The following is a 288,358-nucleotide window of genomic DNA, read 5'->3' on the forward strand; positions in this document are numbered from 1 at the left end:
TCCAATTTAGGCATTTTGACTTGCGGCCCTTTCTTCTAATTTATATGAATTTTTCTTCTGTTTTTATTAGCAGTATTTTACTTTAATAAATACCCCACTATTCTCTCCGAAACATTCCATGACAAATTTAAGAAAGAGTTAAAATCTCACCTGTATGGTCTATATACAGCCGCTATACATGTTATCTTTTATTGTTAATTCGAAGGTGTAGGCCTATTTTTATGTGGAAGCACAACATGATAAAGTTAATAGCGATATAGTTTTCTATGTATTTCATCTCTAATATGCGTTGTATTATTATCCAAATAATTAAATGCAGTCGATCTCACAGATTTCATCATTTCCTAATGAAGCCCCATAGTTGAAAATTCTATAAAGCTTTGTCACCAACACTCCAGTTGTTATTTTTTTTTACTTTTCTTGACTATATGTCACAGACTGCATCATATAAATGAGGCAAAATGTAATTAATTTCACTTAAAAACTTAACTGCAATAGGTCTTCAAAAAACAAAGCAAAATAAAAACAAAACAGTGATATTTTATTTATTTATTTATTTGTCTTATTTACCCAGGGTAGCCTGTTCGGTGATTCAAACACTATTCTCAATCAGGGCCTTGCACAAATACATATATACATAGAACAAGCACATTACATTAAAACATGTGAGACATTATCACATTACAATAAAATTTCAATAGAGTGAAATAATATGAGTAATTGATAAAAAGAACCAGTATTCATCAGGAATTCAGTTGGATATCAAGGGAAAATGTATAGGAATGCAAATTAATTACATTAATTTTAATTGAGTAATTTAAGTGCAAGAAGAATTTAGAAATTGATATTTTAAACATAAAACTTCATTGAAAGAACCTATATGTACATTTCGATCCCTCATTCAATATTTGTTTGTACTTGAAAACAATATATAAAATTGTAATAGAGAGAGTGGATGTTAATTATTCATTCGACTTCATTATATTATTCTACGTAACAGTTGTATTTTCATTTACTTTACCTATAACATATACAATAGGCCTATATTTGAGAACTGACATTACTGACGGATCCATGAAGACGACCGTGGGCGACCATGGAGGTGTCATTGCATTTTATTTAATGTATGCAATAGCTTGAATTGATGACACATGTTGCAATAAGTTTGAAATGTGTTGCCTTAGTAAAACAAAGTCAACAAAATATCACGCATTTGAAGCATTTCCCGTCAGTTGCATCAGCTGATAATCAATAGTAATGTTATGGTGATTGATCTGCGCATGCGCAGTGCTTGAGGTGGCAAACTGGGGGCTCGACCAGCTGCCGAAGATCGGCGGAATTTGACTTAAAAACAGCATTTTGGAAGTGATTTCAAGCCTGGGTGTGTTTCAGGAAATGTGCAGTCCTCTTTCATTTAAACATGGATATTAGTTGGAATTTGTCAGGTTTCGTGAACAGCCAGGAGAAATTAGAAGTTTCCTCCTGCTCCATGAACAACCTTCCGCCAGAGGTAAGACAAAAACAAACGGGCGGTAGCGGGTGAAAATGCGGGAACGGGCGGCCTGGAGCTGGGGGTGTGCGCTGGGCCTGGCTTGGCATGATTGCAATCACAGAGTCGTGTCTGATTCTTGTTTGTACTACAAGTTGTAGCTAGTAATATTCCAGTCTTTGTTTAGACGGCCTGGGTTTTTTTAGTGGATGTTCAAACTGAGAAGAAAAGAACTAGTCTAGTGCTTGTGTGTAAACCCATTTGGTCTAACTGCAGCAGTCAGAAAAAGTTGAAAGAGATTTAATTTTATTGGTCAGTTGGTTGGATTCTAGATCTAATTTAACTCAGTCAGTGGGAGTTAGATCCAATCTTTAAACCCAATTCACAAAAGGCTTCCTTACTAGAATCTTGTGATATCGATACTATTGGAAGAAAGAGCCTGACAAGATGTAGCCTTAGTCACAAAATAGCTAGACTGAAAACTCCACTGTTGCATAGGAGTTTTTAAACATTTTCTGATTTTTTGTCTCACCTGCATAGCACTTTAGCAGAGAGACTAACGACAACGTTATAGGCGCCGCTTTTCCGATGGCGGCAGCATCAACATCAAATCTTAACTGAAGGTTAAGTTTTTGAAATGACAGCATAACTTAGAAAGTATATAGACCTAGTTCATGAAACTTTGACATAAGGTTATTCAAGTATTACTCAATATCCTGCCTGAGTTTCAGGTCACATGACCAAGGTCAAAGGTCATTTACGGTCAATGAACTTGACCATTTGGGGGAATCAACATCAAAATTGTTGTAAAAATGAAAGTTGTGGGTTACAGATGATGTGATGGCACGAGATACGATACGTTACGATGGCGAGTGGTTATTAATGACAAGTACAAGTACAACACTGACAAGGATTAGGACTCACTAATACACAAATGGGTTACTTCGACGGTACGGGACAGGGACAACAACTAATACTCACCTGACACTTGTACAGATGATGCCACACGGTAGATAGTACAGGTTCCTTAACTAATTCTATGTTGCTTCTAGCTATAGTAACAGACCATGGCGCCTGGTGGGGATGCAGCTGGGTTGCGTGCGTCCACACTCGATGGCGTCTTGGGGTCTTCTCTTTCTGGTCTCTGGATCCAATCTCTCAGCACCAGCTTGTGTACGTGCTGTGCAACGCACACACGTAGCAGGCGTAGGAGCATATAAAGGCTCCTCCAATCAGGAGCGCTCCTCGCATACACACAGCACATACACAGACTTAATATACATGAACATAGATCAATACATATATACTAATACACAGACTAATACATATATGGTACTACAGGTACATGGCAAATTTACTACATTCCTCCCGGTTCCATCAGATTGCGACATATATTGACAAATCTATGAATTGACTATATTGTGCAATCTCAATAGAAAAATACAGATATGAAGAACTCTGACAGAGGAATGTAATATATGCCTATATGATTAAAACTGATTAAATACATGACATCAATAAAATACCTCAAATACATAAAAAGTGTGATCTGAGGACATAAACTTGTTTCTATAATAACTTGTTCATTTAAAAAGGTTGCTGGTCCAGCAAAATCAAATATCTTATCGCTTGAGACCAGCAAATATACACTTTGAGAAACAAGAACAAGTTAATGGTAAGTAATCCGGCCAGTCTGGCCCAGTCTTGTCTATGTATTGATAGTTGAAACAAAGAATATATTCTTATTTAGTGCAAGTCTAAAAGACTGAAAGAAGGTGTGTTCATCCTTCAAAGTGCACTTCTTTACATATAGATTGTTCAGGTTGACTCTTGGTCAGTGCTGTATATCAAGTTGTATATTGTACTATTAATAAGCATAACAATGAAATAAAGCCAATTTGGCTGGAGCTCTGTTACCAATATATAGGCCTGTACAATGTGACCTTTACAAATATGATATATGATTGGTAATATGTTTGAGCTCTTAAAAGCATGTAAAGTAATGATACTTCAACCAGATCTGGTGCAAATAAATATAACAACCTGGACTTGACATACATACATAGTATTTTCTCTTGAGAAAAACTACTACTATTTCAACATCCTGTATGACAATATTTCCAGGGTTGTTTATATTAGCCTTTGCAAACAAGGTAAAGGATCTATGGTTGAAATATCTATATATCTTTTATGAAGTATAAAATATATACAAATATGATAAAAGAATTATCTATTGCATAACCAGTGTTTGCACCAATTACTTCATATGTCACATGAAGAGGTAAAAACTATTGAAAAATAAGAAGTGTGCCTTCACCTTCAGTGACTATTAAAAGGAAATACAATGTATAACAGAAATTTCAATTGCAGGACTTTCAGCAACTGATCAAGGAGATACTACTCCATTCTTGGGGTGGTGGCCAGGGAGGAAGGAGCCAAGGACAAGATATAAGAAATGGGTCATTACTTAAACTACAAACATATCTCTGGTTCCACCAGAGAAGAGAACTGAGGAATTCAAGGATGGACAGCTTAGGAGGGGTACTTCCCCAAAGCATTTGCACAAGATAACTCTGCCCATGCTTGGCATCCTCAGTAGAGGCTCGACTGTCCTCTGACACAGTTACAAAACTTACATTATCTACATCTAAGGTATTAACTGTAACATCACTTACACATGAAGTATCTACAGTTACATCATCTATACATGTGGTATTTACAGTTACAGCATCTACACTAATGACATTATCAGAAACACAAGTACCTACATCTATTGTTAAACGTTCTGGACAGTTCCTCTTGAAGTGTCCAGATTTGTTACATGCAAAACAAACATCACGACAAGACAACTTGGATTCAGTGTCTTCTGTCGAAGGAGAATCTGTATGCCTATTCAGCTCTGGGACAGCAGTTACCGATCCCTGGACTGAGGACTGGAAGGACTTCATCTGTGCCCCTGGAGCAGATTGAATATCAACCTTCTTCTCCAGATTGGGCACTCGGTCCTCCAGACTGTTCTGACCGGAGGACTGCTGAGCATTAGAGGCATGCCCGGAAACACCCATACGGTTAACTCTGGGATCCTCCTCGACAGTATCGTAAGACCTTTGTCTTGCATACGTTAGCCGATGCTGAAACCACCGAACTAAGTAAATGGCATCATCGAGATTCCGAGGACGTGATTTGATAGCGTATTTTCCCGCTTCATGGTCTAATAAACCCTGACAAAACTTTTGCACTATTTGCCTCTCAAAAATCTCCTCAGGCAATCCGTCAAAGACGCGTGAAGCGTAGGATAGGACACGGTCGGCCCATTCCCCCTTTGTTTCGGTTGTTGCCTGCTGCGCAAAATCAAATTGCAATTGTGCGACAGGAAATTCTTTGGAAGCAAATCTTTGCTCAAGCTTCTTGATAACATCTGTATAGGGAATGTTTAGCTTGGAAGAAACAATAATTGATGCAAAATATTTGATTGCGCTTCCCTCAAGACAAAAGCAAAGTTCATTGAGCTGTTGGGCTTGACCCCAACCTCGATCTTCCGAATAAAGCTGGAAATCACGTATAAAAGTGTGCCAACATCCTCTACCATCGAAGGTCACGGACTTGGGCAACGAGGACACTCGCGCACCAGGAGTACACCCACGAGAATAAGATCTCAGGGCATCGTAACCTCGATCTAAGGACGGAAGCCTTGAATCTAGAGCAGATGAATGCCGAGATGATTTCAGTTCTTCTGACAATGATTTCATTTGAACAGCCATACAGTGCATCATCATTGCTATATAAGCATCATCTTTGGAATGATCATTAGAAGTATGACAGGAAGATTGTGGATAAGAATCATGTTTATTCGTAATCTGAACCCTACTGTTTGATCTGGATTCACATTGGGTATAAGATGATTGTTTGGAATCCTCACTAGTATAGGGAGTACCAGGAGCATATCTAGAGTGATCAGTATATTGTGAATGATATCTATCCTGATCAACCTTGGAAGAACCATATGAAATATGACCAAAATTCCTTGAACAATCTTCATGATGATCAGTCCTAGAATAACAAGATGCATCAGGACGCAAATTATGAGCCTGAGGCTTTCTACCAGTATTGGGTTCAGCATATTTATATTGGCATTTATCAGCACATTTATATACAAGATCTGTTAAATCGAGATCAGATAAATAATGTATCCTTGAACAATCGAACCTCTCATAAACAAATTCATCTACAAAATTTCTTGGATAACCAAGCTTGTACAGATTATTTGCCAGTGAATACTCATATAAGTATCCCCTACTAGTATTACGACTGTCTATAATGTCTTCAACTAATCCTTGTCTTGCTCTGGCGATTTCACTTTGCATCATTATGAATTCCAGATAAATTCAGGAAAGTATTATTGATGATCACCTTGGTGATTCAAAGGCATATTCTTAAACATATTTTAAATGATACTTTCATTTATTCAATGATCTACAGTGTATTAAACTTAGCAGAATAAAGCTTGCAGATCAGTGAAAGAACTTAACTAGGTTTGTTTATACTTGTGTCACTGAACACACTTACTGCCAAGGAAAGAGTGAAGTACTGCAATACTTGTACTGCTAAGAACAAGCGTCCGACTCTGAATATTAATAATAAATGTACACACTCCTGTAGCAATGGATGTATTCAGTGAAAGTATATTTACAAAGTACAGTGCAGCTTCAAGTTTCAGAAACTACACTTGTAGAATAGAATATCAAACTTCTACTACTCTGATTAATCGCAGAAGTGTCAATAAGTTTTACTTACTCTACGACTATTAAAAGAACCTAACAAGGATTCAACTTATCGAAGCCTCAACGATTTACAGGAGTAGCATTCAATAATAATTGTTTATTTCTGATGAATGCAATATATAAATAAATGTGTCAAACACACATTTATCCCACATCCGATTTTTTTTTGTTTTTTTTGTTTTTTTTTAGAATGTGGATGAGCCTAAAAATAATTAACTATTTAGAAATCAACTTGCGCAAAATGACAGCAGTGAATTTTGTATTTCACTGAAATGAAGGATTGAATTCCAGAGCCTGAATAGAAATTCGCAAATTTTCAGCGCAAGAATGATGCTCCAAATAAAGCACATTAACAGAGCAACCATATGAAAAAACGATTTTTTTTTTTTTTTTTTTTTTTTTTTTTTTTTCAAAGAACTTTGATATCAAACATTGATTCTGATATCAAAGATTGATCTGTACTTTTCACTTAAAGTCTGAATAAATAGTTGGTTTAATTAAAATAAGTATGTTCAAAAGCCTTATTAAAATTTAATTCAGTACTTCTTGTAACTTCATTTGAGATCTATTTTTCTTTGAAAATATAGAAATTAAATTTACAAGAATTATTCCAAAGAAAATTTCCTGATTTAACAATGCTTGTTAAAAGTAATCAACTAAGAAAACCTGAATTTCATACAGACAGAAAGACAATCCAGGATAACCTCCAAGAAAAATTTCCTACAAAGAACTAAGGGCCTGAAATTAAATTCCAAGTCCTCGTTCAAACAAGTGTACACCGAGTCAAAAGGCAAAGCAAAACAATTGCACTTGTTGGCTCCAGGTATACACAGTCAGGAAATTACAAACACCTGAGAGATTAACAAGATTATCTGCAAGGGAAAAATCCCTAAACTATTTGAAATCAAATTCTCACTATGGGATTCTTGTGATCCAAAGTATTTTTATGGTTAAATTCGAGCTAGTTTTCGTTACAAAAATCAGAAGTGTAACAAAGATCTGAAATATATTTTAGGTAAAAAACCAATTCACTGCTCTAACTCAACTGATAAGCTCAAATTCAAGAGGTTAAAGGAATTCGAATAAATTATTTTAATTCCCAGTAAGAGTCGAATTGATATCAAACAATGCAAAGACAAAGTAGTGATAGTGCTGCCTACAGCACAACACCTACACGTGAGATAGGCACACGCTATTGCCGTTGGCTGGTGGAGATCTACTTGATCGACACCGTCACCGGACAAAGCTAAAAAAAAGTACAAACGAGAATATGGCAATATGGGAACAAGGAACTTAGCTCAATTCACGTAAATATTGAGTCAAGAGACAATTGGCAGCTAAATCCAGCAAATTGTCAGTAAAAACTGACGAAAAGAAAACTCGTTCAGAATTTGCCTTCACGGAGACGATAGACGGCTAGTGAACGTTACCCCTGCCTGGAGTTACGGACCAGACAGAGAGGTGCGTTGCGCTGGGGTTGATTAGGAAACCGCGCGACGTTAGACCTAAAATTAAATAATTAAGAATGATTAAATTACAAAATCAACTTCTACGAGTTCCTGCTTGGAACTAATCTTTAGAATAAATCAACGGTCAATCACGATAATCGTATAAAATCAGAATTTTGCAAATTCTAACTCTGATCGACTGTTGTGTTTACGTCAACGAGAGTCTCGATCTCGATCAAGTGAAAAATATAAAAGTCACGTGATTCGGCTCGACAGTGATGACTCACTCAATTATTCGCCGAGCGAGGCGATCGAGGGTAGATTGTCAATTTTTGGTCAAAAACAATCTATTACTTCTTGACTTCCAAATCAATGGCAATGAAAATCAGCACATAGAGTTACCAATAGTGATGATTCAATTAATTTCGAATCAAAACGACATAAAAACATGTAACATGAAGAACATAGAGAATAATTTATCTAAGTTATCAAGAAATAAATAGCCTACCGGTTTCTCTGCAAAACTACACAATTTCGAAAAATTATGGAGCCTACACCCAACCAGCCCAAACTACTAATTATTTGATAGGGAAGATAAAAGTATTCAGACTTCTCTTTCCCAGTCCCAACGGGTCTGACACTGGTATTGACAGAAGTCTATTCACATAAATATTTCAGACGTCTATATTTTTTCCAGTCCCAACGGGTCTGACACTGGAATTATTATACAGAAGTCTATATTCACACACAATTCAGACGTCTATTTTTTCCAGTCCCAACGGGTCTGACACTGGAAATATTTATAGAAGTCTATTATATTCACACACAAATCTACCGAGTGGGTGAACAATTAGCAACAATGAGTAACAATAACTTTTAGATTGAATTTAAGACAATGACAATCACAGTTATTAAAGAGAAACAATCACAATATCAGATGTGATGAATGAAATGCTTTAAAGAAAATTCACAAGATGTGTATTGATTAAGAACAAAATTCAAGAGTATATTTTCAAGTTACAGGTAAGATCCGAAGCTCAGAAAACCCACCTATTTTTCTAGTAACAGGTAAGATCTGAAGTTCAGAAAAACCCACCTCTAACGTACCACCGACACAAGTGTAATTTCGAGCTGGGTAAAAATTTGAAGTAAATCCAGACTATTACTCAACTCGGCAACCAGGAGTATTATAACTTCTAACACTCTTTCTGCCACTCAATGTGTACAGAACTGGCTGTAAAAAACGCTTGCCAAATTTCGATAGAAAATATATACTGGAAATTTTAAAGAAATATATGAACAGCAACTCTACGCCCTCAAAATATTGGTGCACTGCCCGATATGCAAGAGTATGAAATTCTAGGAAACTTATACCATCTGGAATAATTACTGAGGATCGAGAGAATATTTCAAGTTCAAATTAACTTTTCCAATCCAATAAATCCACCAAATACTCACACCCGACTTTTTTTTTTTAATTGGTGTGGTGTGAATGTTCCGAATTCGAAAGAAATCTTAGACAATGGCGGATGGCGGACTAAAAATATCCAAGCCTAAAAGCAGATTTCAAAGAATTCACAAACAAAAGCAACGAGATGGTAAGCTACGCAAAAATATGCAAGGAACGAAATTCTTGATCGCGAGCCAAACAATAAAAGGGACTCACGAAGAATGCGATCAGAAATGCAAGTGCAACTAAACAATGTAGGGCGTGTGCACAGAGAATACCACGTGCGTTGCAATGAAAATACAACGTAGTGGACATGAAATAACTTCCTAGATATGGCAAAAATATATCAAGATTGACTTGTATCAAACAAGGAATTATATCATGTACGGAAAAATGGTAAAACTAAAACAAGATGTGTGCATGCGAGATGCATGCGAATCCACGCAATCACGGCACGCAAAATGACAATTCGCGGTAGAGAGCGGAAAACTTCCCACTCACTCTCCGTTCGTTATACACTTCAAAATCACTCACAAATGACTTTCATGAGCAAATATGAAGTATGAACGGACATGAAATGATGAAAATGAAAATGACAGGCGCACAGGACGATCCGAAAACTCGCAATCGCCAATGTTGTAAAAATGAAAGTTGTGGGTTACAGATGATGTGATGGCACGAGATACGATACGTTACGATGGCGAGTGGTTATTAATGACAAGTACAAGTACAACACTGACAAGGATTAGGACTCACTAATACACAAATGGGTTACTTCGACGGTACGGGACAGGGACAACAACTAATACTCACCTGACACTTGTACAGATGATGCCACACGGTAGATAGTACAGGTTCCTTAACTAATTCTATGTTGCTTCTAGCTATAGTAACAGACCATGGCGCCTGGTGGGGATGCAGCTGGGTTGCGTGCGTCCACACTCGATGGCGTCTTGGGGTCTTCTCTTTCTGGTCTCTGGATCCAATCTCTCAGCACCAGCTTGTGTACGTGCTGTGCAACGCACACACGTAGCAGGCGTAGGAGCATATAAAGGCTCCTCCAATCAGGAGCGCTCCTCGCATACACACAGCACATACACAGACTTAATATACATGAACATAGATCAATACATATATACTAATACACAGACTAATACATATATGGTACTACAGGTACATGGCAAATTTACTACAAAATCTTAACCTAAGGTTAAGTTTTTGAAATTTCGTCATAACTTTGAAATTATATGGACCTAGTCCATGAAACTTAGCCATAAGGGTAATCAAGTATCAGTGAACATCCTGTGCGAGTTTCAGGTCATATGACCAAGGTCAAAGGTCATTTAAGGTCAATGAACTTTGGCCATGTTGGGGGTATTTGTTGAATTACCATCATATCTCTGTAAATGTATTGGTCTAGTTCATAAAACTTGGACATAAGAGTAATCAAGTATCACTGAACGTCCTGTGCAAGCTTTAGGTCACATGACCAAGGTCGAAGGTTGATGAACTTTGGCCATGTTGGGGGGAATTGTTGAATTTAACCATCATGACTCAGAAAGTGTGTGGATCTAGTTTATAAAACTTGGACATAAGAGTAATGAAGTATCACTGAACATCTCATGCGAGTTTCCGGTCACATGACTAAAGTAAAAGGTCATTTAAGGTCAATGAACTTTGGCCATTTTGGAGGTAATTATTAGATTGCTGTCATAACTTTCAAAGTTTATAGATATAGTTTATGAAATGTGTATATAGGCAGGGCTCGACACTAGCGCCGGTCCGACGGTCCCAGACCGGTAAAAATCACTGTCGGACCAGTAGATTTTCAGAAATAGCAAGATTTACTGGTCCGACATGACCAGTAAAAAATATCATTGTCGGGCCAGTAATTTTTCCAAAAATAGCAAGATTTATGGGTCCGACATAAACAGTAATAAAAACTATTGTTGGGCCAGTAACTTTTTCAGAAATGGTCAAATTCCCTAGTCCAACATAAACATGAAAAATATTCCATGACTCAAATTGCGAACCATTTTCCTCCCGTTAAATTCTGGCATTCACACACAGAACACACACAGAATGAATCGCATGCAATCTTTGATAGGGTAACATACAGTGTACACGTGGCTAGCCAGCCACACAGCCCACATGGTAAATTTCCTACTGGCTGCACGAACGAAGCTTGGCTAACCTCTGGCAGATATCTCTCACAGAACTGTCAAAATTCACATTTCACACTAATGAAAAGCTCTTATAATGTCCATATTTCCTAAAAATTTGCCAAAATTGGGGTAACTCTGTCATTTGTAAGCAGTAAAAGGAGAAATTTTCACTTCTGTTTTAGTTCAAAGAGATCGGGTTTCGAGTGATATCGTCTGAATACATGATAGCCCCACATATGCATTTGTGTGTGTGTTGATACACTTGGTTTCTTTCGTAGCTAGTACTAGTATATTTTAATTGAGCCAAAAAGAAACTGATAATTTATTTATGATGATAGTTTTAGCTTTCTTCCTTTGTTTTCTTTCAATCTTTCTTTCCTTCTTTCTTTTCAATCTTTCTTTGTTTCTTCCCTCTCTTCTTTTACTGTCTTTCTTTTTTAATTTTCCCTTTTTCTTTGTCTTTTGTTCTTTCTTTCTTTCTGTCCTGTTAATATTTTTCTCTATTTCTAATGCTCTTTCTTTTTCTTTCTTTTTTGATTTCCTTCTTTCTTTAATTCTTGAGTCCATCCATCCTATATTTATCTCTTCTTTCTTTCTTCATTTCCTTCCTTCTTTTCCCCTTTCTTTCCTTCATTCTTTGTTACTTTCTTTCTTTCCTCATTCCATCCATCCTTTCTTTACCCTTTCTTGTTTTTATTCCTTCTTTCAGCCCTTTCTCTCTTTCATTCCTTCCTTTCTTCTTTGTCTTTTGTTCTTTCTTTTTCCCCTTAGTTCGATCTATCCTTTTACCTTTTCTTTCTTCCTTTTATTTACTGCTTGCTTCCTTTCCTTTCTTTCTTTGAAGTTTGGTCTTTCTTTTTTGTTCTTCCTTTCATTTATTCTTTTACCTTTTTTTTTTTTTTTATATTGCTTGCTTGCTTGCTTCCTTCTTTATTCCTTCCCAACATTCCTTTTTCCTTCTATCATTTTCCCTTTTCTTGATTTCTTCCTTCTTTCAATCCTTTCTTTCTGTTTTCCTTCTTTCCATCTCTCCTTTTACCCTTTCTTTCTTTTTTTATTCCTTCTTTCCTTCTTTCTTTCATTACTTTGTCTTTTGTTCTTTCTTTCTATATTGCTTGCTTCATTTCTTTCCTTCTTTCCTTCATTCTTTTTTTCTTTTGTTCTTTCTTTCCTTCCTTTCCTTCTTTGTTTTTTTTTTTCCTTCCTTCACATTTTTTCTTTACTTTTTTCTTCCTTCGTTTCTTTTATTCTTTCTTTTTTCCTTCTTTCCATCTCTCCTTTTACCCTTTCTTTCTTGTTTTATTGCTTCTTTCCTTCTTTCTTTTTTCATTACTTTCTGTCTTTTATTTTTTCTTTCTTTATTGCTTGCATCATTTCTTTCCTTCTTTTTGTTTCTTTCTTTCTTTCTTTCTTTCTTTCTTTCTTTCTTTCTTTCTTTCTTTCTTTCTTTCTTTCTTTCTTTCTTTCTTTCTTTCTTTCTTTCTTTCTTTCCTTCCTTTTTTTCTTTCGTTCTTATTTTTGTTCTTTCTTTCCTTCCTTTCCTTCTTTCTTTCTTTAGTTCTTTCTTTTTTTCCTTCCTTCACATCTATCCTTTCTTTACCTTTGCTTTTTTCTTCCTTCCTTCCTTTCTTTTATTCTTTCTTCCTTTCTTTCTTTTTGTCTTTCATTCATTCATTCATTCATTCCTTCATTTTTTTTTTTTTGGGGGGGGGGGTAACAAGAAAGGACAGCAAAATAAACTCACGCCTTTTTTTAATGTTTTCTTTATTTTTTGGGACCAGTAGATTTTAGGTTCGGACCAGTAAAAAATTGAAAAACTGGGTATCTACTGGTCCGACATGAATAGGTTGGACCAGTAGAAAAAAAGGGTTAGTGTGGAGCCCTGATATAGGAATAATCAAGTATCACTGGCAAGTCTTATGTCGCATGATCAAGGTCAACTTTCATTTATTGTCATTGAACATCTAGTATTGTATCATTATATGAATTGTGTTTTTGTGAATAATTATATTATAGTAGTTTTCAAAGTCAGCACTGCTGCTATATTGAATCGCGTGATGCAGGTGAGACTGCCAGAGGCGCTCCACTTGTTTTAGTTCTGCAACACAGATGGAAATCTCCCACAGAACTCGTAGTGCCGGTGTTTCGCACGACACTTAACTACAGCCTTCGATTACTCCGTAATTTTTCCTTTTGACGGAGAAGATAAAGCGTTTGAATGAAAATTATTAATATTATTTTAACTTAACAATCCAATCAGCTTACCAGTTTCTTGAAATATGTGATTTTCATCCAGGAATAAAATTACAAAGAGCCTGTGCACAGTACTAGCGATGTATCGTCGTCATGTTTCTTTTGCAGCTTGAGCATACGAATGCACCAGCTAATCATTTTCGTGTTACCAGTCTCAGCAGAGCATATTCCTGACAGAAATAGACTTATTTATCAGTCTACAAAATAGCCTAATTTTCAAAAGCAAAACTGTAATAAAATTGCAATTACTGTAACGAATAGTGAAATACAAATCAAAATAATCACAGACGCAAAGAATGCATCATGCTTAATACTTGAACCATGAAGATGAGAGCATGTCATTGCTTCAAAAATTACATGGCCAATTTATTTCATGACTCATAAATCAGCTGCGGACGTTGACGTACAGGGTACCCCCAGGATATTAAATTTTCTTTTACGGAAAGCATGGAAGTATTTGTTAAATAATGATAAGCTTTAAATGATTCTAAATGTCATGAAATATTGCAGCAAAAATATTTGAATCTGTAGATAATGGAACATGATTTAAAGAACTCTGTAAAAAGAATAATAGCAAAATGTTGGTGAGGGTGTGAAAATGTATAATTTTATTTTGGTCATGGGAAAATATTTAACTGAAAGTGTTTTTTTTTTCACCATTTAATCATGAGGAAGGAGCAAGGTAAACATTAGAAGTGAACAATGTTATTAAACAAACGTTTGTGACATTTTTGGCTTCCCATAATTTTAGCCCAGAGTTAGACCACATTCTAAGATTTTTATCCGACAGTAACCAGAGTAACTGTGCTTCTCAGAAAATTGAAAACAAGGGAAGAACAAATTTGACAACTTTTGGGACAATAATTTTGATGAAATACTCCACAGACTTCAGAATTTGAGCCATAGAGTTCATCAGCTTGTTTTACTTCTGTTCAGGCCTGATGTTTTTCATGCACCATACAGTACCAGTCACCATTCTTTGAATCACTATTACATGTACCTGTTTCAACCAGAGAACAATAGATTTGGTCCACTGATCTACCGACTAATCTTCTCTGTCCCCGCGTCCCGTAGGCCCCCACGCCAGTGCTCTCCGGTAGATTTTTGGCCAGATCGTCTGCCATACAAGGGGGCGGAGCTAGCGCTGAGCGTGGGAAATGGAGCCTTGTTTGAAATTAAATCGGTTGGGTTCGGGCTTATGGAATACCGGAGAGGGGGAAAAAGAAAGAAAAAAAAAAATTCTGGCACGATTTTTATTGTAATGTAATGACAGTTTGAAACAAAATCTTTGTGTGTTTATTTTTTAATAAATGCAGTTTGTTTGAAATTAAATGAATGTATTTTGCATTTAGGTTTCCTGTTCATTGTATTTTTCACTTCTGAGAGGGATTTTTTACTTCTGAGAGAGAGAGAGAGATGGGGGGGGGGGGTAGATAGACAGAATAATTAATAGATAAACAAAGAGAGAGAGAGAGATATATATATATATATATATATAGATATTAGATGAATAAATAGATAAATAAATAAGAAGAAAAATAGATAGATAAATAAAAAGAAAATGAATATTGAAAGAATGGAAGGAAAGATATATCTTGTCCTTTCTAATTTATTGATTAGAGAGAGGGGGGGGGGGTAAAGGAATGAAAAAGAAATAGAATGAGAGAAAGATCCTTCATTTATTGATTCCTTGACTCATTCATTTATTCTATCTTTCATTCATTCCTGGACTCATTCATTTATTCATTCCTTGACTCATTCATTCATTTATTCATTCATTTTTTCATTCATTCATGCCTTCTTTATTAATTTATAATTGAAGCGAAAGTTTCTTTCCTATTTCCTTCCCTGTAAATGTTTCTAGGAAATAAATAATAAACCTTTCAAAATATTTGTTGTAGTTTAGTCATGAATTGAATAAAAAAAATATATATATATCATGTGTAGTTATAAGTGTGGAAAAAGGTATTAAGTCACATTTATACAAGAAGATGTAAGTCACATTTTTGAAAATAATTATTTTCAAGAAGTCATTAAGATTTTTGAGTGTGAGTGCTAATAGGTATTAAAACCCATTTATGAGTGTGGAAAAAGGTATCAAGTCACATTTATACAAAAAGGATGCAAGTCACATTTTTAAAATTAATTATTTTGAATAAGTCATTAAGATTTTTGAGTGCAAGTGCTAAAAGGTAGTAAATCCCATTTATGAGTGTGGAAAAAGGTGTTAAGTCACATTTATACAAAAAGGACGCAAGTCCCATTTGTGGAAGTAATTAGTTCCAAGAAAGTCATTTAGATTTGTGAGTGCGAGTGCCGAAAGGTTGTAAATCCCTCCCCCATCATTTTCAATCTCTTTTTCTCTGTCTTTTCCTCTCCTGGGATTTTTCATGAAGCATTATCGTAAGTAACGGTCTATTAACCGCACCTTTTTCTCCGCAGGATAGAAGCAAAAGTCGGGGGTGCGGTTTATCCACGGTGACGGGTCTGAGCCAGCCCGCCGTAACCCCTCCCGAACATGTAAGACGTCTGCCAGTTCACAACACATCGAGTGGCCGGGCGTAGCCGCCCAGGGCAATGTCGTATAGAGGGGTATGAGCCGCGGGTAATGAGAAGCGATTATTACGATTTTATTAAATATTGTCCATAACAAACGCACCCACCTTCATGACACTAATTTCGACGTTTATTCTCGGTTCAAAGCAGCGAAGTTCCCTGGCTTAGTTCAAAGAGAAGCCAAGCATACTCTGTAATATTTTGTCACAGCTGAGCGAGCGCGAGAGTTGAGTTAGCTGAGCTAGCTTGCGTTGTATTGTGGTTATAGTGCGACTTAAGCTGGCGCTATTCATTTTAATCCTCGATCCCCTCCAAAGTCCTGTTTCGCGCCAGCTTATTTTTTCTTTCCCGTTTGCTTTTCATAAGATACCATGTAGTGGTACACCACGCACGCACGAGAGAGACGGCACGAAGCCGTCAAAACAAATTTTAAAAATGCCAATTTCTTTGTTTCTTGAACCTTCCTGTAATCCCGTATCCAAAATTCATGCTAAGACATCGAATGCTAGACAAATTCTGAAAGTGATTGTGAGTTTGTGATGCAAGAAATGTGAATGTTTCTTCCTCCTACGCCGGGAAAGACACAGATCATTATTTGATAAGATGTACTGGTAGTGGTACCGTATCGTAGTTTGCAATGTACATGAACGGCAGTGCTGTGTGTGTGTGTGTACACTGTGACTGTGAGGTGAGTGAGTGTGTAAGTGGCCAATATTGTCGGGACCTTTCTTTTTTGCAAACATTTGTAGATGAATTGATCAAGAACAGCAGATTTCCGCATACCGGTAATCTCTTTGGATACTTTGAAATCTTTAACTTAGTTTTTGTTTCTTCGTACCTCAAATATAATGTGAGAAGGATTTTCTTTTTTTTTTTTTTTTTTTTTTAGTCCAAAGTTGGGGGTGCGGTTAATCCACGGGTGCGGTTTATAGTCCGTTACTTACGGTACTTGGTTTTCCCTCTGCTTTTGACAAGGGCTTGGGACCTTCAAAACATCACCCAATTTTCAACAAATTTGAAAATAAATTTCAAGAATGGTAGTTTGAAGAAAGTTGGTTAAAGGAGAATGAAACCCTTGAAACCAGCTGAATCCATATCAAAGAGAAAAATCAAAGAAACATATTGTTGAAAGTTTGAGGAAGATTGAATGAATAATAAGAAAGTTATGAGCATTTGAATATTGAGATCACTAATGCCATGTAGATCCTCCCATTGGCAATGCAACCAAGATCTGTGATGTCACACACGTACAACTCCCTCATTACTTTAGTACTTATTTCACTTATATTCTCACTTTTATAGAGTCTATCACAAGGTGAGGTGTTCTCTTTACGAGAGGACAAGTACAGAGGTTTCACAACATTATATCAATGATGAATCGTTTGTCATATGATTAGAATGAGCAAAAAGAGATGTTTTGGGATATATTTTCAGTGTCCAAAAGGGGAGAGTTGTTCATCTGTGACATCATAGATCTTGGTCGCATTGCCAATGGGAGGATCTCCATAGCATTAGTGATCTCGACATTCAAATGCTCATAACTCTTCTATTGCTAGTCCTATTTTACTCAAACTTTTGTTGATCTTACTCTTTTATTTTTCTGCTTTCACAAAAGCTAACTTGCTCCAAGAGTTTCATTCTCCTTTAAAATGTCTTGGCAGCATTAAAAACCAAACTAGTTGACATTATCACACTAGTTTCAAGAGACCGCTCCACAAAGTCATCGCAAGTGATGCTCAATATATTAAATATGGAACTTCACAAGGATACCCGTGAAGGAACGGAAAAAATAGTCATCTTACGAGTTGCTTGTCTAAGGTACAGTACTTTGTTGTATAACATCCATCATTTATTGACTTTACATGTTTCATTTTTACTAAATCCTGTTGCACATTCCACTAAGTCCTCAATGCTTATCCATCATGGATATCGTACTATAGCACTGAGACGTCGTGAATGTCGATATAACTTGAGTCACCACTCGAGATGCTCAATGATTGCAAGTACCAGAGCTCCTCGGGGTACTTTGTGGCGGTGAAAATGAGTTTCTGTCAGATTTTAGCTTATCATCAATCTGTCTGTATCTTGAAAACTGCTGAAATATCCCATCTGCTTGCGTAGTTGTATTGAATGCATTGTTGGAAAATTGCTGCAATGATTCCTCACTATTCTGCTGCCGCTGTTTGTCATTGTCCCCAACAAGTTTTGTAATATGTTCTGTATCTTCCACATGGTCTTTCACTGTCGTTTTATAACCTGTCCTTATTTCTCAATGAAAGTTTGACCTTTTCTCATCTGATTTGACGTATGTATACAGTATATGAAGCTGCCCACAATCTCCCCTTTTTACCTATACCAGGGCTGGAAATTGGTGGTGGTCCGGGGGCAATTAACCGCCTAAAGCTCCGTTGGGCACCCTAAAAGTCGGATAATAGTGCCCGGGCTGACCACCAGAAAAAATAAATGTAGAAAACCGAAAATGAGTAGGTCTAAAACGAATCGTAGGGCAGCACACGACACTGGCACTGGTCCGACGGTCCCAGACCAGTAAAAATAGCTGTCGGGCCAGTAACTTTTCAGAAATAGCCAGATTTACTGGTCCAACATGACCAGTAAAAAATATATATTTTCTCCTCTTTAGTATCTTAAAAAATGTCTTTCCAAAATTGAGAAATGGTTCGCATTAATTGTGTTGTGTGTGTATGTGTGTATTGTTTGTTAGTACGTTTTTTTTTTGGGGGGGGGCAATAAAAACAATAAAAGACAGCAAAATAAACAAGTCTTTTTCATGTTTTTCTTTATTTTTCGGGACCAGTAAATTTTAGATTCGGACCAGTAAAATATTGAAAAACTGGGTATCTACTGGTCCAACTTGAACAGATTGGACCAGTAGAAAAAAGAGTTAGTGTGGAGCCCTGCGTAGGGACAGTGATTTTCCGTTTCAGAAAATCGTAAATTCCGTCTTAGCATGTCAGAAAACGGAAATTCCGTTTCCCCATAGACTTTGTGTACACGGAAAATTGGCAATTCCGTTTACCATTCAGTAGCAATATATCACTCGCGTTGGTCAAAATTTGTATCTGCCACCGTACCCACAACGCAGTAGAATCCGCTCTAATCGGATCTATGCGGGTACACAAAATATTTAGAAAAACACATTTGACACAAATACACCCTTACCTTTCACATTATTAGCATTATTTTTTTGTTAAATTAATTTTTATCGATAATTTTGGGGGTTTTTGGACATCGTTTCGACCAGTCAACGACTTTAGCCTATCCGCCATTTTGAATTTCAAGACCGGAATATCGTGCTGTTACATCTTGAAAAGTAGAGGGCAGCAACACACAACTGTGTTGTTTGCATGTGAATGTTTTCGACACGGCCGACTCGGCCCATTGAACTTGAATAAAGTTAAGTCCTTTCATTATAGTATCAAATTCAACGTGTGGTGAGCTTGTTGTGTGTAATTTGGTGATTGAGGACACATTTTGTGATGTTGAGGAATGGACAACTACATGATCACTTGTTTATGTTTTGCCTCATCCAAGCCACTTGTGGTTTTGTTCCCACTATTTCTGTAATGTATACTTCTGGGGCCCATTTCATAAAAAGTTGCTATAAATTCTTTCGCAGCCAGAGGCTGAACTGTGGAATCTTTTACAAATAAAAAGTATAAACATTACGTAAACATCATAAATAATTACATAATTACACAATGCAAAATGAAAATACTAATATGATATCCAAAAACTAACTATGAGTACAGGATATCATGCATTAAAAGAAAACAAATTAAGCACAGAGACTCAGAGTTTACCTTAGAGTGACATAGAGAAAGGGACAGGGACAGAGAGAGACAGTTACACAGAGGGAGAGAGAGAAACATGGACAGAGAGAAAGAGAAAAGGATCATGAGTAATTTTTTTAAATCTCCTTTGAAACAAAGGCTTGATTTTGTCCTTTTTAATCTACAGAAAGGTTCCACCAGTAATGTAGTGTTTCACAGCAAACTTACACATACAGAGTTGATACACTTTACAATTTGTCATGATACAATTTTTTCAATATGCATGTGATGACCACCTAAACTGCCATTTGACTACCTAAAGTTCAGTCCAGGGTGCCCAGCTGACTTCCAAAAATTCAAGTTAATCGAGAGGCCTGTATACTGTTTTCTCTCTCCTTGAAGGTTAGCAATCTTCATTCCATTTTTCTCATTCCTCTGGTTTCTCATTAGTGTGTCCTAAATCCATAGATTCGATGTTGCTTGTGCCTGACTGGTGCAATGATCCACTTTAACAGGTTTTGTTTTTCATCCTGCAGGAGGTCTTAATCCCCCTTCCCACTGGCATAGATGCTTCCAGTAGGTGGCGCCAGTTTAGTCGCCGGCGACCCGACTTCTGCCGTCTTGATAAACATATTATTCACTGCACTAGTTCTTCTTGGCTTCCTCCTTGTCAGCTTTCAACTTTGCTAGTCGCCGTTCTGACATCGCCTTCCATTCAGCCAAGGGTTGGTTCTGGGATATCTCGCAATACCAGCTGCCATAATATTGAGTGTGATTCTCTCGATCCCTTGGTTGATGACACTGGCTGCATACAATCGGACCTTTCCGGGGCTTGTAAACCTTGGTAGAAACCTGTCCTTCTAGTCGTTGCTGTGCCCTGCGCTTCCTGTATGAAAGGGTGGACTTCGGGAGTGATGAAGGTGGTGGTAGACTCGGTTGTGGTACACTGGGCTGCCAGGTAGGAGGTGTAGACTGGATAGACCGGAATCCAGGGACAGAGACTAGTTGGGGCAGGGGTGGACACATGGGTTGATGGTATGGCCATTACAGGAACAGGAAGCAGAACAAATGTTGGTTGTGCTATTGGTGCCTTCATCTTTGCCTGACCGACTGTGTTGGAAATCGTCGGAAACTGGAAGGGCCTTTGGATGGGAGGTGGTGGCAAGGCATGTGGTTTCTCCTTTGGTGGTGGGACAGATCGGTGGGCAGTCATGCTAGGTCTATGTGCTGAAGCTCCCATCTCCAATGCACTCTTCTCCTCTTCTTTAGATATTCGGTTATGCCTGTACATCGAATAAGAAAAGGATGAGAAAGAAAAATGCCATTAGACAGGCTGTATTTCATAGGGAGATAGATATTGCTAAAGATACAATCTATGGCTACATTTGAAATACTTTGTAATAACACAGATAAATTTTGTTACAAATAAAATTGTGATGCCACTGAATTGCTATCCATGATTCCATATAATTCATTATATTTTAAATTGTCTTTGATTTCAAATCGCTGTATTATTCATATTCAGGGGAATGATGCCAGGTATGATTCATATACCATATTAATTATCTGTATGTTCCAAAGTATGGAAAAGAATTCAATTCAATAAAAGACATTTCCCAGTGCTCAAAATTTAACTCATCATACAATATTCTTACCATTGAATGAGGACATGTCGATTGATATCTAACAATTGTAGGCGGGTGTTGGATGTTATGTGGGTGGAGGCCAGGACCCTGCTTCGAATGTTCTTATAGTCATGGATGATAGTGGTCCACCTGGGAATGACTCTACCTTGGTGCCTCCGGTGCTCTGGGTAGTAGCTGCAGAGTTGACCGATGACATACTCCATAACCCTGTTGGCATTGGGCACGGAGGCGGGTCCTGAGTTACTTCCAAGAAAGCATCTGTACGAGGGGAGGACAAAATATACAAAGATAGAAAAATATATCAAGAAATCGTGTACAGCACACTTCAACTGCTGGTTGTATTGCTGTAAGTGAAAGTTATAAGGTGATTGATATAAACGAAGAACTGGAATGTGATGAATGAAATCCATATCGGCGAGTTGAGAGATACTTCTTTGTTATTCTATTTCTTTGCAAAGTAGACAAGAAGGCTGCTCTTTATTGCATCATGATAAATCACCCAGAAAAAATAATAGAGTAGAATGTACATACCTTTGAGTACTCTCTATGCCTGGGAGAACTAGAGATGTTCCTGTGGCTTTGAAGCGTCCTTTGGTGAGCTTCTCTTGGTGACGGGCCGGGCGTCTCACTTGTTGGTTGTATGGATCCAATTCGTTCCAAAGTTTCACGATCTGTTTGGCGTCCCCGGAGCTCATCAGATGATCGTCACCTTTGAGTTTGAGGAGGTAGTTACCCAGTGCTTTCACATGGTCGTAACCTGGTCTGCGACCTGTGTGCTCCTCCTGTAAAAGTAAAATTACAATAAAGAGGACAATGCATATGATGGGATTAACAAAAGAGAATTGCCTAATAGATAAACAATCTATGTCATTTTCAATTGCCATTCATTTAGCCATCCATTTATAAAATGTCTAGTGATTATAACAGGAACATCAAATAAAAAAAAAAAAAGGGAAACAAATGTTTTTTTTTCAAATGCAAAGTTTGTATGTAATACCAGAAACATGATAACATCTTACAATAAATAACTTATTTAAGCCAACTTGTTCTGAATAAAGAAAACAATAACATGGATTCATTTCTTTCCCATAGACACTTAAAATGAATCAATCATGCTTATTTCATTATATTTATTTGAAAAAAATATATGAATAAAATAAGCATTATAAAAATAAAAGTTATTTCTCTTACGTCAGACTCTTCTCCAAGATCCACATCTTCGACATCCTTCACTTCTTCATCTCCAGCAAGTGTTCCACCATCCGGTGTGTCATCCCTGGGAGAATCAGGTGCCCGGGAGACAGTTGCTGGTGCTGTGGATGTTCTGTGAATTGAAGTTGGTGGTGGTGAATCTGGAGCACGTGATACTGTTGCCGGTGCCTTGGATGTGTGGGGTCTGCATCTGGTGGATGGAACCGGCAGTGATGATGATCTCTGTGATCTGTGTTTCTATGGTGTTGCTGTAGATAAAATGAGATAGAAGAAATAAAAATATTTTCTAATGTTGGGAAGTCACTCAGAAGATTTATTATTGGGTTTTTGCAGGTATATTGAATTGCTATTTAATCTAGCAATGAAGAATACATTGATCAAAAAATTGTACAATATCGTACAAAGTAATAAAAAAAGTAAAAGATACAACATGTGTTTGGACTGCAACAACATCTGAGCAGCAGTGTAAGCTCCCAATTGTCATGGGGTAAATTGTTGAAGTGAAGCTCGTAGTAATGACTCCCTGAAAATACAATCATTTTGTGCTTTTAAACATAAAAAGAAAAGAAAAGAAAAATCGCTGAAAATATAGGAAATACTCACTGCTAACGTGCTGTGGTACTGGTTGCTCGCTTGACACGCTCGAGGCACGTCGGGATGAAGCAGGGCTTACTCCAAACTCTGGGGGTGGCTGAGTCGGGTCCTCTACGTCCTCTCCTTCCCGACTTCCTACGTCCTCGCCATCATCTTCTACCTCCCCTTCATCAGGATGCATGGGAAGTAGCTCCTCGTTAGTCTGGTTGAAGAGATATTCGAGGCCGATAAGCTCCCCTGTAACGAATAAATTGACAGAAAGAAAGGAATAGAGATCTAGATAAATTTTGATCAGCTGGAATTAAAATTGAGAGAACAAACAAAATAGTTCATTTCATCAGTTCATTTCATTTTATATCACATAAACGTTTCTACATTATATTGACATACCTCATAGACCATTAGGAGTCATATATGAATGGACTACAATAGAAAAGGCATTGGCATACCTGTGTATTTCTGGGGTGCAGTCAGAGTAGGGTTGATCTTAAGTGCGAACAGCTTCTCGGTCAACCGGTTGACATCAAACTCATTGTAGGTGCCATGCGTGAGAAGGCGCAGTGGCAGCTTCAGCATCCCTTGCACGATCGCAGTTCCATCTATGTACCCCCTCAAGAAGGTAGGCCTGGAAGTGGACATTGTTGGCTGATGTCCCTGAAAAATGAAATGAACAAAGTATTTTGAATGTATTATGAAATGTATCCATCCATCGCCGGTTACTTACAATACACAAATGGAATGTAGACAGAATCCTGTAGAAATAAAGATACTCCAAATAGTTACATAGAGGTGAAGAATCAGCATGATCTGACATTGGCAGATTTCATTACACTTGTTTTACAACACACTTTAAGTGATATAAGACATGAACTTACCAGGGATGAACTGGTTCATGTGAAGATGGAAGGACTCCAGCGATGTTGAACCTCCAGCACATCATCCCGATAATTTTCTTGTCACAAGCACCTCTGTAGCAAAAAGAAGAAATTTAGGAATCAGTATATCAGTGCAAATTTCCATCTGTCATAGGGTTTGGAAATATTGCATTTCAAATTACAACCCAGCATGCACCATTTCTATCTGAAAAGCACTATAGGTTGCAATGAAGTAAAGTATGAGTAATTAAAATTGTATTTATATTGCGCTTAACATGATGTTTCTAAGCGCTTGACAAATAGCATACATTAATGTAATTGAACATTTAACAAACAAATTAGGTTAGCAAAGGGCCTACATAAGTTAGGAAATACAAGATAATGATAATAATAAGTCAATGCATTTATTGATTAAATAGTTTGAATACAATAAGTTAAAGAAATAAATTATCAGAAATACAATGACAAATGACTTTTGTTAGAATAATAAAGCAATGCAAAAGCTATACATAAACAAGAAATACAGGAATATTCTTTGGATATTGACAAGATATTCACTAACCTGTATGTGAGCAACACCGGGAATTGCAGCCGGTGACCGGTGTCCAGTTGGTCTAAGATGAGCTTGCTCCAACTGATGAACTTCTTGTTACACTTTCTGCATTCCAGGTACTCAGCACCCATGTTGAAGAATCCATCAATGTCCATGACCTGTCGCACACCGGTGTAGACACCGGCTGATAACAGCTCCTGACCATTGCATTCTTTGTTGGGACAAAGAATCTTCAATCCCCAAAGCTTGCGAGGCATCCACATCAGCAGTTTGGTTGCAAAGTAACGTGCTTGCTTTGGAGCTTGGCCTTGAGCGAAATGTGGTTCACGTGGGTAGAACCAAAGTCTGTTGATCTTCTGCACGTCAAACTCAGGCTTCCCACGGGCAGACACCTTGAACAAAGCACGTGAAACCCACTGATGATCCTGACGTGGTAGTGTCTGCTTCCACCCTTCGGTCAGGAGGTTGGGTAGTCTCCTCCGTTTTTCTGGTCACTCGTCTGCAGTGTCGTGCAATCGAGCTCTTTCCAAGGTGCTTCAGGATGATCTCATCAGAAGTTTCAGCGATGCCTTGGTCCCTGAGTTCACCTCTCTTTTCAGCGATGAGTTGATCCAGGTCATCTGCGCTCCATGCAAAGATGCAGGCTGACAACCGTCTCAGAAAGAACGGGTAGAGTTGGTGCTCAGTGCTGGTGCATCCTCTAGCAAGCCTCGTCATGAAGTGCTAGACGTCGAGTCGGACAGGCATTTCTGTCCACGTACAGAAGCTCTGGTCTAAGTTGGCCGGCTGCTTCATACCGTCTCTGGATGCCCTTGATCATCTCGTAGAGACCGGCTCCATCGCCAACAGTCATCACGGACATCAGTACTTGTCCATACTCGTTGCCGATGTTGGTTGCCCAAGCAGCAGTCACTGCTGACTCGCCTCTCAGTTTCCTTGTGATCTGTGATGAAAAGATAAATTTTAGAAATGGAATGAATTTCAAGTATCTTATACAATCGTACACATTTATATTACACAGAGAAACAAAGGAAGTAAAGAAACATTGATAAACAGGAATGAGATTACCATTATTAATCAAAGTCTTAATTGAAAGTCCTTAAAATGTAATGTTTTTGCTGTCAGTCACCACTTAAACCACACAAGCAAGAATAAAATAATTCAATGCTTAAAAGTGATTGATTGTTATCAAATGTCCATCACCCATTTTCTTGAATTTTGAAATTATCCATTTTGTTACACATGATCACATTACATCAAATGAAAAGCACATTCATGTTCACCTTCTTGGTCGAGTCCATCTTGAGAATACGGCCGAATGTAGATGTGATGCTAGCCTTCACTTCATCGATGCGCTCCAGCACATCGTTGCAGTACACCGTCAGGAGCCAACGATACGTGGGAAGAGAAGGCATTGCGGGCGGTGGTGGGCAGTTTGGTCAATTGATGAGGCCCCTTTCACTGGCATTGACGAACTCCTCAACCACAGAACAATAGTGGGCAGTCTTTGCAAGCCAAGCATCGGGGTGGACCTCTTTGAGCTTGCGGATTATCTGGAATGGTCCGTTGCCAAGTGTCCTGTCCCGCATCATCCCGATAATTTTCTTGTCACAAGCACCTCTGTAGCAAAAAGAAGAAATTTAGGAATCAGTATATCAGTGCGAATTTCCATCTGTATAGGGTTTGGAAATATTGCATTTCAAATTACAACCCAGCATGCACCATTTCTATCTGAAAAGCACTATAGGTTGCAATGAAGTAAAGTATGAGTAATTAAAATTGTATTTATATTGCGCTTAACATGATATTTCTAAGCGCTTGACAAATAGCATACATTAATATAATTGAACATTTAACAAACAAGAAAGGAAATGTAAAGTGTAAAGTATTATCATATTATAAATTAGGTTAGCAAAGGGCCTACTCAAGTTGGGAAATACAAGATAATGATAATAATAAGTCAATGACGTTAATGAATTAAATAGTTTGAATACAATAAGTTAAAGAAATAAATTATCAGAAATACAATGACATATGAATTGTGTTAGAATAATAAAGCAATGCAAAAGCTATACATAAACAAGAAATAAAGGAATATTCTTTGGATATTGACAAGATATTCACTAACCTGTATGTGAGCAACACTGGGAATTGCAGCCGCTGACCGGTGTCCAGTTGGTCTAAGATGGGCTTGCTCCAACTGATGAACTTCTTGTTACACTTTCTGCATTCCAGGTACTCAGCACCCATGTTAAAGAATCCATCAATGTCCATGACCTGTCTCACACCAGTGTAGACACCGGCTGATAACAGCTCTGACCGTTGCATTCTTTGTTGGGACAAAGAATCTTAATCCCCAAAGCTTGCGAGGCATCCACATCAGCAGTTTGGTTGCAAAGTAACGTGCTGGCTTTGGAGCTTGGCCTTGAGCGAAATGTGGTTCACGTGGGTAGAACCAAAGTCTGTTGATCTTCTGCATGTCAAACTCAGGCTTCCCACGGGCCGACACCTTGAACAAAGCATGTGAAACCCACTGATGATCCTGACGTGGTAGTGTCTGCTTCCACCTTCGGTCAGGAGGTACTCGGGGGGAAAAAAAGTCCAAAGAAAATTTTGACGAATATACAGATATTAATCTTTGAAAGAGATTCAAGTCACATCATAATAATGTAACATGCTGGTACATTGGAAAATGAAATCAGAAGAATAAAGGAAAATAAAAATAAGGAAAACAATATTTTCTTCTAATAATGTACATGTTATGTTACAGTTATTACATTATCAAGCTACTTCTCTATGTAGGTGTCATCCAATCATTGTTCACACTAATTGCGCAAAAGTTCAATCCTAAATGGCAGGTGCAAGGGAAGACAGTCTCTACAATAAAAAAACATATGTATTTATTTCAATGCTTTCAAGGTATTCTCAATAATTATATCTAGTGTTGGACTTTATGAGATTGGTTGCAGTACATATATTTTTGCCATAAGTTGAATGTCCAGACAAGAATGAAAATGTACCATATTTACCTGTCTTATCTCCTTCATCTGCTACTGCTCTCTTGCAAGTTGAAGTCACTTTTCTTGATGTAGTGGCTTCTAGTGGGCACTCAAATTATATTTTGATGGGGGTGTGGCTGCCTCACAAAACCCTGAGGAACTGACAAGAGTAAAATACAGGGTCTTGGGAACTAAATATAGATCTACTCTATTCCAGGCAGCGTGAAAAACAGCGTCTACGTAACGGGATCGCGGTACACTAGTGCTATGCATGTATGGGCGCTTACGGTGTTAAGCGGAGGGGGTTGTGAAGGCGAGCATACAGATCTCACTGGACAATTTTGGCAGGGCTAGGCCTGGGAACTGAGAGGTTTCGTAATGCCTAGGGGTCTTCCGACCGGGGCTGGACGGCATCTAATTAGAACTTTTGTCATTGATTATCTAGAGAACTGAAAAGGGGGCTCATTCAAAGCGGCCCATCCCCGTACCACCAATATATGTGAGTGCTCCCCGGTGGTTTAACTTAATAAGTCAACACGTCCCCCCCCCCCCCTCCCCCACCATCAAGACTAACGTTAGCCAGAGGCTACCTCAAGCGATGTTCGTGTAGGCTCCACTCCACTTCACTACCGCTACATACGTCTACACTCCACCTAGCGTGTAGCGGTAGTGAAGTGGAATGGAGCCTGCACGAACATCGTTTGAGGTAGCCAGAGGCATGATACTTGAGAGGAGTAGATCTAACGAGTAACGTTACTCAGTCAATTCACAGTCAAGCTAAATAAAGACAATCACCTACACACGCCTTCGACACAAATAATGATCTCGGGTAGATATTAATACATCACACACTTAACACTCAATACTTAATCACCGGATTTGGATTAGGCTCCACAGACTGTTACTAGTATTAACTAATCAATAATTCAATCAGAGTTCAAACCAGTTCAACTCATCACCACACACGCGTGAAAATCGACCATTGTAATACACGTGAAAAACAATAGCTATCACTTGTCATTGCACTCCAACTGACAAACCGCGACAAACTCGTCATATTTTTCATCAAATTTTTCACTTAATGGTACATCAAAACATAACAAGAGTGATCAAAATTTCTGCATTAACAATCATATCAGCATTCAACACTAATATTGGCATGAGAAAAGGTAAAATTACCTGTCAAATTGATTGCAGAAGAAGGCCCGCAAAACTTTTGTTCGAAGTTCGAGAGATCTTCGTCAGAAAGCAAAATGCATTAGTCGTGGCACATGATCTATGACGTTAAAAGCATCCTCTTATAGCAGACAATAGAGACAAAAAGATGCCGAATGGATGCCTTTGATTGGTCGGCTGGCCCATATCTTGTTCCATTTGTTGGGAAACGCGGCAACATCATTGGCTGCAGGTTCCAATAAAAATGAAAAAGATTGAGAGGTAGTAGGCGCAATGACTGGTATAGCTAGCTTGGTGACAAGTGTAATGTAAGTTGAGTGACACCTCAAGGCAGCTGCATTTTTTTTCACATGATGTCATTTAATATAGCTAGTTTCTTTTATGTGCAAGCTTTGTATTGAAGGCAACAAATTATACTTGTTTCCAAGATCCAGTAATATATGAAGTTTTTTTTTCCTACTTTTATAATGGATTTGAATCTAATCCATAGCAGCGAGGTAAGATATATGCAGCAATTGTTGCACAGAACATCAGCTTTTCAAAGCATCATCAACAACAATGCCATTCATATGATATGATGAAATTACCAATCAATACCTTTGATGAATTTGAGAGTCTTTGTAACACTTAAAATCACTCACAACTCTCTTCTCTTTGTCTTTAATTTCAGGCTGCAGAAGGCAACATTGAGTACAAGGTGAGTTTCTTCTCTACACTTAAAAAAGTCACACCCATGTATAGTAAATCACGTGTTTGTGTTACTATTTCACTGAAGTGTTTGTTAAGAATGTGTGATTTCCAGGTAGATGCAATATAAAATCGGGAATCCAGTCTGAGCATACATGTATGTAATGTCAATAAAAAGGAGAATTGATAATATGAGGATTGTTTTAAAGCCTGTTTTCAGCTCAGGTAAAAGATCAGTAATGTGAACTATAATTGAGTTTCATCGAACATGATCCTTCATACCACAACCGTTTTGAGGCACATGCATTAATGTAAATTAAGTAGAAGAGTGGCATTCCCTTTTTTTTGGGGGGGGGGGGGACTTACCAAAACTAAAGATTGGCTTTTAATATGATGTAATAGGATGAAAACAGATACACTTTATATAATTAGTAAATAGTAACATTTGGCTTCTACACTACTGTTGATTTTTATGGAATATAGGAATCTTCAATTTACAACATTACACTGAAATTCAAAGGCAACAGAAAGGTAATTTAAACTACATGTGTGGATGGAAATCCCCCCCCCCCCAAAAAAAAAAAAAAAAGAATAATAATAATAATAAATAAATGAATAAAATAAATAAATGAAATAAATAAAAAATGAAATAAATGAATGAATAAAATAAATGAATAAAAATAAATAAATGAATAAATAAAGTAAAATAAAAATGAATAACTAAAGTAAATACATAAATAAGTGATTAAAAAAATTAGATAATGAAGTGAATAAATATAATAAAAATTGTTAATTGATATTAAGAGAAAATAAAATTAGTAAAACAAAACCTTGAATCAGAGTAAAACTGACCAAATCTACCAGCAGTGTAGAGAGTTAAAGTCTTGCAATACAGAACTGTTGACAATGTGTATTTTATTTCATGTCTGTTATCAACAGATTTTCAACTGCCTTTGTTGTGTTTGCCATTAGATACAGTACGTGTAGTAGTAGTAGTAAAGAAAATGGTCCAAAAAGTGTTTAGAATATTAAGAGTTTAATTTGCATTTAATAAAACAGAATCTGGGAACTGTATTTTAAATACTATATTATGTACAAATGTAACAGAGGCTGTTACAGAGCCCAAATTCAATTAGTTTTCATCTGTTAATGCTCATTGTGTGTGTGTCATGGGTGTTGTTGGTTCCTATGTCCAGGGTTTGTTTATTATTGTACTGAAGATGATAACAAAAGATAGTTGACTCATCTGGTATTTGGACACATGTCATAGGGTTGTGTAATATACACATGTATACAGTTGTGTATGATTGTACGCCTTGCTGGCTTAGGTGTATTATCTTCCTGTGTTATTGGCAGCTGTATCAAGGATTCATTACTGTTATGACTTGAAAAATCACAATCATAACTTACCTGTAGCTTGCATTTCAGTGTCAGCTAGCTACACAAAACATATTCTACTGCAATTGAATTCTGCTTGATAGTATTGTCTAGCCTGCATTATGATTATACATGTAGCAGAAGCAAAATTGAATTGAAATTGAAAATATTTGACATTTCAATGTCGTGAAGTCTAAACGTAAACACTCTTGCTAATGTATGTATGACCTGCATGTATATTGTAGTTGTCTAAAATGGCAAGGGGTATCGTTCCTCTTGTTATCGTCATCGTCCTCAGTAATTATTATTGTTTATTTTTTTCATTGTTATTGTTACAATTATCATTATGTTGAATATTGTGGAATGTATAGCTCAAAAGGCTTAACCCCCCCCCCCCACAGTTTGTTTATATTATTGTTCACAACAGTCATAACAGAGATGCCTGACTCCACAGGACTTTAACTGGCATTTGGGTCAGATGTCAATGACGTGATCTATAATTGTATAGCTACAGTATGACATCCTACCAGGGTGTTGTGCTAATTGTAATCAAAGGTCAACCAGCTGTTTGGGGGGGGGGGCATGTTCAGGCAGTTGGTTCAACCCTGGAGTTTCCTTGAAAAGCAGAAGTGCGCAACAGCCTCTCTTCTAATAATGCTGCATTATTTTAGCGTGCTTTGAGTTCAAGACATCCGATTAAAAGTGATTAGTACTATAAGCAAGTATAATATGTACATGTGTCCTCCAAACTCCAAAGTCTCTCATTTTCATGTGGACACATATATCTAACACTACAGTCTATCCCGCGATGCTGTGCATGTATCTAAAGCAGAATAAAGATGTCATGCATAGTTCAGTAGTCTTAGAAAGTATTCCCACCAGAAAATTATTACCATAAATGCCTACGACATGTATGTGTACAGTATGAATTTTGAGCACCCCTTGCATAGTGGCAAAAGGCCAGACCAGATTTTCAGGTGCACAGTGTAATAAAAATCATGTTTGATTTTTAGTATTCAAATTATTTTTGAATAATTTAAATTATTAATTTGTTAGTCTCTCATGCCCCTGTAATACATCATAGGAAATAAATGAGAGTGACGATGAGTTGCCCAAGAGACCTGTCACAAACAATATTCTAGAAAATCAATATTCTAACTACACTGTATGGCAGAATAATGGTACTTGCTTTTAGTGCATAATTGCTTGTTACCCCCAAAAGGTAGCCATGTAAATGAGAGAAATAACCCCCCCCAAAAAAAAAAAAAAAAAAATAATAATAATAATAATAATAATGAATAAATAAAAATAAAATAAAAAATCTGCAATTGCCCCAATGTTGAAAAAAAAGATAGCCCTCAGAAATAAAGATTATTTCCCACCCTGCTGTAACATAAAAATACAATAAATCATATGATTAAGCATACTTATGTAACTCTATGGTGCAAACCGTGATTAAAAAGTTGATACAATCAGTTCTTTATTGTACCTACATAGATTTGCATGTACATGTATACACATAGGTGCCAATATTGTTTTCAAAATCAAAATATTAGTTTCTAAATTGCTATGAAAAAGTAGTTTAAATGGGTACATAACTGTAGAATCACAAAAAATGTCTTCATTTTAAAACATGTTTGCTACTTTATGGTTTTGTTTTCAATGTCATGTTAGAAAATGTTAACTTGTTCAGGATATTATCAGCATGTGTGCTGTGTATTTTTTTTCACATGGAACTTTAAAAATATCTTTTTATTTTAGTCTACATTTATATTCAAGAAAAAGCATCACATGAAAAAAAATATCATGTATAGTAATGAGTTCATGAAAGTACTGCACTGTTTGTCTGGTTTTCTTTCCCCTTTCCTTGCGAGGCCTTTATCAATTTCGAGCTCTCAGCTTAAGATAATGGTCTCTCACATTTCAAAATGTATATATTTTGATATATGTATATATATATTTTTTTTCTATTTTGATAATAAAAAGAAATTCATCAGGTATATATATATTTCAATTAGATTGTTAGAATGTATGTATGCATATGTTATTATGTCATTTGCTTTTTGTTATGTTATGCTTAGAAAAAATGATTACACTTATACTGTTGACTGTACTTTGTGCTTATCTTATTTTGTGTTTAGTTGAAGCTGGTGAATCCATCCAGTAGTCGCTTTGAGCACCTAGTGAGCCAGATGAAATGGAGGCTGAGGGAGGGGCAAGGAGAGGCTATCTATGAGATTGGTGTCGAAGACAATGGGATGCTAGCAGGTCTCTCCCAAGAAGAGCTGGAGGCATCACTGAATACTCTCAACAGAATGGCAGCCAGGTATTAAAGCTTCTTGGAGGTTTTTTTTTCTGTTATCCTCAAATCGAGGTATTTATTCACAAGAACACATACAAACAATTGAAAATAATGAAACTCAATTAACAATGCAATGATTTTTTTAATATCATATTTTTCTACAATTTCCAAACTTGCTTTTTTGTTTACATAGGCTTTCTAAATAAACAATCATAGTAAGCTCTAATTCAACCCTTAAAGAATTTGCATATGTTTCCCTTTTGAAATATACTTTTTATATAATTTAGATAAATAACAAATTGAGCAATAATTAACGTTTTTTTCATCTTTAGAAATGATAATCTTGAAAATATGATATACCAATCTTTCTATAATCTTCCAAGATAGTCGAATATGTTTACAATACAGTCTTTGAACCTGGATATAGTTGTGGCATGGAGCAGAATTGGGGTGTCCCTGTAGAGGACAGTGTAGCTAGCTGGTCTTCCCCCAGAAGAGCTGGAGGCTTCACTGAATACCCTCAATACCATGGCATCCAGAAGTTGAAAGAGAAATCTGAAGTGTGGTAGAGTGATATTTGTGTAGGAGACAATTAAAGATTGTTGCAAATTTGAGGAAATTGATCTTAAACCTTTTGAAAGCTATGTACCTCAATTATAGAAACTTGTGTCCTCTTGGGCTCTTTCCCTAATTTGACTTGTCTCTTTCATTGTGCTTTACTTAAGACTTGGAGCTACAACGACAATCCTGAGAGAGCGATGTGTAGATTGTGAAGGAGAAAACACTGGGAAGAAAGCCTGTGAAGTACTTGTGAGGAGAGTACCTGATGACCAACAGGTAACATTGCTTTAATTCATCCTTCAAATCCTAATGTCTTTCAAGTAGGCAGAAATCTGTTTGCCACTCTCCACCCGGATGAATAGGCACCATAGAGTTGTAAAATTTTATGAGTTTTTGTCTCGCCTGCATAGCAGAGCGAGACTATAGGCGCCACTTTTCCGACGGCGGCGGCGGCGTCAACATCAAATCTTAACCTAAGGTTAAGTTTTTGAAATGACATCATAACTTAAAAAGTATATGGACCTAGTTCATGAAACTTGGACATAAGGTTAATCAAGTATTACTGAACATCCTGCCTGAGTTTCAGGTCACATGACTAAGGTCAAAGGTCATTTAGGGTCAATGAACTTAGACCATGTTGGGAGAATTATTTTCAAAATCTTAACCGAAGGTTAAGTTTTTGAAATGACATCATAACTTAGAAAGTATATGGACCTAGTTCATGAAACTTGGGCATAAGGTTAATCAAGTATTAGTGAACATCCTGCTCGAGTTTCAGGTCACATGACCAAGGTCAAAGGTCATTTAGGGTCAATGAACTTTGGTCAAGTTGGGGGTATTTGTTGAATTACTATCATACATTTGAAAATTTATGGATCTAGTTCATGAAACTTGGACATAAGGTTAATCAAGTATTAGTGAACATCCTTCCTGAGTTTCAGGTCACATGACCAAGGTCAAAGGTCATTTAGGGTCAATGAACTTTGGCCAAGTTGGGGGTATTTGTTGAATTACCTTCATAACTTTGAAAATTTATGGATGTAGTTCATGAAACTTGGACATTAGGTTAATCAAGTACCACTGAATATCCTGTGCGAGTTTCAGGTCACATGACCATGGTCAATGGTCATTTAAGGTCAATGAACTTTGGCCGTGTTGGGGGTCTTTGTTAAATTACCATCCTAACTCTGAAGGTTTATGGATCTAGTTCATAAAACTTGGATATAAGAGTAATCAAGTATCACTGAACATCCCCTGTGAGTTTCAGGTCACAAAACCAAGGTCAAAGGTCAGTTAAGGTCAATAAACTTAGGCCATGTTGGGGTAATTGTTGAATTGCCATCATAACTTTGAAAGTTTATGGATAGAGTGAATGAAATGTGGAGATGGGTGTAGTTGACAAGTCTTAAGTCACCGTTCATATGTCATCTATGGTCAATTAACGTGGTATTATGTCATTATATGAATGGTGTTTTTGTGAATGATTATTTTATAGTAGTTTTCAAAGTTAGCACTGCTGCTATATTAAATCGCGTAATGCAGGCGAGACTGCCAGAGGCGTTCCACTTGTTATTACTTTTTTTCCACAAAAGTTTTTGATGGTTTTCATGGAAAGTGCTCTTTTCCCTAAGACCCTAATAATGCTTTTTATCCCTCTGCCCTAAGTAGGTGATTGCTGGTGACAATGTGTTAAGGCATGGTAGCCCCCATGAAAAGGTCACCAGAAATGAATTTTCAGCTCAATATTCCTACTGAGAGAGGATGTTTTCAGCTTTAAGATGGTATTTCTAATGTATTGTGTTTGAGAATGTCGTGTAGACACTCCAAATATCAGCCTTTTGATTGCCATATGAATGTATTAAATACCATTGTTGAATCTAGTATATTCATGTAATACTAAAATGTACACTTGAAAAGATTAGGCCCACTTTTTTCAATGACCTCATAGTGATACTAAAAAAAAACACAGCTGAAATGTTTGGTCGATATTGTGAAAATCATCTCCCTGTTTTTGCCTTGCATAGTTCATAGATCTTAGGATAGCAGTACTAGGTAATGTGGAAGCAGGGAAAAGCACTCTCCTTGGGGTCTTGACACAGGGTGAGCTGGACAATGGCAGGGGGAGGGCACGACTGAATCTCTTCCGCCATCTACATGAAATCCAGTCGGGAAGGACATCAAGTATTAGCCATGAGATACTAGGATTCAATAGCAGAGGAAAGGTATGTATTTTCCTTCAGATATTTATGTGGTTGGTGGGCTGATAAATCCTGTATCTCAAAGTTTGAATATCTTGGTGACTGCTCAGAATAAGCTATATTCTAGAGTTATAACATGGGTAGCAACCTTCTTTTGCCTTGAGAGATTTCTGCAAAGGTATCAGGAGACTGTTTTCAGACAATATGAGACTGCCACCATTGCTATAATTTTGAAATACAGCCTTTTCTAAGCCGACCTAAATTTTCTTTTAATTTTGAGATACAAGGTTTTATCAGCCCAGCCACGATATGATATGAAATTGTACTGAATAGTATTAACATTTCTCGAAGGGTATTCCAATCCAAACGAGAAAAAGAGTGATGAAATTCAAAATTAATCATAAAATGCTTTTAATGAGGTTTATGAGATTACTCGATTTATTAGTCACCAGGAAATTACCCTCTATTGTGTATACATTCTCCTTTTCTTCTATATGGGGTTTTTAATGGGAGATACAATTAAAATTGTATTATATGATCAATTCTTTTCAAATTAGAAATGCAATCGTGGAAAATACATTTTTTTTTTATTGAATTTAAACCTTGGTAATTCTATTTCTGTCTTTTTCATACTAGTTGTTTGTTACATAAAATTATGATGTTAATTCCACATGAAACTTTACAATATAGCTTTAGTGTGATCACTAAAATGTAACTTACTGACAAAGTTACCTTGAGAAGTGTTTACAAACACAGTTGTAGCACTCCAAGGCCATATGTGTTGACAAAAGGATATTATGTAACAGTGGCCTGATTACCCTGTACTGGAGTTCTTAAACTGCAGTCAGCTGATACCTGCTTTCATTATAATTCTCGCTACCCCAAATAGCGATTTCGCCGAGATCCGGGAAAATCCCTGTAACGCGCATTGCATTATGGGATAGCTTTTCGGTATTACAATTTCCTGATCGGAAGTCCAATGCACTGTTTTGCCATTCAGATCAACAGTGCCGTCATGCACAACAACACAACGTGGCTTTCGCTCGGAAAGTTCGTGATCACAACCTTCTCTTTCACATTTTCATGTGAAATATATTTTTTATTTATAATTCAAATGGAATCAAAACTGACCAAATTAGATAAAAAGTATTATAATCTGTACATATTACGCTGATTGGCATCGATTTCAGCGTGGTGGACTCAGTATCGCGAACCTCGCGCGAGCATGACTCTGAACCGGAAGTGGTGATGACGACCCGACGGAGTGAAAATTATCTCGTCTCGCGCATTATGAGATGTTTGTTCCTATTTGGGGTAGCGAGAATTGCAAACCCAAAATCCCAGCCCCCCCCCCTTCTAAGTACTTATTTACCTTAATTGTATTGTGTGAATGAATGTGTGATTTTAATCTGCTGGGAGTAGCCCTCCTTAATCCCTTTTCTTCAGGTTATTATGTGAGTGTAACCCACTACCATATGTTTTTTTAATGACTTGAAGATTTACTGAAAGTGTACAATTTTGTGTATTGATACCCTCATATTATGCAATTTATTTGGATTTTTACTTGTCTATGGATCTCTTTTTTAGGGACTCACTCTTGGTGTCTTGAAATAATGTGGTCTAGTGGTTAGAGCATTGGATTCATGATTGAGAAGTTGCAGGTTCAAATATCTGCTCAGCCATAACCTCCGATGTAACTAAAAAACTCAAAGAGTAATTTCTGTGGTCCATAAGGCCACTATGACTGTTAAAACTTGGACGTTTGGACTTGGCATTAATGCGGGGGAATGCTGAGCTGCCGAGTTCCTAAAGGGGTTACTTCAAACGAAACAAAATACAAATCTGTTCTTGCTAACAGTTGTATTTCACCTTTCTTCAGCCATTCCTCTTCTTTTTGTGCCTGCTTACGAGATACTTAACAGACTGTGCTGGTGTTCTGTGCTTAATTTCTGTATCAACCTAGCCTCACTACTACAATATCTTTGTATCTCCCTGTAAATTACAGGTTATCAACTATTGCGATTCTCAGCAAGGTTGCTTAACAGCAGAGGAAATCTGTGAGAATGCCTCTAAGCTAATCACACTGCTAGACCTTGCTGGACATCAGAAATACATCAAGACGACCATCTTTGGTCTCATGGGATACTCGCCTGACTTTGCCATGCTTGTGATCAGTGCAAGCACAGGAATCGGTAAGTATATTGTACTTTCAACCACTTGCAGATCAAGGGGGGGGGGGGGCACAGCCAGCCCGTGCCCCCCCCCCTTTTGAGAAGCAAAATTAAAATTTGTAATGTAAAATGCCATTAAAACCAAAATGTGCCCCCCCCCCCCTTTGAAAGTGAGGACTTTTTTTTTTTTTTTTTTTGCTTGTCAAATTTTTCCTCTGAAATGTGTGCCTCCCTCCTTTTGGGAAATCATGGATCCATCCCTGCTTTCAACTTTGGTATAATACTTTTGGTGTTAATGTCAAGCATGAGTAACTTCGTCACGTCGGTGCAAGAATGCCCTTAACACCACACTTTTGTGCATCACATGCTTGCAGAAACGTCCTTGGCAGGATGCATAAGTGCATCTTGAGAGGGCATTTCTGCACCGATACATGCATGAAAATGTTTTGCCCAGGGCGTTCTTGCACCAAAACGACAACTTACCCAAATGGAAATCATAAAAATCTTAAATTTGTTGCACCTGAAAGGATATATCATCGGCTGTCCAGGGTAGAAGTAATGGTGACAGTGTGTGTGTATATGATGTGCAAGTAAAACAAGCCAGACATCTGTGAAGGTGAAGAGATGCTAACTCTACAGCATAGCTGGGACTCCTGATGTTATATAAAGGGCCAATATGTTTTGAACATTAATTCTAAACTTATCATAAGAAAACATCCATGTATAAATAAACAAACTACTCATCTGTTTGCAGCCATATTTCATTTACACATCAATTACTTCAATATTGAATGCATTATATTAAATTATCGTTGAATTCACCTTCTCATCTAAACGCCAGCATTACTTTACAATTTTATGATTACTTTTCAATCAACAACCATTAATACTCTCACCTGACTAAATTGAGCACGGTTTCTGGGGGTTATTGCATGGTATAGTGCATGAAACAAAACTTCATATTGTGTCATATCAAAACTGCAAGTTTTATATTCTCTCATATATATTTATAATCTTTGCTGTTGTGTACTACTACATGGAAACATACCCCCCCCAAAAAAAAAAAAAATAATAATAATAATATAATAAATGAATAAAATAAAATAAATAAATAAATACAAAATACAAACTTAAAGAAAACAAAACCAAGTAAGGGATGAAAGCAATCACAAAATGAGCAGTAACTAAATTTACAAACCTGAAGGAAACAAAACCAAACAAGGAACTATGCACCTAAAAGATATGATCATTTTTCAGATAGTAATAGCATGCATTATGCTCCAAACATGACATAAATAGCAATCACAAAATGAACAGTAAGCAAATTTACAAACTTGTAGAAAAAACAAACAAGGAATTATGCACCCAAAAATTTTTAGCTCTTTTGAGATAGAAATGGCATGCATTATGCTCTGAATGTGAACTGTAGAAACCAATCAAAAAATGAACAGTTACCATGATGAAAGTAAGAAAGGCATTACAAAGAGCTCCATCTGTAAGGTCATTAAAAGTATAACGGTATATTGAGCTCCATTATGATATTCCTAAACTGTATCTACTCTTGTAAGGTAGCCCTGACCACTCATCCGTTGAGATCACATAGTGGACAGAAGTTATTGACCAGTTTACCAGGGTCCTCTGGACTTTCCACATCAGCATGATCTTGTAGCTTACAAAGTGCTTGAAGCTGCTGTTCTGTGACTTCTATGGGGTCTTTGAAGAGAATGAAAGTGAGACTCTTTTAGCAAGGTGGTGTGGTGAGGGAGCCCTCGTATGTCCAGTAATCCTTTTCATTTTCTGGTAATAGAAAGCTGGGATCAAATCCCCCTCCACGGGTGCAGTACAATTCTTGTTTTGAGTCTTCTTCAAGCAAGGCACAAGCTTTTCAAAACCTTCATGTGGTTGGATACCAGGTGGCAATGAAATATTCATGAGGATGGAATTTCATCAGGGCCTGTTGCCTTATTTGCCTCGAGTTGTTTAAGCTGCTTCACCACTCCCTGAAGACCTATTTCTAAGGCATCAATAGGTGTATAAGGGCTCCGTCCTAGACAGGGGAGTTAGTTTGCATCATCTTTTCGAAAACAGATGAAAACTGTCTGTTGAGTTTTCTGGTTATTTGTAAAATACGATGTCTCATTCCACTTCAGCGTAGGTATGCTGATAAAGTCCTGTCTACGGTTTTTCACATATGTCCAGAACTTTTCACCATATGTTTTCAAGCTATTGCCAATGACATAATTCATGTAGTCATGATGGGATTCCCTCAACGCTTTCTGAATTTCTCTCCTCTTGGCCTTTTAGTTTTCCCATAATCCATCTGTCCTCTCCCTCAAGGCTTTACACATTTATACATTACCTATAGAAGGGAATTTTAACCATTTTTTCACATATCAATGTCTTGTCATTAAAAATTTCACTAGCATTTGTCATGGTTCTTTTAATATTGAATCCAGAAATGCAAGTGAGGTTATTCCTTTGGATTGGGAAGTGGCACCCTAATATCAGCAGACCAAAGGGTGGCTAAGTCATGTCTTGGCTCTATTTCATGTAACTTTTTTATTATTAAAAATTAATAACATTTCGAACTTGTGACTTGTTAGTATTCACCTCAGTTCAATTCCCACATTGTCACAAAATTTATTTTGGTGAGATATTAATCTAAATTTGCCACCTTCAAGCAGATGTAACTGGGTACTGGCAAGAAGGAGATCCTTGTATACTGTGAACACTGTAATGTTTAGCCCAGCTAAGTCAGGGTAATATTTTGGCAGCTTTAGCAACATGTTTAGTGATATGTGCTCTACACTGCTTTACAATATTATCATTATCAATTCCCTTTGAATCCTCAAAAACTCAAGAACCCTTTTAAAATGATATACATCTACATACAACAGCACATCCTGATAGTAAGTCTTGATTCTGATATTCTCTTGCTTCCTAGCCGGTACAACCAGGGAACATATAGGACTTGCCATGGCCCTCCAGGTCCCCATCTTCATCGTGGTCAGCAAGATGGACATCTGCTGTCCATCGGTCAGGCAGCGGACAATCTCTCAGCTGACCAGGCTATTGACTGGTCCTGGCTGCAAGAAGGTCCCTTACCAAGTCAACAATGAAGATGATGCTGTCACAGCGGCAATCAACTTCAACAACTCCAAGTATGTTGTAGTTCTTCAGTGCCATTTATAGTTGTTTGAAATATCTATGCACAGAAGTCAATTAAAGCAATAATATCATCAGCTTTCATTTGGGAAGTTGATACCATTCATGTATATATTCAGTAACACATTGCTGGGCTGTTTAACTTTGTTTCTCAAAATTAAAAAAATTCTAGGTTAGCTGAGAAAACTTTTAATTTGGAGAAAGGACATATGTAGCAAGTTAGCAACATTCTTTTGCCTTGAAAGAGTTCCCTACAGGAATTAGGAAACCGTTTTCAGACAATATAAGGTTGCCATTATCGCTATTTTTCTATTAAAAATAAGCCTTTTCTGAACTGCCTTAAATTTTTGAAAATTTTGATACACAAGTTTTTAACAGCTCAGCGACAAACAGGTGTTGTCCATCACCCAGGAAGAAAGAAGATTTTTAGTGCACTGTATATTCCACTAATTGCCTCAAATGGTAGAGTCATTTCTCTCTGTACCTACCTGACAAAGCCTATAGTGAGGGTCAATGAGTTTTATGGCATTGTTGCTTCAGTATTCTTGCTTTTATCAGAAAATTTCTTTCTCTCCATTATGAAATATATACTCCACATAATGCTCAGGTTTATTCATAAATTATTGGATTAATAATCAAAACTATCAACTGCACATTCAAGTGCTATATGTGATGTAATGGCTCAGTGAGACAAGGCACAACGAGGCTTGGCAATATTTCTGCTTATAAAGTAAATGGTCTATGATGCAAAGAAAAAATTTGCGGAGATAAAAGACATTGTTTTTGTCGCAATGCCAAAAGGCTGTGAACTATTGAAATTATTTTGAAAAAGTTACCGCAAAATTATGTGACCAAAGTTGCATGGTCAAACTCGTACCATCATTCAGCAAGACTCATGATGTCATACATGTAATCATTATGATGTCATGAGTTTGTCTGCAATTGATGTTAGTTGGGAATTGGGGGCTTGTCTGAGTTGTCTCATCATGTTTGAACAATGAAAATACATTCTGAGCATTGTCACATGAAATCGGAATGAGCTCACCAAAGTTGGGATAATTTTATTGACTATCATACATACTCCTGCAATTCAAATTATATAATCAAATTTAATCAAATTCTTCCTTCCTCTGTCTCTCGTAGCATATGCCCTATCTTCTGTGTGTCCAGTGTCACAGGAGCCAACATGGAGATGCTGAAGAAATTCCTTTATGTTTTGTCTCCTGCCAACACGTCCATGGAACAGGAAAAACTAACACAGGAACTCACAGAATACCAGGTATGTCCACATGGTGTTTCATGGATCTGTTCTCAAAGTAATACAGGACTTTATGAAAGACTGATATATGGAGTGCCAATAATAAATCCCAAAGTTATTTTCCTGAGTTTCATCAAACTCAACTCTTTCTGTTTTTCTAATTATCTGATGTAAATATTGCAAATGAAATACTCTACAATAGCAGTGTATATCATTGAAACTTGTATATTAAGATTACCTATCATGTGATATTAATTAAAAGGGAGACAAGAGATGTATTTCTTATGAACAGGTTCCTATAATACATGACTCTTTGTGGAAAACTACTAGAGGGAAACAAAACAAAAGCCTGAAATGTATTTAAATTATGCAACATCCCAAGCCTTGAACATTCCATATATGGAACTTGAATTTATGACAAGGAACTTTCAAGTTGAATTGCCAATTTTGTACTAAAACTTATGTACTTTTATTTACTATTTGTCTTTTTTTATTCCCAAAGGTGGATGAGGTGTACAGTGTTCCTAATGTTGGGAGAGTAGTAGGAGGTACATTATACAGGTGAGTTAATCAAATATTTGATGAATGGTTTTCATTTCATCCATGCATGTCTATGTGGTGCGGCCCAGAAAAATGAAACAGAGAATTATTGCTGATATATCATAACTTATTCACAAATACAACAGACAAATGGCCTATTATTATAAAACTTGGAATCTCCTCATTCGCATAGTATAAGTCATATGATTCCCCATTCATGTATGAGTAAGCAAAAATAATTTGAAGAAAGGATACCAAAAAGTCACTTGGCAGGTGGTATCTGAATTTCAAAAAGAAAATCATACGCTCAAATAATTCTATATCTGCTCTTTAATTTGATACCCCAATCACAGAAAATAGTCAAGAAATAAAAGTTCTGTTTGTTTGAAGTAATGCTTGAATTCCTTTAGTTTTACTATAAAAAGATGTCTTACAGGATAGCTGTCAGACTTCCTCTTCACTCTGTTTTCTTGATGATGATCTGTGAAAACACATTTTGTTTAGTGAAATTATGGAAACAAAGCATTATTTCAAAGAAACAGACCTTTGTTATTTCTGGACGACTTTATGTGATTGATATATTAACTTAAAGAGCAGATATCAAACCTTTTGAAAACCTGTATTTTTTGTTCCGACAGGGGTGTCATCAAGGAAGATGATGCACTGTTACTGGGACCGAGTGAGGAAGGAACCTTCAGCAAAGTGACCATTCAGAGTATACACAGGAACCGGTCAGCTAGCAGGGTGGTCAGGGCTGGTCAAGCGGCCACTCTGGCTCTCGGAGAGATGGAAATGCCAGTTAGGAAGGTATATTCCCCTCTCATTATCTCAAACATGACCTGGGTCCCGTAACACAAAGCTTAGCGATGAATAGCAAATATGAAAGAACACTTCTGCTTGGTTCCTAGTCAGTGTTTTGAACTAAATGCATGTGTAAAATCAATTGCAGTAAAATTACAATCAGTTTCAAGTTAAAATATTTAGTTTCAATGTTAAAAACAACATAATGAATTGTTGACATTGACAAGTCGACTTGCAGAGTTTCAATACTTGTTACCTTGCTTAAACAGATTTACTCTCTAAGTTTGAACACTTCATCAAGTATTCTTGTCCCAAACAACTCAACCTGCCGAATTTCAACAACCTTTTTTAAGCTTCCATAATTAAAGATAAAAGAAATAGGTTAGCAGATTTAATATCAACCACTTAGTAGAACAAGTTGTTACTTAGAAAGATGGATGGATGGATGGAATTTATTATAATGAAAATCCAATAACATCAAAAGGCTGATTGCAAAAATTTTTACAGAGTTAATTTTCAATATGAATATACCAGCAGATAATAGAAATATATAAAGGAAGAGATAAACTATGAGAAAAAGGGACACAAAAGAGAATGGTAGGTACACAAAAGAAGTAGAGATTTCAACAAAAAGAAAAGGCGGAGGTAAGAGAAAGAATGAAAAATAAACTAGTTGTAAACTTGTAGGATACTCAACATTAAAAAAAAATATGAAGTTGAGTAAACATCAAGAAACATTGAAGTAGCTGTCATATTATCATTGTGATATTTCTTTACTTTCTGTTTACAATGAGATTATTTTCCTTTGATCCGTAGGGGATGGTCCTAGTGAGTGAGAAGCTAAAGCCAACACCTTGCTATGAATTTGAAGCTGATATCTGCATCTTATACCACACTACCTCCGTCAGTCGGGGATACCAAGCTACTGTCCATATAGGAAACGTCTGCCAGAATGCTATTATATGTGACATGGACAAGGTAATATTTTAAGCCCTTCTTCTTCACTGAAAATGAAGTGCTATCAGGATAAAGTGTCAAAGTGTTGGGCACTGCAATAAAGTACCTTGTCATCTTGAAAATGTGCGCAAAGTTCCTTTATTAACGAAAAGGCGATTGATTATTGAAATGAATGATGCTTTAGCACATTACTGCTGGGAAGATGACATCTTGTATTTAAAAAAAAAGCTAGTATGAGTTTTTAACTTGGTTATAGTGATTTCCTCTTACTTATTTTATGTATTTATTGGTATATACATTCAAACATTAATATTGACCAGCAGTACATGTAGGAGGGGTCTTTTTACAAAGGAGTGAATTACAAAGCAAGTAATTAAAAACGTAATTACAGTATACAATGCTATAATGGTTGACTTATACAGATAAATAAAAGTCTACTAGCAAGAAAATATTTCACCCTAGGGAAGGTAATAGAGTGCTGGGATCGGACAGAACATTACTTGATAGATAATGTAGTCATTAAAACAAAAACAAACATGTTCCCCTAAATATGATATTTGAGGTTGTAACACCCCACCAATGATATCTTATTTCGTGAGAGCGCTTTTCTCATATATGGCTAATGGTTTATGTAGCTAATGGTTTAATCCACATCAAGCCCCCCCCCCCAAAAAAAAAAAAAAAATATATATATATATATATATATATATATATATATATAAATAAGTAAATAAAAAAATATATAAAGAGGATATCAACAGAGAAATGAATTATTTATTATATCTCCTCCAATGTAATAAATAAAACCAGTTTAAATATTTAGGCAGTAAAGTAATGCTTTTGACTAAAATTTGGGATTGATTTTTTTCACCTTCACTCTATAATATTTGATTGTTCACAGGAGTGTGTAAAAATCAACGAGCAGGCGCTGGTTAAGTTCCGCTTCGTCCGGCAGCCTGAGTACATCCGAGAGGGTGCAAGGATCCTCTTCAGGGAAGGAACTGCCAAAGGTCTTGGACAAGTCACCAAAGTCTTTTCTCTATCAGCTGTAGAAAGATAAAGAGTTTTTCTCAATGCAATCCATAGCTGTGAAGATTAGAAATAATCATGTTAATCATAAGCATGATGCATAATATGCCATTGATCAAGAATAATCAGTTATAATGTCTTGCAGCTTACGTGAGTATGAAAAGAAATGGTGTTTCATTCAGAGCAAAATGGACTTAAATTCACACTGCAATTCTTAGTAAGATGCAGTATATAGCCTATCTTTATTTTGGTCAGAATACGCTTGTAGAATGCATGTTATTGGGTAGTTTATTAAAGGTATATTTTTTCTTTTACTGGGTAAGTCACAAAACACATAATACTTACACCTCCCTTAAAAATCAATTGTCAAGAGGTGAGTATCATCGATTGTATGTAAGAATATTGTATCCCATGTTGCTGATATCATTTTTCAGTGGTATATTCTCAAACTTGGATTTTTAGCAATTCCCAATGTCCACTCCAAGTTTTAAGGAGAATCTGTAAGTCCCAAAATGTGAATTTTTTCCACTTTATTCCTAGTAACAGAGTGATAAGGAATGCAAAGTACAACTTTGTGGAACCAAGTCAAAGATCCTTCTAGTCAAACAGAGAATCCCAGTACTTCTTATCCATGGGGGCCTATCTATTTAAACAAAAAGCCTGAAATGAGTTTGAAGAACTGATATTTCTTCATTCATTTTCATTGTGTAGTAGGTACCTTACTTGGGCAAGTGTTGGTCCTGAAAAGGATTGGGTGGTCCTTTTCAGGACCAACACTTGCCCACGAAAGATACATGGTGTTTGCCTTCAATACGAATGGCTCATTGTCAGCCAATTGGCAGTAACAATGTACATTTATTTCTTTGGGGATTTTTGCAAATTCAGATTTAAGATAAATTTCAAAATTTGTGACACCTATCCCAAGTATTTTACTGATGACATTCATCTACTTCCAATGAAATGTTATCTTGCCTGTTGCAAATATTTTTTTAAGCTGTAGTCTTGTTGTTGTACCATCCTTGTAGTTTTAGCATTGTATATAGTTTTATGCATCTATTATATATTTTTACGGTACTGAATTTTAATGATTGTAAAGCATCTTTGTGGGTGACGATTACTTCAGCAACAATTGTACCTCAATGGTTTATAAAAAAAAAAGGTGTTTCATTGCAGTTGCACCCTTTACTAGTGCTCTAAGAGCGGGGCCTCGTTTCATAAAACTTGCTATTGATATCAGGATACAAGCTATGTTCTTCCACTACTTAAATTGTGTCATTTGAAATGGCTGAAGAAAAAGATTATCATGGAATTGGAGGATTTGTGATAAAAGGTACTGTTACAAGAGCAGTTATCTTTGGATCATTTGTTGCAAAATACTGGAAGCAGAATCATTGCTAAGCTTTATCTTCTGATCTGTTAAAAGCAAAATTTGTTCATTAATTGCTAATGCAAATTCAAATTCAAAATGTTCTCCCTGTCTTCTTTTTACCTATATGTGCTGTCACTGCTGTCTGTTTATAATGTAGATTATCTTATAGCTGTGTACATTTCCTTCCTAGATAGTCCTGTAAATAGTGTACAAAATAGAGTTCATTTTATAACTTTATGTAAATATTGGGAGCTCTCTATAAATTTGTGTGTGACATAGGCTTGCAGTGGCAAGACTGTATTGGTAGATCATACTTTCTGGTGGCATGTGTTTTTCAGTCAAATGAAGTTGAAAATTAGTTTGAGAGGGTAGACTAGCCAATGGTTGTTGTAAGACCTATGATACGCTCAACTTTCCAGCATCATCCGTTGCATGATGAATAAGTGTGTTGTTGGCTTATGGAAATTTATTTTATTTACATATCTCATTAACGGGTTTCACTTTAAATACTGCTGAATGTTTCTGCTGTATGTTGCTGAATTTTATTGCATCATATCTGAATACCCTGGTCAGACTGAAAAGTGCATGTCACACTTTATAAGAAGTATCCTCTACCACTCATATTTATTTGGTTGCCAATTTGAAGTTTGCATATCGAGCCAATGCCAAAAATGTCTTTTAACTGTTGATCAGTCATGCAATAGTCATCATTTACTGAGGAAATTAACTTGTGATTGTGTAGTTTGAGTATGTTTGTTCCACTAAGATCAGTAGCTTTCTGTGTTCTTGGAAAAGCATGGTTTATTTGTATAATAGTAGTGATATTAATAATGTAAAAAAAATAACAATGATAATAATTTTAGATTTTTCAAAAAGCGGGTCTTGGGAGAAAGAAAATTGTTTAATAAACTAATATGAATGGGGTGGGATTGAGGGCAACTTATTATGTACTTATTTCATTTTCCGTACATTTTAATAATAGTAATGTAAGGCATTTATAAGAGGCAAATTTTCTAGTTGACTAGATATTACCCCAGCTTTAGCCAACAGCTGCGTAGAGGCCCTTGGTGCATTAAAGAAATTAATCCTTACCTCATCTGGGTTGAGTATAGCATGATGTTAATCAGTTCCTTGCCCAAAGGAAATTACGCCATGGTTGGGATTCAGATTCATGACCCTCTGTTTTAAAGCCTTGAGTCAACCACTAGAGCTCAATGCTCCACTTTTTAACAAATTGTAAAGGTTTTAGTAAAGGTAATGGTGATAATAAGAGAACACTGTTATGAGTTCTTGGGTAATATGACATTCATGATGGTTATAAATACACATTTATAGAAATATGTGTATTTACCTTACTGTTTTCAGAGTCGTTATCCCACCACTTAACGTACCTACCAGACGATTTGGTTGACTTTATATTTTTTTTCAATTAGGAATTCATTTGAGTATTAGGAGAGTATATATTTTGTTACATCCATGTGTGCTTCAATACTTTTTTTTTTTATTGATTGTTGTTAGTGTGAATGTAACAGCTTTGGTTTATTTATTATTTTAACTTGTTGAGCTTGTTGCTTTGTTTTGTATCTTATCTCAATGACCTAGTTAGAGATTTTCCTCATGTTGTCTTTTCAATCATATTTTTGTCTTAACTTGCCAGGCTTCTTATCAGACAGGATTTTTTTTACATTTGAAGTCTGTCACCCATTTTAATGATAAATATTGATGTATGACATGATTAACATGCCAATATTACATGAACAATTCATACATATATCAATAACGCCGTGCACCTACATTAGGTCCATGTTTAGACTTTACTACTACCATTGTATGAATGCAGGCAAAAATAAAATGAGGGAAAAATAATTGATATTCATTAATAAAACCTGGAGTAATTTATGGCAATGTTTACAAGATGTGTTTAAGATTGAAATTACTCTAATCCATTTTCTGTGTAATTTAATGAATGTTGACAGAAATTTTCATTAATGTACATGTGATTTAGATTTCTAAAATGTCAATTATAATCCAGAAAATAATGTCATCTCCTTGTAGTTAATTAAAATGTTGTGGATATCTGTATTCGCCTTCTAATGAAACATGTAGATTTCACCTTATTTATATCCAAGTAATGTTCATAATTTATTATGAAAATAGTCAACTGTTTTATAAGAAGGCTTCAGTTGTAGTTATGGCTTTATGCTATGGCTCACTGAATGGTTTGTTAAATAATCATATGGTCTATTGTGAAAATTTAAAAAATAAAATGCTATAACTTCTGATGACAGAAGTTGGTATGTTGGATTTCTAAATGTTCAATATAATCAAATAATACAAAAGACAAATGTTAACAAGTTAGGATTAAACTTTTTAGAAAAATCATATTTGGGTTTTAAGTGCGATTTTTATTGTTTCCTTCTTAAATTGACAGTCCCTCCACTTGCTCTTTGCTGTTTGTATTTTCTCCCTCAAAGCCCTCCATCCCCTAGCTGTTCCTAATTTGTCTATCCCATGCATTGCAGTATAGATTCATATGCATTTGATCAGATTTTTCTTTTAATATTACGGTGTAAATTAAGGAAGAATAGAAAGAAAGGGATGGAGTAAGGAAGAAAGAATGAAAGAAGTAGTGAATCTAAGGGAGAGAGAAAGAGAAAAATAATGAGGGGGAGATAGAGAATAGGAGAGAGAGGGGGATGGGAGAGAGAAAAAATCAAAGGAAGGGAAGAAGTTGATAGAGGAAGATGGGGGAAAGAATGAAACAAAGTTACATGATGAAAATGAAAGATTTTTAAGTAAGAGAAGGAAAGAATAATTGATTATAAATGAATATCAATTTTAACTGGTCATCATGTCTATAGTGGTGAATTGAAAGATGGTGATACGGATTGAATGTACAAATAAGGAAGGGGGCAGCATACTTCTTCAAATTATATGAACTTGAAATGTTAAACCTATATGTAATTGTCCATAAAATTTTGCAAAAATACCCTTCTCGAGAGATAAATCTAAGAATTAAGGTAATGCATATGGAAATATATTACAAACCAGGCTATGACCGACCATACAAAATATAGCTTATATTTACAATGGTGGTTGCGATAACACTTAAAAATGATAGACATGGATGAAGAAAGTTCATTAAATGAAGGATAGGAAAGCTCAAAGAAAAATGTCAGAAAGAAAGAATTTAAAACAAAAATAAAAGTAGGAAATCTGAGAAGAGTAGAACAGTAAAGAATGATAATAATAAAATGGGAAAGATATTAAAAATGTGATCATATAGACTTATATAGACACAGGCCTAACATAGGAAAAGAGAAGGAACTTTGAGTAATGACCAAATATCATAGAGAAGACCAAGAATGGAAGAACGTACAGCTTATTGGTGAACTAGCTGAAAAAAAATAGGGGTATCGAAAAACGAAAGTTTACCTAATTATCTTTTTCTAACATAAATATATATATATAATATATATTTACTGAATGTAGTATTCACTCAAAATACAACTGACTATGATTGAAACGAAAGCAGAAGAACAGAGAAAGTGCCCAAAATTAACTTCGGGAAAGAGAGAAGAAAACTTCTTTATTGAATAAGATACAGTGTTACTGCATGGGATCGGTAAGATCAGAACTTAGAAAGTAGAGGGAAAGTCGAAAAGATGTAGAGAGAAAAGAAATAATAAGAGAAGAAAAAAACTTGGAAAAAATGAAACAATTAAAAAATGAAAAGAAGGTGGCGAAATGGAAGGGAAAGCGTATAAAAGAAGTTAGAATTAGAATAGAAAATAGAAGAAAAAGAAATAATCAAATAAATGAATACAGAAAGAAAGAGTTTAGAGAGTGAATGCAAGACAGAATGAAGAAGCCAACAACAAATGAAGAGGAAGGGGGGGGGGGGGGTTGAGAAAAAAAAAAGACTCGGACGGGGAGCTATAGCTATAGAATGAAAACAATAAGAATAGAATATCCGGAGAATATCCCCAGACATGCCAGAAGATATATCTCCAATCAATAAAAAAAGTTTTTATCACTTATTCACTTTGACAGCCAGACATTAGACTTTGCTTTATTAGCAGCGTGGCTTTACTAGTACTCTCTGGCATCTGCATCTGCCACCACTCTGAAGAGCGTTTTGTTATATGAAATATCAAATATGTGAACAAAAGGAGTTTTGTATTGTCCGCAAATTTATTGCAAGCGCACAAAAAGACCATTCATGTGCAGAGTTGATGCCAATTTGAAACAAATGTTTATAAAAGTTTGGTAATAATTTACAAGTGGAATTAAAGATTTTGGATACAAATTGCAAATAATTTATTCCTAAATATCTTAAGATATTCATCACCGACCAAACATTTATTTTCAGATCAAATAATTTGAATAAATAATTAGCAAGAAATCACAATATTGCAAAATGGCGGGGGATAACTCTTCGGATTGTTATTGTGGAGATATTCTCAAGCTACTTGATTTGGGTAAGAGACTTCATTTTATTTCAAAATTTTAACATTTTTATGTGTGAAAAAGTGTATTTTACCATTTCTTTACTGAAAAACGCGGAGATTTTATAAGGTATGTGAAAGCGAGGCCTGCAAGTGCAGAACGGTTAACGTGACAATGCATGTGTGAGAGAAAAATTGTAGTCCCAGATGTTGTAATCCACGTAAGTTGTTAGCAAGATTTTATACTGTCGTTGTTAAATGCAAATATGGCAATGCACTCTCTCTTCGATCTTCCTGGGCCAGGCCAGATACAGAAGCAGACCCAATAGGGCCCACTCATCCAATGTACAAGGTTATAAAGGCTTAGTACTGAGCTGTTGAAATGCCAATTAGACCTTCATAGCCAGCAAAATGTCGCCTTTGTCGGTCATCATTGTTTGGCTTTACTAAGCTTTTGGGAACCAATCTTCCATTCCAAGACCAAGTTCCAAACAGACACGCCAGACAAACCAAATATTGACCCAACAATGATTTAAATAATAAAACGTTGCTGTTGAGGCTTAAGTCAAAATTACACTCTTAACTTTTAGTTTTAGTCAGTGCACAGGCATGATGACAGGCCACAGTCACCCAAGGGTTCATTACATGCCGCCGCGCACAGAAAAATCAAGCCATAGAAGTCGTGTGTTGTGGACCCAAGAAGTGAGATCCCAGCACGCGCGACCCACTAGTTAGAAATCCACTGCCAAACGCGGTTCGTGGTGCGAGGTTAGTATACTAATACTAACCTCGCAATACGTGTGAGTATACTAATACTAACCTCGCAATACGTGTGAGTGGGCCACAGTTGGCAGCCACATCAATTTTACGAGTTCGTCCCTCACGAGGTTTCCGGTAGTGCTGGTCGATATTTGATTCAATTTAATATCGCTTGCAAGCAATGGCCAAAGCAAAGTATCATCTATGTCATGATGCATTGCCAGAGTCACCAGAAATGAAATTATTGCTTAATATTTTACCTGAAAGAGGATATTCTTGGCTTTAAAATGAAACATGACTCACTAGTGGTTCCTGACCCTCATTACAAAGAGAAAAACATTTGGTGGACACCACTGTATGGTAAGGTCACATCTCCAAGTCTGCGCGGTTCCCCTTGTCTGTACATGCGTATCTACGCGATTTCAGTAAAGGAAGATGCACAACGACCACTTTCTTATACATAGAAAGATATTTAAAAATGTGACTCAAAATGGTGGAAAATGTATTACTTTTGGGCATTCCATGTGACGGAATCAAAATGCAGCCTTTGTTGTCAAAATCCCTGAATCATGTGTAAAGTGAAAGGGTGCGCAGAAATGGGGCACCATTTTTTTCAGTCTGAAAATTACTGGCCAATGTTTTTTCCAAGAAAATTATATATTCAAATTCATTTATTTCACATCTCTAAAAAACATACAAGATAAAATACATCGAAATCAAAATTTCTTATGATATTTTTGGCATACTGTACCTATAAGAATATAAGGAAAATTATCAACAGAATTTTTTGTGAAATTAAAAGAGATTCAAGTTCAATCTTAACGTAAATAGTTAGGTGTGCAGACATGGGGCCCTCCTTCATACCACAGGATGTTACTCTTCAGAGAAGAGGGAGAAAAGTTGACAAGTCTATTGAAGCCCACTTACTCAGACACTATTGTACAATGTGGTTAAAAGTAGTGCTGTTGTCGGGAACAAAAATCCATGTCGACATATCGCTTAAAAATTAATCCCGACATCGACAACGTCGACATGAAAAAGGGACTGTAATTTAGCCTACGCTCCCTAACATAAAAAAAAATCATTCGATCGTGGAACATAACACTCTCAATCAAATGTATTCACCTTGACACGAGTGATATCCCCACACTAGATCTAGATCTATATAATACAGGCTCAGTTCAGGAAACATTTTCACTAAGCTAGAGTGAATTCACTTCCAAAATCACCGATTAATCCGCATTTTTTTCTGGAGAATCAAGTTTTTTTTACCACTATCCGGTCTCGAAAGCATTGCGCAATAACACTCGGAGCCAATTTGAGAATCACCAATTACAACAGTGATCATTGCGTATTATACGCTGGTACACATGTGCTGCAAACGCAAGCTCCTCAAATTGACAAAAAAACAATGAAAATCGACCGATCATTTCAGTATCACTTCCGCGGCGATCCGTGCAACGATCTCCAAACGAAGGAAGGGAAGTTTTCTGTGACTTCGTGATATGAAGTAAGCGCTCAATTGCAGCGGTCACAACTTTGACAAAAACACAGGTTCGCTGCTGCTCACATTTATGTGAAAAGTATTGCATTGAGGAGCAACGTATTATCAAGCACGGTGAATAGCGATGGGTACATATTTCCGTGGATGGGTACGGTGAATGCTACTACGCTACGCTCGCTATAGCGCTAGATACAGATCTAGAGCGATCGTCGGGATCGAGGGTGGCTCGATCGGGCATGCCGGCCCCGCACTGACGTATTACTGTGGATAAATGCTTCCAACTTTTCAGCTAAGCTTAACACTCGTGACTTTAAGCTAGACCCTTTTTTATTTTATGTTTACATGTCGATGTGGGTGCGTGCATGTCGACATGTCGGAAACATTGAAAAGCCTTTGTATGTCGACATCAATGTCGATATGAGGCCTATCGACAACAGCACTAGAGGATTAGAACTCTTTCAAATATCCTGGAAGGAGTTGTTAAATGAGCTCCAAATTTGTCTCACTAATTAGGCACATCCTATTTATTACCAAGAAATGTCGATGGAAGGTCTTATCCATTTTTTAAATTTATTCAAGTTCAAGATAGGGGGAATAGGAATACTTTGGTTTTCAGGAAGAACAAATAGCAAAATCTTTAAAGACACAAAATGTGTCTACATGTAATTAAAACTGTCAGAACAATCATCCGGGTTAGTTTATTACATCCATTTTTGTATAGTTCAGAGAAAACAGTATATTCTTTGAAGAAATACTAAAAACTGAAATTGACCATTTTACCCAACCACTCTTATTGTCCTGTAAATAACACGTTGCGACTTTTTGTGGGCTTTGCAATTGCCATGCCTCATCACATATTTGTTCATTATGAGCTGCAATTCTATTAGAGTAGGGAAGGGGAAAATTAAAGTTATATATTGATCTGTGCTTTATATCAATGAAAAGAGGGAATTTGGGTACCATCTTACAAGGTTCTGAGTTGTTTAAAAACAATACAGAGCTGCATAAAATTTTGTCTTGCCTGCATAGAGACTATATACATGTAGGCACCGCTTTTCCAATGACGGCAGTGTCAACATCAAATCTTAACCTAAGGTGAAGTTTTTTTAATGACATAACTTAGAATATTTATGGACCTGGATCATGAAACTTGGACATAAGGGTAATCAAGTATTACTGACTACCCTCCCTGAGTTTCAGGTCACATGACCAAGGTAAAAGGTCATTTAGGGTCAATGAACTTAGACCATGTTGCGTATATTTGTTGAATTGAAAGTTTATGGAGCTAGTTCATAAGACTTGGACATAAGAGTAATCAAATATCACTGAACATTCCGTGTGAGTTTCCAGTCACATTACAAAGGTTAAAGGTCATTTAAGGTCAATGTTTGGGGTAATTGTTGAGTTGCCATCATAACTTTGATAGTTTATGTATCTAGTTCATGAAATGTTGACATATGGGTAGTCAAGTATCATTGCTCATCTTGAACTAGTCTTCGGTCATTTCATCAAGGTCAAATGACTTCAAGCCAGGGTCAAATGTCATTTATGGTCAATGAACATAGTTCTTATATATATATTATTATACGAATTGTGTTTTTTTTGTGTGTGAATTATTTAATCAAAGTCAGCACTGCTGCTATTTAATCGCGTAATGCAGGCGAGACTGCCAGTGGCACTCTACTTGTTGGTCAATAAATAGTGAATGAATTTTCATAATCAATAACATGTTGTTAATATTGTGTTACTGCTATATATCAACATGATCGTTTCAATTCAATTTATTAATAATTCATAAAATGCAAAGCAGATATATTATACAATAAAATCTGTATGGGAATCACAAAAGCCTATGGCTTGCTAAACAGTGATCCCCTTACACACAAAATATACATAATGACATGGTAAATCAAGAACTTAAATGAACAATCAAATCTACAATAGGTCAATTACAACCAGAGTTTGTGCACAGTTTAATTGCTTTCTTTTGCAAACAAATAACCGATTACTGTTTTTTTTTATTATTACCTGAATAAACTATTCCACAATAATTTAAATGCGGCAAGATAAAGGCATTGTATAACATGAATAAGGTTTTTAAAGGTATAAAATGTCAAATTTTGCTCATAACACCTACGGTACATGTATGTACATACCTATTTTCGAATAGATATTATTAAGATTATCTTTTTTTGGGAAGGGGGGCACAACAATAGATGTCCCCCCCCCCCAAAAAAAAAAAGATAAACCTCTGTGCTAATGCCCATGTTGTTGAGTGTTTGATACTTGTAACGAGTTTCGTGCTCGGCTTCTTTTTGTCTCTCGCAAGGGAATGTACAATCTAGCCAGCTTCCGGGGCAAACTGGGGGTCTTGCCTGTGGCACGTGCCGGTCATATAACATGAATGAACATGTGACATCTTGTGCTGAAATACCAAATTTGGACATGGAGCAGATTGTATACAAAGAATTTTGTGTGTGATGAATGAATACAATTAAATTTGCCACTCTCCACCCAGATTAAGTGTTGTTATTTGGTGCATGTACCTGGTAGGAAGGAATTACTGCTGGAGCACCTGATCAGGGTAGCTGTACTAATGTCGGGGTAATAGTATGCAGTGCTTACAAATATTTTATTAGGCACTACCTGGTACATAAATGTTGCATAAAATAAATGATTAAATTTGCGATCCCTTTTTGTTTTGGGGATCACATTGCTGAAAAATGTGACAAGACAACACCTTACGTATAAAGGTAAACTAGTTGTGATGTGACAAACAGACAAATTTTCACTTGTTAGAGCCTTTAAATCCCCAAACATACTATAGTAGTCAGCATAGATCTGCAGTTCAGGAAGATCAGTCGTTTATTTTTCCATTAAATTTTTAATGTAGCCTACATGTACATGTACATTTATCCCATCTCATACCGCATACATGTATTTACACATACATGTATGTTGGATGGGGGGTCGGGCGTCCGGACACTTTATATTTTTGAAGCCTTTTTTTTGTCTTTGGATTACACTAAAAATATGAATTCAATAGTTGTAATCATCTTCTATCTTGTTCTCTATAATATTTCCTAACATTTTGTACTAAAAATTGATGAAACTTCACTTGTAAATTTTTCCAAATGACTTTCTAAAATTGATCGTCCAGGCACACAACCTGTCCGGACACAACAACCCACTATCATGGAAATATCTGAAATCGTCATGATTGTATTTTTGTTTTTTCTTTGCTTTAGATTTCCCTTAACATTTTCTTTTGACATTTTATTGGCTCAGGGCAACAGGCCAGTGGTAGTGCTGAGTTATTTTCCCCTTGACCTGTTTTATTTTTGTCTCGCCTGCATAACAGAAGCGAAACATAGGCGCTACATTTCCAAAGGCGGTCATAAACACGGAGTCTTTACCAAGGTTAAGTTTTGGAATATAGTTCTACATGTAAGGGCTTATTTCATAAAACTTGGACAACAGGATAATCAGGTTGCTGGTATTTGTTTCAGGTCACATGATCAAGGACAAAAGCCGTTAAGGTTCATGTCAAAGGTTTGATGAAATTCCATTAAAAAATATTAGTTCTGGATATCAAAAGATTTAAATTCAATTTGTAATGTCATACATGTATGCAAGCATAAATGCCATTAATGGCTTGAGATGCCTAAAATATTTTTTCTTTATCATAGAAGTGGGTTTCAAATGATGCATCTAATGGTAAAATGAATGCATTTGTGAGTAAAATATTTTGTTGAGAAACTTGCAATTTTAATTTGAAAGGGGTAGCTTTCATGGGATTTCCAATGGGCTGCTCACATGTAATTTATGGAAAAAAAAACTGTTCATGACCACCACTTGATCAGGGCCTTATAACATAAATCTTTGTGATTGATTGTTAGGTGCCATTTTACAATTGATTGCATTGACCACAACATGAAGTCAGTCGCTAAAATCAATAGTATGATCCGCCACTGAGCTTTATGTACAGTGTTCTGGGCTCCTGAAGTCTGATTTGTGTCACCTTGAAATGCTTGACTCATACATGAATAATTTGTACATTACAGTCAGTCCGCAAGCCCTGAAAAAGTAGCTTCTTTTATCCAAGTGATATTCATGACAAGAGGGTTTTTGCATAGTTAATGAGCTTGGTGCGAACCAAAACACCTCTTTTTATTCGGCCATTGCTGCTCTAAATATTGACCAAATTTCATGTTTTTGGTATCTTTGTAAAGAAGAAGAATCATTCTTTTAGGTCATGTGTTTGGATTTTTAAAAGAATGTTGTAATATAGGAAAAACTTTTGATCTAAAACATGAAACAAAATATTTTTTTTCATGCAACAAAAGTTGTTGTTTTCACACTTAATTTCTGTTTAGGCACAAATGATTTTTAAATCATGATAAAGCTGAAGATCTAAGCTTTAATATGATATAATTTTTATAAGAAGATGTATTTTAGATGGGTCAGCAGCCAGCTTTTCATAGGCCAAGTACATTTTGCAGCTCAAAAACAAGAATACTGCGCTCTGATTGGTCATAGACCACACACCCACGCAAATTCCAATGTTCCCCACACTGGGCCTCTGCAAGGTCACACTCACCATGTGGTAATCTCTTCAAATTACCCGCGCCTGTTTGTTTTGAAAACAGTATTCAGCCAATCAGAACTCTGGATTTTATGTTACTCAGAAATTTCAGAAATCTCGTCTTGCATCTTGATGGATATAACTGGCTGCTGACCCATCTAAAAGATGCCACATATCAAGAGTGACATTGTAAGAAAGTATAGAGTTTGAGCTTTCTGATGATATAAATAATGTTGGTGCCTAAAACACAAAATGTTGCACAATTTGCAAGTGAAAACAGAGGAAGAAAATTCTGTTTGATGCATCTTTTCAGGTAAAAAATTCACTTATTTATCAAAATATTTCATTCAAAAGAAATGACCAATATAAAAGGGTAACATTTACTCTTGCCCATGGTACAAAAATAATCAATATTACTCAAGGAGAAAGTGGTTAAATTCTTTGAGAAAGAAAGTCTCACAATTCACGAGATTTTGCAGGGACATGAATTCAGCCACGAGAGGACTTGGATAAATCTTGCTCATTTGCTCATTAACACAGGGGCTTGCGGACTGACTGATTACACCTAAATTTGCCCCCTCTGCTAGTTCACCAGACACAATCCCAATTGAATATCCCAGATGCATGCAGGAGTAATATAATTTCTTTAGCTAGTACCATACATAAAGACCAGCAGCCCTGATTATTATCTCATCATCTCCTGTGTGTATTTTATCCCACATTGGCGTATGTAAAAAGCCATCTATTCATGCACACACAGACACTCAACCCTTGTCACCTTTCGAAAGCACAGGGGGTACCCAATTCCATTCATAAAATTTTGTATTGAACAAGTATGTACTTTGTAATGTATCATGAAGTGTGTGTACACAAATGTGTATTCTTGAATGCACAGATATAGATGCAGTGCTTTGGAATAATCTGTGTATGATTTCTTCAGCAACATACACCAGACAAAAATATGATGAATGCTTTCTACCTCCAATTCCTCGATAATGCAATCCATGTTGTTATCATACCACTGCTGTTTTGTCTCAAGTGCATCAAATTAAACCAAACATTTAACAAAATATTTGTTTGTTCTCTTTCACTCAAATTGTATCAGACATGTTGGCCTAATAGTTTTTAGTACTGACTTTAATGTGGGGTTTTGTTCATGAACTTTGAATAATGAATGTATATGCACAGGTATGAAAGAGACTTCGGTCCTCCTGGAAATTGTTGCAACCCCAGAGGAAAAACTTTAGATTTCAGATAACCCAACCCAATTAAAGTAAATCTACATTACATGTATGATGTAGGCCTACATGTACTGTTCCCAGGTTGAACGCAGTCTGAAACTGAAGGCTTCTTGTACAAAGTGTATATCTATAGGCATATATGTAGGCCTCTTATAAATTATGCATGTATCACTCTATACCATACAAAAACATGGCAGGACTTTTTTTTTCTGACACAAATGATGTATGTTAATTGTTTTTATATAAATTTCAAGATCATCATCATTATCATCATCGTCACCGTTGCCATTATCATCGTCACCATTGTCATTATCATCATCAGTGTCATCAATATCTATTATCACCCTAATTCATAATCTTCTTTATCATCATTGTTGAGCTTCTTCTTTATCTTTTTTTACTTTTTACTTTATCTGCAGGCACTCATGAAAAGATTGAATTGCAAAAAGAACATGTATGGATTCTGTACAACTACACACAAGCCTTTCTCCACAGGTAAATATAAAATTTATTACTTTTTTGTATTTGTTTATAGAATACATTTAGGGACTAAGCCTTTTATAAATAACTTTCTTATTAACTGTGTTTCATTTCTCTGAGAGGTGTGATTGATTGAAATCAGAATGCAATTTTTCATTAGCAATGGCTGGCTTAATAAGGTATCATGTATATCGGTGCATGAGGGATGCCTGTAGAAGTTACAGAATAAACCCGTATGCAATAAAAAAAAGTCTCTTTTGACGTGGGAATTTATGATTAGGCCTATATTTTCAGTATTGAACAAAATACAAATATATTCAGGCTTTGAGAAAGTATAGTATACAAATATACCAGGCTTTGAGTAAGTATAGCAGGAATTATTTATCCGAGGTTGGACTGGCATTACTATTGATTGATTTTGCCAGTACAACCGAGGATGAATAATTTATCTCTATACTTTCGAAATAAAGGCCTGGTATATTTGTTTTATATCCTACTTTCACACCTAGCGGATTACAATATCAGTTACACCATATGTGTATTTATATTTTTTCATATACATTTCTTTTTTGGATATATTTATATACATATCACTTATAGATACATATTTACACTTACCTTCTTCTCTTAGTTTGTTTAATGCTTTATCTGTCTTTTGCACATTATCAGTTGTTCCCCATTCTTTTCCTTTTTCCCCCACTCTTATGCACCAGTTTATTATGCCTTTCTTTGTAACCTGTTTGACCCACCTCTCACTAATTCTCTAGTTATTCATCCCTCTATCACTGTTTTGTTCCAGATCCTGTTTGATGTTGCCTGCCTCATTATCTTAATCCCTCTTGGCCTTACTTACACTAACTTCCCTTTTACCCTTTTTACACACGCTAAAATTTCCTTAACCCCGTACTATAGGTGGGGCTAAATTGCCATTTAGCCCCACCTATAGTACGGGGTTAAGCTTAGCCCACTTTCTTTTTACACAGCATTTTTGCAAAGTGGGCTAACCCCACCTTTAGTACGGGATTATTTGGCCCTGCAAAAAAGCAGGGTTATCCCAGCAATTGTGGTGCTAAGAGCGATAGTACGGGGTTAAGATCGCTAGTGTAAAACGAAAGTTGGCTAAGCTTAACCCCGTACTATAGGTGGGGCTAAATGGCAATTTAGCCGCGGCGGCGCTGACTGACCTACTTTTCCTGAAGTGCTTAGCTATGCGCTCAGTGCGCGGAACGCGTATTAGTGCTTGCGCCATCATGATCTGTGGCGTCAATGATGGAATAGTCGACTATTCCATCATTGACGTCACGGAATAGCACATTTTCTTCGGTGGGCGTTTCATTTTCGACATCATCACAAAATAGTGAGAATATGTTTGGTCACATGATGCTATTTAAACCAATCAGCGTACATGATTTAATTTATGTAGGATATAATGGGAATTATTTATCCAAAGGAGTTCTGGCAGTTACTTTTCAGTCCAACTGAGGATTAATCATTCCCATTATGCTTTCAAAGGAAATGCCAAATATATTTGTTTTATATCCTACTTCTAATAAATTAGAACCAAAATCTATGCGCTGAGCTTGTAGAGTTCGGTTACTTGCGTTGAATGACCTACTTTTCACTAAGCCACCGTGCTCAGCCGAATGCGAATTAGTGCCTGCGCCGACGCATCTCTGGACTTGCCTTGGAGAGACGGCTCGCTGACTGGTGTGTCCGAGCGATTAGCTGAATATCCAGTTTTCTTAAACAATGACGACAGGATATTGGTATTGCGAAAAATGTATTAAGGTCTGATATCATGCAACATCATAGAATATATTTGGTCACATGATGCTGTTTGAACCAATCACTATACAGGATTTAATCTTTGTAGGATATAAAAGCTACTATGTATCTTCTAAGACCTTGGCATTGTGTAATCCAAGCTGAAGTACATGAGGGAAGTTGCAAATTGGGTTAGAGGTTCAAATCTTGGGGGAGAATTCACAAAGACTAACGATTTGCCATTATGGTAACACCATGGAAACCTTGATTTTGATTGGCTACTAAGCCTGGTTACCATGATTGCAAGTCCTATATTCGAATTGGCCCAGGTCAAGTTTTTTTAATGGTGATGTTAAACGGTCAGTCTCAAACATACATGTATGTAGTCATATCTGATTCATGCACATCTGTATAAAATCTTGGTTACATTTGCATACTCACACAGGCCTCTACAAAAAAAAATTCATCACTTGCCCTGTCGGGCAAGTGATAAAAAAATTTGCTAGCCCGATAGAAAAAACTGCTTGCCCGATTTTTTTTCAAAAATTCTTTTGCTCTTAATTATTCTTTTCTGTCCTGGCTGAACTTGATTTACTGGCGCTGCCCTTGGCATTTCTTTTTCTTGACTCTTGTTCAAGTTGTTCTGGCCGCCGATCATGACGACAAAAGTCGCCTATTTTAGTCTGACGACTCATTGTTTATTTGGTTTGAAGTTGAAGCCGAGCCCTGGCCAGGGTGACCAGATTTCACAAAATGAAATACAGGATAATCGACAAAAAAAAAGATCAAGAAAGAAGGCTACACAGCGTTAGACTTGTGAAAAAAGTACAGAATTGGAAGGGAGGGTGAACGAAAGAATGAAGGAGAGAAAGAAAAGAGATGAATTGAGAAGAAAGAAAGAAAAAATGAAGAGGAAAATGAAGGAAATAATAAAAATATAAGAAAGTTCTAATAAAAGAAGGATGAAAGAATAAAAATAGATAAAAAGGTTTCTGTCATTCTTTGAATTGAATATAGAAAGAAAAAAAAAGAAAAGGGAAGATGAATAAATGTGTGAAAGTAAAAACAAAGAAGAGAAAGACAAAAAGAAAGTAAGAAAAAAGGAGGAGGAAAGAAAGAAGGAAGGAAAGAAAATTTTCCTTCATTCTTGGAAAGAAAGAAGAAAACAGGAAGGAAGGAAGAAAGAAAGTATAAGGGAAAAGAATAAGGACAAAATGAAATAAATAATGAAAGAAAGAAAGGAGGAAAGAATGAAGGGAGGCCAGAATGAAAAAAAAGAAAATAATGGAAGGAGAGATAGAACGAAAATAAAAACGAGTGGAAGGGAGAAGGAATGAAGGAAATAAAAAAAAGGAAATGTAATAAAGAAGGCAAGTAAGAGAAAGAAGGAAAGAAAGAAAATGAACAGAGAGAGAGAGAGAAAGGATCAGGAAATAAAAATAGATATGTAACAAAAAAGGGCAAGAAGGAAAGATAGAAGGATAGAAAAGAAAGAAAGAGGAAAAAGTTCAATCTTCAAGCAAATAAAAACAATCCAATCATATAACAAAAATCCTAATGATATTTGGTGTTTCTTTTATATATTTTTAAAATAAAATAAAAACTAAAATGTTTTAGAAATGAATAAAATATGGGACGCTGGTCCTGGCCGAGTCAGTCCGAAGCTTGCATGCATTCAGCGCGATCTAGCTCGAGACTCGGCTGGCTCGATCGCGATCGCTCGTGTACGTCCGTACATGTACATGCGCTCAGAGGGCGAGAGAGGGGTTTCCCCAGCTAGCTCCTTCGTCGATTAGTAGCGCATGCGCACATTGTAGTTTATAAAGTAAGATGGCAGCCTCCATCGAACGGGACCGCTCGCGATATATTGTCGCCTTTTGTCGGTAAATTGGCGCTGATTTGACATGTTTCCACTGTTTTTTGACTGGTATGACATTGTATGAGAGATAATTGGCCGATAATTGCAATTTATCAAAAATTATTAAACTTTACTGTCAATTATCTTGTTCATTTTCAAAACAACCACTTGCCCGATCGGGCAATTGACTTTGAGAAATGCTTGCCCGCACGTCATTTTCACTTGCCCCGGGCAAGCGGGTTTGTCGCGCCCTGCTCACACACACATACACATGGGGAAAGTGTGTATAGATTTTTTGTACAAAATGAAATTTGATTTTATAGCTTTGCATAAAAAAATTATTTAGCCATATGATACATGATTACATTGTCTTGAATGGGTTAATTTGGCTGGCCTGTTAAGTTAGCATCGCTAAGCAGGCATTCAAACGAAAATCCCTTATTATACAGATTCAAGAAGTGACATCATTAGAACACCATCATACCCCCTGTTTTAGTCATAATTCACAGAAACTCGCAGAAACTTCAATGGAAAGAGCTGTATATGCTCTTTATTTGCAAAAAGGAGTTAAATCAACTTTTTATTTTGAGAGAAAAATGTATTTGATTGTATCAAGTTTTGCACAGGCATCTACTGTATGGACAAATGAATGCAGTTTTGTTTTTCTAATCGGTCTTGGAGAGCTATGCCTACTGCAGGCCTTCAATTTCATTATTTTTAGGGCAAGGCCACTTTTCCAAAGGGCACAATTCTATATTACAACACAAATGGGAAAATCAAAAGGGCACGAATGTCCAAAGCCTATGAGATGGGTATCAATTGGTGGTTACAACCCGCCTCGAAGTTTGTCAGTTCCAGGTATTTCCTGATCGGGAAATTTGCCCTGATCAGAAAATACAAGGTAATTTTGGCAGTGTGAAAGAAAATTACATGTAATATCCCCGATAGAAAATACCCGCTAGGTAGTAGGTACTTGTTTAAAATACAAGTTTCGCTGGGATTTTTCCAAGGTTGCAGGTATTTTGGCAGTGTGAAAGCAAATTACTGGAACTTTCTTAGTTGGGCGCGGGTGCCGTGGGTTGCTACTGAGCTAGTGATTTTGAATCTCACGCCTTGTCTGCTTATAAGACCATAGTGCGCATGCTCAAAACTTCAGGAATTTTCGGGGCAGTGTGAATGCAGGAATAATTATCGAGTATTTTTCAGCCTGAAAACAGTTCTCCTAATGTAACAGGGATTTTGTGATTGAGGTGGTTTGAAAACACCTAATGCCATTCAATAGGCCATCCACAGCCATGGATTTTGATGACCTTTGATTAATCAATCCATGCCTTGCTACTGAAAGAATTCCTTGGAAATGGTACGGTATTATACTCTATACTATTATGGAGACATGAATTTCCTATCGTAAATATCCATATTACAGGCCACAAAATAGTCTATTAAACTAAGCCAATTCCTGTCATGCATTAAGCCCCCATCACACTTATTCGGAATCAGCAGGAATCAAGCAGAAGCTGGAAAGAAAAAATATTCAAAAAATCTAGAAATTTTTGGGAGGAACTTATGAATTCACCAAACTGGAGTTGAAATTCAGCAAATTGTCCAGGTGTATCATACACTAGTCAAAATGAACTGCAATGGAGTCAGATTGATAATTCGTGCTACATTCTTGGACATTCTAGGCGCATTCTAAATATCCTGACTGCATTCTGAGTGCATTCAAAATATTTTTGTCATTTCTTTTGGCCGTCCCGAAGGTTTTGGTCATGTTCAAAACATTCGAGGGATATTTTCGAACGGTGTTTGAAGTAGATTTAAATGACCAACTGGTGGTCAAACAATAGTACTTTCATTCAGGCCAATTCTGCTTGATTCGGAATAAGTGTGATGGGAGCTTTAAGGTTTGTAAACTTAAGGTATGATCCTGGCAAAAATTTTCTAACTACTTTTAAGTAGGAAGCTGTTTTCACTGACAAACTTGCTTTCAGCAAATGATCAGATACAAGGATTTCAGTAGCTTATAACAAAGCTGAAACAAACACACGGAATAATTTTCAGGAGCCTCATGTAAACATGACCGAACAGTGATCAGGGGAATGAGGGGATGTTCTTGGAGCTTGATGTTGTCTGTTAGCTTCTATGAAAAATTTGGTTACATCTAATCAGATGTAAGAATTTCAGTAGCTTGCAACAGCTGTTGATGAAAGAACAAAATGATGGATAAATCGATGTCTTTGTAAGAACACGAGTTCCCCTTATATCAACAATCCATATTCTTCAAAAGTGGATCTAGCGCCTATTGGTAAGTAGCTCCGAGAGCAAGATGCAGTATCATACAGGATTAGGGGGGAAAAAGTGTCGGGAGCTTATTAGCTTGCATCATCATTAGCACAGTGCAGACACGGAGCATTAGAAGGGGCTTTCCTGCAAAACAACATATCCGTCGATGCCTGGAATGGCATTTATTTCGTTAGAAAAATTGACTTCCTGCCAGTAACTTTGATTTCCTGTCTGGTTCCTGGTGCATTTGTACTTACGTAGTTTTATGATTTTTTATTTAGACCAAATATTTTTACACACAGAACGATAAGGATACATAACAAACTTGAACATGACATTGGTCTGTGAAAAAAGAAGAGCTCACCTACAATGAATAACATTTAAGGAGTGTACACATTAGTTTTCCTAGATTTCGAAGGGGAATCAAATATCTAGAAATAAAATATTAAATACAATATAAAAACATTGAGGAATTTTGCCTCAGGAAAGCTGAAAAAAAAATTATTCATGATTTTTTAAAAGCTGTTACAGACAATCTAATTTGCAATCAACATTGTTTTTCTTTTCAAAGCGTACTATTACATGTAGGTCTACAGTTTTACTGATTTATTTTAATGATCGTTTTTTTAAATTTCATAAGAAGGTCATTTTCATCTGTATAATATTATGTAGTTGTGGTAGGTCAGTGGTATAGTGTGAACGTTTTGTAAATAAAGCAGTGTTATTCTAAGTCTGAAACTGAAATGGATTGGGGAAAATGGATACATCCTATTTAGCCTTGAACTTGTTGTGTTTCTGGGTCTAGAGGCCTGGCTGAGACATTCAGCAGGGTGCTAATTTCATTAGCCAAAGACGATCAAGAGATCCGTAAAGAGACAATGAGGAAGTATGTAATTGTGTCACCTACTGCTCTAACTGTTTGATTCCATTATATGTGCATCATGATGAATAATCCAAAACATCCAGAAGATGAATTAGGATGGAGGGAGTGGAAGAGAGAGAGAGAGAGCTACATATATCGATAATAAGAGAGACAGAGAGGGAGGGGGGTGAAGACGGAGGCCAGAGCGTATTGTAGAGTAGAGAGAAGGAAGCAGGGGGGTATGAAGAAGGGCAGAAGAGAAACAAGTGGTGGTGTGAGGGGTGTAGAAATTAGTGTGACATATTTTTATAAAAGTCTCATTGAAATGAGGCAAGTTGAAGAATGCCGTTAGTCAAGAATATTCTCTTTATCAGGACCATTAATTTTTAAAAGGACATGAAGCACGACTCATGTTTCTTATTTTTAAACTGTCAATCAAATTTGCATAGAGTTCAAGAATCAGTCAGTCTAATAAACACACAAGATATGGGTGAAGATTTTATTAAGTCATTAAAGGTCACCGAAACAGGACTCCATGTAGTTGTAAAGCACTTAAAAGTATTTTCGGACCAGACTCACTTGAAAACTTGAAATACCTGATATTTTGTGAGTGTGAAAACTACCCTGATGTACCTCAATCAGAAAATGGCAGGTATTGTTGCCAGTGTGGAAGCAAATTACTTGTAAATACCCCTGAAAATATTCCCTGTTAATTGGTAGTTTTCAAAATTACCACAACTTTGTAGTTCATGAGTATTTACACAGAATTTCTATCCCATCACAGTGAGGGCACTTGGGTTGCTGGCTGGCAAAAGAGCATTTCTATTTTTATGAAAGGACTTGTTGGGTGTATATATATATCTGATGTATTCTATAGCCTTGATTGCTAATCAGGCCGTACTTGTACTTGCTCAACTTCAAGACTTTACCGTGGAAGAGTCTAGTTTTTTGGTTTGGTATGAATGCCGACAAAAAGTATGGAGTATTTTGAGGCATGAACATATATTTTCTGTGATTTTACGTCTTCCCTGTTCCTGTTACTGGTCCCTGTAATTGTATCGTTTATCAAATTTTATCATTTCCTTTTCAGGCAATGCAATTGTGTCTTCAAGGAATATAAGAACTTTGAGCAGCTGAATAGCTTGGTTCAGCTCGTCCTCCGACTTGCAATTAATATCATCTCTTCGTGGCACCAATCAAGGGAGAACGATGAAGAAGAGCGGAGAAAAGGAAAAGAAGACAAGACAGAGGATCCAGGAAAGGAGGTTAGCGAGACTGACCCTGGAGCGTCCTGCAAAGAGGACGACACAGAACTGCCTATTGCAGAGGACACTGTCAAAGACAAGTGTGATGATAGTGTGAAAGACAAAGAAAAGAGCAGTGATGGAACAACTGAAGATGGAAAAACTGGTGATGTGAAAAAGAAGGAGGAGGAGGAAAGGAAAGATGGAAATGAAGAGGGCATGGAGGAAGAGAAGGGTGTTAACACCACTGAGGATGGGGATGATGTTCCAAGGGATGGTGAGAAGAAGGCGTCCAGGTGTAGAACACCGGAGGAGAGCAATCGTCGGGCGGAAGATGAGGATTGGACGCAGGAGGAGAAGGAGAGGTTATTGCATCTTGTTGCCAAAGTTTTTCACATGACCTTCCCATTGTATTCAGCACATAAACAGTACTACCATGGTGTCACAGATGTAAGTATTATACTTTGTACAATGCTATCAGAAAATCCCTACCAATGACCTATCTACCCAGTTAGGGGTGTGCAGTTGTATCATAGATAAATGCAATATTGGTTCATGACAGTAGAAAGTTGAACAAGTGTATTTAAGATCATAATATTTTGGCAAATACAAATAATCGATTGTAATCAATACTCATACAACAAGTAAACATAGAATGATATTTTTTAAGAAAAGTGATAAAAAGTTTCATATCTCTTTCCGTTTAACAGGAGCTGTCACCACAAGAATCAGAAGCACTGGGAAACTACTGTGACACAAATGTAAGTTATGTTATCGTCTAAGGGAGTGTTGCAAGGAAATGACCTGTTATCAGTGGCGAAAATTGGATGCAAATTATAGAACAAATTTAAGTTGAGTGAATGAATTCAATCCTTTATGGCAATTAGCAGAGCTGTGAGTGTTTCACAAACGTTGACTGAATTGCACTAAAATCCCAAGTTGTGTGAGGTATATAATGCATCAATACATTGGTCAGATCCCGCTCATATGTACATGTATGCTGTCCTTTATTCAAAGATGCCCCTTTGTGAAACAGCCCCAGAAATCAGTTGCAAGATTAAAAATTGGTTTGGGTACCTACAGTTGCTTGCAAAAATTATAGATAACATATTAATCATATGGAGTCTACCGTTAAAAGATACCTTATTGTATTGAATAGTTAATTCATCGTATAGGCATTGAAACATTTGTTTGGTACAGGTGCAGGAATTGAGGGGGAAAATTCCATGATTGTCAGTACAGTTGAAGTTTATATTGTTTGTGTTTTTTCTCCTTTTTTTAGGATTTAGATGTCAGTCTCCATCTATTGCGGAATGTATGTTTCTTCTGTGACAGCAATGGATTGGTGAAGATGAGGCAGTGCTTCCAACAATCTACTCCTGAGACACTGCCATTCTCCTCAGCGCATGCAATGTTCACTGTCGTTACTAATGTAAGATGTAACTTCTTCCTTCCTACTATCAAACAAATTACAGAAATCGTTTGTAAATTACTATATTTTTGTCTTACCTGCACAGCAGGGTGAGACTATAGGTGCTGCTTTTCCGACGGGGGCGGAATCAACATTGTTAAGGTTAAGTTTTTGAAATGTCAACATAACATAGAAAGTATACGCACCTATTCCATACACACTCATTACATCGTCTTGCATGATGTTCAGGTCACATGATCATGGTCAATGAACTTTGTCCATGTTGAGGTATCAGCATTAAATCTTTACCAAGATGAAGTTTTGAAATGTCATCATAACTTTGAAAGTAAAAGGGCCTATTTGATAAAACTTTCATATAATGCTTATCAGGTATCTGCAAATGAACGGATGTAATTTCACGTCTCTTTCAAAGAGGTCAATGAACTTTGTGAACTTTATTATCAAATGAATGCTTGTTCTTTCCTCTCATTTTGAAATATCATTCATCATACATGTAGTTGTTTTTAAAGTCAGTTCTGCTGCTAGATGGATTTTGTAATGCAGGCAAGACTTTCAGAGTTGTTCCACTTTTTTATATTGGTGGTAAACTTCTTTTGTTTCTATATTTTTGTCATTTTAAAAGTATTTGTCTGGTAAGCATTTTTTTTTTCATTTTGGGGGAAGGAGCGGCAGGAGGGAGGGGGGGGGGGCTCTAATGTTAGTTGTTTGGTATAACTCAAGAATATCCTTTAGTTAATTTTGAGGGAGTTATCTCATTTCCAATTACACATTTGGAATAAAATGAGATGAATATGCTTCTTATTGACTATTCTGAAGGGATAAAAGAATGAAAATTGCACAATAGTTATTATTTAGAACTTATCCAAGTAGAAAAACACTCTAATTTATTTTGTAGGTCTTTGGTTAGATATTTTTCTTTGCATATCAAGACCCACATATCTGAATACTAGGCCTACTACCCCTCTCCCTCTATCTTTCTCTCTCAGTTTTGATTCCTGATAAAATATAGTTCTTTATTTGAGTAATAGCATGATTTTGAAGAATATGCGAGGGTTGTGAAACCTGTTACGCCTATTTCATCACTCTATGCTGTTCTATTTTAGGAAATGGTTTCACATGCAGCACTTTCAATCTACTGTTTGTATTTAAGATGGACATAGAAAAAAATAATAAGTTCTTATTTTGATAATTTACATCATTATGCCTAACAAGGTCTTTACATAATCATTTTTCTATGTTAACCTTATAAGTTCCAACACAAACCCCATGCTAGCTAGAAGTTATATATTTGCATATGATACAAAACTCCAGTTAATACAAGATTTCAACAATATACTGTTGGACGTGATATCCAAAAAGCACTCTTGTTTGTTATTTGTCATTTTCATGTGGTATGTACATGTACATGTATGTGTAAGGCTCTATAGCAAATTAGAGCTACATGTGTGTTCAATTGTTTAATATGTTGTAATTGTAAGATAATCCATGTTCAAAAATACCGGTACCATCAGTTGTAAATCTGAATATCATATCAATTTTATATCAATATTATGTATCAGGTCCTAGTACTGTATTTAAATAGAAATACATTCAGATTCATATTTCTTTAAGCTGGACTTTTAATGAAGAGTCATTAGTTTTTTTCTTTCTTTTAAGGTATGTCACATGTTCTTTTACAATTGAATTAGCAATATATGTATTTTTTTTTCATTTCAATTGGTTGTGTGGCTGTAATATGGGCTCAGATATATTCTGCTGTGTTGACACATTATCTAAAAGAGCTACATGTGTACGCTCAGTTATGAATTATTTTGATGATTGCAATATTTCATATTTAATTTTAAGAAATTAAGATCTATTATAAACACTACATGTACAATTCTCGCTACCCCAAATAGCGATTTCGCCGAGATCCGGGAAAAATCCCCGTAACGTGCATTGCATTATGGGATAGCTTTTCGGTATTACAACTTCCTGTTCGGAAGTCCAATGCACTGTTTTGCCATTCAGATCAACAGTGCCGTCATCCACAACGTCGCTTTTGCTCAGAAAATTCGTGATCACAACCCTCTCTTTCACGATACAGTTTAACGGCCTGTTCTGCTAAAGTCACTAATTCTGCCCAACGCTTTCCATTGCACGGTATTCCTTTGTCAGTTAAGATTTTTTAAAGTTCCGAAACTGATTTTTTAAATCCATTTTGTGGTCGACGAAAAATTGAACGGAATGAATGCTGTAGTGTATATATTTAGTGTCTAGTCGAATACGATCTTGATGTCAGGCCGGTCGCTAAAAGCAAAATTTTAAGATATTCATTTTTTGTTTAATTTTTTTATAACCAAATAAAAACATGAATAAAAATTACTTTCACGTAAAATATATATTTTTTTTTTATTTATAATTCAAATGGAATCAAAACTGACCAAATTAAATAAAAATTATCATAATCTGTACATATTACGCTGATTGGCATCGATTTCAGCGTGGTGGAATCAGTATCGCGAACCTCGCGCGCGCATGACTCTGAACCGGAAGTGGTGATGACGACCCGACAGAGTGAAAATTATCTCGTCTTGCGCATTATGAGATTTTTGTTCCTATTTGGGGTAGCGAGAATTAAATTCCCCCTTAATATGAAAAGTGTAATCTTTTAATGAAAGGGTTTGAGGGATATGTCCTGGGTTCCGTTTCATAAAGGCGTGTTATAATAACAAATACAACATTTCTATAACAACTTTACCATAAGCCAATGAAAGGATTTTGGTAGCTGTTAACTTTTATTGCAAATTTGTTATTGTAACAAGTTTTATTAAACGGAACCCTGGTCTACATTTTCCTACAATTGTTTACTATTTGTAACCTCTTTGACAAAATCAAATTGATGAGTGATTATGCAGTGAAGGGCAAAATGGACACTTTGTTAAAGTGACAAGAAATTAAGGGTAATTTTTGCAAATGTCCTTTCTAGTTCATGTTCAAGTGCTGCAGTGTAAAATATTCTTTCACACTTATACAGCCTTTTTTGTTCATTCTTTTGAAGTCGAGTGAGCGCATTCTTTGTGGAAATCAGTGTTGTTTAACTCTTCCATTTGCAATTTCCCTAAGCAATCTAACTTTACTGAAATTTTAAGAAAATTACTCATGCTACCAAGATGTGTTGTCAATTTGCTGCATGTAGCAAACAAATGAGGTAATATCATAGTGGCTGAGCGAACATACTTGAAATTAATATCAGAAATGATACCTGGATCATTTCACTGGTAATATTGTATTGAAATGACTCTTGTGACTGAACTTCTACATAACTCGATGGGTCAATCTCATTTTGACACAGCAGTTAGATGATAGGTGTAAGAAAACTCCTACCAACTTATTTTTCAGAAAAGCAGTTGATTTTATGGTTGATTGCTAAATTTCCTGTTTATTTCCTTTGTTATCTTTATTTTTTCTAACATATGCTCTTGATATTAGTCATTCTATCTCATGTTACAAAATATAAACATTTTTCTTTGATTGAATCCATTTCAAAAGGATAATTTTTTTATCGTATATGCTGTGCTTTAAAAATTGCCAGAGATTTTGTAATCACACCATAAGATTTATATATATATACATATGTATATATATATATCTTTTATTACAAGTATGAATTTTTCATGTTTTGTGTAAAAATGAGGTGATTGTACGAATTCTTATATACTTGTAAGTGTGGAAAAGACTAGAATAGTTTTGCTCTGTGTTTATTGGATGGATGAAGTAGATACTAACTGATTAGTGCTGTGATATGGTTATTTCCAATTCTGTTTAATGAAGAGTAAAATTGGATGGTTTAATTTACGCAGCATAAAAAAACATTGGCACAAATTTTCTTTTGTGGGACCAGTCATAAATCAAGGGAGACCTGCTTCGTAACATGGGAACTCTACTTTTAGGGACATGGAAAGTAAAGATTATCAGTTGGTAAAAACTTATACTTACATGAATATTTAATAGAGTTTTATACCCTGCCCTATCTGCTTTTATTTTCATGATTAACCATTTTATTTCCTGACAAAACTTTAAATTAGCTATCAGCTACATCCAGAGTAAGACTTGTGACAGGGATTTGTTCTTGAAACAAGCAGGAACTGTGCTAGTAAGCACCTTCATTTTCTGAGATTGGATCAAAGTAACAAGTTTAGATCTGGCATTTCATGTCAGACCATCTGTAACAAATTACACTTTTGAAGTGATTTGTTTTAAAGTATATCTTTTCCTTGTTCTTTTCTTTTTAATAGCTGAGGATGTGGCTGCACTTACATGCCATCATGCAATTTGTTGTCCCCCTGAGAACTCACATAATAAGGTAAGTCAAAGGTCATATCCATATGACCTCAAGGTCAAATTGATTAGGCCAAACTCACTGCTGTACCCCCAGAGGCCTGTCATGCAATTTCATTGAATCCACCAAAGTTAAAGGAAACCAAAACCCAGAAGAGAAGCAATCTTATTGGTAAGAGTAAAATGAGAGGAACAATTTTTTAAAGTTTCATCAAAATTGGTTATGAAATAAGCAAGTTATGGACGTTTAAAAAGTCTTGTTGTACTTTCTATGGGGATCCTCAAATTGGCAAACGTCCTTCAAAATGGCTGATTTTGTAGACAACTCTCCCATTTGTTTTGTTCACAAATTTTCAGATTTCCCCTTTATTTTACATATTTCACATTATCTCCTCCTGACATTGGCATATGTGGTGTGAATTATATTTTCCCATGATACATGTTGTGCTCAGAAGGAGGCAAGATGCAATTTGAAAGATAATGAGGAAAAATTGAAAATTTGTGTACAAAACAAATGGAGAGTTGTCCACAAAATCAGCCATTTTGAAGTACGTTTGCCAATTTGAGGATCCCCATAGAAACTACAACAAGAGTTTTCAAACTCCCATAACTTGTTTATTTCATAACCGATTTTGATGAAACTTTTTTTAATTGTTCCTCTCATTTTACTCTTTCCAATAAGATTGCTTCTCTTCTTGGGTTTTGGTTTCCTTTAATTTCTTTTAGGTAATTGAATACACTCTCATCAAAGAATTTCAAAGTGCAAATAAAACTCTAGAGGTGAAAGGTCATTGTTGTTTAATTGCCTTTATGTGTTTAACAATTTTCTAAATCAAATTTTAAATTAAATTTTTAGATTTCATGCAGTGTGTTTTATGATGATATTTCTGTGTATCTTAAATTAAGTACAGGTATTTAATATAATGATAAAGATATAAGTTGCAAAGAAAAGCCAAAATTAAAAGATTTATAAAACTTGAGACAAGGTTAAACATAGTGGCTTCCAGCCCTCACCTTGTTTAACTTCCGATTATTCAGTGCATATGGATGATTGAAATGGTGAGAGCAAATCACTTGTTTCCGCTGTTATGTCTTCTTAAATGTCATTTTGGAGTCAATGCGTGGGAGGGAGCAAAGAATGTCTCATGTTAATGTACATGACTTCCCCCCGCCCTATATATCTCAGTCTGACCTTGTTATCAAAGAAAATACAGGTAATGGACTTTAATGTTTGATTAGAAATCAAGAAGGACCCAAATGATACAATTAGCAATGCAATTTAATTAAATAGAGTATCAAATTGTATGTTATTTCATAATTAATGGTGCAAATTGAAGTAGTTTCCTATCTCACACTTTTTAATATGTGTGCTTGAAACATAACACTAATCTTTGAGGGGACTTGTTTGATGACCTAAAGTCTTTTGTTCTAGAGGATTTCTTCACCAAGTAGGGGATTCTCCCATCTGTATTCATATTATGAGTCACCATAGACTTGTGGGACTGATTAAGCTCTGAGTAGGATCATCCAGTTCTATTTCTGCCGAGGCTGGGGTAGCCCAAACTTTTTTAAAGATGTTTTTACAAAGGACATTTTTCTATGTGGATCCCACCTATAGATATCTGTGTAAGTTGCCCGACAAGGAGCTTCGAGGAAATGGAGCTCGGCACATGGCTGATATGATGTGGAGCGCCATCAAGGAGCCAGTAGAGAGCCCTCTATGTTTCGATCAGGACAGTCTGGAGCTTGCTTTCAAGTTTTTCACATCGGCTACCCTCACCATGAGGCTAACTGGCTTAGGTCAAATCACTGTAAGTTTTTCCAGGTGTTTTCTAATGTATCAATATCTTTTAAGCATCAATTTAAAGTCTACAACTATAATTTTGCCTATTCTCAATAATCAGCAGTCAAGAAATAATTGTGATTAAGAATAATATATATACACTAGTAATCGAAACTAATTAATCTCTGAATTTAACAGTTATCTCATCATATGCAATTAATTTAGTTGTTTTTGTTTTAATATCTCTTTAAATATCTCCTCTTTCTTTCTCTCTCTCTCTCTTTCCTTGTCTTTCTCTATCTTCAACCATTTTCTCTTTCTGTTTGTCAATATCTATTTCTGTCTTGCTATTTTCAGAATCAAATCCATATGTTCAACGAGGTTTATCACAATGAATCAGTCACGGATGTAGAAAAGTAAGTCCACTCTTCCTCATTCTTCATACTCTTGAGCTGAGTACTTAGAATTAAACCCTTTCATTCCTGAATTCTGTAATTCCCACAGGCTTTGTAAGGGAACCACCCGGTTTCAGTAGACAACTGGTTAACATTTGGTTCTTGATATCCAGGCAGACAAATGAAAACATTTTATTTCCTTGTAATTTATAAAATGTGATTTAAAATGTTAAATTGTATAATTCCATCTCAGTGTTTTTAATTTCTGATCCTACCTCATTTTTTTTGTGCTCAGTCATATTTTATAGTTCAATTCTACAGTCAAACCTGTACACAAAGACTGACCAAGGGAGACAAGGAAAATGGTCTTTATGAACGGGTGACGTTTGTAGACAGGTCCCTGTAATACAAAAATTGGGAATACTGTTGTTGGAAAACCCAAATTAACGTCTGTATAGATGAGTTGTCTTTCTATTCAGGTGGTCACTAGAGCAGGTTTGACTTTATTATGAGATGGCTTATTTGTTTGTTTCATTGTATCCCAAATTAGCCTTAGTGCTTTTATGTATGATGGAAATTTCAGATGATAATTGATATTTGGCTGAAATTTTACAAACCTTCCACTCTTTAAAATAGAATATTCTGTGTCATATTTCTTTTGCAGTATGGGCTCTGAACTGACAAAATGGCTGCTAGAGAGGGAAATCGTTGAGCATATATTTGGTCCCAATATGCATGTGGAGGTGAGAGGCAATAGCTTAAGATAACATGAAGCAATAGCTTAAGATCAACAATTAACATGAGTCTGACTTGTTATGAATAAAATAAAGCTTAGAATTTCCAAGTGTTTTTCTCACCGTTGCCTATTAAAGATTTTTGTGGGGCAGTAGTCCACAGCTGAGAACATTCTATGAAAAAAATGAAATTGAACAGAATTTACCACTTAATTTAGTTTATTTCAATTACCTCTATTACACAATATTCAGTTTTAAACCTTAAATCATTAACTAAACAAGCATTAGTTGTGAATACATTTGGTTGCATTATATTTTGCTTAAGGCGGTAAAACAGTTGTAAAGAAGCAATTATTTGTGAAAACTTAAGACTATAGATTACATTTTTGGTTATAAACATATCATGATTTAGTAAGCTTACTTCATGAATAAAGCATTATATTGTTGACCCAGGATTTTTTTGTGTAGCCTGTAGACTTCCTTATATTTCTGAATTGAGGGAGAGGATATGAACTTCAACATTTCCAATTGTGTGATCTGATTTTCCTATTTTTGCGTAAGAAATGGCTCCAGTGACTTTTGAAAATTTACTATGTTGTCTTAAATGGATACTCACTCAATCTTGACTTGACATACTGGAGTGTTGTGGCCCAGTGGATAAGTCTCTGGACTTTGAAACAGAGGGTCGTGGATTCTAATCCCAGCCATGGCGTAATTTCCTTCGGCAAGAAATTTATCCACATTGTGCTGCACTCAACCCTGGTGAGGTGAATGGGTACCTGGCAGGAATTTATTCCTTGAAATGCATGTGCGCTGTAATCTTAGTAATTATGGCTGCCAAGCTACAGCTGGGGTAATAATATCCAAGTCCTTTGGAAGCGCATAGAGACATTATTCATAATTCTGATTTGCGCTATACAAAAACTATATTATTATTGTTATTAATCAAATTGTTCGATAGGTAGTCGATGGGTATAGGATCACTCCTGCCAAATTATTTTAATGAAATATGTTGAAAAGATGTGGGTTTCGTAAAAGGGGGGGGGGTAATTCTTGGCGTATTTAAAATCAACAACATAGACCCTACTTAAAGCAGAATTTTCAATTATAAGCTCTTGTCTGATTTCAGATTATCAAGCAATGCCAGGTGATCCTGAATTTCCTTGCTAGTGACGGCGCCCTCACCCTAAAGCACCTGGACACCGTGTGGGCGGCGGCCCAGCTGAAGCATTCTGGTCGCTACGTCCACGATCTCTTCCCCCATCTCATCAAACATCTTGAATCGCGTCCCCTTCTCCATCTCATGCAGCTGGTCTCTAAACTCCATCCATCTGAACACACTGAACAGGTAAGTAGGGAAATGTATGAGATATCGTATCATGGTGTGTTTAGATGAATTGTTATTCTTAAGTTTTATCATATCAATGAGTACTAATCACTGAACGTTCTTGATATGCAGCAGCCATCAGAACACTCCTCGTAGACCAGTGAAGAAAAGATTGAAAAGCTTTGGAAGGAAAGAAAAGAAGAAATTTGAACTATCTTGTACAGCTGATTTCTGATCTGGAGTTTATTGTAGGGTTAGGGGATGGGCTATGATTAACCCTATGAACCCGATAGGCCGGAATACCAGCCTTCCAGTGAACGTGCATATACCTGATGGGTTCTAAATGTCAGGTGATCTTTTAAAATGACGTCATCTTTCTAGCACGTGTAGGGATGTTTAGTCGATAATTTCAGTCAAGATTGGTATTGATTTCGGAAGGTTTTAGCCATAATAAAGGCCAAAATATGCCACTCTTATGCGATTGCCCTTGTGGCATGTGTGGTAATACACGGTGTAATATGCGGCGAGTCACATGCTATGTGGGAGCTATTGGTAAATCTGACCTCAGTCAAAACAGACACTTAAGTTGATATTTCTGTTTGTAGACTAGTTCTACGATAAGCTAAACAACTTCAGCCGGCCCGGTCAAGGTACTAGCGTGGGGAAGATGCCGTACGTTGGGCTCGAATCATGGGAGCTTGTGAATGTGGACCATACGTGCAAATAATTCAGGGTATGGGTCACCGCTGGCCCTAATAATTTAGGGTTCAAAGGGTTAAGGATAAAAGAGCTGTGAAGTTGGTTCACTTTGCTTTACCAATCCTCTGAAGACCACCAAGTGTATTTAGGACAATCCCTACCAACAAACCTCATGGCAACAGTCAAAACAAAATTGTAGCACTTCTTGTCTCTCCTTTGCTTAATAGACCCTCTACATCTTACAGGTCATCACCAAGTGTGCATTGGACAATGTTCTTTTCACAGAGGTCATGACAGCAACTCGAAGCATATCTGATATTTATTTCCTTTCCTTTGCTTCACAGACACTCTACCTATCCCAGGTGATCACCAAGTGTGTTTGGGACAATGCCCTGTCAACGAGAGCCATGGCAGCGACCACATCCCATCCCAGAAGATTGCTGCCTTCTGTCCAAGTCTCACCCACCACCCAAGACTTCCCGCTACTCAAGAGCAGTCTGGAGAAAGGCAGATGTAAGAAACACCAGGGGCTCATACTAAAGAGCTTACTAATCAATTGTACAGTTGATTTATATCGTTAACTGCACATGATGATCACTGTAATTAAGCATAAAAATCAACCACATGATCAAGTTGTAAGCTTTATATTATGGGGCCAAAAGATTGTTTCTGTATGCTATTAATGCTTTGTTTACTGATCTTGTTGGTCCCATGTACAATGCATAATGGAATTACAGAATTCGCAATTGGTTACATTATGAGTAACTTTGTAGATTACTCAGATTTCGACAAGCAAAATTTGATTTCTCAATTTTTTGCCATTGACAGAAGGTGAAAGACTTTGATGTCGATAAACATTCTTTATATTATTTAGTGCTAAGTATATTACAGGCCGTAATTCAGTGACCTCATTCAATACTTTATCAAAACAAAATCTTCAGGGATTCGGGCCCACACTCTTTTGCAATATAATTCTGAATCCCACAATGTATGTACTTTCTACTACATAGGCTTTTGCATCCTATCGGCTACCCATTTAACACTTGGGTGGAGCGAGTAAACTGTGCATTGATGCACTAAGCCACCTAGACAGGAATAACTGTCGTTTCTGGGGATTTCTTTAACAATTTCTGACATTTTACTATCCCCATTCACCGACAGTTGTACCTGAGTGCGAGCCCGCATGTGTAATCATGTCGCCCAATTCCGGCCTATAGTGTTTTGTCTAGATTTTTTTTTTTTAGGTCTAAATGACGGTTCTAGGACAACTACCCCCTGGACAATCACCCCCCGGACAACTACCCCCCGGACAATTACCCCCCGAGGACAATTACCCCCCGGACAATTACCCCCCGGACAATTACCCCCCGAGGACAACTACCCCCCGAGGACAATTACCCCCCGGACAATTACCCCCCGGACAATTACCCCCCGGACAACTACCCCCGGACAATTACCCCCCGGACAATTACCCCCCGGACAACTACCCCCCGGACAATTACCCCCCGGACAATTACCTTCAGAAAATCCCCCCTTCTCTCCAGCATCAATGTTAGAATTAAGCGGGACCCATTGTAAGTTTTGGTCGGTGGCACAGGTTTCCGAAATATTTTCTACTTCATCTTACGTGTATAACTTTTTCTTTCTCTTTTATATTGCTCTTTCTCCTGTTCTCTCACTTTCTTCTTTTTTCCTTTTTTGTTTAGCGGCGCCTTCTGCATCATGAAAAATGGGGGGGGGGGGGCTTGCACCCGAAACCTCCCGTTTGGCTATGCATATATACATCAGAAAATTTGTAAACTGGCCCTCATTCTAAGTTTTCATTTAACAATTGAACACGTTGAGTCATAATAATCACAAATGCTGAATATCTTTGATTCCAACTGATCTGATTTTTTTGAATATTTATTTTGGGTTTAATTTCAGGTAAGAAATCAGGCAAATAGATAAATCGTTAAAAAAAACACCTTTATAGGTAGAAATATTGAAAGTCGATAACGCAACTATGAACACTAACACTGTCAAGTAGACCTATTAATCTGTTTTTTTAACAGTTCAACTAACAAGAAGCTAAGAATTATGAAACAATTGGTGCACATTCCAGATTAAGATGTGGCTTTATAACTTAATACAGTAAGCTAAAAAACTTAAAGAAAAGATAATACACACAAGAACACCTTGTAAATTACAAGGTGTTTTTGTGTGTAGTATTCTTGGGTGAAAGCAATTAAACATTAAAGAAGGAAATTAAGTACCAAATTTACTAAATTGTAAACAATATGACATATTCAAATACAGTGTTTGTTCTATACAAATTGACAATCATGATGGTATACAATTCGTTTAAGGTGCATTTTAAGGACGGTTTGTAAGAATTTATTAAGAAGTAGGCCTATGCAAATCAAATAATGCGACCGAGCATCGTGAGCTGAAAATATTAATATTTAGACCATAAAACGGACATTTTACAGAGCACTTGAAAAATCAATTTGCAAATTTAAAAATAATGAAAGCTCGATATCCGAGATGAAATATGTTTTGTATATTGGCTTCGAAACTTGATATTTTAAGCTTCATATCAGCCTATATTGAGCAAGATATTAATCTCATCGAAAAAGCAATGCGAGCGCGAAGCGTGAGCGGAAAATACTTGATATTCCGGTATGAAAATGGTGAATTTGAGCACTATCTAAAGCATTGTGTAGGGAAATTGTGAAGTGGATTTGTAAAGCACTTAATAAATGATGCGAGTGTGAAGCACGAGCTGATATCTTCATTATTATTTTGACCTAGGACCTGGTCATTCTATAGGTTTAAAGGAGAATGAAACTCTTGGAGCAAGTTAGCTTTTGTGAAAGCAGAAAATTCAAAGAATAAGATCAACAAAAGTTTGAGTAAAATAGGACTAGCAATAGAAGAGTTATGAGCATTTGAATGTCGAGATCACTAATGCTATGGAGATCCTCTTATTGGCAATGCGACCAAGATCTATGATGTCACAGATGAACAACTCTCCCCTTTTGGACACTGAAAATATACCCCAAAACATCTCTTTTTGCTCATTCTAATCATATGACAAACGATTCATCAATGATATAATGTTGTGAAACCTCTGTACTTGTCCTCTCATAAAGAGAACACTTCACCTTGTGATAGACTCTATAAAAGTGAGAATATGAGTGAAATAAGTACTAAAGTAATGAGGGAGTTGTACGTGTGTGACATCACAGATCTTGGTCGCATTGCCAATGGGAGGATCTACATGGCATTAGTGATCTCAATATTCAAATGCTCATAACTTTCTTATTATTCATTCAATCTTCCTCAAACTTTCAACAATATGTTTCTTTGATTTTTCTCTTTGATATGGATTCAGCTGGTTTCAAGGGTTTCATTCTCCTTTAAGGACATTTTGTCATCATATGAAAACAACCAAAAAATTACTTTTTTTCTTTCCAGGGCTCTTTTTGGAGAAACTTAAAAATTTTCCAGGGCTACTTTTTCATTTTCCAGGGCTCTTTTTCCACTTTCCAGGGCTACAATTTCTGGAGCTATTTCGCGGCTTTTTTGCGTTTGTGTGTGTGTGTATGTGTGTGTGTGTATATATATACACGGTAGCTAGCATATACCAGGGAAGTATAACACTTCCCTGGTTTGACCTTCGCATTGTTTCTTCGAAGTGATTGTTTATGATTTTAGTGTTGTGATGATAGATTGATTTTGATGCTTGAACGATATCTGAGTTGATTCATGGACCTAATACAGACCTATTCAGATTAAATCATGGAGGTAGAACCTCCATGAATTAATCCAAGTTTGAATGTTTGATACTTGGTTGACGTGAGCTTTGCGTGTTTACTATTTAGTGTTATAGCCCATTTGCTAAATTAATCTAGAAAGATCTGTATTCGTGTCTAAAGACAATGTAAAAGAAAAAGAAAGTTCTGAATTTGTACAATTCTGAGGTAATTTATTTTATCATACAATATAGGTACCTGCAAATGTTATGAAGTTGAACAAATATCCTTCGTACATATTTGACTGAAAGTTATTTAAATGACACTTTTTAAAAAAGACTTGAAATTATTCATACAAAATAATGATATAAGTCATAAAGGTCATTGAATTGTTAAGCGTTCGTATCAGTTACACAGATTCATGACAAAAAGGCCTACCAGAACCAAAACTGGCAATTTCCATCATCCATCATGAATGCCTAGCCTTGCACGGCCTCTAATTGAAATGAACTTATCCACGTCTTTGCAAATTTTACCTGACCTAATTTCTCCACACAGTGAGAGAGGCCATGTGGCAGCCAAACCAAAACAGAATGAAAAGGGCGGCAATCTCGTACCCCCCCCCCACCACCACAAGAATATCAGATTTCCAAACATGTGCTTCTCAAGATTGTGCAATACATGACGGAGACAAAGAAAGTTATGTAAACAAATTGCCGAGGGTTGATGTCCCTGAATTAAGGGGCTAGTCTACGTTTTCAGTCACTTAAGAAAATGGCGAACTGGCCAAAGGTGAAATACATCATTGAAACAAAAATGAATGTTTGGATTAAAATAACGAAGATTAAATGAAATATGACTGAAAAATATCCATAGTTGAATCTCTACTTTTATTACTGACAGAACAATAACATCATTTTTTTTAATTAACTTCTTGCCAATATTCCAATAAGGCAAGACTCCCATTTAAGACAAGCAAGCAAACGTTATCAATGGGATTTTTGAATGAAAGAAAAAAAAATCAAAGCGTGATTTTTTTTAAAGGGATAGACGAGACTCTTGTTTTGAACAGAGATATAAAAATATTTAAAAACAAACAAGAGGTGATAAACACTTCATTAAAATTATAATGAAGTTCGTAGTGAATTACAACTTGTAAAAGGAGAAATTAACAAGAATAATAGGGAAATAAAGTTTGGAAGAAAAGAAGGAATGAGGAGAGACAAGCTTTGGGGGGAAGGATCAAGATGGGTGGCTGCAGCTCGACATGGGGCTAGAGCTAGAGTGTACATAAATGGGAGGGGGGGGGGGAGCAATTGTCTATCAAGTCGCCCAAAATCTTACACCTTCAAACTTCTCACACAATCCACACACAAATCCCAGTTCATGATACAATCACAAGTGTCGCTCAACACATGCGCACGTGGTCTCTACTGGCATTTTACAGTCACACACACAGAAATACACACTACACACAATGCACACGATGCATCCCCATACCACATGCAGTCACACTGAGCCTAAAGCACACAAGCAGAGAAACGTTCTGCTCGAAGTGTATGACTCCTCGGCTCCCAATTCTACATTTATTTTATCTCAGTGCTTGGAGTCGGCGCTGGGGCCGATTTTCGTCCATGAATGAGAGAGCATGGCAAAGACTCGAGTCCCTTTATCTCCCCGACTCTGGCATTGAGAATCGGGTAGACTCGATTACCCGGCGCTGGCTCCCAAGCCTAGTTGACGGGGGCGATTATGAGTTTTGCAGTCGCCCTCGTGTGAATGTTTTTAGCCCTTTTCCGGGGCTCTTTTTGGACTTTCCGGGGCGAATTCGCCCGCCGCCCCCGTGTAATTTTTTGGTTGTATGAAAATGATGACAACTTTCTTATTCCTCTTCCTGAGTGCGATATGAAACATATGAAACTGTGATATTGTCGATATTCTTTTCTGAAAAGGGACAATTTAGTCATTAAGAATTCATGGAAATTTTAATATCATATTTATTAATGTAATAAGCCTAAATGAGTGAGTAAAATGTGTTGACACTGAGGCCTGAAAACTGGATATTTTAAGCACTTTTGTAATCATGAATAGGATTTGTGAGTTGATATATTTTTAACAAAAATGCGAGCGCAAATCGTGAGACGAAATTTTTGGTAAACTGTCATAAAAGGGGGGTTTTAAGTAGTTTGTTATATAATTTGGCAAATCAAATAATGCGAGCGCACAGCGCAAGCTGCAAGTTATATTCACACCATAAAACGGACATTAAACAGAGCACTTAAAAATCAGTTTGTAAATCAAACTAAATTATAAATAATGTCCGAGCTGAAATATGCTTTGTAATATCAACTTCAAAACTTGACATTTTAAGCTACATATCAGCCTATTTAGCAAGATGTGTATCTCATCGAACAGGCTATGCGAGCCCGAAGCGCGAGCGAAAAAAATAATAAAGTGACATGAAATATATTTTTTAATCATTTTCCAAGTCATCCCCTGACCTTTTTTTTTCACTCGTCTCCCTCTTATCTTAACTCTTATTTTTCCTCCTTTCTTTCCCCTTCTTTTTCTTTTTTTCTTTCCCCCTTTTTTTTCATTTTTTTGCTCTGCCGATAGGGGGGGGCGGGCCCCTTGCCCCCCTGGATCTGCCTATGGATGGAGCTCAATTTTACAGCTTTCTTACGGCGTACGTTTGATTCCAAGATACTCGAGAATGCCTTGAGTACTTCTTACATCAAACGTACGGCCGACGTATGACTCTGTGCACTCCCTTTGTCTAGGGGGTAGTTGTCCGGGGGGTAGTTGTCTGGGGGGTAGTTGTCCGGGGGGTAGTTGTCCGGGGGGTAGTTGTCCGGGGGGTAATTGTCCGGGGGGTAATTGTCCGGGGGGTAGTTGTCCGGGGGGTAATTGTCCGGGGGGGTAGTTGTCCGGGGGGTAATTGTCCTCGGGGGGTAGTTGTCCTCAGGGGGTAATTGTCCGGGGGGTAATTGTCCGGGGGGTAATTGTCCTCGGGGGGTAATTGTCCGGGGGGTAGTTGTCCGGGGGGTGATTGTCCAGGGGGTAGTTGTCCTGATACCCTAAATGACATATTATCTTGAAGGATGGCCCACTATTTTCGCTAGTCTCTATCTTTCTTTTGATACTGCACATATTCCAAGAAAATATTGAAAATATACGTAGCGGAACAACCAAAATACAGAGACTGAAGCTTTTGGTCTATAAGCCACCATAAGACTCCAATACAAGGCGAGATTATGATCCGCTACACCAGCATGATACCTTCACATACACGTAATTTTATGTTGCTCATGACCTGATTTTATCTTTACAGTACCTCTATCAATGGGTGGTAACCGGAACAACAGTAGAACTTTAGAATTCCAAGGTATTAGACCAGATGAAGAGGAGAGCCCTTGCCATAGATGTCTACATTGTGATCAACATACTGATGAGGTACATTCATTCGATTATATATACCTATATCAATTTTTTATGTGTCACTTTTCTCTTGTTTGTTTCCTTGTTAAAGTTTCTTGGGCATACAATAACTATGAGGTAATTTGCCCACAAATCTCCACTTTTGATATCCCACCAAACGTGGCTTAATGGGAATGTAAAGGGATCAAGTTACTTCAGTTTCTGCTGAATACTCTGAGACTCTTGGCACACATATTGGTTGTGGAGTGAAGATGTACAAGTGTTGCCATGGTAATATGTATATTATGGCAAAAAAAATCAGAGAAAAAACCTCTGGAGCAAACCTCTTTTTAAGTCATGGGCCAATGCTCATGAGAATTAGAACATATATTGGTCTTTGAATGAAACATACATCACATTTAATTAATGTTTCAGTGATGCACTGTCATGATAATAGCATAGATATATTGGGCAAGTAAGATCGTTATTAAGGGCAGGGGTATTAACTACATTCAGGGATATTTATAGTTAATCTGTTGCTGCTGCTGTTTTTGTTGGTAGTGTCAAATGTTAATGATTGTTGTTTATATCATATCACTATCATAAACCATTATATCATTATCTTTATTTTATTTATGATTATTGCGTCATTCTTTCAGGAGGAGCATCTGGATGTGGTTGGTCTTGACCCATCCCATCTGGAGGATCATTCTTCAGATGTTATGTGCCATCACGACCTTGATGACCACCGCTCAGTACATTCCCACAGCTCGAAGACAAGCCATGCCGATTCATGGCGGTCAGAGGGTGAGATGGCCATTTGCCACGCCCATCACAAAACATCCCGCCATCCTTCGTCCCTCTGCGCCTCTGATCAGGACGACTCGGACAGCATTGATTCAGAGAACGAGGCGATGGCAACAAGTCCTGATCAGACAGACAGCGGAAGCGACGGTTCTGAAGGTAGCTATGAGGACAAAGGCGTGCCACTAGGGAGTGACTATGAAGACGTTAGCAATGGAAGTGATATGGAGATGGAAGGTGAGAGGGCTGTTTTGAGGAGAGATGGGAATAGACATGTCCTCAAACAGTTGGCGAAGACACTTAGGCATGGTAAGGATCATCATCATCACATGGATACTGGCAGTGAGCAGGGAGGAGATAGCTCTGATTCCAGCCCAGGTATAGTGTTATTCCAATCATGGCTTTTGCTAGTATATATCATTCATACATACTTCTGTCTCACATATTCAGTTACTTGCACACTAGCTGAACCAAGAACTGTGTTAAGCATCAGAATATTGGAATGGCTTGTCCCTTACAATTTGACAGTTTATCCATATCAAATTGTTTCTAAGAATAACATTTTATTGTTGATTGTTCATAATTTAATTTATTGTAATAATTCTTATCATATTGATTTTCTTTCTCAAAGTTAGATTGTAGGAGTAAGGTTTAAAATGTCTCTCAATTTGCCATTGATTTTCTAGATTATTAGAAGAGTTTACTGACTTCTTTCTGAATATGAATATATTTCAAACGTAATATTTTGAAAACTAAGTTAAGTGAATAGGCATGTACAATTTTTTAAACAGTTTGAGGAGACTGAAAAATAAAATTGGAATTGTAGAACCTTATGTACCTATTTACCCTTTGGCGGAAAGTTGAAAATACAGGAAAACTTGCATAAGTCGACCTTCCTTATGTCAAATATTTGTCCAAGCTGATGCATTTTTCATACCAGATTACGCAAACGATGTGATATATACCTCTTCTAAGTTGAATTTCTCCCAAATCGAATGGATTTATGTCATTCTGTGGTTCCAAAAGATTTGACTTAAGCAAAGTTACCTGTACAGAAAAGCCATAAGATGTTCATGCCAGTATGGGGTTTGAATCTTCAACCTGTAGAGTTGCATTCACATCTGTATCACACCTCATGAATGCTTTGATTAAGTGAATAGAAATCTGCAGAAGCTGTATATCAATACTTATTTTTTATTTCAACCTTTTTGTTACGTACACAGGTATGGAGTACAAGAAGGTCCAAGGAGATTTAGTGCTCTCTCCTAGTGACCTGAACCGCAGCCCTGTCAAGCTTGTCCATGAACTACCAGTGAGGGGCAAGTTGCCAACCATCGATGAGTCGCCCGAGTCAGAGCCCCATGGGCTTCCCCATGATCCTCACCAGACAGTGGAGTACTTTCATGGTCCAAGCAGCATGGATCCAGAGATCTATGACTGTCCAAGGTTCCTTCCTAGACCTAGGCCAATTAGGAGGTGAGTCCAAGAGTTGGTCCAATGGGTGATTTCAAGTTCAGTGTTAACCTTTTGCTGTTGGTGTGAAGTCAACTGCATAGTACCAAACTTTGTATGAAGTAGAGCCTGGAACAAATCACTAGGTGCAGAGCTAGCAATACTATGATTTTGGCTCAAGACATTAGGTGTTAGGGAATTTAGTACATAACTTTTTTTTTTAATTCTTGGCAGTACTTGAAATGTCTCTTCACTTCCCCCACAGACCTATGATGAACCTGATATACCCTCAGCATCATCATGATGACGATGACGAGGATGATGATGAGGAGGGAGGTGGAAGCTGCAGCAGCTCGCAGGCCAGCGCCAAATCGGACAAGAACATGGCAGACTTCGACGGGGAAGATGAGGAGGAGGACGAATCCAGCTCTGTCTGCGAGGACGCCCTGGCGCAGCTCAGTGCCCAGCTGAGTCAGTTTGACCAGCATCCTGACCATCCGCACCATCGCCACCACCACCATCATCACCATCATCCTCACAGGTTACAGGCCCATGTCAAGGGAAGGCAGAGACCCATTGCCAATGTTTCACCCGTGCAAAGAACCAGACTCTCCAGTAAGTAAAGCTACCCACTAATCTTCTCTGTCCCCGCTGCCCGTAGGGCCCCACGCTGGCGCTCTCCGGGCGCGGCAGGTAAATTTTTGGCGAGTTCGTCTGCCATACAGGGGGGGGGCGGAACTAGCGCTGGCATGGGAAAGGGAGCCTTGTTTGAAATCAAATCGGTCTGGTCCGGGGGGGGGGGGGACTTCACAAGGATACCCGTGAACGATCGAATAAAATTAGTCACCTTAGGAGTTGCTTGTCTAAGGTACAGTACTTTGTTGTTTCATTTTTGTCTCGCCTGCATAGCAGAGCGAGACTATAGGCGCCGCTTTTCCGACGGCGGCGGCGTCAACATCAAATCTTAACCTAAGGTTAAGTTTTTGAAATGACATCATAACTTAGAAAGTATATAGACCTAGTTCATGAAACTTAATCATAATGTTAATCAAGTAGTACTGAACATCCTGCCTCAGTTTCAGGTCACATGACTAAGGTCAAAGGTCATTTAGGGTCAATGAACTTAGACCATGTTGGGAGAATTATTTTCAAAATCTTAACCGAAGGTTAAGTTTTTGAAATGACATCATAACTTAGAAAGTATAAGGACCTAGTTCATGAAACTTGGGCATAAGGTCAATCAAGTATTAGTGAACATCCTGCTCGAGTTTCAGGTCACATGACCAAGGTCAAAGGTCATTTAGGGTCAATGAACTTTGGTCAAGTTGGGGGTATTTGTTGAATTACTATCATAACTTTAAAAATTTATGGATCTAGTTCATGAAACTTGGAAATAAGGTTAATCAAGTATTAGTGAACATCCTTCCTGAGTTTCAGGTCACATGACCAAGGTCAAAGGTCATTTAGGGTCAATGAACTTTGGCCAAGTTGGGGGTATTTGTTGAATTACCTTCATAACTTTGAAAATTTATGGATCTAGTTCATGAAACTTGGACATTAGGGTAATCAAGTACCACTGAATATCCTGTGCGATTTTTCAGGTCACATGACCATGGTCAATGGTCATTTAATGTCAATGAACTTTGGCCGTGTTGGGGGTCTTTGTTAAATTACCATCCTAACTCTGAAGGTTTATGGATCTAGTTCATAAAACTTGGACATAAGAGTAATCGAGTATCACTGAACATCCTGTACGAGTTTCAGGTCACATGACCATGGTCGAAGGTCATTTAAGGTCAATGAACTTTGGCCGTGTTGGGGGTATTTGTTGAATTACCATCCTAACTATGTAGTTTATGGATCTATTTCATAAAACTTTGGATATAAGAATAATCAAGTATCACTGAACATCCCCTGTGAGTTTCAGGTCACAAAACCAAGGTCAAAGGTCAGTTAAGGTCAATAAACTTAGGCCATGTTGGGGTAATTGTTGAATTGCCATCATAACTTTGAAAGTTTATGGATAGAGTGAATGAAATGTGGACATGGGTGTAGTTGACAAGTCTTAAGTCACCGTTCAAATGTCATCTATGGTCAATGAATGTGGTTTTATGTCATTATATGAATGGTGTTTTTGTGAATGATTATTTCATAGTAGTTTTCAAAGTTAGCACTGCTGCTATATTAAATCGCATAATGCAGGCGAGACTGCCAGAGGCGTTCCACTTGTTACTAAATTCTGTTGCACATTCCAGTAAGTCCTCAATGCTTATCCATCATGGATATCGTACTATAGCACTGAGACTTCGTGAATGTCGATATAACTTGAGTCACCACTCGAGATGCTCAATGATTGCAAGAACCAGAGCTCCTCGGATCCTCCTGGGATCTCTCACAATACCAGCTGCCGTAATATTGGGTGTGATGCTCTTGATCCCTTGGTTGATGACACTGGCTGCCAACAATTGGACCTTTCTGGGGCTTGTACACCTTGGTTGAAACGTGACCTTCTTGTCGTTCCTGTGCTCTGCTCTTCCTGTATGAAAGAGTTGACTTCGGGAGTGCTGAAGGTGGTGGTGGACTCGGTTGTGCTGCCCACCAGTTAGGAGGTGTAGGCTGGATGAACCGGAATCCAGGGACGGAGACTGTAGTTGGGGCAGGGGTTGATGGTACGGCCAGTACAGGAAGCAGAACAAATGTTGGTTGTGCTATTGGTGCCTTCATCTTTGCCTGACCGACTGTGTTGGAAATCGTCGGAAACTGGAAGGGCCTTTGGATGGGAGGTGGTGGCAAGGCATGTGGTTTCTCCTTTGGTGGTGGGACAGATCGGTGGGCAGTCATGCTAGGTCTATGTGCTGAAGCTCCCATCTCCAATGCACTCCTCTCCTCTTCTTTAGATTTCCGGTTATGCCTGTACATCGAATAAGAAATAGATGAGAAAGAAAAATGCCAATAGACAGGCTGTATTTCACAGGGAGATACATATTGCTAAAGATACAATCTAATTCTACATTTCAAATACTTTGTAATAACACATAAACATTTTGTTACAATTTAAATTGTGGTGCCATTGAATTGCTATCCATGATTCCATATGCTGGTTCCCTCATAATTCATTATATTTTAAATTGTCTTTGATTTCAAATTGCTGTATTATTTAATTCAGAGGAATGATGCCAGGTCTGATTCATATACCATATTAATTATCTGTATGTAAATTAAGTCAATTCAATTCAATAAAAGACATTTCCAAGTGCTCAAAATTTAACTCATTTTCCAATATTCTTACTATTGAATGAGGACATGTCGATTAATATATAACAATTGTAGGCGGGTGTTGGATGTTATGTGGGTGGAGGCCAGGACCCTGCTTCTAATATTTCTATAGTCATGGATGATTGTGGTCCACCTTTGAATGACTCTTCCTTGGTGCCTCCGTTGCTCTGGGTAGGAGCTGCAGCGCTGACCGATGACATACTCCATAACCCTGTTGGCGTTGGGCACGGAGGCGGGTCCTGAGTTACTTCCAAGAAAGCATCTGTACGAGGGGAGGAAAAAATATACAAAGATAGAAAAATATATAAAGAAATCGTGTACAGCACACTTCAACTGCTGGTTGTATTGCTTTAAGTGAAAGTTATAAGGTGATTGATACCAGGACAAGTCCCCTTTATTCAATTCGCAAATGAAAATAATCTGTGGCACAATTCCTCTCAAGTAATGTAAATCCTGTGGGGGGGGGGGGGGGTTCATAGTAATGAGAGGTGTTTTCCTACTGCTGTTAATCCAAATTTCACTTTGTATCAAATCTAGTAGCTATTTACATGGGTTCTTGGCAGTTTAAGAGAGCTAATTTTTTTACATTTGGGGGCAAATCTCCCTTGGCCCCATGTATTGTATTTTACCATTTGTGGCACAATGCACATTTATTCCAAACCATGCAGTTTATTTTGTTGGAACATCGAGAGTTAATTCCCATGTCTCTTCCTATGCAGGTTCATGCTCAACGCATCGTGAGGATGATGACGAGGATGGTCAAATCATTCCGTTTGAAGATTTCAGATTTGAGGACGTCTGCAAGCAATCTCACACTCTACTCTGGGACCTTGTACAGGATGATAGTGCTGTAAGTGATATAATAATAGTAACAACAATTATTGATGAAATACCAGTTTATCAATATGAAAGAGATACATGCGAGCAGAAACCATGCTTATCACAAATCATGTCAGTTTTCATGACTTGGTCTTACTAGAGCATTAGAGTGTGTACACTGAAACATAGGCATATCAATAAACTGATTTGTCATCCCTATTCATTGTTATCCTTCTTTTTCTATTTGTTTTGTTTGTTTTCCAGGTTCATTTAGGTGATGGTCTGTCCTCCGAAGCTGAAAAGCTACTCTGTTCTCTGGTTTGTGTGTTTCCTGAGAGAGAAATTAGAATGAGATTTGTAGAAGGTTGTCTAGAAAATCTTAAACAGCACAGGTGAGTAATATTTATCATGTGGTATTTTAAAATAAATCGATCTTTTTTTAAACATATATGAGTTTCAAATTTTTGTATATTGTGTTATATTTTTAAAGATTATATTCAACCCTCCATTAACGTGAAAGTGACTAGGAGTGTAAAATTTGTGTTTCACATGTACACACGCTTGACAATTAGGAACAAAATCAATCCAAATTCTAAACTATTTACCTATTGAATACTGGAATCAGGGCTTTTTTTCTTTTATTTTCAATGGCTTACAAATTAATGACAGTGATTATTTTGAAAATATGAATGAGGTCAAGGATGTAAGAATGGTTCTGCATTCATCAGAGGAAACATAATATTTATCATATCTTGCAGTCATATTCATATTTTTTTTCTTATTTCAAGTGAAAGTAAAAGTGGAAATATAAGAAACATGGATTGGACATAGTAATTCTTGTTGATGAAAACTGATTGAAGATGTAATGCTGAAATACTCAAAATATAAATGAGGATTCATCTATAAATTGCAAGGCCAATAATCTTTCTCTAAATATTTGTTGCTTTCAGGTCTGTGGTTGTATCTCTTCGTCTTATACCAAAGCTCTTTGCATCCTTCCAGCAGTACCGTAACAACTACAACACACATTGGATTACTATGTAAGTTCCCCCAAAGAGCTGGGATTGTAACACAATTGATTGTAGCACCAATGTGTATGTTTTATTGCATTGATCGCCATGTACAGTCGTCATAAAAATCAGTTATATGATCAATTGCTTAGCTATGTGTTATGAGGCCCTTTGCTCTGTTTCAGGAAACTGATTATTTCACTTCACGATATGTTGACGATTTTAAATTTGAAAACTTATTGTCTTTTCTAATTGAAAAAAAATTGCTGGCAAAGAGTGATATGATGCCCTCAAAGTGAATAGACCTGTGTGCAGAACTTTTGTTTGCTATTTCTATTTACCAGACTAGTGTTTCATTGAGCTTGTTGTAAATTATGCTCAACTTTATATACAACTGGAACATGTTCTTGTGTGCTCGATGCTCTATTATGTCGATTCCCTTTAGCTGAAGTTGAAATCGAAGTTGAAGATATATTTTCTTTTAATCAAAGTCTCTCTTCCCCAAATGTGTTTGACACTGTACTAAATGTATTTTACTTGTTATTTGTTATCATTCAGGTGGGCAGAGAGAGAACTAGGCATGATGAATCTATTCTTTGCTGATCTACTCCATTACACAGGCCAAGTCAGGCTGGCAAAGAAACAGGAAAAGCAGCTGTGAGTTTATCTAGTGTATTGTGTATTTTCAATTATCAATTCAAAAGTATGAAGGTTTTCTACGATATTCTATTCATTGTCACTGGGATGACAAATCCTGTCACCTAAAAAAAATCTCAAATATGAAATAGCAACAATGATCTTGATTAGCCATTGCTGTTTAGTGATTGATCACAAGTTTTTATGTTACTTAGCCCTGAAAAGTATCCAAACCGTTGCCATTGCCATAACAGTATCTCCAATATCTTCCCTTCGATATGAGCTTTGATAAGTAGCTTTGCGATTTGGAAAGGGTGTCACTTGATAGAATATTTAGTTAGTAAAAAAAAAGGAATTGATTTTTGTTCCATAAAAAGATTTCATGATTTTGCCAAATTGAAGTTTGGGAATGAATGCACTCAAAGAAATATGTGTAGCCAGTTTTTCAGATTTTAAGTAAATGAAATATAATTTTTTATGTTTTTTTTATCATTTCATTTCATTTTGTCCTATCACAGATACACTCACAAGACTGAGATCCAAACCAGACTTCAGTTCTTAACCTGTGTGTTCTCAACAGGAGGCTCTCCAGACCATTTCAGTAAGTTGACCATTGTTTTCTATGACTTTTCTTGATGATATTCAATGAATGTGGGGAAAATGAGGGCCTCTTTGGATGCTGTTTAACCCTAACTAGGCCGGGCTTTTTTGGCTGTTCTGTGGCCGGGGGGGGGGGGGTTGATTCAACCCCCCCCTGAGATCTCGGCCGCCGATCGCGCGAGCGCCGCAAAAATTTGCACGCTGGTAGTATGCGATGTAATCTACAAGGCTGTATGGTAAAATTTTCCAAAATAATGAGGTTTTATTTTACATGAATTAATTATGCTAATTTATGCGTAAATCATACTTTTTGCTCTAATTCACTAAATAAAGCTCCTAGAATGCTAATTTTTGGTAAAAATATTCTTTGTAGCATTCTTAACAAAGGCAATTGAAAAAAACTTCGGTTTGGAAATCAATTTCTTATGTATTTTATTGTTTTATGAATTTCTTATGTATTTCTTTGTTTTTCAACCTTTTGCTTTTCTTTGTTTTTTTCACCAGATTTATTGCACAACCTTTTTGAAGCATAATTATGCTAAAATCAATTGCTTTCAGCTGTTTGAAGTAAAAATAATCATATCTTTATGAATATGATGAGAAAACTCAATTTACATTGACTTTGTACACAAAATTACATTTTGGAACAGTTTTTGGTCCGACATGCACTTACAAAATGTTGCGTAATTTCGGAACCGCGTACCCGGGCGTCGTAAATTTGGTCTCAAAAGATGTGCGAGACTTAACCCTCAATCTCCCGGGGTATTTTGATTCTTGTCAATCCCGGGGGGGGGGCCATTATGGCCCCCCCTTAAGATCTCGGCCGCCGATTGCCTGAGCGACGCAAAAATTTGCACACTGGTAGTGTGCGATGTAATCTACAAGGCTGTATGGTAAAATTTTCCAAAATAATGAGATTTTATTTTATATGAATTAATTATGCTAATTTATGCATAAATCATACTTTTTGCTATAATTCACTAAATAAAGCTCCTAGAATGCTAATTTTTGGTAAAAAAATTCTTTGTAGCAATCTTAACAATCGCAATTAAAAAAACTTCGGTTCGGAAATCAATTTCTTATGTATTTTATTGTTTTATGAATTTCTTATGTATTTCTTTGTTTTTTTACTTTTTGTTTTTTATTGTTTTTTCAATGGAAATCATTCCAGACTTAGTTCTGATCATAAACAAGGCAAAATTAATTCAGTTTAATCAGTAAAAGTAGAAATAATGATACATTTATGAATTTTGGCTAAATACACAATTTGCATTGGATTTGTACATGAAATCACGTTTATGAGCAATTTTGGGTCTGACATGCACTTACATAATGTTGCGTAATGTCGTAACCGTGTACCCGGGCGTCACAAATTTGGTCTCAAAATTTGCGCGAGACTTGAAAGTAAAAAGTCAGTGAGCGGCGAGGTCAAAAAAATTTGCGCAGCAGATATATCGCGAAAATTGTCAAGGGGGGGGCCATTATGGCCCCCCCCCCGGGAGAATTAGGGTTAAAAGTATAAACTCTGCGAGTGGCGCGGTCAAAAAATTTCGCGCGGCGGAATGATCGCAGAAAATGTTGAGGGGGGGGGTTGATTCAACCCCCCCCCCCCGGCCATTTTAGGGTTAAAGTTAATAGCATATTTAGTATTCTGTGCTTTGCAGGACTTTTTTTTAACATAAATTGAAATGCAGGGTCACAGGGTATGTCACCCTCTGGATGTTGAAAGTCTGGGCTTCAAAACCTGGTCATGGCCATTGTGCTCCTCAGCAAGGCATTTATTTACATTGTTCTTTCATGTCTTTTGGAATGTGGCATTAAAGGACCAATATGTGTAATCATATATCTGATTGATATGCCTTTATTAAAAACCCAAAATATGCATACACTCTTGAAATTGCCTAAAGACCAATCATTGAAAATAGGCTGCAGAAATACTCAAAACTTTGCAATAAACTGATTACGCAAAAGCAAGTCTCCGATAAATAATATTTTAATGGTAACCCTCCCATAGTCACAATGAATCCAACTTTAGTTGATATGCTAGGAATGGTTGATTTCAATTTTGATGGACAGAGCAGTGTTGCCAAGACCCAATATTGCCAGGGAGACTCCAAAAAATCAAATGAATTAATTCTCTTTTTTTTCCACATATCTCAATGATTCATTCATTAATTCCATTGAATTGTGTATAATAGATGAAGGTATCCCCCTATTTTCTCTGAAGGTTAATAATTAATTAGCAGCTTTCATAAGAGAATTACTGCATTCACTTGATTTTAATGATCCTTTTCTCATTTAATTTGACCTTTGACATTTAGGGTTGACTCTTGATCAGGTGGATACATTATGGTCATGTTTAGCCTTGGATTCTGACTGTTCTGATGAGGCTCTCAACTGGTTCTTACAACAAGCTAACAACAAGGACCAGCATGCACTAGGATTAGAGAACTTCAAGCATATATTCTTCCACAAGGTATGGTTAGATTCATAATCCTATCTGTGTCAGTTGTTTCCCCTTCAAAAACATGTTCAAAAGTGAAGGTGACAAATACCACATTACGTGAATACAGTTGACAAGGTTAGCACATGTCGAGGGTTAGAAACTTTTCTTCCACGACGTAGGGTTGGATTTATAATTTCCCCCCTACAAATCAAGGTAAAGGCTGGAATTTCGTGCACTCTATGCAGAGTTGGTAACACTAGCATGTTTTGGGGTTAGTTGGGAAAATTACAGGAATGCACAGAGTTCAAATATTCTTATACTTTTAGCATTGGATATCATAAAAGGGATGAAAGTTTACTTTTTAACCAACAATCTTTTTTCTTTCCAACTCAGATGCCGCAGCTAGAACCAGATAGCATTAGTATGACCGGACTAAACCTTTTCCAGCAGCTGTGTAGTTTAGCTAGATTAGCTAGCTCTGCTTCCTACAACAGTCCATCCGTAGAGGTAATGTACAATCACTAATCTAAAAATGTATAAAATCTTAGCCTGTAGAGCCTGACTGATCATGTTTTCTCATGTATCTGCTTTAGCCTCTACCCCACGTATATCTGTTCTCTGTCTCCGATCTGTTGACAATTTGTCCAGTGTATTATTATGATACCCATGACTGCATGAATGTGTTCAATGGTGGTGTGAGCAACATAATACATAAAATTTACTCTGAGAGTAAAATGAAAATCAGATGAAAACAATCATTTTTAATTAAATAAAAGAAAAATATTCGGGTTGTTATAGGAATGCACAATATTACAGTGTACAATGTCTATTGAATTGGACAATCAATACAAATGAACGGTCACTATTTCTATCTTTTATTTGTTTTTTTTCGTTTCAGATGCCAGGTATAGATCATTTGTGGAAGATTGCACTTAGAGCAAAGAACACAGATGTTAGTCTTTCAGCAATCCAGTACATCAATTCATATTACATCAACGGTAAGCTAAAGACCGTTAATCTTAGATTACAAGTGTTCATGATACTGGATGTATGTGAAGATTGGCACAAATGTAAAGGGTTCCAAGGAGAAAGGCTTGAAAGGCCATTATTCTTTATGATCTTTCACAACTACCATTCTAGTGGTTCTGCCTAGCCGAACCACACAATGTGGAGATCGGGCTTTAATGGGGTGTTGCAAGAAACTTGCAATCGATTGCAAGTCAATTTTTGGTCCCTAAATCAATCATATGTCTTGCAGTTAATTGCAAATTAGTTATTGATTGCTAATTTGCTCCTTGAAACAAGAAGTTTAATCTGATTTGCTACAGCTAACGTTGATCTATCAGTTGTAAAATTGCAAGAGAATATTTGCAATTGATCGCAAATATTTTCTTGCAACACCCCCTAGGGGGTGTGGCCCCAGTTGTGTGCAACAGACTTACCATCAACATCAGAAATATAAGCAGTCTTAGGATGTTCTAATTAAGCATCAAGCATTATCTTTTCTTACAGGAATATTTAGTAGTCCTAATATTTTCTTCATATTTATGTTATGGTTATGATTATGATTATGTTCCTTGTTATTGCTTCTTGTATGTGATGATAATAATTGTTAGGACATATTTTTCTGTGTTTATTTCAGCTGGTAATGGTACCCTTGAGAAGGAAGAAGAGTTTATTGAGAGATGCATGGAAAGTTTATCCCAAGCATCGGCTGATCTTGACTCTTCTCTCGATGCTAGTCTCCTGGTCTTACAGAGAGGGCTCATTCTACTTAAAACTCACCTTGAAGCTTTCAGAAAAAGGTAATCATAATCAGTATATTCCACTATCATTATTACGCAAAGGATTCTTGTACTTTAGAGTATGAACCCATATCTGCATCCTTTCTCCGATAAATTTAAACTTTGTTAGCAGTTTTCTTCACATCTAGTGTACTGTTTTGTGTAATCTGCGAAATGGTGAATTCCAGATTCCACTGTGGAAAGGTGACCTCATTTGAGGAAAGAAATTCAAGTTCAATCCCAAATCAATTACAACTCCTTTGATTTAATGCAAATTGAATTCACTTACCCAAGCGCCTTAGTCAAAGACTCCAAACTATCCAGAATTCTGCAGCTCGACTCGTTACTCGTACAAAGAAACATGATCACATATCCCCTGTCTTACAGCATTTACATTTGTTACCAGTCCAGTTTCGAATCCAATTTCAGATTTTGTTATTAGTATATCAATGTTTCTATGGACTTGCTCCTTCATACTTAAATGATTTAGTCACTGTGTATAAGCCAACATGTAATTTACGTTCACAATGCATGAATTTATTAGTTGTACCTCAAATATCAACAAAATCTTATGGCGAACGTTCATTTGCTCATGCAGTCCCTGTTTTATGGAACAAACTCCCAAATTCCCTGAAAAAGATTGATTCTGTCAAAAAATTTAAAACAGGTCTTGAGACATACTTATTTAAATTGTACCTACATGTAGCTTCAACAAAATGAACTCATCAACACTTCTCTTCCTCTCCTATGTTTTCTCAAGCGCATAGAGACTATTTGTTATGTGCTATGCACTTTATAAAAACTGACCATTATTATTATTATTAGTAAATTTACTGTTGATTTCTTATTTATTGCCACTCAACTTTCTTGCAATACCCCAATTGTGCTTGATTTCAGGGACTGTGCTTCATCTGCAATTGGAACATAATTTTTTTTTGCAACACCCTATTAGAGAAACTCTACCATTAAGAAATGCCTTTAGCAACCTGAGCATGCAACTTTGATTTCCAACTACTCAACCTTAAGCAACTGATAGCAGTAAATGGATATTGTTTTCATGAGGTCCATGTAAAATAGCCTCACTGTAAACTCAATTTTTAAGATACCAGTCTAGCCATCAGGGGCTTTTGAGGGCTGGGGGATGCAAGATTGAAGTCTCCATTTAGATGCTTGCCGGGAATGGTAGCTTTTATCTACACAAATAGGATTTTAACTTAATCTGAAGGGAATCGCAGTTATTGAGAATCTTATTTAGAATCCAAGAGAGGATCACCAGTCTGTTTTAAAGTCCTCAGTAACTTACAAACAGCTTTGTGAAATGATCTCTATATTTGTGATGATTCTTCCTCCAGGTATGCTTACCATCTACGTCAATGGCAGCTGGAGGGGTGTGGTATTGTCAGCCATCAGAAACATCTACTCGACAGTCAGGCAGCTACCATTAGAATCCTATGCCAAATAGCATCTGTGCCAGAGAAGGTAGGTCTGGGACCAGTTTCGTAAAAGGATACTTTTATTGTAACTTTGTAATTATGGCAGCTACCATGGAAACATTGATTGTGATTGGCTGCTGAGCCCTGTTTCCATGGTAGCTGCCATGATGGCAAAGTTACAACATTTGCAATTCCTTTATGAAGCAAGACACTGATGTGTTTAAAACAAAAAGTGTAGTGATTGATAGTACAATTGATTTTAATGATTGATTGTGCATTGTGGACCATGCAAACTGCAATATGCCTTCCGAATTTAAATCCCATAGTTTATTTTCCTTTCAATGTATAATTTTTTTTCTCATTGATATTAGATCATATATGCATCCTCATACTACTAGAAATATACATTCTATATCATTTCTTAACAGACTAGTATATCATAAACTGAGAAACTTATTATTTATTAAGTTTTGTCTATTCCTTTGTATTGGTCACCACTTATTTGATATTAATATTGATATTTATTATTATATAATCTTTCTTTGTAACAGTTCACCATTGAGATGAATGTGGCTGACCTTGTCGCTGACCTGAGGGCAGAGGTCACCCATTTCTGCAGTAACGTCCTACAGCAGCAGTCCAGCGACAACAACGGCCAGATGGCATCGCTCTATGCAACCTCTGTACCCGATGACAAGAGCGGGGGTTCAGATCCCCAGCAGCCACAGCCGCAGGGAGATGACCAGGGACTGTCGTCCATCATTCCTGGTCCTGTCAGGATGTTGTCCGCAGGACATGAGCTGATACCAGATCTTGATGAGAAGACCTTGAAAGAAATGAGTTTCAGTGATGCAAGGGTAAGGAGGTCTTATGATTATTATGTAATAGCAGTGATAGTGATAATGGAAAGGTGATGACTAAGGTGTGTCGTCCATCATTCCTGGACCGGTCAGGATGTTATTGGCAGAGCACGAGCTGATACCAGATCTTGATGAGAAGACCTTGAAAGAAATGAGTTTCAGTGATGCAAGGGTAAGGAGGTCTTAAGATTATTATGTAATAGCAGTGATAGTGATAATAGAAAGGTGATGACTGAGGTGTGTCGTCCATCATTCCTGGACCGGTCAGGATGTTATTGGCAGAGCACGAGCTGATACCAGATCTTGATGAGAAGACCTTGAAAGAAATGAGTTTCAGTGATGCAAGGGTAAGGAGTCATTATGATAATCATGTAATATGACAAGCATTCTCTTAGCTATGTAATGTATTCAAGCTGTAGTACTAATCACAGAATGAATTCTAGAAGATTCCAATGAAAATACCAACAGGTATGTATGAATAAGTTTTATGTTCCAAATGATTCTGGTAAGAATCGAGTTCAGTAATCATCAAATATGACAAGTTTCAGTCTCAAAGTACTAGTAAAATTCTTCATTAATTGTTCTTTTGTTTGTCTTCAGGTGGTGTTTGTATCATTTGGTGCCATGAGGAGAGAGCGTAAGCGTGAAGGGGCCGATCAACCGGCGTCGTGCTTGCCTCCACCTCCACGAGAGAAACTACCCATGATGCTCTTGCTAGAAGAGCCCCATTTCAGCTGCCTCTTCCATCTTCTTCAGCAACTGAATGAACTCAAATGTGATGGCAAACAGGTAAAGTATATTAACCTGTTGAAGACTGAGGTTGCATATATGTGGGCAAGGGTCTATGGAAATTAATGTTATAGCATGATCATCCAGTTTCCGATAGGTTTAGGTTAATGACCTAGTCCACTCCAACATCCAGTTGATACAAATAAAAAGAGAAGAAAAAATCATTCATTGGAAAATTTATATTTCATCAAAATCGGATGTATACTAAGAAAGTTATGGCATTTGAAAATTTTGCTTTCATATACAATAAATGAGGGAGCCGATGGCATGCATGTCACAGTCACAATTCATATTTCGTATTTTATATGACATATGAAATATTTCATTCCCCCCACCTCCCACCAATAACTCAGACAATGTTTCTTCATCGAACAGATGAAATTGCCTTGGTTTTAAGTGTTTAATGATTCAGTCATTCTTTCTGTACACCTTGTTCAGGAGGAAGAGTCCGAAAGAGACCTTGAGAGCCGAGCACAGATGCTGTCAAGGAATGTTTGGGATCTTCTAATGCTCTTACCTACCAGCCCTGATGTACTCAACGGCTTCAAGACCTTACCTGCTATCAAGGTTCGGGAATATTCTTGTATACCCCTCTTGTGTTATCTTTGCTCTATTTTGATTATATGGCATTTTCAAAATCAGGTAATAATAATTATGCTTAATAATGCACGGACAAATATCAGAAGCATGTTTTATTTTTTAAGTGAGAAAATTTCATCTCAAGCAGGAGATGCACAGATCCTACATCCACAGATTAAGCAGGGGAAATTCCAAGTCAAATGCGATAACTGGAGATTTCACCAAAAAGCATCAAAGCTGGAGATATGGGGATCTGCATTTCTCAAAAGGACTATGACAAAACTATCATGTTTTGGGGGCTTTTCATAGTTAGATTATTTCATACTGATGAACACCCCAGTTGAGATGGGCCTTGAACAATACTAAAGAAACACATATAATTATTATGCTTAGCTCAACCCCAGCAAAGCAAAGGCAGTGGTCAGCAAGACCAAGGCATCTCAGTCATCAAAGAATGGAGATGACAAGGAGGATTTAAATGGGACGCCCTCTGGAGGTGAACTCGCACCAGTAGACTGGGGCAAACTGCTGACAGAAAACAAGCCCCACAAGCTTCTCTACTCCCTTCAAATCATCGAGGCCCTTGGGCAACCTAGCAAGAAACAGCGTAGCAAATCTGTGGTAGGTCTCCTTTTATTTTAAGATAGACGTTTTAATTTTTTCTCAATTCCATATCATTTATTAGAATATTTGCCAAGACATAAAGAAATACCTAAGTCATGATCTATGTAGGAAAGAAAGAAAAGTTCTCATTTATCTAAATTTTTACTTGATCTATAACAATTTATATCTTTCACCTGCAAATCTAGACATTTTACATTCTTATGTATCTGAAAGAGTCTTAAGCAGTGATTCCAACATAATTTATTGAAGATTTATCTATTATCATACCAATAATGGTAAAAGATGAACAACATATTATTGCAAAACAATTCAATGAACATCATATAGTAAGTGTACCAGTTTGGTAAGGTGTCCTCTGGGAGGACTTGCCCCTATGTTGCCTGTTGCAGAAAGAGTTGTGTTTAAACTGAACTGGATAAAAATCAAGTGCAAATCGAAGATAATGCTTATGATTGGTTAAAAATAAGGTTATGTTTGATTTCTTGAGATGTGTTTGATTGCAACCATTTTTTAAACATGCTCTTAGGAACTTTTACTCAGGGGGAGATGGCATCCAGGAGCTTTTTCCATGTGGGAATCAAATCTGGGAGAGGAGAAGGGGGGGGGGATGTCCTGTTACTCTTGATGAAATTCATTGCCTCATCTTGTATGTATTTCTTACTGATTTCATTAGGCTTCTCTAGGATCCAGTGAGCACTCCTCCAGCATGGCAGATATGGCAGCAATGAAGGTAAAAAAGGTCAGGAAAATTTTGTTGTCTTAGATAGATTTTTTTTCTTCAAATTTTCAATTATTTTCAACATTCTCCTAGAGAGATCTGAAGAGATTATTTTCAGTCAATTGCATGTTGATTGGTAAAATTTGCAATTTTGATTACAGAAAACCATATTTTATATAGCGATCAAAAGCAAATTTGCAAGTTCCTTGCAGTGCCTACTAAATTTTGTTCTAAAGATCAATAATTAATATGTGGTTGTTATTTCAGTGCTTAAAACTAATTATGAGACTTATTCAGTGGTACGCACCCCTCCCCCCCAAAAAAAAAAATATATATGTATATATAATAATGATAATAATGAATAAATGAATAAAAAGATAAAATAAAATAATAAATAAATTATTAAACCACAAATTAATATCATAGTTATGAATTAAAGTTTACAGAATAGCTTTGTATGCCTGTGTCATTATCACAGATGGTGATGTGCACTGTCACTCACTTGCTACCATAAACTGAACTCTTAACATATCAAATGCCATAGTTGAAAATCAGCATCACATAGCACATATAATTCCTATAGAGAGCCACAATTTCTGAGACATAAAGAGAGTTAAGCCTTACACTTCACCTTTTAACTAAGTATTTTACATGTGTGACCCTCAGTTTAGAAAGAAAAAACTATTGATTTGATTTTGATTTGATTTATTTATTTCCGTTTTACAATTGTACATAATATGATGAACATAACATAGCAAGGTCAAAAATACTACCAGACAAAATATAATTTATATAACATATTCATAAATTTAAGGAACATAATTCAGTAAATAAAGATATCTCAAATGACATTTGTATTTAAAGTAAAACGGAGGGACTTGCCGAAAAAAGCAAAGCTTGTACAAGAGGCAAGCCCCTTTCTTAGTTCCATTACAAAATTACAACAAATAAATATTGGGTCTAAATAATAACTTTGTTTAAAAATAAATACAAACAATTTTATGCACTTGACAAAAACGTAACTGATGGATTGTGTGAGAGAATATTAAGTTTTACAATATTATAAGAGAGGGGGAGAAGACAGGAGGGAAAGAGGGGTGCAGTACAGTAAGTAGAAAGAAAGAAGAAGGCGGGCAGCAGGAGCAGGTACTTTGGCTAATTGCAATTTTAAGAAGAAAAAATAAAACAAATAATATACATGACTTGTGTACATAATATGGGCGCATGTACACAAAAGTCGAGTATAATTAAATTAGTTGTTCACAGCTTGACCTGTTTGCAGCGAGTATTGCAGAATTAACATTTTTTTCAGTTTGCGTTTAAAAATATTTACGTTGGGGGATTCTTTGAAATCTTGAGGCAGAGAGTTCCAGTAGGCAGGCCCGGAGAAGACAAATGAATTCTTTGCAAATAGAGTTCTTGTTAAAGGAAGATGATAATATTGTCGTTGCCTTGTTGGGTAGCAGTGTACGGATGCATTTTTACGGAACATTTTAGAGAAAATGGCGGGGAGGTCGTCCTTGCTTAATTTGAACATAAATTGACTAAGTTCGAAAAGATATATGTCACTTACTTTAAGAATGTTATTTTCAAAAAATAAGATATCAGTATGTGATCTAAAGTGTGTTTGAAAAATTATTCTTAGAGCTTTTTTCTGGAGAAGTAATATTCTATTTAGTTGTGTTTGTATTGCACATCCCCAGGCAATAATTCCAGAATTAATATATGGTAGAATAAGGGTGTAATATAATGTTAACAAAGTGCGGGAAGGGAGAAAATGTTTGAGTTTATTAATAATTCCAATGTTTCTAGAAATTGTTTTACATATACTATCGATATGAGGCTTCCAGGATAATTTGTCGTCAATAAGGACACCCAAGAATCTTGTAGTGGAAACATTATTAAGAACGAAATTGTCAAAGAAAATACTGTCAGGTAGAGTATTGATTTTATTACTGAAAAGCATGTAGTTTGTCTTCTGGTGATTAAGCGAAAGTTTGTTGGCCTTGATCCAATCTGTAACATTTGTTAGTTCAAAATTTACGATTCTAACGAGTTGATTAATATCATCGTGTGAAAAGAAAATATTGGAGTCATCAGCAAAAAGTATAAATGAAAGTAAATTTGATGTATTTTTAATATCATTGATGTAAGTAATGAAGAGAAGTGGGCCTAGCAGGCTACCCTGGGGGACACCACACGTAATTGGTAGAGTAGTCGAATTGCTATTATTCACTGATACGAACTGTGTCCTATCAGTGAGGTAACTCCTGAACCACTCCAAGGCCTTCCCTCTAACTCCATAATGACACAGTTTATGAAGGAGAATTTCATGATTTATAGTGTCGAAGGCCTTGGAGAAGTCCAGGAAAATACCGACAGTATGACAACTATTATCGATGGAAGTGGTGACTTTATTAATAAATGACAAAATTGCATGGGAAGTACTATGGTTTTTACGGAATCCAAATTGGAAGTTTGAAAAAATGTTGTGTAATTTGAAAAAATCACTTGTTCTGATATGGACAAGTTTTTCTAAAATTTTAGATAATGAAGTTAGTAAGGATATTGGACGATAGTTGGAAACGAGTTGGCTATCACCTTTTTTGAAAAGTGGGATGACTTTGGAGATTTTCATTTTATTGGGGACCCGTCCAGTGCTAAGAGAGATATTAAAGATATGTACTAATGGATCAACGATGGCTGTAATGATTTTTTTTAGAAGAAAGTTGGGTATACCGTCATACCCCGGGCTTTTCTTATTTTGTAGATTGCTAACAATATTTATGATTTCCATCGAATTAGTAGGATTAAAAAACATGGAATTGGGGTTGGGGTCATCAAGGAAATCAGAAAAGGATTTGTTAGTTCGAGGTATATTTTTAGCCAAGTTGTTGCCAACATTTGAAAAATATGAATTGAACTCTCGTGTGATTATATTAGTGTCGTCTGTAATAGTATTGTTTGATTTTATTTTTGTGATTGTAGAGCTTTTTTTCTTTTTGTTGAGTACATTATTAATAATCTTCCAAGTATTTTTCATATCATTTTTGTAAATGTTTAATTGGGAAGTGTAGTATTCCTTTTTGGCTATACGTAATAAAGTGGTAAGGGTGTTTTTATAACAAGTGTACTTAGAACGAGAGTTTTCGCTTGGTTTAGAAATGTATTTATAATACAGATTATTTTTACGGTTAATAGATCGTAAGATAGATTTAGTAATCCACGGATGTATTGGGATTTTTTTATAATTTGACTTTCGGTTGATGATAAGAGGGACGTGGGTGTCTAGAGAATATGTTAATTTGGTAATAAAAGAGTCGTAAGCTACATCAACCTCTGTGGAGTCAAAAATGGTCGACCAGTCTGTATTGTCTAAATCATTAATTAAATAGGAAATGTTATCATCGGTTATTTTACGATAGGAAGTATTATATGATTCATTCTTAAATATTTTACTTTTAGACAACTTCGCAAAAATTGAAAAGTGATCAGAAATATCGCTAAGGACTATACCAGCTTGGGGGGTAGGATATGTTACATTACTAAAAATATTATCTATAATAGTTGCAGAAGTGTTAGTTACTCTCGTTGGTTTAGTAATTAGTGGTAGGAAGGAATTAGTAAGAAACGTTTCGAGAAACTCTTGCGAGATATTGTTAGTGTTGCAATTCATTAAATTGATGTTGAAATCCCCCATAAAAAAACAATCTTTGTTTTTCAGAAAAGGATTGAGTAAAAAGTCATTGAGGGTTTCCAGAAAATGTTGAGTATTTGAATTTGGAGGTCGGTATAAAACTCCCAGTATCAGATTTTTTCCTTTTGGATTGATGATTTCAACAAAGAGTGATTCTAGAGCGTCATTGGATAGAGTCATATTACTTATAAGATTATATTCGTATTGCTGGGGTATATAAAGTGCAACACCGCCACCGGGTCTAAGAGTTCTGTTATTAACAACTAGATTAAAATCAGAGAGTTCAAAAAGAGAGCAAGGATTTTCCGCGAACCACGTTTCAGTTAATCCAATGATTGAATGTTTCGGAAACTGATTATTATCAAGAAATAATTTTAACTTATCGAAATTTTTCTTGGCACTACGAATATTTAGATGGAGAAGAAAAATATCTTCTTCAAGACTGCTAGAATTAATTAAAGATTTAAAATGTTGTTCTGTAAAATACTGTGAAGTAATAATCTGTCCACATGGGTCATTTGGGTCAAAGTTTGAGTTAAGATCAGCGGTATTATCATTCAGGTAGTTTTTTATGTAAGTATCAAAATAGGGGTTTTCTGACGAAGCGCCGCGTTGCGATGAAAGGGACAACAGGTCATCGTTGCATAACGAGCTGAATGGAAAGTCAGACAAGTCAGCCGTCGGAGCCGGGAAGAATCACACTAGTTACGCTAAAAGAGTAGACACGCCGCCATGCTCCCGCTCCTGTTGCTGTGCAAGAAGAGGGAAACGGAAGGAACGAAAGTATGCTGTGCAAGAGAAATAGACAATACAAGTTTAAAGGAAGAAAAGTAAAATGGGAAGATAAGAGATAAGAAATCCGAACCAGACCAGATACGAGAACGATCATTACTAATGTACTACGAGAATGAAAAAAATAAATAATAATAATAATGAATAAATAAATAAAGAAAGAAAGAAAAAAGAAAGAAAAACAAAATAAATAAAAAACAGATGTAATTGAAAATGCTACAGACAAACCCACGTGATGAGGTGGAAATAAGAATTTTTTGCATTTCTCCCTTAGAAATGATAAAATCGTTGATTATACCTTATGAAAACGATAACAAATCAGTTAGCAGGTGTTCGATGAGCAGTTTAAAAACCAGTTGCTTAAACAGTTAAAACGTTCTCCATTATTTTTGCATAACGCTGTCCATCACGAAAGCCCCACAGTTTTTCTGTTTAAGTGTATAAAGTCTTGAATAACAAAGTTTACTTTCTTATATTTATCAACAGGAAACAACGAATGAAAATATCATATAGCAAATATGCACTATTTAACATAAATCAAAACATCGCTTTTACTTAGTAGTTATGATTTTAATAAGAATTATCCTCTTTCAGCAATCAGTGGCTTATTATGTTAAATAAATAACATGAAGTTAAGAACTCCAAGTTATTACAATTATTTACCTGTATACAAATATCAGTATAGAGCAAGACCAGAATAAGTTGTGTTGGTAACGTTGCAATCAGTATAACAAAGTATAGGAAGTCTGATTTATGCTTCCAGACCCGCAAAAACGTACTTTCACACTTTTTGAATAGCGTGCGAATTGACAAGAAATTTAATATAGTATGTAATAATATATTTTGATGAGTAATTTTGGATACAATACAACCAAGGTGATAGTAATTCAAACCAGATTCGTTTTCGAGGGGGGGGGGGTCTCATCCAGTTACTAAACGCTTTCCAAGCGCTGTCGTGTTATGCAACAATTGGAGTTCAACCTTTTCGTTGTTATGCAATTGCCACTGGTCAGAAATGAGTCCGTTGAATTCCAAACTATACAGTGCACCAATAATGATTGGAAGTTTAAACAAGTATATGGGCTACTTCGATCGTAATGCAGTATGGCAATTGGTGAATGCTGCAGCTGACACAATGTAAAAATGCTTGAGAATCTGGAGCAGGCTAAGATGCCCAGTAAAATTGCTATCTCTATATAGAGAAATATGTAGTGAAAGCGATAATAGATTAAAAATTTCGTTTATCTAGATTGTAAGCATTGTAATAAAATGCAAGAAAAGCATGCAACATTGGGAGCTGTCACATTCATCCAAGAAACCATCTGCACCTCCGAGCAACCGTTTGTCTAAAAATAATAAGGGTACACGGAAAGCATTCAGCTGACTCGATTGGTATTGCGATTTAACTCAAGTAATTGCATACGTTAGTCGGATGGATATACATGTTGTCATAACAGAAGGATGCAAGGCTTAACAAGTTTCAACCAAGGAAGGGCAATTCTTGATAAAAAAAAATGTTTGCTAGCACCAAGTTCAGATTGTCATTGGTTATGCAACTATAGATGTACGAAACCTACATGCATCAATTAATGTTGGGTCGTTGATCGGGGATCAAGCGTTGCGTGTCGAGAACTGTTCGCTATGTACAATTTGAAATACTCATGAGTTAAATTGTGGGGGGGGGGGTATTCGCAAGAGTGCGATACACGAGTTTGCATAACCAATATAGTAAAATATAGATTTGGAAAATATAGGGGAAAAAAAAATAACTACTAATATGTTGTCAGGTGAAGTCAAATATCAATATCTACCCTGCCTATTAGTTGCTAACAATGTAATACCGTATTGGTGAAGCATGGCCGATGCCAATTAGTAAAGACCTTGGATCTGAACAGATGATTCAATCGTATACACCGTGTTTACATTAGTAATCAATTGCCAAAAATACAATGTAATTCATTGTAAGAAAAGTTGATAAACTTTATAACCTAATAACCAACTAGTTGACCTCAGAGGGTATCATATCATTTCATTAATAAGGTATAAAAATTCAAATTACAGTATCTGATCTGAAGAGATAAATAAGCTCTAGGATTTGCAAGCTACTTTCATGCTAATATCATAAATATTTGGCATGTCCAAAACCATGCGATATAATTCCTTTTGAAATGCTGAGAGCATTGGTTTCCAAAAAAAAAGAAGAAGACATTCGACAATTGGAATATTAATGTTTATAATAAACAGTAATTATTATTTTTTTTTTTTTTTTTTTTTTTTTTTTTTTTTTTTACTTGTGCTAAACATAATTATTTGTCAGGCCCCAGCAAATTTTTGGTACAGAGATATATAATAGTTGATGTATGTGAAAATTGCATACCTGAAAGAGATGGTCTGAATCATAACAAGGTATACTTTGGTATAACATTAGAATGCATGCTATCTTCAACGTGTATATTTGTAAAGTTTATATTAAAATTATTCACAAGCATGCAGTTGCAAGCTATTATATTCAGCTATTATAAAAAATCATGAAGGCAAATTGTGGTCAGTCAATTTAATATCACGTTTTGATATTCTTACAGAGTAAAAGTGACACCAATGTATATGACATGGAAAGTGATGTAGATGCCCTCACACAAAGACCATGGAGTACGATGGTAAGAGGAATCATTTGCACAGATTTATTTCTAATCCAAGAAATCTATGGTGCCTTATGAAGCTGCTTTAGTTGAATTGATTATTTAACTAAAATGCTTATTATGTAAAACTGCAGTTACAAACAGAAATTGTATTTCATGTCATGAAACTTGTTTTGTCATGTCATCGCACCAATCATATGAGACTTCAGTGATCTATCGAAAATACCGGGCAAAAGGATATATGGGGGATATCAGTGATTTTCCTCCAAATTATGGGAAACAGTCCTACAGTTTGTTGCAAGAGTCCCTTAGATTTCTATAGAGTTCATTACGAAGTGCCATTTGGCATGAAAGACGTAGGAAAACAGCCCATGCTCAGGGGGCACGTTGTTCTCAGATAATCACAAGTCCAAAATGATGAAGTTGTGTGTGATTGAAAATCTTTCTGCAATGGCCAGTGAACATATGATTTTCCCTGCTGTAGATGCCTTATAATGATGTATTCTTTTGTCTCTCCTATCCAGTTTATCAGTTGTGGAGGTCTGAAGCATCTATTTGGTATCTTTATGTCAGCTTGTCTGGAGACGCGGGATGACACCCAGTGGAATTTTGTAAGTTCAGAGTTCTTGACTGTGTTGATGTGTACATACGCACAGAAAATAAATTATTCTTTTTCCTATGCTTCTTGAAATTTATGAAAGTTCAGTGCCTCTGTCATTGGCTTTGAAAAACGTTGCGCTCTTTGTAGTTTTCTCCATTTGTACCTTAATAAAAGAATGTGTCCGATAGACACCTTGCCCTGAAAATTTCGAAATTGGAGGCCTGATGGATGTGTTTGATTTTTTAATGTAATGATTTGATGAGCATGCCTGTAGACCTTGCTTGGTCATATCAGTGGCCAAGGGAGGGGGATTTACATGCAAGATTGATATCACATTGGATGTATATCACAGGATTTAGGATAATCTCATCTTTGGTCCTGGCATCTTATGTTACAATAACCTTGTTATTTGAATACTGTTGTTTGTTTAAATACTGTTTGAATACTGTTTAAAAGAACAAAAGGAATGTGATTGTCAAAGCTATTGATACTTCAGGACAATGCGTAAAATAGCCAGTTATTTTTAGCTTACTATGTTTTCTGGAAGAAAGGCCTTGTATCCATATATTTGAAGTGATTTTAGATTTAATATCAGTTTCATATCTAATTTCTTATATTCAGTAGTATTGCTGTTATTGTATTTGTGCTGGAAATCTCCCAAGGGAGTGGACAGTGGCTGTGGTGATAACGTATTTGTACAGCACTTGGAGATGTTTCAATATATCAAGCGCTAAACAAAGGAATTATACTATTATCATTCTTTCATTTATTATAGATCAACAGGCATAATCAAAATACAATATACAGTTCCACAACAAGTAAGATTCAGAACAATGAAACATTTTCTGAATTTATTCACGTCATTTCAATATCTTTCTCTTAATCAAAACATATTGGCAGTTTTGTAAGTAGGGTTCTAAGTAATGAAAAATTCATAATTTTATTCACTTCAAGGATTCTGAAAGACAACCTGGTTTTAGCCTTTTGCTCAGAAAATTCAACTTTTCTTCTCTGTAGTGGGAGCAGGAATGCCTAGCATCTGTCCTGAAGCTCATCAATGAGTTTGCATCGGAGGAAGCGTTGAATGAACCCAGTAGTGATCTAGATGAAGTCTTTGATGAACCACCCTCGTCTTCCTCATCGTCCAGTGAGGAGGTACCAAGGAAGAGGGCCAGGACAGCAGCGAGACAAAGGAAGGATAGTACAGACTCTGGTAGACTCACCGTCAGGTTCTCTGCTGTAAGTCCAGGGCCCAGTCTTACAAAGATTTGGACTCGCTTCAAATCAATCTCAAATTCAAACCTGCCAAGTGGTTCTATGAAATAATCCTGTTGTGAGGAAAAGATTTAGATTGTACTGTTAAGTGAATGAAATGCCAATTAAACTGTCCTTTTTAATAAATAGAACATACAGGAGCTACTACTCCAACTTGTTTAGTGAATTAAATGCTAATTCAACTGTCTTTTTTTAATTAAAAAAAATATGCAGGATCTACTATTCCATCATCCCATCTTGTGTAGTGATTAAAATGTCTATTTGTGTGGAGTTTTTTATAATTAGAAAATGTGGGAGCTGCAATCAGCTGCTAGCTCTACCTTATTAGTAAATAAAATACCAGTTTAATTTTTTTTCAAATGTTTAATAAACAGAAAATGCAGGAGCTGCTAGCCCAACCTGGTGTGTTAGAGAGGCTAATGGGTGTATTATACAAAGCTGCTTCTCCTGGGGACTCCACTCTTGTGCAGGCAGGTTACTGGGGTAAGTATCAATGGAAGCGTTATATATTTTCTTAATGAAATCAATGTACAGAGGAGCATTTCATAAAACAAATAGACAATGATTTAATACCAACTATAGCTTAAAGTACTGTATACCTCGCCTCTAATTGACTAAAAGAATTAGTTTTTGTTTGTTATGTTCTTCATGTTACCTCATGGAATCACATTATGGTATCATTCAATTTGATTGGCTGATGGTAAACTTGTTACAGAAAATTTGCATTTGTTATAAAAAAAAATGTCTTTATGAAATGAGACCCAAGTAGTTGCAAGTTCCCTCTCATATTCAGGGTCAACTGGATTTTGATTTTATTGTGCCTTGTAAATATTGTTAGTTAATTACTGGGTGTAAGCCAAAGCATATTTTTTGCATTAAAGTTTCTGAAGCTTCCTGAATTTACGTTATATGAGATGATGTTTATATGTGGCATAGTGATTATAATTGATAACTTTATTTGTTTCCTATTTTCTATGTGACGATATACAAGACATCAAAATTCTTTTTATTTCTATGTGTATCTAAGAAGCTTAGCCTTAGATCACCCATTTTCTTCACATAATGTGTAATAAGTTGACTGATAAATTGTAATAAAGCATGCCTGTAGACCTTGCTTGGTCATATTAGTGGCCAAGGGAGGGGGATTTCCATGCAAGATAAAAGCCTATCAAATGGTTGGTATACTCTGTAGATCTATCCAATCTATAGATATCTACCTTTGTGTGCTACATTCATGCAATGTTGTATTTTATTAGCTTGTAGGTTTGGCCTGAAATATGATTCCCTTTTCAATACTAAGAGCCAATTCAAGGAGCCTACATCTTTCGGTCTTTCTATTCACGAGTACAAGTCACATTTTTTATTGTATATTTCATGTGTAATCTACTATGAAAAATTCCACCTAGGGTGCTTGTCAATTCCATTATATGACCTAACCCTGAAATGTATTGTACATCATTCTATCTTTCTATTTGTCGAAGTTAGAAAGAAAAGCTTCATTATTTTCTTTTGAGTATGAACAATGGGGAATCTAGGACCCATAACACAACACATAAGGCTTGATCGTTGGGCTGATATTTATGCTCGAATACATAGATCATTATGTACAATCAAGCGCACAAGTCAACTGTATGATCAGTCACTACGTTTTGTATTACAGGCTTAGGCATTGCTCAATGATGAGAATAGTACATATGGCCCTTTTTAAAAATTCTTTGATACAAGTTATAGGAAAATATGCAATACACAGAATTAAGCAGTTACAAAAGACAGCAGTAGTCAGGTCTTCAATTTTAATATTTTTAGGGCAATGTCACTTTTCGATTGAGTACATTTCTATGTAACAGCACAAATTAAAAACTGTAAGAGGACATAAAACTTCAAGGCCAATTAGATGGGCATTGGAGTCAATCAAAGACATCCACGACAGTGTTCTTTGATGACCTTCGCTGAAATTAAGCCCTGAGAAGTGATTATAATCAACGTCTTGTTTTTTTTTTTATCAGTTGTACATTATGCAATGAAGTTGTTGGTGTCATGGGCATCCACAGACCCGGAAGTAAAGATGGCTATTGGTCAGTATGAGAAGCTTGACCAGTGGTTACGAAGGCTAACACTTCAGACCAATGAGGTGAGTCAGGTTTAGATTATAGGTCATTTGTAAGGTTAAATTGAGAGAGGTTAAAAAAGAAAGCAGTATGTATATCAGTTAGATTTACTTTTAGTGTTTATTCAAATTCAGTTATTTATTTAATTCAACTTTATCTGATTCCATATAAAAGTAGTAACACCAAGATACATAATTATTATTATGATTATTCATTCGGCATTTCAAAATACATAAATTATAGTACAATACAAATTACATAAACAATAGGACACGTGACATAGTACAAAGGACCTGGAATAGAGATGAAGGGGCTGCCTGGGTTTGGAAAAGGTTAAATAAAATAACCATGACCCACAGGTCTTCCCACATCCCTTTACCTCCATCCAGGTCAGTATAAGAATATGAATATAATATAAATAATAATTAATACAAATTAACAATTTTTCACTTTGTATTGTATTTTTCTTTGAATATTACTGTATAATTATCTTTTTTTTTAATGGTTGAACTTAATAAATGAAATGAAATAAAAAAATTTCCTTTAATATCGATGCAGTACTAAAGATGCAATGACAATGAAAATAGAAATTTGGTTGTTTTAAAACAAATTGGTTGGGGGGTTTTAACAGCCATCTTGGGGAAAATTATAGATATTCAACAAAAGCTTAGGCCCCTTTTGACTTTCTAATTCAACAATTTAGAGAGTTCTATGTCTCATTTTGAAAATTGTAGTGCAGGGATGAATTTTTAAGACTAATTTTCAGGGGCTCCCCTTTGAGCTTGACTGCTCGATTTTAATTTTTGATGAAGATTTTACATTGCACAATATTGAAATGTGATGTTCAGGTTTCGTTTAAGAGTATTTTTACCCCTCATAATCAAGTATCTTTTCTATGCTGGAAATTTTATATTTATTTATGTTGGAAGACTCTGTGAATCTTGTTGAAAATTACCAAATTCTGAGAGCATGCACTGCTGGAACATCTGATCCAGCAAGCAAATTGAAGTTTTAGAAGAAATCCATTTAATAACAAAATGTATGTCCTGATCACTGTGCATGGGAAGAATGTGAATGCATCATATGAATCCCACTAAATGGGATTTTTTTTTCCCACTTTACATTATTTGTAAGTTGACCTCCCAATTCCCAAACACTTGTTTTCTTCAATCTCGAATATCTGTTATCCACCTGTAGATCTACATCAGACGAGAGGTGTGTGATGGTCTGTTCAGACTGTGTGAAGGCCTTGACCCATCCAGTCAACATTTCTTATGGTCTCTACTCAGAAGTCTCTTCACTTCATTAGATACAGCACTCAACCTACAACCAAAAAAGGTATATTCTTTTTAGAATTCAAGAAATCTGAGAATTTGTTTCTTATGTTGAGGGCAAAAGCTTAATCAATACTTATTTTCAACCAACACAGATGAACCTTCATGATGACAAGGTATATTCTTAATTTAGACATTAGGATTTTCAAGAATTTGTTAATTTGATACCCATCTCTCTCACTAGTGGGTGGGCTTCTAGGTGAATTATTCTTGCTTTTTTTCTGCGGTAGATAATATGTAATTTTAGATTTCAAAACATAGCCCGTGACATCAAATCTTCTCTCCCTTAATGCTCCACTCTCCATCTTCATGCGCAGTAAGGTTGGTTTCCACATCAGATTCCGCATCGTGGATGAGGATTCTTAATCTCCCAAATCTTGTATTTCAAGACATGAATGCAGTGATTTTCCAAATTCACAAACACATTTATCTTCAAACTGCAGGAAGTGGCTTGTCACCCAGTTGTGCCCTTAAGTACCTAGAGTAAGATTTTACCGCACTCAATTTCACCTACAAAATATCTCACTGTACGGAGCTACTTGGGTGCTTCCTGGTAACATTCACTCATTGCGAAATTGGAGTATGAAGCAAAAATGAACTGGCTGATTTAGTGAAGCCAACACAGAGTTATAAATAACTTGAATTCATGAGATTAATTTATGCACAAAATACATTACATCATTCCTTCTTCCTATGTCATATTTGCAGGGAAGTGACAAGAGCTGCGATGACAGTATCCCTAGTTGCCGTGACTACTTCTGGCTCCTGTGTCTGTTGATGGACAACCTCCATTGGCAGGGAGACAGTCCCCATGCTAGTGGGGTTGGGGTTGGAGCAGGCAGGATTGACCCAGAGAAGGTCAATGCTGAGCTAGACTCCTTCACCTCACTGCTCTCCCAGAAGATTGAAAGGTAAGATGTCAGGAGGATTTCATGACTGAGGAAAGAACAAGCTTTTTGAGAGAGCTTGTGGTCCCAAAGTGTGCTGTATGAGAATGTCATGGCTTATGAAAGAACAAGCTTTTTGAGAGAGCTTGTGGTCCCAAAGTGTGCTGTATGAGAATTTCAAGGCTTATGAAAGAACAAGCTTTTTGAGAGAGCTTGTGGTCCCAAAGTGTGCTGTATGAGAATTTCATGGCTTATGAAAGAACAAGCTTTTTGAGAGAGCTTGTGGTCCCAAAGTGTGCTGTATGAGAATTTCATGGCTTATGAAAGAACAAGCTTTTTGAGAGAGCTTGTGGTCCCAAAGTGTGCTGTATGAGAATTTCATGGCTTATGAAAGAACAAGCTTTTTGAGAGAGCTTGTGGTCCCAAAGTGTGCTGTATGAGAATTTCATGGCTTATGAAAGAACAAGCTTTTTGAGAGAGCTTGTGGTCCCAAAGTGTGCTGTATGAGAATTTCATGGCTTATGAAAGAACAAGCTTTTTGAGAGAGCTTGTGGTCCCAAAGTGTGCTGTATGATAATTTCATGGCTTATGAAAGAACAAGCTTTTTGAGAGAGCTTGTGGTCCCAAAGTGTGCTGTATGAGAATTTCATGGCTTATGAAAGAACAAGCTTTTTGAGAGAGCTTGTGGTCCCAAAGTGTGCTGTATGAGAATTTCATGGCTTATGAAAGAACAAGCTTTTTGAGAGAGCTTGTGGTCCCAAAGTGTGCTGTATGAGAATTTCATGGCTTATGAAAGAACAAGCTTTTTGAGAGAGCTTGTGGTCCCAAAGTGTGCTGTATGAGAATTTCATGGCTTAGGAAAGAACAAGCTTTTTGAGAGAGCTTGTCCCAAAGTGTGCTGTATGAGAATTTCATGGCTTATGAAAGAACAAGCTTTTTGAGAGAGCTTGTCCCAAAGTGTGCTGTATGAGAATTTCATGGCTTATGAAAGAACAAGCTTTTTGAGAGAGCTTGTGGTCCCAAAGTGTGCTGTATGAGAATTTCATGGCTTATGAAAGAACAAGCTTTTTGAGAGAGCTTGTGGTCCCAAAGTGTGCTGTATGAGAATTTCATGGCTTAGGAAAGAACAAGCTTTTTGAGAGAGCTTGTGGTCCCAAAGTGTGCTGTATGAGAATTTCATGGCTTAGGAAAGAACAAGCTTTTTGAGAGAGCTTGTCCCAAAGTGTGCTGTATGAGAATTTCATGGCTTATGAAAGAACAAGCTTTTTGAGAGAGCTTGTGGTCCCAAAGTGTGCTGTATGAGAATTTCATGGCTTAGGAAAGAACAAGCTTTTTGAGAGAGCTTGTGGTCCCAAAGTGTGCTGTATGAGAATTTCATGGCTTATGAAAGAAAATTCTTGCGAGAATGATTTAAAGATTGAAGAGATAACCAAAACCTTACATGTTTTTAAATTAATAATTCCAGTGATTATGAACATTTTCCATACAAAGCTCTTTGAGAGGGCATGTTGTCCTGAAATAGTGTATCAGAGAGCAAACTGATATATGAATAGGAAAACTGATACTATGTGTGTGTAATTGTGTGACAGTACAAGTCCTGCAGCAATTACCTTTTATTGAAAATCTTGTAGTTAACAATTCTACAAATTCAATGATTGTGTGAGTAGGTCAAGGCATATTGTCTCATTTTCTTCCCTTAATAGATTTCATAATGGACATTTCTTATCTTACATGGAAGATTCAAAAGAGGATAATTAATAGCAAAGTTATGTCATTATTTGTTCAAAAAATTGATATTTTAATCTGTCAAAATGTTATGATAATTACCCATTTACAAATATCTGTCCTCTTCCCTGCAGCCGTCCCATCCTGGAAGGTCGTCATAGCACTGTAGAGGATTTAGCTCTAGCTGGTCTCATCAAGCTATGTACAGCAGCTGTTAAACACAATCCACCATTCAAGTTCAGTGAAGGTGGACAGGTAAGGCATTATTCTGATCTTTCTTAGGAGTGTTGTGGTCTCGCCTTTGAAACAGAGGTTGTATGGTTCGAATCCCAGTCATGACATAATTTCCTTCAGCAAGAAATTGGTCCACAATGTGCTGAGGTGAATGGGTACCTGGCAGGATTAATTCCTTAAATGCACCAAGCGCTATTAAGCAGTTGTAGATAAAGCCAGGGTAATATATAGTGTATAATGAATAAACAACTAGATAATCAGCACCTTACAAATGCTATGTTATTACTATTATCTAAAATATATTTTAAAACACACTCCCTTTGCCTGATCTGCACCACATTATAAAGACTATTTCACCTTTTGTTATCGCACAGAATAAAAGTTTTAATTCTAACCATGATGTGATAATATTATTTTGCATTTATAAAACATTTGATACATTTAAAAAAAATAGTAAAAACCAATAGCAATACTACATATTTCGGATAAACCTGACACTTCTCTGAAATTTCGAAGAATTCAATGATTTGTCCTATTCTTGGCTTATTATTTTCTTATAGTGTGTGACGCTAATTTTTTGTATCTCCTTTAACCATTTCTTCACTTACTTTCTTGTGCAGAAGTTTGTAGAGACTGTCTTTGACTGCCTGTTCTCACTGCCGACCCCCGGACACCAGAATCTACCCAAGTGCAAATCAAGAACCAGTCGACTGGCAGGATTTGATCTCCTTCTAGAGCTGGCTAGAGAATGCCAGGCAAACTATACACTGCTTCACAAGCTAATGTTCCAGCAGCATGCGCCAAGTGAGTGTAAAATTATTTCCTGCTTTGGAAGTCATATTCCTGTTTATACTATGTTGTTTTATAAGGTATAATGAATTGTTGAACATAACATTTTTGTAAAAGAGTGAAAAACAGTCAAATCTGTCTATTATACTGTTCAATGTTAATGATGTATGCTGCTTTTTTAAAGCGCTTAGAAACACCATGTATTAAGCGCTATATAAATACAATGTATTATTATTATTATTATTATTAAGACTTTAAAGAAAGATACCAAAAGCTATTCAAATTTGTAGTCTTGATAGACAAATGGTCCTTCTGTACATTTAGTCATGACAACAGGTTTGACTTTAAAAGATTTCTGATGAAGCCACCCTGTTTTAGAAAGACTTAGTAAAGGAATAAAAGACTAAACCTTTTCTATTTTTGTATCTGTTATTTTCAGACACCCATCCGCCCTATCCCTGGGAATACTGGCCCCAGGATGACAGTCGATCATCATGTGGTTACGTTGGTCTGACTAACCTTGGTGCAACCTGCTACATGGCTTCCTGTATGCAACAACTCTTCATGATGCCTGAGGCTAGAGCTCCCATCCTGCAAGCAAAGGTAGGACATCTTATTTCTCCTTTTTGACATTTGTTTTCACCTGTAGGGCACTTAATTTCTCTTTAATGACATTTGAATTCATCTTTAGTTTTAAGCACCTTGTCCAGTGTGGGATTCTATTACATTCTATCTAAAATATTCAGTGTAACTGTACATGTAATAGCATTGGGGGCAGGGTTGTCATCAGGAACTTGTTTTTTAAGTGGTAGAAATTTTCTTGCCTAGCCACATGGTTTCAGGAGAATGACAGCCAGTCAGTTTTCAGGGCTCGAACATAAAAAAATCATGTTTCTACACACAGTACTGTTGCTGCAGCACCAAGCATCGTATTTATTTGGGTCATGGCAACCCCATATAAACAGGTATTTTTCTTACTCTCTTTGCAGTAATTTAAAATGTAACATTATTAAATGAGTACCATAATGTCATATATCTGAATGTATGTGTACTTGTGATTATTCCTTGTCTTATTTTAGGTAAGTGAGGCAAACAAGCACGCCAGCATCTTGAGTGAGACTCAGCGGATGTTTGCCTATCTCCAGGAGAGCGAGAGGAAGGCGTACAACCCTCGTAGCTTCTGCAGGGTGTACACCATGGACAAGCAGCCCCTGAACACAGCAGAACAGAAGGATATGACAGAGTTCTTTACTGATCTCATCAGTAAGATGGAGGAAATGACTCCAAGACTGGTAAGTCAAGTTCATAATATTCAAGTGCTAAATACATCAACGCGAAGTCTCTGAGCACTTTACTGATATATTATTTGTTAATCAAATTATTTGCTTGTCCACATGCGCTTTCTCCACTTAATGGGAAGCTCTCACGCAGGAGTTTCTACGGTAAAATACTAGGCATACCTCATTGACTTTCCCATCCTATTGGATACCCTTTTAACATCTGGTTTGATTGGGGCTAAGTGTAGATTGATGTCTTATCAGAGGGCACTAGTGCTTCCATGGGATTAGAACACACAACTCTGGTGACAAGGCAGAAGTTTAACCACTACACCAAACAACTTCCAGCACCCTTTTTGACCATCGATTGTGGAACAAATTTTCATGGTCGATTACATTGACCACAATGTACAAACAATCATAAAAATTAGTTGTTGTGATCGGTCACTTAGCTTTCATTGGAGGACCCTAGTCTATCAATTGAGTGCATCAAATTGGGATGAAACTTGTTGCAGACAGATTGAAATTAATTTGAGCTCTAAGAATATAACTTATTGAATTAAAGATGCGTCAAAACCAGAGAGTCTATTGATTGTGTAATGCAGAGGGAATGGCATTGTTATTATAGAAAATTCAGTCACCTAATATTCTATATTACTTTTATATTTATTTTATAACAGAAAAACACTGTAAGTAGCCTGTTCAAAGGAGAGCTGACAAACAATGTTGTATCCTTGGTGAGTATACACATTTTCGTGAAGTTGTGAACGTTTAAGTCTCAATAGAAGGTTGATCAAATTTAGATGGATTTCTGGCTTGTACCCAGTAAATACAGCAGAATACAATCATGAAACCTGCAAGATTCGGACTTGTCGTCCAATGATTGCCAGGCAGCGACTCTACCAACAGCTCTGCTTCTTATATGTTTTGCCTTTTAAATATTTTTAATTGTTTATCGGGTGCAAGCCAAAATCTCTTTGCATTAATTCCTGCCAGTTCCTGAATTTTCAATGTGTGGGATGATTCTTGTATGTGTCATAGGGGTTGTAATTTGTGTAGTGTCTTTTGTTTAGTATCTCTCCCCTTGTGATAAACAAGACAGCATTAAAATCATTTTTCATTTGTGCACATTTAGACAAAGGACCTCCCTTTTTTGCACCTAATGCATAAGAATTTGACTATGAGATTGTAATAAAGCATGCCTGTAGACCTTGCTTGGTCATATTAGTGGCCAAGGGAGGGGGATTTCCATGCAATATTAATATCACATTGGATGTATATCACAGGATTAAGAAATATTACATTTTCCGATCCTATCATCTTTTGTTACAGTTTTAGATTCAGCATGTGTTACAGTTAAGAATGTCAATATACATGTACTGCATGATTTTTCTCGCCTATTGATTCTTGTTTCATGTTTGTAAATGGATTGCATTTGGTATTGAATTTCCTTAAAAGTAGCTTATTAATCTTTTGTTGTTAGTTGTAAAATAGGTATGTCTATGCATGGTTATCTTTCTCCAATTATGAGAATCCAAAATCTTTTCAATTCATAGGACTGCCCTCACGTGAGTCAGACGACAGAGGAGTTCTTTACCGTCAGATGCCAAGTGGCTGATATGAAGAATCTTTACGTAAGTGACTATCATATACTGTTCAGATTACAATCATACCTCACATTGTAATCCCAGGTTTAAAAGAAGTATAGTCTCAAATTTTAGGGATGGCTGTGGATATATATCTCCCAATCACAGAAATTTTCTTTTAGCCTCTCCCTCCATTTCACTCTAATCAATTAATCCTCTTCCGTTAGTCCAACCTTCCTACTCGCCTATATCACATGCCACTTTTGTCTTTCTCTTTTCCTTGATCCATGAAACTTATTCAGCAGTCATTGTTAATAGAAGACATAATTGCTCTTGAAATTGATGTTTATATTTGTATTGAGATTTCAAAATGTCTTGCACACACACACACACCAGGGTGCGACATAAGCGCTTGCCCGATTGCCCGGGGCAAGTAAAAGTTAGAGTCGGGCAAGTGTTTTGAAGCAAAGACAAAACTGCTTGCCCGAATCGGGCAAGCAAAATTCTCCTATGGAAATTATATTTTAGAAAGATTCCCCATATTTCACCATCAAAATATAGAAAAGAAAAACAGACAAAAAAAAGCAATATCATTAATTTCTTCTTTCAAAAAAGTTTATAATTCGAATTGCAAAATTTGCGCCATTTTCTGCAATAAACACACAGCTCAGAGACGTACACACACACACAGAATCAATGGCAGTCTAGCATACCTAGCTAGCTAGCGCCTAGTCCACGCAGCCGATGCATGTAGTTAAGTTTCTACGGAGTACGGTGCTGCATGAACGAAGTTTGCTCTGGAAGAAATCTCCCACAGAACTGTCAAAATTCACATTTCTTACCAATGAAAATTCTTGTAATGTCCATATTTCCTAAAAATTGGGGTAGCTCTGTCATTTGTAAGCAGTAAAAGGAGAAATTTTCACTTCTGTTATGCTTAAAAAAGATCGGGTTTCGAATGATCGTCTGTGTCGCACACACTGAAATACATTGTTTGACAGTCCCACATATGCATTTGTGTGTATGTTGATAAACGTTTCTTTAGCCAAGGAAATTGATAAATTTTCTTCTTTATTTATGACTGGATAGTTTGAACTTTCTTCCTCTCTATTTTCTTTCTGCCTATCTTTCCTTCTTTTGAATCTCTCTTTATTTCTTTAAATTTCCTTCCTTCTTTTGTTCATTTTTTATGTTACTATTGCTGTCTTTCTTGTTGTCATTCTTTTCTTTCTATCTTTTTTTCTTTCTTCCTTCCATCCAACCATTGTTTACCTCTTTCTTTCTTTCATCCTTCCTTCTTTTTCCCCTTCCTTTCATTCTTTCTTACTGCCTTCCTTCCGTCCATCCATTCTTTACCTTTTATTCCTGTCTTTTTTTTCTTCCTTACTTTCTTCATCCTTTTCATTCTTTCTTTCCTTCATTCCTTCCTTTCTTTTTGTCTTTCATTCTTTCTTTCTCCTTCCTTTCTTTCTTTCCTTCTTTTATTTTTATTTATTTCTGTTTTATTTCAGCAGGGTAGCCCTTTCAGTTACAAAACTGCTCTACCAAGGGGCCCTTTCTTTTTTCCATCCATCTTTTCTTTTCTTCCTTATTTTTTCTTTCTGCCTTCCTTCATCTCTTTCCTTCCTTCATTTCTTTCTGTCTTTCGTTGTATCTTTATTTTCTTTTTTCCCTTCCTTCCATCTATCCTTATACCTTTTCTTTCTTCCTATCTTCCTTCTTTCCTTTTTCTCATTTTCTTTCTTTCTCTTTTCCTTCCTTCCATCAATCCTTTACCTTTTCTTTTTCTCTTTTCTTTCTTCCTTTCTTTCTTTTTACCTTTTTTCTTTCTTTTTCTTTTTTCATTCGTTCCTTTCTTTCCTTCCTTTCTCTTCCCCTCAGTTTTTTTTCTATTTTTTTCCTTCCATCTTTCTTTCTTTCTGATTTTCTTTTTTTTTGTCTTTTGATCTTTCTTTTTTTTTCTTCCTTATTTTTTCTTTCTGCCTTCCTTCATCTCTTTCCTCCATTCCTTCCTTCATTTCTTTCTGTCTTTCGTTGTATCTTTCTTTTCTTTTTTTCCTTCCTTCCATCTATCCTTATTACTTTTTTTTCTTCCTTCTTTCCTTTCTCTCGTTTTCTTTCTTTCCCTTTTCCTTCCTTTCTGTTTACCTTTTTTCTTTCTTGTTTTCCTTTTATTCATTCCTTTCTTTCCTTCCTTTCTCTTCCTCTCATTTTTTTTCTATTTTTTTTTCTTTTTTCTTTCCATCTTTCTCTTCCCCGCAGCCATTCTCTCTCTTTCTTTCTTTCTTTCTTTTTTTTTTCTTTCTTCCTTCCTTTATTTCTTCGTCCTTTCTTCTTACTTTTTTTTCTTTCATTCTCTCCCCCTCTCTTGATTTTTTTTTCTCTGGTTATTTTCAGTGATTTCCCCTTTTGTTATTGTGTGTCCTAGTCCCCTCCAAAATATATGGAAAATATATGAGATTAGGAAATTAATTAAAGAGCATATTTACCATTCATTTTGTCATGATGTTCAAGATAAAAATCATTAAAAAAAAGAAATAAAACTACAAGGTACATCAGTAGTCATGTTGAAAAATGTATTTTTAAAGCCGTCAATGGTATGGTACATGTATGTAAAACTATAAGGCTATAACTTGTTTTGAAGAAATAAAACTTTGTTTTGAAGGATTTTTTCGGGCAAGTGAAATCTATATTCGGGCAAGTATTTTCCAACTATTTGAAAATTTACTTGCCCGACTGGGCTAGTAAATTCCAAAAAATTCAAAAAAGTTATGTAGCACCCTGCACACACAAAACCCCTATTCAATGCATGTAGATGGAATATGTTTTGATTCCTAAAATCCCAGAATATTATTTCAAATTACATTTTCTTTTCCATCAGCACAGGAATCTTTGGTTTTTGAAATCCCCAAATATTATTTCAAATTGCATTTTTTTTCCCCAACTGTTCAGGAATCTTTGGATGAGGTAACAGTGAAGGACACACTAGAAGGAGATAACATGTACACCTGCTCACAGTGTGGCAAGAAAGTTAGAGCTGAGAAGAGGTATGTGGTTCCTGATCAGTACCTTGTATAGATAAACAAGACCTATATGGGTAAAAATTGAATTCTAGAAGTATTTCCAGGTAGAAATTTGAAAAAACAGGTCTATTTCACACAATTCCAGTCTGAGGAATGAAACAAGATCGGTTCCCAAGCCCATTTCTGATGTTATGACAACCTAATTTCCATTACAAAATGACTGCCATATTAAAAAAAATTAAAGAATGTTTCTTCAATATTTTGATTATTTATTTTCATAAAATTTGCTTTCAATAACATAGATACTACATAATCTTGCATGCACCAAGTGTATCATTTGTGAATATCAGTTGTGACTGTTGGTAATTGATTAATTATGCAAATTTATGCATATTTTTCATATTAGGCTACAATTTGAAAAATGCAGCTCAAAGGTTCCAAGTTTTTTTTTACTCATGATTGCCTTTGCAACATTTTAAACAATTTTGAGGCCTTTACAGTTACGGAATCGATCAGTTGAGAAAATACTGAATGCTTGTAATATAACTCTTTCTCTTCCTCTTGTTTCCTCTCATCCCTCCCTCCTGCCCTCTCACAGAGCTTGCTTCAAGACACTGCCCAAGATCTTATCTTTCAACACCATGAGGTATACTTTCAACATGGTGACCATGATGAAGGAGAAAGTGAACACCCACTTTTCCTTTCCAAGGCAACTTGACATGTCAGGCTATACAGAGGAGGCGCTCATTAGCAAAGGCAGGGGGTCGGGTAAGTGACTATTTATTGATTCCTCTATCAAGGTGATGATGAGGATTCTGATGATGCTGATGATGATGGTGGTGGTGGAGGTGATGATGATGATGATATTAAGCACTCTATGAATGCAATATTATTATTATTATTATGATAGTCGATGACAATGATGAAAGATGGGTGGGGGGGTCTCCCCTCCTAAAGGTAGTGTTAAAAAAAGCGTACCCCAATACCTTTCATAAATAGCAGAAATCTGTAATGTATACTTCAATATCATTACAAAACTTACATGTTCTTGGTCTTTTATTATGAAGTCGAACTTTCTCAAGTTCCCCAATCAATGCAAAACAAATCAACTGCAAATTAATTTCTGAATGCACGCTCATCTTCATTTTTCCCCATCAGATGTAGCATCAACTAGCAGCAGTCAACCACCCCAGAGCTATCTCTACGAGCTGATTGGTGTGACTGTTCACACTGGGACGGCTGATGGCGGCCATTACTATAGCTTCATCCAGGATCGTGTTCACCGTGACCAGGAAGAAGATCGTTGGTTCATGTTCAATGATGCAGAAGTCAAGCCCTTTGACCCTAAGCAGCTGCCTGCTGAGTGCTATGGAGGCGAGATGACGGTGAGTCAACGTTTAAGGGTCACTCTTTAAATTATTGATTTTGTTAAAGAAGCAGATATATCATGTCAGTGTGTGCATATATGAAAGATATGTGAGGTAGTTTGAAGGTTAATAGATTAAATAGAATTTAAGTCTGTTGTGCAATTAGATTGAGTGAATTCATTTCATCTTTTAACAGACCAAGACATATGACTCTGTAACGGACAAGTACATGGATTTCTCCTTTGAGAAGGTAAGTCTCAATTACTTTATTCTCTCCGTAGCAAATAGAACACAAGTTTTTTTTATACCTGTATATATTATTGTCCGAAAGAAATATCAAAAAAAAAATATTGAAATCCAAAAGTCACTATATATCATGTAATTCACACGTCGGTACATTTTATGGTCTATTTCACTTTTATTTCACTTTGTATTCCAAGACTTGACATGTAAGAATTTTACATAAATACTTGTCATCACTCAATGATGAACCATCAACACTTTGATCAAAGACATTTCTTTAACTGACCATCAATGTTGGAGCCCCATCTTAATATCAATGAAATAATTTGAAAGCTCACAACATATTTTTTCGTCACCCATCTCTGTTGTTTGCAGACTCACAGTGCGTACATGCTGTTCTACAAGCAGTGTGACCCGGAAGAAGAAGAGCCCAAAGAGAAAGTCAAACCACCTGAGACCACTGTAGACCTCTCAAAGGAGATAGCAGAGGTAGGTTTTTAAAAATTGATGATGATGACACTTGTAGTGATAATAATGAATTTAATCAAGGTTTATTTTATAAGGTGCTGGTTTTGAATACCATAATGTCTGTAATGTTATTTGTCAAGAATGCCTCACTCAAACCTGGATTGGTTTCTTAAATGCCATGGGCACTACTGTATTTAAAGAGTTGCACAAGCTTAATGATGAGATACAAAACTCATTTGAACATGCATTGAGACACCCGCTTATAATGTGATGTAAGTGGGGAAAAGTAGATGGTATTTTTTTAAAAGAAGGAAAAGCCAGTGGTCATTGAAATGGTTTATTCAGATATATAAATATGTATAAATTGTCACCTACAATTTTATAATACAGCCAGCATTTATTGTGATACAAGGGGGGGGGGGGAATGTAGGCTTCATTGTATATAAAAACGAAAAGCTAGTTATTGAAATTATATGTTAAGCTATGGTGTATGAATTGCCACCTTGCATTATTATGTCACAGCCATACCATGAAAAACTGTCTACATATATGATAGAACTTGACATTAATTGACGTGTTGGTTTATTTTTCAGTGGATTTGGGAGGATAATACCAGGTACCTACAGGATAGTTACATCTTTGATCTCAACTACATGAATTTCATGTGGCAGGTTTGTAACTTCCTACCAGCGACCTTGCCCAACCCGCAGGAAGTACAACTCATTGCTTCTAAGGTGAGTTCTACCACAATTCTAGGCCCCATCCAGAGCTGCCAGTTAGTAGGATTTTATCCTATTTAGTAAGATTTTCAAGGGAAAATTGATGCTAAATATGATTTTTCTTTTATATAAATTAGCTGATTATATTTTTTTATGTTGGAAGCACTGATTCATTCCAAGGAGAAACCTAACACCAAGCAATGCCTGGAGTTTATGAACAATCAATGCCATATATGTTTCTATGTAATCTATGAACCTTGACTTACTTGTTGAGTGGTTCTTGTTCCTTTCTTTGTTTAGCTGACTACATCGTTCATGTTGGAAACATTAATCCATTCTAAGGAGAAACCTAACACCAAGCAATGGATGGAGTTAATGACCAATCAGTTCCATACATGCCCCTTAGCATGTGAGGTAAGGAATTTTCTATACATTCTTTATCAAGCTCCCACAATTTAGTGAGGAAGTATTTACAGTGTGTAGTAATCTTGATATTTTGTTTTTCCGAATGTATGCAATGTGAATTCTTAAATGATTAGGGTAAATTGATATTGACAATAATGATTAAAAAATTTGGGGAAAAAATATCCTAAATTACTAATTCAAATTGTCCTTTCACCTTTTTTCCTATCCTTGAGTTTTTCCAAACAATGTAAGAACTTAATAAGCTTATGTCTCCTTTATTAAGAAAAAAACTATCATTGTTATGTTATTGATTGTTTCTGAAATGAAGAAAAAAGAAATCAATTTTTGCTGATTCTGTCTTGTTTTTCAGTGGTTCCTAGACTACATGGCGACAGATGATTGGTGGCCTCAGCAAATCCTCATCAAGTGTCCTATACAGACCTGCAGACAGGTAGGTATTCAAAGGTTCATTGAAAAAACACTTGGATACACCATTCATTGCCCTCTGGTACAGTAGTTATAGAACGTAAATGCCTACCTTGGGTTATAAAAATATGATTATAATAGATGCACAAGTGCTCAGAATGTCTACATGAAACTGAAGCTCTCCACTATCCACTACACTATCCATTGCAGTCTGATTTTCAAAGAAATTGTAGTAGCATTCGATATGAACATTCCAACCTGTGAAGTCTAATGATCAATGTTCCGAATAGTGGTATGAGTGCTAAAATCAAAATTTGAGCCTCCCTGTAGGAAAAGAAGCAAATTCAATTCCAAATCATAACGGCTGCAACTTGAAGCCGATATGGGCATTACTCCGACCATAAGGTATATTTCTGATTTTTGTATTCCTAGCATTGTACCAAATTTCAAATAAAATAATTGTTCTTTGCCATTAACAGCGCTTTGTATCCTCTGGAAAAATTGCTATATAAATCAAATTATTATTATTACTTGGATCTTTCATATTTGATGCAAAATTTGATTTGTTCAAAAATCGTGTCTTAGTCTGATCTTGTAGTGTGTGATGGGCTTACGGGAATGATTTTTCATGATCTCGTCTCTTATCCCTTCTCAGTTGTTCCAGAGGCTATGTATTCATGTGATCAGACAGCTGAGAGAGAAACATGCACCACTCTATCTTCATGCTGTCATAGAAGGGTAAGTGCTCTGAAAAAAATGTTTTCAATAGGATTTCACTTCATTATGGTTGGATTGTTGATGTACAAAAGTAAGCATGAAATAAATCATGTTGTTTTTTATTAATGAAAAGATGTACATGTAAAGAATCCTACATATATGTGTACTGTTATTATTCCATGTTCATCAAACTCATATAATTTTGTATGGGAATAATTTCTTCCAGTACTAATATGCATGATTTGTTAAGTAAAGACGAGTATTTTTGACTGAAAGTGATTTCTTTTATTTGCCTAGTCTTCCTTGGCATGTTGCTATTATGTTTTTAATTGTTTTATTGAGCTATTGAATTTTAATTACCACTTAAATTTATGACATTGACCGAGCAGATTCCAATTGAAATTCAATTTAAAACAGAAAAGCACAGAAAATAGAAAAATTCTACAAATTCAAATAAAATAAAAAAAATGTTTTTGATGAAGAAAGAAGCAAAAAGATGTTTTGTTCTTACACAATGGGAATCAGGGAGTTTTATATAAAAAAAACTGAACACCAGTCTAATCCCTTTACTGATTACTTCTTATATGTTTATATTTCTTGCAAACTTTAGCAATCATGATGAGCATGATATTCAACCTGATGAGATTGGCAATGTGTCATGTGTGACGAGATTCATCAAGAAACTCCTTCTAGTGGTAAGACAATTCAGATATTTGATATTTCAATATACTAGATCAGTTTATCATCTCCTAATTAATTGGACCGTTACCGATATTGCATCCTTACAAAAGGAGATTAATTGAAAATATGCTCTAGACGCACCAAAGTAAACATGCTGAGTGTTTCATAGGGCAAACAATCAGTGATTATTCACTGACTAATTTGTTCTGAGCCATTCAGATGCAAGGAGTTCAACAGCATATAAAAATAGTAATTTGAAAATCGCTCACTATTTATTTCATGAATTGCTCCCCTGTTTTCAATGACATGCTCCACATTACTGCTTAAAACTGAACAAATTGTGAAACTTTATCAAGTGGCATCCCAGACAGAATCTTTGTTTAAAGAATTGAATATACTTATAATTGTTAATCAACTCTATCCATTCATTACAGTCTTTTCCTTTAGCTATTAATGTAATAATGGTACCTTAAATGTCTATAGCATGAATAATAACTGGAGCATTATTTCTAAAATTATAACATGATTTGTTGAAGTTATTATGATGATATGAAATTTATCTAGCTTTTTTTAAATTGTTTTGATCTTTCCTTGCAGATCTCTGTTGGAGTTCGACCACAATGCAAGCACCTGACAGAGTACTTCTCTGTTCTCTATGATTTTGCAAAGATTGGTGAAGATGAGGTAAAATCTTAATCTTTCTTTGATTTTGGGGTTCTTTTCTGCTTTTCAGTTCGATCTTCAATCAGAAATGTCCTTTACTAATAGAGAAATATGAAACAAATATTGACAATCACACACGGAAAATAACTTTTTGTTATCGTGGGACCATACAAGGGGTCATGCCGATTTCCAGAGTACCAATATCCATAATTTTGTACACCTCTGATTGGTTTAAAGATTTTGAAAATTGTCTTCAATTCTGAATTTATAATCTCCCTCTTATAATGTCTCATTGCGTTATCTTCCGATCCCCCGACTCGCTCTCTCTATTTCTATCTATCTCTCTATCTTTCTCTCCATTCACGCTCTATCTTCTCTCCACCCCATGCTCATATTACATGATCCTTTTTCTCCTCTTCTTTCTCCACCACTTCTTTTCTCTATTTTCTTATCATCTCTTTCATCTCCTTTCATTCATAAAATATTTTATTTCTTCCCCCTTTCCCTGTCTCTTCTCCTTTCCTCTTTCCCTCTCACATTTAACAAAAATATTCCCCATATTATTACAATTTCTCCCCTTCTAGGCTCAATTCCTGACATCCGTGGAGGCTATATCCATAATGGCAAACTTCTATCTGGGAACCAAAGCAGCTGATTATGTAAGTAGTGCACATCTGCTTTCATTTAAAAGTTTAATCTGCGCTGAATATTGACAAAGCAAAATATTTGAAGTGTTCTTTAATCTTGTTATTATCATTGATGGGGACATCAATATGGTGAAATTCATTTCATGGAGACTAGTTTCTTAGTATTCCTGTAGCGTGGCAAATAGGATGTGATTTTTTTTTTTTTGCTTACCGAAAAAATAAAAATACAGGCCTCTGAAAAGGATGTAATTTGTTTGTCAAAAGTAGATAATCCTATTGTCAAAACGTATTTTCTACCATAAAAACACTATTTTGTGTAGAAAATGGCCCATTTTAGGTATTTCCTAATCTTTCTAATCATTTAGCAGAATCCATATTGTGAATTGAATTGGGACTCATGTACAAATTTAATCTTGTCAGTGACAAGGTATACATCATAATTTGTAAGAAATGTATCGATGTTGGCTTTTGAAGGTGGAGGTCATTTCCGACGATGAGAATGATGATGAAGACGATGATGATGACGTCATATCTCTGACAGAAGATAAGTACAAGCCAACATCGTTGGAGAAGATGATCTCTCTGATAGCATATCTGGTAGAGTCCTCCAGGACAGACCGAAGATTGCTTCTCTCTCATAATGACTATGCTGTGCTCGTTGGAGGAAAGGTATGGTAGAATATATTGTTCTTGACAGTGTGTCCTATTTTGTGAAGGAATGAATCATTTTGGGGAGAGAATGTTTGATAAAGTCCCATATTAAATAAAATCTATACAGAGAGATGTAGAGCTTGGCAATTGGTCATTGAACAAATGTTAATAATTTATTGCATTTTCATCAATATGAGACATTATTGCAATCAGAAAATTTATTGTGGATATGGTACATGAAACACAGTAGGCAGAGCTTAAATAGAAAAATATCAAAGTTAAAATCCATTAACCCATGGTGTACCAAAAAAAATGCAGTTCTATTGAAATTCTACGCATTATGTTGTGCCCGTGAGTGAAGTTGGGATTCTAATTAAGTGAAATGTAAGGCAAAAAGTTTCATTCTTTCAAAATAGCATTCCGAGCTAGATGACTGCAAGTGGTATAACTTTGGAGCTTTGGTTCAAATCCCACCACGGAACTTGCATTCTTTGGCAAGTCAAATATCTACAGTTACCACTATCCACCCAGGTGTGGTAAATTGGTACCTGGTATCAAGAAATTCTTTGAATGCTTGAAAGCCCAATTAGGGTAGCCTTGTAAAGACTGTGTAATAGTATGCAGTGCTTAAAACATTTTATTATGCTCTATGTATATATGCTGCATATTATTATTATTATTAAGAAATGGTTTAATTTACATCAAGATTGATATTGCTACTACCATGTATGAAGAAGGCTTGACTATTGATTTCAACAATCCTTGTAGTCATACTACTGATGGTAACCTTGGTGAAGAAAATGTTGGTTCTATTATTTTTAGGGTTTTCCATTCCTGTTTCAACAAATCCGAGACAACATCAATCTTCAGCAGACAAGGAATCTTATCTTCAGACTCACTCGCTTCCAACCCAAATTGGCTGAACAGGTTAGTCTCTACATATTATAGAAATTGATTAAATATGTGTATTATTTCAAGCATCGCGATTGGTCAAATGCATCACGTAGAAATCTTCCGGCGACTCTTGGGTAGGGGGTGGGGTCACTACTTTATAGAACAAATAATGCACTTGCTCTGTCCTGTGTGAAAGTTTATACAGTGAAAGCTTGGTGTACTGATGGTGCACACTCGCCTTAAGACTCATACTCAGTCGGCAACTACATGAATCTAAAGAAACCTTGCTTGCACTGCATTTTTACTAACACACATTTTCTGTGCGTTATTTGTATAACATTGAAAAGCTGCAATGATAAGAATATATTTTTAAAATCTCATATTTAAACAAGGCATTAAACATACTATTGTGTATTTAGGAGCTCACTCATATTGATTAAGAACCTGAGTAATATGTTTGAGTAATTGCAAATATTATAATGGCATAGTAATTCAATTTTAAAAGAAATTGTCTTTAAAAACTGCACATATTTTACATTAATGTGATTTACAGCTTTTATATTTTCCTTTTTGTAAGTATATTATTTTCCTTTATTCTACTCAGCTCATCTCCATGATATTCAATGCAATCAGCAAGCTCAGTCCAGAGGTAAATATAGCCAATATATCCATCTTTTTCCTAAACTATTAATCAGTAATTTTCACAGTTTTTGTTAAATGACCAGTTAAGGAAATTCCTTTTTTTTTATTTGTACATAAAATTTAATTGTGGAAGGTAACAAAAGGTCATTGGGCTTATTCTGATCAGTGTATGACATTTTAAAGAAATTTCATGTAGACTTTGACTGCCAGCATTGGGAAGAAAATAATCAGAGCAGAAATATTTTCAAGAGTTCATATAGAACTGTACCTCATGTATTCATTTAGCATACTTGCATTGTAAAGAATAATGAAAATTAGTTAAATATGATACTTATATATAGAGTCATTGAATACAGGCTCTAATGCCAAGAAACGGATGAGAAATTCCATTCTTCTTGCATGTGGATATGAATCAGTATTAAAAGTGAATTGCTCTTGTTTCAGGCTGGTATCCCATTCTTCAAGATGCTATCCCTACTGGTTGAACCTGTACCACCAGGATGTTCCTCCTTCACACCTATCATCCTTCAAAGAATATGGGATGTAAGTACCTGCTTTAGCAATATTCTCTATAGAAGGACCACCTGTCTATAAAGACCAGGGGCCGTATTCTGAAAATTGTCTAAAGAAAAATAATCTTGCATCTTTAAAATCCGTATTCCTGAAATTCTTGTATCTTGTCTTGTAAATTTTCTTGTAACTTTAGCTGAGCGCGTATGATGTCAGAGCTAGAATTATACGTAAAGTTGAAAACGGCGCATAAATATCCCTTTGAGCAAGACAAAATATCGAGATAAAAGTTATTCTGAAAATTCTCTTATCTTTGCGTTCTGTTCACTTGCAAAATACAAGAAAATTTACAAGAGGTAGGGGGCTATTGTAACTTATTGTTGCATGCAATATTCGTCCGTCTGCAATAATCATTTCTTGCTGCATCCCGCAAGAACATCATGTTTTACAAAAGGAGACATTCCAAAGACATTATAACGACGGATCGTTAGACTATTCAGCAATTAAAAATTAGTGGTCGAGAAGATAAATCTTTTCAGAGAAAATATGTCTTTGAGAAGAGCCACATGTATTTTTAGCACAGAAGCGCACAAGCATAAGCGTCGGGGGCGCAAGAACCCCAACCATATATCTTAGATGCAACCTTATGCAACCATATATCTTAGATGCATATATCTTAGATTGCAACCCTAACCATATATCTTAGATGAAATATAGCCCTGAGCAATTGTCGCCAGAGAAAATGTTGTTTTTCCCCATAAAATACTTTTTTGTCTCCCTTGCATGGTCCGTACAGGTTTCATTGTTATACTTCTAATAATGGTCTGTGTGTTAGTCCCAAAATGACAGTATCTCATTTTATAGATTTAGACACCCAAATCAATATGAAACAGGTCACACTTGTGGAATTTTGTGTGGAAAAAATAAAAACCTTGTTTGGGTCTTACAATATAATTGTCATTAGTGCGGATGTATCAAAAGGTCTGAAATTGTTCAATCCCTGTCAGGCCCTAAATAGCAGCATATGTCCATTTGACAAAGTAACCTATCAAGCCTTTATTCTCATCTGTTTCTGTACAGATCTCTGAGTACAACCCGCAGCAGGTCCTGGACTGGTTAGCAGCCCAGGTCCCAAGGAACAAGCTAGCCCATCATTGGGTTCTACATCATATAGACAGATGGGTGGAGATGTTCCTCATTCATCAGAACAACAGGGTCCGAAATGGTAAGTTTTCTTCCAAATTCTCTCATGTTGATGAAATAATTAAATGCCATTCTAAGTCCAAATCTGGTTTGAAAAAAAAAGAGGAACTTTAAGTATTTTTATTTCTAGGCAAGATGATAATAAAAAAAAAGACACTGCATGGTTGACACAAAAATTAGAATAGAATGATATTGAGCACCACCCAATGTCAGGCTCTCCATATCTGGTTGTTGTATACATGAAATAAATTAATATATATAAATATACATGTAAACATATTAGATTTTGGCATCTCTGGCTTTCCAGAGTTGTCATTGATCATATCTATCACAACTCTTTGTGAGACAGGACCCTATTTTCTGTCTTTCATTTCAGAATTCAGTTAGTTCAATAGGAAATATCAGAATGTTAGTTTTGCTGAGTGAATGAAACTGTTTTTTTCATTTGTTTTTTGTCTTGTAGCTGCTGCCTTCCTGCTGATCTCCCTGGTACCTGATCCTCACTTCAGACAATCATTCAGATCAGCTAGATCACTCCATAGTCCACAGAGAGAGATCAGAGTAAGTTGACCATTGGCCCAATGCTTGAAAAAATGAAAGATATTGCTTTCTGTGACTACTAGAGTTTGGTTTAAATTATTACATTAGCATTAAGATTACAGAGCTGCAAATTCCTTATGAATGTTAGGGAGACACTCTAGACATCTGATGATATTGGTATGAAGAAATCTCAAGGATGGTTGTATAAACATAAATTTACTCTCAATAATTCCAAATTTGTAAGGATCTTTTTATCTTGATGGTAAGGGTAGATAATTGCCCACGAAAGTAGTTGTACGAATGGAAAGAAAGAAACAATGGAAGGATGAAAGAGAGGTTCTTTTTTCCTCGTCAATCAATGGAAAGATGATGGAAGTCTGTTAATTCAATAAAGAGAACATACTTGGTGATTTTAAGTGTGGTATTCCTGTCGATGTTTTCGTTCAAAGCGCAATTTACATTGCCTTCCCTAGCTCTCATGATTTATCTTACTTTACAAAAGAAATGGTCCAAATCGCATTATTGAAAGCTCAACACCTAGTGAGATTTATCCCATGAACAATTTCATATCAAATGTGATGCTAAGCTGATGTAAAAATCTGTCAAACACCTACAACAAAAGGTAACACTTTTCTTGTAATCACCAAATTTTAGTGTAAACCAAATTGTTCATTATTCCTGTACTAATAACCAAATGTAGTTTTAACCAAATGTTTTTATTATTGTTTTGTTGCAGCTGGCTCCAGAGTCTCTGATGGTGTTACATCAAATATACTCACTGCTCCTATCACTTCTCCCCAGAGCTAAACACTATGTTGGTAAGTTATTCTTAATACAATGAGGAGTGCATCCATGGAATTAGACCAATGTAGAGAATGTAGTATGTGCATTATTATTATGAATATTCACTCAGGACTTGATTGAAGAATAATATTTGTGGAGTGGAGACACGAACCATAATATACTACCCTTGTGTATTTTGTGCATATTTTAACAACCATACATGAAAGCTGTATTGGGATAGTTTAGTTGTCAAACCAGATGTATTTTGGATGTATGATGTCTATTTTTCTTCAAACAGATGATTGTGATCTTTCTTTCTGTTCTTTAATATTTATAAAGTTATTAGTAACTTCTTATTTTTTACAATTTTGTCGAAAAAAATCAGGATTTTTACAGGCAGCTTTGAAGCTAGCATGTATTATTTATAGATAAGTTTGTTATTTGTAATTTTCACAAAAGAACTGATATTATCTTTCATCATAACCTATAAATGAAAAAGGATTGTAAAAATCCTGAAATTGTTCTTATACATATTAAATTTATCAAAGGATCAAAGGGGGTAACTTCAGAAGTGTGAGATGAAGCTGGCCACCCCCATTCAACTGGAACAAATCCGTTTTTAAAAATTTTGGATTGCTTACTGACTCACCGTGATATGCTAATTTTGTGTATTCTTTCATGTACAGATGTAACAGCCCATGGTACTTCTAAGCTGGTAGCTTACTTTGCTGTACTCAATCATTGCCTTATCTCTAGAGCTGAGAAGAGAATGGTAAGAGAAACAAAAAGTCTTCTTAACATGTACTTAACATCACCAGGGTCCCGTAACACAAAGGTTAGCGATTAATCGTACACTTGATTTTTACAATTGATTGTACAATGTAGTCAATGGAATCAATCGTAGAAAAATGTTCTACGATCATTGCTAAGCTTTGTGTTACGGGCCCCTGGTGGGTGCTTCATAAAGCTGTTTGTAAGATACGAATGACTTTACGCACGACCGGTAACCCTTTCTCATGCCAAGTGATATATCCCTATGTAATTGAGTTAAGACCTAAGAACATGTTCCAGTTGTGTGTAAAGTTGTGCGTAAGTTTACAAACAGCTTTATGAAACACCCACCAGGTTTCATAAATATGATCAATCAATCGATCAGTTGCAAGTTACAAGCTATTATTTGCCATAAGAGTTTAGAATTATTAATTACAAAATTGATTGTGACATGGGATCTATATCCCTTTCACAATTTTTTTTTATTGTTAGCACTCAGAAGTGAGGTTGATTATTTTGATGGGCCATATTAAGGCTGGGGTTATGGAACCATTTCTATAAAGCACTATATAAACATTATCTATTGTTATAGTGATTGTTTTTTGTTATAAACTATAAAATGACACGCTGATATTATTTGTTCATTTCAGTTCTCTGCCCATTTCATGGATCTGTGGAATCTGTACCAACCTAAGTTATCTGAGCCACCCATCTCATGCAACCACAACAAACAGGTATGTTAGGCAGTCATAGATGATGAGGAGGAAGATGATGGTGGTGATGACGATGATGAAGATGATGATGATGATGATGATTGTGGTGGCTATGGTTATGGTAATGATGATCATGGTGATGAAGGTAATGTTGATGATAGTGATGATGATGATGATGGTAGTGGTCGTGATGCTGATGATGGCGGTGGTAATGATTATGATGTTGATGATGTAATGATGATGATGATTAAGGTGGTGATGAAAATGATTTTGATAATTGTTTTAGTGATGATAGTGGTGACGATGGTAATGGTAATGATGGTGTTGTTGATGATGATTGTGGTAATGCTGATAATGGTGATGATGAGGATGATGGTGATAATGATAGTGATGTTATTGATGATGATAATGGTGGTGGTGACGGTGATAATGAGGATGATGGTGATAAGGATGATGAGGATGATGATGACAATGATAGTGATGTTATTGATGGTGATAATGGTGGTGATGATGCAGTGCTCTGGTATGATTTCATCATTCTTCTGTCTTCTTATGATGTTTATACATCAATTTATCATTTCATTTTCAGGCTCTGTTACAGTTTTGGTACAATGCCTGTGTAGAATATCCAGAAAACGTAGAACTCATCATAACCAACCACACCGTTATGAAGCACATCCCATACAACTACATTCTGTAAGTAAAAAGAAAATTATAGATGGAATAATGTTTGATTTATTTTGTCACATTCATGTGTTATCATTCAGTCAATATCACAAAAATATTTCTTTTATTGCTTCATTGTCAAAAATTAAATTACCTGGACTCTGAATATAAGAAATGTGAATGTAGATATTAATGACAAAGTTTAGAAACTGTGAAACCCTGATTGATGGAAATAAATTTATTGAAATTTCTCAGTGGGTTGCCGATTGAAGGAAAGATGCTTTTTTTTCTGTATACAAAACAAATTCAGATGAAGAAATCATTGCAAATTGTATTCTATTTCACATCTTGTATCTCAATAGGCTCCCGAGTGAAAACAAAAATGGTTTGAACATGTACAAATATGGTTTTTTTTTATTGTACAAGGAAGATATGCATAAGGCAATCTCTTCCAAAAATGTTTAAATATATAAAAATACAACTTATTGGTTGCGCAAGAACCCCTGTAAATCTCAATTGGGTTTAAAATGAAATGTAATTCGGCATGAACAAAAATTGGATGAATAGTCCACATCCAGAATCAAAATCTGTTATTTCCCAGCATTCATGTGCCCTTGATCTCGTTTACAGTGCCGATCATGATGATCAAGAAGTGGTGGTATTCAATCGTATCATGCTGCCAGCGTACTACGGTCTCCTGAGGTTATGCTGCCACCAGAGTCCACAGTTCTCAAGAATGCTTTCAACACATCAAAACATGCAATGGGCTTTCAAGTATCTCACTCCACATGCTAACCAGTATCCTATGGTATGTGTAAATTGTACAGAGCAAAGTAGAGCAAGATATGAATACTTCTCAACCTTGGCTAAAGGAAGCAAGTGACACATCAGTGAAATTTGAGTTATTGTTGTTACTGAAACACCCTTTGTATGTCGAACGTTTAGGCAAAATATTTAGGGAAGAAATGCTCGTTCCATGGAAAGATATTGAAGAAAATATGCTGTTAAATTGCATTGATGCCTATGTTAATGACGAATGCACATTTCTCATTTACAACAAATGATACTATTGTAACTTGCTTCCTTTTGCCAAAGTATGGCATAATAATAGATAGATATATAAACAAATAGATTAGTGGAAAGGTAGATATGGATATGTAGATGATGGATGTATAGAAAGAAAAGGATGGACAGTTAGATAAATTGATTGATTGATAGGTAACAGGGTATAATGAGAAATGACACATGTTACAATATGTTATATCTGGCAGATACCTCTATTAATTTCATCATCTATTATCATTTTCCATTGATCAGGTTGTTGAAGAGTTGTTCAGGATGATGAAGCTGTTTGTAACAAGACGAGGTGACATTGATGATGAAGAGGAACACATTACAGAGTTCAAGAAGATGACACTCCTCTGCTATCTGGAGTGTCTGGAAAGGAGCTCATGCTGGACAACACTCATTAGGTTAGATGGTGGAACCTGATTATTACTAGACTGATGAATGGATGGATGAATATAATTTTGGGTGGAAAGATGGGATGGATAAATGAATCATATGGATATTTGTTGATGATCAAATGGATGAAAGGTTGGATGGATGGATGGATGGATGAATGAACTGGTAGATAGATAAGTTGATAGATTGAAGTGTAGATGGATGAATGGATGGAAGGATGGATGAATAAATTGATTGATGGAAGGATGGGTGGATGGATGTTGCTTGATCGGGGGATGACTGAGTGAATACAAAGAAGAAAGAAAGGATGGATGAATAGATAGAAAGTTTGGTGGAAAGATGGGATAGATGGTTCAATGACTCGGCAGATGAATGGATGAAAAATGTGATTATGAATTCATTAATGAATGAAAAAAAATGTTATAAATGTATTCACTCATTTCTCATTTTTTTATGCAGTGCCTTCAGGTTATTAATAGAGAATGATGAAGACAGGTCAGTGGTTCTTAGTAAGCAAGGATTGAGCAGACTAGCTGATGTAAGTACCCCTCTCCTACATGAGGGTTCTATTATTTTTCTATGTGCTTTTACGTGTACATTCATTTCATTTCAACAGGTTTTAGGCAAAGTATGGTTTATTGGATAATTAACCCTTTTATCACATGCATTATGAAAGTCAAGCTTGCTGGATCATGTTTGAAGCTGGTATGGCCACACATAAAGTTATGACAAGTTTCTTTTTAATAATGATAATGTAATTGATTGGGGGAAAAAAAACGGAACAATTTTCTGTGAGTCTTATGACAGAGTATAGAAATAGAGTACAAATGCTGTTGATTAGTTGAATAGATGAATAGGCATTATTTCATTTGTTCATATGGTTTGTGGACCAGAGCTGACAAAAGCAAGCTAACACTAGACATGACCATCTACTTGAGCCATGAACAGTTTCAGGAATAAATGTTCAGTTTGACTCTGCAAAAGAATAGGCGCATTGATGTCAGGCTAATACTGATTATATTGGAACAATCTTCCAACTAAACTAAAAGACTGTAGATCAGTAGAACATTTCATGGCCAGTTTGAAAACTTATCTAATGGCCAAATTGTAAGTTGTACCAGTAGAGAGTTAAGTTAATTGTAAGCGCCTTGAGCACCCCTAATAGTTTGCGCATTATAAATGTCTTATTATTATTTTTCTGGATAAAAATGTGTATTTTACATCAACTTTATTCATAATTTTTAAAAGAAAATGATGCAATAAATTATAGCCAAATCAGACAAATATTAAATAGTGATGTTTCTCACAATCACACATTTGTATTTAGAATATCCTGGTGACATAAATGTTTTGTTTTGCTTTATCCATGATCATTAGGCCTTCTTCACCCTTCATATGATGTACCATGAGGCCACAGCTTGCCATGTAGCGTGTGAGCTGGTTGAATTACTCTCAACAACAAATGCTGTCTTGAGAGTGGCCATTCAACAACAAGACTTGAAAGGTAAATTATATTGAGGATTGGCCATGATTGTAGTGATAATTGTAGCACTTCTAGTAATAACAGTGTTAGTAGTTGTAGTATTAGGAGCAGCAAATGTAGTTGTTGTAGTAGTAGCAGCAAATGTAGTTGTTGTAGTAGTAAATATTAGGACCGGTAGAAGTGGTAGAGATAGGAGTATTATTGTTATTTTGTTGTGAAGTAGTAATAATGAAGTTGATGATGCTGACAATTGGGATGATGAAGATTATTTCAGCAGTTCAATTGAATTTTTTGTAATTCTTTTGCACTAACCATGCTATACCAGTAGAATGTAGATTCCTATTTCTCCCATTCTCTGTTGTTATTACAGAAGTGAAGCAGTCACTACTTCAGTTTCCCGAGAGGATGGACTTTGCACACAAGCTTCTCACGTTACTCAACTCATACACCCCAGATAATGTCAGGGCTGAGTGTGTCGGTAAGTCGGCTTCCAAGTCTGGTGTTTAACACTGGTGTGGCAGGCTGGTAAGATCATTGTAGAGCAGAGTTTGTTAGGAAGTGAGACTTGTCAGGGGACCTACATGCAGTGTTTCAAAAGAAATCAAAGGAATCACAATGTATGGCATTCTGTGTTTCACTCTTTCAATGTGATCATTTATCTAATGTAGGTCTACACTTGTAAAATTTCAACCATTACCCTATTCTTTTAATAAAACATTGATAATATGTAATGCATACTGACTTGTATTTCCATATTTTTATATTTTATGATCAAGCATTGAGTAAATGATAATTTTTCTGACTTCTGTGGGCAGCAGTGTTGTCATTACAGTGGTCAATGCCAGTCAGAATATTCCACTACTTAAAAATTCTAACCGGCACTCAGTGCAATATAACAACTGCCGCTTGGCACTGATTTCCCCACTTAAGTAAAAAAAAAAAATGTTAAATGGCAACCCTGATTGGCAGTACCTTCAAGATGTATATCTATATAGACAATAACTGTAGCATGTGTATCATATTTGCTCATGTTCCTCTCCTGTATTTGACTTTCAGGTGTCCTTCACAGCATGGTGACCTTGTACCCACATGACTTTGTTCAGAGGGTAGTACCACTGATGCACCATGCTCATCGCCAGTTCCAACAGCAGTCTAACATTTCAGGTCAGATATTCATGCTTTACTATCAAAATATGTAGTCCTGTTAGAAATCATCTCAATCTTGCTTTCTTAATATTACTCTACCCATTGTAAGAATAAATATCTCTCCAAATAAATCATTTCCAGCAAGAATATTTTATAATAGAATAACAAATTTGTGTTATTGATCAAAACAATGATCAAAAGTGCATTATCACAGTGGACCTATGACACGCTTCTACTTTACTAGAATTATGATGCATTGAATTGAAAAAATCTAAATGTAAGAAAGCCTGGGGTAATGGCAGATGAAATCAAGGTAAATTTTGCCCTATTGAAGTAGTCCTCTTCTTTTGGCTACAACAGGTATGTTTCTGAAGAATTAATATGCTGTGTACTTCAGTGTTGCCCTTTCTATCTAGTTTTCAATGGAATGCATGATTTATTCTGATTTTTCTCTCTTTATAATTTAGTTGTATCATCTGGGCCCTACTTTCCAAGAAGGATGCCCAAACCGCTCTTGAACAAGGCAACGTTGAGGGCGCCCCGTCCTGAGCTGCAGATGTTCCTTCATCCGAGTCAGCTGGAAACATCACATGTAAGATGTCAACCCTCCATATACCATTTATGATATACATTAATTATGAAGCTTTCTCACAACTTTCATCCACTCCTGTGTTTTTTGTCAAGAACAGTGATTGTTAACTTAATTTTCTCTAAATTGCTTTCAATAATTAACCCCCCCCCCCCCAAGTGACAATGGACACCTTGGGTACTGTATTCTATGATTCCAATAGGCTTTGTACATGTATTATCCTCTATCCATATTGACTCTTGAAATAGAGAATGATGTTAATGATAATAATAATAATAATAATAGTACTAATAATGATAATAATTATAATCATAATGATAATATATTATTATACCTATTCACAAATGGTAATCACTTTCATTTTCCCTGCATAACATACAGGTTAATAATGCAGATATTAATAACCGTCTATATTGTAATGACTATACAGTGTACATATCCAATCCAGATATATTGAGGGAAAAATATTAAGATTTTGGATCAAGAGGTAAAAATGTTATGCTATTAAGTAACTTTAGACAAAAAAACACTTCCTTTTATGTTTCCTTGACAGGGAGCTGATCTGGAGTACGATAAGACACTACTAGATTTCTTTGGTCCTTATCACAACCTTGTTGAGACGTTATGCTATGCAGCCATGCATAACAAGATGCTCACGGAGGAGATCATAGGGCTTAGTAAGTATGGTTTCTTATTGATGATGATGATGATGATGATGATGTTGATGATGATGATGATGATGATGATGATGATGATGATGATGATGATGATGATGATGGTGATGGGGATGATGATAATGATAATGATGATGATGATGATGATGGTGATGGGGATGATGATGATGATAATGATGATGGTGATGGTGATGGGGATGATGATGATGATAATGATGATGATGATAATGATGATGGTGATGGGGATGATGATGATGATGGTGATGGGGATGATGATAATGATGATGATGGGGATGATGATAATGATGATGATGGGGATGATGATGATGATGGGGATGATGATGATGATGATGATGATGATGATGATGATGATGATGATGATGATGATGATGATGATGATGATGATGATGATGATGATGATGATAATGATAATGATAATGATAATGATAATGATAATGATAATGATAATGATAATGATAATGATAATGATAATGATAATGATAATGATAATGATAATGATGATGGTGATGGGGATGATGATGATGATGGTGATGGGGATGATGATAATGATGATGATGATGATGATGATGATGATGATGGGGATAATGATGGTGATGGGGTTGATGATGATGATGATGATGGTGGTGATGGGGATAATGATGATGATGATGGGGATGATGATGATGAAAAGCATTTGTATAGCACCATTTATCTGTAACTACCGAGGGTTTGGCGAAGAAGAAGAGTAGTTGGTTTCATGGTACACCATGCATCTTTTGTGGGCAATTGGTCCTGTAAAGGGCCACCCAAACTCAATGTTTTGACAAGTGTGTACTTGTCGTCTTCAGGAGAATGGGCAAAGTTTGTAAAAGCCATTTATCTGTGAATAACATTCAAAGGTGCTGAATCCCACAATATTTCGCATATTATTCACACAGTCACTGGAAAAGTTAGGTCTTTATTTATGATTTGAAGGTCTAAGATTTTGAACAATTATGAAGTTGAAGCACTCTGTTTTCAATTAGAGATTTGTGTGTCGAATCTTAGTCATGACTTCGATGAAGGCAATAAAACATTGCTTGTCTAAAAATTCATGTATGAATTTACCGTGGGATTATGCACTTTTTTGTATCTCCTGATTTGAGGGAGTGAAATAAATAGTTCATCTTTAAATGCTTGTGGTCTGAATAAATGCTGGACTAAAGCAAGGGTAGCAATGACAATTACCCCCTCAAACACTTTGCAGATTGGGAAATAAATTCCATTATCATCATCATCACCACCATCATTATCATCATAATCATCATTATTATTATCATCATCATCACCATCATCAGCAGCAACATAATTACTGGTATATTCTTTGTTCTGTTTCAGGTGTACTGGTAGCATATGAAGGTATCCCACTGCAGCTGGACTGGTTTGCCAAATTTTGGAAGACCATCTATCATACACAGGTAGGTAATTTTCACCAAGCTCCATGCCTGGGTTTTTCTTTACAACATATCAAAAGGGAAGTTCTATCTGATATCAAGATGGGCTTTAAAAAAGGTAAAAAATAATAGATAAACGTTATAATAATAATGATAAAGGTATATTTACCCAGGGAAGCCACTTCAGTTCTGAAAACTGTTCTCCCAACAGGCCCTGCTATTATTATTACCCTGGCTTTAGCTGGGCTGCCTAGGCGCTCAAGCATTCAAGGAATTTCTTCCTACCGGATAACCATTCACCTCACCTGGGTTGAGTGCAGCAACAATGTGGATAAATTTCTTGCTGAAGGAAATTACGCCATGGCTGGGATTTGAACCCACAACCCTCCGTTTCAAAGTCAGAAGACTAATCCACTGGGCCACAACGCTCTTGTTAGTGAAGGCTTATTTAATATATTTCAAGGGATAACAGTTCTCTGAAGTTCAAATTCTGTTATATAATCATCACAACATAAACAGTGTAGCCATGAGACAGAAATTAATGATTTGTGTGCAAATGTTTATTTTCATTCCTGTATTATTCTGTATATTTTTCATGTTTTGCCTGGCATCAAGAGACTGAGTTGAATTTGTTAAAAGAAGATGAAAAAAATAACATTATATTCCTATGCTGTATGTTTGTGTTACAGGGTAGCGAGAGGGACTCTATTCAGCTGCTATGTAGCTTACAGTCCTTCCATGACTATGTAGAGAGTGTACTCCTAGATGAACGAACATTCCTCAACAATGTACATGTCACTTCATTTTTCTGTATATTCTTCCCCAGGGTAAGTAAAATGTCAGAGATATATAAATGAAGGAAAAATTTAGTAATATCCTTTACATTTTTAGAAGTAGTAGTGGTAGAAGTGTTGTTAGTAGTAGTAGTACTAGTAGTATTAGTAGTGGTAGTGGTAGTGGTGGTGGTGGTGGTGGTGGTGGTAGTAGTTGTAGTGGTGGTGGTGGTAGTAGTAGTAGTGGTGGTGGTGGTGGTAGTCGTAGTAGTAGTAGAAGTAGGAGGAGGAGTAGAAGTAGTAGTAGAATGAGGTGGAGAAATAAATAACATTGAGTAATTCAAAATATATTTTGTTTTTACGAACTACAATCATATCTCACTCGAAATCATCTTTGAAAAATATTTATACTGGAATGTTTCTGTGTTATTAATGTATGCATGTTATATGTCAATTGGTTGTTTTCAAGTTGAAAAATAAAGAGATGCTGAATCAAGATTGATTCAGTGTACCTTTTATCAAATTTTCTCATTCCTCATGGATTCTCTTGAGTTTTTAATTTCTACACTTTTAGAGTTTAAATCATTTATTCGTCCTTAAACATGACTGCAAAACAATGAGATCTATGTGGAGTCCAGAGAGAGAGACTTAAATTAACATGTTAAAACTAAATCATTCTGCTTGTTACTATGTCAGGTGTATCAACATATTCTGTGCAATAACTGGGACACGGTGGTCAAGACTATATGCAACAATGTGTTAGCAGAACAAGAAGATATAGCTGGTTATGACAGACATCAGCTAGCCATCGCAGCTTACAAGCTCAATGGGGTAAGAATTTTAGAGATTACTTATTTGATTGATGTCTATTCAGAGATTTCACCATTGCCACTTGAGTGAACATCATAATGCTGTCATAATGTCATGTATTAGTGTTTGGTCACAATGATACGTACATATATGGTGCAAGACAATTGTATTGATTATATTTTTCCCTCTATATGTTCTAGGAAATGAAAAAATGCTAAAACTTCATGTTTTATACCCCTTGCATGTTAATGTTGCATAATTGTGCATTCATATCCAGTAACAGGTGCTTTACATTATCCAGAGTGGAATCTGATTTTTTATGACATATAATATTTGTTTTGTAATGGACTGTATATTCCACCGATCGCCTCGTATGGTTTTGTCAGTATCTCGTCTTCGTTACAATGCTGGTAGTAGACCAAGGAATGTCTGGTGGGACTGCTTATTTAGGTATATTACAGCATTTCCAATGTTTTCTTGGTTATTGCAAGAATTGCAAGTCAAAGTTAGTTCCAAAAATCAATCATAAGATTTGTAATTGATTGCTGGGGAGCGTTTCATCAACATTTTTGTCCGACAAGTTACCAGATCTGACACTCTTCTTTGAAGTTGATTGGCTGAGAGGCACTGTTACTATGGTAACAGATAAAACAGGACTCGTCGGATAAAACATTTGACAAGTCCTTTCATGAAATGCCCCCCAGGTCTGCTTCTTGCATCAGAAAGTTTAAATTAATCTGCTGTTCATTAATCAATTGTAAATTTGCAGTTGATTGCGAATATTTTCTTGCATTACCCTTTTAGTGTAGCGTTAGCAAATTATAATCCACTTCCAGTACAAGCCCAAAACAGATTGCCTATAATTTAATTTACGTAAGGCTAATGTATGTGGGTTTGGGGCAATATTTTCTCCTTGAGTATATATAAGTTATTTAATGGCTTGATGGTAATTTTGCTGTTGCTCTCTTTTGTATGTTCCTGCAGGACTTGAGAGCTCTCCTGCAGATGTTCTCTGTGGTACTTCCTGTGCAGCACAACCCAGCCCTATTACCCTCCCTCAAGCACATTCTTGAAGTTTGTAAGAGACATCAACCCACCCCAACTCTTAAGCAGACACGTCCTCTTGTCAAGAAACACAGGTCGTCCTCCTCCACGTCGTCATCCTCATCGTCTTCGAGCTCGTCATCGGATGAGTTTGAAGTGGAGGAGCCATCGCCAAAGGGTGAGAGCTCTGAGGCGGGGATGGCCAAGGAGAACTCTTGTGGAGAAGATGAGAAATCGTCCAAGAGGAAGGGAAGTAATGATGGAAAGAAGGAGATTAGAGCGGAAGAAGAGAAAGAGAAGAAAGATGCCAAACAAACCCAGAGTACTTCAGGTAATTCATTCATTCATTTCAAGAGATATTTCAGTGTTAATGCTGCTCCAAGGTGCGGAAGTTAAACACACTGAATCAAGGATGTCACTTTCATATGATGTAGGAATTTCTTCTTTCCAACATATTTTGGAATTTTTTGCGTACAAAAGGGACCATATATATTGTTACCTTTGTCATTCATCATTATTCTAAAATATTAACAGTCAATTCTGTATGTTTCCTAGATGACAGTATACCAAGCAAGAGGCGGCGTCTCAGCCAAGACTTGAAACATCCACCAAAGGACCAAAAAGGAGACTTAAAAACCTTGAAACCAGGAGTTCTTAAAGTTCCAAAGAAGGAAAGTGACATCAAAGACTCGGACAATACCGAGAGCAGGAAAGCCCCAGTGGTCAAGGACGTTAAAAATAGCAAAAAGAGAACTGCAAGTGAATCGCTTGACCAGAAAGTTGAGGAAGATGGGGAGGATGACGCTAAAGTACCGCAATCACCCGATATGCCATCAGCAAGTCCTCAACCTCCATTGCTGTCACCGCGATCACCCACAGAGGCTCCAGGACAGAGTTCTTCAGCTGCTTCACCCACGGGTCAAAGCGCTGGCCCATCGACGCCTCCAGAGGTTGGAGAACCAAGACTAGTAGGACCTAAATCAAGGAAACAGGATCCTGTTGGTACTTTCATCAAGAGTTTAGAAATGCTTATTAATTTTCTCAAAGATCGCAATGCCAGTTCACCGACTTGAGGTCTGTCAGGTGATGTCGGAGGTTCAGTTTTACAGTTTGCCTTGACCCGTAGGGCAATCAGGTGATGTGTCCTATGAAATTGGTATATACTATCATGATTGGCCTACCTGGTAATCCGATGTATCTCTTTCCATGGAAAGATCAACCTTTTGTTTAACAATTCCATGTACTATGGCAATGGAGAAGACTTGTGAGCAATCACTGCCTTCTAGATGTGAAGTCGCTCTGTATTACAGTCCAGTAGACAAAAATGAGGGGAGACTGGTCGTTTTTAACTAGCCATTTTAAAAAGATGCACATGATTTATTATAGAGTCCTGTGTATGATTTTTTTTTAAACTAATATTTTTGTTGTGTCAGAAGAATTGTAAGTTTTTTTTATTGTTGTGAGAGAATGGTTTTTGATCCCCGTGCTGAACATGCAAAGCTGGCATCACAAAGAATAGGTCAGACTGGATGATCATACATGAAGATTAAGAAAATATCCAAACATGTTCAATTGGCCGTAAGTGGTGTGTGATTACTTGCCCAAGAGTTATGCAGAAGTTAATTGCAGACTATTCTGAGTTCAGAGTACTCTGATTATTTATCGACATCTCTTTTTTCCGATCACACAGATTGCCTTTGTTGCGGAGAAAGATACATAAATCAAGGAAGCCCGAATATTTTCTGGACGGTAAATAGTTCTTACTTCATATGAAAGAAATTATTCTCTAATGGAAGTACATTCCATTTTTTTCCCCTCTTAGATAAGGATTACAGGACGCATCTTTGAATTCTTTATTTATGACACGAGATGAAGTCGTAAATTCCGATTTGGGTTAGACGCAGTGGCAAGTTATTTTATTCAATACGTTGGTGTAGTTTATTTTTATGTCCTTGTATAGATAGAAAATGACAAATCCCATATAAGTGTCATTTAGGGGAGTGCTTCAAGAAAAGTTTGTTAGCGATTTTTATGAGCTACTGTAAATCCTAGCGTATGATTGGCCGGAAGCAAATAAGTCAGCTGGTGAAAGTGTAGTCTTCGTAATGGTAAAAATTGCATTTGTGTCAGAGGAGACGTGTCAAAAGGCTACAGATATCCTTGAAAATTTAGCAACCAATTCATCGGTGTAACTTGTATTTATTTTCAGGTCTGTAGTGTGTTGTTGATATGACTGGTATGAGTAAGTTACATATTCATTGTAGCCTTCCCAGGGTAACAAAAAAGGCTGCCTATCTGAAAATATCCACATAATGTAGACAAGGTTTTTTCAGAATGTATAATCAAAGTGCATTTTGCCTTCAAATTGTTTCATAAAACTGTTGATTCTGATATGTTAAATTGCCTAATGAATTCTGATCATAGTATTTGATTCTATTTTCTATTTTTTGTCTCACCTGCATAGCAGAGTGAGACTATAGGCGCCGCTTTTCCGACGGCAACGTCAACACCAAATCTTAACCGAAGGTTAAGTTTTTGAAGCATAACTGAGAAAACATATGGACCTAGTTCATGAAACTTGGCCATAAGGTTAATCAAGTATTACTGAACATCCTGCTTGAGCTTCAGGTCACATGACCAAGGTCAAAGGTCATTTAGGGTCAATAAACTTTGGCCAAATTGAGGGTATCTGTTGAATTACTATCATAACTTTGAAAGTTTATGGATCTGATTCATGAAACTTGGACATAAGAGTAATCAAGTATCACTGAACATTCTGTGCGAGTTTCAGGTCACATGATCAAGATCAAAGGTCATTTAAGGTCAATGAACTTTGGCCAAATTGGGGGTATTTGTTGAATTACCATCATAACTTTGAAAGTTTATTGGTCTAGTTCATACAACTTAGACATAAGATTAATCAAGTATCATTAAACATCCTGTGCGAATTTCAGGTCACATGACAAAGGTTAATGAACTTTGTCCATTTTTGGGGGTATCTGTTGAATTACCATCATAACTTTGAAAGTTTATGGAACTGATTCATGAAACTTGGATATAAGAGTAATCAAGTATCATTGAACATCTCTTGCGATTTTCAGTTCACATGACCAAAGTCAAAGGTCTTTTAAGGTCATTGAACTTTGGCCATTTTGAAGGTTATTATTAGATTGCTGTCATAACTTTCAAAGTTTATAGATATTGTTTATGAAATGTGGATATAGGGGTAATCAAGTATCACTGACAAGTCTTGGGTCGCATGATCAAGGTCCAATGTCATTTATTGTCAATGAACGTAGTACTGTATCATTATATGAATGGTGTTTTTTGTGAAAAATTATTTTATAAATTTAGTAGTTTTCAAAGTCAGCACTGCTGCTATATTGAATCGCGTGATGCAGGTGAGACTGCCAGAGGCGCTCCACTTGTTTGTTGGGGGTGACACATGTTACATAATGACTATCCATGTGACTAACATACATTTTGAATTATCATGAGATATCTATTTGGTTTTCATTATGTTCATAAATCAACTAGAAAGTTTTGAACTAATGTTTATGTCCAAAAAGGGGCAATTAGTAAAATGTCAGAAGACCTCTTGAAACAAGTCTTTATGGTGAAAACGGTTGTTTTTCACAATGTTTGTTCACTGGAAGGTTAAAAGCTACTGAAAATGTGCCATTCTATTGGCTGAATGCATTTCAAATTTTATGAAAACTGGCCCTTATCATCTCTGCCGCTTTCTAGCCCCTTTATCGTTAAAATTTAGTATTAATATGTATTAAAAAATCACAGAACTGTACTACTGATATGTATTTAATACTCCTGAAGTTTGTTAAGAAACTGATAGGAAAGTCTTTGTAGATGTAACTGTAATGTTATACCTTGAATATGGCATGTTGATATCACATAATATTTAAATTGTTTTGTTCTTTGTGCCAAGAAATGCTAATGTAGTGAGCATGTAAAATTAATCTTGATGTTGGAATATCTTGCAATTCCGTAAATAATCAAATCCTGGTGCTAACTTATGTTCTGTTCATCTCACCCCTCTCCTCTTTAAAGATTAATTTCACTTTTAGTAATGGTAATGCTAGATGTAGAGTCCACTACTGCTAATGTGATCTCATATTTTTTTATTATTTTAATTAGATTTGTTTTATCATTTAAAGGATTAAAAAAGTACAATTTTCTTTCTTTCCGTCCATATCGTTATGAAAAGGCCACAAACTACAGGAAAGAAGGCTGTTTGCGTGTTAAGCATTTCTGCCTACATTTCAAATTTCCACTTTTCAAATTTCTCGAGGTCAAATATTGATCGATCAGTGAAAAAAACTTGTAGCCTTAGCTCAGAAGATATTATTTATGCTGAATGAATAATAATTTTTTTTATTTCTTGATGATTATGTTGATATATTGGTAAGTTGGCATCTGTATGTTTATGTGCCTTAAAATGTTTTGAAAGAAAAGAGTGAAGTCAATGTATTGTAAAATGTTTTCTTGGGATGATAAAGTGATGTACACTTGGTCTGTTCTGCATCATGTGAAACGTCTATGCATTATATGAACCGTAAAATATTAATTATAATGATTAATTATTTGTGAAGAGCAGAATAGGAAAGCGTCAAGTGGATATAAAGTGACTAAAATGTTTCAAGTTATGTTCAGCAATTGACTTAAGCGATTCTTTTCAAAGCTTTTTAGTGCTTCCAGCCATCTGCATTGTTTAGAACCAATTTTGAATTACAAAACGTCCATATCTTACTCAACTCTGAATCAGCTTCTCTGGGTTTAGGTGGAGGCAGGTTCTTTGCATTTCACTTCAACTAGAAATGGATCAAGTCTTCAGTTTTCCTTGTAGTCAACCTGGTCTCAAATGTAAGAATTTTTAATGAATAAGTAGAATAGATGTTGGTGGAGTCTTGGATTTAAGATATTTTATCACTATTGCTAAGCATGGTTGGGAACACTATAATCATTCTTACATGAGACAATACACTTTGCAAAAATTTTGATTTCTCTAATCATTCCCAAATATGAAAGGCCAACTTCATTTTCATCTGATAGGCTTTAATGCTGCTTTTGTTTTTTTCATTTTTCTCCTTCACAATATTAATTTGTTAGTTTTCATCATAATTTGTTAGTTTGCATCATAATTATAAAGAGGTTACTTTGATAATATGCTTTCTATTTATACAATACATACCAGGCATTGCTGGCTTTCCATAGTTTACATTAATTCCATCAATTGCAACTCTTTGTGGCCCGTTTCATAAAAGACTTTCAACTGTTGTAACTTTGCCATTATGGCAACTACCATGGTAACATGGCTCATCAGCCTATCAGAATCAAGGTTACCATTGTAGTTGCTATAATGGCATAGTTACAACAGTTGCAAGTCCTTTATGAAACAGGCCCCACTATAGATCTCTACTTAATGACTAGTTCAATATTAATTGACATATGGAAAGCCAATTTAGGTTCACATCAACTTTTATCCTTACACTTGCTATAGGATTATATCTCTGATTAACTTAAATGACAATGATGGGGGGAAAATAATCATCTATTACAATTTCTCATGACATTTTCCAGATTCCTTTTCACTCATGATTCATGTCTTGAATTTAAGAAGTTGACTGAAATTCGTTGGTTTCCCCATTTTGTTTTCTCTTAAACAGCCATGTAGTTTTAGAAGTCTTATCTTGGAGTTAATTTTTAATTAATTTTTCCCCTATGAATTTTGTGTCATGATTTATAAGAAGTCTATGTTCTATAGGAAATTATAACAGGTCTTGCTACAACCTTTTCCCATTATTTTTTTAGAACATTCCAAGTAACAATCTAAGTTATCTTTTTAAGAAATTTTCACCTCTTGTTAAAAGAATATCAAAATAGTTCATGAAATAGTGAATAATAAACTGCCATGTAATTGATTTATGATGTGCTAGATTTTCACCAAAGTTTGCATACATGTATGAAAATTAACCAGAATTTGAATATTAGATCAAAAGCTTAGTTGTGTAAAAGTTAATTTCACGCAATAACTATTTGGCTGAACAATTTCTTAAACATTTCTCATATATTGACATATATCGACCCATTATTTCTTAGCGTCGGTATGGCTTATATTAAGTCTTGTCCATTGTAAAAGGTTTAAAGCAGCCAAAATGAATGTTGTGATATTTATGTTGTATTTTTCTGCCACTTAAACTTTCCTAGCTACTTTCGTTTAATGTGTATAAAAGGCCTCTATTATTGAATTATATGTCTTTGGTAATCATTATTAATTTCATGTGAAACAGTACATTGCTTTTCGTGATTTCAGTGCTATTACAGTGGAATTTTGATTGTTTTGTGCTGAGCCCAATACTTTCCACCAAATATTATTAAAAAGGGAATTTCATCCTGACCTAAAGATGGTTCAAATACTAAAATCAGACAAACAAAAGACACATATTGGCAAAGAATGAGAACAAAAATATATGGACAGAGTTATGGATGTTTAAAGTTTTGATTTTAAGACATGTGAACAGCTTCCTCTTGTCTCATGTGTTATAAATTCCTTAAAATGACTTCTCAGAAAATTGAAAGTGATTTTCTACATCATTTCATAAACCATAAAAAAGATGGGAAATTATGGAATTTGTATCATGTGCCTTATTGGGTAGCAACTCGCATATGTCAAAAATTAAAAACTTTAATTCATAATTCTCATATTTGATAGATATATGTCAAATTTTCACCATTATGTTTTGTATGTGTTTCTCCTTTTACTCAAACCAACTTTACATCACGGAAAACTTCCCGCTTAATGCTTTTGCCAGTGGCGTTAAATTTCAGGCTAAATATAATATGATCCACTTTCCACTGTAGTAGCACCGAGTTTGCCGATATCTTTCTAAACTTCTCTTGCTCATGTTGAAACACCTCAGTTGTCAGGGTGAATGTTCCCTTTAACACGAGTGGGACAAATACTATGAAGCTAAGAGTAATGCATTGAGTAACTTGACAAAACGCTTGGTTAGGTGAAGCTTTGGAATTTTTCAGGAATCCTGCTCATTTTCTTCCCTTCTCATTATCGATAGACAAAACAATGCAGGATTCAAGAAAGCAGCAATGACATCACACATGTGGCAAAGGGACACGACTTTTGTGGGCATACCTTTATAGTTTGTGGTGCTACTTGAAAATAATAACTTGCTTGTGTTTACATCTTGCCTCTTACACAATGTAACAGGATTGCTACTGTCAACGTGGTATTTCAGTGGTCTCAAGATTGCTAAAATACTTGGAATGCAAAGCTGTCAATGACTTATAGAACGGTATTCTCATTAATTAATTAATCGGGTCTCCTAAGTTCAGAGAATTAGTCCAAACTTCTACAGAATTCTTGGTTTTGCCTTCCATAGCTGTTTTTCACGCCAGAATGCACTTAATGATTCTTTTCACTTCAGAATTAAATAAATCTGTACTATTTTTTAACTTGGCAACTAGCACTCCACAAAGCAGGGGCCCATTTCATAAAACTTGTCATAATAACAAATTCTAATAACAGTTCAAGCTACTGAATTGGCTGGTGGTGAATTTGTTATAGAAATTGTGCATTTGTTTTAACAAATGTTTTTAAAAGGGATCCTAGTCTTAAGTTAATTTGGGTTAACTTAATCCTCTAAGAATACATATTGATTATGCTCAAACAAGTAATTATTACGAAGTGGTATTAAAATAAAGGGTATTCTTATAAGTTACTCAGTGCCAGTGTGCTGTATGTGAAATGAAAACTTCATTAAAATGCAAAATTTCAATTTGAAATACTCTGTTATTAAAAAGATGGTACATTTGTATGACATAGGTATCATATAGGTATCATGATCACATTGCTGACATACCCATATCAGCAACTTTCAAGTTATATACAAATGTGCTTGTTCTTGCTTCTGTAGTACTTTATTAATGTATTTTGTAAGGGGATTGGGCAACATTTATAGTATCGAGTAAATACATGGTGCTAACCATACATGTAGTTATGTAAAAGGAGAATCTTAAAAAGTACCAACATTCTTGCAAACCAGATATGCCCATGGTTAACATTTTGTATCTTTCTCATTAACATAGTTTAGTGATTTGGACTTTACATACAAGACTCATTAATGTTTTATGTTGACTGAAAGTCTTGTATAATTCACTGAACATGAATGGAGATTTGATATGCATTGGAATCGTTCTTTCATTTTGATCCTTTTATGACGAGAGAAGAGTAGGTTGTTAGAGAATTGAGACGTCCTATACATCTTATTGTCTTGATTAATTTTTTGTTTTTACTTTTCCTCAATACAACACTGCAATCTGCATATTCTTGTACAGTTCTGCCTGCGTATTTAAAGTAATATGGATGTTGATGGTGAGAGGCGAGAGTTGTTCATACATTATGCACTGCACTCAACTTGTGGCTCTCTCAAAAATGTTTTAACAAATGAAATGTGTCTATTGAATAAACTCGCTTTATTGCAACAATTAATTGACAGTTTCAACAGATTATGCTGTTTTGTTTTGCATGTTGTGGTCATTACTAATGAGTTTGTGATTTACTGAAGTAAATGTATTGAGATTTTGATGTTTGTCTTGCAATTAAGTAATTACTGTAGTGAGCCATTTTGTGGTTACTTTGGAAAGTTGTATAGTTCATTGCGTGTGGCATATTCATGGGGCATGTGCCCTGGGTGCCTCTTCAGGGGAATGGACCCAGAAGAAGAAAATGATATGTAAAAAAGAAAGAAACAATATGATAGTTAATTGCAATAACAACAAAGAACAACCCAGGTAGGGTGTTGGAAAGGGGCACCTTTCATAGTGCTTTAAAGATTCCTTGTTGGGTTTGGTAGAAATTAAGTTGAAAGATCAGAGATGAAATTGAAAAGTGAGGAGAAGAGTATCATTCCTTGAAATAATGTGAAGTCGTGAAACATTGTTTACCAGGTGAGTTGTGGAGGCTTTACTTTCACCACTTACCTAATATGAAAATGAAGAAAAATCACACAAAAAGGCATAATTTTTACGGTTAGATAACATTTTCTTTTGGTAAAAATCTGTACATATATTCACATATTTACACCAAAGCCATCAACTACACACATGTATAATAACTGATGGCTAAAGCTACCATTTTGTTGTTCATAATCCAAACAGTTGGTGTACTAGCAGTTAAATTTCATTCACACTTTTGAGGTAGTGCTTGACATTGTCATGTGGACTATATGCTGAATATATTTCAAATACAACTTGATTAGTTGAATATTCACTCAAGTCTCATAATTTCTTTTAGACCAAATTATGCATAACAGATTTCTCTTGTCCTAAACTAATTGACTTTTGGCAAAACAACATGTATTTTAGTTCATCGATAACACAACATGGCACATTGAGTCCCATGAAATAACAAAAAATAAAATCATTCATTAAACAGTTCTTGAAAGATGAATTCATTCATAATCAGATCATATTGTGCATGATATAAAGCTGGGTGGGTGTTTCATAAAGCTGTTTGTAAAGTTATGCACGACTATTACATGTTTTTAGGTCCTACATAAATTACATAAGGATATATCGCTTAGCACAAGAAAGGGTCAGGAGTTGTGCGTGAAGTCATTTTAAACTTACGAACAGCTTTATGAAACAGCCCACTGTATGTACATGTTTCTTATGTAGGTAGTAACTAATGGCCACCACACTGTTTATGATTGGTCTATGACCTGATTTGATATGAACACTTAACATGGGATGTACTACAGTCCAAATTCTGAATCATATGAACACTTCAGGCTTAATTAATGCCTTTTCTTTTCTTCTCATAGCTATAAAAGTGAAATGTGACTCATAATATTGTAATGATTATGACGTCATAGCAATGGTAAAATTGACTACAATTTTCAAACGATTGCCATTTATAATGATTTTTATAATATTCTTATTCTGAATCTCGGATAATATCATTCTTTTTATTATATTATTAGAAATATACAAAATGCCGGGGGGGGGGGGGCGAATCAATCATAATTATGCTAAAATCAAATTAAAAATAATCATATCTTTATGAATAAGGTGAGAAAACTCAATTTACATTGACTTTGTACATAAAATTTTTGGTCTGACATGCACTTACGTAATGTTGCGTACTTATCAAAAAAAATTTCACGCAGAGGAATGGTCCCAGAAATGTCGAGGGGGGTGCTGATTCAACCCCCCCCCCCCCCCATTAGCATGTTTTAATGAATGGACTAATATACTTAACACTACTGTCTGTATCTAAACTGTGCTGCATTAAACCCAGGTCTTAATTTACAACAATTTATTTATTAGGTAAAAATTATGGGAGGAAATATTTACATCATAAAATGTCAGCATCAAACACCCTAGAAAAGCCAGTGGCTTGAAATTTACAAGGATTAATAGCATATAATGACAATGTAGTGATACAATTAATACCAATATAAGAACATCAAATGAAATCTGTTAAATAAGTGGCAAGAAGATATCTATGGAGTAACAATGGTCATAGTGGATCAAGGTTCCATTATTTCAGGATGAAGTCACTTAATGTTCTATTAAATTCATCTGTGGCAGTTTCAAACACGAATATGGCACCAATTTCTTCATATGAGGAGAATGGGTACCTGGCATGATTATTTGTTTAATGTACTAAGCTATTTTCCAGAATTGATTTTCACAACAGATAAAATGGATTTAATTTTTAATGATGCAATTTGGTTTTCTTGTGGCAAAAGGGCAAGTTATCTGCACAAAGGCCTTTTCATAAATGTTGGCAGTGTGAATTTTTGCACTAGTTCGTTGTGGATAGTTTTACAATAATTTGCAATGAATGCTGGCAAATTAAGCCTACTGGCATGTACAACAGATCATGTGACTAAAGTTTAAAGATGAGAAACTCTTTAAATTGTGTTGAAATTGACAGAATGTGAATTTTTTTCTTTCTTTTGGGGCCAATGAACAGGGCAGTATCAATTGACACATTCACGTATGACTCTATTGCAACATTTTTAATTTCTAAGGATGACAAGATGTTTTATGATGATGAAAATTTACAATTTCATACAGAATGATGATGATCTTCACATTGGCAATTTCATGTGGACTGCTTTATCAAGAAAACCAATCTTACTATATTAAACTTGATATTCATTATTCATGGGAGAATGTATTAAGAATTTGTATCACGTGCAAACATTTTGACAGAGGTAATTGTCAGGAAAATATTGGCAAAATTTGGTAGTGCCTTAATAATTTTTTATTATTATCATTAAGACATCCAGACAAATTAAGGGCCAATTTTTCCAAACTATAAGATTATTGCCTAGGATAAGCAATAATTAACCACAATGAATTACAGTGAAGCCTTTAAAAGGACGCAAAAGGCAAGGGTGGGTGGTTCTTATGAAGGCTCTTGTGATACATTTTCAATGATGAATACTTTAAATCTTGAGGCCTTCATAGACATTACACTGATGATCACTAACAAAGGTTACAACTCCCATTTCTATAAGTTGTCATCAGACTTCTAGAAAAGTCCTCTGCACTCAGAAGATATGACAGTTCTGTTATCAATATGACATTACATGAGATCCTGCTTACATATAAAGCACTTTCATCTCTCACCTTGAGTAGCAAAAAGGCATTTACAAAACTGGACATCATGTTTTTGATTGATGTGTAATATTTGAGACAGAGCGATGGTGAAGGCTTCCTGATGTGTGTGTTGATGAGTCTGTCCTTCCTGCATATTGAGGCTCATTACATTCTGAAATGAACAGGACAAAGAAGGGAAATAATTTCTTTAAGCTGTAAATGCCCTGTATCATAAAATCATGGAGTCGATTGGTGTACTTGCTGCCAGTCGGGCAGGACATGCACACATCTGCTGATGTCACTTCTAACAGCAGCCGAAGCATATGTGAGTTCCAGCATTCAATAATGGCATCAGTGTAAGCGTTGTATAACGTTGGTATCAATGGGCAGCTGGCACTGTCTGCAGCTTGTACATAATTGAATACACACAGGTACTTCTGCCTGTTGATTAATACCAAAAACTTGACAAATGTTCTTATTATTACTGTCAATTTAATATGTTTTTGAAATAATTGATTCTCTTTTTGAAAGAACATGATATAACTTACCATCTGGAGGAAATCCATGATAATCTTCATCATTCCTTACTAAGCTTTCAATGACAGTACTTGTTGTGGAAAAACCTGAATAATAAGAGATACAGATACAACAAGTATTTAAGATGCCAGTTCACAACAAGACTATAATACTTATTACTCAATCATAAAGTTGCAGGGATTTTCAATCTCTTTTCTTTCACTAAAAAAAACCCCTGTCCACTTTCATTAAATTTGACATTTGATCAAGACATATATATTCACATATTATTCACTCCGCATTTTCCTCTCACAGTTTCATATACACATATACAAAATTGCTATTACTTTTGAAGATAAAGCTTGCTTGTGTGAGCTCTATTCAACATAGAAATGTTCACTTAAATATTGTTCTTGACAACCTGAAAGCTTTTCCTTACAAAAGAAACTAACAATGTACATACCTTGCTTTGTAAAGCAGTAATTGAAAAGGTCTGTAGATATATTGGGGGTCAAGTTACTAAGATGAAAAGCAATACTCACTTTATCACCATTTGATTTCAAAGTATGAACTCACCAGTTGGCCTTTCTTCTGAACCTTCTTGATAGTGGACCGCTAGTTCAACCTCCTCTGAGGAATCACTGCTGACTGGTACCACCTTGCTTGGGTGTTCATGCCCAGTGCAGGGTGATGTCAAGCTATGCCACAACCACCTTTCATTGAAGTTGCATGCAATGAAAACACCCACCGCCAGTATAGTTCCTACGAAGGACCACTGTATGATGATGATAAAAATAATAGGCTTATATATAGCGTCATCAATCTAGATACATTAAATTAGTTTGAGGCGCACGATTATTATTAATACCCCAGCTTTAGTTTGAGCTGCTGCTTCCAGCGCTCAGTACTTGCAAGGCTGGGTATCCATTCATTTCTTCTGGGTTGAGTGCAGCACATTGTACATAAATTTATTAAATAAGGAAAACTTGATATGGCTGGGATTTAACCTATAACTCAGATTGAAAGACAAGTCAGAACTATATGCATCAGACCCACAAACAGATACTGATATGGTAATATGAAATGACTCTCAAGACAAATAAATGTATATATCCTCTGTGACCTTTGACCTCCTGATCCCAAATTCTAATCATATCACTGTCCTTCCAATATACTTTTTAAAAAAGTTTCAAACGTTTCTTCGGAGATAACAAGAATAAGTTATAGCAACAATATATTTTTTTCTTCAACATCAAACACCATGGATTGCAGATTAAGTCCAGCTTTGTTATTCTTTATCAATAAGGACAGGTGATCCACAATTTAATGTTTTGGTTCTATTCAACTTGATTCTATAGTGCAGCCACTGCTCCAGACTCCATTGTTCAGTAGCAGGCAAGAATTCATTCATGAACTTTATTGCAGCCATGCAAGGAATGCCAAACTCCTGTTCCTCCTGCTACTTTAACCAGAATAAGGCATGAGAGAAATCCCACTATTACCATACTTCCTTGCACTCAGTACAAGCTTTTCTCCTACAGTGAGAACATGTATAATTTCATCTACAGTAGTTATCTTATTTTCTCTCCACTCATCAAGAAGCCTTTAAACATGGATTATTACACTTGGATTTTCTACAGTCATTTTTTCCATCTGGAGAACCAGCTTTTAGTTACATCCTTTTGATTTCCATTTGCTTCTATAAATATCCGTCACCAGCACCATCCAATTTAGAGATGTGCAATATATTATTATTTTGGAGAACTCTTTGCTCAAACTCATCATGACATATTTTGCTGAGCCATTGCGAGTGTGTTCTTTATTGAAGCATGACCTGCATATTTACATATATTCTACGCTTCTATTTTCAATTGACAACATGTCATCATGCCGAAATTTGAATACTATTAACCAATTCTTCATCAAGCGCTCGGAGGCTGGTGAGTTTACTCAAAATATTCTTACATATATAACAACCTCTGTGATCTTTGAACTCTAACCTCATGTCCCCTAAATCTAATTAGATCTAGTCATATTTGCAAGGGGGAAATTTGAATTTTATTCAAACAGTTCTTTCAGTTGTAGCAAGAACCACTCACACTAGTACGAGGTTAGTATATATAATATATACTAACCTCGTACACCGAACCGTGTTTGACCCTTGATTTCGAAGTAGTCGGCAAACATCGCTTCATTGCTGAAGTAATATTTGCCGAAACTCCTTCTCGCTACTCACCGGGGCTCTTTCCGGTAAGTAGCAATACATTAAAAAATTAAAAATGTAATTTGAATATAATAATCGGTCAAAAAGAGCAAATTTCGCTTACCTCGGCCTGGAAAGTAACTTCGCTTGTCTCTTCTACGGAAATACAAGGAGGCCCGTTGGTGGCGCTAATAAATTTCACAACCTTGATTCAGCTCCTTGGTAATTTTATAACTGTGTCTAAATTCTTTGAATGCGCAATTCTTATGATTAATTTACTAATTATGGGCACCAATAAATGAAATACCTTCAAACATGTCAAAAACTAAAAAAAAACTCACCAATTCAAGATTATTATTGGCGATGATAACACTTTTCTGCAATTAAATTAAAACGATGACTAATAAAGAAAAATTGAAAAAAATATACGTGCCTGGAACGAAACCAGCAGTACAGGCTTTAACGAACATCAATAATACGGTATACCAAAGTCTTTACAATGAAAAGATTGGACACTTCACGGACTTTGCGTAATGACCTGCGTCAATTTGCGTGTAAAATAGTGTAGGTGCCTAGTCTTTCCCTTGTCGTGTCTTTGATATGAATATAAATCGTGTGCCCTCTTTAGACGAAAATTGATATCGGCGCTGACCAAATTTTATCTCCGTGAAATCTTCACTAAAGATCAAGAAAATATACATATTTTTTATAAGAAACTTCAAGGAGAAGTCACAGAAGGATCTAAATGATTGGGTAAGTATCATAGCAGAATGTGAAATCCCTAATTATGTGTGATGTTTTATGTGGGCGAAAGCCCAGTAGTATATGGATGTGTCGTGTGTGTCACGTTATTATGAATGATATTCCTTCGCACGCGAGATGATATGAGCCCATGGGTGAGCAAGAACAAGATACTTCAATGTACATAACAACCTCTGTGATCTTTTAGCTGCATGTAGGAAATGCATCTTTTGAACATGAACATTTTTTTTAAAACATGTTTATTTGGTATAAAAACCTGTGTGATCTTTGCCCTGATACTCCAACACTAATCAGGGGCCGATAGTATGAAAGGGTCTCTGAAAAACAGTGTTTTGTTATGATGCATCATACAATGTACCTTTATTATACCCCTGCCAAAGTCTGAAGGGGGTATATAGGAATCAGCATACGGTCGGGCAACCTGTCTGTTGCTAATCTTGTGCTTCGAACTACTTCATCAATTTTCAACCAATTTTCATGAAATTCAGAACTGACATTGGTCTTGGGGTAGCCAGGAGGCTCCTAACAGAGTAAAAATCATTCACTAACATGTGCTTACTCTCCAAGGAGCCAGGGGCCTGTTGCATAAAACTTTTTACCTGAGAAAACTCTGGTAAAAACTGAAAACTAAGGTTAGTCTGATTTCTGCCATTGACTTTAACACTGGGCAAAAACTCCGGTTAAATCCACCTGAGTTTTCTCAGGTAAAAAGTTTTATGCAACGGGCCCCAGGGGTTGCGTCCCATTTATGTGCGTGTACCGCAAAAAAACTGAAATTTTCGCCGCCGAGATTACTTTCCTTCTAAAAGATCTAGCCCTAAATCATGTAAATAGGATACAGCTTCATTTCTGACATTTATACGACATTGATTTCATTTTTAAACGAAAATTCATTAAATAAACATGAAAAATATTTTGAGAAGATGGGGAAAAACTTGCCGATGTTAACGTCGCCATCTCGCCAAGCTACAAGACGCATATCCTCTGAAGCAATTTATTTGCTAGCACTGATGTCTGCCTGCCAGGGTTGGGTTCAATTACAAGGTAATTGATCAATTACGTAATTAATTACATTTTTTGAGTAATTGTAATTGTAATTGAAGTTTCAAAATGGAAATTGTCATTGTAATTGAGAAAAATGTAATTGACTTCAATTACTGTCAATTATTTTTAATTACATTCAATTACTTTAAACCTATCTAATTCATGATTTAATTTCATGACCTTTTTCATGTCAACTGCTTCAGCATCAAAGAGAGTAACAGGCAGAATCCATACTTTTTAACCTTAACCCTTCATCTTGTCAGTTTGTCTGTAACTCAGAAATACGTAAATAGGTGGTACTATGTACAGAATAAAATTGGGTTTCATTTAAGACTTTCCTAGAAAGTAATTAATTGACAAAAGTAATTGGTATTGTAATTGAAAAAAAATGTAATTTACTTGAAAAGTATTTGTAATTGAACATTTCTTCAATTACATGTCAGCTTTTTAGCACTGTGAGGGTTTGATTTCTCTGATAAATTAATTCTTGACTTGATTCATGGATTAAATACCTGTAATATAAATCTCATAACATGTAGGCCTTCAACTGAAATATCTGAAGAAGTAAACGAATGGTGATGAAAACAAACAATCTTAGTGTGACTGAAAATAAATTGTAAATATTAATTACTTCAATGTACAGAAACAGGAATAAATAATTATTTGAACAGTATATGCTCCATGAAACTGCTGTCAATATTTCGCCTTTTACGCAATATATCAATATAAAAATTCATTTATATCACCAGAGCTTAAATCGGCCCCAGATCATCATTGTCACTTCTAACTTATACCAAGTTTGAAGTTGATTCATCAAATGGCTTTTTTGTTACTTATAGCAAGAATGACAATAGGATGGATGGAAGGACAACCCCAAAACATATTGCAATGGCATCCACATACAGTGGACGGAGGCATATCAAGTAAACAAAATGAATTTTTTTTTTCAATAGCACTAAGTACTTACCACAACAATAATAACTGCACTCTTGCTACCAATAGCCATGCCATGTACATGCACAACAAACTGCAGATCATACTGGCAGTAGGTGGAATCCGTATCGACTCTATAATTGGTCATCTCAATGAGAAAGTAATACTCAGGACTGTAAAGACGTTTGCTGGAAGGGAACACATCAGAGCAAGGTGATCCCCTTTGGCAGATCCACTGTATAGAGTTACTTTGATGAGAGTACACAGGGGTAGAGTCGTTTATTATGCTCTCCATGTCCACTGGCTGCCATATGCGTGCTCCGTTTCTAGATGGAACAAAAAGACAGAAGCTGCATGGGTCTTTCGGAAAAAAGTTTGCTTGTTGGCAAAAAGATTGTGACTTTTTAACCTAATCATGAAAGTTTGTTTTAAAGGGATGTGTGTGGTTTGGCATTTTTGCTGATGGTTTGTTACAAATATCGCATTGAAAACATTTTAATTTCCTTTCAAGATGGCTGCAGTACATTAATAGCATAAGGTACTGGTAGCTTGCTCTGCAGATTAATCATGATTATAAATACTACATGAGATTTGTATAGTGCACCTTCCATCTTGATTAGATGCTCACGGCGGTTCAGAGCAGAACAAAAACTATTTACATATAATACATGTCTGAACAATAAGTCAATGTCTATCAAAAAGCACTCTTATACAGGGGTTTTTCAGGCTGCCCTGAAAAATGTGATATATTATACATTAAGGACGTTCCACAGTTATATTTGTGCGCATTATGATCTGCGCATAGTTTACACTCTGCGCGCTGACGTCACAATGGATGAACAGGTATTAATTAGCTGCGGGTATGAGCTGATTTTTCTCGTCTTCTGCACTTTAACTGCAGATCCGATGCGTTATTTCATGAAGCTAAAAAATTGAATTATTCCATGGACCATTCAAAAAAATATTCTCTACAATTTCAAAATACTTTACTCTGCAGTGCTGCCAAGAATCACGAATATTAGCCCGAGTTTGAATAAATGGTAGAGTGGTTTTGATTTTTTCTTCACATAGATACTAAGCATTCGGCCCATTTTTGGTGTTTTAAAAAGCACATTTGCTCTAATAAAAATGCTGATAGTTTAAAAACAAGCACATGAACCCCTATTTTTTAATGTTTCTACCTCTTAGGTGTACCTTCCTCTACAACTCTGCAAATTTTGGTGAAAATGACATGGATTTTGAATAAAGTGCAGCATTTATTGTACGTTTGTATTTTGTTACTGAAATTTTACATTTTTCAGATTGGGATTTTGTTATCTTTTACGCCATTTTTAAGAACTGACAGTGCTGTTAAACTTAAAATTGCAAACAAATAGCACTATTAATAGATTCTCCATTCTCACGATACAATTATTAACTCTCTTGCGAAATTTGATGACTTTTTCATGTATTTTGAATGAGTAATGGAGGTTTAAACTCATTGTAGTAATCTTGGGCGGTCTAAAAATACCAAATTCTTTTGAATGCGCAATTCTTAAGAACATCAATTTGGGTGAACTTTGAAGCTCTATAGCAAAAAATCAAGCACATGGACCTATGTTAATTTTTGCATATTTCGAATATTAAGGTTCTAAAGTATCTATGTGCAAAGTTTGGTGAAAATGACATGGATTTCACTTTAACTGTGGAACGTCCTTAAGCTGTTCTTTACTGGAACCTAAATGAAGACATGAGCCCTATCACGAATGAATCAAGAGAGAAAGAAAAGGAGAATATCATACCGATGGCAATGCATGAGCATAAATCTACCCCTTCTGACATGCCATTTAGAAATGGCAATAGGTGCAGTATTTGGATATTACTGGGCCATTTAAAAAAATGCTGCCCTGAAAAATGTGATATATTATACATTAAGCTGTTCTTTACTGGAACCTAAATGAAGACATGAGCCCTATCACGAATGAATCAAGAGAGAAAGAAAAGGAGAATATCATACCAATGGCAATGCATGAGCATAAATCTACCCCTTCTGACATGCCATTTAGAAATGGCAATAGGTGCAGTATTTGGATATTACTGGGCCATTTTAAAAAATGCTTCGCAATTGTTCATAATTCATACAGTTGACTTAATATTTAATCATAATCATGTGATGATTAATGCAGTTCATCAAAAAAAATCAGACCGAAGTTAAATTGCTTGGCTTTGTTAAATATAAACAGATTGTTGAAATTCATCAATATCTGGTGCAGAGAACCATGGACATAATAGCATGTTAAAAGCAACACAATAATTCATAAGAAGCAAATGCAATGTTCTGAAAACAGATAAAACAAGAAAAAACAAGCCTAGCTACTTACATGTCTAAGTCATTAAATTTTTGCTGCTGCTCCGGTGTAAATAAAACAATATCCTTTTCACTTAGATCACTCCCACCCAGCACTTTCAGTGTGTATTGACCGGTGAAGAGACTAGCTTCTCCTGTTGTGAAATCCACTACCTTGAACATTGGTCGGAATACTGGTAAATGAATTGCAGATATAACATTGGTAATTAAAATAATAATTGGTTTTTATTGAACACTATTACAGAAAAGCTGATCAGAGCAACAGGACTGATAGAAAAAAAAACCATACAAATAATGCAAAATGACATTAAGAATTATAGGAGGGAAGAGTTAGGTGTGAAGGATTTTTGCCAATTGTCTTCTGTGTTTATAATCATTAAAACAATATCAAACATATCATTTCAAGTTCTTTCAAGTGAAGTCTGATATATGGAGCTTGTCCTTTTCTCTCCTTCTTTAAAGCATGAATGAAGGACAGGAAGAAAATAAGGGAGAAGAATAAGTATTTTCAAAAGTTACCTGCAATGTTCAGGCCTTGATTGTACATATTAATTTACAGATTATATCATAAATGACCATTAAACTATTTCAAAATCCTTTTTCAATTTTTTTCTAATTATCAAGCTCAAGCATGTGAACATCTTGTCAGTATAAGCTATTACATGCCAAATTAATTGAAATTTAATGAAAACTGCGATGAAGATTTTGAGATGACATTCAAAGTACGATATGAAATTCACATAGTTGTCTTTATCATTACTGTTTTACATCATCATGAACATTTTTAATACCAGCATCACAATAATCAAATCAAATTTAGAATCTCTTATTTCTTCAGTTACTCAGTCAAATTATATAACTGACAGCTTAGAATATCCTTACCATCATGATAATGGAGACAAGGTCTGTTTTCAGTGGTGATGGGACAGTCATAATAAAATCGCTTCTCAAGAATGTCAATGCTGGTTTGAAGATCGAAGACTAGCTTTCTCCCTGGTGGGCAACCAAGCATTACATCCATTGTATAGATACCCTTTACAGAGATACAGAGATATTTGTGAGACTTCCATGATTAAACCTCAATTAATAATTATTATCATAAAAATTACAACTACAAGGATAGGCATTTTCTACCTTCATCTTTCTACAAATAATCCTTTCTAAGGTGTACTTTATAAGAATGGCTTCCGCTCAAACGTCCATTTGGGTATGTAATAATTTGATACAAGAAAAATTGTATGGAAGTACTGATTCAAGAATGTAATAAGCGAGAAAAAAAATAAAAATTATACACTGTTTTATAAGAGCCATTAATTGTGCTCTTTTTTCAGGGTTGAAAATGAGCAGGTGCATTTTTATGCTTCTGGTGCATGTATAACTTGATATTTTCTGCATCTAAGTAATGAACGTTAATTATGCATGATTGAAATCGACACGTAAATGAATTTCCCATATTTTATTAGTTTTAAAAGGCCTAAAGGTCTTAACGCTGTTCAAGCATCAGCTTTAGTTGAAAAAGAAAGTGGAGTGATTTCTTAAATGTCATCTGAAATTTTTTTTTTAATTTCTATTTCCTTTTTCTTTCTTTCTCTCTGATGAAAATTAGCACTATTCTTACCTGTAGCCTATCCCACCAAATAAGGAAAAATTTCAAGCAATTCTGAATGAGGTTGTTCAAAATTGAATGCATGGTTACAGAAACAAAATGATTGCCATCTTTGTACATGTTTCAAATAAAATGTTTGTATTTCTTTAAAAAAAAAAACAAGTGGAGCGCCTCTGGCAGTCTTGCCTAAATAATGCAATTCAATATAGCAGCAGTGCTGACTTTGAAAACAACTATCAAATAATTTTCACAAAAAAACACAACTAATATAGTATGATACTGGGTTCATTGACCCTAAATGACATTTGACCTCGATTATGTGACCTAATGCTTGTGTTGTCGGAAAGGTACTGACAACAGCAAGGGGAGTGAAAATGATGAAGTGATAGAATGGAAGGGGAAAAAGGGAGAGGGAGTGGGATGATAAAGAGAGAGAGGAAAGAAGGACGAGAGGAGGGAGCAGAAGTGATCTAAAAATGATTCTAATAAAATCAACAATTGCATATACCCAGTAGCAACATGTCTTTGATGCAAGCCACTTGTAATAATCATTATGTAGATAGATTGAAACAAAATTGCAACAATAAAAGGACAAAAATTCAATTGCTACCTTTCATGCATTTTATCCACTGTCGAAATCTTATCGAGATGTGAATGTGCTGACAAACAGCAGGGGGGGTCAAAAGGATGAAGGGATTAAAGGGAAGAGGATATTAATAGGAGGTAGTGGAAGGATGAAGAGATTGAAGAAAGGAATGGAGGGGGGGGGGGAGAGGAAGTGATCTAATGAAGATGTGAATGTACTGATAAACAGCAAGAGGAGTGAAAACAAAATAAGTAATGAGTCTTTTAATTGTTTGTATTTTTTATACATAACCAATTCAGCCATTTGGCTAACTCTTGTTTTTAATTAACCTTAAATCAAATTGAATTGAATCAAAATTGAAGGGATAGAAAGGAAGAGGAAAGAAAGGAGAATGAGTGGAAGGATGAAGAGAGTGAAGAGGGAAGTATGTGAAGTGATCTAATGAAGATATGAATGTACTGATAAACAAAAACAAAAACAAGAGGGAGAAAAAAGATTGAAGGAAAAAGGAAAGAAAGGAGTGAAAGGATGAAGAGAGTGAAGAGGAAAGGAGGTGAAGTGATCTAATGAAGATATGAATGTACTGATAAACAGCAAGATGGAGAAAAAAGGATAAAGGGATTGAAGGAATGAAGAAAGAAAGGAGTGGAAGGATGAAGAGAGTGGAGAGGGAAGGAGGTGAAGTGATCTAATGAAGATATGAATGTACTGATAAACAGCAAGGGGGAGAAAAAAATATGAAGGGATTGAAGGAAAATGGAATTAAAGGAGTGGAAGGATGAAAAAAGTGAGAGAGAAGGAACGAAGGATGGGAGGATAGAGAGGAAGTGATATGATGAAGAAGTGAATGTACTGACAACAGCAAGGGGAGTGAAAAGGATGAAGTGATAGAACGGAAGGAGAAAAGGGGAAAGGGAGTGGGATGATAAAGAGAGTGAAGGAAGAAGGAATGAAGGACGGTAGGAGGGAGCAGAAGTGATCTAATGAAGATGTGAATGTACTGACAAACAGCAGGAGGGAGGAGTGAAAAGGATTAAGGGATAGATGGGAAGGGGAAATACGGAAGAGGGAGTGGAAGGATGAAGAGAGTGAAGACAGAAGGAAGGAGATGAAGTGATCTAATGAATATATGAATATACTGATAAACAGCAAGAGGGAATAGTGAAAAGAATGAAGGGATTGAATGGAAGATGAAAGAAAGGATGAAGAGAGTGAAGAGATAAGGAATGTAGGGATGATGGAAAGTGACCTAATGAAGATATTAATGTTTTTTTGTAAAATCAATTTTTTATTTGGGGGTTTCAAGAAGGAAATTGGCACTGGCGTAAATTCAAATGGTGAACCTATCATTCAAGTGGGGGGTGGGATGATCTATCGTTTCATTCCCCCATGTGAATAGTATGACATCAGTTTTACGCCAATGGAAATAGGGAAAGAAGAGGAATGAAAACAGAAAAAGGTAATTATAGGGTGGAGATAATGGGAAGGTAAGATATAAGGAAGAGTGAGCAGAGTGGGGACAGAAAGCAATGATGTTGAGGGAGGTAGATGGAGGGAAGAATCATGAAGAGTGTATCCAAAATTTTGAAAATGTAGAAAGGAGATAGAGGGGGATAGCAAACAACTATTAATACCAGGAATGTAAAGGACGGATACAGAGAATCAATAATAAACAAGAAAGACAACAAAGGGATAATGAGGTGGTTAAATTAACAAGTAAAGGGATATGAAGGGTAGAAAGACAACTTTTTACCTCTGGTTTGAAGATATCCCCTTCCTTGATAAAACATGAGAATGTTGAATGCCATACATGTATAAGCATGGAGGCTGGGTAGAGATCTACACCTGGCCCTGCCTGAAACTCCAAGGCACCCTTATCATACAAAGTTACCTTTGAATACACAAAAACAGAAGAAAAAAAACTATCATGTTATTGTTTTTAATGAAAGTATTGATTATAGTGATATAATTTTCAAAGGCAAATGCAAAAAGAAAATTGTGGTTGAGAAAAAAACACTCTAAAAGAAATTTAGGAAGTTCTTTTTCCCCCAAATGAGTAATTAGTGCAAAACAAAGTGTCATGATTGAATAAAAGTAGTTAAAAATAGAGACACTGATATCCACTAATTCAAGAAAATGATATAGAATTAGAATGTTCAGGCATTTCCAAGTGTACTAGCAACCATGATCTCCTACCATAATGAAAGAATCACTATACCCTCTAGAATGCAAATAATAATAACTGTTGGTCAAAGATATTTATGTGTGTGCATTGGTAATGTATACACTTGGTTATTGCATTTATGGGAAAGGAAAGAGCAAACAATTTATATCTAAGATAGTACATGTTGGAAAACACTTTTATTTGGTGCATACACCGGATACTGATAAAGTTCATTCTGACTTTGACAGTTTGAAGTATCATCAACGATGAAAATTTGAGGGCTCATCACATGATTCAATTTTTGCCAATCAAACAATTACTGTATGAGGAATTTAAGGCATTATATCATTCCACTCTTCATGTTAAAATATAGAAATACTTAATTGAATATAATTAATTGTAACAAACAATGAGTAGCAAGATTTCATTCACAGTAAAGGATACAACTAATTTCAGTGTAATAAACCCCTAAAAAAAATCTGCAACTCAATTTTGAGGGATGATATTTTTTTGTTACTGAGATATAAAAGATGAAACTGGTATCATTGAAAAGCTCAATTATTCCTCTTTACAATGATGTGCCATCTGTTGTGTGATTAAGTAATCATGGAATGGGCAGTTATCCTGTATATCGGGAAAAGTCAGAAGTGGAATGTTGCAAAATGCATTGTTATCTAACCAGTCTCCATTTCTACAGAATTTTGACCATGCAGGCGGGTGGCAGCGGATGTTTTACAAAAGTGTCAGTGGCAAATGGTGCTTTTAAATGAATGAAATGTGCTTGAATGCTATTCAGGTAGTCATTGATGAAGGCTAAAGACTTGAATTGTGCATATTATGCTCTTTCATTTTAAAGATTTTAGTGTGTGTTTGAGGTAAAAGTGTCATTTTCTGAGTGGTGGTTTGTAACATGTTTCAAGATGCCTCGCTTATCAAATCTCCTCAAGGCTCAAATAATCGGACAGCTCCAAGCAGGTGTACCCCAAAAAGATGTTGCAATTTGGTTTGGGGTGAGCAAAAGTACCATTTCAAGATTGCGTTCAAATTCCTTGAATTAGGGGAAGTTAAAGACAGGCCAAGAAGTGGGTGTCCAGGGGAAGACAACTCTGCAAGAAGATCGGTGCATCGCACTCTCACATTGCTGCATGTTTATCATGTCTGCGCATTCCATGATAACATTAACATTACAAATGACACATTCATGCTTTCCAATGATACCACTTTTACATATGATGATGGCACACTACGAAATTTATTACTGCTCAAACTTGAGTTGCAGAACTTTTTTGAGGGGTTTATGTACAGTAGATTACAAATTAAGTGATTATTTTTAATTGGCTAATGCACTACAGGATACGTTAGCAAGGAAAAAAATACCTCTCACAAATCTCTTTATTCAATTAATATTGCATGATTTTTAGTAAAAAAGAAATTACTGAAAAAACTAGAAATCTTTAAACTATTCAATGATTAGCATTTGTACCTCATATCTGATTGTGTTGTTTAATTTATACTTGAAGAAATGTGCATCAATTCCAAGAAGTTCATCATTGGACACTTCAACAAGAGCTTGTAGGTTCTCAATATCTACACTGCCATGACTGATACTAATTTCCAAAGAGATGGCAAATTCAAAAATTTCATTTTTGTCGAGGTAAATGGTAGATGGAAGTGTTTTGGTGTCCTCTGGAGTGTTTCCATATGGCTGTGAGGTAAAGAAAAACAGATATATACACATTCACATGTAGTTGGAAAACACTTAACGGATAGATAAGAAATGGAAATTCTTGAAAATCCCGAATTGCTAACCATAAGATGTCAATCACACAAAAGAATACAGTTCATATAATTCACTATTAATACAATAAATATGTTTCTTATCGTTGTGACGTTGTGACGTTACGGACGCGAGCGTCGCGTAACGTTGGGGAAGTACAATAAGAAACAAGATGGCGGCGTAAACATCGGGCAAGTCTCTTCCGTCTTTTCACAATATTTTTTTGATGAATTCTTGTTTTAAAAATAACAACGAGAGCGTAGAAATGTCGGAAATGAAGTTTTATCCCATGTACATGATTTAGAGCTAGATCTTTTAGAAGGAAAGTAGAAATCTCGGGGGTGAAAGTTTCAGGTTTTGGCTTCCATTGTGTGGGTCTATGGGATAGAAGCCTGGCTTCATGAGAGTGACCTTACGTTAGTAAATGATTTTTACTCTCTAGAAGCCACCTGGCTACCCTAGACCTTGTAGTTCAAAGTCCAGAGACTTATCAATTGAGCATCAAACCTTTACGTTTCCCTCAACAATATTGACCTATTACTAAAGCTTTAGACAGGCTTTGGTGCTCATGGGAAAAAACTATTCTATTTTCATAGATTTCAGAGTCCTGCTTATCATGAAGGCTCTGTGATTTTAAATCAAACAATAGGCTAAATCAAGTAAAAAGGCAATATTTACACGTAGGATCTACTCATTATTATCATTCTTAAGAATTTACAACTAACCTGCAAGTGGTAAGCATAAGGATCAATATGGATGCTTGATTCCATGTCTTTATTTCGGAAAAGATACTGATGAAAGTCACGATATGTGTCTGTTTCTCCATACCACCTGCGAAAGGGATTGTGGGAGACTTCAGCAATTTCCTGAAAAAAATAGAAAGATGTATTCCTCAGCAATGATTTTTCTCAAATAATGATCAGTCAGGATAAGTTTCTTTTGTAACAAGCAATACATTTGATTTTCTTTGAAATCTGACTTAACAATGCAATGGTTTTACAATTTAACTAAGAAATGGATAAATAAAGCAAGTGGTAAAAGTTCAAGTTCAATAATGGTTGATCCAAAAGCATAGTGATATCCAGGCAGCAATCAGGAGATAAAATGTGTTACATCGTGTTATGTGTTACAGGTGTATAATGAATTGATAGGCCTATTATAAAATAACCATTAGAAAATTTCCATGGTAGGGAATCCGAAAGCTATGTACACCAAATTGCATGCCAATTTTAATGAAAAAAATAAATATTTATGGGAAAGTGACTACAGTGTGATGAACGATTCCTCTTGATAACATCCATGGAGACTATAATAAGTCACAAAAAGAATAGAAATCCTGAAAAGCATAGAAAATCTGCAATAAGGAGTTCTATTTTATTGAAATCCTTTTTTTCCTACAATTTCATTAGTACTCAAGTGGGTAGCATAATTAGGATCACTTCAAAATCCAGTAAGTTCACAGCATTAACAAGTTCACTAATTTTTTAAGACATTCTTTATATATTTATCTTTGTTATACATCAAATTTCTTTTAAATTCAGCAATGAAAAAAATTCCCATGTTGCTAATTTGAAGATTCAAAGTGATCAATAAATACTTAAGATAATTCTTAATCTAAATGGGGTATTGTCAAATGTCTTACATTGTCCTTGACTGTCTGAAGGTCATCTTTTTGTTCCAGCAGGTGATGCACAATAACTTGGTAGATCATTAGTGATTTCTCTGTATGCCTGTTGCTCTCTGCCAACTGGGGTGCAGCGAGATAATATCTTTCTCTACGCTCAAATAGAAAGCTTCCCAGATTTTCAAAGTTGACTTGACTGTATGGGCATTCATATTCTAATAAAGGTGACATTCTCCTGTGGGATAGGCATGAATATCAAGACTTAATTTTGCTTGACACTGTAATCTGACCACTGATTTAAGTCTGTTTTCACTTCAGTTTTTACTTCTGCTGCAAACCCATAATGAAGCATCATAAAAATTACCTGATTATCATAGTTTTATGAAAATGTCTTTATTTGTATGCAGAATTATGATTATAGCTATCTTATTCATCAACTTAATAATCTACCAACGTATTATCTCATACCAATTATTTCAACTGAGTTCACCGAAAATACTACTAACCTATTTGTAAGATTTCTAATTGGGATTTTTGAACATTCGCCTTCCTCTAATTTTCAAAATGCCAAATCATTGATCTTTGTCATTTTACAGTAATTGAGGCAAAGGCCAATTTAAAAAAAGGATGAACTTTAACTCGATAACTAAACACTGTCATTATTTCATATTAAGCAATTTTAACATATGGACTAACTAAAGCTGTCATTTTTTTCTTGAGGACAGAAATCAGCATTTAGGGAAACAAAAAGAAGGGTAGCAGGGTAAAAAATACATTTTTGGTAAAGTGGCTGTTTTTCTTCAACTTTTCATGTCAAACTACATTTTGTATTGAAGCTTTTAACAGGGCTCTATTGCAAAGATTTTAATTTTTAGCAGGGATGAATTTTTTCTGAGTGCTAAAAATGATTTTTCTCACCCCTCATCGTCTCCTTCATCATGACCCTCCTCCTCTTCATGACCTCCCTCTTCTTCTCCATGATGATCCTCCTCCTCTTCCTCCTCTTCTCCATGATGATCCTCCTCTTCTTCCTCTTCTTCCTCTCCATGATGATCCTCTTCTTCTTCCTCTTCTTCCTCTCCATGATGATCCTCCTCTTCTTCTTCCTCCTCTTCTTCTCCATGATGTTCCTCCTCCTCCTCTTCTTCTTCTTCTCCATGATGTTCCTCCCCCTCTTCTTCTTCCTCCTCTTCTTCTCCATGATGTTCCTCCTCCTCTTCTTCTTCCTCCTCTTCTTCTCCATGATGTTCCTCATCTTCTTCTTCTTCCTCCTCTTCTTCTCCATGATGTTCCTCTTCTTCTTCTTCCTCCTCTTCTTCTCCATGATGTCCCTCCTCCTCTTCTTCTTCCTCTTCTCCATGTTCCTCCCCCTCTTCTTCTTCCTCCTCTTCTCCATGATGTTCCTCCTCCTCTTCTTCTTCCTCCTCTTCTTCTCCATGATGTTCCTCTTCTTCTTCTTCCTCCTCTTCTTCTCCATGATGTTCCTCCTCCTCCTCTTCCTCTTCTCCATGATGATCCCCCTCTTCTTCTTCCTCTTCTCCATGATGATCTCCCTCTTCTTCTTCTTCTTCTTCTCCATGACCACCACCATGACCTCCTCCACCATGATCTCCTCCACCACCGTGACCTCCTCCTCCGCCCTCGTGATCATGCTCTAGCTCTACCGCAGCATACGCATACATACTGTTTGCAAGTATTTCACCAGGATCAATTCTCCTTCTCATTAGGTCCGTCTCATTTGAGCTCCTATAGGCAATGAACTATAAAGTAAAATATATAAAAGGGAAGCTTAAGAACTGTTGTGAGCAAGTTTTTAAATGCTATGATGACATATATATACATGTACATATATATAAAATAACCTTGGGTTAGAATTTAAAATGATAGTTCTAATGTTGTGCCTGTACGTGTCTTGCCTGTGCTATGCAGGCATGGCAAACAAAGAAACATATATTTCAACATTTCGGCGCAAGAAGGCTGTTTATAATCCCTAATCAGTTAAGTCTTTTTGGCTGTTCTATGGCCGGAGGTTAAATCAACCTCCCCTGAGGTCTTGCTTATGCTTATTTAATTGTAAATCATACTTTCTGCTCTTATACACTAAATAAAGCGTCTAGAATGCAGATTTTTTTTGTGTGCAAATAAATTCTTTGCAGCATTCTTACAACTTTGATTAAAGAAAATTATTTTATCCATCACTTGATAAATTTCTTATACAGATCTTTGTATTTAGATATGTTTTCTCCTTGGGGTGCCAAATTAATTGCACAAAATTTTTAAGCATAAATATGCTAAAATCAATTAATTTCAGCCAATGGCCATGAAACGATCACAAAGTATAGAAATCTCCATTTGCATAAACAAAATCATGTTTTGAAGCATCTTTGGGTCTGATATGTTTTACAAAAATGCTGCGTAATTTCAGAACCACATACCCAGGCCTCACAAAAGAAAGTCAGTGACAAGCCCAGTAACAAAAATTTGCATGGCAGAATGGTTGCAGAAAATGTTGAGGGGTGGTTGGATCCAATCCACCCCCCCCCCCTCTTACCCTCCCATCTCCCGGAGTTTTTAAAGTCATATTTACCCTTCAATATATTTCATTTTTATGGTTGAAAATGGTTATTTTGAGGTGATTTTAGTTTCTGCAAATTTCACTGGTCACTCATTGCTAACTTTTACAATATGTAATTTGGTAGTTAAAAACATTAATGAAATCAAACTGAATACTTAGAAATTTCCTATCCGATACCAAATCATTGAAATACACAATATAAAAGGCATAATCATTTTCACTGAGTGATTAATGCAAAATAATAATTATATATATAAATGTCAATATATGAATACAGATGAAGTTTTATTTATTAAAGTATTGCTAATTACTTGTTTTCCCATTTCCATATGAAAATAACAAATAGTTTCAAAACATGATATCCCTTTCATAATACAAGTTTTAAAATGTGGTCGTTCACTTCAATCTCTATACTCAAGCATTTTTGCTCGTCATAACTGATCCCAACATTTAGAAATATATACCTCATAAAGAGTACCCCACGCATCATAGTAGACAGAGATTGTGACAAACACGTCATGAGAGGGGTCTGCAAGCTGTTGGCCAGTGAGTCGAAGCATTCTACCCCAGCCAGGAGACGGCCTCAGCTTCTTAAGATAAACATTGTCTCCAATCTCACCATACCAGATCTAACATTTCAACACATGAAAACACCTTACTGATATTCAATATTTTATGTTAAATATCCTTTATGAAAGATTATGTTTTACAGGTGTCAAAGATAATCTCAAAAAATCTGTAGCTACCAATCTCCTCTGATATCATCAATATTTGGTACATGTTCTTATTTCCGTGTCATAAATTATGAATATTCTATCTATAATTTAGCTTCATATATATATGCAATTATACAAGTGAAAATCAATTAATAGTATCAGTAATAATAAAAACAACCTGAGGGAAGAATTCAAATTTATATTTACTCCAAAAAGGGACAAACTTAATTAAAATTTGTTTTCTGCAAATATAAATTAGAATGAAACTTATGTTTATACAAAGAACCAATCAAATAAATTTGAAAGTAAAGCATCAGTTGCATTAAACCACCCAGTCAATTAACATTTCAATCATTTTTTTTAATGACATCCCCTCCCGTCTCTCCTATTCCTGACCTGCAATTACTAGTAAAAAAAGCTTTACCTCCTGATCTTCGTTGAGTAAAGCAAATGAAGGATCTTTGCCAACTACAAAGATTGAGATTGCAGAATCAGATGTGTATTCCAGCAGGACATATACTGTCTTTCCATTGTCAGGACTAGATAAGTGTATTGGTAAAAAATACAAAGAAAAATAAAACTTCTAGAGAGAATTTGATAGAGAATTAATTAATCACCACTGTACGTCTGCAACCATAAAAAAATGTTTAGATTCGGCATGATATACAGTAGCCATCACAACTGAAGAAAGAAGGAAGTACATGTACAGTATCATAAATGCTATTTGAGATATAATTATATCATGCGTATTTCACTTGAGAAAACATTTGATGAATTTGTAATTTCTCTTGTAATATTTTGGCATGTACAATTTTTCATGTAAAAAAATATGCTCTAAATGTACCTTTATTTGTTGTTAATTTATCATGATAAAATGAAAGTCATCAATATATTTACAGATGGAATTTTACAACCTTATAGAACCTTTATTTCTGGTCATAAAATTGCAGTGTGTATGAAACTGTCTGATAGTAATTGGAAAAGGCTGATCATAATGCCCCTCAAAAATAGATTTGCCCTAAGATATTGAACGGGCTACAACAACAACTTGATGCAATCCTGTCATTGGTGAATACAAAAAAGAATGTATATAGATAATAATAAGAAATTTATTAATCGCATAATAGAAAAAGCTCTCTCTATGTGCTGTCCAGTGTAAGAAATAAATATATATTAACATAGTATAAAACAAACTGTAAGAATGCAAACTAGCAAAAGGATAGAAATTACTGATATGAGAGATTACCTGCAAACAGATAATTTAAGAAAACAATTTTAGCTGATTTTTCATCATTCACCATGATATGAGAACATTAAACCTGTTGCAGTGCCACACTTTTCCCACATAATCTAAAAAAAAACAAGTGGAATGCCTCTGGCGGTCTCACCTGCATCACGCGATTCAATATAGCAGCAGTGCTGACTTTGAAAACTACTATAACTCGCATAAGATGTTCAGTGATACTTGGTTACTCTTATTTCCATGTTTTATGAACTAGACCAATACACTTACAGAGATATGATGGTAATTCAACAAATACCCCCAACGTGGCCAAAGTTCATTGACCTTTGACCTTGGTCATGTGACCTTAAATGCGCACAGGATGCTCAGTGATACTTGATTACTTTTATGTCCAAGTTTTATGAACTAGACCAACATACTTTCAAAGTTATGATGGTAATTCAACAGATACCCCCAATTCGGCCAAAGTTCATTGACCCTAAATGACCTTTGACCTTGGTCATGTGACGTGAAACTCATGCAGGATGTTCAGCGATACTTGATTAACCTTATTTCCAAGTTTCATGAACTAGGTCTATATACTTTTTAAGTTATGCTGACATTTCAAAAACTTAACCTTAGGTTAAGATTTTGATGTTGATTCCCCCAACATGGTCTAAGTTCATTGACCCTAAATGACCTTTGACCTTGGTCATGTGACATGAAACTCAGGCAGGATGTTCAGTAATACTTGATTAACCTTATGGCCAAGTTTCATGAACTAGGTCCACATACTTTCTAAGTTATGCTGTCATTTCAAAAACTTAACCTTAGGTTAAGATTTGGTGTTGACGCCGCTGCCGCCGTCAGAAAAGCGGCGCCTATAGTCTCACTCTGCTATGCAGGTGAGACAAAAATGAAAGTTCACTTATTTTATTAAACAAGTGGAATGCCTCTGGCCGTCTCACCTGCATCACGCGATTCAATATAGCAGCGGTGCTGATTTTGAAAACTACTATAACTCGCACAAGATGTTCAGTGATACTTGGTTACTCGTATTTCCACGTTTTATGAACTAGACCAATACACTTATAGAGATATGATGGCAATTCAACAAATACCCCTAACGTGGCCAAAGTTCTTTGACCTTACATGACCTTTGACCTTGATCATGTGACCTGAAACTCGCACAGGATGTTCAGTGATACTTGATTACTCTAATGTCCAAGTTTTATGAACTAGACCAACACACTTTCAAATTTATGGCTGTAATTCAACAAATACCCCAATTTGGCCAAAGTTCATTGACCCTAAATGACCTTTGACCTTGATCATGTGACCTGAAACTTGCACAGGATGTTCAGTAATACTTGATTACTATTATGTCCAAGTTTCATGAATCAGATCCATAAACTTTCAAAGTTATGATGGTAATTCAACAGATACCCCCAATTCGGCCAAAGTTCATTGACCCTAAATGACCTTTGACCTTGGTCATGTGACGTGAAACTCATGCAGGATGTTCAGTGATACTTGATTAACTTTATGTATAAGTTTCATGAACTAGGTTCATATATTTTCTAAGTTATGATGACATTTCAAAAACTTAACCTTAGGTTAAGATTTTGATGTTGATTCCCCCAACATGGTCTAAGTTCATTGACCCTAAATGACCTTTGACCTTGGTCATGTGACATGAAACTCAGGCAGGATGTTCAGTAATACTTGATTAACCTTATGGCCAAGTTTCATGAACTAGGTCCATATACTTTCTAAGTTATGCTGTCATTTCAAAAACTTAACCTCAGGTTAAGATTTGGTGTTGACGCCGCCGCCGCCGCCGTCGCCGTCGGAAAAGCGGCGCCTATAGTCTCACTCTGCTATGCAGGTGAGACAAAAACTAGAGATGCTCGGCGGGTTGCGCGGCCAAGCACATGTATCCCCCGAACCCACCGCGTCATCCGTCATTGCGATATATAGAGCTCACACAGATATTTGACAAATAAATACAATTGTTTTCCCTGTGGGTACCAAATTTGATGACAATAATATGACGTAGCAGCATGACTCTGCAGAACCTAAAATATTGGACCTTCATGACAAATCAGAAGATAATTGGAGAAGAAATGCAGCCAGTAGAGCACTCACAAGGAAATCTCTGCTATTTCCACAAAAACTCTTGTTACCATGGCAATGATGTCTCCGCCCACACCAAAATCAATAGGCGGCTTTGCTTTACCATAACGGACCTTCATGTTACATTTGAAGATGAGCAGAGAAGAAATGCAGCTGGCAGAGCGCACACAAGGACATCTCTGCTATTTCCACAAAAACTCTTGTTACCATGGCAACGATGTCTCTGCCCACACCAAAATCAATAGGCTTCTTTGCTATACCATACTCAACCTTCATGCCAAATTTGAAGATGATCGGAGAAGAAATGCAGCTGATAGAGCGCTCACAAGGAAATCTCTGCAGCGGACGCAGCGGCGGCACGACGAGGCCAAATCCATAGTATCCTCCGAACTCTGTCCGGGGGATACAATAATGTTCCCACTACTTGATATCATTATAACTAAAGTACCATTAAATGAAAGCACAGTGAAATAATACCTGTGTAAAATGCTGTTCCCCCAAAAGAAGAGATGCTTAGAGACATAGCCACTGAAGGTCAATCCAGTTAGGCTTACAGTCATACAGGTACCATCATGCTCGTCATGGTGAATATCACATTTGCTCAGCCCACCAACATCAATCCATTCTCTGTCTATTCCTGACACAGCTGGAAAAGAAAGTCAAGAAATTATCAATTAAAAAATGTAGTGAAATGCTACATTCAGTGTTCTATGATAAAAGAATTATAGGAGCTAAGATAGCAGAAAAGGGTGCATTTGAATACATCTCAGAAGATCACAGTACTTCCAAAATGATATGATGAAAAATATTGAATTTACCTTAAGTGCTACATGTCGATGGCATTGAAGCATATATTCTTTTAGTATAAAATCTAATGACAATGTTTATAGTTAGTTACTTTGTATATTAGGTGATGCACATTATATAATCAGATTTGAATAAGATTTGATAGGCAGGTCTGTACAACTAATTGCAATTTATGGTAGGTTCTTAGAATGCATGTTTAAAACAAGGCGGTTCATGAATGACAAGTCTCGCCTGATTTTGCGATCGATAAAATATGCAATATGATCTCTTGACCCCTAGATGACCTTTGACCCATCATCCTCAACAACACACATGTGGCATTACGCAATGATAATTTGAACCAAGTGTGATCAAAATTCATGCAGAAATAATGAGAGCAATTTGAACAAGAACTTGACCTTTTGACCCTTAGATGACCATTGACCCCATCATCTTCAACAACACACATATTACCCAAGAATCATTTGTACCAAGTGTGAACATAACTGATGCAGAAATAAAGAAATAAGAGTAATTTGAACAAAAACTTGATGTTTTGACCCTTAGATGACATTTGACCCCATCATCTTCAACAAGACACATGTGGTATTACCCAACGATCATTTTAACTAAGTTTGAAGTGTGATCAAAATTGAAGCAAAAATAACAAAAAGAAAAAAGGATGAACATGATCTCATATCATTTGAACTCTTGACCTCTAGATGAACTTTGTCCCCATTATCCTCATGGACACACATGGGGTACCCAAGGATCATATGTACCATCTGTGAACATAATTGATGCAGAAATGAAGAAATATGAACAAGACCTTTGACCCCACCTTCCTCAACAACACAAATGTGGTATTACCCAAGGATCATTTTAACCAAGTGTGATCAAAATTGATGCAGAAATAAAGAAATGAGTGCGAGTTGAACAAAAACTGTTTGAAAAAATATAATTTGACCTTTTGACCCTAGATGACCTTTGAACAAAACTTCAACATTATTGAATAGACTAACGGACCAACAGACTAACAGACCAACAGGATCAGCGATAACTTGGTCTTTGACAAACATCGTTCAGGCGAGACAAAATATGAATATCAAACATTTTTTTTCTAAATTCAAGAGCATCTTATTCGAATCCGTAGAAGTCCTACATGTATGAATCTAATTGAAATATATATTTGCTTTTTCCAGCTATTTGATATTGATATTATTTCATTTCCAAGCTGGGAATTAAACAAACCTATCCAAAGGGAATGAAAATAAATTGATCTTACCATGTGGAATTGTAAGGTTAGCATCCAATGATCGAACCAGATTCCATTTGCCATACCCTGGATAATACAATGATAATCACATATTTCAATTACAATGTTTAACCAAACACATCTCTTAATTCAAAATAGATATTTTGGACAAAAGTTATACATGTATAATTTCAAAATATAAAATGAAAACCGTCTAGCTTTAACCAGGCTCGGATCCAGCCAGAAAAGACAATAGTTTTGAGAGGCCGACAATATGGCCCCTAAAATGGTATTGTGTCTAGTCTGGCCAGATCTGCGCCTGGCCTTCACCTCTGGTGAATAAGACAGTAATGAATGATGAATGAATTAAACACATTCCTGTTTCCAAATGACACTTACCAGACAGTTTGAGTAAATGATACTCTGTAGTCATTTCTTGTTCCACAATCTTTACCAAAACATAAGTCGATTCCATATCAATATTTCCAAATGCAGCATCAATAATAAAACAAGATGATTGACCTGATGCTGAAAAAGAAATGAAATAAACAATTGGCATTTGAGAATAACATTACAAAAAGTGAAACAATGTCACAATATTTCAACTGAATAGTAATGTATCAAACTATATTAAACTATGAATAATTCTAAATTTTATAACTTATGATGGATTCATAAGATTTTGTATGTAAAGGATATTTCTTTTAAGAAATCATGTTGTTTTTTCCAAAAGTTTCATAGGTCTGAGCTGGATGATTTCGAGCTCTATTGATATTGCAGAGAGAAAATACAGCTACAAAGAGAGTAACACTTTGGAAGAATTTAAATATATGCAATTCCTTCTACCCACTGTACCAAATTTGGTTGAAGCTTTTTATATTGTAGAAAACTTGAATACATCAAATGTCAGAACATTTCCACTGCTTGCATTGAATGCGTACATGCTAGCTAAACCTTAAATTTTCATGGGCTGGGTTGATCTTGCTGGACTTCAATTGCCTTTTTGCCCACTTTAGGCATTATGAAAGTGTTATTTGGGATAGAGAAAAGGGTTGCTGAAAGTATCATGAGGAATGCTGGTTAATAATTCCTGCTTGCGGAAGTGCATGTTACAATATCACTAATTTCCAACACAGTCTAATGCTTACAATGAACATGTTAAAGTGCCCCCCACCAAATTTTTGTTAAGATATTTCAAATAGGAGTTATCCTTTGTTCATCTTAAAGCAACTACATCTACTTAAGATCTAGCAAAGTGGAGTCAAACATGTTTGAAACTTTTGTAGTTTTTGTGTAACATAGGCCAGGGAGAGTGAGCTAAAGAGTCTAATCTCTCAATGCATTTCTCTTTCAAATGTGATGAAGATTTGAATTATTTTCATATCTTCTCTAGATGTAGCTTATGTACACATGATAATACATACATTTATTATCATTAATGATGATAATGTTGATAATAAAAGTGCTACTAATAATACTAATTATAATTACAATGATAGACATTTATGAATATTTGTACTCAGATTTGTTTATACAGGTGCAGAATCATTTTTTGCAGTAGCTTTAGCACAAGTTATCATTTCTAACACTGAAAAGATTACCTAAAACAATATTACTAGCTTTTTTATTGTCATGTACTTGTTAATTGTCAGCTAGCTTATAATTTTATCAAACCTTAATAAATTTTTGTCAAATCAAGCTCATTTTCTTAGTAAGTCGACATCTACTTTAGATAATGAGAACAAAATATTGTACAAAAAATACACCTTTCAATAAAGAAAACTAAATATTAAAAATGGTAAATCAGTAGAATATTGGTGAGGGAACATGTCATAATTCCCTATTTGGCTTGTCATAACACTAAACCTAAAGGTTACAAGAGTCCCCATGATATGTTTAGTTCATTCATTGAGCTCTGCAGTGCCATGACATAAATCATACATGGATCTAGTATGAGCATAAAACAAAGAAATATCTTCATGTGCTCACTTTCATTGCATTACTATTGGGTTTTTGTTGTTTTTTAGTTTTCCCCATTCTCAAATTGGCAAATTTGGAAGTATTATTCATACTTTTTGTCAATCAATGTTAACTGGACGTACACAAACATCTAAAGAAAAATAGCGCAATTAAATAAAATCAATGACATTAGCAATTCAAAGAGGAAAGCTGTTCAAGTAAGATGAATTCAATTAATTCTTGAATGGGTTAAGACAAAAATCTTGTTTGACATAGATTACAAAGAACACAATTCAAAGCACAAAATATTTTGACATTGCCCTTTATAGTTCTGAGATTAAAGTTTTTGGTATTCATAAATTGACTGATAATTTTCAATAAGTTTGATTTCACCTTAATACCTGCTGAATATTCTACATTCTAGAGTACCTCAAATATTACCCGATTTGTATATTTTATGTTTTTTGTTGTCATCCATTTGAATCTTTTGATGAGGTTTTGTTTTTTGTTCTTGTTTTTGTTTCTAAAAACAGAAATTAGGCAGTTTCTTTATGAATCTTATTGTACAAATTATCGAAATCAATAACCGTTTTTCCAAATCTACATATACATTAAACATATATGTATCTTGATAAAAGTGTTTTAGGAAAATAATGCAGTGTCTTACCAATCTGATCACATGCACTGTTACCACTGGAATCTACCAGTTGTTCTAGTTGTGTACGAGCACCTGTAGTAATAACAACACTAAAAAGTATTACACATTGAAAGATACAGAGAATACCTAATTGTGTTTTCTTACCAATAAGTTGCAATGGAAATTTCGATGAAAGGAAACAAAATAAGGAGCAGAAGTGAAATAGCAGCTTGAAAGTTTGTACTCTCTGAAAAGTAACGAGTTAATCTATCATACGTCTATATTCTTCTCACTGCTTCCACCTTAATCTTTTTTTTTCACTGCACTTGCCTGCCCCAATAATCTATCTTTCTTTATCATGTGGTTTCATAGTGTGCAACATTGTAATTCATGTGACTCATTATATGCATTGCTCCATGTCTTTTCATGATTGTATTATTTAAAACTTGTAAACTGAATTGTACACTGAACGTAATTCAGGCTGCTATGTTCAATGAAAGCAACAAAAATAAAGTGTTTTGTAAACCTGGAACACTACTCACCAAATTCAAGATTAGAACTGTAAAGCTTTTTGCCATCGTTACCAACAGACAAAAACCTTGGTCCTTGCCTACCATGTGAGGGCACTATCAGGTGGTGTATACACTGATCAAGTTGGATGGGATGATAGATACCAATATCTGCCTTGTTGGTGGCATAGTGCGCTGCAAACATTTCAAAGAGTCCCCAAGCAGTGCTAAGGACGATTTTGTCAGGGAAGGTGGCAGATTCTTTGATGGGTGGTCCTATGAGACAAGTTGGTGCTTCATCACCCAGGGCAACCTATAGGTTATCCAAAATCAGTTTATATTAGCACTATCACAAACTATTCATTCCCCAATGACATTGTATTTATACCTGTAGAAAATGTTTAAAGGGTAATTCTTTATCAACGTCAGCATTTTTGTCTTATGAAGCAATGGCAACATATTATTAATAAGAAACCTAATATATAATTCAGCAGCTATATGCATGAAAGATACATTGAAAAAAAGATTCATTTAAGAGTTCAGACAACATCCTTGAATAGGTTGTGTAAAATGAAACACTTCATGCAGATATTTCCCTTCCCCTTCAACTATACAGGTAAAAAGCACAAGCTTTTTGATACAAGCACGTTCTTCACTTACTTCTACTACCCCATAATGTCGGAAGAAGTCAGAGCTCTTTAGAGTGATTGGTCTCTTAACAAATCCTGCCATGGATTGTATAGGTGTGACACCTCTGACAGTGTGAACTGGAAGTATCTGGTGGATCTCATTTTCAAAAAATCCCAACCCTGATAGATCTGTATCAGCTCCAATTCTAGTCTGGACGTATGAAGAGTTTTCTGACACACGCTCACTGTATCCATCTAATGTTATCGTCCGCCTGTCCAAATAAAGACATGATGATTTAATAAATAATGTAATTAATAATGAGAATGACCATGATATTGCATATATCAAAGCTACAAATGAAGTTTGACGGTTAACTGGATAAATTTTTACAGAACAAAGCTATAATTATGTGCTCTATAAAAAAATATATAAGTATATCATTTTCACACTTACAGTGTAATAGCTGTAGTTTTCTCTTCCTTGTAATATTTCATATTTCCCCAGTAGAACTTCAATATTACACTCCGAGAAAATTTCCAATAAATTTCAAATGTTAAAATTGTCTTGATAATTTCTGTAATGGAAGTTTTGGTAACACACAGGATGTTCCTATATTCGTTTTTCATATTTGTTTTTCATTTATGATATTAGAATGTACTTTGTTAAATTTGGAATTTTATTCCTTATAATTAAGAAGTAAATATACAGTACAAAATCTGAGCCTTTAACATTCCCAATGATGTTTTTACCATGGCACGTAAAAAATCTGAACATAAAGGAGTAATCATTAACATATAAAATTTCATCCATATATTTCAAGGAAAATTCACATGTCTCATAAATACATGAGAACTAATACTCCATTATATCAAAAAAATATTACTCTCATACTCTGAGAAATATTATCAATTATACTTTGAGAGATATTCACCAGGGTATCAATTGAATAAAACTAGTGTCCCCCTTTTCTGTAAGAACTGAAGAAACCAATTAAATCAGAAAATTTATAACTTGCCGAGATGTGGCGACAGCTTTGACAGAGCCTACAGTTTCTACACGGACATGTATTATCAGGTACTTGTCATTTGTTGGCAAGGGAACCAGCCAAACGGGTCTGCAAAATCCAACATCACAATCTGGATCCATGTCAACAAGGGCACCCTCAAATACATAATCAGTCCAGGTGTGGTACGAGAGACTCTGATCTTGTAGGGAATCGAATGATAACTTGATTCGAGGATAGGATCCAGCTGACAGTAAAGCCTCTATTGTACTCGAACTGGTTACTCCATTACACTCAATTTGTACTCGCACAAAATATGGGTACATGTGTGGCTCCACCTACAAATGGTCAAATGATATAGAAAATATATTTACTTGAACATTTTCTTTCATGTCTGTGTCAAAATGAATTTTGACAGCTCATCCAGAAATACAACTTTGATTTTTTTTTTTTGGGGGGGGAGGAATACCTGTGCCCTGGTACATATAGGATACAATCAGTTGTACAAGTGTAACTGTAATAGTGAGGCAAACTCTGTACAAGGTTTACCATTATTAAGTGTATACTGTATCTCTTTACATTAACATCCCCTTCAAATGTTGTGTGCTGTGATTTTAGCTATAAATTACAAATGGTTTGAAAATGCTTTATGGTGAATGAAAGAACTTGTATTTTGGGTTTTGTCCTACGTCGATAAGGAATTATAGACTGTTACCTCGTAAAATTTGGATCTTTAAACAAGGCACTGATGGCTTGTTTGATGTCAAAGAATTCTCTTGAGAATATTCAACTCATTCAACATACAGAAAAGGGAAGAATTTTTTTTCCATAAATCCTCTGTTATAATTCAAAAACTGTAACCATACAATAAATCATACAGTATCTCAATGATGAGATGACATCAATACATACCTCTTCTGCTGAAAAGCTTCTTATTTGTACTTCTTGATAATCCACTACTATATGAGTTAATTTCTTTTGAACTATTGGTTCAAATATATATGGGAACTCTGATCGTACAACATCTATGTGCCAGGAGCATGACCCACAGGCATAAGTTATCAAGGCAGCCAGGCCAGTTAAGACAGCAGTCCATTGATGAAATGGTGACATACTTGACTTTGAAGGCATTGCTCTACAACAAAGTCATCTGCAAGGTAAAAAAAATTTAATCATAATCAAATCAACTGATTTCTTAACCTTCCTATAAATACAAAGCATGTGATACTAATCAACTTGCTTGTTTCACTGGTTTGGTGAGATGTGCATACATGTATGATGTAGCTGATGAAACTTTTTTTTTTCATCCAAGAACCGACAAATTTCAAAGCTTTTAAGGGCGTCTCCATTCAAAATATTCCTCAGACTATCACTTAAATCCCAAACATTCACACTTCACTCATGATCATTTTTCTCCATAAATCTATGTTTTAAGTGGGGTTGTCCTCAATACAATTCTCGCTACCCCAAATAGGAACAAAAATCTCATAATGCGCGAGACGAGATAATTTTCACTCCGTCGGGTCGTCATCACCACTTCCGGTTTAGAGTCATGCTCGCGCGAGGTTCGCGATACTGAGTTTTCCACCACGCTGAAATCGATGCCAATCAGCGTAATATGTACAGAGTATAATACTTTTTATTACATTTGGTCAGTTTTGATTCCATTTGAATTATAAAAAAATATATTTCACGTGAGTATAATTTTTATTCATGTTTTTATTTGGTTATAAAAAAATCAAACAAATAATGAATATCTTAAAATTTTGAATTTAGCGACCGGCCTGACATCACGATCGTATTCAACTAGACACTAAATATATTCAGCATTCATTTCGTTCAATTTTTCGTCGACCACAAAATGGATAAAAATCAGTTTCGGAACTTAAAAAAATCTTAACTGACAGATGAATACCGTGCAATGGAAAGCGTCAGGCAGAATTAGTGACTTTAGCAGAAAAGGCTGTAAAACTGTTAGTGAAAGAGAGGGTTGTGATCACGAACTTTCCGAGCGAAAGCTACGTTGTGTTGTTGTGCATGACGGCACTGTTGATCTAAATGGCAAAACAGTGCGTTGGACTTCCGAACAGGAAGTTGTAATACCGAAAAAGCTATCCCATAATGCAATGCACGTTACAGGGATTTTCCCGGATCTCGGCGAAATCGCTATTTGGGGTAGCGAGAATTACATGTCACGTTCAACCTAATCACATAGTTTGGCATATAATTTCACACGACTGGATATAATTTTAGGTAACGCAATTTATTCTTCATTTATTTGATATTACATTATTTCTAATTTGAATATCTTGTTTCTTACACAATGCGTATATTTAAAAACCTCATGCAACTAGAATAAGGAATCATAATGGCAAAAAAGGTTGAATTTCCAGCAAAAACAGGAATTCGTTGAGACAAACTTTAAAACCAGACCTGCCAACCTCTGGGATCAAGACATTGTAATCTGTGATCCCCAAAATTGTATTTTGAAACATTGACCCCCAAATGACCTTTGACCTTGGACAAGTAATTACTTTCATCCAATTACCTTTACTTGGGTAATTTCTCTGAAATAGAGACATATAGAGACAATTTCCTTTAATCAAAAATTTACGACTCATAAAGAAAAAATGTAATGCCATTCAGGAAATAATTTTGCTTACCGAATTTGATTACCGGTAAAGCATTTTTTAAATCATACAAGAGAAGCTCACAACTAAGTGCCGTACAGTCCTATGTAAAATCTGCTTTTCTAAAGATGTGGAGCAAGCTGCAATGCAAAAACTTAAAGGTTGGCACCTGAAAGGCATCCACCTTTTACAACTTTTTCAGATCTTTTTAGTTTTATATGTAAGAGCTCAGGCAAATAATTGTACAAAATGAGTCTGAAAAAGAAAAAATATATCTCTTTGTATAAACTATATTGATAAAATAACGTGACTGATTATCCTATTTCAAAATAAATGTTTACGTCTACACTCTATTGTTAATCATTTGACAGTGGCACCTGTGTATCTTAATGATGCCATTGCCAGAAAAATATACACCATCCCATTATCTCCATTACCATAACATAGCTAAGCATTCCTTCTTGCTTTCAAAATTTGAAAACTTACCCTTTTCCTCCGTAAAATTCTTATTGAAGTTTTCACTTTTTTTGTGAACTTAAAAACTTCATCTTCAGTTTTCATTCTGTCATCAAACTATGATTTTAGGCAAAAAAAATATATGATTTTGCTCTGGGACTAGATCTGTTTTACTTCCAGTGGCAGGAGTAATATGCAAAATCAGATCTGAACCACTCTTGCACATTTTTGTCTGTGATAGAAACCAAGTAATGCTAATTCTTAAAAAGTACTTTAACATCTTGCCTAGATTTTAAAATTCAAGCATTTCTTTGCGTTCATTTCATATATCATTTTCATTTCATTGTTTGTTTTATCATGTATAATTTAATTTATTGTTTTAAGAGTATGCTGGGAAATCATCAACTTTTCAACAACAGTAATACCACAGAATTAATTTCAATTTTCTTAAACTGGCATTACATTTGTTTCATCTCATATTTTTGGCTGTGAACTTTTCATTCAAATGATGCAAAGTGAATAAAAATGAAGAAATTCTACCCTCAAAATAGTGTCAAATGTTAAAGTCAAATGATGGATTCCATAAAACAAAGCAAATCGTGTGACTTAACAAAAAAAAAACACTTTTAAGTTACACATGCAACTTAAAAAAGATGTGTTAACTTCGGCATAATTTGGGGATCAGATAATTATACAAGTATGTAAAATTTTTCAAAAATGTTTATGCTGCAGCTATATGGAATATGGATCTACATGGATTGTGCATAATGGTGGGACAAATTCGCGTATGCGCCCTACACCCTCGGTACCGGTCTCGATCGGCCATTTTGCTATGAATTTTGAAAGGAGAGGTATCGCGACAGAACTTTTCGCTTTGTTGAGGTTTCAGTCTATGCCTCATTGTCAGGAACTCAGGATGCTGTCACATTACGGGAATCCTGTGTTTAAAAAATACCCCACCAGCTTATAACACAGGAACTCCATTGCCTTGCGTGTTGTGTCAATGGGAGCTCAGGTGGGGTATTTGAAACCCCAATTTCAGATTTTGGGAGAGCTTCATTTCTCTCATTTAAACTGGGATGGGGTTCATCTCACTGCTGATAATGTCTTGCGTGTTAGTCAATGGGAGCTCAAGTGGGGTATTGACACCCCACTTTCAGTTTTTGGGAAAGTTTCATTTCTCTCGTTTAAACTGGGGTGGGGTCGATTTAGTGACTGCAGCTGCTGATAAGAGCTGATAAAACACTGTGCATGCCACCACATCAGGCTGATGAACGGCATGGAGTGGGATTGCAGCTGTCCTTGTTACGTAATAGTATAAACAAACTCTTCAGAGCTTCCTGGCTGACAGTAATCTTGAAAGAATATATTTGTATTCTATTTGTTTTAGGACATTAGCATGTCTAAAAACGATTCAAAATTTAGATGGAGATCGAACTGAAATTTTGAACCATGCAAAATGACCCACAATTGCCGAAATAAAAATAAGTTTTAAAAAAATCACCCCCAGTTAACTCCCCCTCTCTCTCTCTCTCTCTCTGCCAGGCCTTATGAAGGTCACTTCTCCTTGGGGGAAGGTGGATTAGCTGGGAGAGTGCGTGGTTGTTTACTTAAGGATAACCATTCCTTGTTGATATTGGGATGGGGGGGGGGGCGAGTGAAAGTAGCCTGGAATTTGAAATTGGGGTGTCAGAGGAGATCCATTTTTAAACACAAAGTTTCGTAATGCACACGATAGACCTTCATCCACACAATCGTGGTAAGTGCATAATTTCTGTTTTCACATTAAAAAAAAAAGTTATTGAGACCCCAATCTACCCCAGTCCCATGTCTTGAGTCTAAATGCACAGTGGACTCCGGCCCACCGGGCTGGAGCTCCCTGGGTTACCGTAGGCCTAACTGCGCCCGCGTTAGACTAACTTAAACTAACCCAGGGAGCTCGGGCCCACTTTGCGGGCGGGAGCTGGAGTCGACCATGCAAAACGAGGTCGAGGGGTAGATTGGGGTCTCAATAGTAATCTTAATAAAATGTGGGAACAGATATTATGCACTTACCACGATTATATGGATGAAGGTCTATTGTGACACACAAATCCTAACATCGTGGCACAGACTGGAACCTCAAAAATGAAACGAAACGTTCTGGCTGCAGTTTCAAAATTCAAAACAAAATGGCCAATCCCGATTGAGGCTATATTTTTTTTTTTTTGAGGTTCCAGTCTGTGCCTTGATGTCAGGATTTGTGTCACAATAGACCTTCATCCATATAATCGTGGTAAGTGCATAATTTCTATTTCCACATTTTATTAAGATTACTTTTGAGACCCCATCTACCCCTCGACCTCGTTTTGCATGGTCGACTCCAGCTACCACCCGCAAAGCGAGCCGGAGCTCCCTGGGTTACCGTAGCGTAGGCCTAACTGCGCCGGCGTTAGACTAACTTAAACTAACCCAGGGAGCTCCGGGGCAGGAGCTGGACATCGAGGCACAGACTGGAACCTCAAAAAAACAAAATATAGCCTCGATCGCGATCGGCCATTTGATTTTTGTTTTGAATTTTGAAACAGAAGCCAGAACGTTTCGTTTTTTTGAGGTTCCAGTCTGTGCCTCGATGTTAGGATTTGTGTGTCAAGATAGACCTTCATCCATATAATCTACCCCAGGCCAAGTGCATGTCTCCCTCGTTTTGCACGGTCGACTCCTGGGGCGGTATTCTGAAAACGTTCTTATCTTAATTTTGTTCTTATCTACGTCACGATCTCAAATTGGTATTCTGAAAACGTTCTTATCTTTTTCTTATCTTTTTCTTATCTTGCTAAACATCCTATGCTGAGCGCGTAAATGTATTACTCGCGCATATAATACAAAAGCGCGCTAAAAAGATAAGAACAAAATGAAGAAAAGTGGTATTCTGAAAACGTTCTTATCTTTTCTCTTTCTTATCTTTCACGATATTTATGATAATATTTAAGATAGCTAGAGGGTTATCACATCTCACGATGTCCGCGTTCTTTCTTGCTCAAACTCGATGGTCACTAGTAGTAACAAGTACCCCCAAGTATTCCTCCCATGCACCCTTTCTTTCATCCACCCTTTATCTCTTTTCTATCCCTTTTTTCTTTCTTTATTTATTTATTTTCTCTTTTTCTTCCTTTCTATTTGTCTGTCTTTCTTCCTTTCTATGTGTCTGTCATTCTTCCTTTCTTTCATTCTTCATTTATATCTTTTGTTTAATTCTTTTTTTAATCTTTTAATTTCTTTAATTTTCTTTTGCTTTCTTTCATTTATTCTTCATCTTTCTTCTTTTTTTATTTTCCCTTTGTGCTTTTTTTTCTTTGCCCATTTCTCTCTTCCTTTCCTTTTCTTTTTTTTCATTTTTTATTCTACCTTCACTTTTTGTTATCTTTTTATTTCTTCCTTATTTTTTTCTTTCGTCTTTATATATGCTTTTCCTTTCCCCTTTCCCCTTTTTCTTACTTTCTTCCTTCCCTTACTTTGTATTTTCCCTTATTTTATTTTTTTCTTTTTATTTTGGGGTTCTTTTTTCTGTTTTTGTTCGTTCAATTGTTCTTTCTTTCATTTTGTTTATTTCTCCTTCCTGATGCTCTTGTGTCTTATTTACTTTCTTTCTTTTATTTTATTTTTTATTTCGCTCATTCTTTTTTTGTTCATTCTTTATTTACCCTCTATCTTTACTTTCTTTTCTGTGTCTTTCTTCTATTAATAAAAAAAAATCTTTTTCTTTATTCTTTCCATTAATAGTTTTTGGGGGTTTTTTTATTCATTCTTCACTTTTCCTGACTTTTTATTGTTCCTTTTCGTTCCTTTTCTATCTTTGATTTTACCTTTCTTTCCTTTCATCTTTCTGTAGTCTTTATTTTTGCTTTAATTTTCCTTTATTTTTTTGTTTCATTTTCCTTTTTTCTCTTTTCCTTCAATTTTTACATTTTTATTCCTTTTTCTCTTTCTTTCTTACTGTCTTTTATTCGTTTTTTCTATCTTTTTTCTTTTTCGGTCCTTTATTACTTCCTTTTATCCTTTTTTAATCTTTTTATTTTGTCCTTTTACTTTTTTCCTTTGAGTTTCTTTCCTTTCTTTATTTTTCCATTAATAGTTTTCGTTTTTTTTTATTCATTCTTCACTTTTCCTGACTTTTTATTGTTCCTTTTCGTTCCTTTTCTATCTTTGATTTTACCTTTCTTTCCTTTCATCTTTCTGTAGTCTTTATTTTTGCTTTAATTTTCCTTTATTTTCTTCTCTCTAATCCTTATTTTTTTGTTTCATTTTCCTTTTTTCTCTTTTCCTTCAATTTTTACATTTCTATTCCTTTTTCTCTTTCTTTCTTACTGTCTTTCATTCGTTTTTTCTATCTTTTTTCTTTTTCGGTTCTTTATTACGGTACTTCCTTTTATCCTTTCTTAATCTTTTTATTTTGTCCTTTTACTTTTTTCCTTTAAGTTTCTTTCCTTTCTTTATTTTTTCTTCCTCACTTAATCATTGATAATCGATCTAGGTCCCCTATTTCTTTTTCCTTCTTTAATTCATTCTGTTTTCTTTCTTTATTTATAAGTTGTTTTTTCTTGTTTACTTTCGTTTACTCTTTATTTCTTTCACTATTTTCTGCTTTGTTCCTTTCATTGTTTTTTTTTTTTTCTGCTTCATTCTGACACTTTTATGTCTTCTCACTTACTAGACCAAAAGCTTCAGTCTCTGTATTTTGGTTGTTCCACTGAACTACGTTGGCTCCACTCACCATTACAGTAAAATGTCAGAAATTGTTGAATAAATCCCCAGAAACGACGGTTATTCCTGTCTACTCACTTACCTACTTACTTTCTTTTCTTCATATTTTATTCTTTATTCGTACCTGCTTTATTTGGGTTTTTTCTAACTTTCTTTCTTTATTTCATGCACGTGTCTCGAAATAATAATCAGTAATTGCGTATAAATTGCCTATTTCGCACAATGCGCCAGAAACAGTGTAAGCGCAGTGCCCATGATATTCTCTTGACATAAGGGCCGCTTCTATTACTTATTTTATGTATTGGTTAAAGTGCCAATATAAAGCTAGGGTGTCTGAAGCCACACTGAGAAGTGTCAGCATAAGACAGGCTGATTTAGGGGAAAATATGGCACATTTTTTTCGGGAAGTTCAGGCTACTAGAAAAATGTGATCTGAATTTATTATTAACTTGTGTTTGGCATGTATGGAAAGAGAAAATTCAGGGGCTTCTTTTGACAGTAAGGACAAGTTTATATGATCATTTTAAATAAGGATTTAGAGATAAATTGCAAACCCTTATTTTTGTGTGTGTTGAGATTGCCATTTCCCCATGCGTTTTCTATGGGAAAATGAAATTTCTGTTTTGCACAATTTTTTCACTTTGTCGCAATTTTTCATTGTGATCTGGTTTCCAAATCTTTATAAAAATCATACCATCAGAAAGAGCATAAAAAATCCTATTGGACTCTTTATGGACAAGTTTTTGGCATTAATAATAAATTTATAACAGCTCTCGGAAGCAAAAAATTTGGATTTGTGTGTGTCCATTTCTTAACTAGGGCCTACACAGTCTATGGCAGAGAAATGCTGAAAATTGACCTAATTTCATTCTTCTTTTTTGCAGCCAATAATCAGATTTTTTTCAAAAATGTTACATTTCTGTCAGTCTGAAGGTCATTTCTCTTCAAATTCACAAAGAAAATGTGATATTTTCTTGAAATAAGAAAAATAATATTTTTCTCCAGAGACCAGACACCCTAATAAAGCGCATTTTGATTGGTAATATCCTAAAAATGGGCGTGTTGAAGATAAGAAGGAGGCAGTCCTTACAAAGATAAGAACGCGTTAAGAAGATTTTCAGAATAATGATTTGCAATGATTTTAGCGTCTTCTTATCTCAATGAGATAAGATAAAAGTCTAATATAAGAACAAAGATAAGAACGTTTTCACTCAGAATACCACCCCTGGGCTCCACCTCCGCCGCCGGCTCCGGCCCGCTTCCGCTTCGCGGGCCGGAGCTCCCTGGGCCTTGGTTAAACTTAAACTAAAGTAAAGTTTATTTATTTTTAGGCCTAGGCCTAGGCTAGATTATAGATAGGGCCTAACTTGTTAATGTTAGGCCTAACTTAGTCTTAGATCTAACTAGGGCCTACGCCTACGGCTACGTTAACGTCGTAGGCCTAGCCTACTGCCTAGATCTACTTTAGATGTTGACTTATTTGGTCTAACGTTAAACTATAAGACTATTGCCGGTATATTACCTTAGACTAGGATCTGTGCCTGATAATCCTTGTGAGTAACTCGGGCTAAAAGTTAAAATTGTATTTTATAAGATAATTTCGTCTGATAACATGAAGTAGATTCACAAATTGCAGTTCCACACGATCGCAAAGTACGCATAGCGCATGCGCAGCATGCAACTAGCACGCTAGTTACAATCGATTCCATATCGATCAATCGAAAGAAAATTAAGGACGTTCCACAGTTATGTTTGTGCGCATTATGATCTGCGCATATTTTACACTCGCGCTGACGTCACAATGGATGAACTGGTGATTTAATCAGCTGTAGGTAATGTGAGCTGATTTTTCTCCTTATCTGCACTAACTGCAGATGTGTTATTTTATGAAGCTAATAAACTGGAATTATTACATGGACCAATTTTTTCTATTCCTCTACAATTTCAAAATAGTTTCTCTGTAGTGCTGCAAAGTATGATGATTATGACCCCGAGTAAACGGAAAAGTGGTTCGGAATTTTTCTTCACATATAGATACTGCTTTTTGGCGCGTTTTCGGGTGTTATAAGAAGCAAATTTGCTCTAATAAGAGTGCTGATAGTTTGAAAACAAGCACATGAACCCATATTTTTTTATGTTTGCACCTCTTAAGGCGACCGCACACCTTACGACTGGTCTGCGACCCGATTTAGGAACAAATCGCATTTTGCTCATTTTCTGAAGATGTGAATGGAACATATCATTTTATTTGAGGTTGAAATTAATTGAAATAATAATATTATAACAATTTTGAAAGATTGCAAGCCCTTATTTTGGAGTAAAGTCCAAATTAGGTTCAAATCGTAGCCAATCGTAAGACTGCTATGACGTCATTACGACTAGATATTAAATTCGCTTTTATTCTAAGAAGGATGATAGCATAGTCACAAATTTGATCATAGGTATTCGTACGATGATTTCGAACATTACACAGTAAGATATTCCAAGTCTCAATATTAGCATCAAATTCTATTACATTTTATTCTGAAATCGGGTCGCAGACCAGTCGTAAGGTGTGCGGTGGCCTTTAGGTATACCTTCCTCTACAACTTTGCAAAGTTTGGTGAGAACGACATGGGTTTTGAATAAAGTGCAGCATTATATTTCTTTTACTTCTCAAGTTTGTTATTGAAATTTCTAAGAACTGAGAGTGTTGTTAGACTTAAATGAGAAAATATTTGACAGTAATATAGGTAGATTATCCATCTTACGGATACAATTATTAATCATATTGCAAAACTTGATGAAATTTGTATGGATTTTGACTGAGTAATAGGGCTTTAAACTCATTGTTGCGATCCCGTGAGGTCTAAAAATGCCAAATTCTTTTGGATGCGCAATTCTTAAGAACATCATCCATTTGGATTAACTTTGAAGCTCTATAGCAAAAAATCATGCACATGGACCCATGTTATTTTTTGCATATTTGGAATATTCAGGTGCTAAAGTATCTATGTGCAAAGTATGATGAAAATGACATGGATTTTAAATGTTTGGGAGCAAGACCACGGAACCATTCGCATTTTAAACCGTATATATTAACAGACTTTTGCTAGTTTTCGACGCATTTTGGGCTGTTTCAAGCCAACTCGCCATACTATGGACACTGATAATTTGAAAACGAGCACATGGACCCCGTAGTTTAAATGTCTTAACTTCTTCAGAATATATTCCTCTACAAATCTAGAGAGTATGATGAAAATGACATGGATTTTGAATGTTTGGGAGCAGGACTAAGGAACCATTCGTATTTTAGACATTTTGGACATGCAGTATTAGACTTTTGCCCGTTTAGGCGCATTATAAACTGTTTCAAGCCAACTCACAACACTTTAGACACTGATAGTTTAAAAACGATTACATGGACCCCATATTTTCAATATTTTAACGTCATCAGAATATATTTCTCTGCAAATCTAGAGAGTATGATGAAATTGACATGGATTTTGAATGTTTGGGAGCGAAATATGAAACCATTTGCATTTTAGACGGTATTATCGTACTTTTTGCTTGTTTTCGACGCACTTTAGGTGGATTTCATTATTTTCAAGCCAACTCGCAACACTTTGGATACTGATAGTTTAAAAACGAGCACACGGACCCCATATTTTTAATTTTTTTTAATGTCTTCAGAATATATTCTTCTACAAGTCTGGAGAGCATGATGAAAATGACATGGATTTTGAATGTTTGGGGGCAAAACTACCAAATCATTCGCATTTTAGACGGCATTATTAGACTTTTGCACGTTTTGGGCGCATTTTGGGCGATTTTCATGCCAACTCGCATCACTTTGGACACTCATAATTAAAAAACGAGCACATGGACCCCATATTTTTAACTTCCCTACACCTTCTTTATGCATTCCTCTACAATTTAGCCGAATTTGATGAAAATGACATCGATTTTGAAAAAAAGTGAAGCTTACTAAAACCTTTTTTAAATTTTTGAGTAGATTCACGTCTTTGAAGATTTGTTTTTTTCCGAGTTTTTGCACCATTCTTGCCAAATGAGGGCGCTGCTGACTTCAAATAGATATAGTTTTACCAATTAAAAGACTTTCTCTTACTTTGGTATACAGTTTGTTATATATCTTGAAAATTTGATTAAGTTTGATGCGGTATCCACTGAGTAAAGATGATTTAAACTCATTTGGTGAATTCGTGAGGTCTAAGAGAGGCATAATTCTCTTGATTGCGCAAGATTGCATATCATTCAAATACGGCGAATTTGAAGACCCGTAGAAAAAAAATAAGCACATGAACCTATATTACTTTTTGCATTTTCATAATGCATAGATACCAAAGTAACTCTTTACATAATTTGGTGAAAATGACATGAACTTAATTTTAACTGTGGAACGTCCTTAAGTCGGTCAAAGATCTAAGGTCAGTGGCAACAATTCTATAATGTATACAAATGCTGATGGACCCCCCCCCCCCTCCCCATAAAAAGTGGGTAATGGTAGTAACAGCAATCATTTGTTAAGAAAACTAACAGAAAGAATAAATTATTTTTAAATGATCCAAATCATCCATATACGAGACCAATGTTCACAATCTATTAATCAGCAGTGGCGTATCTAGCGGGGGCAAGGGGGCACGTGCCCCTGGTGCCACTTTCAGGGGGCGCAAAAAGGGGAGAGGGGCGCAACTAAAGAAAAGGAAAAACACAAAATGAAGAGAGAGGGCAAAGGAAAGAAGGCGCAGAAAGGGACTTCCACTGAAGGTGATTAATACCTCCGTCCTTTGCTATTACCATGGTATTGCAGTTTCGAACACATTTAGAAAATGAATCTTGCATGTCTTTACCCAGTGATGAATATTCGTGCCAACTATATTGATTAGTGATATCTTTAAGAATTCCAACTAAACTCCTTTTATACATATTTTTTCTAGTTTAATTGTCAAAGCTTTTCATCACGCGCTGATTTAATAAGGAAGATACAAACCCTCTTCATTAATTTTACTAATAATCATTAAAATGACCCTTTTTACGTGAGGATGTATTTTTTTTTAATAGCTCGCTCTTCTCGCTCGCGTAACGCCGATGAGATACGTATTCTTTTCATGAATTCCTACAAATAGTCGGCCTCAAAATTTTCCCTTTTCTGGTAAGTATGTAAAAAATTTCAGCTCACCCATCCTTAATTGCTTAGTTAGATACGCATCGTGAAATTACTTCTCCCGAAAATGTCACGATTTCAGGTCTCAATATCAATAATATTCAGCTCGCGCTTCGCGCTCGCATTAATTGTTTATGCATCATGCTTAGAATAGTGCTTAGAATATTTATTCTTTAGATCTTAATTTTAAAAAATCGATTTATTTACTGAGACACCTATCGTCTCTTTTCTAAAACTTGTCTTTTTACAAGTTCATTTTTCAGGTCTGAACATCAATAATTTTCAGGTCGCGCCTATATAGCGCTTGCATTCATTGTTTACGTTAGATATGCATCACGTTCATGATTAAAAAAAACAACTTAGAATATTCCGTCTTAACACTGAAAAAACAAAGTTTATTTCCAAGTAGTCTATTTTCCAAATTTTCAACGCAAACCTTATGCCCTCGTCAGGGATACAAAGTTCACAGTGACAAGATAAAAGAAAAGTAGTCTACAGTGACATTGTCGTATCATAAAACTCATATTTTTTGGTCAGATTCCGTTACTGCTTTTTAGTTTATTATTCGTACATTAAAGTGATGCAAAACAATATGTACGATCCATGATAACAGGTTCGGTTTTAAGGGGGAACTTTGGGGACTGAAGCGCCCACCAAAAAATCGCTCAACCCCCCCCCCCCCCCCCAAGAAAAATTCAACCACAAAGAAAATATAGATATATATATATTCGTATAATAATGTATATTGAATAATGCAGTATTCCATTTATGTCTTCAAGTGCTCTAAAATCAAAGCTTTTCCTATACAAATTCGAAAATTTTCTCGCTCTGTCGCTACACGCTCCCTCGCAAACTCCTAACATTTAAACACAGAATACCTTACCATAATGCTCTCTAAACATGCGATTAAAGTGAGTCCATGATTATAGAATAGAATGCTTTGCATCTTTTTATCAAATTGACCTCCCTAACTTGTTTTTATTTGTCTATATTTTCAAACGCGATCCGAATTTTGTCATTTTTTAATAATATATTAGATCTACATAATTATAATTCAATTCAATTCAATTCAATTCAATTCAATTCAATTATTCACATCCATTAAAAAAATACAACATACAATATTATATGAACAATAAGAAACAATCAATACATAAACAAATCAATATAATTACAAATAGAAAGAGTAGCACCAACATGCGGTGGATGTAGGGGATTGGCAAAGGCCAAAGACCTATCGAGGCCAATCCCCCTTGGTTCCGCGCATTGGTTAAAATATAACAAATTAATGGTGATTAAACAGTTATAACATCAACATAAACAAACAAAAGAAAAACGTTTAAAAAAAAAAAAAAAAAAAAAAAAAAAAAAAACACAAGGCTCCATTTTACTTAAAAACTGATGGTGAATTGGCAAGATATGATTTATATTTACGTTTAAAAGTGATTAGTGAGGGGCAAGTTTTAATTTCAGATGGCAAATCATTCCAGATGACAGGTCCTTCGTATCCAATAACAGTTCTAGAAAAATTATATGTATATTTTGGAAGATAAAAGTTATTGATATTTCTTGTTGAATACATATTTATACTACTATTAAGGGTGAAAAAATCATTAAAAATATCAGGTAAAGTCCTTTTAGAATAAGAATACATAAAACAAGCAACAAAATAGCAATGTAAATCATATATATTAAAAATTGAAAGCTTCCGAAACAATGGGTCTGTATGGGCAAGAAATGTTGAATTGGTGATTATTCTTATTGCACGTTTTTGTATTAAAAATATTTTTTTTAATAAATAAGATGCGGTGCTTCCCCATATTATATTGCAATAGGTTATATAAGGCAAGATCATTGTATTATATAAATTAGTGAGAATAAAAGGTGGCAATGTGAACTTTAGTCTACTTATGACACCAACAGCACATGACATTTTATACGATATTTCATTAATATGATCTTTCCACGTAAGGTTATTATCAATTTTAACACCAAGAAATTTTAATGAAGTTACCTTATTTATTTCTTTGTTATTGATATGCAATTTAATCAAGTCTTCGTTAATTTTCCTGTTTTTTGTTTTAAAAATTATATAATTAGTTTTTTTCAAGATTTATCAATAATTTATTGGCAAGAAACCAGGAATGCAATTTACTTAGTTCAGAGTTGAGAAAATAGTTCGATCGCTATATTCTCCCTGACCGAGTCTGGGGTTATTCAAAATATTTATTTTATAGTTTGGGTTGTCGTTCCATACTTCAGATTGTGGGTGGGGACGTGAGGTGAAAACATATCTAAAATTTTCGGAGCGCTCAATCTGCGCGCCAATTTTTCAGGGCCCTGGGAACGATTTTTTGACTGATGACTGATGGGGTGCTGATGTAAAATAAATGATTTTAAAAGCAAAACAAACAAAAAAGTTTTTACTAAGAAATGGAGGTCATTTTGGATACATTTTTCCATGTTTACACATCTTCCATTAAGGGGGTGCTGCCTATGCAGCTATACCCTAAGGAAAATCCCCGCTTCCCAAGCAGGGTCATGCAAATTTTAACAGAATTTTGCACATGAATTAAGAGCTCCGAAAAATTGACAATTTTCTATGTATAATAGTATTTTAATCACTGGCGTAAATCCGAGCAGTGGGGGTGACAGCAATGATTATAATGATCTGAAAATCCAAAATTTTGAGGAAAAAGAAATATAAAGAGTAAACAAGTATTAAACAGTCCATATTTTGTTCGATAAAAACTCATTTGCTCACTGGCCAAAGGTGAGATGAGAATGAAAAATCATAATTATCGGGATTAATTAAGGGTGCTTATAATGATTGTAGGTCATCAGGCCACAATACAAACTTCCAAAAACGTGGAAATAGTACAATGATGCAAATATTAAAAGAAAAATATTGCAGAAAGGAAAGATTTTGAATAATTAATCGTTAAGATTATATTAGGAGATGATTCAACATTCAAAATTTGGAACAAACTTCATATTTAAAATATTTATTAGATTGTGATGGAAGATTTAAAGTCTCTTATAAACGGATGAAATTGTAAAGTGAGTGAGAAATATTGCTGTCCTCTTTTGCCTCTGTGTTTCAGTAACGGCATTGATTTGGTCAACCATCAGTAACTATTCGTACTCTTATAACTAGACGTATAGCTTATATACCTATATTTTTGTAAAAATTATCCCCCGCTTCCACAAAGATGCCCCCCCCCCCATTCACGCCAGTGTATTCAAAGGATGTTTTTATTTATTTATGATCAAAGTTATATAATGAGTAATTGGTATCATGCAATTCATAAATGGACGTAATACTACTATTAAAACCATACTCTCATGATGGAGGCCCGGGGGGTGGCCACTTACTTTGACGAGTTGATACCATGCGCGAACCAAAAAACACGTAAAAATGATGTCTTTTCAAGATAGGGCGTGTTACGTACATAACGTAATAATGGTGTCATAAAACAGTAAAATAATGTAAAAAGGGTATCTATTCGCTAGGAAAGCTGTACGTGTTTAGGGTCAAATTTGCGGGGGTATAAAAATTAAGACTAAAAGTTTTATTAAGGATGTACTTTTTGCCCCAACACTACGTGTTTAGAGTCCAATTTGCACGAGGTGGAGCCGTAATAAACCCAATGTATATAGGTAAAGGTAAACCGACGACCGACGTCCGTGATATAACAATTAAAATATCACTGTACTTGTTTAGGGGTCAATTCAGGAAATACTTGCCAAGGGTACCGTTTTGTTTCCAATACTTGTTAAGGGAAGGGTTTCACATGTCAATACTTGTTTAGGGTGCTTTTCGAGACCCCATGGTCGCGCATGGTATCCACTCGTCAATGGAATAAGTGCCCCCCCCCCCCCGGGGGATGGAGGGGATAATAATATAATATAATAATAATATAGGTATATTTACCCAGGGAAGCCGCTTCAGTTCTGAAAACTGTTCTCCCAGCGGGCCCTGCATTATTATAACATTTGCAATATGCTAAACGTAGGAACTTGTCATGGCTAAAATCTTGTAAGAATGAGCGCAGGAGCGGAGCGACCGCGCGAGAAATTTTGCTGCATTTTTAGAATGAGAAATTGGGCAAATTTAAGCACTTTGACTGCATTTAAAGATGCATCCACGTAATACACGCATGAACCGTATAGTACGTATTTGATGATTAAAAAAATCTCGTTTCTGTCTTGAAAAGTGGGGAATGCTTGTACATGCCACCCCCTCTCCGAAAAGTGGGAGGTGGGGTGCCCGCCACCCCCCCCCCCCGGATTTATACGCCCGTGATTTTAATGTCAAGTATAATGCTTTCATGGTGCTTTCCGATGCTTTTTCAAACATATGTTTACATTGAATACTATATTATCCAAATTATTGGGGGAGCAAATCGATATGTTTGCCCCTGCCCCCTCGAACAAGGCCTGAGGTTAGAGTGATTTGACTTGTGTATGCTACTGTGTTACACTGATGGGCAGAGATCCTAGGCCATGTTCTTTTGTAGCCTGTCTGCATGTTGAGTATCCCATTCAGGAAGATATATTTATATATTTCAGGATAGTTTTGAAATATCACAAGTTGTAAATATGTATATACATCTGGTTAAAAAAATGTTTTCTCAAATTATAGATAAATTTCTTTATTATCATGTGTCTCCAAAATGCTGGAGAAATGAGATTATACTAATTACATATTTCAATACTAATCATAATTTATAAAAACATTGTACATTTGATGCTGTGATATAGATTCTTTAAATGACATTATAAATCCTTATGATAATAACGAAATAACGTTTGGAGTATTCATTGATCTTAAAAACGCTTTTGATTGTATTAACCATGACATATTGCTTAATAAATTATCTTTTTATGGAATACGAGGTATTGCCCTTAAATTAATACACGAACTTATTATTTAAGTAATAGAAAGCAATGTGTCCTTTATGATTCATGCCACTCTGAGTTCAAAAGAGTATCAATAGGCATATCGTAGGGTTCAATCCTCGGTCCTCTTCTGTTTCTTAAAATTATGTTGATGATCTTCATCTCTATTCTAGTCCCGGGGGGCCACTTACATTGACGAGTGGATATACCATGCGCGACCAAAAAAACACGTAAAAAGGATGTCTTTTTCAAGATAGGGCACGTTACGTACGTAACGTGATAAGGGTGTGTCAAAACACAAAAATAATGAAAAAAGGGTATCTATTTCGCTAGGAAAGCTACGTGTTTAGGGTCAAATTTGCGGGGATGATAAAACAAAATTAAAATGTTTTATAAAGGATGTCCTTTTTGCCCCAACACTACGTGTTTAGAGTCCGATTTGCGCGAGGTGTGGAAGCTGGGGCCGTACTAAACCAAATGGTGTGTAAACTGTAAAGGTAAAACCGACGACCGATGGACTCGTGACATAACAATCAAATATCGCTGTACTTGTTTATGGGTTCATTTCAGGGAATACTTGCCAAGAGTATCGTTTTGTTTCCAATACTTGTTAAGGGTAGGGTTTCAGACGCCGATACTTGTCAAGGGGTGCATTTTCAGAATTGGGAAAATACGTGTTTAGGGTGCTTTTCGAGACCCCTTGGTCGCGCATGGTATCCACTCGTCAATGGAAGTGGCCCCCCCCCCCGGATTCTAGTTTATTAAAATTTGTTCTTTTTGCTGACGACACAAATATTTATATTTTTTAGCCACAGCTGTGACTTAGGTTATTTACAACAAAATATGAAATATCAAACTTAATAAAGTACAGGGATGGACATGGACCCTATTACTAAGTTAGTTTTGAATATTCAGAAAACAAATTTTATGATCATCAGTAGAAACAATGTATTTTTGTGAACAAATTTTCGGCATTACTCTTATAAGTTTAAGATCGCATGCTATCTGCCATCATAAGTTGGAACCAGTGGGATTGGAACCTGCCATCTACTGCTTTTCCGGGCAGTAGATGAAAAATCTGTTAAATTATGTATAAATGATACTGAAGTAGAAAGGGTGGAGAGTTTAAAATTTTCTTGGAATTTATATTGATGAAAATTAAAAATGCAAAAGTCATGTTAACAAAATAAAATCCCTCATTTCTAGAAATATAGGTGTCTAAAAAAAGATTACGTGAATTTGTCCCACAAAATATTCTCTTAATGCTTTATAACACTTTAATATTATCATTTCTCAATTATGGGACCATCGTTTGGGGGTCTTCAAATAAATATTTATTAGATAGAACTTTAGTTATATATATATATATATATATATATATATATATATATAAAGAGTAATAAGAATGATATCTTATTCTGGTTTCAGAGCGCACACTGCTCAACTCCTTCTTAACTATAAAATATTGCCTGTGTATGAATCACATGACGTAAATCCGGTCCGAGCAGTGGGGGGGGGGGGGGGCGTGAAAGCAATTGACCTGAACATTAAAAAAATGGGGGGCACCCCCACAACTATGCTGGGGCTATGTATACGGGGATTTATAACCGTATACATAATCCGTTTACCTTTCAGTTAAAGGCCTCTCATCATTTTTTTGTTTTTTATGGCTAACTACTGAACTAAGTTAGTTAATATCCCAATGCGAGCGAGCAGATATTTAGTAGTTGAAAGACACGATGACCAAAATCGTCATTTATAAGGTGTGATTATTGGATAATGGGAGTGAGTATAGAGAGTTAGCAAATTTTCAGTATATAGGTGGAAGAAAGACTGTTGCCAAAACCCCTTAGCCAAAAATTTCAAGTGGTGTGTAATTATCACATCACGGGCTATATACTTTTTATAAACGCATACATTCGTAATTCCGACGCGTCATTATTCCGAAGGTTCGAATAGTCCGAAGGTTGATCAATATTCCGAAGGTTTGTAATTCCGAAGGTTCGTAATTTCGAAGGTTCGTTATTCCAAAAACGAAATGAGGTTCGTTAATCCGAAAATGAAATATGGTTCGTTTCAAGTACTTATTCTTTTCATGTATTCCATATTTTCTCAAAATCTTCCTTTTCAAGTCTGATCGTCAAAATTTATCAGCTGCATGGCGCTGCGTGCTCGCATTTTCATTAGTACTATAAGCCCTGCTATGCTTCTATATGAATTCTGAAACTACTTAAAATCCATCTTTATGACAATTCATCAAAAGTTTCAGCTCTCACTTCGCGCTCGAAGTAATTAGTTAAATCATAGAGATATGGTATATACATAACTCGAACTATTATGGTCATGATGGTCAGGGGCGGATCCAGGATTTTCCAAAAGGGGGCAAATTTTTCGGAGGAAAATTTTGACAAGCCCCCCAAAAAGAAAGTTTTCAACCACAAATAAAGGATATTTCGTACCCGAAAAAAATTGACAAGCAAAAAAAAAAAAAAAGGTCTTAAATTTCTTAAGAGGGGGCACATCTCTGTTTTAATGGCATTTTTACATTACATTTTTTTTAATTGCTTCTAAAAGGTGGGGCACGTGCCCCCTGTGCCCCCCCCCCCCCCCCTGATGGATCCGCGCCTGATGATGGTATTCGGAAGTGTACCATGTGCAGTAATTGAGAACCCTTGCGTCATTATTTTAGTCTACTACATTACAGACAGTTTTCTTAAAATTTCGATAGAACTAAAAGTAAACCTTACATTAAAAAAAAATGTGATTACGTATAAACATAGATCAAGGTAATTAAATATATATAATATCATAATATTTCAAAATTAAAGGGCTAGCAATATATTGTAAAGGTATGAAAAAGTAAGTAAAAATAATATTATTAAGTGTTTGATTAAATAAGACTATTAAAGTATACAATTCTAGCATTTTCTGATTTTTCATGCTGGTAGCTGTAGATTTCGATATCTGGCCTCATTCTTACTATTCGATATAATACAAAGGAAAATCATATATTTCCGTAGAAATGGCTAAGTGGGGACAAGGAGATCCTCGATGGATTGTGGAGGAACGAGCAGATGCCACAAACGTCAATAATTGGCATTGGTAAGTTTTTTTCGAACGTAGCTGCGTAGCCGTAGTCGTAAGGTACTCGTACCGTACTAGAACTTAGTGCAACACCCATTGGAGATTAAAGTGCCGGGCCTGTCGGGCTGGGTTGACCGGTTGCCTTGTTGTGGTGTCCGCTTCGTAACTTGCGTTTGCTTGCTAATGTGTTTGTCAACTTGAACAAGGAGCGCTGCGCCATGTCCGCATGTCGTTTCATCTTCGAGATAGGCTGCAGAGTCCTTTAAAATTACAGCATATGATGATGAATGGATGCCCCCTTGTTGATTGTCTGCGCACTTAAAATTGGACTGAAATTTAAACTTTAAGCTGTTATTAAGTGAAAATGAAGAAATAAAACACGTCATGACTGAGTTTCTTTGAAAGTCAAAAGTTATGAAAGAGTGATAAAATTGTTGTACTAGATCTAGATCTACTACCACTACGTTATTACTAGCTTCCCGAAATTCAACAAGACAACATGTGAAGCTTTTCTGCAGTAATTTTTGTTCTAAAAAAGTCTTTAGTAAAAGTTTGTTCATCTTTAATTGCAATGGTTTTTCTTTAAATTTCCGTCTTGATATTTCTGAAACTGAAAATCTTGAAATATGATTATGAATATTGAATAAAGTGCCCAAATATCGGACACTTCTAATCATAATTGGACCGAAACAAAAATACAATCATTGAACCAAATAAAATTAAAAATCATGTGTATGATGGGGGGACCTACATGTAAAGCTACGCACTTTGTTTTCAAACGATAAAAACTATCCCAATTTTAATATTTCAACAAATATCTTTCACTAATCTGTGGCAAACATTCTAAAGATCATTAACCAAGAAGAAAATATCGCAAAACTCACTAATACGAAAATCCCGCCATGTTTTCCGAACACCTCTTGATTTCGCCACCCGATGTAGAAGGGGTCCTAAAGCTACGCACTCGATTTATCATGCAAAAAAATAGTATTTCCTGTGCCTCAATTTCCAAAATATATTCATATTATTATAGGAAAAAATGAAATTTAAGCGAATATAACTCCAAAATTCCAAACAGTTGTTGGTTTCTCTGCATTTAGGCAAGGCTCGACATTAGCGGTGGCCCGGGGCCACCAAAAATTCACCTCGGGCAACCATTATTGATAAAATGTTAAGTTTTGGTGGCCCGAATCGGGCAACCAATAATTTTCAAAGTAGCGCAATTTTTCTCCCAATTTTGCACGCATTTATCAACTTTCTACAGCTCAAATTGCAAGCCAGTTCGTCATGCGCCCTTTTTGTTGATCTACACACAAATACACACACACAAAGTTTGCATATTAGGCCTACAGCTATAGCATACAGTAGCTATTATCCAGCCAGACGCGCCGGCCGGCTGGCGTGAGCTTTGCATGAAGCCACTGCATACAGCTGTGCTCTAGATCTAGCTCAGCCTATTCAGACTCAGGGAGCTGCGATAAAAAATGTTGCTGCTGAGAAATCTTCCACAGAACTTTGAAAATCTCAGTCAAAGTCACATTTTACACCAATGAAATGCAATTCTACAGTCTATATTACGAAAATCTGGTGTGTCCTGATTATTTGCAAGTATTAAGAAGAGGAATTATGACCTCTCTTTTGACTCAAAAAGACCGATTTCCACATGAATTAATACACATAAAACACATAGGCAAGTACATCACAGTCCCACGTGTGCATTTGTATGTATGTTGATACTTGGTTTCTTTCGAAGCTGTGTATTTTCTAGCCAAAAACAAACAGACAGTTTCTTTCTTTCTTGTTTATAAATGACTTCTTAAACCACTCTTGAGAAAGTAAATACTTTGGGAAGGCATTTCATTGATATGAAATGTGATTTTTTTCCCCAACATTTTGGCAAATATAGGGAAGGACTTTTCTCACACTTTTTTTCCAGATATAATTTTTGCCGTTTTTTTTTTTTTTTTCCTTTCATTTTTTTTTGACAGTGGTTAAACCATTTATACCCCTTCCCATTGAATATGCCTGATTAAAAAATATGTTTCTACTGAAAATAAAATAATACAAACTAAAGGATATAAAAATAAAAATGTGCCATTCCCAAAAAGTAAGTGAAAATTATTTGCTTGGCTTTTAATTATATTCCAGTCAGAATAGACTGTTGCCACAGCTGTTAAAAAATATATGTAATGGCTTCTTAATTTTCCCCTTTTCCCCATTTTTTTATTAACTTTGTTTTATTAATTTTTCTTTCATTTTCTTTTCTTTTTTCTCTCTAATTTTTTTCTTTTCTTTTTTTCCCTGTTCTTTGTTTTTTCTTTCTTCATTTTCTTTTTGTTTTATTTCACTAATTTCTTTTATTATTTTTGTTTTCTTTTTGTAATATACTTTTTGAAAATTATTTTCGTTTGTTTTCCCCTTTTATGCATTGTTCTAATTTTGCAGCATATTTTTCTGTGATTTTCTCCTTCTATAATATGCTGCAAAAGAGAAAACAGAAATAAACTGGATTTGGGGCATGCATATTCTAGGTTTTAGGATTCAAAGAGGAAGGAAGGAAAAACCATTGTTTTGTACATCTATCTGAATTTGCTATGCACTATTTATTTACTTTACCATTATCTCTATACAGAGATTTAAAAAAAAGTCCACACAACCTGCGAACAATACAATTAATTTATTCTCTTCCAATCATTTCATTTTTACAACGATAGAAACATTTATCAATTAGCAAAGTAAAATAACAGCAAACAAGGTTTACATGTATAAAGTAAAAGTAACATAGTGGTAGGGCCTAGTGGCTGCAGAATTAATATTTCAGAAGTTTGTTTTATTCATTTTTAATGTTTTTCTTTATATTTTTCGGGCCACCAAACTTTAATATCGGGCCACCAAAAAAAAAATTTTGATGGTTTTGGTGGCCCGAACGGGCCACCACCAAAAAAAGTTAATGTGGAGCCTTGATTTAGAGATTTACTGCAGCCTCTGTAGAAAAAATTGAATAGGAATCGTTCGTCACTCTGCAGTCACAGTTCCACACACAGAGTGCGCATTTGCCATAAAAACTGCATGCGCGATGAGTGGTGCGTAGCTTTAGGACCCGCGCAGCTTTAGGACCCCCTGCCATAGATCTATTTCTGTAGTACAAATGTTAAATATTAAATGTCATAAAAAATTGAATTGAAAAAATTATTTACTTACTACCACTACCAGAAGCAGTGGTGTAACTACGTGTATGGGGGCCCGGGGGGGGGGGGTACTCAACCAAAAAAGTGGTAGGTATGTGCTGCGGGCGAGACAAAAAACGGGGGCTTTGGAGCGGGCTTATTGTAAAAAGGAGGGTCCTCGGAACGGGCTTCGGAACTACAAGTGTTTGTGAAACGGGGGTCCTTGGAACGGGTCGCCTGCGTGTGAGTGCGTATGCATCCCTATGGAACGGGCATACGTGCATGCAGCTAGCCCGGCGGCATGGGCGCCGTGTGTGCTCGCACAGAGGCGATGGTCGGACAGTGCTCTGCGGCCGCTTTTCGCCAAAATTGCAGCTCATTGTAGCGGATCAATGCGGCTGGAACGGCGTAATGAAAAATATAAGAAGCTTTGGAACGGATTTCTTCTTTTTTCTCGATAAGAAGAAAATGCTATGCTTTGGAGCAGCTTTCTTCTTTTTCTAAAAAAAATAAAAATGCTATGCCTTGGAACAGAAATTTGAGTGTAAAAATGGGGTCCCCTCCGCGGCACCTACCTACCACGCGTTATATACTGAGTGCCCCCCCCCCAAAAAAAAAAAAAAAATGGGGAAAAGGAGAAAAAGAGGGAGAAAGGAAGAGAAACGTAGTGGGAAAGAAGAAAATATTATTCATTATAATGTTATATTATAATTTACCTCAAGTGATGTTTGTGTAGGCTCCACTTCACTACCCCCTACAGCACGTTTTTTTGCGATAGATCAGACATGTGCGATCTCAGCGGCGATAATTCTGGTGGAAATCACTTCCCCCTTACGAGATTTTTTTGGGTCATTGATCTTTTGGAGGCCATAATTAGCGAGGGTCATAACTCATAAGAATCTTTGGAAGTCAAAATCATGGATTTTACCCATGGATTTTACCACTGGAATATTTTTTTTAGCAGCAACCTGGATCTACTGTGTGTGCTGTTAAATAGCACTGCAGGTATGTTCAGGTATCACATGCATGCAAGTCCCCTGCCAGTTCTGGTCCCTGTAGTTGTGGGGAAGGAGTTGTTCGTCATTTTCGTCCGATATTTGGAACCATCCAATATTTGGGGAGTTTACTCTAGGTGTACATACATACAGTATATCGGCATGTTTTTTTGGTCACGATTCAACAGCCCCTGCCCTTTATTCAACATATTATATGTTGAATAAAGGGCACACTTTTAATCTATATGCAATCTGCCAGCCAAGAAATGCTTTTCTAGACCTTGTTTATATGGAGAATATATCATATATTCTCCATGTAAACAAGGTCTAGAATATGGAGAATATATCATATATTCTCCATGTAAACAAGGTCTAGAAAAGCATTTCTTGGCTGGCAGATTGCATATAGATTAAAAGTGTAAATATTTGATAATCATGATTTTTGACAAAAGATTATCCAAATATGACTTTGTAGTTGTACTTCTTCTCAAAATGCTAGAACAAAAGTTTGTTTTAGGAATTGTGAGAAAATAACTGAGTGATTTTATAGATCTTTTCGCATCCATCATCTCGTCTTTTTGTCATGGAAAACAATTGCACAGTCGTTACATGCCAACTGCCAGCCAGACAATTGAAACCATGCAGCTTTTTTTTTTCAATCATCTGAGTATCTGCCTATAAATCGGCAAAGCGTTTCCTTTGGTCTTGCATTTTGCAAAGAAAATTCAGATTTTAGATGTCATGTTTTCGTAACATGCAGAATAATATTTATGGTATTTTAACAAATTAATTTACCATCTGATATATGGATAATTTGTTTTTAGAGTGAAAATATTATTTAAAAAAACCTATTGCGTTATACTTTGATGTTGTCGATACTTTTCTATTAACAGGACAGAAAGAGATGCATCAAAGTGGTCCAAAGAGAAATTGACTGAACTATTTACAAATATCAAGGTTGGAGATGAAAGGGGTGAGTTGTAATTTCTTAGAGAAATTTTATTAATTTCACAATGCTGTTCTTTGCTTCATCAGAATTAAACCCATTTGTTTTTGCTTTTTTCTCACATTTATGGAATGTACACAACTATCAGAATTCAATTGGAAATCATTCTTGAAATGACAGTAATGGAAGGACAAGGTAGATTCGAGCAGGTGAATTAAATGTGGAATTTTAAACTAATTATGTGAAGATTTTGAGGAAATAAACAAAGACATGAAAATATTGCATGCTTGACTTTTGTGAAGCCATTGGGTTATGGTCAGCCCCCCACTTTCAAACCATTTTGCAGCCCCTGTGATTTAGTTTGAAATTGCCGAGTGAAAATATTTTATATACAGGTCAGGTGTATTAAATGTTTAGGATTTCCAAAATTCTTATCCTTGTTTTCGGTTTGATTTTTTTTTTAGGTCAGTGTGAGATTTATGAAGTGAAGGAGATGAATGGTGAAGCCTCTGCCAGCAATCGGAAGGCAAAACTGATCTTCTTTTATGAATGGGATGTTAAGTTGAAGTGGAAAGGTGGGTTTGAGCAGAATCCATAACCTAATTACCTTTTTGTCTTGTTTTCTGCTATAAAGGGTTGATAAATTACTCTTTTTTAAATTCTTTTTGATGATTGCTGCCACAGCAAGAAAAACCTGATAATCGATGTAATAATGCCTCCTGCAGCTCTCCTAAGAGTCCTATTAAAGGAGATATCTACACAGTATATGAAGTACCCCATCTACACATACATTGAAGAACTACATCTGGAGAGCTTTGCAAAAATGTATATGTATGCGTCAAATTTTTACATGATTGAAAATTCCTTGTCTTTTTGCATTGTTTCGTTGTATTGGTTTTTGCATTGCTCTTTAATGACTTCAAAAGAAAAATCTAAGTGTCAGTTAATTTATTCATTTTTCCTTAATTAAAGTGAAAAGTATCTCATCCAGGTACATTATTTCATTTGCATTTGAATGAAAAGTATAATTTGTCCTCTTTATATCCATTCTTTCAGGTTTATTTGTTCATATCAAAGACAGAAATCTTAACCTTTACATGTATAATGAAATAAACTTGAAAATATAAGGAAATGTATATAGCATAGTCACTATGTCAAGTCTAATAGTAGCATAAGATGCAGAAAGATTAATTATTAGCTTCATTAAAAAAATAATACTAATGGAGCTTTGCAAGAAACTCGCAATCAATTGAAAGTTAATTTTGGGTCCCAAATCAATCGCAATTTCTTGCAATTATTAGCAATCTCAGTTTCTGGTCAACTTTTTAATAAATAAAATTGAAATCAATTGGCTTTAGTTAAAATTGATCTATCAATTTTACAATGAAATTTGCAATTGGTTGCAAATATTTTCTTACCACACCCCATTAGAAAACTTGAAGAGAGATGATAGGGTATAAATGTTTCTTGTCTGTTTGTTGTTATTGATAGGTACTCTAAAGGATTGCACCACTGAATTAGAAGGGACCATCTCGATGCCAAACCTCAGTGATGAAAATGGAGTTGATGATGTTAATGTATGTATTATTGAACATGAAGAGGTTTTCTTTGTGTGTCATATTAAACTGAAGAAAATCCCACAGTGCATGCTTTTCTTTATGAAAAGATAAGTACATGTAGTTCTCTGGCTAGCCAGAGTTAAATCCATTATTTGGTTTATAACAAAAGTGAGATATATATATATAGTTCATTTCGAGTCTTCTCTCCTTGTAGAAACATCAGTGAATTATACTCTTTATATATATTATATATAGTAAGAAAATTTGAAATGAATTGAATTCAATTGATTTAATAACCATTATGAAAGGAATTTCATCACAATATCTGTAATTCTATTTCTGTCACTATCCACATGTATCTTCAGTGTTCATGATGTATTCTTGTGGTTTATATTGTGAGATAATAAAATGTGGCAATCTTGCATGCATAAGTCTTGAAATTTCAATCGTATTTTTTGTTAAATCCTTTAATATTTCCATTTATGTTGGTCATGACTATGCCATGTAATCTAGTTAGTCATGCAGAAATGAATGAAGGAAGTGAAAATCAGACTTGCCTGGGTTGCTTTCGCATGCTGTCCCAGTTATTGTATGTCATCCTCTTTATCATTTATCATACATCCTGGTATGATCCTGCATTTAACTTGTAATTCTGTCCACAGATTGACATTTCAACAAACACTGCAACACCAGAATCAAACACCCTGAGAGAGGTTATGAAGAGCAAAGGAATCCCAGTCCTTCGACAGAAAATAGGAGACTACACAAAGGCACTGAAAAAAGGTAAAATTCTAAGGGAATTTTGACAATGGAATATGGACAGGGCTCCATAACCTTGAGGTCTGCAAATAACCACTAAATGGCAATGACTAATCATAATCATTTCTACATATGCATTTTGTTCAAAACACCAACGATGAACCAATCATCATTGTTTTCAGGTTTGCAATCCATTACAAACCTTTGTGATAGGGGCCTAGATTTTGTGATTTGGGGCAGTGCAATAACTTCTTGGAAATATTTCTTCAACATTTGTCAACTGACAAACTTTCTTTGGATCTGATTGGCAATACCACAGACAAGATTTTTGAGTCAAGAATCCATCTAGTTTGTTTCAAATCTCACCTTTTTTTATCTCAAAGAAAAAAGCAACTTTGCCATGAAGAGGAGAGTGATATGTTTAAATACAATGTCACCCATGTTTTTACTTGAGATAACATTCAAATTATTTTGAAATACAAGGTTTTGTTGCCCTGACAGTAGTGTGTGTTCTGAATTTACAATTATAATTTCCTCTTGTTCTAGGAGTAATAAGCTATATCACTAATTATCTCTTCCCTTCCTATGCTATGTAGCAATTCCAAAATAGTTTTTTGTCTCACCTGCATAGCAGAGCGAGATTATAGGCGACGCTTTTCCGATGGCGGCGGCAGGCGGCATCGTTAACATCAAATCTTAACCTAAGGTTAATTTTTTTAATTGATATCATAACTTTAATCTTGGACGTAAGTGTAATCAAGTACTACTAAACATCCTGCCTTGGTTTCAAGTCACATGACCAAGGTCAATGGTCATTTAGGTCAATGAACTTTGGCCAAGTTGGGGGTATTTGTTGAATTACCATCATAACTTTGAAAGTTTATTGGTCTAGTTAAAAAAACTTGGACATAAGAGTAATCAAGTATCACTGAACATCCTGTGCAAATTTCAGGTCACATGACCAAGGTCAAAGGCCATTTAGGGTCAATGAACTTAGACCATGTTGGGGGAATCAATATCGAAATCTTAACCTAAGGTTAAGTTTTTGAAATGTCATCATAACTTAGAAAGTAAATGCACCTAGTTCATGAAACATACATAAGGGTAATGAAGTATTACTGAACATCCTGTGCAAATTTCAGGTCACATTACCACGGTCAAAGGTCATTTAGGGTAAATGAACTTTGGTCATTTTGAGGGTATTTGTTGAAATACCATAAAAACTGAAAGTTTATGGATCTATATTCATAAAACTTGGACATAAGAGTAATCAAGTATCACTGAACATTCTGTGCAAGTTTCAGGTCACATGACCAAGGTCGAAGGTCAATGATCTTTGGCCATGTTGTAGGTAATTGTTGAATTGCCAGAATAACTTTGAAAGTTTTATACGGATATAGTTAATGAAATGTGGACATAGGGGTAATCCAGTATCATTGCTCATCTTGCACAAGTCAAAGGTCACTTGATCAAGGTCAAACATTTAGGTTCAATGAACGTAGTAGCAGATTATGTGAATGGTGTTTTTTTTTAATAATTATTTTATATTCATTTTCAAAGTCAGCGCTGCTGCTATATTGAATGGCATAATGCAGGTGAGACTGCCAGAGGTGCTCCACTTGTTTCCCACATGATTATTTATTAGCCTGCCATATCGGTGCCTGTTTATTTCTTTATTTCTTTTTAGTTACGTGATATTAGTATATGACCCTGCCTAATTTTCCCATTTGCCTGGCAGATAACCTTCTGTGTTCATCATGAAAAAGGTTGCCTTGTTTGAACAAAAATTACTACTTTATCTCTCCCTCTCTCTCCATTTCTCTCACTCACTCTCACACTTTCCCCTCTCCCTTACCCCTCCATCTATCTTCTCTTCTCTCATCCCACCTCATTTTTCCATGTTTTTTTTTTCCTTATTCTCAATTTGATCATGTAGAATTCAGTCAAGGGATGATTCTACCATCAAAAGCCCAGGACAGCTCACCAGTAAATACCAGTGATGCCAAGAAATCATCATTACCAGTATGGGTTACTCATTATTTTTCTTCTCTAATGATTATTCAATATATATTTTTTTTAATCCTTATAGAAAGAATACAAGTAATTGAGTCTCAACTTAATTTTGTGGCATACACCTGTAGTCCCACTGCTTTGGTGCAAACCAATTAAAACTTATTTCAAGTTTTGTTGATACCCTCCAAAAATAGCTGTCACTATTCCAATTCCTTACTAGTTTATTTGAATATGTATTCCCTAAAAGCAGTTAAAATGTGGAGGATATGAAATTAACATGTGCTATTTATTCAATGAATTCTGCAAATTTAATTTGTTTGGGTTCCCAGTCACAATATCATCTACATATTTTGTCTTTTGTATAAACCACTTTTTAAATGTGAAAGGGGCTAGAAATTTTCATGCTGATATTGGTAAACTTTGTTGTTAGCTTTCTGAACTCCAGTTACTAAATGTGTATATTTTGTGTTCCAAGGCCCCATTAAAAAAAAAGAGAAAACAATACAGAAAGAACTCATTTTGTGACCATAAAAACAGCTGGAAACATTTCCCTTTTTATTGTAATTACAGGAGCCTGTACCAGTAAAGAAAACAGACACTGACTCAAGTGCATCGCAGATGAAAGGGCTCAATCTAGGGGTTAAAATAGATACACGTAAACTGGAATTGTCAGAAGAATTCAAATGTGAATCTGCTATGCTCTATTTGGCATTTACTGAAGTAGATGTAAGTACATGTACATAAAAGTTTTTTTTTTTAAACTGAAGGGCAATTCCATAAAATTATCAACCTCTTTGTACATCCGACCCCCATTTTTCTCAAGTTTTACTTCACTTCATAAACTGACCAAGTCATGGTCCTTTGAGGACATTACAGACTGTCAAAAGAACAAGAAATCAGAGACAGAAAATTTCATGAAAGTCCTACATATAGGGGGTCGGACGTACATATTTTATGGAATCTGCCCTGAAGCATGTGAGCGCAGTTTTCAGCTGTGCCAGCTAAGAGCTTCAATTTTTTAATTAAACAGATATGGTTCTAATATGGTTTTGAAGACATTTCATTGTGTATTGCCTTTTTGACATTTGGATAGACTTGAAACATAAATATATTTGGTATGGCAATGAAAAGTAATAAAACCTTTCACCATGAAATAGTTCAAATTGAATTTGGCAAGTCCATGGGGCTCTATACTATCATAGGATGATGTGCATGTACTGTGATATCAAGAGGAGTAAACAATAGAAGAAATTCAAGTGGTTCAAACTGTTGGTTTGTGTAATTCAGCTTTTATAGATGAAACTGTCTGATATGATGAATTACATTTGGCAATGACCCTTGCTTTGAACCCATTGTGGAGATAATCCCTCAACCAATTTTCTTCTTAATGATGGATTAACCTATTGCTTACTGAAAATCCTATAGAAAGGATGGAATTCAATAGTCAACTGGTTAATCACTGTTTCTCCTTATTTGTAGCGGTTGCAAGCCTTCACCCAAGCCAAAGCTACATTGAACGCCGAAGCTGGAGGAAAATTCACCATGTTAGATGGCAACATCTCGGGAGAGTTTGTTTCATTAGTAAGTAAATTTGAAAAATAATTGTTCAATTGTACTCGCCTTCTTAATATGACACATAATAGATGAAACAATTGGGCACACTTTATAATTAGTCCCATACTTTTTTTTTTAATGTGACTTTCAGCGGGAAGGAGTCAATTTATCATTTTGGTGACATAAACCATCTTTCAAAATAACTTTGAGAAAGTTCCTCCACCTTTCAAAATCACGACAAAAACTAAGTTTGATCATTGAATGTACATGTACTTTATTTTTTTTACAATCTTTTCTCATCATTATAGGAACCCCATTCCAAGATTGTCATGAAATGGAGATTCAAGTCATGGGATGAAGGTAAGAATTGTTCATTTTAGTTCAGTCAGCATTTTAAATGACCAAGTTCTAAACTTATAAAATGGCTTCACAAACTGGCTGGACAAACCTTGACTTCCAGGGGTTAAAACATTTTGTAGAAATAAAACAGTTCCATGACATTTTCTCCAGCAACAATTGCTCCGCTGTGAATTCCACACTCTAATGGAATGGTCATCTTTAACCCTGGATTTTATCTGACAAGATAAAGCCCGGAGTAATTGTCGCCAGAGCAAACGTCGTGTTACCAATAAAACATGAAGTCTTTTGGAACCTGTGACACAAGTCTACAATTTAATTTGTACATTATTTTTTTTTGTGTGTAAATTGAATTTACCTTGTCTTTTAATACAGGACACCACTCGCTGGTGACACTACAGTTCAATCAGAAAGCCGACTGCACTGAACTCCTGCTCACTCAAAAGGGCATTCCCAAAGCAGACTATGAGCGCACAAGGCATGGCTGGCATACCGTCTTCTTCCAGAGGATAAAAGGCACCTTTGGTTATGGCGCCTCGCTCTTCTGACGTCAGAGTGGTGGCTGGACACTTGCGGATGCTTTTTCATGGCGAACATTGAGTACAGTGCCCCTGTGTGTTCTAGCCCTGTTCCTCTTTAAGAGATATGCCCTTGATCCTTGACGATGAGCTAATTCTGTGCTATGATGAAGATCACTTAAAAAACATTTGGATCGTGGAGGATGATCGTCCCATTTTTACCCTGTAAATCGTTACCTGGATTATGCAAGTGCGGTCGTACAAATTGTGATTTTGATTGGACAGCTGTGCTTATTTATATCAAAGCTATTGAATTTGCCGGTGTCATTATTTCTACCGTATTATGTGCACATAAAAAATGCCTTTTTGTTTCTTAACAAAGGGACTGAACTTGAATGGTGAATGTTGTGATTTCTTAAAGTTGGTAACCGTGAAGAAAAAAGGGGCCAATGCAGTTGTCAAGAGTGATTTTTTTTTTTTAAGTAAAGAAAAATTATGGAATTGCCGATAACTTTGTCTCCATTAACAGTGCTGTACAAGAACATGATATATGAATTGGCAATGCCAGATGCAATTTCTAGTCAAGAAATATGTGAATCACATTTAGATGGTTGTTATTCCTCATTCTGTGTGTGAATAAAAATGAATATTTGATGATTAAGGTATTTTTCCTTGCAAAAATCAGCCAAAAGCTTGGATATGGTTTAAATAATCTAAGATGAAATACCACCAAATTTTTAAATAGCAAATATTATTTGAAGCCACTTGCTATTGGCTGAAACAATGCTTATCAGTCCTAAAACAAAATAAGTACCATTATTTCAAATGTAGATTAGATCAAATAAAGAAATCAAAATTGAAAAAGGTGTTATATTTTTTATACTGCCTGTTTTCAGAAGTTTAAATTGATTGCTATAACTGGTATTGTTAATATAACCTAATTTACCGTATTTAACATATTGGTTGGTGCTGAAATATATATTAAATGCATGTTTGTATTGAACCTATCCCTCAGGTCTAATTTGCATGTTTTTCAAACAAATACCTCGATATTAGAGTGTGATGAGAAACCTAGAGAACCAAAATTTCTCTACTGCATAATTACTCCCTTCTGCTATAGTTATTTGCATATTTATTTTTTTGTAGACAGTCCCTTCTCTTAAAGGAATGAAACAAATATTTATTTGAAATCAACGAATCTGTCAAATATTTTTTTCATTTGAGAAAGAAATGTTCAAAAGTCTACTTAAAATGAATATATATTGTATGTACCTCACAACTGTAAGTAATAAATTATATATTTATACTTGTGATGCAGTAACACGGGCATTTTAAGGTCTACACAACATTTCATGATGATGTTGATGGCACAAATATAGATATGCTAGAAACGTATTGGCAATGTTAATGTAGCTTCTTTTGCATGACAGTTTTAAACCCCTTGACCCTTACCGGCCACAGTATACCGCTTCCGAAGACAATAAACCTAACTCAAAATATTTTTCCTAGGAACCAAGGAATTATATCAAATATACTGGACAATAATTAATGAACATGTTAACTCAAAGGTTATCCTGAAAACCATTGGTTTTAACTTGTGTAGTAAGTAGATAGTCAGTCACAAACATTCTTCTTTGGAAAGGTGTATTGATCTATTAAAACAATGACCAAAATGCAATTTACGAAACTCATAATACACAGCATGTTGAGGAGGAATTTGTACCTGTCATCACGAATTAAAATTGAAGAAATTCAAACCTCTCTTAGCCTCTAATGGAAATTTATATAACCTTAACTATTTTTCTTGTATTTTTCTGCTTTTATTAGAACCAACATGGCATTCTTCCCCATAATTGTGTTCAGTTATTATGGCTGTAAGGCAATTCATTATTACTCATTCAATTCCTCTATCATTACCCAGGATATATTCCCACTAGAATGATAAATAATCATACCGCAATATTTGCCTCCAAACATGAACTGTAGTCTGAAGCAGTCCTTTTTATCAATTTTGATCAAATGACAATCATTTTTAAAACCAATGTAAACAATATATTAAGTGTGGATGATTAAGTTCCTTGGAGTTAATTTCTCTTTTAAATTGCTGCACAACTAAATCATGAACTTGTATCTATCTATTCAAGCCTTTTGCTTATCAAGAAATTATGTATGGAGAGAACAGAAAATAGACCCATAATAATAAACTTGCTGTTAGACTAATGAAAGTCATCTGTTACATGATCGTAAAGATAACGGCTTGTATTCAAGAAAAATTTGATTGTCAAATTAATTTCTCATAGATGTATTTGCACAATATTTATGGAGATTATCAAATTACAAGTCTGAAGAAGCTAAATGGATTCTATTTGTAACGTGACAGTGTTGACTGTATGTCTCTCAAATAAAATAAAACACTAAAAATGAAAATTGAATGTGCAATGCTTATCACACTACTTTGGTAAGTGTATTTTATACACTTTAGTAGTTGTTTTGGTTTAATCCCAGATCCTATCAATACATTTGGTTATTTGGTCTAATTCTCTTTGTCCTCTGCCTGATTCATCACATCCTACAGAGTCTAATCCAGTGTTTTAAATTTTGTACTTCAAGGCTCACCTTGGCTTTTGTAATTTTTCAGGTCAATTTTTTTTAAGGTCCACCTCAAAAAATATTAAATAACATGACAAGAAGAAAATACAGAAGAAAATGTGTGGTTATTGTCTGCACCACATGATACATGTAACTTACTTTTATTTGTACATGTATTCATTTGGTCTACCAGCAGATGCTTTAATTATCTGATTGTAAGTCACCACCATGGCTAACTCCACTTGGGGTTTGTTTCACAAAGATTAAAGTATGACTTAGAGTCGCACTTATATGATCTGACCAATGCAGTATAAAAGGCATGACCGCATTGGTCAGATCATGCAAAGAGGACGCGCACTACTGCGTATTAATAAGACTGCGAGTTGCATATCTTGTACGCGTCAGTATTTAAGTGCATCTTAAGTCATACTTAAATCTTTGTGAAACACCCCCCCGGTCTACTGTGAATTGGATCCAATTGCCACTTGGTGCAACCATCATTTCAACTGTCGTTTAGTATAATGCCCAGATAGTTTAATCTCCATTTTGTCTATTAACTTTGTACTTTGGCAAATGAAATTTGAATCATAAAACGGTTTATCTAATAATTTAGGCTATTAAAGTGGAGTAAACCAAGAGGATATTGGTCAAAGTGATGAAGCCAAACTGGAAATCAGACAAAATGGTGAACTAGCAATTAGATCAAATGGCCAAGATGAATTGGTTGTAGCATGGACCTATGAGAACTGGGCTCCGTAACACAAAGATTAGCGATCAATCGCTAAATAACTGACCAATCAATATCAATGTTACACGCGTGTTAGGTTTATAATACTGACCAGGGACCAATCAGTGCGGTTCTTTCATATTGGCAATTCATCGCAAACATTTGTGTTACGGAGCCCTGGACATTCATCGGTTAGTTAATGAATTCACTGAATTCACAAACATGTGACTGTCATTGTCATCTGAATAACATTCTCTTTATGTTTTTCTTTTGTGATCCCATCATGGTCACTGTCAATTAGGGCATGAGTTAACAGAAGCTTTTTGTGATTAGACATTAATAATGCACAAATTGTATGCGGGGAAGATAAATCACTTAAATCCTGGAAAATCAATGTGCAGTTCTGGTTTGCAAATGGTAATCTTCGTTCCGTGTGTTTTATTTGGGGAAAATGTATTTCAAGATTGAGACTGAAATTACATTGATTGTTTGTAATTGATAATCACATTTTTTGAAGATTTTCTCATAAAAATTCCAGAGAAACATTGCACATTGCTTGTAGGGGACATGTCTCTCTTGTTACTAGGGTCATTACAAGTGTGCAGAAGTGTGCAAATTAATAACAAATTTGTTATCACAAAAATTGTCTGCTTCTCAATTTTGCTGCTCCAAATCTGAAGCATGTTGATTGAAAGGCATATTCTGATACAGGACATCAGCCAACAAATGCCAAAGGAAAATGTTTCCTTTGTTAAAAATCATACGCCTAGGTAGCCGCTATTGTCAAAACACCTGTATATTCTCATTAATATGCACATAATCAGGATACGGCGACTATGACTGCATCAAAGAATGCTCGCTTTTGTCGTCCATTTCTTATAGGTCCATGGTTGTAGGTCTGTGTGGGATGAGACCAAATAGAAGTAGATAAAGTGCGTGAAGAAATTGACCCTTACATTATTTACACCCACTCTCCCCCGTTTTTGTTCTAAATTTCGAGAGATATTCTTTTTGTAACCACATGATTATCCTGTATTGATTTCCTTTGGGGGTAAACTTAAATCCATTTGTTGTGACGATGGTCTAGTTGAATACATGATTAGTCACATAAAGAGAAAGAATTCTTATTTTTCAGTTGCAACAAATAAATTTGGCTAACCTAATGGTTCTCATTATCCTACATGCCGTTGAAATGTTCACCCCATAATGCACAGCACAACTGCCTTGAGAAAAATGTCAAATAATCCATGAGGGTATGAGACCAAGTGGACCACAAGACAATAAGATCAGATTGAAGATAGACCAGTTGGGTTTAACCAAAATCATGTCCAATGATCCACCCCAATGGCAAACTGATTTGAGTAAATAGACAAATTAAAAGAGCATAACACTGAAAATTCTAACAATTGGATGTAAAATATGGCATTTTTTTCAAGTTTTCCTCTGTGACCTTGTGATTCCAAGATCTAATCAGATCATCAGTGGTTCCACTGTGCATACATGATTCAAATTCAGGCCAATTTGCTGTACACTGCAAAAACTCTGTTGTTGATTTAACACCAGCCCGGAATCTATAAGTCCACACCAGAAAGAGAAGTGTTAAACGACACCAGTTACGTTTTGGTTTAACACCAGATAGGTGTTTATACAACACCAATCAGTATTAAAACAGCATCAGTTTGATTCCAAACTGGTGTTGTTTCAATACTTCTCTGGTGTGGACATATATAGATTCCGGGTTGGTGTTAAATCAACACCGGAGTTTTTGCAGTGTAGTTGTGACACCCCCCCCCCCCTTATATGCATACATGAATCAAATTTAAAGTTGACCTGTAAAATTTGTATAAATTAGTAATCATAATACAGAGCAATTTAAAAGAAAATCATGACCATTAACCTTGAGATAACATCAGATTATCATCCATCCTATATATGTAATCCAAGTATGAAGTTTGTCCAAGCAGTTTTAACGCTACCATGAGAACAAATCTGGATGGACGGACAGGTAATCAGTACCTTTGGTAAGCAAACGCACAATGAAAAATAATTCAAAGAATCTCAAAGTCATTGCCGAAATTTATTTGTTCAGAATTCTGGCTAGTAAAGTGAGTCATCTCCAAGATTCAAGAAGTTTATTTGCATTTCCATGACAAATATAAATCAATAAATATGAAGGTGATTTGCATAAAACTGCAATTCATCTGGCATGTTAAAGGTAAACTAGGCTTCAATTGCACTGATATGTTATTCTCATTAATCAGAACCCGAATCAAAATGTCTGTTATGTCATAACGTTTCCTCCTGAGATCACTTCCTTATATATATTTTTTCATCTTGTATTTGAAATCCCAGGGTGCACTGGACTATCCTCGGCGTGATCTCCATCCTTGATCCTATTCCTCAAATCTCCTAGATCATCTTGCAAGTTGTGATTAAGGCCAGCTTGTCTTCTATGATCTTCAATTATCTTGGCTCCTTTTCTTGCTTCCTCCACATATTTGTCCACTTGTTTGGTGACAAGGCTGATGCGTAACCGTGGTAGCACGTCTTCCAGCATCACAGCAACAAGAGGCGCAAATTTGACTTTTGGCATATTGTTCATGTTTAACCTCTCCAGATTCCTAGAAAATGTAATTCAAAAATTTGAAGAGTAACAAAAGGAAAAAAAATACATATAAAAAAATAATCTATGTACATAGTGTCCTTTTCAAAATGTGAATGACTTGATTGAAACAAAAATTATCTCCTAAAGTAAACAAAACAACAGTAACTTTTATGAAGGAAAATCTAACTGACCTCTTAAAATGTGAGATGTCATACTTTCAGTATTTACAAATAGGAACTAGTTTTTATGTCATGTTTGAGAAATCATCCATGTTTAAATATGAAAAAAATGGCAGAAACTGAATTTCAATTGATAGGGTTCATTCCATCTACCCTAGCATCAAGTTGGTTTTGATAAAAAAAAATTAATTAAGGGCTGGTGAAAATCCATCTAAGAATAATTGTTATGAATTGTCAGTTTTTATTTTTATTATGCCACATGTGAGCAGCTGTCTCATGTCATATGTAATATAACTTAAATTCCCACTTTAAAATTCATGACTGGAAAATGTTGTTAGAGAATGAATTGTAAATAAAATAATGAGATCAGTCTGTATATTCAATGAAAAGTTAAAATAATCAATTTTTTGAGAAAGTTTAATTATACAGAATTCGCATCACATGACAGATGGGAAAGATGCTTGAATGTGACATCACAAAATTAAACCTACAAAATCTACACCCGAGTTGAATATTCTTCGATAGATTTTTACCAAATCTTCATTCACACAGTTCTCTTGTTTTTTATACAGTGGTAAATTCCCCCCCAACCAATTAATTTTGATGTGAAAACATAAATACGTAAAAAGAAAAATACCTTAGTTTGTGGAGTGTTGCTATCCCATTCTCTGTAACTTGCTCACAATTGTTAATATTGAGATGGGTAAGGGTATCTCTTAGATGTACAAGGCTAGCAAGGCAGTGGTCATCTACCATAGCACATCCTTCAAGGCTTAGATATTTTACTGCAGATAATTTGACTGTAACACAATCAAAAGGAAATTTTGTTTGCAATGGCATCATTAGCAGTTGTTCAATTGACCTTTGATAAGTGGAATCTACTGAGAATTTGAAAGCGCTTGACTAAGGAAATGTTTTGTTTTCTGTTGAACAAAATTTGACATAATGGTTTGACGTAATTGTAATTTTGCCATTCAATGGTAACATCAATCGATTCCCTTACTTTGATTGTATGTTAAGCATAAATACAACTTTTCTGTCCCACTGGATAATTGTTATAAACAGGTTTACTTTATCACAATTCAGTTTTCATGGAAAGATTATACATTGTACATGATTGAGATTATCTTGAAACTTTAGTGAGAACACAAATGCAAATGCCTTACCAAGATCGGCCATGCTAAACTGGTCAAGGTCGGTGTCCATTGCATCAATGGCTATTACAGACTGACCCTCCAGTTCATCAAGTGGTAGTGACCCTCTCTTGATGTCCTGCTTCGTGTACCAATTTCCATTTGTAAACTGGACTCTGGCTCCCATTTTGATTAGCATATGGCACACACCAACCTCAAGTCCAAACTTTTTTATGGTATCAAATGATTCCCTGGGTGGATAAAGCAAAAACTTAAGAATGTTATAAAAAGCCTGCATTGCCCAAAAGCAAAATGTGACATTCCGATCAAAGTACAATTTTAGATCTATCCACATTTTAATAGCGATTTGTGATTTTAAATATTCATCATTCTTTTATTCATTGACTGTATCTCAATAACCTTGCACTAAAATGTTATCAAAAATGCTTTCAAACATTTCTGCTGCCTTCTATAATGGTCAAAGAAATGTTGACGCAGTTTCATTCTCATTTTACTTGGTTTTACTATTTCTAACTTCTGTTACCAGCACCATCACAAACACTACTACTTATTAAAAGATGAGGAATCTTACATTTTGACCTGTTCAGACCATGCACGCTGTATTCTCTTCTTTGCGAAGTACCAGATTGACATGTTCCTGCATTGATCTCTTCTCGTTCCTGTCATCATGGCTAGCTGAAGAATAGCACACCGAGGTGACCTCCATACTACAGCATGCCGTCTGAAGATACAGACACAGCCATGACCTATTCTGGACTAGGATATAAAAAATTTGTTTCAAAATGAACGTTTGTATTGAACATTGAAAAAATTGTAATAATGTAAGATGACACTCAAAAACAAACAAGTGTATGCATATTGGGGCTCATGATGGCAGACATGGCAGTGGTTATCTCCCATCACTGCACAATCATCCTTTAATATTGACCATTGATTGATGATAGGTTCTCATGTAGCACTTTTGTAGCAAATCGAAATTGAGCAATACTATACGAACCTCTCATTTGAGTGACTGCACTATATATTCTATTCAATATATATGTATCAAAATTATCAATTAAAATTTCCACTAATATAATCTAACAGTACTTGAAATAGCTTAATTCTAATGATGTTGATATTTCTATTGACAAATATATTACCAATATTCATCTGTACAAACAAGATTAATTCATATTTTATTGTAACGTAATCACAAATATAATTAAAGACTTCTTGACTTCTAACATTAAGCTTTTTACAGGTAAATTTGTCATATTCACAAAGTAATGATTAAAACATGGAAAATTATGGTTACTTTTTTATTTTGTTTTGTTGGTTATTCTGCTGGATTACGCCTTGCTTCACTACCAAGCTGTTCACTACACCTCCATAGACTGAAATCATTCTTCCACACTGTATGTAGACCCATACCCCAAACTTAATTCTTAATATTTTCTGTTGCCAGTGACTCAGTCAGTGAAGGCGTCACCGTCAGTCAGTGAGTGATTTTTCATCTAAATTAATCTGGTAATCATATCCTGGTAAATGATCCAACACCCTTTTATATATTTAATTTACCTTGGACGTACATGAAATGGCTATATTTAACAACTCTCAGTTAGATCTAACATAGTCTTACTGAGAGCAATCCAATTGATTCATCCAGACCATTCACAATTATTAATCGAGAACGAATTTCATCTGAAGTCAAATAACACCAAAAACTATATGTGGGGCAACTGACCCGCAACGGGCACAAGTAGCAGAAGTCATCATAGACAGTTAGAAATCTTAGAATACCTACTCGTCTACGATACAATCATTTCTAGTTGTAAAACCAAAATAGTAACCTGCTCACCAAAGTTTCAAGTGTATTCACTTACCATATTCATAATTTGCGTTGACTTTTATGGCGTTACTTTCCTCCTTTTCTCTGAAAACATGCACCATACGAGGTACGGTATCGTTAAATCGTCAAATGACAAATGAAAACACCGCCGCACAGTGGGCCAGAATGAACCCAAAGTGCGCCAAAACCCATTATTCACACATTTGTACGATTAAATTTTGTAGATAGGGGTAATTTCACCCGTAGAATTCAATAAAAGTATTTTCAAATATTGATGACGTCGTTAAAATACTGTTTTCTGATTGGCTGTTAACATTTGAGAAGAAAGTACATGTTTCTAATTCTACAATAAGTTTCAAATTTTCAGAAACTAGTTTTAGAGAAATTTCAGCAATAATTAAGCATAATATTAGCAAACAGCAAACACACAAACAGGCAAACAAACAAGAAAAGTCTGTGCTCGGGGTACAAATAATTCAAATGGTGACTCGAGTATCGCTTAAAGAGGGCGCCCTACCAAGATTCCGGAATTGTAAAATTCAAAGTGAAATTGTAAAAAAAAGTATTTTCATTCCCTGGGTACAATGATTATCCACACCTACATGAATTAAAATGGATTGATACCAGAAGTGGACAGTGAAATCTTAAAAATAATTATTCTAGTGATAAATGATAGAAGCCGGGTCCTCTGCAGGTTAATCAGTACAAGGCCCTACAAGGCCTACCTATTTCACAAAGAACGGCGTATACAAAGTTATTCCGAATCAGAGTCTCTCTCTACTATCTCACCAACTATTATGTCTTTGGTGAGAGGATCTTTTACTATATTTTGAACATCAGGGGGAAGAGGCTGTGATTGTTGTACTCTTAAAAATTTGCTACTAATCACAATGTCACCTGTTACCATTAGTCTGTGGAATACATATAAAGTCAATGAGAGTCATAAACCAAACAATCCTTGAATTTTGAAATGATAATATACACTTCCTTCTTGATCGATACTAACAATTATAGCAAATTTGAAATGAGCCAAGAGCCAATTCATACGTGTATGTGAAGTTACAAACCCTCTTGGGGGGATAAATACTAATAATGATAATGCAACTTAGGCATGTAATAGAGCCCACGTATATCCCATCTCTGTCCACACATACATTTTCATATTTTGTCAGAAAACTGCGTGAGACCTATCACATCCCTAGTCATGTGTGTTATAGTGATATACAGTAGCCCCTACTTGGTTTATGAACAACAAAACAAATATATAATCTTACTCGGGAATCTTATCTTAAGAATTAATCTTCTCAGGATGACAGCATATCAGATATGGGACACGGGATGGAACAGTTTGGCATCAAAATGAAGTTGTGTTACATGTATTATTATATAGTTAGTGGAATTGGAAATGAAAGCTTGCCTTTACGTATGTTTAACGAAAATATTTTAAAGGCAGACACCAGTCACAAGAGCCAGACACTTGAGCCAGACACCCCCCCCCCCCTCTCTCTCTCTCTCTCTCCCAGCACGCGGCGGGGAGTTTCAATGTCACCCGCAACGTTCGGCACGCGCATAATGGGACACTAACTTGGAACGATTTTTGTGATAAATACGGCGAACATGTGGTTGGAAAATTGGTTATATCTCCAGAAAATGCACGTATATGCAGCTAAATTTGGTATCAGTGTAAAGCATGAACTATAAAAAAGACCGTCATGGTATTTACAGCGCAGCAATCGGCAGCAATTTGTAAAAGATATGCTCATGAAAAAAAAAATTGCTAAAACCCTCCATTGTCAAATGGTTTCGTCCAAAATTGCCTCTGAAGGGATTATCATTTTATCTTGAAAATATTTCATCACTTAAAACAATCATTCATCAAAGAGCACCGTGAATAAGAAATAAATTAAGCAATGCGTTTTGTTAAAACAGTGAAATATCTAAAACGTGTCAGTTACACATGCGGTAGCCGTATAGAGTCATTTTCCGGTAATATTGAATAAAAATGGGCAACTCATAATCAATTTAATGGAGAACTATTGTATGGAGGCATTCTACAGGTTCTTATCTTTGCTTAGAACATGAAAAAAACAAAATTTGTTTCATGACCAAAAACCAGTTTTGGCGCACTTTTGCTCTCTCCTGGCCCATGTGCGCCGCCGCCCCCCTACCATATGCAATTCCCCCCCCCCCCCCGTGTTCCTGGGTGGCAAGGGCCCCTCTACAGGGGCGGATCCAGGATTTTCCAAAGGGGAGGGGGCATTTTTTTCGATGAAAATTTGACAAGGAAATAACAATTCCTCACTTTGAAGGGGGCACACTTGGGTAAATTTACATTACAAATTTTGATTATGGCTCTCAAGGGGGGGGGGGGTACGGGTCGGCTGTGCCCCCCCCCCCTGGATCCGCCAGTGCCCGAGTCCACATTGAGCCAAGCCCATGCAAAGAACCGAGCTCAGTGGCCTACGTGTCCACTGAGGAGAATTGGGTGGGGAACATGGCATGCCCCATGTGCGGCTGCAAAAAAAAAAAAGGGGGGGGGGGGGGGGGGGGAGGTCGACAGAATCAGAACTTGCAGAAAGGACCGATAGTAAAAAACAACAACAAAAAGTTGATTTGAATAATAACTTGAGAGAAAATCCAACGAGCATAGCACCGAAAATTTCATCAAAATCGGATGTAAAATAAGAAAGTTATGACATTTTTAAGTTTCGCTTAATTTCACAAAACAGTTATATGCACATCGGTATGTAAATGAGGGGACTGATTACATCACTCACTCACTATATCTTTTGTATTTTATTATATGAAATATGAATTATTCTATATTTTCCTCATTGTCCTGTTTATTCCTCCCTGAACGTGTAGTAGTACCATTGATATAACATCTCATGGTGCAGTTATGTTTGTCCTTAATAATGTCAAATTGGTAACAATTGAAATATTGTACAATTCAAACAACAAAAGAAATAGTGAATGATGGACATCATCGACTCTCTCATGTGCATGTCACTTAGCTGTGCATACAACTGTTTTGTGAAAAATAAGCGAAACTTTGAAATGTCATAACTTTCTTATTTTACATCCGATTTCGATGAAATTTTCAGCATTATATGCTTGTTTGATTTTTCTTTATGGATTCAAATCAACATTTTTCTGGGGTGGACTTGACCTTTAAGAAGGTAACTACTTGGCCGGAGCACTGTTTTGAATTCCTCCCTACACGCCCGGGCCTATGCAACCATATTATGAACTTCTCTGATCTTGATATGTTCACAACTTTATCATGTTTATGTATTATTATTGTATCTAGATGTCTAGGCCTATAGTATAAAAATAAGGGAGTTGAAATTGTATGTAGCCTTCAAATATTCATTAAGTTATTGTTAGTAATAAAAATCACTCTCTGTACTCAGGAAATAGACGAATTGACTCCGATGATTCCATAATTAAAGTAAGGAAAATTAATTAGAATAGAGGCCCTATACGAGGTGAGCATATTGATGAGATAGTATATTTTCTAATTTGCAATTGGTGCCAAAATATTTTATGATATTTTTTTCGACTTGAGATACGTTTTCCAAGTGAGCCTTCACTCGGGCTTTTCATAAAATATCTAGTTTATTGGACCCCATTAAAATACTTATCACCTGGCAAGGAGGCAAGCACAAACCTCATTACTGAAAAAAAAACATCCCAATTTAGTTAGTGAATTAATTTGCCTTTTTGGGGCACTTTTTAAACTTTTCCCCAACTTAAATTCACAAAGCAAAATGCTAAATGATTTCATCAAAATCTTTAAAAAAACAAGTTATTAAATTTTCAACTTTAGCAATATTTTGTAAAAACGGATGTGCACTTCTTCATTAATATTTATTAGGTGGGCTGATGATGTCACATCCCCACCTTTTCCTTTTTCTTTATATTACGTGAATTCATATCCATTTCATTGTTTCGTACAGTTTGAATGATACGTCTTCCTTCTGATGAAATAAGCTGCAGCATATTGAATATCGAATGCATTAAATCAGTTGTCACTTGTCAATCCAACTTTTTTAGATCTTGGGGGACAAAATTTTGGGGGAAAATAATTCATATAATAAAATACAAAAGAAGGGGGAGATAATGACATCGTCATGCATGAGACATGCACAGATCACATTTCACCGAGAAAGCAAATTTTTAAATGTCATAACTTTGTAATTTTTGGTCCGATTTAGATCAAATTGTCAGTGTTATGTTTGTCTAACTTTTCTTTATATGTTCACATCATATTATTGTTAGCCTGAAGTAGGCCAGACCAACCACTTTAATAAAGGACCCGCCTGCCTGCATGGAGCTTTTAAAGGCCCTGTCATTTCCCATTCCCTTCTTCGTAAATAATCCTCTTTTTGGTACTGGGGATGGGTGATGGTGGTGGTGGTAATGGTGTTGGTGCCGTGGTAGGGGGGCACTGGAACTGGTAGCATCCACCCCCCCCCCCCCCGTAGACTAGCGCTAGCATAGCAGCGCAGCGCAGCGAGCACCGGTCACCCGGTTAATTGGGGCTGAGGTTGCGTTTGAGAAGTTCCCGAACTCCGAAGCGCCATTGTTGAATTTGATGTGAACTTACGAGGCGTGTTTTTGTTCATAACTTCATGTTTATGTATTTACTTGATCTCGTTTTCATCTTCATTATGTGTTAAATCGACTTAGTATCTTTGTCTTCCAAGTTTTTCTTTGAAAATGGTGGGATAGTTGGTGACGATGAACAGGAAAACGAGTGCGACCACTGCAGGCTGCAAGAGCAGCAAGCAAACAACTTTATTTCAGAACTGGAGTACGGATCAAAATGTCAGAGAAAATGAAGGATTGCCGTCAAAAACAAGTAAATTTACAATAATTCCGTGTATTATAAATCATTAAATTGAATCGCATTAATGAAAAATTGTTTTATTCCTTCAAATTTTAGAAATTTGTGTTATGGTAATGGTATAGATAAACTGGCCCAAGCCAGCAAGGAAAACACCAACAATGACAGTCACTACTACTACGGTACGGCTCGTTCTCCCCACGCCGCGCCTCCCGGGGGCAGTTCGCTCTAGCGTCAGAGGGTTGGTGGCCGCTGGTCGACGGCTGTCTCATCAGTGACAGTGTTTCTATTTCTATTTCTACCTCTCCGAAATTCGGGGAAATTTTGACTTTTTCCAGGAAAGGCCCTATAATAAGAGAGATGAAGGTTGGCTCTCGAGCTCTCATGGTTTCTCTTGCCAACAACTTGTTGAACAAGGTTAAATATGTGGAACGCCTAAGACTTATGCCTGGCATCGGCAAGTTCCCCCAAAAGTCTGCGCTAGCCAGGAGGCTTCTAACAGTTAGAGAGTACAAATCATTTACTAACGTATGCTTACTCTCCTCGAAGCCAGGAATTCCTTCTCATTCATCTGCGTGTACCGCCAAAAAACCTGAAACTTTCGCCCCCGAGATTTGTACTTTCCTTCTAAAAGATCTAGCCCTAAATCATGTAAATGGGATACAACTTCATTTCCGACATTTCTACGCTATCAATTTCATTTTTAAACAAGAATTCATTAAAAAAATGAAAAAAATATTATGAAAAGACGGGGGAGACTTGCCCGATGTTAACGCCACCATCTTGTGTCCTATTGTTCTTCCCCAACGTTACAGACGCACGCGTCCGTAACTATGTCATTCTTAGACAGCTGGCAGCCGTCTGTTTCGAGGAGTTTATAAACATTTTTTTATTTTTTACATTTCTCCTCATACACAGACGGCTCACTATCGTGCAGCCACCATTAGGGGACTTACAATGCAAATTCCCCCCGTCGGGGCTCTTCAATTTTTGTCTTTAATAAATCAAACTTTTGAAAATTAATGCGACCGAAATGCAAATTAATATTCCCTCTTGGCATTAATTGCCAAAAAATGGGGAAAATCAAGTTAAAAGGAACAAAAACAGTGACTTACCTCTGCTGTCGCGCAACTTCACTGCCCTGTTTTATCCGAACTTAATACACATAAACATATGGCCATTGAGTCCCCTGTACAGATCGCGCTAGAACTTCGGTCTCTGTATTTGGTGAGTGAAGCCAACGGAGTTCAGCTGAACAACCAACATAACAGAGACCAAAGCTTTTGGTCTATGTCATTCTAAGCCAAATGAAGAAATGCAAACCAGGTAGAGTTCTACATGTATGGTAGTGGATCGTATTACCGAACACTTATCATGAATTCAATCATATCAAACACATTTTGTTCATAAAATTCACCAAACTTTGAACATAAATACACAATTACCTACAAAATATAAATATGTAAAAATTTTGCCGAAATCGTTTTTCCTTTTTACGATATTAGCTTCTAATCGGACCCCTCTTTGCACGTGAAATATTTTGGTCACTTGAAAAAGGTATCGTATTACCGAACGTGTGTTTTCTATGGGAAAAGTTGAGAAAACAACAAAAACACTTACCGGTATGAGCTATTTTGACCATATTTTACCTATATAGAATATTAAGACTTTGAAAATGTATTTTTGACAATTTTTCATCAATTTCTATTCAAGTTCTCTTTGGAAGGATGTTGCAAAATTTTGAGCGTATGAATTTATTTTCTGATGCGTATGATGCGTGCGTTCGGTAATACAAGGCCGGTCGGTAATACAATCACTCACTATATATCTAGCCCCCCCCCCCTAAGGTGGCATTATATTTGTGTAAAGTTCATTCATTTTAGTCAGCAGGGCAGTACTCTGCCATTTTTTATGGCTAGTGGTGGTTCATGCTAAAGCATGTCTCTAAATTGGACTGGGACAGACAACTGTTCAACTTCATGGACTTTCTAAGTTTGACCAGTACCAGAAAAAAAGGATAGTTGGATTCCTGTAAAATTCATTTCTTGATTGTTATTACAACTGGAAATGGATAACAATATTTGATTAGCTTGTTGATAACATTGGGTGATTTCAAGTACGGTGTTAAAATCTGGTGTTGGTGTTGTCACAACACCAACACCAGCCACAAGACCGTACTTGAAATCAGGCTGGTGTTGGGATTGACCTCGGAAAATATGACGTATTTCCGGCAGTTCGTCTTGAATGCTGGTGTTGAATGTCGTCTGCTGAACCCCGCACTGCGGCTGGTGTTGACGATCTACGTGCAATTTCCCCATTCACCAACACCAACCCCCAGGGATTGGGAAAATCATGATTTCAAGTTTGGTGTTGGTGTTGGTGTTGGCAATCTCAAGCTCGTGAACAGGAGGCGAACACGATGAAACATCCCCGTAAAATTAGCTTTTACAGTTAAGATGAGTACAAATCATTTGAGCTGTATATATTTTGATGAAGAATAATGTTCACTCTTTCGAATTCTTGAATTAATTAAAACATTGGTATTCTGTACGATGAGAATTTAATGCATTTCTCTCCATTTCATTTTCGTCGTCGAGACTTCTCGCGTGAAGTTGAGATTATTTAGCAGCGCAGCACAGAGGCGTGACGTCATGTGCTATCGATAACGCAATCGGTATCATTCCTCTGAACCCAGCTCGGTGTTGGAGCTCGGTTCAGCTGCCTTTTTACGCTCTCAACACCAACACCGAACACCGAACTTGAAATCACCCATTGACTACAATGTATTCACCATGATGAAGAATAGAGATTCAATCATTCAATGATTACCCTTTGCTTTTTCTAGATCAACAAAATGAGATGGATGAGCAGTTTGATGAGGAAACCCTTCTTGCAGCGTGCGAAGAGTGGGAGATGGAAGAACTGGGCAATTGCTCCACCACTGGACCTCATCCGCCGGAGGCTACACCCCTTGAGGATCTACCTGGGTTTGATGTCTCTGCTGGTCACATTTACATCTACCCTACCAACTACCCCCTCAGGGATTATCAGTTTAATATTGTCAGCCAGGCCCTCCTCAAGAACACTCTGGTGACATTACCCACCGGCTTAGGCAAGACATTCATAGCTGCTGTTGTCATGTATAACTTCTATCGGTCAGTATATTTTTCAATATTTCTTTCTCATCCTCAATTCGTTCATTCTTTTTGTATTTTCATAGATTTTTTTCCCACTGTCATTTTGATATTTTGTTCTTGTAGAATGAACTTTTGTTTTATGACTTATTTATTTTTATAACTTATTTATTTACTTTTTTATGTACTAGCTAGGTCATATGCAGGAACTTTTTCTTGGGGGCAAGAATATGTTACATATTTATATTTAAGGAATACACAAACAAAAGGGTCCCCTCACTTCGATTTTTAGGAGCCTCCACAACTTCCATTCCTCCTGAATATAGTATTGGGGTGCAACATTCTCACAGACATTTTCAATGTAGAGCAAGCCTGATGTGAATAGTTTGCATCCTTCTCACATGGGGGGACTTTGCTGCACTTCATCCAGGTTAAGTGAATTAGAACAAAAATTCAAAGTTTTGACAATTTGATACCCAGGTCATCATGCTGAGACTGTGCCCTGTGATAATGATTCTATCTCACTTTCAACATTCATGCTTTCTCCTCCAATCTCAGGTGGTATCCGAGAGGGAAGATTGTGTTCATGGCTCCAACCAAGCCATTGGTCTTCCAACAGATTGAAGCCTGTTTTAACATCATGGGTATACCTCAAGAAGATATGGCAGAAATGACTGGTAAGTCTGTCTCTACCCATAGTACATTCCCATTTCTCATCATGTTCATTCCTAATGTATCTTCCCTCATTTTTTTCTCATGCTTATCTCTTTCTCTTTCTTTCTTTTCTTTTTTTCTCTCTCTTTCTCTTCCCCATTTCTTTATAAATCAGGGACCCATTGCAGAAAGAGTTGCAATCAAACAGAACACCACAAATCAAACATAATTTGATCTTCATCCGATGAAGAGGTGCACGTTTCAGATTTTCACTTAATAGTTTGACTTACAAGTTTTGAAATGTAAAACTATCACGAAAACAGCCCTAAACACGCCATCTCATCTTTCGACTATTACAGGGAACATGCATCCGCCTGAAAGGAAGAAAAGTTGGCAGCGGCAGAGGGTGTTCTTCTTGACCCCACAGGTCATGACCAATGACCTTAGTAGAAGGGCATGTCCTGCGACAGAAGTGAAGTGTGTAGTCGTAGATGAGGCCCACAAAGCTCTTGGTAATCAAGCTTACTGCCAGGTAATTGGAAAGTTTGCATTGTTCAATCGCAAAGTGACAATGGCCAGTTGGCATCTTTGTTGCATCCAAAGACTGGCAAACCAATCAGGAGTGCTTTATCAAAGGTGCATCTGATTGCAAACCTTTGTTTAGCAGGTTCCAGATTGTCAGATTCTTGGCAATAGAGTACCGAAGTGTGACGTCAGTTGCCACAGTGTCATGGCGGGCTGGATCTAAACAGAGTCGTAGCTGACGATCTTCTGTATACATTTGTATTTGCAAATGAAAATGAATGGCTCGTCTGAAAAATAGGTTGCAAGTGATCAAATTCCGATAGCAGCCATTTTCTCCTATGAAAAATGCATGCTTTCATTCGGCGGGTCCATTTGTTTAGAACCAGGCCGCCATGACAACTGACGTCATCGCTTCAGTACTCTTATTTTGACTGGGAGACCAGTGATATTTATTTCATATTTTTTCATGTACAAGTTCAAAAGCAGATGATGATTTTTGTATGAGACTCGACACCAACAAACAATATTTTACTGGAAATGTGAATTGAGGTTGGTGTTTGGCTTGACTGGGAAGATGTGAACATATGACATATTTCTTGTAGTTCCTATTGAAAGCTGGGATAGGAAGTGGTTTGGTGAATGGAGTATCCCAGATGATATTGACAGATTATATTTTATTTCCCAGTCACCAACACTAGCACCATGAAATTGGGGGAGGGGGGTCATGTTTTCAATTTCCATGTTGCTGTACCATTTCAAATAAGTACAAAATGCAATAAATGGATATGTTTTCTTTTTCCATTCTGTTGTCTCATTTGCTCTCATCTTTAAGGTTATACGTGAATTATCAAAGTATACCAATCAGTTCAGAGTGCTGGCTCTTAGTGCAACACCTGGTGGTGACATTAAGGTAAGTTGAAATAGTATGTTGACAATGTGCAGTGGGCAAAATTTTGGCCTCTAACTCCAATGAATTTCAAAAGTACCAGACCGGGTTTTTGGGGTGTAACTGACCGGGGGTGTGATTCACCCCCCTCCCTTGAGATCTCAGCTGCCAATCGCGCGAACGCTGTGAAAATTGGCATGATAATAGTGTGAGATGTAATTTACAAGGCTGTGTGGTTAATTTTTCCAAAATATTTTAATATGAATTAATTATGCTAATTTATGCATAAATCATACTTATTGCTCTAATTTTTTTTTATAAAAAGCTCATAGACTGCTAATTTCTGGTGTAAATATTCTTTATACCATTGCTAACAAATGAAAACAAATCCTGGTTTGAAAATAAATTTCTTATGTATTTTATCGTTTTATGAATTTCTTATGTATTTATTTGTGTTTTACCTTTTTTTTTTTTTTTTTTCACCAAATTTATAGCAGAACCTTTTCAAAGCATTATTATGCTAAAATCAATGAATTTCAGCTGATGAAAGTAAAAATAATCATATCTTTATGATTGGCAGCAGAGATGTCAAGTGGGGGTTGATTCAACATTCAACCCAAAAAAGCCCGGTTTGGTTAGGGTTAAATGGAGTGCCGAGTACAACCAAAATTCAAACATTTTGATTGATTGCCTATATGTTTATTAAAACTTAGTCATTTTACACTTCTTCTGAACAAATGAATAATGAATCTTTGATAATTCCCTTGTTGTTACAGGCAGTCAACGAGGTCCTAACCAATCTTCTAATATCTCACATTGAGATTCGATCTGAGGATTCTATAGACATCAGGCAGTATGTCCATGAACGGAAGGTGGAGAAAATAGTCGTGCCCATTGGTGATGAACTCAAGCAGGTCAAAGAACAGTATCTAAAGGTAAATGCCATGACCATTTACTCTCATTTCCACTATACATAGGGCTAGGGAAGTGTGGGAAAATAGTTGTGCTGATTGGTGATGAACTCAAGCAGGTCTAAGAACAGTATCTACAGGTAAATGCCTTGATCAATCACTCTCATTTCACATGAAGTAGATAGTGTTAGGAAAGTGTGGGAAAGTAGTTGTTCATAGCCAATAAATTCAGGCAAGTCAAATAACAGTATCTATAGGTAAATGCCTTGATCAATCACTCATTTCCTATAGAGTAGATAGAAAAGTGTGAGAAAGTAGTTCGTTTAGGCAATGAGTTCAGGCAGGTAAACGAACATTATCTACAGGTGAATGAATGCAAACATTCTATCACTCCCCCTAATGATTAGACTGTTATCCAGAGGGATGGTATTCCCTGTACCTCCAAAAAATTCTTCAATCTTATAATATGACAGGTCAATGTAAATTCTCTCCCTCCTCATTCCATCAAGTTATTCAGAAACAAATTTCAGAGGATAGAGCAGCCTTGGATGTGAAATTAATTGGCATGTTTGATTTTTATTGATATGAAATGTAGGCAAGCATGAAATATATATTCAGGGAGACTGGGAGAGTGTGACATTTACAGAACTTATGTAACTGCTGCATGAGCACCACCATTTGAATACTTTCTGTGGCTTGGAGGCTCTCTCCTAGAGGCAAAAATCAGTGTTAATAGTCAGGTGTAAAACAATAACATCAGGAGAGATGTTCTCATTTTCTGTCTGAGTGACGGGGGAAAATTTCAACTCCTAAAAAGTGTCAATTATGCACAATTCCTTTTAACGCTTCAGTGCGCTGTGATGAAAGCATGCTTTATTTATTGGACTCTTTTTTAAATTAAAAGCGTAACTAATGTATGAAATATGCATTAATCATTGTTCAGACGGCAGGTTCAAAACCACCTTGTAAATTATGGTGAAAATGACTTGACCCTACTAGAACTTGTAATCATGTCTTACATCCTTGCTCCACACTTACTCTGCCAATATTTATTTGTATTCAAATTTATCTTTTATTTTGTATTTGTTTTTAAGTGCATAATAAATAACGAATGAATAGATGAATAAATGGATTTCAAAATCCAGAATATCTCCTAAAATGAACTCTTTGTTCTTTTCATAGATCTTGACGGTGTTTGTAAATAGGTTGGTGAGATGTCGTGTCCTTTTCTGTCGTGACCTTGAGAACCTGACCAAGTTCCAGATTCTGAAATCAAGAGAACAGTTCAGGCAGGATCCTCCACCAGAGATAACAGTAAGTCATCCAACTTGCCTTCTAAATGACATATTGATGCCCTTTTAAACTGCATGGAAAAGAACACAACTTTCAACCTAAAGAACACTGCCTACTGGAAACAAAAACGCTCTATTCTTGGCCCTCTGTGTCATTAATCAATATTGTAGTGGCTAATTAGGTCTGTTCCAAATTTGACCATGGATGCCTCTCGTGATATTTTCTGGCTGTGGCGGCTTATTTACCACTTGATCCAAGTCAGTAGAGGAGAGATCTCTTTTAGCTGGCCAACAAAAATGTTGTTAAGTGTAACTTATTTTCCTAAGAAAATCTACTTCAAAGTCACCAGTAATACTAGTGTTGGACTCTTCACTCCATTGATCTGCCCAACAAAATATTTCACAGAATTCTTTCCTGTAAACTTCTCAAGAACCCAGTTGCCTTGTTCAATATATTTTTTTCGAATAGGCAGTTCTTGCTCTAATTCCTCTTAACTCTCACCTGAAGATTCACTTTCCATCTCTCTTTACTCTTGTTTCACTTTCAACCTCATTTTCTTTCATCTGATTCATGTTCATCTTTACTTTCTTCAGATTCACTGTCAACTTCACCTTCCTTGGATTTTTTCCATGAACTGGCTTTTTCTTGGCCACTCTACTAGATGAACTATTTGTCAAAGTCCCTTTTTTTCAACATTCTTTTTGGCTTTCACTTTTTTTTTACCAGAAAGAGACTTGTCTTGTTGATCTTTCAGTCTGTTGTGCAAAGTGTCCCTTTTCAACTTGAATTCTTCACATGCTTTTCTAATTGCCATTCCCTTCTGACATGCTTTCACAGCCTTTTCAAGAGATTCCTCATAATATTAGTTCTTGTTATATCTGGCTCCATCTCTTCTTTTATATGTTCTCTCCATTGTTTAGATCCTAACTTTCCTATCCTTACTATCCTAACTATGCTTGCTACTCTGAAAAAGAAAGCAAAGTAGTTATATAGCTGTCAAACATTTTGGTACTCGTTTGATGTCCGAAGTCACCCCATACGTGAAGACAAATCATGAGGTGAAATTGCAAGGGTTGTCAGGTATCATGACTATACAGGTGGGTTAATGATCCCTTTATGTTCACTATCCAACCAACAGGCTTGAGCTTTTGTTCTTCAATATTCCTCAAGTACCAAAAGTTTGAGGGCCAAAAAATCAAGCGTTTTATGGACCCTACAAAGAAAAGTACAAAAACCATGTAAGGCAATGCAATATACAAGAGCACAATAGTCATTCATAATATTCACACATTCCCCTAAAATAACATACAAAAAGATACTGGCAATAGCAAAAGGAAAAAATGTAAATGAAACAATGCTTTTTCTGTTGTTTCCAAAGTCACCCAGTTTATGGTAAGTTGAAAAGAATAGTTATTGATTTGCATTTAGGGACCCTCTTGAATGCATTTAGTGAAAAACTTTTCTTCGTTTCCTCTGATATTGAATTTAAAAATATTGACTTTTGAAAAAATTAGTTCTTAGATTAGATATGTGAGAATTATCATTGCCCCTGGATGCATAAGTATGGACATTACAATTTAAAACAAAACGATTACAATGCCATAGCATACAAAAAAAAACTCTGACAATTTAAAGTTAGGGGTAAATGAGTTTATTGCCATGACCTAGTCAGGTCGTTCAACAAGTATTGATCGCAATAACACAGGAGTATGGAACGAAATTATACCAACACACAATTAACACAAAGTGGCGTGACTACCCTTTTCCCTTCCTGTGATTCTTTAATAAAAGCGCATACATTTTTTACAAACAAAGTCAGTAAAATGAAAACACTGCAATTTATTTTACCCGAATACTGTCAGCTAACTAAGGAACTAAAACTTAATACATATCTACACTTTAATGACAAAACATCCATTTACTCCTTGTATCTAAAATAAACTGAACAATAATGCCATACGGTACATACGTGTATGAAATATCCCTCAGAAAAAAATAAAGACAACATAATGATAATCAATATCCACATGTTCAAATATTGATATAATTGAAATAAGAAAAATGAGCACAGTATAAACAACTTGGTACATGAATATAATCACCGTGGAGATCTAGATCTACCGACATATCTTCAGCAATTACCTAACCATCAAACCACAAATTGTTATCTCTGTGAGACAGCAAGGATGAACATCTGCCAATTACATTTGACTTTGGAATGGGGATTCCCCCAACTATAGGAATGCTTTCCTCACCATCGACATCAATAAAACAAAAACTGTCACTAATTTCAGTATCTGCAACCGACTTTCTTACCATATTTAATGGTGCAATCACTTCTTGCCTCAACCTGTAAGATACAATCACCCTCCTGTTGCCCCTGTATAATAGCTGGAAAGCATGGGGCTGTAATGTGCTGCCTCTTCGACGCATCGCCCATGGGCTTGGTCATGCTGGTCACGACAATGGAGCAGCGCTGCTTTGATGCAGTAACATACATTTTCTTAAGTATGTGGGACTACACATTCACCTAAGTTAGAACAAACCTGAAATTATCATTGAAAAGTACACCCCGTCCAAGTGACTGGATAAATTCCATTGGTGCCTGGATTCATGCTGCGTCAAATGGCCTAGGTTCAGATCCCAACATGTGCACAAATTTACTATGGTACAACACATCTTCAGCAGTAAAACTTAAAATTGCAATTTCATATTCATAAATGTCATAAGAATCTAATATCTTGTGAATCTTGATACTTGGTTTGGTATGAGCATAAAATGATGAATGGTTTCTCATCCTTATTGTGTGCTTTTGTAGTTAACAAATTCTATTTAGATATTAATATGAAGCACTGCCTCATGTAACACTAAATCCGTTGCTATAGAGTTAGCTTGGTTGTGTAATTGGGTATTTTGTTTACATGAATAATTCTTCATTCTTTTTACCATGAGGCTGCAAGGAGAGGTCCAGTTGAAGGTGACTTTGCCATCTGCATGAGCCTATACCATGGCTTTGAGCTTCTACTCCAGCATGGTCAACGCTCCCTCTACAGCTTCCTTCAAAACATCGTAGACGGCACAAAGGCCAACGCGAGGACGCGCTCCGAGCTCATGCGAAATTCCGACTTCTCCAACCTCGTCGAGATGCTGGAGGCCAAGTACGCTGGCTCCATGATGAACTCCAGTCATAATATCAGTCATAACTCAAGCCATAACTCCAGCGGGCTGTTTACATCCATGTTGTCCCCGTCGCTAAGGGCAACAGGGTCAAAAGTTGAAGAGGAGGAGTATGTCATGAGTCACCCCAAGATGACCAAGCTGAAGGAAGTTGTTTTAGAGCACTTTGAAAAATTCACATCGGGTAAGGAATGATAGTATATTTACTAGTTTAAAGTCATAGATTTAATGCTCATTGTGAGTTAGAGAAATATAAGAAGAAAGAAGAGTAACAATTTATAAAGAATCTGTACTGTAAAATATTTGCTAACTATGGTAAACAAAATTATTCAGACTACTTGTATAGATTTTCAGATTATTTATATGCTCCACTGTCTTTTATTCTTGTAATGCTTTCATTGATCTAGGCAACCAAATGGAGGCAGGTCCGTCAACCAGTAGGGCTTCTAATAAACATAGTACCAGGGTAATGATCTTTGCTCAGTATCGTGACAGCGTTCAAGAGATTACTCAGATGCTCAACCGTCATCAACCCACAGTGCGATGTATGAGCTTCATAGGGCAGGCATCGGCAGGGAAGAATACTAAGGGATTCTCGCAGAAAGAGCAAATCAGGGTACAGTATATGCCATGATGAAACAAAATTTTATAATGATTTTCATGGTGTTCTGTATTTTTATTCACAGATTTCATGTTTGTCAGGAAGTGAACAATTTTTCATGAGTGTTTAGAAATAAATGGGTAAATAAAACCTCAGCAAAATGTTCTGCCTGTTCATGAATTCTACTACAACAGACTATATGTAGACCCCTCATTTATGATGCTTTTCATGAATGACAAAGGTACAAGCCATTGTTATGAGCTGATAAATTTCTGTCATTTGATTGGTCAAATTCTTTCTAGAAAAAGTATTGATAATTATGGTTTTATGAAAAAAGTGCCCACAAATGACTCACAATGACCCCCAAATGACAAATTATTTTCACATTGAGATGACTCGCATTCTTATGATTTTAGCTTCATTATTTCTCTCATTCCTTATATTGTTAAATTTTGATTTGTAGCTTCTTTGATCTGATTTTTTTAATTGTCGTTTGTCATCAACATTTAATGGTAATTTCCTCTCTGCTGTGTCCCCCAGGTGGTCAATGAGTTCAAGAATGGCGGTTACAACACCTTGGTCTCCACATGTGTTGGAGAGGAAGGTTTAGACATTGGTGATGTTGATCTCATTGTTTGTTTTGATGCTCATAAGAGCCCTATAAGACTAGTCCAGAGGATGGGTAGGACAGGGAGGAAACGACAAGGCAGGATCGTCATGCTAGTGACGGAAGGGAAAGAATCTGCAGTAAGTTCACTGAAACTTCACTATTTCATATCGCATATCATTCTTCACTTTGGCAAATGCTTATTTTTTTATAATTTTCCAAGAAAATTTTCAGGTAATGATTTTTATTGCAATTTTTTATTGTGATGCTGATGAAGAAAGAAATTGTTCTCCATTACTTTAATCCATATCCATATTTTATTGTTTAAAATAGACATCAAAGTGAAATACTCAGAAAATTGTTTTGCCCAATTGAGTGTAGGCCCAGCAGCCGCTGTGCAGTGTCAGATCGGCTAGGCTCTATCCCTTTAATCATTGAACGCCAAACTCCCATCTTTTATCGTCTTTTGGTCCGACACGGCCAAGGTTTGAACTCACGACCTCCCGGTTGTGAGACGGACGCTCTACCAAATGAGATTACTCACCGGCTTATGTCATCAAAGACAAAAACAAATCTTGTTTTATATTGTCTTGTGCTATTTTGTGCAAATGAATAGTAAATGGTAAATGGAAATGAGAAAAGTTTTTCTAGTCTCTGTATGTTTAAACAAAGTCCCATTTAAGTGTTTATAAATATATACATGAAATACAAATTAGAGTGTCCATTTCACATACCTTGAAGTACAATTACCTTCGAGAACAAAACATTTCAAATCTCCACTGGCACAAATGTTTCAGGTTCTTAATAATAAGTTGGGAACTAAACTTTGTGGACTGGGGTCTATGGAAAAAGACTGTTGTAGAGCATAATCAATCAACCATTTTCTAACGTGTTAACAACAACTCTTTCATTCTCTCCTGCAGATCTATGACCGTAGCCAGTATAGCAAGAAGGGGATCCACAGGGCCTTGCAGGGTAACAGCAAGTCCCTTCACCTCTTCCCTGCTAGTCCCAGGATGGTCCCAAGAGGGCTCAATCCCACTGCTCATAAGATGAACATCAAGGTAGGGGAGTATCAAAGCAAGCACAAGACAAAGATGGCCGCTCCTTCCAGCGCCACCACCAGTAAGAAGAAATCCAGTATGGGAGGAGACATCTCAAGATTCCTGCAAGGAAGTAAGAAGATTCTATTCCACATTATCTCAATAATGTTTAAATCCTTTGTGAATTGCTTCTTCTTTTTTTAAGAGATGTACATTCAAAATTTCTACCTTTAAAATAAACTGAAGTGATGATGATTTCACTCATTCCATGGAGGAACTGAGGAATTATTGATGTTGTATTGATCTTTGTTTTTCTTTTCTCTTGCAGCCAAACCTGACCCTGCAGAGGATGTATTTCTGACATATGAAGAGCTTGTATTCTGGAACCTTCATTATAAAGTCGATCAAGGGGAGCAGCTTAAAGCACCTGGAGAATCTAAATTCCTCTCCCTCAACAAGCAAGCAGCTAAAGAGGTGAATGTTAATTTGATGTTGTTAATCTGTCATCAATTTTATAGGAAAGAATTTAGAATGTTGTAACAGTATTTGTAGATTAGTGATTGTCCATGATGAGGATATGAACATGTTTCCCACATACAAATTGTTGATTATGAGGATATGGATATATTGCCCAAGTATGATATGTAGATCTTAATATTTTGCAGTCGTTGTTCTAGTTAGCCTCTTACCGCATCCTTGTTTATTGCAATCTCACTTATACAAGGTATAATATGCCGTATTATAGCCGAAATATAACCTAATAATCTAAGCCAACTTCCTAAGCCAACCAAATGTCACATGTTTCTTCCCACAGGTTTCCCTGACAAACGACAAGGAGCTTTCACTGAACTCTTATGCAGAATGGCAAACCAATAAGCAGCCGACCCACAAGGTTTCCCATTCACAACGCTGTGCAGTCTTTGTGGAGATGATGGAATTCTTTGAGATACAGGGTCACACCGAAGACGAGGATATCTATGGGGCTGAAATGGCAATGTACTTGGATGAAGGGGATGTGTTGAGACCAAATGAAAAAGAAAGTAAAGGAAAGGAAGGAATCCTGAAATACTGTTCTCAGGAAAAGAAGAACCAGAAGGAAACAGACATTGTTATCTTAGATGAAGATGAAGGAGATGGTGATCACAAGGAGAGAACTAGGAAAATAAAGAAAAAGGCAAAAGTTCGGAAAAGAGCGAAGAGTACATCCTCAGAAATGGAAAATCTTGGTAGTGATGATGGTCTTCCTGCTGTGGATCTCTTCAGTGAACCCAGTGAAAAACAAGATGGATACTCTGAAAATACAGAGGAGCACAAAGGCAAGGCAAAGAAGGGCAGAAAGTCTGATGATGGGAGCAGTAGTGACGGAAAGGTTGGAAGGACTAAAAGGGGTAAGAGCCCAAGAGGTGGACAAGAAAGCAGACTGAAAAGAAAGACGATTCCATTACCATGCGATTCAGATGAGAATGATTTTGATACTGACAGGAAAAGTGTGACCCCTCCAAGACCTGTTGTTGCAAATACTGAGGGTGAAGTTAAACAACAGAAATCAGTCAACACCAAGGAGGATATGACTGATTCAGATCAGGGTGCTCTCAATGATGAACCTATGGACACTGCCAGTGATGATAACCAGGTTGAACCTTGTGCAGCTTCCCCAAGCAGTCCGTCCAAGAATCAACAAGAGCATGCCAAAGGCGACGCTTCTTTGAATACTTCTGATATCTTTCTCTCTTGCTCCCAAGTCTTCAGGGCACCTGAGGTTCCTTCAGGTGCCTCCAAAAGAGACAAACGTACATCTGAAAGGTCAAATGGTGAGGGAGAAGCTGACGTGATGCCACCCCCTCCACCTTCACTCTCTGGTCTTGATCTTCTAGACGATATTGATCTGTCATTCAATGCCTCACAACTTGCCAAAGAGGACATCTGGACAAAGAGTTCACCAAAAAGAGAGTCTCATCGACCTGAGATAGGTATTGCTCTGGATGAGCCAGTGATTGTTCCACCTTTACCTCTAAACGGAAAAGAAACCATGAAATTTGAAAAGCATGGAGAAGAGCTAAACATGAGGACTAACCTTGTTACAAGTGAAACATTTTCCAAAACAGTGCAAAATGATAATGGTCTTGATATTAGCAGTACAGCGTCATGTCACATAAATCATGACATGGATGATGAGTTTGGAAAAGTTTTGGATTCTGACGCTGATGAAGTTGATGAAGCTGTCTCCAACTTTGAAAATGGTAAAATCAATCAGGAAGAAGCTGATGAACCTTTTCTCATATCTCCAGTCCTAACTAAGCACTCACTCAAGAAGTGTGTTCAGGTGCAACAGAGTGTTGATGATATTGATCATGAAGAGGAGACAAAAAATATCACAGATGAGCTTGTGGATGCATGGGACAATTTTGAGGGGGATATCTTTGACGATGACGATGATGATGTGGTCTTTGACAGGGAGCCTGTTTCTAATCATTTAACCAAATCCCCAATCCTTTCAACAAATGTTAAGAAAGTTGTGGGTAGGAAAGGGGATGTCAAGAATGACACCGCGGCCAGTCATGCATATGAAGCACATTCTGAAGACACAGATCAGAGAAATGGATTCAAAGTTTCTACAGCATCTCACAGTATTAAACCATGGACTGACGTAAATCATGGAATGACAGAGAGGCCTGGGATTGAAATAAATCATAAAGAAGAGATCGGCAGTGCTGTGCTTTGCAGTTCCAGCAATCAACTTCAGAAAATCCAACCACAGCTGGAACATGAAATTACAGACGAAAATGAGATCAAACATACGCAACAACCTAAGTTTGATCTTGATTTTGATTTTGGTGACTTTTTTGAGATGGATGATGAGGCCTTTGATGAGATTGGCATTGTTCCTCCTTCACCTCAGGTCAGCCAGAAAAGATCAGGCTTCATGGCAATGTCCCAGGCATCCCAATCAATGATAAGACCAGAGAGAGATGCAAGAACAAGTCACACAGATAAAGATGGATCCAAGGTGGATATCATTGGAGAGCAAGAAGCCAAGCTTAAAAATAATCCAACCACTCAAAATCAAGTTATTCCAACAACAAACTGTGGTCTTTCTGCTTTAGAATCATCAAAACCGTCTAAGATAGAAGTCAAGACATCTTCCCTGAGTAGATTTAAGCGTAACCTGATGCATCCTGTCAACACCAACGATTCCAAAGTGGTAGCGTCATTGGCACAACCAGAGAAAATAGAGACTGCTGATTTGGTTGGAAACGTCTACAAAGATACAGTATCAAGAGTTTCACATCCTCCTGCTGCCTCAACTCCAGTGATGTCAGATGTTGAAAGGGATGGTAGGCATCAGGGTAGTACAGTGTCACCTATTGGACAGTCTGGTCGTAGAGACATTTTTTCACCTGTAGAAACTCCTAGCTCACATCTGCAGAAAGCCAAACCCTTAGGTAGCCTTCGCAGCCGGCTCAGAATTAAGAGAAAGGATGGCTCGGGACCGAAGCAGAGTGAAGGATTGTCTATCCAAGATCAGTCTTCCAGACCTACAGCTCTTCCTGGCAAGAGAAAGAGTTCACCTCTTGTTGACGAAGGACATTTTGAAGATCCTGTGTTATCAAACCCTCTGAAGAAACCAAAGACGTCTCTGAAGGAAGAAACCAGTCTGTCACCTCATAGAATAGAAGGGCATGTCATCAAACCATCACTGGGACTCAAGAGTGGGAAGATTAATGACAAAGATGACATTAACTTTCTTCTTGAAGGCATTGATTGGGAAGATTCATTCCTATCTGACAACAAACCTACAATACCTGATAGAGTGAATGATGGATTTGATAATAAAAGAGATTCTACAGACTCTACAACATCAAAGAAAGGTAAGATTAACATCATCCTTTGATAACCCAACTTAACTTTCAGACTGTAAATTAAATTTACTAAAGAAATTATTAATAAAGGTGCCTTTTGTATGATATTTAAAAATAAATAGAGAATCATTGTAATATATCGGAAAAGTATATTATAACTGTATGTTTAAAAGCACACATCATTTTTAAAATGATTAATGAAGTAAATGCTTAAAGTTTCAAAAATATCATATTTGACAGTAGTAGAGGCATAATGTTAGAGCATGCACAGTCTTGAATCCAACATATTATTTCTCATTTTCATTTTTAAATGCATACATGCCTATTCAGATGGTGAAAATGCTGATCACCCTCATCATGAAGAAAACTCTCACAGCTCTAGCATTTTTGGAAGTCATGTGATGTACTTCATATCTGAAAGTGAAAGGGGCATTAATTTTTAATGCATGCAATTTAGTTTTCACACACTGCTTTTTTTTTTGCTCATTATTACAGGCACACATATTTCTTCTGATGATGACGCCAATCTCTCCCACCATCTCAAAGACGATGATGAAGATAGTGATGACAGTCAAGATGTCATCGGTAGAGTCACCAAGAAGAAAAGAGCTGTGGTGCTGACGTCCCCAGACACTCCGATGGCTTTCAATGCGTCACTTAGGTCGCGTCTAGCTGCAAAAGCATCAATTGTCAAAGAGGTAAACTGTCTTTATGAGAATATGAATGCTGAACCCACTCAGTCCTCAGGCTATTAAGTAACTTATTTCCGTGCCTTGAACCTGTCTCACACTAATGCAAAATACTGTAACCCAATTTTGCAAGTTGAAATACATGTACCCCTAAACTCATTGAGGGTATGATGATCATACTGAGAGACAATCAAATGGCATCATAAAGCCTTCTTGGTGATCTGTGAAGGTTTGCATTATGATATACAGATAACATAGAAGAGGATTACACCATGCGGTGAGTCCTGAAAAGGACTATTAAGATGGTGGAATGAAGAGAATTTGACGAAAAATGAAAATGAAAGAAATTTGGTTGGATTTGAGGGAAAGAAATAGATGACAGAGTAGAATTTTCTTTCATGTGATATAATGAAACCCTTTAAATGATCAACATATTTGTAAGTCTGACTCATTTCTCTCTCCATTCTTCACTTTATCAAAGTGCTGAAGCCTTGATAACTTGAGAGCATAAACATAATATGAAATGGAAAGAGACAAATATCAGGTTATTTCCATTTTATAAGGGGATCGGTCATCGGACACATATTTTATGGACTTGAGAATTGAATTTCTTGTCTGTTGTTTCAGAAGAGTGTCCATGTGCTGTCTGATGAGTCATCTGATGATTCCTCCTTCATCATTCAACCTAAGAAAAGGAAAGCAAAGAAGATACTGGATATGAGTAGTACCATTATTATCCCTGAAGGAGACGATGATGACTTTGAAGGTATACTTTGAAGATATTGTAATTGCATCGAGGGATCATTTAATGAAAGGGCTGGTTAGATTTTGTTACCATAGTAACTGTCAGACATGCTTCAAAATCAAGGAAAATTGTCAGATCTCTCAACTTTTCACATGACAAGTGTTGACGAAATACTCTGTAGGACATAAATTTGTTTGTCTTCTTCAAGCTGGAGGATTCTGGTGCTATAACAACTCACAACTTATTTTCTCATCTGTTTTTTGCTAAACGACATATTACTATTTCTGTTTTTATTGATGTTTACTCAAATTTCAGTATATATATTATTTTTATGAATGTTACTATACACCAATGGAACTCTTATTTTTAAACTCCTCAAAAAAAGTTTGGAAATCTGACTTTGATCGATCCCTCCTCGGTTTTATTGTCTCGCCTGCATAGCAGAGCGAGACTATAGGCGCCGCTTTTCCGACGGCGACGGCGGCGGTGACGGCGGCGGCGTCAACATCAAATCTTAACCTAAGGTTAAGTTTTTGAAATGACATCATAACTTAGAAAGTATATGGACCTAGTTCATGAAACTTGGACATAAGGTTAATCAAGTATTACTGAACATCTTGCCTGAGGTTCAGGTCACATGACCAAGGTCAAAGGTCACTTAGGGTCAATGAACTTAGACCATGTTGGGAAAATTATTTTCAAAATCTTAACCGAAGGTTAAGTTTTTGAAATGACATCATAACTTAGAAAGTATATAGACCTAGTTCATGAAACTTGGGCATAAGGTTAATCAAGTATTAGTGAACATCCTGCTTGAGTTTCATGTCACGTGACCAAGGTCAAAGGTCATTTAGGGTCAATGAACTTTGGTCAAGTTGGGGGTATTTGTTGAATTACTATCATAACTTTGAAAAGTTATGGATCTAGTCCATGAAACTTTGGACATAAGGTTAATCAAGTATTAGTGAACATCCTGTCTGAGTTTCAGGTCACATGACCATGGTCAAAGGTCATTTAGGGTCAATGAACTTTGGCCGTGTTGGGGGTATTTGTTAAATTACCATCCTAACTCTGAAAGTTTATGGATCTAGTTCATAAAACTTGGACATAAGAGTAATCAAGTATCACTGAACATCCTGTACGAGTTTCAGGTCACATGACCATGGTCAATGGTGATTTAAGGTCAATGAACTTTGGCCGTGTTGGGGGTATTTGTTAAATTACCATCCTAACTCTGAAAGTTTATGGATCTAGTTCATAAAACTTGGGATATAAGAGTAATCAAGCATCACTGAACATCCCCTGTGAGTTTCAGGTCACAAAACCAAGTCAAAGGTCAGTTAAGGTCAATAAACTTAGGCCATGTTGGGGTAATTGTTGAAGTGCCATCATAACTTTGAAAGTTTATGGATAGAGTGAATGAAATGTGGACATGGGTGTAGTTGACAGTCTTAAGTCTCCGTTCAAATGTCATTTATGGTCAATGAATGTGGTATTATGTCATTATATGAATGATGTTTTTGTGAATGATTATTTTATAGTAGTTTTCAAAGTTAGCACTGCTGCTATATTAAATTGCGTAATGCAGGCGAGACTGCCAGAGGCGTTCCACTTGTTGAATATTAATATGTAATTAATATCAATGAATAGAGCATTTAATTCTCTTTAAAATGATACCCTACATGATATGATTATGGTTCACATGGAGGTGCAGTGCCTTTCAATGTGGGGCAAGGTCAAAATTCAAAAGTTGCAAAATGACACAATATTGAAAGTCATTCTTTTTTCCGTGGTGATGAGTGAGATTCTCAGCGGTTTCTTTTGACTTTGATCGATAATTCATAATCAGTTTTAGTAAATATTAATGTGTAATTAGTATCAATGAATAGATCTTTTAATTTTCTTTAAAATGATACCCTACATGATATGATTATGGTTCACATGGAGGTGCAGTGCCTTTCAATGTGGGGCAAGGTCAAAATTCAAAAGTTGCAAAATGACACAATATTGAAAGTCACTGTTCTTTTTTCAGTGGTGATGAGTGAGTTTCTCTGAGGTTTCTTTTGTTTTCATGCACCTTAAAATCAACATTAACATGGAATCAAACACACCTCTGCACAAGCAAACACATAACAAACAAACATGTATGGGTATTTCAAACCACCACTCAAAGTCTCAAACCATGTTATCTCACAGAACCTTCACTACTGAACAGAAGCAGGGGCTTGATTTGAATGGATTTTCATCTCTATTGACACAGACAAAAGAATCACGTTCTGTATTGACCCTTCATGACTATTTCTGCTCGATTTGCAGCTTTTCAATTCAGACCTCATCCAACACTTTTGAATCCTGCTCTTTTCGTGATGGTATGATCGTAACAAGCATGATATCATTTTAAAGAGAATTATTGTCTCGCCTGCATAGCAGAGCGAGACTATAGGCGCCGCTTTTCCGACGGCGGCGGCGGCAGCGGCGGCGTCAACATCAAATCTTAACCTAAGGTTAAGTTTTTGAAATGACATCATAACTTAGAAAGTATATGGACCTAGTTCATGAAACTTGGACATAAGGTTAATCAAGTATTACTAAACATCCTGCCTGAGTTTCAGGTCACATGACCAAGGTCAAAGGTCATTTAGGGTCAATGAACTTAGACCATGTTGGGAAAATTATTTTCAAAATCTTAACCGAAGGTTAAGTTTTTGAAATGACATCATAACTTAAAAAGTATATGGACCTAGTTCATGAAACTTGGGCATAAGGTTAATCAAGTATTAGTGAACATCCTGCTCGAGTTTCAGGTCACGTGACCAAGGTCAAAGGTCATTTATGGTCAATGAACTTTGGTTAAGTTGGGGGCATTTGTTGAATTACTATCATAACTTTGAAAATTTATGGATCTAGTCCATGAAACTTGGACATAAGGTTAATCAAGTATTAGTGAACATCCTGCCTGAGTTTCAGGTCACATGACTAAGGTCAAAGGTCATTTAGGGTCAATGAACTTTGGCCAAGTTGGGGGTATTTGTTGAATTACCATCATAACTTTGAAAATTTATGGATTTAGTTCATGAAACTTGGACATTAGGTTAATCAAGTACCACTGAATATCCTGTGTGAGTTTCAGGTCACATGACCATGGTCAATGGTCATTTAAGGTCAATGAACTTTGGCCGTGTTGGGCGTATATGTTAAATTACCATCCTAACTCTGAAAGTTTATGGATCTAGTTCATAAAACTTGGACATAAGAGTAATCAAGTATCACTGAACATCCTGTACGAGTTTCAGGTCACATGACCATGGTCAAAGGTCATTAAAGGTAAATGAACTTTGGCCGTGTTGGGGGTATTTGTTGAATTACCATCCTAACTCTGAAAGTTTATGGATCTAGTTCATAAAACTTGGGATATAAGAGTAATCAAGCTTCACTGAACATCCCCTGTGAGTTTCAGGTCACAAAACCAAGTCAAAGGTCAGTTAAGGTCAATAAACTTAGGCCATGTTGGGGTAATTGTTGAAGTGCCATCATAACTTTGAAAGTTTATGGATAGAGAATGAATGAAATGTGGACATGGGTGTAGTTGACAAGTCTTAAGTCACCGTTCAAATGTCATCTATGGTCAATGAACGTGGTATTATATCATTATATGAATGGTGTTTTTGTGAATGATTATTTTATAGTAGTTTTCAAAGTTAGCACTGCTGCTATGTTAAATTGCGTAATGCAGGCGAGACTGCCAGAGGCGTTCCACTTGTATAATCTTATAAATGATATCAAATATGCATTGTGTAATATTGGGAGTTGGGAAAAATTAATGGCCAAACTCAGATTTCCAAACTGTTTTTGCTCGTTTTGCAGCTTTTCAATTCAGACCTCATCCAACACTTTTGAATCCTGCTCTTTTCGTGATGGCATGATCATAACAAGCATGGTATCATTTTAAAGAGAATCAAATGATCTTTTCAATGATGTAAAATATGCGTTGTGTAAAATTGGGAGTTGGGAGAAATTAATGGCCAAACTCAGATTTCCAAACTTTTTTTGAGGGGTTTATATTGGAGATGCTAATGAATTCAATTTAATCAAATTCAATTAAAGATTGTTAATTTCAAACTGATCATAATTTCAAACATGAAGAAATAAGTTGAAATGCATATTAAGTCTATAAATATACCGGTAAGTATTATTCATGATTTCTCCAGTTAGAGATATTCATGTCTAATCTCTGTAAATTTCATTTTAGATCCCATGAAGCAGGGCAAGTTGGTAAAGAATATTGAAAGAGAACAGAGGAGAGATGATATTCTACTCAAGCACAGACTCGAAAAGAAAGAAAAGAGAAATAAGCACAAGAAGGTAGATATTAACAACTGTTTTTTCTGTGTAAATTAATTAAAATATAATATCTCTGTCAAAAGTATGAAAGTCTAAACAAGAAACATTTACAGTGTATGTATATCTGTACTACATGTATATACAGAATAATTGTTGAAAAATTGAAAAGGTGGACAGTACAACGTTATAACAGCAAAATTTGATTTATTTGTGGTGATAGGCATAGGGATCATATATTGACATGTCATCATTATTTGCATAATAGATCAGTAGAAATAAAAGAAGCTTGAATAAGTGCAACAATAAATCAAATACATTACACAGTGGCATGCAATCAAAAGTAGTGTATACAAAAAATATCAGTTATAAAATATACAAGACACGAAACAAAGTAGCAATTTGAAAATATCGTTATTTTGAAAACATTGAAACATAAATATAGGAACAATCTGAGATTTCATGAAAAGAATTTCCTGCAATCTATTAAATGGTTTTGTTTAATAGTGAAAGAATATGAGACAGAATTACACCAATTACCTAATTTTCTTAATTGTGTAAAATTTGATATCCAACACAATTATAATATGAGTGACACAAGATGTTCAATGTTAAGAGAGTGAATATAGCACAGTTTTGGCATTGTGAATCTGATTATTACCTATTTGCAGTCATTGAATCACCGTCGTAAAGCGGCACATTTCCTTGACGAGGAAGCAGAGGTTTCGGAGGATGAAGAATGGTCATCAGATGAGGAAGGCTCAGACCTTGATAACTCTTTAGAAGGCTTCATCAACAATGCATCTCAATCAAGTCAAACAACATGCCCACGAGGTAAGGCATCTGACTTTACATTAGGAAACTTTTCTTTGTCTTGAGATAAACTGTAGCTGAATACTTGGTCAGTCTCTAACTCCATTTTAAAGTTAGATGTCTCATTGAGATAAAATGCCAAGAACAGCAAATATTTTGAAGATTTTCATAAAGAAATATCTGAGATTTTTCCTAAAGAAATTGGAGGAATAGGAGTCAGTCTAGTAGTAGAAGTACTAATCAAGGTTTTTAAATCAGGGGTGTGTTTCACAAAGATTTAAGTATGACTTGCAACGCATGATCTTATTGATAGATACGCAGTAGTGCGCGTCCTCATGACACGATCTGACCAATGCAGTCAATCCTTTCATACCGTACGCAACTCGGTATTTAAGTGCGACTGTAAGTCATACTTAAATCGTTGTGAAACACCCCCCTGGAGATTTACTTCTTCCACACACAGAAATTGACCTTACCCCCATCCCTCCACTTCACCCTGTTGAGAGCATCTTCCTCCTTCAGTCCTTCCTTTCTGATTCTATCTGCGTGAAATGAAAAGCTGTTCTCAAAACACGATCAATGTCCCTCCTCAACCAATGTCTTTTCTTTGTCACAAATGCCAGGTTTCCACTGTTGCTTTATAGCAAGTTTAGAAATATTAATTCAAATATTATGTTAAAATCTATGAAACATAGTAAATGAAGAAGCTTTAATAGGAGGAAAATATAATTTGTTTACAAACTTTTGGCATTACTCCTATTTGTTTAAGATCGGTATGCTCAATCTGTAATGAAAATCATAAGTCAGAAAAAATTAGAACCAGTGGGATTCGAACCTACCATCTACTGCTTTCCGGGCAGCGACTTAACCACCAGGCTATTCTGGTTCACGGCTAAGCCACGATGAACTGAAATTCAAATACCCTCGATCCTCCTGCAGTAGATGGCAGGTTCGAATCCCACTGGTTCCAATCTTTTCTGACTTATGATTTTCATTACAGATCGAGCATACCTATCTTAAACAAATAGGAGTAATGCTGAAAATTTTTTAACAAATCTATAAAACATGTTTAGACACTTAAATAGCAACATATAAGTCGTATTATCTTTTTTAATCAACAGTGATTAACATGAATTCGGATTGCATGGTCCTTTTAACTTCAGTTACTGTCAGATGATATGGTTTTCTGTTCCTACTTAATAGGGAAGCAAGTAATACTTGTTTACATTGTTGAAACTGATAATGGTTTTGGCCAACCACTACACTATTTTCATGAAAATCATAGTAATATGACCTGTATCTGTTGCAGATATAGTATGAAACAATCTTCCTATTCAGTATCAAAGTGTAGCAATGTTATTGACATGAGTAGCATTCTGAATAACTTCTTTTATGCTTTGTTTTGCAGATATGCATGCTATTTATATGAAATCAGTCAAAAGCCCTCCAGTACCCGGTCCAGGTGGCCGCTTCAAGATGGTCCAGCATCATTCCCCAGACCTTGATGTCTTCTCACAGGTCCCACAGCAAGATGCCACTTACATGGAGGACAGCTTTGTCGTCCAAGGAGATGATGAGGAGGATCATGGTTTGAGAGAAGACATCAGTTTGCTTGCTATGGACAACACCATCAATATGGATAATATCATTGATGGAGGATCCAGGAGGGCTGGAGGAAGGAGGTTGAGGAATAAGGGTGGGGAGAGCAGAGCAGCGAGGATATTGAGGGCAGGGAGGGCTGCTGTGTTGAAATCGGACTCTTCGCTGTCTGACGTGGAAGAGGCGGTGGAGGATGATGATTTGATGGACTGGGAGATTGAGTTAGATTTTGAAGCTAGGAAAAAGAACCAGAAAAGGAACCATGCTATTCATCAAGCTTCAGGAAGGGGAAGACTGCTTGGGAATCATAGGGGATTAGGAAAGGGGATGGAGTCCTCGAAACCTTCTGGTGGGGAGTGGATTAGTAAGCCTAAAACACAATCACAACCATTTCAGGTTAATCCTAAGAATGTGCATGATAAAGAGGATGGGCTGACGAATGTACAAGGTGCAAGTGAAAAGGAAAAGTCACCTCTCAAGACCAACTATGCCTTGATGAATTCAGGTCGGACCAAAGATAGCTTGATTGGTTCTGACAAAGGATCATCAAAACCATGTACATTTGTTGCTCCTCAGTCTGCTGCTGCCTGTAGCAGCGGTAGTTCTTTGATGGACTCCCCCAAAACACTGGCTCAGAAAGAGAAGGAGGAGAGGTTGAGACGACAGAAGCAAAAACAGGCGGAATTCCAGCAGAAGATGCAGCAAAAGCAAGCGCAGACTTCATCTCAGGCAGCGATCAGTCCTGTCAAAAGAACATTATCTTTGTCATCAGGGAGTCGTAAGAAGGAGGAGGCCTCGACTGAAAAGACCTCAGTTAATCGGACACTGTCTTTTGCAACTCCCGGTTCTAACCCCAGAGCTGCTTTTCCAAACTCTGAGGGATTCAAAGTTCCTTGGTCATCAGAGGGCAGTTTGAACACTAAGACTGACTCTGGAAATAGTGACACTTCAAGTAAGAATGCAAGCCCTGTTCTCCCCAACCAAAATATTAGTTTGCTACCAGTCAGGTCTACAACTGCAGTCTCACCATCGAATAAAATCAACAACTTAACACTGATGGACAATTCTGTGGCCAATGCTACAATGTCTTCAACCATTGTGAACAGTTCTACACTCAGCAGCCCTCGGGTAAGTATACATGTTCTTTTCTTCCATTTTTGATAAAATGCTTATTTCCTTGTGGAATTGTCAGTATGTAGAAATGTTCATTAATAGAAATCTTCCCATGTGTAATGATGTAAAGAGGATATTGATAAAGTTGTGAACTTATAAAAATCAGGTGTCCTCAAACAGCTTTCAGATGAAGAAGAAGGAAGAGAAGGATATAGAGTGGAAGGAGATACCTTCTTTACTGATTAAAATTGTTAAGACCTCCCCCTCCCAAATAAAATGATGTTAATTATACTGTAACCATTCTTACAGTGAATCAAAGTTAATATATATTTAAATTGCAACTGATTTGATTTCTCACCTATCTCAGTCAGCCACTGGTCAAGCACCTTTGGTCATCCTAGTGGACAGCAAAGAACTCTCCAGTTCTCCTCACATAGTATCAACATTGACCATTACCTATGGACTCAATCCTATAGTTAGTCAGCTGCAGGGGTGTGATTATGTAACCAGTACCCGTATGGGGGTGGAGAAACGTACCCTTAGTGGTAAATAAAGAGAATCCTGTTTATTGTTTACCCTTTGTATCACATATCTCTAAAATATTCTTTTATACACTCACTTTTATGAATTTAATAGGTTTTATATTTTTTTCTGATGTGTTGGTGTTTGATAGCATGAATAATATCCAATATAGTGATAAACCATGAACCAGAAAATTGAATCATCTTTTATTTTCATTCAAGCAACTAAGTTGTTTGAGCATGCCTTTTTTATGTTTTCCTTCTTTCACCAGGCAAAGTCATTTTCGATTTTTTTTTTCCTTCTACCTAAGAAATAAATTATATTTATCCACACCATTTCAATTTTTTATTTGCTTCATGGAACTAAAATATGTGCTCCATTATTATCCTTGATGTTAATTTAAAGGAAAGTTCAGAAAATTTAAATTTGAATGATATCCTTTTTTTATTCATTTTTTTAAAGGTTTTTAGTACATATTTCATAGTTACATCAGTTTTGATTGTTTATTAGACACGTACATTCAATAAAATATAAAAATACTTTGGTTATGGTAACTTTGCAATAATAAGTAATTTAATGGAAATCATGATTTTATGAGGTTTGTAACTTTTCTGTTTAATTGTTCGACTGCAAAACCATTCAACTTGATAATTTTGTCTGTACTTTATTCTTAATTTCAGAATTTGCGAATGGGGCCAACAGACAGAAGCTGTTGGATAGAGTACGTCATATGTGTGAGCTGTTTGATAGACCTTGTCTGATCATTGAGAAAGATAGAGACAAGAACAGAGATAAAAGACAACCACCAAAGACACTGTAAGACAAAGCATATATTTTCATGTAGTGTACTTAAATTTGGAGGTGCCATGATAGAGTTTCTTAGGCACCAGGGCCCCCGTCTTACAAAGAGTTACGATTGATCCAATCAATCGTAACTCTATGGAAATCCATAATTTTTTCTACAAGAAATTTGCAAATTGTCCTTTGTAAGCAAAGGAGAACATACCAAATTGTCAAGAAATCAATGAATTTATGAATATACATTCATATCTAGAATTTTTTTGGAACAAACATGCATTTTATATGTTGACTTAGCTGGCCTTCCATAGTTGCGATTGTTCGGATCAATCACAACTCTTTGTGAGACGGGCTCCAGGATAGTGCTTTGTGAAAGTACTTGTCATACAGTATGTTTTATCCAAAAGAGTCTTTTTTTATATGGCCGTTACCACAGTACCAATCAGACACTTTTTGCCTCTCAGCCAATCGAAACCAAGGAAAGTTTGTCTGATCTGATAACTTGTTAGATGACAAATGCTTATGAATCATTTCTTGATGTTTAGACACATGAAACTTTAAAAGGGTTGATCAGAACCCAGCAATGGCAATTGTAGATGTATAAATGAGTAAGGTATTTCTTCTACTGTGTTCTTTTATGTCTGTGGGATGCTGGTGTTTGAAGGTCAGTCCCACATGTGAAATAATCACATCTGATTGATACAAATATTAAAAAAATGAAATCATTACAATGTCATGAGTTTACCCTTAAACTATTAACAAAATTGTTGAGACTTGGAGCATGTAATAGAGGCGATTTGTCTCAACATATCTGAACACTAAGAAAACAATGCTGTGCTTTATCACTCTCTATTCAAACTTTGTGTCAATTGAGCTTTGTTAGGGATATTTCAGTATTTGGAAGTCATTGACACTGACACGAAAACTCCTTTCTGGAATAGATTGAGCAAACCACCTCTGAGCTTTTGTATCTGTATACTAATTTCTCTTTGTCATCTTATGTTGATACAGAATCAGAACAAAGTATTTGGATTCTACTTTGGCTTCCCTGACTAAGACTCATGTCAAAGTACTTTTCTCCGATTCAACAGGTGAGTAGATTGTTGGATTAAGCCATTGAGGACAATTTGCAATCTTATTTGTTTACTTTTTATATATGAAGCATGTACATTCTTTTTTTTTCATTTCTCCATTTTTCCATTTTCAATTTATGGCATTAGAAATATAGATTGACAGAGAACGTCTTTACAGATTGAAAATTTGCATTTATAAACAATACGTTTGAGGATCCCTTCTTGTTGCCAAGTTCGAAATCAATTTGATTATTTTCGTATAAATTATTTTTTACCATGGAATGGAATGCTCTGGTCTTTTTTCTGATGTATTCATGATTTTAAAGGTTCAACATCAAAGTTTATAGGGCCAATTACAAAGTGCAGTCAATTTTCTGATTTTAGTTGAGCAAGTTCCTTTCTGACATTTACCTTAGACTCTGTCTGACACTTAATATTTGTGGTTGAATGTGAAAAAATATATATTTTACAATTATTATCATTGTCATTATTGATATTATAACTATTATTCATAGAAGTAGCTGCAATAGTAGTAGAAGTAGTAGTAGTAGTAGTAGTAGTAGTAGCAGCAGCAGCAGCAGTAGTAGTAGAAGAAGCAGCAGTCTAATCATCAACATCATTATTATTTCACAATTATTTTTATAACCATCTGCAGAGGAAACTGCTCAAATCTTAGCTGACTTGACCAAGATTGAAAGCAGAAAAGGAGCTGCTATTCCAGCCACCTTGGACATGGATTCTACCTCTGAACAGGTGATATATCAGGATATTTCAAGAGTTGAGAAACAGAAGGGTGTATCTTCCTTTATGGCTATTTTGAGTTACTGGTACCTAATCAATCAGTAATGCATGCAGATTATGAAAACTATAAAGCCTTGATTCAATTTACTTCCTAATGTGTGTAGAGGAAAATGGTACTTTGCCACATTTCAATTTGCTTAGGAAATTCTTTTTTTTTTAATCACATTTCTATTTCACATTCTGTTGTTTCTTTTTTTGTTTTTGTTCTTAAATACTATTATTCTCTTATAAATTGATTTAAAGGTAGTGTATCGACTTGCAGACAATGCTAAATATTTATTGGGTTGGCAATAACATACAAGTTGTTACCGAGGTACTTGTAATGCTCACAGTCATACATGTGTAGCTTACTAACTTACAACAATTTGTGGAACGCCATCCAAGGAAATAATGAAATTTTCTTGTGCATTGAGATCTTGCTTATGTAGGATCCTAAAAAAAGTCCATGAACACACTTTTCTATCTGCTCTTCATGCCTATTCTGTCTCTGGAATTGTTCTAAGTGAAAATAGTGGGATAGCTTGAAATCCAATTTTCACATTTACCTGAGCCCCATTGCATGAAGAGCAAGGATACCATTGAAGTTACCATTGGTTAACCAACTTACCATAATAGTAGCTTTCATGTACTATGGTCCTGTCCTTGAAATAAAGTTATTCTTGAACCTCTTTCTTAGGTGTTGAAGTTCTACCAGTCTATACCCGGAGTAAGTTATGTTACGGCGCTCAGTCTCATACATCATTATCCGTCTGTCGCGGACCTCCTCTCAACGTATGTATCTCCAACATTTATAGTTAATATTGTTCAAAGTAGTATTTACAAATTTAATGTTTACAATTAATATTTACATACAATCATAAATATTGTTCAAAGCAATGTTACTAAACATTTTCTTGTTTTATGATAATGTTAATGATGATAACGATAGTTCGAATATTATTATTTGCAAAATTTTACTTCTGATTCTCATGATAATGATATTAGGAGTTTGAAAATTATGTATGATGGTGACAATACTAGTAATTAAGAGAATAATTAATGATTATTATGAAAACAGTTATAGTATGAAATCATGGTTTCCATAGAAGTGCCCTTTTAACTGAAATTCTTAGTGGTTTCATGAACACCTGTCCAGATCTTGATCCATTTATGTTGCAATTTTTTATGAAACTACCTTACTTCACCACGTCTCAGTGTATAAATGTATCATAAATCTGTACAATGTTTTTCTTTATATGTCTTGTATGATAGATGTGAATCCGTATTGCAGTCCAGGATTAAGGTGTCGTCCATCCGAGCCAAGCAAATCATGGCATACCTCAACCACAGCTTTGATGAACAAATGACAGGGTCCAGGTGACCAGGTTCTCCTTCTATGATAAACGTATAACAGATGACATGGTCAGGTTAACCTTTGATCATGACCAGGTTTGCCTTCTGCTGTGATGAAAGGGTGACTGGTTTGGTTGACCTTTGACTTTTGATCATGGGGTATCACTACTACGTTGAATAGATGACTTAGTCAGGTTGACCTTTGATCATGACCAGGGGCCCGTAACTCAAAGCATAGCGATCATCGTATAATTTTTTTAGATTGATTGCATTGACTACGGTGTACAATCAATCGTTAATATCAGGCGGAAGATTAATTGCTAACTTTTGTGTTAGGGACCCGGGCTCACCCACAGCTATGATGAACTGATGATGTGGTTAGGTTGACTTTTAATCATGTGTTCATCACTGCTACAATGAACAAATGACAGGATCAAAGTGACTTCTAGGCCCAAATTCACAAAGGTGGTTTTAAAAACCCATGGTTGAATCCATGGTTTATGCAGAACAATGACGTGTATTTGACGTGTACATACTCCTGCATTATTCTACAAGTACGATGATACACCAACCTGGTGGACTGTACTTAAACGGATGATGATTTGAATCAGAATTTATTTTTATTTGGTTGCCCTGACGCTCAATACTCTACTGTAAACCGTTATATTCTTTACGCTAAATATTTTATTTTTTCGACATGTTGTAAGGGTGATCGGTTGTGTTTTAGCTCTTTTAAGATCATATTGAAACGCTATTGTGAAATTGAAAGGGTTCTCAGTCAAAACCATCATAATTTTGTGTTATCATTAGATAATAGTACGCATGTACAGTTGTTGTAAACATGTTCGCTTCATGATTTTTCTGTAAATTGAATTGCTTTCGTGTTTGATTTTGAATAAAATCTCTATAAAAGAAAAAAAAAGATTTCCTGTATAAATTATGCTTAATTTAGCGCGTATCGGGCGTGTGTATAAAAAAATTCCAATGCTGATGCGCGGTGTATAAAAAAATTCCAATGCTGATGCGCGCTTTTGTCACAGTGCGCCAAATCGACGCATGTTACCATGGTTAGATACGCTATTTTATTCATGAGTCCATTGTTTGAAGAGTGGACTCATGAATTGAAAACAGTGAACTCATGAATAAAATAGCACGGATAACCACGGCAACAGGCTTCAATTTGGCGCACTGTGACAAAAGCGCGCATCAGCTTTGGACATTTTTTATTATACGCGGTAAAATAAGCTTAATTTATACAGAAAATCTGCATAAACCATGGGCTCAACCGTGGGTTTTCAAAACCACCTTTGTGAATTCGGGCACTAATGTTTGATCAAGACTAGGTTCACCTACTACTATGATGACCAGATGACAGGGTTAGGTTGACCTTTGACACTTAATACTGACATATTACTGCCTCATTGAGAAGGCTGACAGGGTTTAGATGACCTTTGACCAGTGTCCACCAGAGCTTTGATACGCATATAACACAGTTGAGATGGTCTTTGATCATGGCTTATACCAACATTTGTATTGAACAAATGACAGGGTAAAGGAAACCTGTGATGTTGGATTATATGTACCATGGCTTCAATGAGCAGATAACACAATCAAGCCTAAGTTCCAATCTTCACTCAAAATCGAGTGGCCATAATGATGACCTTACATAACAGCCGTATACATTAAGTCATAGTTAATCATTTGCTAAAAGGAAATAATGGATCGTTTGCCGAAACTAGCTTAGATTAATTTCATGGAAGTACATGTATGCAAATTGATTATGGATTCAGCACCCTCATTTCATAATGTTTAATTTGGAAACAATCATGTGTATTTGAAGAAAAATACGTTTGTTCAATTATTTCAAAATATTAAATGGTTAGGGAACATTTCCTTTCACCACTTCTATCTTATGCACTCAAAAGGTCTATCTTAAAGCCAACATATGACACCAACCTTTAACAGAATCATGTCAAGACCAAAACTGCCCATATAGTTCCTGGATCATTACCCAGGATGCATCATTTTGATCATGTAGTTTTGTGATTGCCTGTTTGAATTATGAATAATTTTCCACTACTCATCTATACAACAATATTTGCCATCCCTAAGCTTTGACAGAATTTTACTTTTATGAATACAAAAACATAACCCAATGAGAAATAAGATCTCAATAGCTACAGTGAGAAAAACATTTAATTTATGCGAAGGTTGACTTTATGGATAATTGAAGACCTGATTTATATTTTCCAAAATCACTTGGATTTTTAAGTTTTATCACTCACAAGTAGACTTTGCAAATATGTCATCAAGGTTTATAGCCATGTGCCAAAATATGACAACATTTGGAGGTCCATTGAAGTGTTTTTAATGGTTCTCATTTTATATTATTCGGAAAGTGGTTTAAAAGTTTGAATTAATGACCACTACATGATTCTTGTTTTTATATTTGTATGACTATGACTTACATTAATCAAAATCTCTTAAAACCAGTCTAAAGCTCTTATAAAGGGTCAGATATGTGAATTAGACTTGAGTATCATCTAACATTCCAATGTTACAAAAAGTCTAATATCGCCTTTTCACACAGTAAAAAAATCGTAATTTGAATGATGATTCCAGTGAAAAATATGGCTTTAGCGAATTTATAGCACGTGTGAAACCAAACTAGAACATGATTAGAATAAAAAATGCTAATCACAATAACTAATTTCACTCTGGAGGTGATTCCAGTTAAGTTTCACTAAAATTACAGTACAAATTTTGCGTGTAAAAGGCTTAACCTCCAAAACATCTTTTAGGGGGCATAGCTTACGTGACCTTTTAAGCACTTCCATAGATAATACAATTGTCATGCACTCATCGTAGTTTGTATTTGCGATGCAGTGCTTTGATTGACTAATCACCAAGGCGCATTCCGCCTTCGCTCGGGAATTCAAATTCAAATCACAGTTTTCGAGTGAGCGTGTGAAAGGTCCAATGATTCTAAAGAAGAATTGCAATCATCATTACATCGATGATTCAAGATACACGTGTGAAAAGGCCCATAGTCATTGGATGTATTTTCAGCTGTTAGAATATAAATTTGGCCTTATAAGCATCACCCTCTCTCTGCAATCTTTTGTTATTTTAACTTAAAAATAGCCCTTAAAGCACTTACTTTAAAGATTTAGTAATTGGATATTTAAAAAATTAGAGACAAAGATTATATCTCGAAATTTTCTGCCAATTTCATGATTGTGAAGGGGGTTTAGAAAAGCAAGACATAAATATGCAGATATTTTATTTTGGTCGGTACCCAATCACAATGAATTTTAACTTAAAATCTCTAAATTAAACCAATAAAACACATTTTAAGTATATATCCTTCAAATCCTAATTGTTTTAGGGCATATGTGTTGATGTGATCTCGTAATGAATTGGAATAGTGATATGCATTTTCTCAAGGATATACCACAACTAAAGATGGGCCTCAAGACGAGAGTATATATCATTTTATACCAAATGAAATACAAGTTGTATGCAGCCACAGTTCAACAACTAAATTCATGTACTTCTCACTGTGTCTTTAATGGAATCAGAAATCTTGATAAGTGTCGTAGCATGATGATATAAATTAGAGGAGATAGATTAAAACAATTTATTTGCCTTTAGTTTATATCCAATTAGAATATTTATGTAAAGAAAAGTAAGAAGTAAATTACAGGCTACAAATACAATAAAAAGTAAATTGTGTTCAGAAAAGCACCCCCTTTTTTTTTGGGGGGGGGGGACATTTTTGTTAAATTGTTTTTACATTGTGTACCAAAGTTAAGCCCTTTTATGTCAATGTTATTTTCATTTATCAAAATTGCAAAGCGATCGGATGTCATGTGGTTATATTTATTTGTTTTGCTTGTTTGTCATTTTGTATTGTTGGGTATTCAGTTCTTCCCCTCATGTCATCCAGTGTGTGCTACTAAAAGGAATGTGCAATTTTCATATTAGTATCAAAATATGATGTACTCATGTAAAGCAATAAAAAGATATGCCTTATATGAAAAAAGATGTAACTGGAATATTATATTTAGTGCAAAAGTGTGAACTTACCATTATCTTTCATGATGATATGTGCATGAACTCCAGAGAACCTTATCTAGTTTTGACGTGCATTCTGATTTTCATCCCTTCTATGAATGGTCTGGCATTTGCTGTCAATCTTGATTCTGGTGTAAAACTTCTGGCTCGGGGTGGCTGTAACCAGGGTATCATGGGCTATTTTTGAGGACGAAGAGTGACGATGGTGATGACGCTAGTAATGATGGTATTGGTGATGATGATGGTGGTGGTACTGGTAATGATTGTGGTAATGGACTTAATGAATGGTATTGACAATGGCGATGGTGAAAAGAGTGGTGGTTATACAGGGATGGTGGTGGTGATGGTGGTGAAATCACCAGAGCAGATTGTTAGTGGCTATCTAAAGAAGGGGGGATGGGGGTTATGTTGGTCTGCCTGGTATAACACGCAAGGAAAGGTGGACTAATACGCAAGAATTTGCTAAGGGGAGGGGGAGCAGGGGTCAAAATAATTTCATCCACATTTCCTCCGGTCGGCACTCAAAGAGCTAATTTTTTTTCTTCTTTTTTTGGGGGGGTTGAGCGTAGTTGGATCCACCTCTATCTTACGTTTTCCCTTTCTAATCTATCTGGTAATTGGTACAAGAAGAATGTCCTTAATTACGTGCACATGGGGGCCATGGCCTTCAAAATGTTTCACGACGAAGAAAAAAGGAGAAGGAAAGACTGAAATATTAGTTTATAGTTTTTGAATTTTATGTTATAATCTATAAAAAAATAGATCTTTGTATTGAAAAGGTCAACATTTTTGCTCCATCCACCGTATCTGACCCCCTAATATATTTTTTTCATTATGCCACTGAAAGGAGACAAGGGCTTTTAGGCTCCTAGATTAAAAATGTGGAAAAATTAACCACAAAATTCGTCCTTGACAAACTCTTTCTTTTTTGTCTCTTTCTATTTTTTTACGCTCTCCTCTCTCTAATTCCTTTCTCTAATTCCTTTCCATTCTTTTCCATTCATAATCTCTCCTTCTCTCTTTCCCTTCTTTTGTTTATATTTTTCTTTGATCTCCCATGTTTCATCTATCCCTTTTCATTCTTCTTTCCTCTTTCCTTCCCCTTCATTTGTTTCTGTCTTCCTTCTTTCTCTCTCTCTCTTTCCCCTTCTTTTGCTTTCCCATTTCCTTTCTTTTCCTTTTCTTATTCTCTCTTTGCCCTCTTCCCTTTCACTCTGATCTCATTTTCTTTCCCTCTTCTCTTTTTCTCTCTCTTTTCTCCTTCCCCTTATATCAACTCCATTCTCTCTCTCAGGCCCCTTCGCCTCCCATGGATCCGCGTCTGTAAATAACAACTGGAAATGGACCATTTTGGCTTGTCACTGTAGTCAGGGCATCGGAGGGAACCGGAGACAACGCGAAACAAAAGTGCGCCAAAAGTAATTTTGGGCAATTTCAGATTTTTTATTTTTTTCCTGCCCAGCTGAAAGACAACACTTTGAAAAATACTTCAGCAAAATATTTCATTCAGGAATGTGCATAAAGGTTGTTAATTTCCTATGAGTACCTCAAATCGTAAAATGTGACATTTTGCGAAATATAACACGGAATATAATTTGGGCGCACTTTCAACTCATTCTGGCCCACTGTGCGGCGTCGTGATATTCCGATGGGATATTTGTTATATTATTATTATTTTTATTTATTTATCTTTTTTACAAAGCATTAATCAACCTTAAAAATCATGTTCACAAGGGTTAAGTACGGAAGTGATACAAACACCACACAGTATAATTATGGCCATTAGAGGCGGATCCAGAATTTTCAAGGGGGGAGGCATATACTTGAGTAAAAACGGCATATTTACATTACAAATTGTTATTATGCCTCTCAAAGGGGGGGGGGGGGTACACGGGCCGGATGTGCCCCCTGGATCCGCCAGTTTCCCCATCCATGTTTAGTGATGATCAATAATAACAAATGAATGGTACATCTGTCTACAACAGCAATGCACAAAGCTATAGCCAACATTGGCGGCGGCCAGCCAAAATATTTAGGGGGGGACCACAAACAAAATTTATAAACTAAAATCTTAGGGGGGATCGTCCCCCCACCTCAAATTTAGGGACGGACAGGTCCCCCCCCCCCCATCCCCCCTGCTTCCGCCGCCTATATATAGCCAACATTACTATTTTCAATCAAATTACTTTTCGATGTAATGTGAATGGTAAGTTAGTATTAGAGACCATACACGAACCATCATATCAGTGGCACGTGTTCAATTATTTGACTCGAATTGTCAACACGAGCAGAAACTGGAGGAATATTGATAAGGAATGTTCTAATAACGCGCCGGAGCGATGTTGATGGAGGTCGTCGAATTGTCAAAAGTAGGACATGAGACCCGCTGCACAGAAATAACATTATATTAATATACTAACTGTCAAAGTAGGGGGGGGGTTACAAAATCGAACAGCCAGTTCTGATTTTAAAAGGACATTCAAGGAGGAGGGAAAAATAAGAAGATATATAGACTCTAAGATAGAAAGTGACAAAATGAAAGAGAGAGAGAGGGGGGGGGGGAGGGGGGAGACGGGGAGAGAGAATAGGGGGGGCTGTTGGTTACGATTGGTCTCGATTACTTGGTCCATCTGTCACTGATATCACCCACAAACAGTTCTCCTTCACTGGATTCTTATCTGAATCAACTTAAAGCGATCAATAAGAATCCATACAATCAATACATCTCTCTATTATATTTAGGATGGCTACGCCTCAGTGCCTTCAGGTCCTCTTCAGGTGCAGAGATATGCTTAATGGCCGTTATACAGCATCAACTTGTAATCGTCTCATATTCCAATGTGAAGACAACACTTGAGTGCAGTAATAAACTGTTTCTAAATAACTATTCATCAAACTGTGTGCTCGATCTTTTGACGTCTTTTTAAGGCACGTATTCAACCAATTATTCGAATTATATAATGTTACCAAATTATAGATCATGTCAGATTATGATGTGAAATTTGCGGGTAGGCCTACCCACATATTTTTTTTTTAATTCATTGATGTCACGATGAAAAAGTACACCATTAATTGCTGGTTCAATTTCATGTATTTAGTTTTTATTATTTTTATTTGTTTTATCTTTGGCAAATGTGTTTAGTTTTACTTTCCATTTGATTTTTCATGAACAACCAGCTCTAAACAATGAATTTGCCCATTTATTTTGCTCAAAGGTTGGCTCTCCACCTCTTTCGCTCCCTCGTTTATTTCTTAATCTTTTCCGTCCAGCTAAGGGGATCGAGGTAAGATTTGGTTGAAGTCTGTAAAATACCAGTAAATATGACTTCCGCCACGATATTAGTTTGGGCAAATGTGATTGGTCAAAAGTTTGTAAAAAGGGGCGTGGAAACCTGTTTATATAAAAGATTTCCGGGTTTTCTGACGTAGAATCTCGATTGCGCAAGCTGAAGTCACATGTGGAACACAGTGATGTTTACACACACATATCGCGAGCTCGCCCTGTAAATCCTCACTGCATGCTTCGCAACTAACAAATTAGAGCTCAGACGGATCTCTATTGGCAAGTTTAAAGCCACTTTGTCTTTGAAAGATGATAATTGGATTCTTAAAGTACTCCGAAGAAGGAAAGGTTGAGATGAATATTTCTTGATTAAAGGTAGGTAAGCTTAGCTTTCTAAATTTGTAAGCTAATGAGCCGCGAGAGCTGTCGTGGTACTAGTCAACAGGAGTCTCGGGCCAGAGCGGGGAGAGTTTATATGGGTAGCTGATCGCAAAAGAACGGGAGATGTGCAGCAGGCACCTGCCATTGGCTTTTGTCCAACGTTTGTCGCCTGTGTGAATTCAGAAACTTTTTACAGGAAGTTTTTCCTGTCATGGCAGTAGCCTATTGTGATTAAATGAAGAGTTTTAATATTGGCAAATATTCAAAACTTGTCACTGTGTTTTTTTTGAAAAATAAGCAAAAATTCAAAATGTCATAACTTTCTTATTTTACATCTGATATTATTGAAATTTCCATTGTTATGCTTGTATATTTTCTATTTTTATCCAAACCACATTTTGTTGGGGGTGGACTTGACCTTTGACAATTCATTCTCATAGGTGGCTATGCATACAAGTCGTGCCAGAATTCACTACTATGATCATAGATGGGCTACATACTTCCAGCCTCAAGCTATAGGCCACTGTTCTTTTATGAAATGACAGCAATTTCACAAATGAAGTGATTGCTTTGCTGTGAATAGTAGGTCATCGTTGCATAAAACATTCTACAAATTAAGCTACAGTTACATTGTATAAGCTGATGAAATAGTATTAATTGATTGGTGTGAGATTATTGATAAAGCTATAGTGTTATAAGCTGCTGAAATAGTTAAACTTGATTGGTTTGCAATTTTATTGGCTGAGAATTTTTATAATTTATATAATATTAATGTTAATACATATGGTTTATAAGCCCGGGGGGCCACTTCCATTTACGAGTGGATACCATGCGTGACCATGAGATCTCAAAAAGCACCCTAAACACGTATTTTCCATATTCTGAAAATGCACCCCTTAACAAGTATTGGCGTGTGAAACCCTACCCTTAACAAGTATGGGAAACAAAACGATACTATTGGCAAGTATTCCCTGAATTGAACCCCTAAACAAGTACAGCGATATGTCAATGTTATGTCACGGCCGTCGGTTGTCGGTTGTCGGTTTTACCTTTACCTACATCATTGGGTTTAGTACAGCCGCACTCGCGTAAATCATACTCCAAACACGTAGTGTTGACTCCTGGGGCAAAATGTATATCCTTCATAAAAAATTTAGTCTTGATTTTTTATACCCATGCAAATTTGACCCTAAACACGTAGCTTTCCTAGCGAAATAGATACCCTTTTTTCATTATTTTAGTGTTTTTGACACCCTTATTACGTAACGTGCCCTATCCTGAAAAAGACATCCTTTTTACATGTTTTTTTGGTCACGCATGGTATCCACTCGTCAATGTAAGTAGCCCCCCCCCCCCCCCTGGATTTATAAGGCCCCAGACCCACTCTGTAGAATGCCCAATGTGCAATGAAAGAAGTATGAATACAGCAAGAAGAATGGGATTGGTGCTCTTCAGGAAATAGGTGAATGATATTGATAAGATGCTGGATGTACATGTAACAGTAGTTAAGAAGAGCTAGTAGTATGGATAGTGTATTCCCCTTATTTTGAATTACACTATGTTTAAAGGTTAAATAGTTAATATGGCAAACTTTAAGGATCAATAGGTTTCCAGTCATTCTTTCCACTAATTTGAATACCAGAACCATTTGAAGGGTTTTAGCAGAGAGCTGAGGCTAGGGGTGTACTGTACTCTTGTACCGAACTCATCTGCAAACTCCTTAGCACAGAACAGATATCAATGAAGCTTAATATTTTTTCTTCCCTTGCAAAATATAGCACTATTACAGTCAATGAAAGGGGAAAAAAGAAATAGAGAGAAAATAATAGATATTTGACAATTGATAAGGAAACTATTCATTGAATCACAGTAGGTTACAGCAATGGGGGTTCCGCATTGTCAGTGAGCAATCAAACTTCATTTCACATTACAATGAGTAGCATTGTTTCATATTTCATATACCGGTAATGAATACAAAAAAAAAATTATTGGGTTAATTATGTCATTGATTCCCCTATGCCAACCAGGGTGTGCTTGTAAATTGAGTAAATTCTTAAAGATATTTAATCAGCACTACTCGTGCATTTTTTATTCAACAAATTTATTATTCATGTATTTCTTTTGTGTTTAAAACTATATATTGTACAATCTTATTTTGATTATTTTCTCTTGCCAAATTTACTTTAATAGTTGAAACAAGGATTTATCCTATTTATTATTCAAGTTGCTTTTGAACAAAGTCAGTGACAAAATTTCCTACTTACGCGTTCTTAGTAAACACTATTTTCTTTGAATTGTTTCATCATTTCTTTCCCACTACCATGGCAATAGTGGATTAACCTTAACAAAGCAAGATAAAGTTGTATATTTTTGTCTACTCACCATTTACTCTTCGGCTTAGATGACTCGAAGTTTAGATGTGTTCCTGACAGTGCATAAGTCAGAGGCAATTTACACCTTTACTGGAGATATACTGAACAGCTGTTATTCAGTTTCAATGAAACAAAATCAAGAGAGAAAATGTAGGTGTCTGATATTTTTGTATCTGTTTTATTATTTTGTGTATGACAATGCTCTTTTGGACTTAATCATGTCTTGGGTAGATCAATGAAATGTAGTTTGTATTTAGATGAAAATTGATATGAAAATTTGAGGAAACTTATCACTGTAAAGGAAGTGTAGTCAACATGACAGCATTTGCTATACTAGTAGACTTCAGTTGAATTTCATACCTGCATTTATTGACCACTCAAAAACATAGAGAACATTTTCAAGTGTTGTAAAGTTCTTAATGTAAATATTGTACAGTATGAACAACATTTTGAGTGCAATAGTATATGATACTGAAGCACTTGGTAAAACCTTGCATAGTGCCATTGTTCTTCCCAATCTTTTACAGATAACAGTGATTGGATCATTAACATTGCAGGAGTTAAAGGGGAGATATGATTTGAAGGTAGATGTTCAATTGATTGAAGACTGAAGATTGCTTGATTGCTCAAAATAAATCCACCCCAATCACCTATTCAACATAAAACATACTTGAAGCAGGATGAAAGAAGCATATAAAATGTCTCTCTAAAAGAGGTTAAAGTTTGAATTGCGTGGGTTTGTGGAATGAATGTTATGAACATTTTTTCACACATCCTTTGGGAAAATCATATTGGCACTTATGAATATCTGCTTTAATTGATCACTATGAAAATGTTTTCACATGGAGAGCAAAACCAACATTTAGAGATCATGGCTCAGTGTCAGTATAGAGAATGCTGCATTCAACCAATATTCTTTGTTGCTGTAAAATCATGAAAGATGTTTAGTTCAACCCAAGGTAGAGTTCTAAAATCGTTAAAAAAACCCTCAAAAAGTGAATAGGAAATGATGGTGCATTTGGAAAGGATTTTCTGATAACCATGGGCATTCAGTTGAATACAATGGAAATACCTATCATGATTTCACAATGGCCTTTTCCATATCTCTCTAGTCAAGATTTTCAGCAAGAGCATACATATGGATGGGGGCAGGGGAAGGGCAGAGTGCCCCTGGACAGACTTTTCCTGACCCTTTTTTAGTTTTCAGAAAAGTTTCGACAGGAGTGACAAGTGCTTCCTGAAACGAGGGTGACCTCTGACCTATTTTGCTTCTGGAATTGGCAATAACATTTGAGCTTTTTTATTTTTTAGCTTTCAATTTTTTTTTTTTTGGGGGGCCCTTTCTGACAAGATTTTCAAGGTATACCACTGCTCTGCATTCTGCACTACAGTACCCAGTTGCCTGGCTTGAAGAGAGAGAGAACTTGTGTTGATGAAAAACCACTTGAATGCTATCCAGCAGTTACTACAGTTATATTTTGTGTTGTATATAGTGATTTGTGATGTATGCTTATGATTCTAATAATTGATTTAACACATCATAATTCATATATCCACAAAAGTAAGTCAAATTAAAAAAAACTGAGAATATAGGTGGAAGTGTTTGGTACATCTACCTATGTCCCAAATTGAGATAATGTTGTTAAATGCTCAAAAGTGTAGGGATTCACACAAGGATTTCTCTACCCAATTGGATAGATCTCTACATGCATCATTTGAAAACTCCTGTGGATTATTATTCAAATGTATCAACCTTCATAATTGTAAAAATACAAATTCAACGTGGATGAATTAGTGTCTTTAGCATTGTGTGACCCATATGAACATTGCAATGTTACTCTTGTGTGAAAACACTCAAATTTGTAAAGTATTATGTTGTGAACATTCTTTTCAATATGTCTGGGAATGTAACCTTGACATTGTAAAAAAATAACTCTCTGTCTCTCTCTTCTCTTCTCTGTCCCCCTCCATCCTCTTTCAAACCAATAAATACTAGCTGCTATTATTTTGCATGGGAGGAAGAAAAATGTCATGATTTCTCTCCTTTGGAAGGGTGGTATGATATGTTATTATGCATTCACTCTGTGGAAAAATCAGTTTCTATAGCAACTGACTTTTTGAGACTTACTGAGCAGTCAATTTCATTTGATCATAAAATACCTACCTGTTAGTTTGTTTTTATTTATTTCAATGCAGTATTATGATCAGAAATCAGATTTTTTCCAGTAGGAAGGATGCCATTTTTGTTTCTAGCCTTTTAGGGTGTACAGGATATATTACCTCATCCTCCATTAGGTGTTATATGGTCACTTTCATTTTCAAGCTGATGGAGTGAAAACAACCTAATGTCCAAGGGAAGGGAAAACATAGAGTGAATGGCTGATGTGATAGAATATAGAGAGGGAAGTGTACATGTAGGTTGAGGGTGGATTGCATTGTGGGATTGGAAAATGAAAAATAAAACTGATAGAGAGAAAGAGGGAAGTAACGGAGAGGAGGAGATAGAAGCAGAGAGAGAGAGAGAGGGGGGGGGAGAAGAGAGGGGGGAGAAGAGAGGGGGGGGGGGAGAAGAGAGGGGGCAGATGAGATGCCTACAGAGAAAAGAAAAAAATTGAAGAGAGAGAGAGAGAGAGATAATGGACTAGAGCTTGAAGGTATCTATAAGGGAGGGGAGGGGGGGGGGGTAAAGTGGCGAGATCATATTTGGAATAAGGGGCCGGGGTGGGCGGGCAGGCTAACATTTATTTTCAAAAACAGAGCAAGAGGTAGTAAGGGCGAAGGAAATAAAGAAATGGCTGTGTGAAGGACATAGTGTAGGCAAATAGTAACTGTGAGTGTATGAGAGAGATAAAGAGAGAGAGAGAAAGAAAGCTTGAGGTTAAGAGAGATGGAAAGAGGGATAAAAAGTAAGTAAGCGAGATCTACCATTTTAGAGGTGTGACCCACATTTGGGTATAGATGGTTCATTAGCAGGTGTACTTATGATTATCCATGAGGCCCTGAGGTCCAATTCCTTCAATTAGGATACAAATGACTTAATGCACTGGCTCTTGGCGCTGCTGTGGGTAACAACTTCCCTTTAATACTGTAAATTTAAATATTTGCATTACCTCTCCAAATAATGAATGTGTGATTCTTGCTGTTCAACCTCTACAATATGCAAGCCCATACTGTACACAAATATGTATTGGAGAAGTAACAGGAGATTGGAATGATTGTCTCATTTTGTACACCTCCACTCATGGTTAAAACCTGTATTGTTTTATTGAAGGTTAAGATTTATAGGCATTTATTAAAACAGACAGGATAATAATGATAATGATGATGATGAATATTAAAAAGTCTTCACTATAAATACATGTGTATCTTTTTTTTTTCAAATCCAAATTTGATTAATCAGGAAATGATTTGATACTTGGAAATGCTGACATTTTATGTCAGTAGTGATGATGATGAATGTCTTTAAAAATCTCTGTATAATTATATTGTTTTTTTTTCATCCACATTTTATTAATTAGGAAATGATTTGATACTTGGAAATGCTGACATTGCACATTCCTTGTCAAATTTACCTCATCGGCTTCTTGCACTGTTACAATTTATTTTTTTTTATTAATAACTGGCATGTGTCTTAATTGCCTTTGACATTTAGTTGATTTATATTCATTAATAAATACCTGGAGTGCTAGGCATACAAGTATTCTCTTTGACTTTTATTTCCAGTGACGATTTATTCATTTTGATACAGCATCTTTGATTTGTTTATTCTCTGCAGGTTCCTGAACTCTTCATCGTATTTGGCTGATGATGAAGATACACACGGAGTAGAATGGATACTGACAGGTAAGAGGTTGCCATGCAAGTCGGCCGTCGTTTGAGTCGGAGGAGTGCAAAGGGGATTAATACTTCTCTCTCATTCTGTCACAAGAATACTCTTGAGATCTCACCCCTGTGGTCGTCAGTTGGTCGAAGCAAAAAGCATGTCATAGTTTGCCACCACCGTCTTGGCTTAGAGCTGGGTACAAGCATGTGTCTGCACTTCCTTTGATCATTTGTGACTCAGTCTGAAGAAGGATCTTGGATGTTTGATGTCACTCACAAGGCTAACTTTTTTTTTGCAGTGGCAAGCAGCTGCTATTCTAGTGTTTGATTGCGCTCCTAATGCTCTAGCTACCTGCCAATGAATTTGTGTTGAGCAGTTTCTAATTAAATCAATTTAATTGTCAACATGGTTGCGCTGGAAACGTCACATCCCTTTGTTTTCATACTCATGTGGAAACTATTAACTTATTTTGTGGACACCGGACAGGGTTTAGAAGTGGTCGAGCGGGATTATGAAATACCAATTAGTGCGGATACATTCTTGCATGGACCTCTTGTTGATTGGGGTATGAATGATTACCTGGAAATTGGCCAGAGAGCTGATGGGATCGAAAGTCGCTCATTGTTAACATTTGATATCGGCCAGTTCATGTTGGAAAGCCAGTGGGGCCAGGAAGATAGATATCCAAATATAAACCGAAGCACAATCCTCAGAACTTCCCTCAGTCTTAGCTGCATCAACATCGAAAATGCCGGAAGTACCGATCCTTTCGAACGAAACTTTCAAGACACCCTCCATGTTGGCCGTATCTTGGTTCCATGGGAGGAGGATGTAGCAACTTCCATTGTGCGTGCAAATGGTGGTCAGTTTTGGGAAGTGGAAAATGTAGGAATGGATGGAACCGATGCAACAGCTTCGGTTGCAAGTGCCTCTGTGGATATCACCTATGCAGCCTGCCAGGAAGGCGCGTCTGTTTCATTTGATATTACAGATACGCTCTTGTCATGGATCAATGGGTCAAGTCCTAACTACGGTCTTGTGATTTGGGCCGAGGATGCCATACTTACAAGAAAGTGGATTAAGTTTGTATCTAGTGGTAGCCACGATGTCGTCAATCATCCAGTACTTGCAGTTACCATTCAAGATACACTAGTCACAACACCAGGTGAGTACTCATTTCATAACAATATATTTGTAAACTTCCATAAGATAAATGTTCGTCCAAGTTGAAGCATTTTTTTAGACCAAATTATGCGAAACAAGTTATTTTTTCCTATAAAGTTGAACAGGTTTTTATGGTCTCAAAGATTTGACTTAGCTAAATTACCTGTATATTACAGATATATTTGGATGTACTTGTAACAGCTTTTCAGTGCACCAAGACTGAGTACAATAGATTCTCGTTTCTTTCAGAGAGGATTTCTTATATGCATTGTATTGAAATTCCATAATTTGTATTGTTGATGGAATTGTAAAACAATCGTTTAACTTTGGAGGCATACAAATGTTACTGCAGAACATGCTTGCAGTTATCAAGGGTGTATTTATCACTGAGAATTTTCAACTACAACTTTAATCAGATTCATTCATGGTCAGTGTGCACCATATCCATTTAATATGGCTATAAGAATATTGGCCCTAATCACGGCCAAAAAAGGACAAAAATGTGACTTAGCTGTTACATATAGCTCAACATACAATCCAATGAAAGTTGAATGAATGAAGAATGAATGAATGACCAAATGAATGACCAAACATATATATCATATACATTTATCACTGTAAAGTACATTAACATAAGTTTATATAATAACATAGATGGTCTTTAGGACCCCGAGAGAAGCTAGGCTTGTGATAGGGGCCCTGTCCAAATAAAGATTCTGGGCGCAGTCATAGCTGAAGAAACAAGCACGAAATCTGGAACTTGGTGGCATAATGGGCAACTTACATAATGGACAACTTACTAATAATACAAGAAAAGAAAGTTCAATATAATTCATATACATTCTTACATGTGTGCAATTACAAAATATGATCCATTGCAATATTTCACCACATTGCACCTCATTTTGCTGTTACTGCCTTACCACTATATAACCAATTTGTCAATGATTTCATTCAAATGGCCTACACCAAATCAGATATGATCTGATGCGATCCATCCTATCACCTGTATGTACATGTAGCAAACCTTGTCATAATTATTCTGAATTTATAGAAAAATCATTTGAATTTCAATCATCCCCAGTGCTTCTTATAATTTATGATTTTCCTATTTTCCTAATACTGCACACCCTTGTGAAAAATAACTTGTTTTGTCTGTTCGGATGGTTGGAGGTACATATCTCCAATATAGTATATTTTATTGATCTTTTATCCTTGATATGTAGGCTAATAACCATTTGGTCTGCTTTTTCAATATGACCTAGTCTTTAATGGATCTTTCATCCATTGAAGTTTCAATTTGTCTATAACTTTCCAGTAGTTCTACGTACAGTTTCTATATTTGTTTAAGGCCCATTGAATTGTTTGCAATGCTCCAGATAGTTATTATTCAATCATATAAAACATGAAAATCAGAAGAATTACACTTATTGTGACAGATATAGACTTAAGTAATATGACACTGTATGCAGATGAACCATCACGAGTGGGAGATCTCATATTTTATCATGCATATGAATATATACATGTGTATCTATTAGGATGGATAAATTCAGCAATTATCATGTTACATTTTTTGCACTTTCGAAAGCAAGTCAGGGTCGGTGAGAAGCAGGGGGTTCAGAGATAGCTGTCAACTAGTTTGTATTTCCTGAGGAGATAAGTGATTCAGATTTGATCTTTTAATTAGCACTCTTGTTGGGATCTCACTGCTCTAATGAGAGTCTGAAGTGCCAAGTACACAGTGGAGTAATCACAACCAACAGATAAATGTCAAACTTAAAGTGGCTTCGGTCGTCCTTGTCAGGTCAAGTCCTGACCCTTATTTCTCCCAGGTTTTATGAATGGTCCCCCTACTATCCTATGTTTGTTTGCCACTCAACTGCTTCTCTTCTGAAGTGTGCACTAATTGACTTTTGAGGATTATGAAGGTTTTAAGAACAAATCTATCTTGTTAGCATTCTGTCATGTCTCGTACTTTTGTTACTACTAACGATAGCATATAAACTTTTTACAAAATTTTGCTTTATGCATCATTTTTTAATTTCAATTTTGTCTAAGTTTAATTATTCATCCTTTAATTTTGAAACACCTTTTGTGCTTTGATAAGGAGAAAATGTGACAGTCAGAAACATAACTGCATAATGCTTATGAAATACCAATACCTGCACTTTAACAAGCATTGATAAAACATTTTATATCAGCTGTGAAGAGTTTTGTGTCAGTGGCTTGTTGGAGATGTATGTAGATTGAGGTGTAACTCAAAAAGTCAAATGCAGTATGATCTTCAACATCTCAAAATCATGCATTTTTTAAACCAAAATTTAATTTTTGAGTTATGTTCATATATATGCAATGTTTTCTACTGTGACCACACACCACTTCAAGCTAGTGCAGAATCCTAGTAGTTCAAATAACAATGCTCAAAGCTCTTATACTGAAATTCAGTTTCACCGCAGTCCTTGTCAAGTGATTCATATTTGCCATCTTGGTAATCACATTTGAAAGAGATGATCAAAGAGTAATCCTTATGAGCTGTGTAGGATTTTCTATGAACATGTACATCATTTGATAAAGTGAGGTATCACATGAAATGATGAAAATTCGAATTTGTTCAGTTGTACATCTGGATTTGGGAACATCTGGAAGGGAAAAGGCAATTAAGATTAATGTATCTGTTGAGTGGGTGTTAAAGTTGAATTAAGAAGGGGGTGAGTTTCCATAAATATAGGTTCTACATACAATATATAGTATATATAAGTTGTTCAAACACATAGCATGTCACAATAATCCTCTGCCTTCTCGATATTTTGCTTTGAAAGTCTATGAAATTAGCCACCTGTCAGAGCCCGAGAGACGAGTGTACAGAAAAGTCACTCGGAGTGTGACGTCACCGGGGGGAATTTAGTATAAGAGGTGCCTGAATGTCATACAGAAATGCTATGCAGAGAGAGAAAGATATTTTACAAATTTTTTTCAAAGCAACTCAAATCAAACAAATAGGACTGATATGTACAAATCTTTACTTTCCCTGTATAAAAAACAGTATGAATAACCACCATGAACTCTTCAATCATGATGTAAGATAGCAAACAGTGAGTTATTGAATGATATTTTCACTATTTCTCATTTATTTTATCACGATGTTCAATCAAGTGAGTAGCTGGAAAGTAATTCCGGAGGCTAGCTCAGCGCGCGCTGAACGCATAATACTTGTACACACAACACCCAGGCATTGAGTGTACTGTTATGGTCTGGTATGTCGACTTAGTTCATGGCCGTGCAGCGATCCCCTGGCGTTTTTTCTTCTTTTCTTTTGTCTTTGACTCCACTTTTATATCCTCTGGATCATTTCCACTCATAGCTCATTCCACAGAACAATCTTGAACCAAAGGCGTAAAGTATTCTTTCTCGGCCTTCTGAGTTGTTTTCTATATTTAATTACGCTAGGGGTCACCGTCACACATACAAACGCAATTCGGAAGTGAGTTGAAGACAGAAAGATATATAGTAATTAGTATACATCTCTATGGTTGAAGACAACAAGAACGGTACGGTAGCTCGACAGCTAGCTGCGCCGGAGCGGGCGGCCGGTCGGCACAAAGCAATTCCGCAACTAACTGTGTTTTTTTGCAAGAGCCGCGTCACACGCGGATAAATATGTCATAATAACACGTCTGCTACGTTATCGACTGGTGAGAAGATCTCGATCAAATTTCATATTATTCACCTTGAAATTATCCCTTTAGGGTCTATGGTATCATTCTGAGGGAATTCACATATTTGGAATAATAGTACGGCCACAAATATTTTAATCATTTCCTCTTTGCAAGTTCTATGGCTCGCAGATACAACTTCAACTGCAGTTATTCCATATGAAGGAGTACGTGCATAGTACACAAAACGGCACTGCCTTGTTTACAACACCGGGACCGAATACCCCCCGGTGACGTCACACTCAAAGAACACCCGTCTCGGTAGGCATTGCAGGAGCGAACTCAGGGAAAATGGGTAGGGATAAATCGTTCAAATTCACTATTTTGAAAAAAGAAAATGGGGGGTCGAATCACCTATTAGTGTTTGGGGGGTTGTAAGGTTGCTATTAATGTAAATATCTCAATATTTGGAATCGTCTTCTTAATTCAACTTTAAGTTGGACACTGACTAGTTTTGTCCATGCTGTCAACAATTTTGTTATAATGATTTTAAAAATGATATCAATGAATTCTACATTGAAGCATGAATTGCCACTAAATATAAATAATGCAAAACTAAAAAAAATATATAAATAGTGAAGTAGATATTTTATCATGTAACAAATAATAATTGTTATTTATGATATAATGGAAAACTTGAATATTATTTATAAATAATCTCCAACTGTGGACAATTATTTATGAATAAAGAAATGTAAAATGTCAGCATTAATAAGTGATTATTATTCATAAATAACATAAAGCACAGATAAATAATAATAAAAAATCATTATTGATAAATTATGATTGTTTGTAAACAATGGCGCACTTGAAACAAAATATTTATAAATAATGAAGTAGAAATTTTCATTATACAACAAATTATTATTTTTGAATAATGGAAAACTCAGAAATTATTTATGAATAAAGAATTATGAACTGTAATATAACTGATGGATATATATTATTTACAAATAATAGAAAACTAGACAAAATGAAAAAAAAAATTATTTAGAAATAATGGATAAGTGAATTGAAATGATTTATAAATAAAGAAGTATGCAATGCCATTATTTATAAATAGGGAAACATTATTTACAAATAATGGAAAAGTGAATTGCAATTATTTATGAATAATGAAGTATGTTGTGTCATTATTCATAAATGATGAAAATAAAGAAAGATCATCATTGATAAATAAAGGAATATAATAATAATAATAATAATAAACAGTTCTTGTATAGCGCATATCACAATTATGAATAATGTCTCTATGCGCTTCCAAAGGACTTGGATATTATTACCCCAGTGAATATTGAACTACTATTATTTAAAAACAATGAAGTATTAATTGAAATATATACAAATACCGGGTAGTGAAAATTCTTATATTATATAATCATAATTATCTATGTAAATTATATGTTAATTATTATTAGATATATAATGATTATATAACAAATAATTGGTCTATATAATTTTGGTACAAATGGCGCCTCATATAATCCTGGATCTGCTGCTGCTGTGTATACAGCTACATGTATTTTGTACATATGCATAAAGAATGATAGAATATTTATTGATCTGAACATTGATTTCCATGATCAATGATATGCCACAGAATTTATGATTTTGATTTGGATTACAGAAATGGGGAAAAAATACAGTATGAGAAATCAATTATTTTCACAATTTAGTGATCAATCTGCAAATTGTGTAAAAAGTAATTTATTTCCAATAATCCTCCAATCATATGTATACACATAAATAAAAACACAATTTACATTATTATATTTAATTCAATCAATCTTTATGACTTTATTTTGGGGTGCAGAGCAAATGATGTGGAAGCTTGTATGTAATATTCCAGAGCAGATTTGATGATGTGAGCTTGATTAATTATGAATTTCTTTATTTTTTTTTTGTTTAATCTTTTATCCACCTATGCATTCATCTATTAAATCAATTGTATGTTAGGATTATAAGATTTGACATAAGACATTTGCAGATTTTGTAAATATTAGTGTTAAATTATCAATTTATAACCTTTTACTGCATTGAAAAGTAGAATAGTGGCTGATTAAAGTGGGTGCAAAGCCATTAGGAACCCACCCCACACTCTTTAATTAAGCCTGATTGATGGGTGATATACAAGAAGAATTATTGCTCACCTGCACTTCTCTTCTGTTGTCCCATTTTAATTTTGCTTATGTATAACTGCCACTTCTAAAAATCTTTTTACCTTTTCATACTTGATCTACTTTCTGCTAATTTTTAGAATCACATCTGACTAATTGTGTATTTAAAGTTTTACTTTTTCTTCAATTTGATTAAACTGAAAAAAACCCTATTTTTGTCTCACCTGCATAGCAGAGTGAGACTATAGGCGCCGCTTTTCCGACGGCGACGGCGACGGTGGCGGCGACGGCGGCGGCGGC

General features: G+C 35.9%; 6 protein-coding genes across 9 annotated transcripts; 4 read left to right on the top strand and 2 right to left on the bottom strand.

The window, feature by feature from the left end:
• Positions 1 to 29,602: 29,602 nt before the first annotated feature.
• LOC129264631 (GTP-binding protein 2-like) lies at positions 29,603 to 49,785 on the top strand. Of its 2 annotated transcripts, XR_010294151.1 has the most exons (12): positions 29,603 to 29,685; positions 33,194 to 33,378; positions 34,080 to 34,191; positions 35,940 to 36,137; positions 38,119 to 38,305; positions 41,229 to 41,445; positions 42,593 to 42,728; positions 43,210 to 43,268; positions 43,886 to 44,054; positions 44,865 to 45,026; positions 45,907 to 46,748; positions 46,803 to 49,785. XR_010294151.1 is itself a non-coding variant. In XM_054902538.2 (11 exons), exons 2-11 carry the CDS (start codon positions 33,245 to 33,247, stop codon positions 46,063 to 46,065), a joined length of 1,533 nt encoding a protein of 510 aa, XP_054758513.1. In that variant the 5' UTR covers positions 29,603 to 29,685; positions 33,194 to 33,244; the 3' UTR covers positions 46,066 to 49,785. The 2 variants fall into 2 exon arrangements, 1 of the variants encoding a protein (XP_054758513.1); XM_054902538.2 differs by having other exon boundaries at positions 45,907 to 49,785.
• Positions 49,786 to 51,783: 1,998 nt separating this feature from the next.
• LOC129264629 (ubiquitin carboxyl-terminal hydrolase 34-like) lies at positions 51,784 to 157,718 on the top strand. Of its 2 annotated transcripts, none has more exons than XM_064102395.1 (78): positions 51,784 to 51,884; positions 60,360 to 60,435; positions 68,278 to 68,881; positions 69,142 to 69,192; positions 69,714 to 69,863; positions 74,141 to 74,208; positions 75,802 to 75,994; positions 76,324 to 76,382; positions 77,026 to 77,104; positions 78,225 to 78,443; positions 79,466 to 79,634; positions 86,190 to 86,311; positions 86,935 to 87,457; positions 88,303 to 88,555; positions 88,797 to 89,146; positions 92,527 to 92,657; positions 92,891 to 93,018; positions 93,577 to 93,666; positions 94,195 to 94,293; positions 94,791 to 94,873; positions 97,194 to 97,348; positions 97,712 to 97,825; positions 98,217 to 98,316; positions 98,961 to 99,123; positions 100,455 to 100,581; positions 101,087 to 101,392; positions 101,996 to 102,184; positions 102,623 to 102,751; positions 103,157 to 103,384; positions 104,061 to 104,126; positions 111,177 to 111,251; positions 111,758 to 111,844; positions 112,852 to 113,073; positions 113,484 to 113,592; positions 115,116 to 115,240; positions 116,415 to 116,555; positions 117,260 to 117,462; positions 119,298 to 119,418; positions 120,018 to 120,201; positions 120,626 to 120,789; positions 121,266 to 121,478; positions 122,144 to 122,200; positions 123,020 to 123,097; positions 126,002 to 126,096; positions 126,671 to 126,840; positions 127,231 to 127,457; positions 127,636 to 127,689; positions 128,058 to 128,171; positions 128,744 to 128,884; positions 129,170 to 129,283; positions 129,645 to 129,725; positions 130,356 to 130,438; positions 131,028 to 131,112; positions 131,696 to 131,782; positions 132,346 to 132,420; positions 132,883 to 133,077; positions 133,882 to 133,986; positions 134,558 to 134,602; positions 135,040 to 135,138; positions 136,186 to 136,330; positions 136,772 to 136,869; positions 137,585 to 137,666; positions 138,318 to 138,403; positions 139,053 to 139,136; positions 139,705 to 139,811; positions 140,412 to 140,589; positions 141,099 to 141,253; positions 141,705 to 141,783; positions 142,623 to 142,749; positions 143,099 to 143,206; positions 143,785 to 143,892; positions 144,342 to 144,466; positions 145,017 to 145,140; positions 146,515 to 146,594; positions 147,260 to 147,397; positions 148,040 to 148,174; positions 149,138 to 149,528; positions 149,753 to 157,718. In XM_064102395.1, exons 1-78 carry the CDS (start codon positions 51,824 to 51,826, stop codon positions 150,268 to 150,270), a joined length of 11,502 nt encoding a protein of 3,833 aa, XP_063958465.1. In that variant the 5' UTR covers positions 51,784 to 51,823; the 3' UTR covers positions 150,271 to 157,718. The 2 variants fall into 2 exon arrangements, with proteins under 2 accessions (XP_063958465.1, XP_063958466.1); XM_064102396.1 differs by having other exon boundaries at positions 104,061 to 104,117.
• Positions 157,719 to 158,246: 528 nt separating this feature from the next.
• LOC129264628 (uncharacterized) lies at positions 158,247 to 190,984 on the bottom strand. Its single transcript, XM_054902536.2, has 21 exons — positions 190,743 to 190,984; positions 189,843 to 190,168; positions 188,858 to 189,098; positions 188,231 to 188,510; positions 187,719 to 187,781; positions 185,492 to 185,620; positions 185,123 to 185,179; positions 183,529 to 183,697; positions 180,118 to 180,232; positions 179,442 to 179,606; positions 177,321 to 178,162; positions 176,421 to 176,637; positions 175,504 to 175,644; positions 174,485 to 174,706; positions 172,591 to 172,728; positions 169,528 to 169,678; positions 168,659 to 168,818; positions 166,333 to 166,624; positions 161,933 to 162,131; positions 161,389 to 161,463; positions 158,247 to 161,012 (listed from the first exon to the last, which is right to left on the bottom strand). The coding sequence occupies exons 1-21, from the start codon at positions 190,959 to 190,961 to the stop codon at positions 160,906 to 160,908; spliced, it is 4,308 nt and encodes a 1,435-aa protein (XP_054758511.2). The 5' UTR covers positions 190,962 to 190,984; the 3' UTR covers positions 158,247 to 160,905.
• A 19,401-nt stretch (positions 190,985 to 210,385) lies between these two features.
• Positions 210,386 to 225,356, top strand: LOC129264627 (activator of 90 kDa heat shock protein ATPase homolog 1-like). Of its 2 annotated transcripts, none has more exons than XM_064102397.1 (10): positions 210,386 to 210,827; positions 215,865 to 215,944; positions 216,382 to 216,492; positions 217,409 to 217,494; positions 218,139 to 218,259; positions 220,172 to 220,257; positions 220,819 to 220,974; positions 221,728 to 221,829; positions 222,111 to 222,162; positions 222,535 to 225,356. In XM_064102397.1, the coding sequence occupies exons 1-10, from the start codon at positions 210,748 to 210,750 to the stop codon at positions 222,705 to 222,707; spliced, it is 1,047 nt and encodes a 348-aa protein (XP_063958467.1). In that variant the 5' UTR covers positions 210,386 to 210,747; the 3' UTR covers positions 222,708 to 225,356. The 2 variants fall into 2 exon arrangements, with proteins under 2 accessions (XP_063958467.1, XP_054758510.2); XM_054902535.2 differs by lacking the exon at positions 210,386 to 210,827 and adding an exon at positions 214,942 to 214,981.
• A 2,695-nt stretch (positions 225,357 to 228,051) lies between these two features.
• Positions 228,052 to 232,035, bottom strand: LOC129264626 (distal membrane-arm assembly complex protein 2-like). The gene is made up of 5 exons (XM_054902534.2): positions 231,797 to 232,035; positions 230,503 to 230,687; positions 229,944 to 230,161; positions 229,415 to 229,577; positions 228,052 to 228,614 (listed from the first exon to the last, which is right to left on the bottom strand). Exons 1-5 carry the CDS (start codon positions 231,803 to 231,805, stop codon positions 228,323 to 228,325), a joined length of 867 nt encoding a protein of 288 aa, XP_054758509.2. The 5' UTR covers positions 231,806 to 232,035; the 3' UTR covers positions 228,052 to 228,322.
• Positions 232,036 to 236,245: 4,210 nt separating this feature from the next.
• On the top strand, positions 236,246 to 271,163 carry LOC129264625 (Fanconi anemia group M protein-like). The gene is made up of 24 exons (XM_054902533.2): positions 236,246 to 236,626; positions 239,457 to 239,766; positions 240,304 to 240,422; positions 240,759 to 240,931; positions 241,757 to 241,834; positions 242,587 to 242,745; positions 243,904 to 244,035; positions 246,967 to 247,375; positions 247,599 to 247,807; positions 248,333 to 248,539; positions 249,323 to 249,575; positions 249,771 to 249,916; positions 250,257 to 253,311; positions 253,798 to 254,000; positions 254,619 to 254,757; positions 258,986 to 259,098; positions 259,746 to 259,908; positions 261,296 to 262,614; positions 262,967 to 263,144; positions 263,802 to 263,937; positions 264,931 to 265,010; positions 265,648 to 265,745; positions 266,470 to 266,564; positions 267,045 to 271,163. The coding sequence occupies exons 1-24, from the start codon at positions 236,506 to 236,508 to the stop codon at positions 267,151 to 267,153; spliced, it is 8,004 nt and encodes a 2,667-aa protein (XP_054758508.2). The 5' UTR covers positions 236,246 to 236,505; the 3' UTR covers positions 267,154 to 271,163.
• Positions 271,164 to 288,358: the final 17,195 nt, after the last annotated feature.

Source organism: Lytechinus pictus, chromosome 7, assembly GCF_037042905.1.
Source record: "Lytechinus pictus isolate F3 Inbred chromosome 7, Lp3.0, whole genome shotgun sequence".
Taxonomy (NCBI): domain Eukaryota; kingdom Metazoa; phylum Echinodermata; class Echinoidea; order Temnopleuroida; family Toxopneustidae; genus Lytechinus; species Lytechinus pictus.

Excerpts from the sequence above, each read along its gene's own strand:
- LOC129264628 (XM_054902536.2), bottom strand. The coding sequence starts at position 190,961 with ATGCCTTCAAAGTCAAGTATGTCACCATTTCATCAATGGACTGCTGTC. Across the intron at positions 185,180-185,491 it reads TCATTTACTCAAACTGTCTG|GGTATGGCAAATGGAATCTG; the intron begins GTAAGTGTCATT and ends TGTATTATCCAG. Across the intron at positions 175,645-176,420 it reads TTCAGACAGTCAAGGACAAT|GAAATTGCTGAAGTCTCCCA; the intron begins GTAAGACATTTG and ends TATTTTTTTCAG.
- LOC129264629 (XM_064102395.1), top strand. The coding sequence starts at position 51,824 with ATGGCGGGGGATAACTCTTCGGATTGTTATTGTGGAGATATTCTCAAG. Across the intron at positions 120,202-120,625 it reads GTTCCAGCAGCATGCGCCAA|ACACCCATCCGCCCTATCCC; the intron begins GTGAGTGTAAAA and ends TGTTATTTTCAG. Across the intron at positions 122,201-123,019 it reads CAAACAATGTTGTATCCTTG|GACTGCCCTCACGTGAGTCA; the intron begins GTGAGTATACAC and ends TTCAATTCATAG.
- LOC129264625 (XM_054902533.2), top strand. The coding sequence starts at position 236,506 with ATGAACAGGAAAACGAGTGCGACCACTGCAGGCTGCAAGAGCAGCAAG. Across the intron at positions 240,423-240,758 it reads AGATATGGCAGAAATGACTG|GGAACATGCATCCGCCTGAA; the intron begins GTAAGTCTGTCT and ends CGACTATTACAG. Across the intron at positions 265,011-265,647 it reads ACTTTTCTCCGATTCAACAG|AGGAAACTGCTCAAATCTTA; the intron begins GTGAGTAGATTG and ends AACCATCTGCAG.
- LOC129264627 (XM_064102397.1), top strand. The coding sequence starts at position 210,748 with ATGGCTAAGTGGGGACAAGGAGATCCTCGATGGATTGTGGAGGAACGA. Across the intron at positions 210,828-215,864 it reads AACGTCAATAATTGGCATTG|GACAGAAAGAGATGCATCAA; the intron begins GTAAGTTTTTTT and ends TTCTATTAACAG. Across the intron at positions 220,975-221,727 it reads TGGCATTTACTGAAGTAGAT|CGGTTGCAAGCCTTCACCCA; the intron begins GTAAGTACATGT and ends CCTTATTTGTAG.
- LOC129264626 (XM_054902534.2), bottom strand. Across the intron at positions 229,578-229,943 it reads GTTTAGCATGGCCGATCTTG|TCAAATTATCTGCAGTAAAA; the intron begins GTAAGGCATTTG and ends ATTGTGTTACAG. Across the intron at positions 228,615-229,414 it reads GCAACACTCCACAAACTAAG|GAATCTGGAGAGGTTAAACA; the intron begins GTATTTTTCTTT and ends TACATTTTCTAG.
- LOC129264631 (XM_054902538.2), top strand. The coding sequence starts at position 33,245 with ATGAAATGGAGGCTGAGGGAGGGGCAAGGAGAGGCTATCTATGAGATT. Across the intron at positions 44,055-44,864 it reads TGGAAATGCCAGTTAGGAAG|GGGATGGTCCTAGTGAGTGA; the intron begins GTATATTCCCCT and ends TTTGATCCGTAG. Across the intron at positions 45,027-45,906 it reads TTATATGTGACATGGACAAG|GAGTGTGTAAAAATCAACGA; the intron begins GTAATATTTTAA and ends GATTGTTCACAG.